This window comes from Ochotona curzoniae, unplaced genomic scaffold (assembly GCF_017591425.1).
Source record: "Ochotona curzoniae isolate NIBS_2020 unplaced genomic scaffold, NIBS_Ocur_1.0 contig_2321, whole genome shotgun sequence".
Taxonomy (NCBI): domain Eukaryota; kingdom Metazoa; phylum Chordata; class Mammalia; order Lagomorpha; family Ochotonidae; genus Ochotona; species Ochotona curzoniae.
The window spans coordinates 23,957,898-24,167,883 of NW_024465421.1; the positions used below are offsets into that span (position 1 = coordinate 23,957,898).

Sequence of the window (209,986 nt, forward strand, 5' to 3'; positions counted from 1 at the left end):
GCTTAGCGACTATAGGACAGTGATGTTCTGCCTGCTGCCCAGGTACCTGGGAGGCGGCTGGCAAGGGCCAACTGTGGCCCTTCCCAAGCAGAGTGCTGTCTCCTGCGGTGGGGCTGAGAACCCGAGGAGCTCAGCTCGGCCGAACCCCACACCCCCAGCCCCGAGCACACCCTCCCCGTGGCTCACACAGGTGTCAGTGCTGCACACCCACCATGAACTAGGGCCAAGCACCAGCTCCGACTCCAGTGCCTGGAGGATGCTGGGAAGCAATCCCTGTGCAAGGGGCACCAGGGACTGGTACTGTGAGCCCCACCTCCTGGTCAGTGCTCGGGCTCCCAGGGAGACCAGCACCTCCTCCGGCAGGCAACGCATCTCCCACGGGCACACCTGTTGGCTCACTCCTCAGCCTGGTGCCCTTCCCATCTTGAGCTGCAAGTGCCATGCAAAGACCGTGCACTGGGTGACACACAGACCCTCATGTCCTGCCTTCCTCCCAGCCTGGGACCCAAGCACAGGAAGCCAGCTGACCAGCGAGGGCACCGAGACAAGGTGGGAGCCCTGTGCTGGGGACATCAGCACCGCACAGGCCCCTACGGTCACATAGGCGTCCTTTGTGGCAGCTGGGCAGCCAAGTGAGGAGATGGGGAGCAGAGGCAGTGCAGTCCCGGGGTGCAGTGGGAGGTGAGACGGCAGCCCTGGCGCTGCATTGGTGGCTCACGGCAACCTCTGTGCAGGGACCCCTGAGGCCCAGGAGGCCAGGGAGCCTTAGCCTCTCAGGAAAGCCTGAACCCGACATCACTGCCACCAGATGGGGCCGGGGGAGGCAAACGCCCAGACCTTGCCTGGGGGGCCTCAGGACCGAGGCACACAGCAGGCCTCCCCAACACCAGGGCGGTGCAGCACAGGCTCCTGCCTCAGTGCTCAGGGCCGACCCGACAGAGCAGCGCCATCTCGGGAGACCCAAGCCGCACCTGCAGGTGGGAGGAAGCAGCGAACAAGCTGCACACTGCGACAGCCTGACCAGCCCTGCCGCAGTTAGGGTAGATCAAAGCATCCAGACCAAGAGGCAAAAGACAGAACACTGGCAGGATGGTTCCGCTGCCCTCTGAACAGCACGTCCCTTGAACCACTGTGGTCCTGAGGAACAGACTGGCCTCACCCCCTGTATCCCAATGTCACTTTGCAAGAAGGCAGCCGAGCTGTGGCCCAGGTTTGGCAGAAAGCAAGCAGCAGCATCCGGACCACCCCTCCTCAGGCAGCAATATTCCTGCCAAGGCACGCACCCTTCTTAGGAAGAAAACCCCAATGGAGGGGACAGTGTAGGCCGGACTGGGCATCCTGCTATCTGAACAAATCAGGCTCCCGAGGGCACACCGGTGGCTCCTGACCCCCTCTGGGGGACAGACGGGCCTCTGTCCATCCCATCCTCTGGGACTGGGGACCGAGGTCTTCTCAAGGGTGAAGAGGGCCTCATCTCTCTCCTCGAGCCTCCAGAAGGCCCTTGCCACGAGGTCCGCTCACTGCGAGAGGTCACCAACAGGGGGACCTCCGCTCCCGTCAAACAGAGCCTCTCGGCGGCCAGGCTCGGTGATGGCCAGCTCCTGGGCCAGGTCGTTGAAGCGAGAGATGTAGTCAATACTGTTCTCGTTCATCATGCACACCAGCTGAGAGTCGACCACCTGGACGATGGAGGGGACAGACAGGAGCAGGTCAGGGGCAGCTGGCCACCAGGACAGGCACTCCTGGGGAAGGTGGCTCCCACTGGCATGCCCTGGAAGGTGGCCGGTATGCTGGGCTACAAGGAATGCCAGGGCAGCTCCTTCCATGGTGGAAGCACGCTGGTGGCTTCCTCCCCATGACTTGTGTTCACTGGGAAGGCAGATCCAACAGTGCCAGCCTTGCCCTGTCCAGCCTCAGCTTCTACCACGGTCAGCTCCACTGAAACCCCCTCAGTCACCCTGTCCACACTGCCTCACAGACAACATGTGTGGGCGTTGGGTGCTCAGGAAGGTCTTTCTGCAGCGAGCCGTTCAAGCTGCTCACAACAGATGGGTCCCTCCGGAGTATCAGCAGTGTCTGCTTGGTCCTGCCCGCCCACATGTGCAACACTTCACCTGGGATCTTGCTGAGGATGTAAATTCTGACTAGGGGCCAAAGGGTGGGCCCCTTCCAACTGCAATGTGCTTCTGCACATGGCCTACTGGTCACCCAGAGTAGGAGGTCCTGACTTTCTGTGCTACCAGCATCCAAACATGTCGGAGGCAAAGCCACCAGCCTCCGGTGGGTGGACCCAGGGTTCACCACGTCACTGCTGATGTCATGTCCCGGGCAGGCCGAGTTCCCCAGGCCTTCTCTGAGGCATCCTGGACCTGTTTGGTCCAGGTTCTCCTCAACTATGTGATGGCAGTGTCCTTAAGGACACCTAGCAAGGCCTGAGAGCCAGCCCTGGGAAGTGCAGCTCCAGGAAGTTAGCAGCTGGTTACAGGCCCTTGTGTCTTCTTACAGCACCTGCTGCTTTCCATCTTGGGTGACCAATGGATATGCCCCGTCTCTACCTTCCTCAAGGCCTGGCTGACCCACAGGAGCATCCAGCCTGTTAGCAAAAAGAGACCGCACTGGTTTAAAGAAGGGTTATGACAACACAAAGCCTCTGTATGGACCATTGCCACATGGGACTCCAACTGCCTGGGGCAAGGGAGGCGTACATCTGTACTGCCCAGACTTCGTCAGCTTCCTTGGCCAGGTACAGCACAATGAGGGGGTGCTACAGCTAGCCTGGGGGCCAGATGGCGTCACATCTACCACCCACCCCGAACCCCGCCTCAGGTCACCCAGGCAGTCTGCAGCCTCACAGCTAGAGAAGCACTCAACAAGACCCGATTCAGCACTGTCTGCCTTCACAGGCTTACCTCCACCAACCCAGCGCTCCCCAGCTCTGACGCCTACCTCCACCAACCCAGCGCCTCCCAGCTCTGGTGCCATTATAGCTGGACTGTCATCTTAGGGTCTGCCACTGGCCCAGGTTTCCAGATCTTTCCATTCTCTAGTCAGAGACCTGGATATGAATGTGTTGCCTCCTAAATACTTAACATCTTGGTGGAGAACCACTTGCCAAGTAGCAGGAGGAATCCAGGATCCTCGCAAAGGAAGGCTTGGCGGTCAGGTTCCACTCACCTCTGTGACATCTGCCAGGGACCTGGACACAAATGAGTCCCGTGAGTTCCCGTCCAACAGAGTGGGGCCAAGCAAGCAAGTGCTGCTGTTGCCCCCAGCAGTGGCCGGCAGCGTCTTTCGGCTCTTCTCGGGGGAGATGAAGCTCGCTGCAGAGAGAAGGCCAGGGAGGGGCACTGTGACATCTGCCTCAGCGAGAAGGGTCCTGTGGGCAGGGTGGATAGTCTGGCCAGGGCCTCGCAAGCACCCAGCATCAGGAACTCTTGTGCAGTGTTCTAACTGCTCTCCCACAGCCTGGGAGCGTGCAGGTCTACCCCCATTCTTCAGGACCCCCCCCCCCTTCTCTGATCAGATGGGCACCAAGGCTGTTCCAACTTTTCCCCGAGTTAGCTTTACCTCTGACATGTCTCTACTATGAATGACAATAGTAACAGCTCACAGTGCTGGTTCTCCCCACAGTCCCAAGCCCCAAGCCCCAGTTCCTCTGATGAATTTGCCATCTGTTTACCACGCCTGTCCCAGGGCTGCCTTGTCACCCCCAGCAGTCGCCCCTGATGACCTCATGGAAGCTTTTCCTGTAGAGGCAGCTAGTAGCCCATGTGTCCCTAGCGGCCCTTCCTTCCACACCAACACCTGGCACTCCTGAGCACAGGCAGTGGGCGTGCCATGTGTGCCCTCAACTCCGACCTGTGAGAATATGCCACAGAGCACTGCACTGCCCTCACAGAGGAGCCAACAGAGTCCAAACGGCCACCTGGGTATTAACCCATCAGCAGAGCCCCTGGTTCAAGTCTTGGCTACTCTAATACAGCTTCCTGCTAATGCAACTGGGAGGAAGTGATAATGGCCCGAATACTTGAGCCCCTGCCATGTGGGAGATGTGATGGGATTCCAGGCTCCTGGTTTCAGCCCAGCCCAGGCGCTTGAGGAGCGAACCATGGAGGGAACACTGATTTTTCTCTCTCCCTTTCCCTGCTACTCTTCGAAACACAGAGAATCTGCATCTCCCCCGCCCACTCCACACCGTGTGAAAACTCAAGACCTCCCCGCATCTCCCCAAAAGAAAGAAACCAAAAGACACACAGCCCCCGTGGGAGTGCAGCCACCAACACGAGATTGGAGTCCCGTGGACTCTGGCCCCTGGCAGGTCCTACGGGAGAGCCACACTCACCAAACAGGCTGCTGAGTGAGGAGTCTGTGGAGTCACTGGGGTACCACTGGGGGTCATGGGTGGGGGAGGCAATCCAGTTGGGCTGGGGGCTGCTGGGTGGAGAGTGAGGACTCTTGGAGCTGTCACTGCCGTTCAGTTTGGCTGGAGAGAGAGGGACTCCTTCCCCTGTCAACCAGAGTCTCAGGTCAGTGCAGCCACATGCAGGGAAATAGCACCCGTTTCCCGCCCCTCAGAAGGCAGCTGGTGGCACAGGCACAGCTGGATGGTGGAGACCTAAGGTGCCAAAGGGGCACAAACAAGGATGGCAACAGGTCTGGGGCAGAGGGTCCAGGACACCACGGGCTCCAAAGGACGGAGCAGGCCTGGGGCAGAGGGTCATGGAGGCATCAGGGGGGCTTCTAGCTACAGGACAATGTGATGCAGAGTGCTGGCAGGAAGTGGCATGGAGGAGCCAAGCCTTGTGCTAAGAGCAGCCCTGTGCAGGGCTGATTATCCCCAACTTGCTCCTGAGAAGATGTAGGCCAGAGGCTGACAGGCTACCAACTGCGTGTTCCTGAATCTGTAGTCTGAGACAGCGCCAGCAAGGCCAGAGCCTGGCAGCACCTTTTAGAGGCCAACGTCCAGTTCTCAAAAGCAAAAGCCCAAGTGGCACAGCCCCAGCAAGGGCAGCAGGACATCTGAGCAGGAAGTCCGAGTCCCCTTGCTGATGGCCAACCCTGCTTCCAGCTGGAGAGGTTACCACGTTCCTACCGAACTGTCCGGAGCTGATGGCGATCTCAATGATGGAGTCACTGATCTGTGTGGCGGGCTCGCCCTGCGACAGCACATCCTCGGGGGGGCCGGGCAGGGAAATGTCCAGCAGGGCGGAGACATTGGGTGGAGACAGCCGAGTGCTGGAGCCTTCCGAGGAGGGCACAGGTGCGGAGAGGCCGTTCTGGAGGTGAGCCTTGGGCAGCTCAGACAGGGAGAGAACAGGTGAGCCCTGCTGGAGACAGGTGTGCTCAGACGTGCGGCAGGCAGAGTGACCTGGTGGCTGCAGAGCTCTCACCCTTCCAAGGGAAAGCACTGGGGATCCACATCTCCCCAAACAGGAGCGGCAGTGGTCAGGAGCCAGGGCGACCACTGCCCATGACACACAGCGGCAGCAGTCACAGGACCCAGGGCGTGCACTGCCCGTGACACACTGCAGCAGCAGTCACAGGACCCAGGGTGACCACTGCCCGTGGGATAGCTGGGAGCACACAGCTACAGCAAGTTCTGAGGAAGGCACCAATTGAAAGCTTCCTCCACTCGGCAAACTCTGAGTGAGCCAGTCTTGCGGGGCGGGGGGAGGGAAGGAGATCTGAGTTAAACACACATCCATCACGAACAAGAAAAGGGGTGATGGGCAGCAAGCCAAGTACCAAGGCCTGTGTGCCAGGACTCAGCACTGGCTCGGGCAGGCAGAGTCCTTAGGTATGGACCTTGTCCAGCATCCCCAAAGCACACTCTACCTGGAAACTGTCTGCCACGGGCTCCTCAGGCCTCGAGCGGATGCTGATGAACGAGCTGCCTGAACCCTAGGGAACACCAGGAATGTGGGTGAGCAGCCATAGGGAGTGAGAACAAGGGCCCAGAGGAAACGCAAACGGAGCGAACTCAGGGTTTGAAATAGTGTGAGCCACAGGCAAGACCCCAAGAACCAGCCCACCCCTCCCCACTGTCTGGCAGTTTCAAGCAGGCTGTGGGCGGCCAGGAGCAACAAGACAGCTAGAGACCATGCAGGGTGACAGCCGGGAACTCTCCCTGACGCTCCCAGAGGAGGCTGTGGTCACGCAGGCCAGCTACCTCACACACTTCCCAGCCCAGGTTCGTGGTGTCACAAGCCACCCAAGCACGGTCCTGGCTGTCCCTCCCACTGGGCCCCCCGGCCCCTACGACTGCCTACCCTCCAGTCCCACTTCCCCCCAAGCAGAACCTAGGTCCAGCATGACCTTAGCCCGTGGACTTGTCCCCTCCGCGGGAAGCGGTGGTCACATTGGAGAGCCCTTCCAAACAAACTCACCTCCACTGAACGGACGGGGTCTTCATGTCGGTGGGTTCCAGTGGAGTCCTGCGCTGAGGCAGCAGCTGCCACCTTGTCTGAAGCCAGTGGCGAGATGCCCGACAAGCCCTCGGCGTCCAGCACGGGGAGGGGACTCCCAGGGAGGATGCCGGCGCTTTTTGCAGCCAGGTCTATAGCACCTGCCGTGGGAACGACACCTCGAGGCTCTGCTCACCTGCCAGGACACTCCCCACCCAGAGGGCTCAAGGACAGCTTCTCAGGACCCAGGTCAGTGTGAGAGCACAGAGTAACCACACGCTATAGGCTGTGACTCACGCAGAGTACAAGTTTCATAGTGTCACTCAGACCCTTGTGACAGGCATTACCACAGACTTACTGGCCAGGGAACTCGTGGCCTGGGGGGGAAGGGCCTTGGGCACAATCGGTCGGGACACAGCCACTTTGCTCAGAGAAGACTGGATGGGACGGAAGGAGCCTCTCCCTGCGAGAGCAAGGACACCGCCAGTGGTCAGTCTGCACAGCAGTAACGCTCCCTGCCTGACGGGACTGCTCAGGGCCACCTTCACTGGCTGAGCCACGCTCACACTGCTGGCCCAACACTGGCCCGTGACATGCGCAGGTGTTTCAGTGGCCCCCGATGTCTCCCAGGAGCTGCCGAGACTGTGGCCACCACCGTGGTCTTGCGGGATGGCCCTCTAAGATGCTGCAGACCTCTCTGAGGTGACTGCTGTGTCAGCTCCCACGCCAGGGTCTAACCCTGCCACGCTCCAGGAGGTCACGCTCCAGCAGGACCAGTACAAAAGGCCGAGGGCAGAGTGCCTCCCCACGAGCTGTCCTACGCAGCAGCCCCTGCAGAGCCAGGTCCCACTGGACCTGCACGCTGAGCCTCAGTCATTCCTCCATCCAAGATCACACCTGCTCCACAAAGTGCCTGCCCAGACGCTGCGGGCGGCAGCTGCACACAGACGCCCCGAGCACGTGAGGCCATTCAACGTCTGTCCTGCAGGCCACGCCAGCCCAGTAAGAGGACACAGACACCACTGTTGGCCACACGCAGGCAGCAGGAAGGGGAATCAGCTGGAGAAGCCCATCTTTACCTGTGAGTGAGGAGTTGGACAGGATGGAGAAGGAGCAGACGTTATGGGACTGGCCTTCAGATGGCCTAGGAAGCAGCATTCTCTGCAGAGGAAAACCATAGTCAGGGCGGGGAGAAGACGCCGGCACCCAAACTGCAAAAGCTGGTTTGAACCAACAGGCCATGAGGAGGAAGTGGACTAGAACGTTCTGAAGCCGATGACATGAGGGCAGCCAGGGAACCTAAGCGCCCAAATTCCGGGTCTCCTCTGAAATGAATCCAGGGTGAACCTCTGCCAGGGTCCACTGGAGGCTTAGCAGAACAGCCCGCCTTCACCCGGCTGACTGCAGGACTCAGCTGGAATGACCCAGTTTGTTATCTTTCACACCACCAGGGGCGACAGTGAGCAGCATCCTCATACAGGATCCCTGTCACATAGAAGGAAGTAGGCATGGAGGGCACCAGGAGGGCACCGGGGACAGCAGGTGGCCCCAGAGAAGAGGAAGCTGGACAGGTCACTGAGACTGCAGGACATCAAGACAAAACACTAGCGAAGGAGGGCCTGTCACCAAACACGCGGCTGTTGCTCTCACCCCTGTACAAAGGATTTGGGGCTCACCATGACCCAGCTTGGGCCCCCAAGAAGCCCATGCTGTGAGTGCCGGGAGAAACCAGAGAAACCAGTGAGGCAAGCCACTGGAGACAACAGCAGCAGCCACACGGAGACACATGACACGCGGCCAGAAGCACCCAGGCTTGAGTCACCCCAGGCTTGCCTTGATGGGGGGAGCGGCCAGACGGCTCGATGAGAGCTACCACCACATGGAACCTTCACGCCCGGAAGAACACTACAGAGCAGCAAGGCCATGAAGTCGGGAGTAGTGGCTGCCAGAGCTGAAGGAGGTGCAGGGGGGCCAAGACTGCAGCGCTCCCCCAGAGGGAGGAAGCAACCATCACCCCACATTGCGGCAGGCAGCTGGACGTGGCCCTGGCCACGAGGCTCGCACTGCCCGCTGCTAAGGGCAGACCGAGAATGTACAGGCGCACAGCCGGGACGAACAGCACCCAAGACGCACAGTGTCCTCCTTCTCAAGAGCCCTGCGCAATCGCTCATGCCGCAATGCATCAATCTCAAGGGAAAAGAGGCCCTCAGACTAACCCAAAAATTTCTCATTGATCCACAAAAACACACAGTCCGCGCCTTCCCGGACCAGCTCCCTTCACCTCACGCCCCTTACCCTACCCCTTCACAGTGCGTCTTCGGCGCCGCTTCTGCCTGTAGACCCCCCATTCAGTTTTCGGGTTTAGAAGAGGTCTGGCCTCTGGCCAACCACTTCTGGGTCCAACGTGGGACCCTCCTGGACCCGCAGCCTGCTTTGACGCTCCCCTTTCCTCACAGGTACCAAGTCGTTCGCACTGCTAACACTTACACTTCCGTCCTAGTCCAAGGGTGGAGGCCTGTTTCTCCTTGTTTGACCCCATGAAAACCAGTGTGTCCTGGCTAGTCCCGCCCCTGCGGGAGCCCAAGCAGCACTGACCTGTACCACCAGGGGCTTGCGCAGGTGGCGTTTCCGCAACTTCCTGGGCTTGGGGAGAAAGAAATCCGACTGCATCTGCAAGGCAAACAGCGGCGGCCTCGAAGGGCTGGTCCCTGCTGGCGGGGCGAGGGTACGGGCAGGGGCACTCACGCTGATAGAGTTCAGATGCTGTCGGAAGCTCAGCTCTGCGTCCTTACTCGGGGAGAAGAGCTTCCCGTGCCGGCTGTTGGGGGGCAAGGTTGTAGGGACAGCAAAGAGGCCGCCGTCTGAGTCCCTGCTGCCCGCGCTGGAGGGACCGGCCACTAGGAGGGGTCGCGGAGGATTCCTCACATCTGGAAGGGAGAAGGGACGTGAGCCAAGGCTGCAGGTGCAGCACGCCCAGGGCACGCAGCCTGCTGGAGGCCACGAGGTCCGGATGAGCCGCTCAGCTGCCTCAGAAATAAGTGCCAAATAAGGCACCTTCAAAAAGGGCACAAAAATGTGATTTATGAAAAAAACGACACAGACACATTATCTACACTGATTTTTATGCCTGAAACACACTCTAATCCCACCTTCCAGTGTGTCTCAGCCCCGTCAAAGGCAGCTTTCCCACCTTGCCCTTGAAATTCTCGTTCCCATTCTGACTGGGTGCAGCGCTCCTGCGGAGGGCCAAAGCGCATCACCACTGGTGCGACAGCCAGCTGGCAGGTCAGACCGTCCACGGGGTTTCAGAGGCGGACATGCCTTCAGGGTGACCTGGTAGAGGCTTCTCCAGGGAGGGGGAAGTCTCCTTCGGAAGGAACACAGCCAGGGGCATTCTCCAAACACAAGTCACCGTGGAAAACAAGGAAAAGCAGGACAGGACACTGAGCTCCTGACACAGACACCGCTTCTTGTAGGATGCGCAGCGGAGACCTGGGCCTGGGGCTGAAGCACCGGGCACCAGTGGTCAGCAGCTTCAGGGAGCGTGTGGCGATACTTGAGATGCAGAGCGCGCTCCAGTCACAGTCACCCCCAGCCCCTCTGCGTCTGCTGGGCCTTGGAAGGACACCAGCAGGACGGTCCAGGACAGGTCTGCCTACTGGGGCACACACCTCTGTGGTGGCCAGAAGTGCTCAGGGGCCACAGTGAGGGGGACAGGGAAGGAATTATCCAAGCTTTTTACTCTTCTAAAATTCACACAGAAGTCAGCATTTTAGCCACAACCATCTGTTTTGCTACAAACAGGCATGTGCACCCTGCTCCCTTCGTGGTGTCAGGCCCTGGGCACAGACTTAACCTGAACACAGTTGGTCAGGGTGCACAGTGCTGGCAGATTCCTGCTGTTTTCTTCCAGGACTTACATTAGCTTCTAGAGCACGCCGTAACCGCAGGTGTTTCACACCAAAAACAAGTGGGGATCAATTCAGACAGAATCTGCCATTCTGAGGTGCTAGGAGCCTCTTCTGGCCTCTGGAGGCAAAACCCCCAAAGTGACCAGGCTGGCAAAGGATCCATCCCCTGGCTTCTTGCTGACTCCAGCAACACCCTGTGCCCAGCCCTCATCCTCCGCAGCTACCGGTCAGTGCTGACCAGGCAGCAGGGAGGCCTGCAGGAGCCTCACCTGAGGCACAGGGTGTGGAGCCCGCTGCGAAGGTCTTGCTGCCGCGGAGGGCAGACTGGTTTCGAGGGCAGCGGGGGCTTCGAGAGCTGATGGTGGCCATCTTCCCTGGGGGCGTCGCCGACTGCTCCTCCGGGGCAGGCCTCACGGGGGCTGTGGACACGGCACCTCCTTCGGAAGCCTGGACATAAATGGGCCAAATGACACCCACACTTGCAATGTGGGAATCCTCCGGAACGGACACAACCAGAGGCAAAAGGAGTGACAAGAACTCAGAAACAAAGGGCTGACACTGAGGTACAGTGACAGAGTAGCACATGTGACAGCACAATCCCATATGGGGGCCAACTGTGTCCCATCTGCCCCACTTCCTATCCAATTCCCTGCTAACGGCCCAAGTCCTTGGGACCCTATACCATGTGGGACACCTAGAAGCAGCTCCGGGGTTTGGCCTAGTCCAGTGGTGGCTGTTGTGGCCATCTGAGAAGTGAACAAGCAGATGAAAGAACTGTCTCCCCTTCTAACTCTAAATAGAGAATTAATAAAGTTTTTACGGGCAGGTATGGTAGCTCAACAAGCTAATTCTCTGCATACAGCACTGGCCTCCTGCGTGGGCGCAGTGTGAGTCCCAGCTACTGCATTTCCAATCCAGCTCTCTGCCTCCTGTGGCCTGGGAACGCAGAGAATGGCTCCAGCCTGTGGGTCCTTGCACCCGTGTGGGAGACCCATAAATTCATGGCTCCTGGCTTCGGATCGGCTCAGCTCTGGCTCTCACAGCCGTTGGGGATAAACCAGCAGACGGAGGATCTCTTTCTCCTTGGTAAATCTTTTTTAGAGGAGAGACAGATCCATCCAGCTGGACCTGAGCCAATCGGAAGCTTGGAGCCTGAAGCTTCCCGAATCCCACGCGGCTGCAGGGTCCTAAGGACTTAAGTCGTCTTCCACTGCTTTCCGAGGCCACAGACAAGGAGCTGGGTAGAAAAACGTAGCAGCTTGGACTCGAAATGGTGCCCATACGGGATGCTGGTGCCACAGGTAGAAGCTTCACTCACTATGCCACCGCACCAGCCAAGCCTATGGGAACAACAGTGGCCCCGTCAGCTTCTAAGTCAAGGAAGAAAACTCGCGTCCAACCCTGGAGGCCCCTGGCATGGGCTCAGCATGCCCATTTTGCCTCCACCTTTCTGCTCAACACCCTGCAGCCCCCAGAAATACCTGGCCAGGAGTCTTAGCTTCTCGGCTCTCCTGCTCACCTGCTCACTCCCACACCCAAGGCCTTGCGGGGAGCCCCGCTCCTACAGTCCCTGCAGCTCATTCCCACCTTTCTCCCCAGTTGCTCTCACAGGCGAGGCCGCGGGCTCAACCTCCATCCCGCTCTAGACCACCTGCTGATTCCTGCCGCCCCCCCGGCCCACTTGGTTGCCGGGTCTTACAGAGAAGCAGGGAAGGGGCACTGCTCTGCTCCATGGCCACAGGACCAAGAGTGGAAACAAGCAGTTCCTGCAGCCCAGCTGACAGCCCCACAGGATGGGGCAGACCTACTTACCAGCCTGGGGCTGACCTCGGTGGAGATGAGCCTCAGCAGGCAGCTGAGGAGCCGCTGCCTGTGCACGGCGGGCGGGGAGCCAGGGCGGCCCTCGGGGCCCAGCACCGCCAGCCAGTCGTACTCCAGCTGCAGCTTACTGGGCTTGCCCATCATGAGGTAGACTTCGGCCAGCGTAAGGCTTTCGGAGGTCTGCAGGTTCCAGCCCTCCTCCCGGAGCTGCTGGGCCAGCCGGCTGGCAGGAAGCTCCTTTGGGGGCCTGGCAGGAGGCGGCTGTCCCTGAGGCTGTGGGGGCTCCTCCACGGGAATGTCCGCAGAGTCCTTAGTGCAAGTATCCGGGGGCGTCCCAGGGCCTGGCAGAGGCTCCGAGCCGGGTGGGCTGGGGGCAGTGACCTCCTCACCGCCCCTACCAGGAGCATGAGTCTCTGGGGAGGGTGCCCTCCTGGGAGGAGGGGGCTCCCTGCCAGGCTGAGAGTCCATGCAGCGGCACTGCTCAGGGACAATGAGGTCCTGACAGGACTTCAGGTAGCGGGGCAGGGGGTCAAGGAGCGAGAGTTCATCATTCAGGTCCGGGAGTTGGCCGCAGGAACACGGCAAAGGCTCTGGCTCTCGCGTGGGGCCCTCGCCCACGTCTGTCGGAGCCCCAGAGGTCTTCTCAAGGTGTGGCTCGTCTTGGTGTCCAGGGGAAGGCCTGTCAGCAGCATTCGGGCTGCTGAGGCAGGGGGCAGGCCCCTCCCCAGGACCACTTTCGGGTGAGCTATCCCCTGAGCTCTGTAAAGCATCTGTGGGGAGAGGCCGCCCCCCAGCCCTTCCCTCAGCACCACTGCGCGGGCACTTCACCTGGCCCCGGGCTGTGCCCTGCCCACCTGGGATGCCCAGGATCTGGGCAGGGGGCAGTGAGTGAGTGTCCTTGGAACTCTGCTTGCACCGGCCGCCCTCCTGCCAGTGCACTGTGCAGAAGGCCTTGGAGTGCACCACGCGGGCCACACCCGGCAGCGGGGTCAGCGTGCAATTTTCACCTGGGAACAGGTGCAGGGCCACCCTCTCCTGTGCTGGTGGGCTGCGTGGGCCCTGCACCTGGTGCTCCTCCAGTGTCTTGCGCTGAATGCACCGTCAAGGAACCACGCCCTACAGTGTCCACCCCGCTGGCCACCAGCCACAGGGCCCAGAAAGCCCACCTCACTCACCTCACCAGAGCTGATCATGCTCCCCAGACTCTCCCTCAGGCACCTGCACACCTTCACACACCTTGTGGACCCACGAGCAATGTGCAGCAGCACGGACACACGGCTCAGCCTTTTGGCAGGTTTGCCTGCCGAGGCCCGGGGGGCTCTGAGCTTTAATTCTAACTTGACATTGCAGTTTGACCTCATCAGAAAAAGATACAATCCGAACCTCATGCAGGGCCCATTTCTGCTTTAAGAACTCGATGAGGCTGGAGACCTTCCGGTGCAGCTCCACGATCATCCTGCAGACGACAGGGAGTGAGGCTCGCAGAGCGGCCCAGGTACCACGCTGGCATGCTGCACAGCATTCAAGGACTATGTCAACACTTATAAATCCAGGGTGGTGCTCTGTGCACAAATCCGAGCTCCAAGGAGCTGGGGAGAGGGGACAGGAGGGCTTTGTGCAAAAAGAGAACTTGGAGCAGCCCACTCTTCTCCCATGTTCTGCCTAGTCCTCCACAGGGCCCTGGCCGTGGAGTTGAGGCTCCGTGTCCCCACGATCTTAGAGTCTTCAGGACACCAGTGGTTATGTATCCAGGACCCCACCCTGGCTACCCGATCCTCATCTGAGACACAAGAAGGTCCCTGAGGGATACTGACATGTTCCCTGAAGTCCTGTGCAGGCAGCTGGGCCTGGGTACCTGAGGCGCGGATTCTGAGCGAGGCTCTGCACGCGGGCCCAGGCGTGGTTGTTCCGTGGCTGGAGCTCCACAGGAACTTTCAGGGGGAGGCGAACGGGCTTTTGGTCCTCTTCATCACTCAAGCCTGTGACGGAGAACACACATAACCTGAGGCAGAAGGCAAAGTGCACTGCAAGAAAACAGCTGTGGGCATGCTGCCTTGCAGAGTGAGCGAGAAATGGCCAGTGCCACCCAGGCTCATGCCAAGGCAGGGCACAGACCAGGCACCAGCTTCATTCTTCACAGCGGCTCAGGGGCTGGCCACTCTCTCAATGGGATGACACGGAGTGACACGCACCATCGGGGTCACAGAGCTTCTTCAGGGCTCGACACATGGGCGCTTTGATCCTCAGGTTTCTCCCCTTGTAGCGCACGGTCGTCGCCCTGGGAACAAAATTGAGGAAATGATGAGATCCTAGGCTGACAAAAGGAAGGGCGGGCCAGTCTGTCCGAGATGTGCCAAGCCGATGCAGGGGGATCCCCGAATCCCCACTGTGGCCTCCACAGCTGTCCCATCATCCCCACTGCTTCCCCAGGATGGCAGCGATGCATGGTCTGCTCCCAGGGAGAGGGCAGCCATGCCGTGAACACCAATCTTCCCTCCTCCGCCAAGGGGCCTCTGCCCAGCTACGTCAGCACTGCCCCTCAGAACCCAGGGACGCACAGACAGTCTGGGGTGTCACAAGGGCACACTCCCTCTAAATGACCAACAACTCGGCCAGATTCTGTAGATCTGCTTGCAATCTGCTTACTACAACTGGAGGTGGACTGAAACCACAAAGAAAAATTCCAAAACAAACCGAATGAGCATGAAACCAAGAACGTACTCAAGCCTTGCTGCTACCGTCAAGGCTCTTGGCTGGTTTGGAAATGCAATTTTAAAGGATGTATCTTTGCTGGAGTTTGATTGGCAAGAACATCCAAGCGGAATTCCCAGGAGTGTCCTAGTGGGAGCAGCATCCATCCCCCCAGCTGGTGAGTGGACGTGGCTCTCCAGGTCCTACAGAACGCGCAGAGCACACACGCAGTGCTCCGTGGCCTCCTGCTTTAGTCAGGTGAGATGGAAAGGGCTGGGTCTGTCCTAACTGTTGAGAAACAGCAGTGGGAGTGACAGGCAGAAGGGGAAAGGCGATTTACACACGTTTGTACTGGCCCCTGTGCATGTGTGTTCCCAAGGAAGAAAGTGGAGAAGGGCTCGAGCCAAATGACCACTGCGGTTATCTTTAGTGAGAGGAGGGGACAGAGTGGTTGGGACGGTCACATTTGACTGTATATATAGAAGTGTATATATACTTCCATAATTTTGAAGAACACAATTCTAGTATTATCTTTACTACCTTATAGTATAAAGTGTTGCTTAATTCTAGAATTGCAATAAAACAAATTGTGGTCTTCAAGGAAAGGCAGCTTTTCCTCAGTGATGTTGCCTGGAACATGAGTGTAATCCCCCACAGGCGCCTGCTCAGCTCCCAACAGGCTTCCACAAGGAACCCGCATCACTACCATTCCCATATCGCAGGAAACACAGCTGGGATCCCATTCTAAGAAGAAACAGCTTTGGGCCCAGCGATGTGGCCTAGCGGCTAAAGTCCTTGCCTTAAACACCCCAAACACCCCGGGATCCCATATGGGCGCCGGTTCTAATCCCGGCAGCCGCACTTCCCATCCAGCTCCCTGCTTGTGGCCTGGGAAAGCAGTCAAGGACGGCCCAAAGCCTTGGGACCCTGCACCCGTGTGGGAGACCTGGAGGAGGTTCCTGGCTCCTGATCGGCACAGCAACGTGGGGAATGAACCACTGGACGGAAGATCTTCCTCTCTCTGTCTCCTCCTCTCTGTGTATCTGACTTTGTAATAAAAATAAATCCAAAAAGAAGAAACAGCTTTGGGGCAGTGGTCAGGATACCAGCACCCCATAACACAGTTCCTGATCCAGTTTACTGCTGGCACCTTGGGGAGTCCACAAACGTGGATCCTTGCCGTCCGTGTGGGAGACCTGGACTGAGCTCCAGGGTCCTGGCTCTGGCCTGGGCCCTGCTGTGGCTGCTGCAGGCTTCAGGAGTGGACTGCTGGACAGAAGACTCCTGCGTTGAGGCCAGTGTAATGGCCCAACCGGCTAATCCTCTACGTGCAAGTGCCAGCATCCAATACCGCTGCTGGTTCGTGTCCTAGGAAAGCAGTGAAGAACGGCTCAACCTTGGGACCCTGCACCCACGTAGGACATCTATCCCCTGGAACAGAACCTGGGATCTGCTGAGCTGCAGCCATTACAACCATGTCAGGGTGAACCAGAGGACGAAGATCTTTCTGTCACTCACTCTGTACATATGCACTCCCCTAAATAAATACATTAATAAAAAATGTTTCTGTGTTTACCTTTTAAATAATTTTTTTAAAGGAATGGCTCTAATTTTGGCATTACGGTGTCAACAGAATCAGACTGCCCTGTAGTTTATATTGTTCTCTACAACCATTCCTTTCCTTTTCTGCTCAACTAACAGTCCGGGATCTGGGGTGGTGATTGGTCTGGCAATGTCTAGATACCCATGTCCCATCCTGCAGTGACTGGGCTCAATGCCTAGCCCAACTCCCAAGGTCAGCTTCCTGCCTGCGACGGCTGCAGGACTTGAGCCCTCGGCACTCTTGTGGGATAACCAGAGAGCACGCTCACTTCCACGCTTCAACCTGACCCAGCCTCGGCTGATGCAGGCATCTGGGGAGCGAAATGCTGCACAGGAATCTTCCATATTCTTCTGAGTACAAAGATAAAAAATCCCACAGCACAGTTGCTGTGTCAGTGTGAACCAAGCCCCGGCCTGGCGGCCAGCCCACAGCCTGCTGCTGCAGACTCCTCGTCCGACAGCCTCCACCTGGACCCCAGACCCACTACGGGAAGTTCTACTGCATTCAGAAGACAGCAAGTGCCCTCCCGCGGGGACCTGGTCAGCAATCCTGGCTCCTTCCTAAGCAGCAAACCATATGACTTAGCTGTATGGGGTCTGGCTCAGCTACAGCTTCAGGAACCTCCGAAAGACGCTCATGATGGAAACAGGAAAAAGCACACAGCAGCGCTGGGCAGGTGTCCACCAAGAGTTCCCAAGGTTTGACCTCGGGTCTCTGGAGGAGAGAAGGAAAGCCAAGTGACAGAGAGGAGGTGACAACATCCTGCAGACAGAGGAGACCAGGAAGGCTGTCCTGGGGGCAGAGGGTCAGGAGCGGCTTTTAGGAGAGGGCACGCGAGGGGTCTGAGTAAGGCAGGTCAAACGCGCAGGGCTCAGCGAGCAGGAGTTTGCTGCTGCTGCAAAAGCTAAGGGCCAGTGCAGCCACCGGGGAGGGGCCAGGCTTTAGTGGGATTTAGAAAGCAACATGCAGGTGAAGCACAGGACTAACACCTGCAGTGTTACCCAGAAGAACTGAAACAGGCAGGGCATGGGGCTGAGCAGCACCGGGGAGCTTGGCAGAAAGGTGGCAAACAGCAAGAACTGGGGACCAGTTTAGGGTCCAAGCAACAGGGTGGAGAGGATCCAGACACTGCCCAGGCCAGGTGCCCTGGCAGCTGGTGTTACTGGCTGCTGAGGCCTGGCAGAAGTGCGATGAGGAGGAGCAGGGGTGGGGGGCTGGAGACTGGACCAGCAGGAGGACAGGCCTCGTGGATGCCAGGGGGTGGAGGATGTGAAGCGCACAGTCTGGGGTCTTTTCAGAATGTCAAGGTCACAGTCACAGGTCAGCGCCCCCGGCAGAAGATAGCCTGAGTGGACTCCGGCAGCGTGCAGCTCCATCAGGCTGACAGCTCCTGCAGGACTGACCGACTACTGAGCGGACACCGAGGTCCAGCTCGGAGGGTCTTCATGGAGAAAGGCGCACCCACGTCAGCGTCTATGCTTCCAGCTGCAGCAGGCCAAGAGCCAGCAGCGCTCAGTGCAGGCGTCTGTCCTAGCGGTCAGGCCGGCCACAGGCCATGGCCGCTGCGCTCCTGCCAGGGCAGAGGCTGGCAGGCAGCGATGGCAGCTCAAGGAGCTGGGGCCCTGCATCAGCTCCTACTCCCACTTCATCAACTCCAGCTGTCACGGGCACTTTTTATAAACGTTCTTTATTTTGTTTTATGATATAGTTGCACAGGTTGTGGGGTTGTGTCATGGGCATTTGTAGAGTGAACCAGCAGATAAAAGCATGCACACACTTGTTCACTTGCCGTTTCTTTAATAAATAACATTTTACAAACAAAGCCTGGCAAACTCACTTACCCGACCTGAATGAGTTCATTCAACTTTGTTGCATTCTTGTCATCCATACCTTCAGACAGAAAACAAACACGTGAGACTAGGCTCCGCCAGCAGCGCCGTCCTACCCAGCGGATCACATACACCGAGGATGGCTGCTAAGGGATCAAGCTGACCCAGAGGGAAACCTCCACAGGTGCAGCGAGTCCCTCACCAGCAATCAGGCCAGCAGCCTACCCACGTGCACGCCCCAGCTCCCCACACAGAACCCTGGCCTGTGTGCCTCAGGGGCCTGGCTGTGGACCCAGCACCCCGGAATGACAGCCAGACACTGTCACGCCGTCCAGCTCCCTGCCGTTCTCACTGCTGATGGAGATGCTGAGCTGCAGGAGGGTCATGGACAACCGACAGTCAGGAAGACAACAGAGGGATGGGTGTCTGGGCACTCATTCCAAATTTCTCAAAGTTTGGAAAAAAAAAAAAAAAGAAAAAGAAAAAAACTTTGAAGGAAACAAAACCAAGCAGCAAGCACACAGGCCGGAGACAGACACTGCAACTCGCATGCAGGGGCAGGGACTAACTAGCCACTAGGAGCGTAGCACAGGCCACGAACGCTGCTGAAACCTGCCAAACCTGGGCTGGACATTCAGCAAAGATGCAAAGATGACATTACAGAATAAAACAGGGCCTGGTGCAGCAGCCTGGTGACTAAATCCTCAACTTATATCTGCCGGGATCCCATATGGGAACCTATTCATATCCTGGTAGCTCCGCTTCCCACCCAGCTCCCTGCCTGAGGCCTGGGAAAGCAGACGAGGACGGCCCAAAGCCTTGGGACCCTGCACCCGTGTGGGAGACCCGGAGGGGGCTCCTGGCTTCAGAACAGCTCAGCTCTGGCCGTTGCGGCCACTTGGGGAGTGAACCAGTGGATGGAAAATGTTTGTCTCTGTCTCTCCTCTCAGTATATCTGCCTTTCCAATGAAAAATAAACTAAATCTTAAGAAAAGAAACATAACAAGAATCCATAGCTAGTGCAACTGGAAGATGGAAAGGGATTTCAGCAAAGAACCAGACAATGATAGTGGACGTGGAGCCGCTCACAGGAAGGGGCAGAGCCCCGCCTAGCGGGGATGGGGGAATCTGCCACGCTCACCCCGGGATCTGAGGGAGGGATGGCAGGGACAGCGGCGCCTGGAAGGGTGCACAGAGGGAGGCCTGTGGGCACATCACATCGTGCAAGCCTTGCGTGACACATGGCCCTTTCTGCCTTCATCTCAGGAGCGATGGGAAACCAGCGGTGTGTGGGAAAGGCATGGAGGGCGGCACGAGGGGCAGCTGCCTGGGACGTCCTGGCCGAGGGCAGCAGGCACACCACCGCAGCAGGCTGCGCCTGGAGCTCAAGGCTAGCTTCTGCACCAGCAAGGAAGGACAGGCAGCGAGCACTGGGGAGAGCCATGTAAAACTGGCCCTGCACTAGCACCCCACTGCTGCTGTGCCCCAGTGGCACGGGCAGAGGCCAAGTGCACGGCAAGCCAGTCACATGCCCAGCAAAGAGCCCTGAGCACATCTTTTCCATCAAACTGGAGGAGCCTCAAACGCTTTTGCTAGCAGGAATGACATCACCCCGCAGAAAAGCTGACGGTGTCTGACACAGGCAGCCCACGTGCAAGGGCAAGAGCAGACCTCGTCCACGACTCGGGAGACTTCACTGCCACAGTTGCCAGGCAGTTCAGTGCCCTCCTCTCAGTCACAGTTGCCAGGTAGTTCAGTGCCCCCCACACAGGCACAGCAGCCAGGCAGTTCAGTGCCCCCCCCACAGGCACAGCGGCCAGGCAGAGCAGAGATGCACACCCACAGGCACACAGCAAGACACGGGCGACAAGCGAACAAGGCACATGACTGACATAGCTGTGGCTTCAGGTGCCAAGAGCTGCACATGTGGCACACGCAGCAATGCCAAAGGACAGAAGCAGGCAACACTGAGAGAGCGGGGCGCGACCAGAAAGGCGGAGCTCTAGGACCTCGGGAGGCTAGTGGCATTCTGGGGTGAGTCACCCAACGTCACGGAGCAGGGATCACAGGAGCCCAGACACTAATGTGGGCTTGGAGACATTGGAGGCAGACCCAGCACTGTGCCATGGGAAGCAGGCACCCCACAGACTGCCAAGACCAGAAGCCACTGCGAGAGATCAGCATTGTGGTGTAACGGGAACAGCCACAGCCTACAGAGTCAGCATCCCATACGGCAACCTATTCAAGTCCTGGATGCTCCATTCCACACCAGGTTCCTACTCATGGCCTGTGAGAAACAGCAGAGGCTGCCGTAAGTGCCTGGGACCTTGCACCCACGTGGGAGACCAGAATGCAGTACCTGGCCCAAAGCAGCCACTGCAGCCATCTGGGGAGTTAACCAGCAGACGGCAGGACCTCTCTCTGGTGTTCCCTCTAACTTTTTCAAAACAAATACATGAATCTTAAAAAGCAAACAAACAAATATCAACTCAAGCCCCCCCGAGGGAAGGCCATAGCAGGGGAAGGCCAGGCAGCCAGGGAAGAAGCCCTGGCTCCCAGGACAGCCTGAGCAGCGGGGTGACACCAGCTGCTTACTCCTGTCCAAGGAGAGTGGCCATGAGATGGATTGGGGGAGGCATGGAGGCTGACAGCTGACACCACAGGGCAGTCACAGGGTCACAGGGACTAGAGGGAGCAACCAACACCCACGCGGCACCTGAAGCTGTAGGGATGGCACAGCCAAGCAGGGAGACTCAGGAGGAGGGCAGCATCCAGCACCCGCCCCAGAGGTGGGGATGCTGGGCAGGGCGGAGGTGTGTCTCAGGGTGTGATAGTCACAGTGTCAGGTTGACAGCGGCCTGCCTTCATCCGGGCGGCATGAAGGGCAGACGCAGAGGGAGAGCGAGTGGTCAGCCAACCAGCCGTGGCCCCTGGGCCACACAGGATGCCCTGGCACAGGCCCCAGGGCGGGGGTGTCCCCACCCAGTGCTGGCAAGGGAGGGGCCAGATGCTTCCAAAGACAGTGCCCTGCTCTGGGTCTGTGAGCCCAGGAGCCCATGGTCACACACAGGTCCCATCCTCAGCTGGTGAGGTATTACAGCCACGCAAGGGACAGCTTCAAGGTCATGTGAAGAACCAAAGGGTGCAGCTAAAGGCTAGAGTGGGAAAGCAGCAGGTACATGGGTGTGGACGTGTGTGCGTCCTGCGGGAGGGAAGGGCAGAGAGCACACAGATGGTGGCCAGCGGTGACTGAGCTGGAAGTGCATGGTGGTCACTGGCTCATCACCTCCAGGGTCAGAGGGGAAAGAGCAGCCACCCCAAGTCACAGGGCCGGGAGGGACACTCACAGCCGCCGATCTTCTTCCGCAGCTCGCCGTAGCAGATGAGGCCGTACAGCTCCTGGGACGACTTCTTCAGGCCTCGGGAGAACACTGCAGCACAGAGGGAGACGGCCTCAAGCAGAGCACCTACACAGCCCTGGCCACAGCGCAGTGCCCAGGTGCTCACCCAGCAGGCCTGGGTAAGCTGCCTGGTGTTGGCTTAGGCCCTCCCCAGTTTCACTGAGGCCTCGGACAAACCTGGCCTGGGAGTACAGAAGAATGGGCGATTCTCAAAGTCAAAGAGAAATGGGGTGTGTGTGCATAAGGCAAGCAGATGCCTCCGGACACATGCGTCCCAGCAAGGAGCAGGAGGGCACCATGCCCACTTGAGCTTGCCAGGCACGGGTGCAGCTAGCATCCTGGAACTAGGGAGGCTTCCCTTCCCAGCCCACCTGTGTCTTCCCAGACTGACAAGGAAGACCCCCACCATGGAACTCAGGGCCCAGTAGCAGGGTCCCTCCCAGGCATGCCTGCCTCCCCTAGCAGCCTCAGCTTTACTTGGGAACAAACCAGCCGAGACACCCGGAGTGGCTGCTGTGGGCGACAGGCTGTGCAGACACAGCAGGGCCCATCAGGGGCCATCCTGGGCACTGCAATGAGCCCCGGGACACAGCAGACGACCTTGGGGCCTCGTGTGCTGACAGTACTACTGCTGTCATCTGATCCCATGAGGCAGACTGCAGCCTCAAAGAGCAGAGCCCAGGCGCCACGGAGTAGACAGGGTCACCTGTGTCCTAGCAGCCCTCTCAGGCCCAGGTTCCCCCCACCTCTCCACTGCTAGTTTATAAGAATGAGAGCAGGGAGCGTGCGCCCATCCGCAGAGGAGCAGGTGCTGCATGTGACCCAAGGTGAGGGCTCCAGGGGTGCGAGGACCGCTCCCAGGGCCAAACAGCCTACATGGCTTCCATCCACGTGACCGACACCACTCAGCTGTGAGACTCCAGGACTGGCAGACGGCCCTGCGCTCCGCTAGGCATGCTCCCATGCATCCATACCCACGCAAGTTCCTAAAACAACACTTAGGACAACAGCAGACACCAGAAGAGGTGACCGTGGATCTACACCCAGGGTCAGAGTGGATCTATCACCCACTGCCAGATGGAAACAGACACCATGCCTCCTCAGGATCGATGGGCAGAGACAAGGCGGGACTGGCCCCAGGGTCCTCGCCGGCAGCTAGCCCACACTCTGCTCCTATTCATCAATGACACAACTACAGATGGGACAGCACAGCACACAGCGTGCCACCATGCCACAGCAGGGAGCAGCCCGAGGCACTCCAGGGGTCCTGGGGACAGAGAGAGACCAGCCACACTGGATGACCTGCTGTCACAGCATACTTTCTCAAATCACAACAAGAAAATGGGAAAGATGCCAGAGCCCAGACCCTGCCCTGATGCGTGGGGGCATGCTCGCTACAGCCTGACACTGACAGTGAACTCCAGCCTGTGCTGAAGAGGAGCCGCTCAACGAATGTAAGGTCAGCTACCTTGGGGCAGAGTGAGGCTGATGTGCAGCAGGAAGTTCACATCACTTGGGGTTCAGACACCAAACGCCAACGACCCAAGGAGCTTTGGACCAATCCCCAAGCAGAGAATGACAGCCCATTTCTAAGGCATCCTTGAGACGGGTACTTCTGCTTCTGTAGGGGAGGGGAGGGTGTGTGGCAGGATTCACTCTGATGGTCAATGTGGAGGATATGGCGAGAACAGCAGGGACAAGGAGGCAGCCACGGGCACGGGACCCACAGTGAGACAGCTGCAGGTGTCCCAGGCAGAATAGCCTGATCTGAAGAGAAGGTGGGTTTGAAAGAGGAGAGACACAAGTGCCTCCTTGGTGGTGGCTCCGCACATGAGGCTCAGGACAGCAAAACTTCCCGAGTTCAGACGCTGGCTCGAGGGCGCCCTTTGCAGGAGTGCACCTGGAGGTGCCTCGATCACAGGTCTCAAGATAGACCATGCAAAGACGGACTCCAGCACGGGTGCTAGTCAAAGCCCCTGGGGGAACAGCCACCACTCTAGCACCAGGCTCTGCAGCGGTCGCTCTGTGTCCCTAACTGGGCCAGCATTTCAGTTCTAGCATCTGCAGCTGGACTCGCACTCACGGTGGCCACAGGCTGGGGGCCAGAGCAGGGAGCTGGAGCCATGCACGCCCGGAACCACTGGGGTTACAGCAGACACGCCTCAGGGGAGCAGGGACAGGAAAGCTGCAGCACAGCACGCTCCCGTCTCCAGGCAAACCACTGAACGGCTGCAGGTGGGACAGGCTCCGCTGGGCGTTCGGGCGGAAGCCTGCCCCTCCGCTGCCCGCCCCGAGCAGCAGGCCCCTCCGCTGCCCGCCCCGAGCAGGCCTCACCGTTGCCGAAGTCGATGTACTTGGTGATCTTGTGCCACGTGCGGTAGTAGAAGTGCCGGACCTGCTCCTTGTTCTTCACCATGCTGGCGGGCTTGCCCTTCTTCTTGTACTTCAGGGCGATGTTGTTCTGAATCGCCTCGAAGTCCTTCCCGTGCTGGAAGTGAATGAGCACATTAGCAGGGTGGGTGTCAGCACAGCGTGGCTCTCCCTGCAATGTCCACCCACCTACAGAGCAGAAAGGGAGCCTGTGACACGCCAGCAAACTTCCTCCCGACCCCACATCGCCAAAGAAGCTGCACAGACCCGGCTAGACACTGACGCTACACTACGTAACCCGTGGGGTCCAGGATGCAGCAGAGGTGGGCCCTCGGGGGTCACACGCCACAGTCCCAGGTGATCAGGCAAACGAGGCCCTGTGTCTGCAGCAGGATCCAGGCCCTCAGCCTCAAGGCCTTGCCAGCAGCACTGAGCCACAAGGACACACCTGTGTGGGGACACACAGGAACCAGGCTTGCCTGGGAAGCAGGAAGTTGCACCTGCTGGAGCCCAGTCCTCGACTTCCCAGCCTCCAGACCGTGGGAACCAAACGCTATCCTTAAGGTCCACTTATCTGGGGCCCGGTGCAGCAGCCTAGTGGCTACAGACTTGACCTTGCATGCAGTGGGATCCCATATGGGAGCCAGTTCTAATCCCGGCCAACCCACTTCCCATCCAGCTCCCTGGGAAAGTAGTCAAGGACGGTCAAAGCCTTGGGACCCTGCACCCGCATGGGAAACACAGGAAGAGGTTCATGGCTCCTGGCTTTGGATCAGCTCAGCTCTGGCCATCGTGGCTGCTTGGTGAGTGATCCAGTGGATGGAAGATCTTTCTCTGTAAATCTGACTTCCCAATAAAAATAAATAAATCTAAAATTTTTTATTATTTTTTTTTTATTGGAAAGGCGGATATACAGAGAGGAGAGACAGAGAGGAAGATCTTCCGTCCGATGATTCACTCCCCAAGTAAGCGCAACGGCCGATACTATGCCGATCCGAAGCCAGGAGCCTCTTCCGGGTCTCCCACGCAGGTGCAGGGTCCCAAAGCTTTGGGCCGTCCTCAACTGCTTTCCCAGGCCACAGGCAGGGAGCTGGAAGGGAAGCGGGGCTGCCGGGATTAGAGCCGGCGCCCATATGGGATCCCGGGCGTGCAAGGCGAGGACCTTAACCACTGCGCCACCGCGCCGGGCCCAAAAATAAATCAATCTTAAAGAAAAAAGGCCAACAATGCCACAACCCCATTAAAAGCTGGCTGGAAACGGGGTCCCTCACATGTTCTGTCAATGGTACCAGGAGGTGGACCCTGTGGGAGGTGATTAGGGTGGGACAACGCCCTAAGGGTGAACCCTAAACTCCACATAGCCCCTCCACAACTGTTACGATACAAAAAGGTCCTTCGCAAGTGCTGGCAATCTACTCTTGGCTCCTCCACAACTTTGAGGAATTAATCACTTTTTCCTGGAGCGGGAGTTACAAGGCTGCGAGGGCAGCATCAGGGACACAGTGGAGAGTAGGCACCCAGCACAGGCTCCTGCCCACAGGGCCGGAGGTGAGACAGCGGAACTGTATATTGAAAACGGACAAGACAGCGGACACCTCTAAGGACGCCAGCATCCAGGCTAGTGGTTGGCTTTGTTCAGAAGCAACACTGAAACGGAAGACGATTACAACGCTGGGGAGTCAGGTTAGGGATGCAGGTGCTGTAGCCTAGCACCTTAACCGTCTTTACAGCGCTGTTTTAAGCCAGTTGCTTCACCTCCAATTCAGCTCCTGCCAAAGCGCCTGCAACAGCAGCAAGACGGCCCACATGGGAGCTCTACAAACAAACCTCTGCGCCCAGCCTCTGCCGCCGGCCCAGCCTCTGCCGCCGGCCCGGCCTCTGCCGCCCGGCCTCTGCCACCGGCCCAGTCTTGACCACCAAAGCTCTTTTAGGAGTGAGCCAGCAGACACAAGATTTTTCTATGTAACTCTGCCTTTCAAACAAATAAATAAACCTTGTGGGGGAAAAAAAAACAAAAACCAACAAGGAAGGAGGGTGTGGTGTGAGTTAAGCCACTGCCTGTGGGGTGCACATTCCAGAGGGGAGCCAGTGCCTGCACTGTGTTCAAGTAAATGTGTAAATCTTTCCTGTTAATTTGTTTTCTAAAAAGAATTTACTTCTTAAAAAAAAGGCCCTGAGCTATGGCCTAGTGACCAAATCCTAGCCTATGCGCTGAGATCCCATATGGGTGCCAGTTCATGTCCTGGTGCCCCCCCCCCCCCCCCCGCCCCATCCAGCTCCCTGCCTGTGGCCTGGGAAAGCAGACGAGGACGGCCCAAAGCCTTGGGACCCTGCACCCGCGTGAGAGACCCGGAAGAGTTCCTGGCTCCTGGCTTCAAATTGGCTCAGCTCCAGCCATTGTGGTGCGGGCCCTGTGGGCCGCTCAGCTATGCTGCCATTCCCAATCCGCCACAAACGAAGGAGCAGGCCTGGGTTCCACTAACACCATTCCTCAAAACAGGAAGCAGACACACAGGCCAGAAGTTGCCTACATCTCAAGAACAATTATTATTAGGCTTCAAAATCAACTAACGCGCTAGAGGCTCGTGAAACACCAGGGAACTGCACTGAAGTGCATTAAAGCCTGCTCACCGGGCCAGACTTGCAGCATAGCTAACTAAGGCACCACCTGTGACAGCACGGGCCCACATGGATACCGGTTCAAATCCCAGCTCCACTCCCCATCCAGCTCCTAGTTAACGCAGCTAGGAAAGCTCTGAACGACGGCTCAAGTGTCTGGGCCCGGCGCCCACGTGGGAGACCAGGAAGCAGCTCCTGGTTCGTGCCTTTGGTCTGGCCCAGCCCCAAGCCACAGCAGCCACTCGGGGAGTAAAGGAGCAGAAGATGGAAGATATCTCTCTTTCTCACTCTAACTCCGCCCACCCTTCAAATAAATAAAATAAATAGTTAAGAGGGGGGTGGTGAAGCCCGTCCAGCCATCTCAAAGCTGACAGCAGAAAAGGCCGGCATGGACCTGTCCTCTTCCAGCGCAGCGTGCCTGCACCCCCACACTGTTTCGTTACTGCTCGGCAGGAATTCTTGGGTTTAGCTGGCGCTGATGGACACGGGAAGCCCCTGACCACTCTCGGTGTGGGCACACATACCTCCAAAAGGTGAGCAGAGGCCAGACCTCAGTGAGGAAAAGGCCTTGGAAGACAACACAAACATCCCCATAAGCCCTCAGCAGCAGCCTGAGGGTCACCAGGTGGACAGAGATCAAAGTCAGGGGTGAGGCCCCCACCACCAAGGCTCCAGGCTGAACCTGCTCATCTCAGAGCCACGCGGCCAGGACCAACAGACACAGAGTGAGCAGCTCACCTCCTACAGCCCCCCAGGAGCCGCCCCTCACCCTCCCAGCTCACCTCCTACAGCCCCCCAGGAGCCGCCCCTCACCCTCACCTCCAACAGCCCCCCAGGAGCCGCCCCTCACCCTCACCTCCAACAGCCCCCCAGGAGCCGCCCCTCACCCTCCCAGCTCACCTCCAACAGCCCCCCAGGAGCCGCCCTGTCTCCCTCACCTCCTACAGCCCCCCAGGAGCCGCCCCGTCACCCTCACCTCCAACAGCCCCCCAGGAGCCGCCCCGTCACCCTCACCTCCTACAGCCCCCCAGGAGCCGCCCCGTCACCCTCACCTCGTACAGCCCCCCAGGAGCCGCCCCTCACCCTCCCAGCTCACCTCGTACAGCCCCTCAAAGAAGGTGTTCTTGTCCTCTGTGCTCCACGACTCCCACTGTCGCCGCACCTTTTTGCCTTCTTCCTTCTCGGCACCTGACGATCCCAAGTTCCGGGAGGAGGAGCGTGAGCCCCCAGCAGGGGCACTGGGGGCAACCCCAGCCACATTTCCAGATGCCGACCCGCCACCTTCGGCTCCTTGGAGAGAAAGGACCACACAGTGAGCTGTTTTTGCAAGCTAGGGTGTCAGGCGAGGCAGAACGGGGCAGGGAGATGGAAAAGGGCTCAGTGTCCAAGACCACGTGCCAGTGACACTTCCAGGAGGACCACACAAGGAACCCAGCACCTCACGCACTATCCCTGCCGGGCTGAGATCCTATCCCCTCCACGCACGCTGCTCACCAGGCCTTCGCCCCAGGATTTGAAGGAAACAGTCTCTTTTTGAATAAGCAAGCTGAACGTTAAAAAGTCGTGACGACGTCACATGCGCATGAAGCAGGTCAGAACACGCACAGCCTCATCGGAGAGCTGAGCCCTCGTTTCTCACTCCTACCAGATCCCCTCACGCTTCTCCCACTTCAGGCAGAGTCCTTCCTGGGACACACGGGCTGACGACAACCCTATGGAAGCCCAGCGATGCCCAGCGTGGCAGCTGTGGACAGAGCACTGGGCACAGCACAGGAACCAAAGGGGGAGGGGCAAAGGCCCCTCCTGCTCCCCTGCCATGCCCAGCACCTCTGTTGTCACCACCATCTTTCACGGTGCTGCAGGGCCACACAACCCGGACACCTCCCAATTCTGGAACACTCTACAGGGAGCTAAGACCACAGAAGCAAACCAAAGAAAAGCAAATGTGCATTACTGTTAAAATGCTTCCCTAACGAGCTAGCCAAGGGCTTTTCCATCCAGACACACTTCCTGGTGGCCCCTGGACAGAGGTCTGTCACCACAGGCCCTGCAGGCCAGTACGGTCGGTTGACGATGACAGAAACCAAAAACAAAGAAACAAACCAACTCTCTTAATCCACATGCTCCCGCAAAGACTGCCTCTGGGAAAAGAGCCCTAAGAGCTGGGCAGGCATGGCAGCCTCGCCTTGCACATGCCGGGATCCCCTACGGGTGCCTGTTCTAATCCCGGCAGCCCCGCTTCCCTTCCAGCTCCCTGCCTGTGACCTAGGAAAGCAGTCGAGGACGGCCCAAAGCCTTGGGACCCTGTGCCCACGCGAGAACCCTGGAAGAGGCTCCTGGCTTCGGGTCGGCTCAGCTCTGGCCGTTGCGGCCACTTGTGGAGTGAACCAGCAGTCAGAAGATATTTCTGTCTCCTTTCTGTAAATATGACTTTCCAATAAAAATAAACACATCTTAACAAAACAAGAGCCCACCAAGGGGCTACCCTCGCCCCTGCCTTACACGGGACAGAGGCAGCTCGCTGGGCTGTGCAGCTATACGCCGTGGCCCCTGTCACCACACTGCACTTTCATGGTGGTGGGGGAGAGAGCTGCGCTCTGCAGAAACCGCTCAGACCTGGGCTGGAGCTGCTGCCCCGGCTGGCGAGCGAGAGACCGTGCCTTCTGGCCACTATGGTCAGCCTGCTGCTCTCCAACAGGAAGGAGTCTCGAGGCGCTGCCCGGCAGGTTGCAAGGACTCGGTGGACGGCTCTCCGGAAATCCGCCATCAGAGCAGGCGCTCTGCACATCGGCAGACGAGCCACAACACCGAACTCACAGAAAGGTGCGTTCAGTGGAGCAGTCATTCCAGAATTGCACCCCAAACCGGTTGTCACTGACTGCATGGAACTATTTATATCTAAATATGAACTGAAATTTTGCAAACTAAAACCCAGTTTCTTGATCCTACTGGCCAGGTTCCTGGTGGACAAGGGTGACATGTGGACAGTGTCCCTGAGTGGCTGACACCCACAGTCCTGAAGCTGCGCCATGCCACTGTGCACGCAAAGCAGCTTCGCTCAGGGAAGCACCCAGCCAGCCGCCCGAGTGCCCCAAGCGGGGGTGTCCCAGATGCCTCCCATGAGAGACCAAGTCTGTTCTACTCCCTGGGGGTCACAGAAGCTTTTGCTGCCAACTGGAGAGGGTTTCAGTGCCACTCTGAACACAACTGTTACACTGCAGGGCGGCCAGTTCTTCAGGCTCTAATTCCACACACCCGGTCGCTGGAGGAAGGCGGCCCCTGCGCCGCACAGGACTTGCTCGGTGTCCTAGCAACACTGCCTCAACTTTTTCCCCAGTCCCAGGGCACACCAGGAAGCCGCGCGAGTGCTGCTGAAGGCCCAAAGTCCAGACGTCTTGTTGAATTCTGTGGGTCTCGGGGGATCACAGCTCTGGTAACCCAAGACCTGGAGAACAAACCCTGAAGGAGAGCTGGAGGGCAGCGTGCCTGCACTGGGGGAGCCACCAGGGGCAGCTACAGGGACAGCTGGGCAGGCTGGCGCACCACCCACCATGCCATGAACTTGGCCTTTCCAAAACAGCTCTGAAAGACGAGCCAACGGCCAGGTAACTCCTGCCAGATGTGGTTCCGGATCTGCAAGAACCCTCGAGACTTCCCTGGTGGACGGAATCTCAGACTTCTGAGCACAAAGACGGAGGCTTTGTGCTGAATGAACCAGAGGATGCAGAGGGCCGCAGGTGGATTCACCTGCAAACGGTCAGTCTAAAACAGAGACTAAGGACGCGAGGGCGACAAGAGAAGCAAGTGGTCAATCAGGGCTGGCGGAAAGACAAGAGGGCAAACAGGACTTCCAGGCCATGAGGACTTTCTCCGGAGGCAGGAATGCAGTGAGAGCGAGGCGGGGACCAGACTCAGCTGCAGCTTCCTGGGGCTCCTAGTCAAGAAACCTGCAGAGACACGCACGGGAGCAGCACCCCAGCAGTGAGCTCCCCGGGTCAGAACACAGGCTCTCTCCCTTGCCCAGCCCCGGCACCAGGCCCCACAAGGTGGGGACTCGGCACAGCTTGGACTGGGGAGGCCTCAGGGTGCCTCACCTCACCCACACACAGTGCCGACCACCTGCTTTCACCACCAGTGCCAATCCCTGGTTGACCAGGATGCCCACACCTCACACAATAGCCTATACGGGAGGACAACATAACCCCCGCCTCTCGGGGCGGAAGCACAGCCTGCACAGTCAACACGGGGTGCCAAGGCCGTCAGGGCCTCCACACCACAGCTAACGAGGGAGTCGGCTCTGGAGCGACCTGCCCTCGGTGAGATGCCGAGCACGCCATCACCACCTGCTCAGCACCATGAGCTCCCCAAGCTGGAACCATCCACGCAGGCCATGGAGGCCAAGGCCAGGAGCCACCGAGGACAGGCCCCGAGGAGGTGCCTGGCTTGTCCCCGGCAGGGGCCGTCTGTGGTGATCACGTGAGCCTCTCCAGGATGCACTGTGCCACACCCCATCACAGGGAAATACTCTGGGACCCACGCTGGCCCCTCCGTTCCCTGCACTCCCCGGCGGAGACAGAGGTGTCCCTGGGGTATCCTGCGCCCAGCTGTGAGGGAGGGAACACCTCCTCCAGCAAGGCTGCCTACAACAAATCAAACCCCAAAGCCGCAGCCCGTCAGCCTGCCCCCAGCGCTGCTGCTCGGCCCACAAGGCAGGGAGGCCCCTCCAATCCGATACTGCCAAGAAGATGCCATTCACATCCGCGGGCTATGCCTGCCAGAGGTCCGGCCCCCAGAGGCCGGGCTGTGCTCACTGGGACCTGAGGAAAGGCTCAGGCCGTGACTGCCCCCTGAAGCCACTTGTGTTTGCTGTGTCCTCATGTCTTGCAGCATCCGCGGTAAGGCACACTGCACTACGGTTCCCAGAAGCCACCGAAGGGAAAGCAGGCCCCGCCATCCGCCTGCAGGCACACCCTCCTCCTCAGGCATGCAGCAAGGCCCATCTGTACAGTCGCCCCAAGTGGCCAGGGTCACAGCTCTGCTGACCCTGAGCACAGGGAACTGTCTGGGCCATTCAGCAGGACCCCAGCCTGACTGTCACCTCGCATTGTCCACTGCATCGCACAGGCGATGGCGTATCCCTGCCTCGTTGTGCCCTCCCGCCCCATCTGACAGCTCTGGCACAGCATGACCATAACACCCAGGAATAGCCCAGGTGTGGAGGTCAGCTGCAGAGTGAGTCTGGGCAGCCTGTGGGCATGACAACCTGGTAAATTTCCCATCCAGAAGAGCACATGGTGAGACTGAACAGAAGTGGGCAGCCTTCTGGACACGCCCCGCCTGAGCTCTCCCAGTACCAGGGCCACGCAGCAGGCCAGCAGAGTTCTGGCCACTTCAGCAGTCTCCCTCCGGGGTGCTCTCCAGAACACACCAGTGCAAGCTCCTTCACACAGGCCAATCCTGGCCCCGAGCTCTCAGCCCGAGGACGGGCCCTGCAGACCAGCATGCCAGGGAACACTGAGCAGCGGCTGTTCCGGGCGGGCAGAGACCCGCTGCTGGTTCCCACCTGCTCCCAGGGCGGTCCCAAGATTCCAAAGACAGATTCCACCAGGAACTCACAGGCAGCCCACACGGCGACAGGTAACGTGTGTGTTACCTCCACTCTGGAAGAACAGGGAGGCTCCAGGAGGCGGCCTTCTCTGCCACAGCCAGCCACAGGGTGAGGTGGCCAGGTGGCGCAGTGGGGTCCCTCCTCCCAACCACGTTCTTGTGGATGTGGTCTGAGTCCGAGGTCGGCCTTGGAGCATCCCGAGTCACAGAGGCGAGCAGGCCCACAGATGTCCTGCGCAGCATATCTGCGCCCATTGCACAGCGCAGGGAGAGGCAGGGGGCCTGGCGCACAGGCAGCCTCGGCCACAGCCCCCGCAGGGCACACCGAGCTTCTAGAATCACACTACACACGGACCTACCCAACGCCGTCAGGGCCATCCGTTCTAGCCTGCTCCCGAGCCCCAAGGCCACGGGGCCGGGACCTGCAAGCTGAGCAGAGGGAAGCTGAGCGGCCCTACCCAGCTGCCACGGGGCTTCTTCACACACACGGAAGAGAAAGCACGGAGAGCACGAGTACTGCTCCTTTCCCAAAGCAGACCCCAGTCCCTACAGGACAACTTCCGCCGTTGGCAGGACTTGTCCCCAGGCCCAGCAAGGTCCCAAGTGGGGCATGCTCACACCCCACTCTGCCAGCAGTTTCCTGAGGTGACGGCGGAGCAGGGGTGCCCCTAAAGCAGGAGTCTGGCCCGGGCAAAGTGAAGCTAATCCATCCACGCGCAGCGAGCGGCCAACAGAAAGCCAAGAGTGGCCGTCCTGAGGCATTCTGGACCCCTTTCCTGCAAACTTCTCAGCAGCTACATGCCGGGGTGCTCAGGGGCGATCACTGCGGTGCTGCTCCCCTACTTAGGGGGGACCCCCAGGAGAGGCACCTCTGCAACAGAAGCACACACGTGCAGCGTGGGCTCCGCACTGGCCTTCTTGCAACACGCCCAGCAGGCCATCCCAGCACCCGGAGTGCACAGCTCACAGAGGGGGACCAGGAACCAGCAGCCCAAAGCTACTTGTCAGGAAATGGGTAAGCTGGCAAAGCAAACCAACGGGTGCCAAGTCGCTCAGCTCTTTCAGACCCAGATTAACTCCCGTGAGGCTTCAGCAAGGCTTCCAAGCCACCCTGACACCGTCAAGTGCTTGGGTAAAACCCCTTTTAACTGGGAAGGCCCTGACCCCATAAGACAGCCCTCTTGGTGAAGGAGGCAGGAAAATCAAGTTCCACGGGACCCAGGAGGCCCAGGCCGCAGGGGGGAGGCCCCAGGAGGGCCAGCACCGCTGACACACCGAGACAAACACGTCGCGGGACGGGACGCCAAGTAAAAGCTTTCCTTCAGGCCAAACCGCTCTGAGATGAAAAGAATCCAACAGCAAGTCAGAGGACAGCCCGGGCAGAGCACACCGGGACACGCGCACGCGGGGCTCCGGCGCCCTCACGCCGGCCCACCCTCCACCGCGGGCCGGGACCTTGGCAGAGGACGCGGGCCAGGGCCGCCCCTTCCTCCCCCGCACCGAGCTTCCCCAGCCCGCTCCTTTGTTGCATTTCTACCACCTCACGTCTGGCAGCGAGACCCAGCAGGTCGTTTCTTTTCCCTTTCCCGGGTTGGAAGTGGCCCGTCCCGGGAGGGAGGCCGGCCGGTGCGCCCTCGGGGAGGGGAGGCCCCTACCTTTCCCGCGGGGCCCCGAGCCGCCGCCCCCCGCGCCCGGCGGGTCCCTCCGCGGCCTCTTGCTCTGCGGCCGCACGCTCGAGCGCAGGAAGTGGTGCTGGTCCTGGGGGCTGCCGAGCGGCGGGGCCGCGGGGGCGCCGGCCCGCGGGGGCGGCTCGTCGCGCTTTGTGGCGCCGTCCTCCGCCGCGTCCGCCCCGCCGGGCGCGTCTCCGGCCAGCGCCTCGTCCTCCGCCGCCCGCTTGCCCAGCTTCTTGAGCCCGTCCTCGCCGCCGCCGCCGTCGCCCAGCTTCACTGTCATCCTGCGGCCGGGAGAGCACAGGGCGGCGCCGTGAGCGGCCGCGCCGGGCCCGGGAACTTTCTGCGCCCGCGGCCGCTCAACATGGCCGCCGTTGTTTGTTCCAAATCCGCGCTCGCGCCCGGCCCGCCCGGCCCGCCGCCCCCCGGCCCGGCCCGCACCGCCCGGCCGGCCGAGCCCCGCGTCCCGGGCGCCCGCTCGCGGCCCCGCACGGCCCGGCGCGGCCCGCCTACCCCGGGAGGCCGCGGCTCATGGCCGGGCCCGCGCGCCGCCTCGGCCCTCGCCCCGCGTCCCCACCCCGTCCCCGCCCCCCGGCACGCGCGGCCACCGGCCCCGCACTCGGGCGCGGGAGGCCCGGGGCGCCGGCCGGGGCGGGCGGACTCCGGGCAGGGCTGGCCGCACCCGCTCGGGCGCCGGGGACCAGGCGCGGACTCGGCCCCTTCCTGGCGCAGAGGCGACCCGTGCAGCCGGACCCCCAAACCCGCCCGTCGGCGACCGGCCGCCCCGCACGCGGGCGAGCGCGGCCCCGCCAGCGGGAAGGGCGCCTGCCCGGGGCACCGCACGTCCTCGGCCGGCCACAGCACCCTGCAGGCGCACGCAAAGCGACCCGGCGCCCCGGAGCTTCTCGGGACCGGCCGGCCCTGGCGGGGGCGGCCCCGCAACCCCGCCGCCCCGCCGCCCTGGCCGCCGCGCCTCCCCGGGCCCCGCGCCCCCCGCGCGCAGTCACCTTTCTCATCCACGCCTCGCGGCGGCCCGGCCTCTCGCAGCCCCGGGACGCCCCCCGGGACCCGCAGAACCGGCCGCGACGAGCAGGCCCGGCCTCGGCGCGACGGCTGGGGGAGGCCGCTGTGGCCGTCCTGCCCCGCAGGCGCCGGGGGCCCACGCGCTCCGCTCCTGTCCCCGCGCGGGGCTGCACCCCGCAGCCCGGGCTTCCCGGCCGACGACCCGCAGCGCCCAGCGGCAGTTCCGGCTACGGCGGCCGGCGGAGACGTCGCGCCGGGGCGGGGCGGCCGGGCGCGGGGCGGAACGGGACGACGCGCGCGGGAGCGAGCACGCACAGCTGCGAGGCGGGCGCGCCCCCCAGGCGGCGCTCCCATTGGCTAGGAGCGGGCGCGCGCTCCCGCACGTCCGCGCTCGGGGCGGGGGCGCGGGGACGGGTCTGCGACGCGAGTCGTGTTGTGACGCCGGGGGGCGCCCTGCGGGCGGTGCGTGGCGTCGGATTGGTCAGCCGCCAGCCAATAGAGCTGATGCCGCGCTGCGATTGGTCGGCGCCGTGTTGACGGATGCGTGAGAAGAAAACGCCGCCTCAAGCCGAGTGTGGGAGCCGGCGCGAACCCTTGGGACTCCGCGCTCTCCTCATCGGCTCGTCCGGAGCGGCCGGCGGGCCCTCGGCGCGGGGCGGCGGACGAGCGTGCCTCGTGGTTGCGTTGGGGCCCTGCGACCGGCCCGCGGTCGCGTTTCCCCGCTGAGCCTCGGCAGTGCAGGCCGGTGCGCCACCCGCCCGGCCCGGCCCCTCAGGTTGGCGTGTGCGCCCGCGACGGCCCCTGGACGCGGGTCCCGGCTCTCGGCGGCCGTCCGGACACTCCCGAGCGCCTTCGGCTCTCTCCGCGGCTGCTTCGGCCGCGCGGGGTTGCCCTTCGGCTGTTTCCGCCTTCCTCGCGCGGCGTTGTCCCGGCAACCGGAGCAGCGCGGCGGTGCAGGCAGGGTGAGTGCCTCGGGGGCCGAGGGTCCTCCCGGGCGCGGCGGGGACCCTCCGGGTGGCCCCTGGCACGGGGCTGGCTGCCCCGCACGGACCCCACGCGAGTCCCCGGCCCGTCCCTTCGGGCAGATCGGGTGGACAAACAGAGAACCAGGGCAGGGTGGGGGAACGTGCAGCCCCAGTGGATGCATGGTCCCGAAGCGCGGGGACAAGCCTGGTCGGCAGTGTCCAGCATGCCACGCAGGCCCTGACCTGGCCGGGGGATTGGGACTGTGGCCTAGAGAGCAGAGTGTTCCAGGGCGCCCCGTGGACTCCCAGACTGACCCGGTCGAAACCCCAGGCGCCTGCAGAGGAAGCCCAGCGACGTGATCCGAAGAAGTGGTTTCTTTTCTTTGCACCCAAAAGTGCATCTGTTTGTCAGTTTTGCGTTGTAGAGACCCGGAGTCTGTCTGCACGTGGGGAAAGCCTGTTGCATCGATGCCATCAGCGCGTGGAAACTAGGACATTGCTCTGGCCCACCTGCCTGGAGGCTAGAAGTCTGGCCTCAGCCAAGCAGTGGGGGGCTGGGGAAGGAGGCTGCCTACAGGGACACTACTCCTGAGCTTGACTACCAGAGTCACGTGCCAAAGGCTCAGTGGGAGAAAACCCAGAAAACCAGAAGTTATCCTTGCCGTTCCGTTATCAGTGCTTTGGTGCTTGAAGTTAGAAAAAGGCAGGGGGGCCACAAATTGGATTTAATTTGATAAAATCTGTTAGGAGTGTAATTATGCCAAATACGAACTTAGTAACTACATAATCATCATTGCAACAAAACTAAAGCACAGCTCATTTTTCAGAAAAAATAGTTACACACAGTGAGCTTGTTGAATAAGAATGTCCCACAGGGCCCAGCACGGTAGCCTGGCAGCTCAAGTCCTCACCTTGTACACACCAGGATCTTAAATGGGTGCCGGTTCTAATCCCAGCGGCCCTGCTTCCCATCCAGCTCCCTGCTTGTGGCCTGGGAAAGCAGTCAAGGACAGCCCAAAGCCTTGGGACCCGGCACCCATGTGGGAGACCTGTAGGAGGCTCCTGGCTTTAAATTGGCTCAGCACTGGCCACTGCAGTAACTCCGTTGGGGAGTGAATCATCAGACAGAAAATCTTCCTCTCTGTCTCTCCTCCTTTCTGTATATCTGACTTTGCTATAAAAATAAACATCTTAAAGAAAAAAAAGAAAAAAAGGTCCCACAGCCAGGGCTTTAGAGCTCTATCTGGGTACAGAACATTGAATTCATTGAATTCACGATGGAAGGCTTCCTGGGGCAGCTCCGGCCTCGCGGTCCATACCAGCACCCCGCGTCAAGGGTCTGGATTGCATTCCATCCCTGCTAGCGCACAGCCCAACTCAGGTGGTTGGGGCCCTGCCACCCCGGTGCATTGGAGTCTGGGACCCTGCCTCAGCTGTTGCCGGGGGCGGGAGGGACAGGGGAAGCTTAGTCTGTCTCCCCTACCTCTGCCTTACGGAGCCCACCGTGGTTGAGGTATTGTTCTCATGTCCACTCCCACAGAGAAGTACCTGTGTCTGATGTGTGGCTCTGGCTCTGGCCGCTCGCAGCTCCCCGCCGTGCAGGCCCCAGTGGTCTTGATGGTGGCTCGGGAGATTGGCTTCCCGTAGCTGGCTGGAGGGCTGCACTCCTGGCATCAGCTTCAAGCAGGCTGAGCTGTGGTGGGCATCTTGGACGATGAGCCAGCTGGTTGACCTGTCAGCTTGCTCTCTCTCTTTTAAAGATTTATTTTGTTTTGTTTTGTTTTATTGGAGATACACAGAGAGGAGAGACAGAAAGATCTTCCATCTGTTGATTCACTCTCCAAGTGAACGCTGGTGGTCAGAGCTGCACCAATCAGAAGCCAGGAGTCCTTCCTGGTCTCCCACGTGGGTGCAGGGTCCCAAGGCTTTGGGCCGTCCTCGAAGGCTTTCCCAGGCCACAGGCAGGGAGCTGGATGGGAAGTGGAGCTGCCGGAATTAGAACCGGCGCCCATATGGGATCCTGGTGGATACAAGACAAAGGTTTAGCCACCAGGTCATCACACTGGGTTCAGCTTCTCTCTGGTGTTTTTTTTTTTTTTTTTCAGTTTCTTTCAAATAAAAAGAAAATAGGTAAGTAAAAATCTTTGGAAAGGTTCTCTTAGCTATGAAAGTTTTTTTGTTTTTAAAAGATATTTAATTGGAAAGGGAGATTCACCGCGAGAAAGACTTTCCCTCCACTGGTTCACTCCCCAAATGGCTGCAATGGCCCGGGCTGAGCCGATCTGAAGCCAGGAGCCAGTAGCTTCCTCCAGGTCTCCCACACGGGTGCAGGGTCGTCCTCGACTGCTTTCCCAGGCCACAGGCAGGGAGGTGGATGGGAAGTGGAGTAGCTGGGACACGAATCAGTGCCCATTTGGGATCCCGGTCCATGTAGGTGGAGGATTAATCACTTGGGCCAATATGCCAGTCCCTAATTTTTTTTCTCCGAAAAGAAAAGATCAAAACTGAAGCTTTTGTCCCACCAACTTGTACGAAAGCTTGAGCCTCCCTGCCCTGGTCCGAGGCCTGCATAGGCGTGCGTCCGCCTTAGCAAAGGAAACAGTATTAAAGATAAGGAAGACAGCTCTTCTTGGGAAGAGAGTCATCGCTTGTGCAATGCCTGTGACTGCTGGCCAAGTCAGGAACAGGAATTGCACCCAGGTCTCCCCGTGGGCACTTGGGCCCTCTGTGCCTTCCGCAGAACCTGAACCAGGCACCCCAATACAGAGCAGCATCTTAACTGCTGTCCCCCGCCTTGTGCCTCGAGGTGGAGCTGCCAGACCCATTGGTGCCTCTGACTCTGCCTCTCTGAGGAGCTTTCCGCAGCGGCTTCACTGTGCTGCGCTCCTAGCAGCAATGCTGAGCAGAGGCCAGTGCCTCCTTGCTTCTCTGTTCTGCTGGCATCAAGTTGGCTGGCTGTGAGTGAGAGAGGATGGCCCAGGGACACTCCACCCTGCAGTCGCTTGCCCCAGCTGGGCCCGGAGTAGGCGTCAGTCATCTTGGGGGTCCCACTACCTCTCCTGGCAGCTTGCTTCTGTTTGAAATTTTTCTGAAAAGACAAGTGATCCTCAGTATGATTGAATTAAGACCCCCAGTGCTGCGGGAGTGCTGCGGGCTGCGGGCTAGTTCTGTTAACGCTCCATGACATCCCTCATCTTGAGTTTCCTATTCGTTCCTGATTAATCTCTTCCAAGGACGTGGCCTGACTTGCATGTTCAAAGGGACGCTCTGGCTCTCTAGGGTCTCAGGGTGCCAGGCCTGTGCTCCGTCTGATTTGTGACTCTGTGCAGCCTGGTGTTTGCGTAAAACCAATTGGACTTGGTGGGTTTTCCCTGGCAGGTTTCAGCCCTGACCAAGTGTGTGCGCCACCATGGCCCTCTATTTCGACCACCAAATTGACACCCTGGAAGCAGTTGGGTCCGCATCGCACATCAATTGGCACCCAGTTCAGCCGTTCTTGGCAGTGGCCTTCAAGAGCTGTACTTCAGGAGGCAGCGTGGATATATACCAGGAGCAGGTTGGTACATGGCAGACCCAGGGCTGATCTCAGCAGCTCAAGGCGCATGCTTCTCATTTGCTCGTGTGTGTGTGCGCACGTGTGTGTGAGAGATCAGACTGGATCCCCAGATTCTTTTTGTTTACTTGAAAGACAGAGTTAGAGATCTTATATCCACTTTCCCGGATGAGCCTAAACCTGGGCCTGGGCCAGGCCGCAGCCAGGAGCCGTGGTGTCTGTCCAGACTTGCTCACGTGCATGGCTGGGCCATCTGCTTTGCCAGGCCCATTAGCAAAGAGCTGGATCAGAAGTGGAGCACCCAGGACTTCAGCTTTTTCTTTTTCTTCTTCTTTTTTTTATTAAAGTTTATTTTTACGTTTATTGGAGAATGAGGTTTGCAGAGACGGATAAAGATCTTCTACCTGTCCACTAGGCTGTCATGCTGAGCCCTTCAACTTTCTCATGAAAGAAACAAACACCTCTCATTGGTCTCACTGAGGTCCAGTCTCCCAGTGTGACAGCAGCTCTGGCATGTGGCTGTTCTCTCTCTCTGAGAGGCAGAGAAATAAGGATAGACACATCTTTGGTCTGCTGGCTCACTTCCCACATGGCCCACAGGCTGGAATAAACCAGGCTGACACCCAGAGCCTGCAACTCCAGCCTAGTTTTCCACCCAGCGCGGTGGCCTAGTGGCTAAAGTCCTTGTCTTGAACGCGACAGTATCCCATACAGACACCAGTTCTAATCCTAGCAGCTCCACTTCCCACCCAGCTCCCTGGCTTGTGGCCTGGGAAAGCATTTGAGGACTGAATCATCGGACAGAAGATCTTCCTCTCTCTCCTCTGTCAGCAAGAAGCTGAAATCAGAAATGGCAGTGGGATTTGAACCTACTCCCTCGGGCATGGGATGTGGATACCCCGAGTGATGCTGTGACCACTTCTCCCGAGCCTGAAAATCGGGAGATTTTCAAAGTAGACACTGGTGCGTGGCCATGGCGGCACTTTGGGGGTGAACCTTTTGGGAGAGCCCGTTCTGTGTCTCTGTGACTCTGCCTCTCAAGTAAGTGAACAAATAGATCTTTGACAAGCAAAAACTTCAGAGTGTTTGCCTTGGGGCAGAGGGTTAAGCCAGTGCTAGCAGTGCCAGCATCCCACTCTGTCCCGGATGCCTCTCTTTTTCCCTGTCTTTTTTTTTTTTTAAAGATTTATTTTATTTTCATTACAAAGTCAGATATACAGAGAGGAGCAGAGAGGAAGATCTTCCGTCTGATGGTTCACTCCCCCAGTGACTGCAATGGCCAGTTCTGTGCCGATCAGGAGCCAAGAGCCAGGAACCTCCTCCTTCAGGCCTCCCACACGGGTGCAGGGTCCCAAGGCTTTGGGCCGTCCTCGACTGCTTTCCCAGGCCACGAGCAGGGAGCTGGATGGGAAGTAGAGCTGCCAGGATTAGAACCAGCATGTCCAAGGCGAGGACTTTGGCCACTAGGCCACTGCGCCTGGCCCTTTCCCTGTCTTTTAAAAAAGATTTATTTGTTTATTTGAATGCAGTAGTTACGGAAAGAAGGGGGAAAGAGAGAGATTGAGGCTCGGAGGAGGAGAGATCTTCTTTGGCTGGTTTGCTCACTAGATGACTGAAACAGCCTGGGGTTGGGCCAGGCCGGAGCCAGGAGTCGGAACTCCCGCTTGAGTACGTGGGCCCCAAGTACTGGGGCATCTGCCCGTGCTTCTCCCAGAGCATTAGCAAGGAGCCGTGTTGGAAATGGAGCAGCTGTAAGATGAACTGGTGCCCATAGGGGGTACCGCTGTCACAGACAGGAGCTTTCCCCTCTAGGCCACAACACCAGCCCCAGATAAATAAATAAATCTTAAGAAAAAACAAGACACTTGACAATACCTGTATTGCTGAGCTCCTCCTCCTGCACCGTAGGGTCAGCGTGTGCCTGATGTACGTATCGAGAGCTCCTCCCGGGTTACCTTGCTCCGCTGGCACCCCGCGCGACTGCTCCTGGCTATTGGCTGGGAGACGGGAGAAGTGACGGTCTTCAACCAGCAGGACAAGGAGCAGCACGTGGTGCCTGCGACACACACGTCCGACGTCACCGTCCTCAGCTGGAGCACCAGTGGCAGCTGCCTCGTGTCTGGAGACAAGGTGAGGGAGCAGTTGGTGTCGGCATCCCTGGCCGTGCTCTGACAGACTCCCATGGGGAGGAATGCCACAGACTTGGTTGCTTGAAATGTGTTTTGCCAGATGCCATTGACCTTGTCTGTGTGATTACAGAATTAATTTTGTGTCAGAAACAAGGCTCGAGAATGTCGTCCTCACATCCCCCTGTGACACATGTCTGCGATTTGGGAAGTGAACTCTGTCGAGAAGTCACACTGAGCCACTGGGAGAGCGTCTCGGACACTGTCCCTCTGCACACTCCTGGCCAGAATCCCCAGCTCTGGGTGTAGGGGCATGAGGCAATACGCAGGGCTGCTGTGCGCCACAGGCGGGCCCCTCGCAGCCCCCTGCCTCTGACTCACCATCGTAGGCCGCAGTCGGCAGCGTGTGCCTGAGCTGTGGAGTCAGGCTGGCAGAGGCTGAGCCCCAGACGCAGCCTGCACAGGCGGAAGGACAGAGACCACGCCTGTGCTCTGGGTCACTGCCCATATTCCACATGGGAGCATATGTGGGCCCGGCTCAGGCTGGCACTTCCATGGGGTGCATGTAGGGCAGGGGGCACAGGGCCATGCGTTAGCAGGAAACGAGCCGGGAGCCTGAAGTTCAGCTTGGCCGTTCCGCATTCCTGTGTGAGTCGCCTCCACGCGACTTTGACTTAGAAGGTTTTGTAGCAGGTGAGCAGTGTGAGAAAAACCCTTCCTCTAGATTCACACCTGCTTCCTGTCTTACCTGAATGCCTTTTTGCTAAATAATTGTTTACCATGGGCACTGTGATTCCTTTTTTTAAAAACTTTGTTTTTAAAAGCTTTATTTATTTTTAAGGCAAAATTATAGAGAGGGAGAGGGGAGATCATGCATCCTTTGATTGACTCCATAAATGGCTCTGTAGCCAAAGCCGGGAGTCCCCCAGGTGGGTGCAGGGACCCAAGCTTGGGCAGTCTTTCACTGCTTCCCCAGGTGGTTAGGAACTGGAGCCAACACCCACGTAGGATGCCAGCACTGCAGGCTACAGCTTAAACAGCTACTTAAATTGTATTATTGGAAGGGCAGATTTATGGAGAGAAAAAAGAAAGACAGAGAAAGATCTTTCATCTGCTAATTCACTTCCCAAATGGCCCCAGTGACTGGAATTTAGCCAGTCTGAAGCCAGGAGCCTCTTTCAGGTCTCCCACGCGTGAGTGCAGTCCCAAGGCTGTGGGCCGTCCTCCACTGCTTTCCCAGGCCACAGGCAGGGGGGTGGATGGGAAATGGAGCAGCCAGGATTCAAACATCACCCACATGGGATCCCGGCACAATAGACAAAAACCTAGCCTACCACGGAAAGTGCTGGCCATCTTGGGAGTGTCACGCGGCCTCCATTCACCCCTCCAGGGATTCCTACCCATGCCGCACCCGTCTCAGTGGCAAGCTGCTTGCTCAAGGGCCACAGGAGCAGTACCATCAGAGTCCTGGTATGCTAGTGCCACCATGCTGTCACCTAGAACGATCTGATGTCACATTAGAATGCTCATGCAGCAGTGACTTGGGCAGCGGGCACTGTCCTCTGGGGTGTGACTATATGAAAACAAATTGCGCAGGATAACACAGAATTCCCACACAGTCAAAACAGCCCTGCACAAAGGCCCACCTTGGGCCATGTCAAGAGGTGCAGCAAGGCACCTGGGCAGAGCTGAGGGTGTGACAGAGGAGCCAGCAGGCACGTTTGGAGCTCAGCTTCCCGACTGGCCGGATCCGAGAGCCGGAGGCATCCCTCCCTGCCAGCCGGAGGAGGGCGAGCTCCTACTCCCAGTGGTTGTGTCTGTCCTTAGGGCAGAACGAGGTGTGTGGCATCTGTCAGGGCAGCAGTGACTGCGTCCTGCACAGATCTCGCCCACATGGCCGTCTGCCAGCCCTTCCCAAACGGCAGCCGTGTGGTACTCGGGGACCGCTGCATGCCGGCCAGAGCCTTCGTGCTGCCGCGACCCCTCGGGCTCCACGCTGGGGGCGTGGCACCACCTGCTCGGGACGTGCAGCCACTGTGGTTCTGCTGAGTGCGTGGTTTGTCTCACTGTGTGAACATTATTTGTAATGTTTTGTTTTCTGGAGACAGCGTTCTAAACACAAGCCCTGATTTTCCTCTCCTCACGCGGCCACGGGAAGACGCCTCCCCGTAATGTGTTTCTGACTGTGTGCTCACACTGGATTTTTTTTTTTTTAAGGAGTTGTTAATTTTTTTTTTTTAAAGATTTATTTTTATTATTTTGTTATTGGAAAGGCGGATGTACAGAGAGGAGAGACAGAGAGGAAGATCTTCCATCCGATGATTAACTCCCCAAGTGAGCGCAACAGGCCGATACTATGCCGATCCGAAGCCAGGAGCCTCTTCCGGGTCTCCCACGCGGGTGCAGGGTCCCAAAGCTTTGGTCCGTCCTCGACTGCTTTCCCAGGCCACAGGCAGGGAGCTGGAAGGGAAGCGGGGCTGCTGGGATAGAACCGGCGCCCATATGGGATCCCGGGCGTGCAAGGCGAGGACCTTTAACCACTTGCGCCACCGCGCCGGGCCCTGGATTTTTTTTTTTTTTTTTTAAGATTTATTTTTGTTGGAAAGTCAGAGTTACAGAGAGAAGAGACAGGGAGAGATCATTTGTCTGCTGGTTCATTCCCCAAACAAATGAATGGCTGCAGCAGCCAGAGCCAGTCCATCAGAAGCCAGGCGCCTGCTCCTTGGCTCCCACAGTGTGTGCAGAGCCCTGGCACCCGAGCCATCTTCAGTTGCAGGTAGTGGCTTAGCCCACTCCTCGGCAGTGCGGCCCGGTCAGGACTTGCACAGCCTTCCTCAAACGACTGCCATACCTGAGCTTAGTTTGAAGTCCTGTTTCTACGGCTGCTGTGGTGACAGCAGCTTCTCTACCTCCCAGTGTGGGGCTCCCTTATGGGCGCTGGTTCTAATCCCGGCTGCTCCACTTCCCATCCAGCTCCCTGCCTGTGGCCTGGGAAAGCCTTCGAGGACGGCCCAAAGCCTTGGGACCCTGCACCTGCATGGGAGACCTGGAAGAAGCTCCTGGCTTCTGGCTTCGGATCGGCTCAGCTCCAGCCATTGCCGCGATTTCAGGAGTGAGTCAGCAGATGGAAGACCTCTCTCCGTGTCTCTCCTCTCTCTGTAAAAGTCTGCCTTTCAAATAATTTTTTTTTTTAATTCTAATTCCCTCTACAGTAGATGTTGCCAAACGCTGGGGTCTGTGCACTCCATGCTGGAGGTGTGAGGCGCAACACCCAACCCTTGGGTCCTAGTATTTCCCTCCATAAAAAGGCACCAGGGCTCAGTGGAGGGACGACTGGTTCTGAGCCAGGACAAGGCAGTGAGAGCCATGGGGCCGCGTGAGCAGGAGCTCCCGTCACAACCGAAGGAGCAGATAAAGCAGCTTGGATGACGGTGTCAGGCGGATTAGAATCCTGTAGTCCACACAGGCGCATGTGGGTGGTTGGTGGAACAGAGCCAGTGGCGAAGAGACAAAGCTGTCTTGCTGAAGAGCCCTGGGCTGTTGTGTGGGCCCTGCCTGCGAGGAGGCTGCCGAACCCTGACTCCTCGCTGAGGGCGTGCATGGCAGCTTCCTCCAGGCAGCAAGGTGCCAGAGCATGACCACTCCCCCAGGAGATGCCAGGGCATGACCAGGCCACCCAGGTCGGCGTCCTTCCCCTTGTCCCCAACTACCCAACTCACAGATCTGAACACTGTCCCGGCCCAGTGCACGCAGGATGTCTCGGGGCCCCCGGTGATTGTAGCAGGGTCAGTTCATCAGTTCTCAGAGGTGTGTCACAACAGGAACCAGCGTTACAGCCCAGGGGTTAGTCTTCTGCTTGCGCCTCCAGCATCGCAGACTGGAGCACCAGTTTTAACTCCATGCTGCACTACCTCCAACCTAGCTGCCGGTGGATGCTCCTGGGAAAGCAGGAGTTGGTGACCCAAGTCCTTGGGCGCCCGCCACTTACACGGAGACCCAGAACGGAGCTCCAGGCTCCTGGCTTCGGCCTGGTGAGCCCCAAGCTGACATCCATTTACAGAGTGGGCCAGTGGGTGGATCTGTCTGCCTTTCCCTCTGTCAGTTTGCATTTCAAATAAACAAAGGGGGCACCCCGCAACACGTGGATCTAACAGAAGCCTGTGTTGTTTTTGTGTATGGGGTTCTCTACACTTTCAGCATCTAAAATCTGAATTTATCCTGAATTTTTAAAATCTTAAAAAAAAAAAACTGTTGGGATTGCAGGTGGGGAGAGAGTATAGATGAGGTTTTTGTTTTGTTTTGTTTTTACTTTTTTATTTTATCCATTTGAAAGAGTTACAGAGAAAGAGGTAGAGCTTGTTTTTCTGCTGGTTTACTCTCTCATTGTGGCCAAGGCCAAGCCAGGCGAAGGCCAAGAACCAGCGCTTCTTGCAGTCTCCCCGATGGGCACTCGGGGCCCGAGAGCCTGGCCATCTCTGCTGCTTCCCCGGACATATCAGCAAGGCAGTGACTTAACCCACTAAGCCACAGCGTTGGCCCCTTCTCTGTCTTTCTCTCTTTCTTTCGATATATTTTTTATTTTCATTACAAAGTCAGATACATAGAGAGGAAGAGAGACAGACAGGAAGATCTTCTGTCCTATGACTCACTCCCCAAGTGGCTGCAGCGACTAGAACTAAGTCGATCTGGAGCCAGGAGCCATGAGCTTCTTCCAGGTCTCCCACGTGAGTCCCAAGGCTTTGGGCCGTTCTGGACTGCTTTCCCAGGCTACAGGCAGGGAGTTGGGTGGGAAGTGGAGTAGCTGGGATTAGAACCAGCACTCATATGGCATCCTGACATGTGCAAGGCGAGGACTTTAGCTGCTAGGCAATTATGCCAGGCCCCTCACTCCTTTCTTTAAAGGCTGTTGAATTGGTGACGTGTTAACTAAGCAGAGCTCAAAGTTTTGTGTAAAAACAAAAAAACAAAACAAAAAAAAAACTGTAAGCTTGTAGTATAGTAGGCGATGCTCCATGGGGGACATGACGTCCTGATTGGAGGGAGTGTCCTGGTCTCATCCCCAGCTCTGCTCCTGAGCCTACCTGATGCACGCCCTGGGGCCCTGTGCTCGGCACCCATCACTGGCAGAGACTCAGATGGGCTTCCTGGCTCCTGGCTTTGGCCAAGCCCAGCCCTCCCGTGGCTATTAGGAGCATTTGGATAATGAACCACTGGCTGACAGGCCTGTCTGTCTGTCTGTCTCTCTCTCTATCTATCTGTTTCTTCCTTTACAATAAATCTAGTAAACAAAGGAGAAATGCTTTGCCCAGGAACAGCCTGGTGCTGCCCCGTGTGTCCAGCCCTGATGACGTTGCTTTTTGCAGCTCGGGGTTCTGCTGTTGTGGAGATTGGATCAGAGGGGTCGAGTCCAAGGTGCGCCCTTGCTGAAACACGAGTATGGAAAACACCTCACTCAATGTATTTTCCGCTTGCCCCCTCCTGGCGAGTAAGTCCAGGGCTCCCTGGGCGTGGCGCCTGCCCCTGCCCCCGGAAACGCTGCTGCAGTCCTGACCACATTGCCATGCTTACTTCCAGGGACCTGGTCCAGTTGGCCAAGGCGGCTGTGAGTGGTGACGAGAAAGCCCTGGACATGTTTAACTGGAGGAAAAGCAGCTTTGGAAGTTTCCCGAAGATGGGCTCCCAGGAGGGGCTGTCACTGTTTGTCAGTCTGACAGATGGTGCGGGACTTTACTGCCCTGCTGGAAGGCAGAACGCTGGGGGAGGGGAATGTGTACGCACGGGTGATGGAGACCATGTGCCAGGCTCTGTGCCCAGAATGGAAGGGTGAAAGCAGAAGGAGCAGCTGTGGGGAAAGAGAGGAAGAGGGATGGAGGGAGTCCGGAGCATGGCGGTCAGCACAGCCGTGCCCTACAGGAGGGGGCAAGGCACGGGCCACAGTCAGGGTCACCTTTGAGCCCCAAGTGCAGGCGTTGTGGGTGCATCTGACTTCAGTAGCCCGAGCTGAGCAGAGCTGCCAGGCTGTAGCATCAGTCAGAGATGACAGCCTGAGCAGTTACCTGCAAACACTGGGAAGGCTGCTAGGTGACCCACTCCTGTGCCCCCAGGGACTGTGCACTACGTAGACAAGAAAGGCAAGACGGCGTGTGTGGCTTCCACAGACGGCTCCGTCCAGACGATGTTCTACGTTGAGAAGAGGGAGTCGCTGGTCGTGGTCACAGAGAACCTGCTGCTGTCGCTGTACACGGTTGCGCCTGCCGGGGAAGCTGAGGAAGTGATGAAGGTAGTGGGAGTGTGGGCCTGAAAGGCCTGCCCTGGCTGCTCTCTGTCAGGGCTGTGCGGCTGCAGAGGTGTCGGTCTACCATCAGTGCTCAGCTCGTAGGGGAACCAGAGAGGACAGTGCTGGTGTGGGAGCAGGAGGCACCCGGGCATGCTTGCAGGCCGTGCCCTCCCCTTTTAGCGCGAGGACTATGGACAAAGACCCGCAGCACTCCCTTCCAGCAGCTCTTGACCCCATGGTAGGCGAGCTGAGGTGGCCGTGCTGCCCCTGTTTTCCGGCCAAGTGCAGCTGAAGCGCATCTAGGAGGTCACTCGGCACCCATCGGTAGGTGTGGTCTGTCAGAGTCTGCTGGCAGCGTCTCAGCACCAGCCTTTCCTCTGTGCCCACAGGGATGCACCTTCTTACCTGGGGTGGGCATCGGGGGTCATCACAGTGTTTGGTTGGATAGTCATGAAAGACACACCGTGTCCCTGAGGGCGCCCCTCCATGTCAGCTCTGGGGCCTTGCCTGGGAAAGGGAGGCCTGGGGAGGCATGTGTGCCATGCAGCTCACCAAGGACGACTCCTTTGCCTCCTGTGAGCTTCCTGTCCTCCCCATAGCAATCCACACTCTTGGAGAAGGCACGATGTCCTTGCAGATGACAGTGCTAGGGTTTTGTGGTTTTGTGTGAGTCCCTGCAGGTCCCATCGTGTCCTCTCAGAGTGTGGGCCTGTGTCGAAGCTCGAGTTCTCCTGCCAGCACCACAGGCCTGCAGCCTAATGGCACGCATTTCCCAGGTGCAGTCTTGGCAGCCAGGGTCTCGCAAGGAAGTGCCAGCTCATCCACGCTCCTGCAGTGTGAGGCCTGGGGGAGAGGACTCCGCGGAGAGGCCACAGCCCTCTCAGCTCAGGCCTGCCACCCTGTGACCTCACTGCACTGTGTTCCCTCCTGGGTCCGTCTGCCGTCAGCCGCTTGGGAGAGAGTGCTGGTGCACGAACTCTGGAGGACACACAGGTCGGCCCGTGACGGCTGGCCTTAGATGCCTGCCCAGCCCCGCCAGCTGCTGGGGACCCAGCTCGTTTCTCTGCACCATGGATAAGGGGACACAGGGCTCCCACCCAACTTCAATCACCCTGGGTGCGTGATGAGGGACGCCCCAGGCTCTAGGTGGCTGGTACTTGTGCAAGAGTTGCCGTTGGCTGTAGCCCATGTGCCTCAGATCTCTTGTCCACCATTCGTGTCCTCCTCTGAGTCCCCGTGATGTCCTGAGCACAAAGGTCAGGGTTCCAGACTGGGACCAGCAGGCTCGGCGAGAGCCCCATGCTTCTCTCAGATCTTCCTTTCCAGGTGAAGTTGAGCGGGAAGACAGGTCACCCAGCAGACATCATCCTGATTGATGACAGCCTCCTTGTGACAGCCCTAGGAGAGCCGGTCCTCAGGTGACAGCAGTCTTCACAGCATGCCACCCCGGTGAGGTGTCCTCAGGACACAGCAGGCCCCCGTGAGTTCAGTCAAATGTGCTTATCGTATCGCAGCTCAGTTAACCCAGCCCAGGGACAGTGCCCCCGCCAGGTGCCTGTGCAGCTGCGTTGCCTGCTCCTCGAGCTTGGAATGCATAAAATCGGGCTTTTGTCTCTCCTGGTCGTGTCACCCAGTGTCAGCAGTAAGCGCCTGTGAACAGGGCACACACAGCCCCGAGGCAGCAGCCGCAGACTCAGTGCCAGCCTCTCCGCCTTCAGCGTGTGTGCCACAGGTGGGCGGCCGCTCACACGGCCTCTCCTGCTGGCTTGCTTCCGTCTGTAGGTTCTGGGATTTAGGACGAGAAGAGAATTACATGCTGAGTCTGGAGGAGGCCTGTGGCTTTGAAAGGGGGGAGAACATGAACTGTGTCTGTTACTGCGCCGCCAAAGGTGAGACGGGCCTGGGGGGGTCCAGCGCAGGCGGGGGTTGGAGGTGCTAAGGCTGCAGGGCCCATGCAGCTCTCGGTGCGCTCCAGCGTCATTCGTCTGAGTGACCTGAGTGCCAGCACAGAGGAGGGAAGCACATGGTGGCCAGAGGGTTAAGCCCACGGTGTGGGGCCGGCTGTGTCACCCTTCTGAGATCCCACAGCCAGGCGGTAGGGAGAGGGGGGGAGCCGTCCACACATGTGCGGATACGTGTGCACACAGGACACAGGAGAGCCAGAAACAAACTGGTGCCCCTTCACCAGGAAAGCAGTGTGAAGCACAGCAGTGAGCTTGTCAGAGCAGGCCACGCGGCCAGCACCTCCACCAGCCGGGCCACGGGGAGCAGTGGCTGCCAGCGAAAGTGCCGCCAGGCACAAGGCTGGAGAGCTGGACTGGGGGAGCGCTGCCCAGGGAAGGGAGCTTATTGCCATTACTCTTCCCACTCAATGACCAGACATTTGTTGTCACCTGCAGGCCTCCTGGCAGCTGGCACTGACAGGGGGCGAGTGGCCATGTGGAAGAAAGTGCCAGGCCCCCTGAGCAGCCTCTGGGTGGAAGGCAAAGACAGGTGGGCCCCTCAGTCGCCTGCTGAACTGGAGGGAAACATCATGCAAATAGAGGTACGGCTCTGCAGCAGCCCTGGGCGCCCTCATCCGCTGCCATGGAAAAGCACAGGAAGTGACCACTGAACCTGTGCCGAGCTTCAGGGCTGAGTGTTGGGCACAGTGGCTGGAGGTGCTAGGCAGGGCGCCTGGCTCCTAGACTGAGTGTCTGAGTGTGGGTCCTAGCTCCGCCCGTAGCTCCAGCTCCACGCTCCTGCTCACCTGGGAGGCAGCAGGCTTGGGTCTCTGCCGTTCTCGTGGGAGACCTGGACTGAGCTCCCAGTTCCCAGCTTTGGCCTGGCTTAGCCCTGCTTTTGGAAGTGTTTGAGCATGAGAGCCAGGGCTGGAGGAGGACCAGACTGGACAAGGTGGCAGCACCCGAGAGCATTCGCATGAGCCGCGGCACCAGTGGCTGTGCTCAAGCGCTGGATGGGATGCAGTTGGGCTAGGCTGTCTCACCTGCCTGGACACACGAAAACCAAGACTGGGAATGGGAGGGTGGGGATTTTGCGGGCTGTCCCGGCTGGGTCATAGCGTGTGCGTGTGTGCGTGTCTGGGTGTATCCCAGATTACTGTGCCTTGCTTCAGCTGTGTCTCTTGCTCGGCTCCATTCCCCAATGTGGACGTGAAGTGGGGCTCCAGGAAGAACCTTCTGGCGGTGAATGTTGTCAGCTCGGTGGTGATCCTTCAGGAGCAGGCCCTGTCATCGCATTTCCACCAGCAAGTGGCCGCTGTGCAGATCTCGCCAAGCTCGCTGTACGTGTCCTTCCCATCGGCGGGGACAGCACACAGCCTGCGCACAGACATGCACATCAGTGGTGTGTTTGCCACCAAGGTGAGTGCTGACGGGAACCTCTGGGGGCTGGGGGGTGCCAGCCTCCCCTCTACGCTGGCTTCTCTCCGAGTCCACTGGGTGCTCTGCTCGTGTCGTGACAACCCAGGGGTATTTTGCAAGGCTTGAGAAGCAGCCCTTAAACTGCCTGCGGGTGGCTCCATGGCCCAAGCCTACGTGATGGACAGAGTGGCGACACTCAGCAAAGCTTAAAGTGGGGGACAGTGGCGAGCCGTGGGGTCCATGCCATTCTTCTTGACCATTAGTTTCCAGTGTGGTGTTTGTTGTAGGATGCTGTCGCCGTCTGGAACGGAAAGCAGGTGGTGATCTTCGAGCCTTCGGGGGCCGTGCTGCGGAGTGCAGGTGAGTGTCACCCCGAGGGGCCGCACTGTGCCACCCTATTGTATGTTCTCACCAGCTAATGAGAGTGGTGCTGGCCTCTGTGGGGTGGTCACTGGTCTGGCATGGATGGGGGACCCTTGAGTTGGCCCTCGTGCCTCAGCCTGCATTTGCAGAGCCCACGCTGCCACACCCTCCTGAACCTGGTCAGGGCAGCTGCGGTTTTCAGAGAGCCACCCTGGTTCCCGACCGCCAAGCATCTCAGATCCAGGGCTCCTGAGCTTCCTTGCAGGCGAGGGTTCGCCTCCCACCTGTCCCCAGGCAGCAGTGGACCGCGCCTGAAGCCAGACCAGACCCCATCAGAGGTGCCATCCGTCTCCTGCACTCCGTGCCATCCACCGGCCAGCTCCCTGGGGGTTTTCTTCCGTGACAGCGCTGCAGGCTCACTTGCTTTTGTATGATGGCTCTGAGGACCCAGGGGCCGGTCCCACTGGCAGGCCACACTCCCTCTGCAGACTCCAGGAAGGATTGTCCTTGCTCCTCCCACTCCTGGGGCTGCCATGGTCCTCCCTGGTGATTGCCGACTCCAGTGTTGTCCACTGAAATCTGCCCCCTTTGCGTGGGCATGGGCGTGACCTTCCTTTGGGGCTTCCTGGCCTGGAGCAAGTTCCCCATGCCAGGACGTGGTCGCAGGGCCAGGGTTGGGCGCTGACGGGCCGCACACCCCATGGATGTGCCAAGCATGGTGCAGCGGCCATCAGTGCTCTCCTTTTATGTATTTATTCTCACTATTTCAGTGACAGAGATCTCCCACCTGTTCCCCAAACAGCCAGAACAGGCAGGGTGGGCCGTGCTAAAGGCAGGAGCCTAGCTCGGCTCTCCCACTGCTTGAGGCCTCCGCCGCTTTCTCCCGGAGCGTGTGAGGAGGAAGCTGGAGTCAGAAACAAAGCTAGGTCCCCCCTCCTCCCCCACTGCGTGTCTGTGGTGAGCTCAGGCGTCCTGAGCAGTGTCTGGCCCCAACTCCCAGCCTCAGGAGGACCTGTCACCATGCTGTCACCGTACTGTCACCCGCTGTGCTGAGACTGCCTGCTGGGCGCCTGCTGCCTTTGGGCTGTTGACACTGGTGGCCTGCAGGCTCTCTGGTAGCCCTGTGTAGCTGGTAGAGAGCCTCTGGTAGCTCTCTGCCCTGTGTCTCACTGGTGACTCATCCCTTCCCCCTTCTCCTGTGAACTCCCTAAAGGCAAGCTAAAGCCACCCAGTTCCTTGTGTGTACTGGCCCACTCACTGTCTGTCCCCCTGCGTGAAAACCTCCTTCGAGCCGGGGGCTGGGGCATGGGGCCTCAGCCACAGCACAGAGCAGGCAGCTAGCAGACGTGAGACCCGTGGTGCTGCTGGAAGGAGTCAAGCCAGTGCCAAGTCCTTCACCTGCCAGGCTTAGGCAGCAAGTTCCTGTGAGGCCCGAGGTGGTGACCAGCTTTGTGTGAGAGCACTGCTTTTCTCCCTTCTAGCAGCTCCTCTTTCTTCCTTCCCTGAACTGTTTGACACATCCCGAGAGCTGCTCTGTCCACTGGCTCATTCCCCTGGACTGGGCTGGCTGAAGCCGGGAGCTGGGCTCAGTCTAGGTCTCCCACAGGGTAGCGAGGGCCCAGGAGCCCTGCTGCCTCCTGGCTGTGCGTTAGCCAGCAGCCAGAACGTGGAGTGGAGCTGGGGCTCAATCCAGGCACTCTCATGTATAATATGTTTGTCTTTTTTTTGTTGTTGTTCAGACTTACTTTACTTAATTAAAAGCATAGTTACAGAGAGAGGAAAAAGCAAATCTCCCAGCCACTGATTTATTCCCCAAACGGTTACAACAGCTGGAGTGAGCCAGGCCAGACAGGAGTTGCCTCTGGGTCTACCCCCTGAGCACAGAGGCCCAGCACTTGAGCCATCTGATGCCGCTTTTTCCAAGCTGTTAGAGGGAGACTGGACAGTCAAACTAGCACCGTGACGGGATGCCAGCATCACAGGTCGCAGCTTTAGCACCACCGTGTTAGCTCCAGTGCAGATGCCTTTGTCGTTGGTCTTTCCTTCTTTTGTTTCTTTCTTTAAGACTATTTACTCATTCGCACTGTAAATCTGCCTTTCCAATAAAAATAAATTTTAAAACTTTTGCAAAGATTTTAAAACTTTTGAGAGGCAGAGTTGCACAAAGAAAAAGAGATCTTCCTCAAATGGCTGCAGTGGTAGGAGCTGGGATGGTCAGGAACTAAGAGTCAGGAGCTTCCTCCTGGGCTCCCACGCAGGAGCCCAAGGCCTTGGGCTGTCCTCCAGTGTTCCCCAGGCCATATGCAGGGAGCTGGATTGGAAGTGGAACAGTCTGAACTTGAATCAGTACTCATATAGAATGCCAAGGCTATAGGCAGAAGCTTAACCTACTGCACCAAGCACTGGCACTGGTGCACTGGCCTTGACCTTAGCCAGAAGGCCAAGAAGAGATGGTGTATTAGTCTGTTTCTTTTTGTTTATTTGTTTGTTTTTTAAGATTTGTTTCTTTTATGGGAAAGATCTTCCGTCTGCTGGTTCACTCAAGTGACTTCAATGGCTGGAGTTGAGCCAGTCCAAAACCAGGAGCTTCTTCCAGGTCTCCCATCAGATGCAGGGTCCCAAGGCTTTGGGCCGTCCAGGCCACAGTCAGGGAGCTGGATGGGAAGTGGAGCAGCCAGGACACGAACCAGTACCCATAAGGGATCCCAGGATGCAAGGCGAGGACTGTAGCCACTGGGCTATCGCACTGTGCGCAGTTGTGTTGGTCTTGTCTGGCATCTTCTCTAGCTCGAACAGCTGCCCTGGAAGAGGCTTCAGAACCTAGAGGAGCTAGCAGTCATCAGCTGCGTTTGATTTCAGGTGCCTTCTTGTGCGAGTCCCCAGTGCTAGCAGTGCATGAAGAAAGCGTTTACACAGTGGAGCCCAGTCGAGTCCAAGTTCGTACCTGGCAGGTGAGTGCGGCTGCTCCAGCAGGGGCTGTGCAGGTGAACCAGGCTGGCTTCAGGCGTGCCTGCAGTAGCTTGCTCCTTGGCTTCACGGGCCAGGCTGCATGTGTCTGTGGCTGCCATGACTTGACGGTCCTGGAGGCAGGGAGAGGGTGTCCCCAGGGCTGGGAAGTCAGGGGAAGTGGTTGCTAGGTTTCCTGCTTATCAGTCAGGATGTGCGGTCTTTGAACTGGTCCTTTCCCACGCATATCTTACAGCCCTGGTCTCCAGGATGATGGAGCCTCCAGCACCCATTTCTGCTCCCTTTGGGTCATGCAGGGTGCTCTCACTCTGCTCACATCCCCCCAAAGGCGCATGGGACCCAGCCCAAGGAACCCATGTGCTACGTGAGCTTTCTGTGTCACCGAGACTGCCACAACTGGGGTGCTGTCCCTTCAGCACCCAGGTGTCAGCAGGCTTTGGCAGAGGGGCACCTCACCCCTCTGCTCCTGCGGTGGCACTGGGCGCCCTTGGCTGAGCTTGACTGTGGGTAGCATGGCCTGGCCCCTTGATGTCTGCGCACTCCCCTGGGTCCTCCTAAGCCAGATGATCTTTCACTTCCCCTCTGCAAAGACCCTTCCTCCAAACAAGGCCACCTTCACAAGCTCCCGGTAGAGCTGTGCTTGTGATGTGTTTCTTTTCTTTTTCTGTAACATTTATTTATTTGAAAGATAGAGATAAAATAGAGGAGAGACAGAAGGAAAGATTGTGGGCTTCACTTCCCAAATGGCTGCAACTGCCAGAACAAGAAAGGCCAGACACCAGGAGCTCAAGGCTTCTCCCAGCTCTCCATGGGGGCCAAGCACTTGCTCCATCCTCCACTGCCCTTCCAGGAACATTAGCAAGGAGCTGGCTCAAAAGTGGAGCCTCCAGGACTTGAACTGGCAGCTGAGTGGAGTGTGGTGCTGTCGGTCCATGTGCCACACTGTGAGCAGCTGTGTCCCCGGCCAGCTCAGGACTGTCTGCCGCAGCTTGGTGTAGCTGCCGTGCAGTTTCTGAGTAGCTGTGACGTCTCTGCTGAGCCCCTGTCTAACCCCCAGAATTGCAGCATCCAGGCAGTCATACTGTAAGCGTGACAGTGACGAGCGCATCATACGGGAGACGGTCCAAGCAGGATGTCCTGAGGGAAAAGGCACAAGGAGCTTTGGCCAAGGGTTTTCTTAGGGGATTCCCTAGGCCTGACATGGACACTGTAAATATTTTAAATTAATGAAGGATTTTGTGTTGACTACCTGGTGAGGAGAGATTATCCAAAGCCCAGAGCCAGGAGCTTCCTCTGGGTCTCCCACAGGGTGCAGGGTCCCAAGGCTTTGGGCGTCCTCAACTACTTTCCCAGGACACAGGTAGGGAGCTGGATGGGAAGTGGAGCTGCCGGGATTAGAACTGGCGCCCATATGGGATTCTGATGCATGTAAGGCAAAATTTAGCTACTAGGCTATCATGCAGGGCGCAGTCCGACCCCTTTTGTCTGTACCATGGCTGCTGCTGTGGCCTCTGTGGTGCAGCCACCCCCAGAGCATTCCCTGGGCACTGCACAGACCCAGGCTCCTGGACAGAGACCCTGGCCACCTCGGTGCTGCCACCACCTGGGACTGTCCTCCATCTGGAACGCTGCCCTGAGACAAGACTTGGTGTTTGTCAAATGCTCCATTGGAGTATTAGCTACACGGTGGATGTGGGCCTGTGCTACACATATCCTGTGAGCCTGCTCCCTGCCTATGCCTACAGGAGACCAGTGTTCTGGTGAAGACCCTCTCCCCAGCCTCCCACCCCAGGCACTGTGTACAAGATACCCCTAACCTGGGGCTCGGGGGTCCAGCTCCCCGCCATCTGCCCCCTCACTGCTGCCCCCGTGCGTGCTTGCTCACCTGGGCAGCACTGAGCGAGCTGAGTCAGTGTGTGTGCCGACCCTGCTCCTGTCTCCCCGAGGACTGAGCGCAGTGGGCAGGTGGCACGTGCCGACAGTGCGTGCAGCGTGTGAAGTGATCTGCCACCGGGGGCTGGTGGCAAAGTGAAACGGGTCGAAGCTGCCTTCCCGAACTTGTGGTTCCCAGGGCACGGTCAAGCAGCTGCTGCTCTTCTCGGAGAACGAGGGGAATCCCTGCCTGCTGGACGTCTGCGGAAACTTCCTGGCTGTCGGAACAGACTTGGCTCACTTTAAAACCTTTGATCTTTCCCGAAGGTACGATTTTTGTCCTAATAAAAGTGTTCTGTTTTCTGATCTTGTCAGGAGGCAGTACGGTAGTTTAGGAAGGGGGCAGACACCGAGAACCTTCCATCCCCCCTCGCATCTTGAAGTGCCTCACGTGGAGGCCTGCGTTCTGTGCTGGCGCTGGAGCAGTGTGGGAAGGGGAGGGTTGGGTAGTTAAGCAGGAACACTGCGCCTGCCCAAGTCCCTGGGCTCCTGTCACAGAGTGGGGCCCTTAGAGCATCGCACGCCCGGATGCTGGGGTGGAACCCGGGCAGCATCTGGCGGGACTGAAGGGAGTGAGGGCAGCACAGAGAGGATGCAGTCTGGCGGCATCATGCAAACGGAACGAGCAGTGAGGCGAAGGGCGTGAGACAGGAGCTGGTTCAGGCCCGTGGGCGGGCAGTGACAGGACATCGGAGACAGCAAGTCCTAACAGGGCAGGGCACAGATCACCCGCGGGCTCGGCACGGAGCAACTCTTGCACCAGGGCAGCACTGCAGGTCCCGGACAGGCTGGGCCAGGATGAACGTGGCCCTGCCCCTCCATGTTCCTCTTGCCGTCACAGCCCGGGGCAGTGGCCCTGGCCTCCCAGCAGCGTCCGTGTGGGAGTCCCCTAGCCAGAGGAGCCTGAAGGCAGATGGTGACAAGCATCCCGGACTGGCTCTGACTAGGCACAACTGAAGAAATAGCAGTAGGGGTCAGGAACGCCGATGAGGCTGCGAACAGGAGGGGTTCCCTAGCAATAGAGGGTCAGGAGCGCCGATGAGGCTGCACACAGGAGGGGTTCCCTAGCAGAGCGTTGTGGGGTGACTGCTGCTTCTCTGAATTGGAAAGCTGTAAAGGACGCGGCGTGCGGAAGGCAGAGGGTGGCCGTGGGCATGGACAGGGCCTTGCTGCAGCAAGCCGCTGTAGCAGAGAGGGACTGAGAATGCGGGTTCAGTTGCTGCTAAACCCATGGGGATTGCAGGCCCGCCACGTCCTCAGGGTGCCTGGCCACATGAATGGGGCAGCAGGGTGGGAGACAGAGAGCTGCTCAACAGAACACCCGGAGACGTGCCCTGCAGTGGGCGATGAACGGTCCTGACCCCTGACCCCTGACCCCTGACCTCTGATCTCCACTGTGCCCGCAGAGAGGCAAAGGTGCACTGTAGCTGCAAGAACCTGGCTGAGCTGGTCCCGGGTGTCGGGGGCCTCACCTCGCTCCGCTGCAACGCCTCCGGGGGCAGGATCAGCTTCCTCCTCAGCCCGGTGAGCCCCAGGCCCACCCTTCGGTGCACCCCTCCCCTCCTGCACACCTTCCCTTCTCCGCTTCACGTGCAGCTGTCCCTCCTTCAGCAAGTCCCTTGCCTCCTCTCTTTGTTTCCCAGCTGATTCTTTGGCAGGAGAGGGGTGACTGGGCTATGTGTGTGGCACAGCTTCTATATGCGGCTCCCATATTGGCCAATGGGAGGGCCTTAGAGGACAGCAGCAGGTGGCACCGTAGCCATCTTTGGGGCTGCTTTGCTCCTGAGCCCCCAGCAGTGTGCTGTCACACTTGGGGTTTGGTCACTGGCTGGCTGGGGTGGCCCAGATCTTTTTCAGCTTGCATTGTTGAGGGGAGTTCCTTTCTGGGAGCCCATGTAGAAGCTAAGCTCTGATGCGTCCCTCCGGCCTGCCCCCCACGGCAGGCTCAACAGTGCAGGAGGAGCAGCAGGGTGGGCAGGCGCAAAGCAGCACAGCACAGGAGGCCCAGCCTGGGGGGAAGCCGGCCTGGGGCGGCCCAGGGATGTGGACTCGGAGCCGAGAGCTCTTAGGAGACTTCCTGCAAATCCCCAACTCGGACACAGTGCAGTGTTGCCGCCTCACAGCCTGGGGGAAGCACCCGGGCAGCTGGCACCTGGCCCTCCACAGTGAGGCTAGCCAGGCCAGAGTTGGAGTGGACACCATGACCAGGTTTGCTTTCTGTAAAGCTAGCAGGCGTTCATGTTTAATTTTTTTAACGATTTATTTATTTTTATTGCAAAGTTAGATATGTAGAAAGAAGGAGACAGAGTGGACTGTCTTTCAACCGTTGATTTGCTCCCCAAGTGGCTACAATGGCTAGAGCTGAGCCAATCTAAAGCCAGGAGCCTGGAGCCTCTTCCAGGTCTCCCATGCGGGTGCAGGGTCCCAAGGCTTTGGGCCGTCCTCAACTGCCTTCCCAGGCCACTAGCAGGGAGCTGGATGGGAAGCGGGACTGCTGAGATTAGAACCGGCACCTATATGGGATCCCGGCGCATGCAAGGCGAGGACTTTAGCCACTAGGTCACACTGCCGGGGCCCCCGTGTTTAATTTTTTAAAACACTTTATCTTTCAGAGTCTACAGTGCTCCTGTTGGTTTACTTTCCAGGTGGCCGCAATGCCCAGTGCTAGGCCAGGAAATGCCAGGAGTCGGGCTTTATTCGGGTATCATGTGGGCACAGGAACCCAGGCACATAGGCCAGCTCTGCTTCTGCAGACCCTTGTCAGGGAGCAGCCAGCACAGGAGCTGGCACTCATATGGGATGCCAGTGTCACGGGCAACAGCTTCAACCGCTGTTCCACAGTGGGGGTCCTAGGCATTTATTTTGCATTCGGTTTGAAAAGTGTGAGTTGAGGAACTGGGAGCAGTTAGGACCCCGACACTGGCCTCAGGCGGCCACGCTGGAGCTCACGTGGTGTGAGTCAGTGTGTACTCACCTGCTCCTCCTGCTTCCACTACTGAGATGTTTATTTCAGTTTTTAAAGACCTGAGGGTCTTTGTGGAAGTGCTAACATAGCTTTTTGTTAGAACAGTTTCTCTTAAAAAACAACTCAAGTGACATTCATGTGAAAAAGTGAGGAGTTCACAGTGAACTCACGGTGTTGCGAGGCAGCTGCCTAGTCTAGGTCTAAATCATTGCCTGTGCCCATTAGTAGTCAGTGCGTATTGCCCGTGCACAGCCCCCCCCCCCCCGTGGGTTTGCCTGTTCTCAACACCCTGTAGGCGTGGACTGGGGCGGCGTGGGGCCTGCCTCCGCGCCTGGCTGCTCCACTCAGTGTTCTCAAGGTTCGTCGAGTTATCCTGGGTGTCAGTGCTGCCTGCTTGTTGGCCGAGTGCTGGTCCTGTGTGTCTCCATCCGTCTCTCCTGGGCAAATCCTGCCTCCGTGAACGGGCGTGGGAGCACCGTCTCTGTCCCCTCGTCCCTCCGTGAACGGGCGTGGGAGCACCATCTCTGAATGTCCCTTGTCCCTCCGTAAACGGGCGTGGGAGCACCGTCTCTGTCCCCCCGTCCCTCCGTGAACGGGCGTGGGAGCACCGTCTCTGTCCCCCCCCCTCCGTGAACGGGCGTGGGAGCACCGTCTCTGTCCCCTCGTCCCTCCATGAACAGGTGTGGGAGCACCATCTCTGAATGTCCCTTGTCCCTCCATGCTCCTGGTCCTGGCTGGCCTCCCTGTGGATGTCCCTGCCACCTCTGGGCCAGCCCTGAAATGTGGATGTGAAATGAGCTGCCCTGCCTCTCAGATTGATTCATTCTGTCAGTTTCTCATCTCGAGCCAACACTGAGAGAGCTGGCACTCTTTGGGGTTTTTAAATTGTTCATTAAAAGGCAGTGACGGTTTTTTCTCCACTGGTTCACTCCCCAAATATGCACATGCGCCCCACATGCTCATTGAGCCAGGTCAGTGGTGGGAGCTCTGTCCAGGTGGTCCGTGTGGAAGCTGGGTCAGACAGAGCTAGGGCTTGGTCCTAGACGCTCCACTGCGGCTCGCCGGCGCTGTCCCCGAACGCACAGCGGCTGCTGCAAATCCCAGAGCGAAGGGAGCTTGATACCCACCTCATGCTGCCAGGAGTGCCCTCCCTGCTGCAGGCTGGGCAATGGCCGCCATGGGCCTGCCCCTTAGCCTTCCTGCTGCCCCCTTTCCCAGACGGACAGCGTCCCCGATTCCAGAATCTGCTTCTACGACGTTGAGATGGACACAGTGGCCATTTTGGACTTCAAGGCTGCACAGATGGGTCAGGGAGAGACACTGTCCTCCAGCAGACAGCAAAGTAACAGGTACGCCTGCGGTCGGAAAGGCTCGCCTGCACCGGAGCCCCAGCAGGTCACTGCCTGCTTGCACAGCTCCCCAGTTACATGGCTACCCTGGTTCAGGGAGGCTCATGTGCATCAAACCCCCAGCGGGTCGCTGGCTGGTCACATGGCCACCTGGGGTCAGAGGGTTTATGCGTGTGGAACCCCCAGCAGGTCACTGCTCAGTTATGTGGCATGCTTCCCCGCCCTCGCAGTCAACAGGGAAGAAGTGCCACAGAAGCGCACTCAGGCAGTCAGGCTAGATCTGGGTCCTTAGTGTGTGCCAGCCAAGTTTGGGCATCTAGGAGGACGGTGGCCAGAGTGTCTGAAAATGCCCCAGGAGTCCCAGGGCAGTCGCTGACAGAGCAATCTCAGGACCGCGAGCCCTCGGTGGGGGGTGTTTGTCTTCATGGGCATCACAGTTATGGGGACATTGTCTCTGGAGGTTTGTGCAGGGTCCTGTGGCCTCCCTTTGGGTCTTTCTCCTTTCCCAGGCTTAGTGGGTCCCCTGCATTGGATGGCACCTCCCACTGGTCGTGTGTCTGCAGTGTGTCCTGCTGCGAAGTGCACGTTCATCTGCTGGGCAGTCCCTGGTTTAGCCTGCATGAGGAAGCACAGGAGAGTGCCACGGGGAGTCACTGTACCCCTGGGGAGCAATGTGGCCAGTGTTCAGACTGAAGAGCGGCAGGTGAAAGCCATGTGGCTTGGCTGAGGGGTTGAGGCAGCGCAGCAGTGAGAAGTGCTGGGACCACTGCTTTGTTCTCTGGCTGCCTGAGCTGGACTAGGGCCCTGCTTCAGTCATGCGCTCTCGTCCGGCTTAGCTAGAGTTGTCTATCCCCCTCACACCAAACCTTTCCGCCTGTACTCTGCTAACCATGACCCCTCCATGGACACCTGACCCCCAGGTCCTGTCAGGTGGCCCCGCCCTGCAGAGCCACGCTAGTCCAGGCCAGCGGTGTTGAGTGTCTTCACTCTCAGCCCGCTCCTTGTCTTTGTTTCAGGGAGTGGCAGGCATCCTTCTGCCCACCAGCGTCCCTCACCAGGCCAGTTCTGCTGCAGAGGAAGTGGCCTGTGTGCCCTGGTGCTGTGCCTGTCACAGCTGACCTGCCCCTGCCCCAAGCTGATCGTACTCCCCAGGGACAGCAGATGAGGCTGGTGGGCACCTCATCTGGACTGCTGCCTGGGTGGCAGGGCCGGGTACTTGGGCCACTTTTTTTTTTTTTAAGATTTATTTTTATTATTTTTTTATTGGAAAGGAGGATATACAGAGAGGAGAGACAGAGAGGAAGATCTTCCGTCCGATGATTCACTCCCCAAGTGAGCGCAACGGCTGATGCTATGCCGATCCGAAGCCAGGAGCCTCTTCCGGATCTCCCATGCTGGTGCAGGGTCCCAAAGCTTTGGTCCGTCCTCGACTGCTTTCCCAGGCCACAGGCAGAGAGCTGGAAGGGAAGCAGGGCTGCCGGGATAGAACCGGCGTTGGGCCACTTTTTGCTGCCTTCGCAGGCACACTAGCAGGGACCTGGATAAGAAGCAGAATTACAGTGCCAGAGTTCAGACAGGCACTCCACTCTGGTATGCCAGCATTGCAAGTGGATGCCTTTAGCTGTGGCCCTACAGTACCAGCCCCTCAGCCTTGCTTTTAGGTCTGAGAAGGTACATTCCAACAGAATGTTCCCAAAGTGTCCCCAGAGGCCCGGTCCCTCTTGAGTGTGTGGGTGGCAGCAGGAATGATCTCAGTAATGGAGGTGAGCCTTCCCTTTCTTGTAGGAACCTCATCTTTGTGAACGAGAGACTGAGGAACCATGTGCCCGTGAACCATTTCTGGGACCAGCGTGAGCCCAGGCTCTTCGTGTGCGAGGCCGTGCAGGTGACACCAGGCACCCAGACACAGCCAATGGACATGCCCCACACGGAGGACAGCACCGGCCCTATGGTACTGCTCTGGTGTGCTGCCTTGGTGTGGGTGGGCTGGACATTGACCAGGCATGAATATGCATGGTGCAGTTAATGGGAATTTGTGTGGCATCTGACTTATCTCTGACCACTCCTAAAAATTTATGGAAAGAAAATGGTTTTCAGTAGAATGATTTATTATTTGGCTGAGTGACAAATCTGCCACCCTACCCTCTGGTACAATCGCTGAGTGTCCGAGGTGGGCACTCCCCTTGGGTCTCCCACATTGGGTCCTCAAACCAGCCACCTCTGCATTGCACTGGCAGGGAGCTGGCTCAGAGGCAGGTGGCCAGGAGCGACCAGGACACACGAGCACTGGGATGCTGGTGCTGCGTCAGCATGGGCCCAGAGAGGCCCTTGGGAGTCCATGCTATGCCCCGTCCTCCCTGTCTGTGTGAGGCAGCTCCCCATCGTCTGGGCTGTGCACGGCTGTCTCTGAAGACTGTCGGGAGCCCCTTGTGTTGCATGTGCCTCTGCCACATACCCCAGCAGTTTCCACACGCGGCTCTCAGATAAGTAGCCCTCAGTTACAGGAGGGTCCTGATCTCCAGCCACGGACCCGGACCCTGACTGTGGAATGTGAAGCAGTACCCAGATAACCTCTCTGTCTTTGGGATGAGCAAAGCAGGGAAACTGTCAGGGCCTGGACCGTGAGGACAGGAGCTGCAGGTGCCATGGGAGCGGCACAGGGGACCTTGCAGCTGGCTGGCCACTGACGGTCCTGGGAAATGCTGGCATCAGCCTTCGGAATTGGATGTTGTGTGACAGAAGCCAGCGCAGCACAGCTCCTGGTGACGTCTTCTTGACAGCAGAGACTGTTTAAGGTGTATTCCATTTATTTCAAAGGCGGAGTCACAGGGAGAGAGATCTGCCCGGCAGTTCACTCCCTGGATGATCACAGCAGCTGGAGCCCGGCTGGCCCAGAGCCAGGCATTTCTCCCGGGTTTTCGGTGCAGCTGGCAGGGACCCGTGGACCTGGAGCATCCTCCACTGCCCGGCCACGTTGTCAGGGACAGAGATTGAATCCCATGTGCCTGACACGAGGTGTAGGCATCCCGAGCAGCATCTCCACCCCGTGCTGGACGCCTGCCGTGGCGGAGCTTGTGCAGCGGACTCTTCTGTGGGTCACCGACTCAGGCTAGGGTAGTTATTCTTTGCTGCAAGAAGTTGGTTGCTTTTTTTTTTTTTTTAAGATTTATTTATTTTATTGGAAAGTCAGATATACAGAGAGGAGGAGAGACAGAGAGGAAGATCTTCCGTCCAATGATTCACTCCCCAAGTGAGCGCAATGGCCGATGCTATGCCAATCCGAAGCCAGGAGCCAGGAGCTTCCTCCAGGTCTCCCATGCAGGTGCAGGGTCCCAAAGCTTTGGGCCGTCCACAGCTGCTTTCCCAGACCACAAGCAGGGAGCTGGATGGGAAGTGGAGCTGCCGGGATTAGAACCGGCGCCCACATGGGATCCCAGCACGTTCAAGGTGAGGACTTTAGCCGCTAGGCCACGTCGCTGGGCCCAGAAGTTGATTGCTGTAAAAAAAAGTTAGGTGCTGGTGCTGTGGCCTCATAGGTTAAGCCTCCACCTACATTGCCCACATTCTATATAGGAGTCTATTTGAATGCCAGCTCCTCTACTTCTGATCTAGCTCTCTGCTGATATGCCTGGAGAAACAATGAAAGAGGACCCAAATTTCTCGGCCCTTGAACTCACAGGAGAGACCTGGAAAAAGCTCCTTGCTCCTGGCTTCAGACGGGTCTAGCTGTGGCCTTTGCGGCCATCTGGGGAGTGACGTAGCAGATGAATGATGTCCCTTTCTGTCCTGTCTCTGTAAATCTGCATTTCCAGAGACCCCCACACCAGCCACGCTTGTCCCCGGCAGACAGGGTGGGTTTTCCAACATGGGTCGGCCGAGTGATGAGACACTTGCTGTGAGTGCGTTGCAGCCCTCCGGGAGAACAGCCCATGCTGCCAGCTCGACAGGGCCAGCAACAGACGTGCACCCCTTCTCTCCCAGGCCGAGGTCATGATCCTGGCCTTCTTCATTTCGGAGGAACACGGCTTCCTGCTTCACGACAGCTTCCCGCTGCCTCCCACCTGCCAGGCGCTTCTGGGGATGGAAGTACCTCACTACTACTTCACGAGAAAGGTGACATCTGTGGGGTCTCCTGTCCCCTGTCGCCCTGGGCCCTCCCAGACAACCCCCCCAAGCCCTCAGGGCAAGAGGCCTCATTTCCCGGCCCCTGCGCAGTGGCCTCTCTCCCCTGGACTCCTGGCCAGCAGAGAAGCTGCTGTAAGGGTTCCCCGGGGACAGAGGCAGAGGGGCCCTGGCGTGTGCTCTGGTCATGGTGTCCCCGGGGACAGAGGCAGAGGGGCCCTGGCGCGTGCTCTGGCCATGGTGTCCCCGGGGACAGAGGCAGAGGGCCCTGGCGTGTGCTCTGGCCATGGTGTCCCCGGGGACAGAGGCAGAGGGGCCCTGGCGCGTGCTCTGGTCATGGTGTCCCCGGGGACAGAGGCAGAGGGGCCCTGGCGCGTGCTCTGGCCATGGTGTCCCCGGGGACAGAGGCAGAGGGCCCTGGCGCGTGCTCTGGCCAGACTCCAGGCCCTTTTCCTTCTCCCCTCCAGCCTTTTCCTCTACGTGTGTCTTTTTTTTTTTTTTTTTTTAAATCTGACCTGCTTTTTAACAGTCCCATATTCCTGCATTTATTATGGCAAATTTTGAAGTGCAAGTAAGGGAATAAAGACCAAAGTGCTATAGATCCCCAGCCCTGGGCCAAGGGTCTCAGCAGGGGCTGCCTCCTCCCGTGCTGTAGAAGACATCTCCATTTCTGTCCCATGTTGTTGCCCCTGCTGAGAGTGGGACTGATCTAAGAGGGTGAGGAGACCTACCTGCGTGTGTGTGGGCCACCCTCCTTGGGAGGCACCCAGTGTGAACAGCCCACGAAGCTGCCAGTGAGGAGGAGTGGGCGGACCCCAGGCAAGGTCCAGATGCCCTGGGGCAGCAGTCCCTGGGTAGGGTAGGGAGTGACCCCCACCTTAACAGGGCAGGGCCTGGGCACAGTGAGGCTCTCTCTGCTAGCTGGGCTCCTTGGCATCTCGTGCGCCTTCAGAGTGAGGCAGAGCATCATGGGAAGGTGTCCTGGGGGGGCTGCGGGCAGGAGGTGAGGATTGTGGGTTGTTTGTTTTTGTTGTTGTTTTGTTGTTTTCCCTGATCTGTGATACCTAAAATACACAATACAAAAATGTATTTTTTATGTGTGAAACAGACATTTTGAGATTTGATTATTGTTTACAGCCTTAGTCTATATTCTTCTTTCTTTCCACCTTATTTTTTTTTCTGTATCTGGAGTAAAGGGGGAGATAAAGGGAGAAGCCCCACCCAGCCTCCCACCCATCCCAGGTCCCCGACGTGGCGTATGCTTTGAGGTGGGGGCAGGGATTGTAAGGAACCTTCCCCAGCTCACCTGCTCCCATAGCACCTGCAGCCAGTCACACGCATGTGTGTCATTTCCTTGGTAGAATGAGTTCATTTCAGTGCACACATTCATGCATCCTGACTGGGTTATTTTGAACAAAATCTTGTCCCCCCGAGACCTGCAGCCAGGCTGTTCTGTGGTGTCGAAGTGGCGCCTGGCGATGGCGAGCAGGGAGTATGTGCTTGCGGCTCAGCTCTGCCCCAAACCAGCCTGGAGTGGACCAGGGCAGGACCCCTGGGGTCCCTCACAACCCGTGCTCAGCGCAGAGCCCGCCAGCCCCAGGTTGCTGCTGGGCTGTGCTGCCCGAGTCCCACGGGTGGCTCTGCTGCAGGCTCCTTCCCCGTGGTCCCAAGTGCAGCCTCCCTGTCGCTTGTCTGTTTCATCAGAAGAACTCAACTGGTCTCTGCACCTGGTGCTTTTGGCTTTCCATACAAGGGATGTAAAATCAGTCTTAAAAACACACGTCTTGGTCCTCTTGCTTCCTGGGGCTGCGGTCCCATGCGGGAAGGGGCTGTGGAGATGCAGAGAGCCGGGGTTTCCCTCAAGAAGTCTGTTAGCAGCAGATGCAAGACCAGTGACTGGAAGAGGCCGGATAGAGGGTTCAGGGCTGGGTGTGGGGGTGCCAGCAGATCGCTGTGGGGTGGAACCCACCATTGGAGGGGCTTGGGGCCATTCTAGGGCTGTGGCAGTGGGAGCTTGGTGGCTCCTATGGAAAGATACCCAGCCAAGGAGGCTGGCCCAGCAGTGTCCTATGTGGCTCTTGGCTCAGGACCCGGGGTGCTGTCTCTTCCCTTTTAGCGTCTTGTTGGAGCAGAGTGGGGGAGCCTGGTGAGAACTCAGAAACACCGCAAGGTGCTGCCCGAGGTGACGAGCTTTAGGAGAGCCTGTGGCTACGTGTGCACGTCTGGCCGGGCAGCCGCAGATCATGAAAAGTCTTCATGGTTGCTAGAACGGCCTGGGAGATGGGAACTGTCGTGGGCATTTGTAACTGTTGAAAACGAAACTTTTCCGACATCCGTCCCCATGTGGACATCCCCCGGTTACCCCTTGTCTCACGCAGAGGCAGAGCTGCAGTTAGCTGTGGTGACCCTAGCGTGTCATTGTAGGCAGGGCCTGCAGGGCCCGTGTCTGCCTGTGGGTGTGGGTGTCACTCTGCAGTAACAAGCTGACGGGGCCCTTTGTCCTTCAGCCCGGAGAAGCTGACAGAGAAGACAAGGTGGGCTCGGCCACCCAGCTGGTGGTCACGAGACCCCTGCGGGACTTCATGGGGCTGGAGGACTGCGACAAACCCACTCGTGATGCCATACTCAACTTCAGCTTCTCCATCACAGTAGGAGACATGGATGAAGCCTTCCGGTCCATCAAACTCATCAAGAGGTGAGGACTCCGGCCACTTCTTGGTCTCCTGCCTTGCTCCCTCTCAGACTGGTTTCTAAACAATTAACTCTTCTGTGACTCTGTCCTGGTGAAGTTCATGGTCTTGTTGCTCCATAAAGTGCTGCCAGGGCCTGGGCTGTGCCGGACTGCACACCTGGGTGTGGACTGGGGAGCTGGTTCTCGGCCTCTGTGGTGCCAGAGCCTCTTGGATTGCATGGAATTGTTTTGGTTTAATGTGTTCTGGGTGCTTCTCTCCAGAAGTTTCTGCCATTGCTGAGCACTGCTGACACCTGTTCCTCTAGAGATAGCTGCTTCTGAGTGAAGACAGCTTGATAAAGGCCAACACTAGACCAGCGAGATGAAGGCAGTTAAAATGGTTCTAAAAGAAGTTAGCTGATTGGGAAGCCAGGCCTGTGTGTAAGCATCTCCTACATTTCTGAGGAAAGTCGGGAATTTCAGCTTGAGCCTGGACAGTTGTGACTCCCGAAGGGGAGAGGCACTGCTGAGGAGCGTGCTGTGCTGGGAGGTTGTCTGGCATGAGCCTGCTGCCTTCGCAGTGGTGGCTTCTGTGAGAGCAGTGCCTGCCTGCTCTGTGTCGTCCTGAGACTCTCTGGCCAGCCCTCTACCCCTGAAGGGCCTGCCCACACCAGCCAGGGTTCTGGAAATAAGCCAGTGGTAATGTCTGCAGCTTGCCACTTGGCCAGTTTTCGTGCTTTACTGAAGTGTATTTAGCTATATGCACAATGATGCGTCTTAACTATTTTATTATTCTTTCATGGTTAGCGTAGGAGTCAGTGAGGAAAAACCCAAGAAGGAGGCCACGGCTGAGCGTGCGTCCACGGCTGAGTGTGTGTCCACAGCTGTGTATGTCCACGGCTGAGCGTGCGTCCACAGCTCTGTGCCCACGGCTGAGCGTATGGGAGCGTGCGTCCACAACTGTGTGTGTCCGTGGCTGAGCGTGCGTGCCTGTGGCTGAGTGTGGGTGGGACGCCATGGGAGCCGTTGGGGTGGCCAGTCCACAGCTTCTCTGCAGGCATGGTCAGTTGGTGGTGTGCTTTAGAACCCTGACTGTTCGCCGTTGGTTCTGACTCTAGACCACTGTGCAGAGCAGTGTGGACGTCCAAGTCCAAGAAGCTTGCCCACTGCCCTGGCTCGGCAGGAGAGGGGGAGAGCAACAGAGCGAAGCATCAGGAAGCACAGTGGCTACCCATGATCTCACTTGTGCCATTGGACTTGACCCACCAGTGCCAGTGTCAGTATCCTCTCCTGTCAGATATCATCAGTGACCCGGTCAAGTCACATGGCTCAGTCGGGAGAGGCCCAGGCGGAGCATCGGTGCCGTGCTTGCTCATGTGGTTGGACCGCTCTGGGCGGTAGGGCGGCCCTGGGCTCCGGGTGGTAAGGCATCCCTTGGGTCTGGGCTCTGGGACTTAGACCAGTGAGGACGTGGGGTACAGTTGTCAGCTGTTGTTTGCCCAGCCTGAAGAGCTGCGGTGCACTGTCCCCACACATAACTTGGGGATCACACGGCGTAGAGGGAACCATCCTGCAGGCACCTTGTACCTCTCATGTACTCTGTCTCCACTGAAAATGCAATGGAGCACTTTTCTGGGGCCAGCACTGTGCTACAGTGACACCAGCATGGCCTCTGAGTGCTGGTTCAAATCCTAGCTGCCCCGCTTCCCATCCAGCTCCCTGCTTATGCACCTGAGTGAATGGCAGAGGACGGCTCAAGCGCTCAGGCCGCTGGCTGTCTAAGGCGAGCAGACAGCCTCGTGGCTGGCCTCGCCTGGCGCCATCTAGGGAGTAAAACGGGAAGTGCAGCAGCTCTGTCAGCATGCCTCTTCAAACTAATTAGTTTAAAAGATAGACTTGGGGAGGAAAAGTAAACCAATTTCCTTAGAAAAAAAACATTTTTAAAGATTTACTTTGTGGAAGATCTATTTATTGAAGTGTAATGTGTCAGCCAGTGGACCTGGGGAGGAGACCTCATCCACGCATCTGCAAGGTGGACAGCACTTCAGGACCCCTGAGGCAGGCTCCGCGTCGGGGACCCTGGGATGACGGCGGACAGCCGTTCCCCACCCGCGGGTGCTGAGGCCTAGGGAGGCTGGGCGTGGCGTCTTCCCTGGTCTCTCCCTTGCACCCAGATGCAGGAAGGAAGAAAAAGTGTGGACACAAAGCTCTCACCCATTTCCCCCGATCCTGGGCCCTTCCCACCCTAAGCAGCTAGGTAAACATCAAAAATAAGATTAGAAAAAAACCTCATTAATTTTATTTTAAAACCAGAGTTATATAGAGAAGGAAAGGCAGATTTCTGTTTGCTGACTCAATCCCCAGATGACTGAGCTGACTGGACCAGGCTAAGGCCGGAGCCAAGAGCGTCCAGGCCGGGCACTTGGCCATCTGCTGCTTTGCTGGCTGCCTCAGCAGGGATCTGAATTGAAGGTGCAGCAGCCGGGACTCAAACCTGTGCCCACAGGGATGCTGCGCCACAGCACTGGCCCCTGCAGAGCTCAGAGACCTTCCAGCTTCTCCTTTATTCCCAAAGTGTCCACAGCCCCCAGAGCTGGGTCCAGCTGCAGACAGGAAGCAGGAAGCCCCCCTGGTCCCTGCAGTAAGTACAGGGGCCCTTGAGCTGTCCTCTGCCCTCCAGGCACGTGAGCAGGAGGTGGGTCCCAATCAGGGCAGGCAGGACTCCCTTGGCATCCTGGGTGCCTAGGCAGCAGGTGACCCTCTGCACCGCAGGGCCCACCCGTTGACACCTGTGTCTTTTTTTTAAAGATTATTTTTATTATTTTTTTTTATTGGAAAGGTGGATATACAGAGAGGAGAGACAGAGAGGAAGATCTTCCGTCCGATGATTCACTCCCCAAGTGAGCCCAACGACGAACACTATGCCGATCCGAAGCCAGGAGACTCTTCCAGGTCTCCCACACGGGTGCAGGGTCCCAAAGCTTTGGGCCGTCCTCGACTGCTTTCCCGGGCCACAGGCAGGGAGCTGGAAGGGAAGCGGGGCTGCCGGGATAGAACCGGCGCCCATATAGGATCCCGGGCGTGCAAGGCGAGGACCTTTAACCACTGTGCCACCGCGCCGGGCCCGACACCTGTGTCTTAAGGGACTTGTTACTTGGGCAGTGCCACAGTGTCTGTGGTATTCAGAGGCCAACAGGCACGGGCACCTTGGGAAGCAGGACGAGGGTGAGTGCCCCACCGCAGCGTGAAAGCTCAGCTGGCCTCCCCTGCGTGTCCGTCACGGGATCACAGGGAGCAAACGCCTCCCCCCTGCGGCCCTGGAGGTTAATGGAGCACACGTTGGAGGATGTTAAGATACTTGCATTTATTTTAAGTTAGAAAAATAGTCAGGAAGATAACGTACAGTACTAACACAGTTCTGTCCTGAGACCATCACCGGCCGTAAATCCTGATTCCCTGCGGGATACCGTGGACACTTGAAGAGAACCTTGCTGCTGGTGTGCCTTACCTAAGGGAATGTGACCAGGGTGCTCTGGGCCAACGCAGAGTAAGTTAACCCCAAGCCGAGGGAGAGAGCAGGACGGCCACACTGCCCTCTGCCTGCCTGTTTCCAGGCTCACCCCCCGAATGTGCGTGGCTGGGAAGCCGAGTTGCGCCGCTGAGGAAGGTTATGTCGGAAGTGGTTGGCGCCCGTAGCGGACAGGGACGTGCAGGATACTCTTGCATAGCCTAGTGAATGTGCATGTGTCGCTCAGCGGCCCACACGCACTGGCGCTGCGCAGGCGCCGGCCTCAGCATGGGGACTCCACGTAATCGTTGTCCAGCCCTCGCCGGAACCGCGCTGTGAGGGAGCGGCTGATGACGATGACCCGGGGTGCCATGCAGTCCTCTCTCCGGTGCAGAATGTTCCAGATGAGCATGGCAGCTGCCAGGGTGGCCAGAAGGCAGGCACCAATGTTCAGGTAGCAAGACCAGGCCAGGTTGGTGTACGGGCCAATTCTGTAGAAGGTCACCAGTCCGATGACAAGGACAAAACCTGCAGACAAAACAAAGTTGTTCAGTAGCAGCAGAGGGGAGGTGGGAGCTCTGGCTGCAGCCCACCCAAGCGGCGGCCCCCACCCTCCCAACGTGCGGCTGCACTGGTGCTAAGCCTGTGTGTAGACAGCAGTCGGCTTAGAGACAGCCCAGGTTTTGTCTGACTTGATTCGTGTTTGTGTTCATCTGACTTTTGCTTGTAGCTTTGGCTTTGCTTTCCAAGAAAACAGTGATCTGCTTTCGAGACTGAAGGTGCCAGGAGCTGGAGGGTGGGGGAGGGGAGCGAGTAGGGGCTGCAGACCTTGCCTGGGTCTCTGGGTATCTGGCATCTTTTTTGATGGGAGCTCTAAATCTGGGTCGTCTCTCCCCCATCCTGGACTCTTCTCTTCTTTTTAGAGTTTGGGTCCCAAGCAGCTGAGGCAAGGGGAGTAGTGCAACCCACAAAGCATGTTCGCAGTGGGCAGTGGGCGCTCCCGCAGGCCTGCCCTCTCGCAGTTTTGTCTTGATTTGACCTGTTGTTGCAGTAGGGAGATTGGGTTTCCATGCCCTGGACATGTCACAGGTGAACAGAGCTCTGTGATGTGGCTGAGGAGGCAGGCCTGAAGGCAGCTGGGAGCAGGAGAGGGGGTGTCCACACACCCGGCAGACCTAGGCCATGCTGAGATTGAGGCCACTGCACATGTTCCCAGTAGCCAGTGCTCCAGGTGACCTGCCCTCCCATTCTAGACTGCAGCAAGCAGGTACAGGTGGAACTTGGGAGTGCCTCCCAGACCCTGCATGTCCCTCCACAGGCTCTGGCCAGCCTGAGCCCCGATCCTGTCTCTCTCCTGGCAGGCACATGGAGTGGACACCACACTTATGTTCACACTGTTCCATCCTTGCCCACTGGTGGTCTCCACTTTCCTAGGGAAGTGTGGCCCCAGAGCGGCAGAGCTGTGGTTGTTCTGCAGACAAGGCATCCCCTCTGACCACGAGTGCATCTTGGTCCATCGTGTCCTAACAATGATGGCAGCTGGCCTCTATGCTAATCCTTTCTAATTCTCCGTGTGAGAAGCTCCTGGAGCCTTCGTGCTCGTTGGCGATCCCCTCTAGGGAATTCCAGCGTGTGGAGATGTTGGACGCTGACTTCGCCCCTGCTGACAGCCCCTGTGCGGTGTGTGATTCTCTGAGGCTGGAGGGCCTGTGAGTGGGTGGGTGCTGCTCAGGCCATTGAGGTGTGAGACCCACTCTCTGCAGGGGCCAGGAGAGCCAGCCTGGGGGCAGAGGCTGAGCAGTCAGGGTTGCCAGCAGGCCAGGCTGGACTGGAAACCAGGTGTATGGGAAGGAACTTTTATGTCTGGCAGCAACTGGGTTTTTGTTTTGTTTTGTATTAAAGTTTTATTTATTTTATTGGGAAGAGAAATTTACAGAGAGGAGAGACAGAAAGAGCTTCCATCTGCTGGTTCACTCCCCAAGTGCCACAGTGGCTGGAGCTGAACCAGTCCAAAGCCAGGAGCCCCCTCTGGGTCTCCCACATTGGTGCAGGGTCCCAAGGCTTTGGTCCATCTTCTGGTGCTTTGCCATATCACAAGTAGGAGCTGAATGGAAACTGGAGCATCTGGGACACGAACTAGCACCCATATAGGATCCCGGCACTTGGAAGGCAAGGATTTAGTAACAGCCATCACACCAGGCCCTGTTCTGAGTTTTATCAGCTAGCTGTCCCAGTGAGGCACCGGCTCCCACACCCTGCCATGGCCTAAAGCTCTTCTCTCTTTACTCAGCGCTCCGCATTTGCACATTTGTTCAGGCTATTACATGAGATGAGCATCGTAGTGGCTATGATGCCAGCATCCCTTATGGGCACTGGTTCAAGTCCTGGCTGCTCCACTTCTGATCCAGCTCCCTGCCAGTGCACCTAAGAAGGCATAGAAGATGGCCCAAGCACTTGGTCCAGTTCTCGCACAGGCAGGACACCTAGATGGAGTCCTAGGCTCCTGGCTTTAGGCCTGGCCCACGACTGCCTGTTGTAGCCATTTGGGGACTAAACCAGCAAGTGGAAGATAGATCCCTCCCTTCCTTTGCTTTCTCTCTCTCTCTCTCTCTCTCTCTCTCTCTCTCTCTCTCTCTCGGTTTTTTTCTGCCTTCTCTGACATTCTGCCTTTTAAAATATCTTAAAAAATAAAATACCATTGTGTGGTGCCAGTCCCACAGTGCCCTCTGTCACCATGGAAGACGCAGAGGAAGCAGCTTCACATGGTCCCCAGAGCATCTCAGAGCTGAGTCCACCTGTCTCATGGCTCTGATGTCCAACACAATACAGGAAGGTCCCTGGAGACTTGGGGACACTGGAAGAGCTGGCCCTGACCTTTCCAAGTAGGTGGGCTTGCTCTCCCACCACACCACCCGAGATTAGGAAGGGGAGAGCTCCATGCGGTGCCGCTTGTGGAGGTCAGCGAGTGACAATCCCTGGCAGATGAGCAGCCGGCGGCCAGCGTGCCAGTGAGCCTGTGTCCTCTGGCTGACTCCGAGACTCCCCAGTCTCTGGAGGAAGAAGGCACAAGGAACACACGAGGCTTCACACGGAGGCTCAGCTCCACCAGCTGCTGGTGGGGAAGGCAGAGGAGGAGGAAGAGCTGCACAGAGAACATGGAAGTGACCCCCAGCATGGGAGCGTGGCCACCTCTGGGGACATCACAGAAGGACATATGTGCTCCACTGGCTCCTGAGTTTGTGTGTGTGTATCTCAATAAAGCCCTTGAAAAGAGCGGAGTGTAGCCTGGCACTGTAGCATAGCAGCTAAAGTTGTCTTCTTGAACGCACCGGAATCCCATAATGGGCCCCGGTTCTAATCCCGGCAGCCCCACTTCCCATCCAGCTCCCTGCTTGTGGCCTGGGAAAGCCTTCGAGGACAGCCCAAAACTCTGGGACCCTGCACCCACATGGGGGACCCAGAAGAGGTTCCTGGTTCCCGGCTTCAGATCAGTTCAGCTCTGGCCATTGCGGCCACTTGGGGAGTGAATCATCGGATGGAAGATCTTTCTGTCTCTCCTCCTGTCTGTATATCTGACTTTCCAATAAAAATAAATGAATCTTGAAAAAGCAGATTACAGTGAAATTTAGACACCCCCCCTTAGCAGGTACTTCCTGAAGGGACATGACCACCCCAGATGTACTTGCAGGCATCTAGACCTTCGCAGGGCCAGCCTTGAGGGCCGAGATACCTGTTGCGCACGGCCACGCCGTGCCCTTTACATGTGCCTTGCCTCATGGTGCTCAGGCCCTGCAGCATCCCCCATCTTCCTGGTTGACTCACAGGCAGCCCCAGAGACTCCCTGGGGAGCGGGCTGGGCTTCCCAGCAGTTACTGGGGATAGTAGGCCCCACTGGCCATGATGGAGTCCTTTCTTCAACAGAGTGGTCGTCAGCTTTACAGGCAGACTTTGGCTGGCAAGGGCCCTCCCATCTCAGTTCCCTCTGGATGCCACTCTGCTTGCATGCAGCAGAGCTGTGTAGACACCGCTCACATGCCTAGGACTACGCTGTACAGGCATACAGGCGCTGGGGCACCAAGATGGGATTCCCCACTCAGCCTATGGGAGGGCCTGGGAGTGAGACTGGGGGCAACTCCAGGTGGGGAGTGCAGATGTGTGGAAAGGCCCTTGAGAGCTCAGCAGTGGCCCTATCAAGACACAGAGCGGAGCAGAGCTGGCTGTGGGCCTCAGCAAGGGGAGCTGCAGCCCCCAAGCTGGGCGGAGGGCACCGGCCTAGAGCATGGCGCCCCTGTCTGCTGAGCCCTTGCCATGGGCTTGGGGAGGCGTGCCGTGGTAGATACCCATGTATCTATTTGGAAAACGGAGTGGCAGAAATAGAGATCTCTGCTATTTCACTCCCCAGATGCCCACAAGGGTCCTGAAGCCGTCTCCCATGGGTGTGTCACAGGAAGCTGGGTAGAGGCAGAGTCACTCTGCGGGGTGCGGGTGTACCCCACGCAGCAGTGGACCTTGCTCCCAAGTGCTTTGCTTAAGATGCTGCTTAAGATCAGTATCCTATGTTTCTTAAAATTGAGAGCTATTGGGCCCGGCACAGTGGCCTAGCAGCAAAAGTTCTCGCCTTGATTGCGTCGGGATCCCATATGGGGCTGGTTCTAATCCCGGCTGCTCCACTTCCCATCCAGCTCCCTGCTTGTGGCCTGGGAAGGCAGTCAAGGACGGCCCAAAGCCTTGGGACCCTGCGCCCATGTGGGAGACCTGGAGGAGCTCCTGGCTCCTGGCTTCAGATTGGCGCAGCTCTGGCCATTGCAGTCACTTGGGGAGTGAATCATCGGACAGAAGATCTTCCTGTCTGTCTCTCCTTCCCCCTGTATATCTGACTTTCCAATAAAAATAAATGAATCTTTAAAAAAAAAATACTAAAAAAAAAAGAAAGAAAACAGAGAGCTATTTTAGTCATTTTATCCCACTTATTACTTTAGCTTACCATGACAAAGATGCAGGATCAGGGGCACGTGCTGGCTTCTGAGAGTTCTCCTCAGGTGAGGAAGGTGAGGAGAGAGCTCCTCATGAGGTGAGAGGAGCGGGGGTTGTGGCATCAGAGGTAAAGCCACTGCCTGTGATGCTGGCGTGCTACATGGGCACCAGCTGAGGTCCCAGCCGCTCCCCGCTGAGGGCCTGGGTGGGACCCAGATGAAGTGCGCCTTTGATGCCTGGCTTTGGCCTGGACCGCCCTGTCATTGCAGCCTTCAGGAAGTGAGGCACGGTATGGGAGATTCTCGCTCACCCTTCCTCTCTCCCCCTCTCTACTTCCCTCCCTCCTTCCCTTAAGGCAGAGTTACAGAAAGGGAAGGAACTCTGTGCCTTTAAATAAATCCCTAACAAAAGGAGAAAGGCTGAGAGTTTGCTCCGGAGGGAAAGCTACACAGCCGCCCCAGGGTGTGGCCCTCTGTCCTCAGGTGCGGCTGAGCTGGGGCCAGCAGGAAGGGGCGGGCTGTCCGTAGAGCAGCAGTGCGCAGGCCCGCTCCACCCGCCTGTCAGGAGTCTTGGGGGAAGCAGCTTTGGGCATCAGCCCTGCTCCAGCTTGGAAAGCTTTCAGAAGCTGCGCTTGTGGGCACAGGAAGCTCCCACATGCGCCTTGCCAGGTGGTGCCAATGGAGCCTGCCCAGAGCTGTGGAGTAGTGTACAGATGGTTGTTGATGTGGGCTGAGATTCCAGACGTGGGAAACAGGGCACCTGCAGTGCAGGGCCGTGGCCTCCTGGCGTGGGCGGCCAGCAGGAGCGCTGCTCTGTGCCAGGGACACCGTTTTGACAGCAATAACCTCTTGCTGCATGTTTCTCCCCTGGGCTCGGAGTTCTCCATTTTACCACTGCCTTACCCTGAGGGTCTATCCCCAGACCCAGCTCTGCAGCGTAGGGGAGCGGTTTTTCAGGAAGCAAACCTGGAGGAGAGTTGAGCACACAGGCCGCTGCACAGGGCATCGATTCCATCTTGGTGAAGCTCAGTTGCCAAAGCAAACAGTCTCTTCCTGCTCGCCGGCCGCGGGCGTGCGAATTACAGCGCCGCCGGCACAGCGCCCCTTGCCTCTCGCGTTTCCTTCCTGTCCGCTTCCTGGAGCTGCGGCTGCTGTCACAGGGCCTTCCTTTCGGAATGACTGTCAGACTCACATTCACAGGCGGCCTCAGTGGCAGGACCCTGGGGCTGACCCCTGCCACCTACCAGCAGGCCAGTTGCTGGAGCCACAGTCCCGCCCTGACTGCCTCGCACAGGCTCTCAGGGCCGAGCGTTTTTCAGCATCTGAGCAGCAGGATGGTGGTGATGGACACGTTCTCCCAGGAGGCAGAGGTTTCAGCAGCGTTGTTCCCGTGGGAGCACAAAGCCCCCGCATGGGAAGAGGGTATATCGGAAAGAAGCTAGGAGGCACGGGGCAGGTGCAGACCACTACCTGGCACACCAGTGCCAGCCCAGCTAGTACCGGTCTGTTTTAGAAGACAGCATCTGGAGAAGTCGGGTCTGAAACTCCACAACCTTCACCAGTCCGTGGGGTGCCGGTTCTCCAGGCGTCGCTCAGCCACCTCACGTGGGGCCGATACAATCATCGTCTTCAGGGGCCGGAGCCGGTTTCAGCTCAGAGTGTGTGTGTGCAGCTTTGCACCCCCAGAGTGCGCCAGGGAAACAGGCCAGGAGAAGCAGCTTTCCGTCAGTCCCATAGTGAATTCCACCCTTAATGTCCCTGTGCCGAAGCCTGCAGGGCTGCGAGTCAGAAGGACAAGTGACAGTGCAGCCTGGAGCCCGTGCCCTCTGTCCATCAGTTTCAGGTGACTGTGAGCTGTCAAATGCCAGGCTAAGCTGGCTGAACTGTGGGTGTTTAGAAAGCAGATGGGGCCGGCTCGCCCACTGGGTGGAAATGGAGCTCTGAGTATAGCGCCAGGCTCGGCCTGCAGTTAACTTCCGTGAAGGCCTTGTTTTTGGAGACCATCCCGAAGGAAACACATGCGCTTCCAGAAAATTGGCTCACTCAGAAACGAAGCCATCCATGTCTGTGAGCCACCTCCACTCCTGTGTCCCTGGGTCCCAGGGAGATGGGTCGCTGCAGCCCATGGCACCGTTTCTGAGGCCCCTGATGTCATTTGCTTGGGACTTGGGGAACTATATGCTACCATTTTCCAAAGCATGGGCTGTAAGAATTCCAAGGATAATGGGAATGGAAGAGGATGTTTTTAAAGGAGAAAAAGAAAAGCAGGAAAGCAGCATGGCCCCTGTCCGCAGCAGGGCCTGCAAAGCCCTCGTGCTGGGGTGAGGCGCCGCGCACAGCTGGCAGGCAGTGGCTGAGGGGCACACCTGGTCCCTGAGCTGGACTCCTGTGGGCAGCACTGCCGGGCACAGAGGTCTGGATAGCTGCCGGAAAACGGTGTCTCACCGCAGACTTGGCAGGTGACAAGGCCTGGGCAGGTGCAGGATGTCTGGAGCCTGGCAGAGTCCTGGCCAGGAGCGTCCATTTGACGCCTGAGTAGGAGATGGCAGTGCCCAGGGCACGCTCCCCATGTCGGTGCTCCTGTGCGCTTGCCGGCATGGCCCAGGGCTTCACGGGGAAGTCAGGGAACACCAGAGAGCTGTCGTCTGGGCTTGCGCAGGCAGCACCAAGCAAGGGACTGGAACAGTACGTGGTGGGCACTCCCGGAGACGCTGAGCACTGGGCGCTTCTGAGGTGAAGAGACCCGATGTCCTTCAAGTGGGTCACATGGTCCCCGCAACCCTCAAAAGCCACCACAGCCTGGGGAACATAGGGTATTCCTCTATAGGCACAGCTGGCACCAGGGTCGATTCCAGTGCCCAGAAACATCTGTGGTATGAACAAGCTAGCAAGGCCCAGTCTCCTATAGGGTAAGAGGGGTGGGTCCCTTCTGTTTCTTGCTTTTTTCACTGGCTCCCAGTGGCTTCCACGTCCTGGGAGCTGGCCGCTCACCCCCGACTTCCCTGCCTCCACGCTGGGTCCCTTCTCCCCGCCAGCCACCCCACCTCACTGGCCACGGGGCTCAAGGCCCGCTTGCACAACAGGTAATGGCAGGCGTTTCCTCGTCCTGTGACAGGACATCCCGGCGCCCTGCAGTCTCCCCCTGGCTGTCTAAAACAGACCCAGGCACAGGAAAGAACCAGCTCTAAAATTAGCCATGCGATAGAAGAAAGGCACGGTGGCTCTCTGTTCTGTTTGTCAATGAAGCAGGCTGAGCAGGCCGCTGCATTTCCTCTGGGCTCCAACAGACCCTGGGCGGGGCAGCGGGGAGCGGGCACAGCCTGCACTCCGCCCACCTGCACGCCTGCCTCTGTGCTGGCCTCCACCTGTCCCACCGGCTGAAGAGGGCCAGGCCTGACCTTTTCAGAGGCTGGGTCAGCCTAAAAGTAGTCATGAGACACAGGGGTCCCGTGCCTCCCACACCCACCGTTTTTAGAAAGGCTTGAGTGCAGGAAGTGAGCTGTCATCTTTGACGGTCTGGATAGGCGGCTGGGCCGCACCATCGCCTTGCAGGAAGGAGCTGTTTTCAGCATTGAGTCCGCTTCCAGAGCTGTGACTTTTGTTTCTTTGATGATGCTAAAATGACCTATTTAACTTTTCCAATCACATTTTCCAAATCTTCCATTTCTGTGTTTGAGGGACGGCAGGTCACTTGGGACAGATGGGTGCTGGGTAAGACCAGGGAAGAGCGGCCCCGGAGTCAGCAGAGAAGGGAACCCGCGATGTTGCCGGGGTGCCTCCATGAGGTCCCAGGAGGGAGGCAGACTGAACCTTGGTTCTCTAGGCAGAAGCAGCAGGTGCCCCCATCCCGTCATGCAGGCTGACCTGCCCACACGCACGGCAGTGCTAAGACGTGACGGGCCATGGCACACTTCCAGTTTGTAAACATTGACCGAGCTTTCAGGAGACAGGCACCACCATCTCCCACCCAAGCCCTGGCCCGACCAAGAAGCAGGGACTTGCCCAGGGCCACACGGCTGCCCTGTTCTTGTCACTCCCCAGAGCCCGGCTTCTCATCCCTCACCAGGCTCCTTCCAGCACATGGACGCCTGGCACAGCCTTTCAGCTGCATTTCTGGAAATGGCGTATCTCATGGACGATAAGGGCCCACGTCCATTATTCCTAGAGTGATTCGCCTCAGCTTCCTGCCCTGCCTCTGTGGGACAGCACACTGGCCGCTGGGAAAGGCTGCCCTCCTGCCCTAAGAGGAGAAGGCAAGGGGGTTGGCCAGGAGCTGGCCACTCCTGTGCTGGACTGCCATGTCCCCCGAGTCAGCTTCTGTCTGTGACCTCATGGTCTCCCACAGCCAAATCCTCGGAGAACACAGGGCAGATGAGTGTATGGTGTGGGGAGAATAACCAGAGATGGCCCAGCCCAGGGTCCCGGCAGGGCAGCTGTCACAACTTGCCCGCCCTCTTCCCTCTCACCCTGGAAATGACCAAGAGGTATCCAGGCCCCTGCACTGGACTCATCCTCAAGCCATCTCAGGTGGCAGCAGAAGGCCCAGGGTCTTGTGTCTGATGGGAGTGTGGGCGGCCTCTGCCTGTCTTACTTACTTGCCAGTTGGAAAGCAGCAGCCATGGCCTCCTCCCAGCACTGGGACTCCGGAGACAGGAGGGGCAGGCCCGCCAGCCCCAGGATGAATGTGAGCTGGCCTGCAGCCAGCGCTGCCGTAGCCACCAGGTTGCAGGCTCGCATCATGTCGAACTGCACTGTGGGTGGGAGCAGAGGAGAGGTGGGTCAGTGTGGCGAGTGGGGAGCTAGCTGTGTTTGCTCTCTTGGTCTCTGCAATGCCTTGAGAAAGGCAGTGGGCATATGTCCAGCCTCGTCTGGGCAGAGCCTGCTAGAGGTCTCTGGCGGGAGCCCTGGCCGCTCGGCTCGCCACAGCCCACGTCCACGCTGCCTGGCCTGTCTGCAGCTGTCATCCTCAGTGTGAAGCAGTGCAGAGGCCCCGGCTGGGGGGGGGTCCTGGCTCCCGCCCAGCATCCCTCTTGCCAGCACTGTCTTCCAGTCAGTGTCACTGCTCCTCCCTGCTCCCACAGGAGAACAAGACTATGAAGGACTCACCTGGGCTAGTCACACCACACCCAGGCTAGTGAAGCCAGCGCCCCTGAGGACTGTCCCGCTCACTCTCGGCCCTTCCTGCCCCAGTGCCACCCTCTGCCTTTGACCAGAGCCCGTATTGACGACCCAACGCCCTGGAACCAAGAGCCAGGAGGATGCGGAGGACAGGTGACAGAGCCCGGTGGGGCTGGGCTGCCTGCCGAGGGGAGCCTTATACTCCCCTGGTGGAGCCCAGCCTGGGCCCTGAAACAGGAGCCCAGCCTCCACCTTCCCACAGGGGACAGACGGGCCTGCGACAGCAGTGCTGCGCAGGAAGCACCAGCCTCGTCCATCCTCGGCATCCGTTCTGTGTCTGGGCTGGGCAAAGTTTAGAAACCAGTTCATAAAATGGAATCACTTGTCGCAAACAGCAACTCTCCTCGAAATGTAAATTCATGCAGAAGTTGGAGAGACGTCAGTGGCTGAGTTTCAGAATTGGCCACAGAAAATGTGTACCAGAAACGTGGGCATCAAGGGTGCCACATCCCACACGGCAGTGCCTGGGTCAGGGCCTGCCAGCTCCCTGCTCCTGCACACCCTTGGACAGCAGCTTAGGCTCAGTTTTGGGTCCTGCCATCCCTGTGAGAGACCAGATACAGTTTCCAGGCTCCTGCCTCTGGCTCTGGCCAATGCTGGCTGCTGTGGGTATTTTGGAAGTAGACCATCGGACAGTAGAACTCTTACTCTAGCTCTCGTTCACGCATGCTCTCTCTCTCTCTCCACTGTTGTCATTCTACCTTTCAAAAAAATGAAAAATTTTAATAAATTTTAAAGAAACATAAAAATAAGTGAGAAGCAACAGAATCTTCTAAGAGCCCGGAAGTCCCTCGGAGCTGCCCAGTGTGCTGTTTCCTTGGTGGCCACTGGAGGAGGAGGCCAGAGGTACTTTGCTGGGCAGGTGTGAGTGAATAAGCGGAGCCAGCAAGGAGGGCTCTGCCCACGGACAGGAAGCACATAAGCAGTTAGGCACAGGCCTGGCAGTGCCGCTGGGTGGGTAGCGCAGGCACCTGCAAGCCTGCAGGCCAGCTCACCTTAGTCACATGAAGTGGCAGTAAGAGGAGAGAGTGCCCATCCACCGGACCACTCCCCAGGTGCTTGCAATAGCCAGGGTGGAGCCAGGTGGAAGCCAAGAGCCCAGAACTACACCCGGTCTCCCATGTGGTAGCAACAGCCCAGCCCTCCTGGAGCAACCTGCTGCCTCCTCAGGGTGCATGGGAGCAGGGACCTAGGAACAAGCACCCATCCCATGGGTCCCCAGGTCACAGGGCACCAGCACCCAGCCAGCTTGCGCTGTCAGACCAGCCACCCTGCCTGTCGTGTCTTGAGCTGCTTCTGTCATTCAGTCGCTGCCACCTCTGAAGTCCCAGGCAGTGGTCGGTCAGAGCCGCCCTTGCACACTGGCCCTGTGCTGCCTCCCTCAAGAGGACTCAGGCCACCAGGCGGGAGGGCCTGTCGGCCATGACAGTGTGAAATAAGTACAAAAGACAGATGGAGAATGAGGCTCAGGGAGTGGGTTGGGCCTCATCAGGGACCCCAGCAGTGCGCGCTCTCTCTCTCTCTCTCTCTCTCTCTCTCAGCAGGGACCCCAGCAGTGCGCTCTCTCTCTCTCTCTCTCTCCCAGCAGTGCGCGCTCTCTCTCTCTCTCTCTGAGCAGGGAACCAGCCCCCTTTCCTACTCTGTTTTGTCAGAATGAAACAGGCAGCATTGGTGGGGACTGCTACTAGACAGCAGAGTTTCTGTTCTTTAGTCTTCAAAAGAGCCATTAAACCAGCATGAAACATAATCTTTGAGGTACTGGGAGCCATGCCACTACGTCCCAGGGAGGCACTCGCCTAGCGGGTGCAACACTGCCCGCTTCCTGCAGAGGAGTGCCCGGCTCGAGTCGTCGCTGCTCTGCTTATGGCCCGGCGTGTTGCTCACATGTCGTTGAGGAGGCAGATGACACACGTGCCTGGACTGCTGCCCCCGCAGTGGGAGGCCCAGATGGTGTCCCCAGCTCGGGCAGGGAATGAGTAGGTGGGAGCTCACCAACTGCCTTCCCTCTGTTGAAGGAACACAGCGGTGAGGCTGGCGTGGCGATGGAGGGGCCCCTGGGGAGGCGTGACCCTGGAGCATAAGTGTGGAGCTGGAGGACAGAGTACGGGCCAAAAGGCTCAACGCATCCAGCCCTGGCGTGGCCTCAGGGGTCCCAGACACGCATGCGTGGCTGTGAGGGCTGCTGAGGCCAGGCCTGATGCCCCCGATCCTCTCCTCCCTCAGGGAAGAGAGTGAGCCTGTGTGGAGTGCTGACGGGCAGGAAGCTGATTTGCCGGATCCCTCGTGGCCGCCAGTGCGGTCTGCACCGCCAACCTGGCAGAACAGTGCGGGTGCGGGAGCCCGAGTGCCTGCCTGCCTGAAGGCATCCAGGGCGAGTGCCCGGCAAGGCCTTTGGGAGGCCCTTTCTGAGCAGTGACGTGCCCTGGGTTTTGCCTGCAGTTGCTTCAGGCATTTCTGTGGCCAACTGGAGACCTCAAAGAATGGGACACGTTGGAGAACAGGAGCGGGGTGCCAAGCAGCCCAGGTCACAGCTGCCAGGCAGAACCTAAGTAAACAGGGGCAGGGATGTCGGGAGGCACTGTTGGGGCTGCTGTCAGAGCAGTGACCCCGACCCTTCCCTGTGCCCACATTCCCTGGCTGCAGCCCTGCACCCCTCGTGGTGGAGGTTCTGTGAGACCCCAGGGGCCTCCGGAGAGCACCTGCAGGTCAGCATGAGGAGTGCCCACAGGCGCAGGCGCAACTGCTGACGGTCCAGCCCCTGTGTTGAGTGGGACTGCCTCCGGGGCTTCACTTCCAGCCCCATCGCCCCTTCTTAGGAGTCCAGGGCTCTGCCTGTCTCCTGCAAAACCCAGTTATCTGCTCATCTGTCCATGTGCTGCCTCTTGAGAGGACTAAGGCCACCAGGCAGGATGTCAGCCATGGCAGCACGAAACAAGTACAAGAAACGAGACAGCGAATGAGGGCCAGGGAGTGAGGTGGGCCTCGGGCCCGCTGGACCCCCAGGCTCCCGCCAGGAGGAGAGCTTTTGGCTAGAGGTGGCCGGTCACCGCAGCCCACTGCTGGGGAGGTCCCCTACGACTCAGACTGTGTGTGAGTGGCACAGGGTGGGCAGGCCTGGACTAGAGGAACCTGGGAGTCATCCCTGCCCTGGCAGGGTCTGGACGCCTGGCGCCCCAGGAAGACCAACCATCGGGAAATGATCCCCATAGGCATCCCTGTCATCACAAAGGCGACTCCTGCTCGTGGCCTGCGGGGTGTCGGAGCCCTCTGGCGTTCTGTCCACAAGCAGGGTTCTACAGGGAATGAGGCTTCGGCGTTGGCGGCTGGTGGCCCCGAGCGGCCCCCGTGGGCCTGGTGACCTGTGTGAGTTCTGACTGCTGAGCTTGTGAGTAGACTTTATGCACATTCATAGGTTGGGTGACAGCTGGGTGGTGGCAGGTCATGGCCACGAATCAGGCTGCATGGGATGGCAAGCCCGCAGGCCTGCCTGGAGGAGAATACATGTGTGTGGCTGGTTCAGACAGCTTTGTGGGGGAGAGCCTGGCCCCAGGTCCCGGGCTTGCCATGTGCAGCCCCCCTCGGGCGAGGCTGACCTATGGGGCTTTGCCCACCAGCAGTCCTGTCTGCAATCCAGCCTGCCCATTGGCCTCCAGTGCCTCTCTGCAGCTGGGTCTCAGTGTCTCATCAGGAGCCATTTCCTGAACAGATGTTTGCTGCCCAGATCCCGGGGGACAGTGCCGTCTTCAGGCAGGGGAAGTTACCTGTGCGCTTCCCAGACGGTGTGGGGACAGGGAGCCGCAGGTGCAGACAGCCGAGACGGCGCAGCACCGGGCCACAGTGACGGGGCCCCAGTGTCCTACTGGCCCCAGCTCACCAGCCTTGTCGGTGGGCTGCACCGCCTGTCCATGGCTGGTCTAATGTGAGAGACACGACAAGGCACTCCAGTTATCAGAGATACCTAGCTGGCTTTAGGGGTCCTGGGTCCGGTGGCAGCTTGCCACACCTCCTGAGGTAGGGCAGTGCGGTTGGCGCTGGTCCCACAGCAATCCCACAAGCAGGTGCAGCATGTCGCTCCGGTTTCCCCAGACCCCTAAGTGTGAGTGGAAAATTGTGGGCTCATTGACAGGCTTTGGTCTGTGTGAAAGGAGCTGTTGCTCTCCGCCCACCGAGGGCAGAGGAAGCCTGGCCTGCCTGGGCTGTGTGGTGTGACATGGGCACCTCGATCTGGTTGGGGACCTTGGCAGAGCCTCAGTCTCTTCGTCTATGAAATGAGGGTAATGTCCCCTGCCCACGGCAGTTCACAGGATAGCTGATGGTGGCACTCAGTGTTCCTCGAGGATTTCAGGAACACTCTGGAAGCCTTGTGTAGACCCAGCGCCTGAGCCTGAGCAGCACTGCCCTGGAGAGCCTGGGGCACTTGGCAGTGGACTGAGGGCCATCCAGGCACTTGGCTTTGGCAGATGCAGACCTGCACTGGAGCTGCTGAAGTCAGGGTCCCACCGTGCAGGCCAGTGGCCCCCTGTCCTTGCCCAGGCCCCTCTGGGAGCCCTGAGGACCCTGAGCCCTGTGCAGCAGAAGCGGGACTCACGCACGTGTCTTCAGGCCTCAGTGTTTATTCTCAAGCAAGGGAAAGAATCTGTCTGGCTGTGGTTACCCTACCCAACCTTCAGCTTAACCGCCCACATGACTAATTCCTTGAAGGTGCAGATAGTCCAGGCTGCCACGCAGCCCCGTGGCCGTGGGGCCCCAGTGCTCCCCGCTCCAGCAGAGACGTGTACAGAGTCCAGGTCTGCACCCACTGCCCTCGCCTGCCGGCCCCAGCAGTCTCCTGTCTGCTGACACCCCACCCCCTCAGAAGGCAACAGAAATTCCAAATCAACTTACGTTTGACGGTGCCACGAGCCTCCTGGAAGCCTGCTGACTCGGAGCCCCAGCCTAGGGCCTCACAGTCCCGTGTGTCCACCTGCCCGGCTCTGGCCCCAGGGCTCGGCCCTCCGCGGCCCCTGTCCACCAGCCAGCAGGACTTCCACAGCCCCACGCTACGCTTGCGTCCGTCCTCCAGCGTCTGGTACACCCAGTTGGGGGTGAAGGCTGCCGCGTTGTTGAGGATGAGGGAGACGAGGGCCACCAGCACGGCAGTGGCGACGAGTTTGTGGATGGCCATGGCCGCCCGGAGATGTCCGTTAGCGCAGAGAAAGCCCCAAGTCCGGCCACGCGGGACAGAGACGCTGCTAGGGGCGGCTAGAGGACATCACCGCTCATTCTTGGAGGTGACACGTGTGGGCCCCTGCCAGGCAGACAGATGGCCCATGGGCTGCGTCCAGGGAGCCCGCCTCTCAGCTCTGCCTTAGCCTCCCTCCTGCACTTGGAGCAGGGTCAGGCCTGTGGCCGCAAAGCCCATCCCGGGGCGGGGACGCGGGCACCCGCAAGAATCCAGAGCTGGGGTTGTGCCGTCTTCCCGGGAGGCCAAGGCTCAGGGATGCGCCTCTTCTCTCCTGCAGTGACCGTGGGGGTCGTCGGAGGGCTGCAGGGCGAGGGGTGCTGCCTCTCTGCTGCCTGGGCCCGGTCCCAGAGCCACCCACCACTCTCAAGAACGGCAGGTCCTGGAAAGCAGAGCGCAGCCACAGGGAAGCGCGTGTGCATGTGCAGGAGCTCGCGTCTCCCCGGTCTCTCGGCAAGAGGAAATGGTTGTTTTTGAGGCTGTTTTTGGTGAGCTGGAGGGCGTAGGCAGCTGCGCGGCCAGCAAGCAGGCTGGGCGGCAGACGCGACAGGAAATGTTTCCTGATGGGAAGGCCTCTCTGCCTGCCTCCCCGCTGCCCCTCCCTGCCTTCCTGTCCCAAAGGCCAGGCCTGGGAAGCATGCTCACCTGCCGCCCCTGAGCGTGTGCCGGGACCAGGTGTCCTCCGCGGGGAAGCCCCCACCACCCCTGCAGCAGGAGCTTTCACTGTGACAGCCACGGGGCAGAGGGGGTGGGTGGCAGAGCTACACTTGGAGAAGTGCCTTAGACAGAGGTGTCCTTGAGGTGGCGACAAGCAGGACTCTGGACACAGAGGGCCAAGGGTCCCAGGGCTGCTGCAAGGAGGGTTTCCAGCCAGTGCAGAGATGCCTCGGGGCAGTGTTAAGCCTGGGGAGCTTGGGAGGGCATCTGCTGTGCCCTTCGGACCTGGGAGAGCAGTACAGCAGGGAAATGCTCCTGTGTGTGTGCCCAGACCCATGGTATGGGCAGGGGAACCTGCTGGCCGTGTCCCACCCCGACTCCTGGGCGTGGTGCTCTGAGTCACGCCTCACGGATGGCTCTTCGTGTCACACTGTGGGCCCTGAGGGACAGGAACTCCAGGTAGCCTGCAGCCAGTCATGGATCTGTTGATGCCCTGAGACTGACCCCATTCCGGGGTTTGCGTTGCATAAACAGCGGCTGTGCCTGAGCTCTGCCTCCCACCCTAGCCTCTCCACCGCTGAATCTTCCGTGCTGGGGCTGCACACATGCCCACCTGCCAGTCCAGAGGGCCGGGCCTGCCATGACCCCTTCTCTGGGCAGGGCATGGGGAGTGGCAGCAGCTCCCAGCACAGGGTACAGTGGGCTGCCTGGAGCAGGAAGTTTCCCCAGAGGTTCCCAGGGGCCAGAATCAGTTTCCTGTTTTAATTGTACCATTCATGCCTGGCAGTTCCAGATCCTACAGCACAGGCTTTGCTCAGAGGTGGTCATTCCTGGCTGTGCTGATTCGCAGGGGAGGCCCCCTAAAGACAGGGCTGCTGGCAGTCCTGGTTCAGCACCAGCCTCGGTCTCTCTCCCCTCAGCACTCCTGGAGGCTCCTGCCAGGCTGCAGGTCCCTACGTCTCAGCCATCCTTGTGTCCCAGCCGCAGTCTCGCTGCTGTGGGCAGCTGGGTGGGACAGGGAGCTGGCCTGAGAGCAGCATTTGTGTGAGCGCGGGGACCCACCCCCTCCCCGGGGTTCAACACCAACCTCGGAGGACCCGTGACCTGCTCCGTCTGTGTGGCCACCATGAGCCTCACCAGGGGCCAAGAAGCCAGGCTAGGGCTCACTCTGTAAGGACCCCTCCTGCTATTGCCCTCCGTGGTCTGACCACGAGCCTGCTGGTCCTGGGGCAGGGCTTGGCAGAGCAGCTCCTCGGCCCAGGCACCTCGGGGTTGATGAAGTGCAGATGTGAGGCCGGCTTGGAGACAGGAAGCCTTCAGATCCCTCACAGGGCTGAGAGGCTGCCGGCTTCCTGGAATGTGTGTCGGATGCACAAGCCCCAGAACTCCACACTGGAGCTGAGGTGCTTCTCAGGCCCTGGAGACAGGGCCAGGACAGCCGCAGTTGGTGGAGGCCTCTCCTGCAGAGCCTGGGTCAGCGCAGCTCTCGCGCCCCCTTGTGGTTAGGGGCTTGCAGCTTGCTGGCTGCATTCCAGCACACGCTTTGTGCAGACAGATCCACCACAAGTCCGGCTGTGGCCTCCTCCCACCCTCCCCGAAGCGCCACATCCCCAGGCCCTGCCATCCACAGACTCGCCAGAGCGCAGGCCCGGCTTGTCTCCTAGCTCAGCCTCCCCCCTGCTGTGCCTCTGGCTGCCTGGAAGGGCTGCTCTGCCCCCTGGGGGGCTGCTGCTGCATCTGGAAGTCTTGGCGTCCTCCCCCAGACACCCCCACCTGCACATCCCCCAGGCCTCATGGTTTCTCTCTGGTGCCTACGCCCATGTGTGGTGCATGTATGTGCACTCCCAAGCACACGTGTGAGGGATAAGGAAGCCAGCACACTGGGCTCTGCCCTGTGCCGTCGCAGGGGTCTGAGGTGTGCACGGTGCCTCCCGTGGACGCTGCAGGGGGACCTGGGTGTGGTGGTGCCTACAGCCTCCCGGGAGGGAGCCCCTGTGTCAGCTTCAGTGTGGGAGACTGCTCTGGGCAAAGGGGGGGGTGTGGCAGGGACATCTGGTCCTAACCCTCAGCTGGCCCAGCTGGCTGGATCCCGGGGACCCCTCTTGGCCCCTCCGTGCGGGGTGAGGCTTCAGCTTCTCACAGGGCTGGCTAGGGGTTTGGATCCCACAGGGTAACTGACACCAGCCACAGCTGCTGCTCGTCCTGCGTGGGCCCGATGTTAGGGGCCATTGCCAAGGGCAGCTGGACCTGAACCCAACAGGAAGCAGCACCAGGGTCTGATAGCTGGTGCCCAAGGTCCTGGCTATGATGTGACCCATGGCCCGTAGGCTAAGCCGTGGGATGCGGCCAGCCTGGCAGTCCCCAAGCTCCAGCTGCAGCCCAGCTCAGCTCTGGCAGCTTTTCTTCCTGGGCGCTGGGAGCAATAAGCCTGGAATGTCACCGTGCCGTGTGGCAGCAGTGCAGTACTCTGGCTGCCCCTCCTTCCTACCTGCCCCTTCCCAGTGGCCAGGCAGACAGACTGAGGAACAGGCATCGCTGCGGCCCAGGGTGGACACAAGGCTGACCAACTCTCTCTCTCCCTGCAGTGAGGCCGTCTGGGAGAACATGGCGCGCATGTGCGTGAAGACACAGCGGCTAGATGTGGCCAAAGTGTGCCTGGGGAACATGGGCCATGCCCGTGGGGCCCGCGCACTCCGGGAAGCCGAGCAGGAGCCAGAGCTGGAGGCCCGAGTGGCCATGCTGGCCATACAGCTAGGGATGTTGGTGAGCGCTCTGGCCGGAACGAGAGGTAGACAAGGAAGGTGCTGGCTCCTGCCCCTGGGCCAGCTGGGGTGTCGGTCCTGGGAGAGAGGGCCGAGGCGGGGTTCTCAGGGCCGTGTGGCTGCAGAGGGAGACCAGGGGCACGTGGGGCACTGAGAAGACCCGATTTGTAGCCCTCCACTGAAGTTGCTTCCTCGTTACTGCCACCTGGGTGCGGGCCTGAGGACAGGGCCAAGTCATGGCAGGAGCATTGGGAGGGCCTTGTCATTTGCTGGAGAGCCCAGGACCTCCCAGGGGTGGTCGTGTGACACGGTGCCCACCCCGCAGTGCCCTCTCCGGGCGTGTGCTGTCGTGCGGGTGGTACCCGTGACGCGCTGTGTGCTCACCGTCGGCTTTGCTGCTGGACAGCCTGTTGGCAGTGTGGGTGTGAACAGCTGTGGCAGTGCTGAGTTCCCCTCCCACACCAGGACGACGCTGAAGAGCTCTACCAGAAGTGCAGGCGCTACGACCTCCTCAACAAGTTCTACCAGGCCTCCGGCCAGTGGCAAAAGGCCATAGAGGTTGCTGAGCGCCACGACCGTGTCCACCTGCGCACCACCTGCTACAACTATGCCAAGCACCTGGAGGCCAGTGCTGACCGCAGTCTGGCCCTCAGTTAGTGAGTATGGGGCCCTCAGATCATGCCCCACCCAGGTGGGTCCCCGGCAGCCTGCAGCCCCTCCATCTGTGCTGCATGAGGTGGCCTTGGCTCCTGCTTCTGACTGTGGCCGTTACTTGCAAAGGCTCCCATAGCAGAGTGGGTTCGGGGGCTCCGTGAGGTCCGATGTGCTCTGGTTGAGGGCTTCAAGAGTAGTAGCTGTGCTTGGATCCCAGGCCAGTTCCCCCACTGTCCTCTCAGCTGCTGGCAGGGACCCCTACGCCCTCTGGCCGCTGCTCAGACCCTGGTTGGCCTGCATGGTGATCCCAGCCCCAGATTCTGTCTGTCTCTTCCCTGTAGCTACGAGAAGTCAGACACCCACCGGTTTGAGGTGCCCCGGATGCTCTCCGAAGACTTGCAGGCCCTGGAGCTCTATGTCAATAAGATGAAGGACAGGTGGGAGCCCCCACCCTCCAGCTGGAAGGGGCTGTCGCGTCTGGCCCTCGGCAGGGGCGGGAGGGCTCGGGGCTGAGCAGGGCCCTGAGCCGCCAGGCTGCCCGCAGGACTCTGTGGCGGTGGTGGGCCCAGTACCTGGAGAGCCAGGCAGAGATGGACGCGGCGCTGCACTACTACGAGCTGGCGCAGGACTCCTTCTCCCTGGTGCGCATCCACTGCTTCCAGGGCCACATCCAGAAGGTGAGTGCTCCGCCGGGGGCACGCTGCAGGCGAGGCCAGCCCGGGTGCCCGTCGGCCTCAGGCTCCTCGGGTCTTCTAGGCCGCGGAGATCGCCAACGAGACTGGGAACTGGGCTGCGTCCTATCACCTGGCCCGCCAGTACGAGAGCCAGGAGGAGGTGCGGCAGGCAGTGCACTTCTACACGAGGGCCCAGGCCTTCAACAACGCCATCCGCCTGTGCAAGGTGAGGCCCTGGGCCGCACACCGCCCTCACCCGCGGACCCTCCCATGTGCCTGTGGCTCCTGGTGTGGTCTCAGTGGACCCCAGGGGGCATCTTGGGGCCCCGAGCTGCCCGTAAATTGCCTCGCTCATACAGCAGCCTCCCCAGGGCCTGGGTCGCCCACAGGCTGCCTCACCCATACACCCTCCTCTGTGCCATTGGCCAGCACTCCCCACAGCTCAGGGCTCCTGGATGTGTCCTCACTGGACCCCAGGACGCATCTTGGAACCCTGGGGACATATCATGATGCTTGTTAAGCCACTATGGCATAGTTTGCTGACACCCATCAAACCCCAGAGAAGTGGAAGGGCTAGGCAGGAGTAGTTCAGAGCCCTGCCTCCCCCTGCAGGAGAATGGCCTGGATGACCAGCTTATGAACTTGGCCTTGCTCAGTTCCCCGGAGGACATGATTGAAGCAGCCCGGTACTATGAGGAGAAGGGCGAGCAAATGGACAGGGCAGTCATGCTGTACCACAAGGTAAAGGGGGCTGTCGGGGCCTCGGCCCAGCTGGCTGCTCTGCACCTCCTGGCGCCCACAGGCTGGGCACTTCCTCTGTAACCCCTGCTGCCCGCAGGCAGGCCACTTCTCCAAGGCCCTGGAGCTGGCCTTCGCCACCCAGCAGTTCGCAGCCCTGCAGCTCATAGCCGAGGACCTAGATGAGAAGTCGGACCCTGCCCTCCTGGCCCGCTGCTCAGACTTCTTCATGGAACACAGTCAGTACGAGAAGGCAGCAGAGCTGCTGCTGGCGGCCAAAAAGGTGCTGGGCTGGCAGGGCGCTCAAGTGCCAGTGTGGGCCTGGCCCCCACTGATTGTGCTGGCGTGGGGGTGGGGGCCAGGGCTCAGGTGCGGCTTCAGGCTGCACCCACAGCATGGCACCGACCTTTCCTTTGTGTGTGTGCACATGTGCGTGTGATGAAGCTGTCTCGGTCACTTTGTCGCGCTGTGGTCCAGCGGTGCTAGGTATTTCCCATCTCTGAAGCCGAAGGGAGACTCTCCCCCAGTGGGCAGCGCCCATCTCCCCAGCCCTGGCACCCATCCTGCTTCCGGCCCTACTCTTGGGACGGCACGATGCCTTTCCCTGTTGAGACTGGCTGATGTCACCCAGCTGGGGTGGGTCTCCTGCCGACAGACCCAGCTCATTTGTTCACTCGTCACCGTGGGGTGTTTGGTCCCTTGGAGTGTGTTGCCATGGTGGGGGCTCATCTCCTCAGGACCATGCCCTTCACTCACCTGGTGCTGGCCCAGAAGAGAAATTGTGGCCACGATAGCTCGGCATGTTCCACTCGGCAAAGCTGTGGGCTGTGTGCCCAGTGGCTGCAGCCCTACACCGCCCCCACAGTGTGCGTGGCCTCTGATGCCCCGCATCTGCCCCCACTTGCTGCCTCTGTGGTTTGACAGGGGTCAGTCGATCGGTGCGTGCACACCTTGTTCAGTGTGTTCCCAAAAGATTTATTTATTTGAAAGGCAGAGACAAAAAGAGAAAGAGAGATATCTTCCATTGCCTGGCTCACTCCTCACAAGTGGACAGTAGCCGGGGCTCGGCTGGGGCTGGGCCAGGAGTGAGGGTCTGCAGCTGGATCCCCCTCGCGGGCAGGACACAAGCCTTCAGCCAGCCGCCTGCTGAGGCGGGACTTGAGCCCAGGTACTCTGAGAGCAGTGCGGCTGTGCCAGGCAGCAGCTAAACCCACTGTGTCCCATCTTAAAGGTAGATGAACAGGGAAAAATAAAAAGAGCTTCCATCCACTGGTTCACTCCCCAAATGGCTGACCAGAGCTGAGCCAGTCCAAAACCAGGAGTCAAGAGCTTTTTCCAGGTCTCCCACGTGAGTGCAGGGTCCAAGGCTTTGGGCCGTCCTTGACTGCTTTCCCAGGACACAGGCAGGGAGCTGGATGGGAAGTGGAGCAGCCGGGATTAGAACCGGTGACCAGATGGGATCCCGGCATGTTCAAGGCGAGGACTTTAACCAGTATGCTATCTTGCTGGGCCCTGGGTGCCTGGGAAAGCAGTCGAGATCAGCCCAGAGCCACCACTATGCATGTGGACTGAAGCTATGAGCCCTGGGTACACGTGGACCAGCCCAGGCTCAGGCCAGCGTGGCACCCACCGCCAGGCCTCAACCTGCCTTTCCTGCAAATTCCCCATTGCCAGAGTCTCATACTCATGTCTCCAAAGCAGAATTTTGTCTTCTAAGCCGTTTTTAAGAATATAAAATTTTCTTCAAATTCCGAAGGAAGCCCTCAGGATATTTCAGAGACAATTGAACTGATTTCCTAGTTCCTTCTGCCTCAGATACAGAGGCCCGTTGGCTGCAGGTCTCCTTGCCACAGGCGGACAGCAGCAGAGGGGGTGTGCTGCCTAGGGCTTGCAGCTTCCCAGTCGGTGGGTGGGAGGTGTCCTTGTCCTTTTCACATCCAAATGAGGCTGGGGACACAGGGTCTGGTTTCTGGGACGGGCAGGGGCCCTCGGGTGCCTCTGATGAGCGGCATCAGCCCCCTTGGTCTCTCTGTGGCTATTTGCAGTACCATGAGGCCCTGCAGTTGTGTCTGGACCAGAATATGACCATCACTGAGGAGATGGCCGAGAAGATGACTGTGCCCAAGGACTCCAAGGACCTGTCTGAGGAGGCTCGGCGGGAACTGCTGGAGCAGGTGGCCAACTGCTGCATGCGCCAGGGCAGCTACCACCTGGCCACCAAGAAATACACACAGGCTGGCAACAAGCTGAAGGTAGGCGGCCCCAGGCTGTGGTCCCTGCCAGGCTACCCCCCCGGGGCCTGGCACTCATTCCTGGGCTTAGCCTGAGCATGGGCCCCGCTGCCTCTGCCTAGGCCATGAGAGCGCTGCTCAAGTCAGGCGACACGGACAGGATCGTGTTCTTCGCGGGAGTCTCGAGACAGAAGGAGATCTACGTCATGGCCGCCAACTACCTGCAGTCCCTGGACTGGCGCAAGGAGCCGGAGATCATGAAGAACATCATCAGCTTCTACACCAAGGGAAGGGCCCTGGACCTCCTGGCCGGCTTCTACGACGCCTGCGCCCAGGTGCAGCCCCGCGTGGCTCTCCGCAGGGTGGCGGGGGTGGGGCACGCGGCCAGCCTGACCACTGTCGTGGGCACAGGTGGAGATCGACGAGTACCAGAACTACGACAAAGCCCACGGGGCTCTGACTGAGGCCTACAAGTGCCTGTCCAAGGCCAGAGCCAAGAGCCCCCTGGACCAAGAGACCAAGCTGGCCCAGCTGCAGAGCAAGCTGACCCTGGTGAAGAGGTTCATCCAGGCCCGCAGGTGCGTCCCGCCCGGTGGGGCGGACACAGGGGCCGTGGGCAGCCCGGGGCCTCCAGGCGCGTCTCGCTCCCAGTGGGCTCTCCAGCTCCCCATCACTGGGGAAGTGTGGTCTGGCCACGTGTGACCAAGACAGGCGCTCATCCGCAGCAGCTGTTCTTAAGAGGAGCTTAACAGGATGGGAAACCAGGGGCTGTCACCCGTTTCAGATGCCCCTGTGCCCCTCCCGGCAGTCCCCTTGGAACTTGGTGCAGTCTCATGGAGGCAGAGAGGGCAAGGCCAGCTTGCCTGGGCAGTGTCTAAGGAGAGGCCGAGCAGGGTCGCCTGGCAGAGGCACAGGTGACCCAGCAGGGCCTCTCCTGCCGGGCTCCAGGAGTCCCCCTGCCAGGCTGCCTCCCGGCTTTTCAAAGAGCCGTAACGTGGCTCAGGTTATGGCCCAACTCACAAGGGTTTTTCTCTTCTGAAAAGTTTCCAGAAGAGTCCCAAGTTTGGCTTTAAATATTTCTTTATTTGAAAAGCAGAGTGTCAAAGCTTCTTCTTGTCCCTGCTGGCCACTACGCAAACAACGCTACAGTTGGGGCTCAGCCAGGGTGGAGCCAGAGTGCCGTGTCCTAGCGGCCGAGCGCCAGGGCGGCTTGCTGCTGTCAGGCCTCCAGCAGGGCATAGGTTACGAGCAGCTAGGACTGGGGTCCGTGCCCACACGAGATGCTAGTGTTTTAAGAAAAAACGTAATGCACTGTGCCAAAATCCTGCTCCCCAAAATGTTTTTTAGACAGTTTTATGCCCAGTGGATTCCTTGAAAAGGCAGTGTCCACCCAGAGGTGCTGGGTCTGTAGCAGGGGCCAAGGGCCGTTGGGATATTATAATGTCATCAATTCACAGCCCACACAAAATTCCTGTCTTAGGAATGAGCCTGCTACATATGTGTGGAATTCCAAGTCCCACCTGTTGTTGTTTCAGCAGGGCCAGGCTTTGTGGGTCTTCTGCGACCTGCAGGCTGGACTTGCCCGCCCTGTCCCGGGATGCCCGAGGCTGGCCTGTGGCAGCTGAGCCTGGGTTGGGGAGGTGGGAAGGAAAGAGAACGCACAGGAAGTGGTCATCAGGAACAGGACGAGGCTTGCACGCAGGAAAGGAGATGTGAGGGGCAGGCAGCCAGCCCTGCAAGGGCCAGCAGTCAGAGGGCAGGCTGGGCACCTGCCTCAACGGGCCGCGTCAATGTGCCTGGCCAGGTAGACCCAACTCCTTGAAGTGGCAATCCCCCAGCTCGATTGCCCAGGCTGCGACTTCCAGGCTCAAGAGCATACTCAGGCCCTGGCCTTACCCAGCTCACCTGCCATGCCCTGAACCATACATATGGTCACACACGCTGGGCTGAGTACAGCCTGTGCCGGGTTCTTCCCTGGAGCCTCTTGTGTCCGCAGAGCCCAGCCTAGCTCATGGCTGGTCCTCCAGTCACGGTGTCCAAGCACAGGACCTGGCATTGTGAGTGGCTTCGTGAACAGGCAGCTCAGTACCTGGGGATTGCTTGTGCCCTGTACCCCTCCTGCGGCACGCGCCTGCTCCGGGGAGCCGGAGCCAGGTGGGCTCAGGCCTCTCTGTCCTTTGCAGGACATACACGGAAGACCCCAAGGAGGCCATCAGGCAATGCGAGCTGCTCCTGCAGGAGCCAGACCTGGACAGCACCATCCGTGTTGGGGACGTCTACGGCTTCCTGGTGGAGCACTTCCTGCGGGTGGAGGACCATCAGACGGTGAGACCCCCTGCGTGCTGGGGAGGGGGCTACACACGGACGAGACTTGCAGGGCCCAGAGCCAGCCCCCTTGCTTGTCCCTCACCACTACTGACACCATCCTGGTGTATATATGTAGCAGTCTTTTCCTGTGGCCTTGACTTAACATTTTGTAAGCGTGTTCGAAGGGTCCGGTGCAGGGCCACATCAAGCTAATCCTCTACTCCTATGGTGCCAGCCATGTGTAATGTCCCGGGACTGCCCCACTTATGACCCAGCTCCCTGCTTGTGGCCTGGGAAAGCACCAAAGATGGCCCAAGTGCTTGGGACCCTGTACCCACATGGGAGACCCGCAAAAAGCTCCTGGCTTCACGTTTCAGGTCTGCTCAGCTATGGCTGTTACAGCCACTTGGGGAGTGAGCCAGCAGAAGGAGGATGCTTCTCTATCTCTCCTTCCCTCTGTAGTTCTGATTTTCTGATTAAATAAATAAATCTTTAAAATATATATTTGAAAGGCAGAGCAACAGAAAGAGGACGGAAAGGTGTCCTCTGTCCCCTGACTCGCTGTACCAGTGGCTGCCGTGCCAGCCAGCTCTGAGCCAGGCTGCTGGCAGGAGGCTGGAACTCATCCAGCCCACTCATCTCCCACGTGGTGACGGGCCCAGGTGTGTGGACGGTTATTAGCTGCTTCCCCGGGCTGGTTAGCAGGAACTGGAGTGGGCACGCACAGCACACTGGCCAAGCTGTCCTCTCGGGGGATTCCCAGGCCACCATGGAGCCCTCCCCATCCATGTCCTCTGTGCACCCCGCCGAGTCCCCCCACGCAGAGAAACCCCTGGAGAAATGATAGGGCCCCACGGGTGCTCGTACTTCAGGCACCGACACCAAGGTCATCGTCACAGCTTCTCCCCACTGACCCGCTGTCACGTGGAGAATGTGTCAGAGGCCTCTGCCCTGGTCATGGGCAGGAAGCCACACTCGGCCAGAGACCAAGGAACTCAGCACGGGCAGCCAGCTCCAGCCAGGGCCTCCCGCATCGCCCCAGCCTGCTGTGGGAGACGCACTCCATCCTGTGGGCAACCCCTACCCTCACAGTGCATCTGTTGGTTACGGTCACCAGCCTGAAAATCCAGTGAGGATTCCTCATGGACACACTTTTACAAAGGTGTTTTTATTTGAAAGGCAGTTGTGCAGGGGAGAAAGGGCACAGATCTTCAATCTGCCGTTTAACTCCCCCAGATGGGCACAACATCCATGGCCGGGCAGAAGCTGGGAGCAAGTCGGAGCAGAAAGGCTGGCTCTGACCCCGATGGCCCAACGTGCAATGCCAGCTTCATGAGCCACAGCCTCCCCTGCTGGGCCACGTGTCGGCCCAGGGCTGCCACTCTGTGGCTGACGTCCTGGGAAGTTCACCATGTCTGCCCCGTGAGTGGTCACTGCTCCTCTGTCCTAGGCCTACAAGTACTTGGAGGAGATGAGGAAGACACTGCGTGCAGCCAACATGTCCTACTATGTGGACCAGCAGACGGTGGACGCCGTGCACCAGGGCCTGGGCCTCCCCCTGGTGCGCATCGTGCCGGAGCAGATCCACAACAGCATGGAGGATCAGAAGGAGGTAGATGAAGTGGCAGAGGAGGTAGAGGACGACCCCTGATGGCCAGCATTTTGGAACATTCTAGTTGCTGGTAGTAACAGAGGCAGCCTTTTTTTAGATGTCACCACAACCCTGCTGTTGCAGAGCTGTGGCCCCTGGGCAGGGGTGCCTGCCTCACGGCTTGCGTGGGAGGGGGTACTATGGATTAAAGTCATCCCTGAGCGTGGCCCCCCGCGGGTGCTCAGGGCCCCAGGGTTTCAGGTTCATCAAGAGAACTTGAGTCCTCCCACCCGTGTTTGTTCCCACTCGAGGCTGCTGTGCCGTCATGCACCTAGGGGTGAGGTCACATCTGGTACTCTGTACCACACTGTTCTCCCTGCTCTACAACCAGAGATGGTTCTGTGGGTTGCCACGGCCCAGGCCTCAGCCCCAGGTGGTGCCATCACTGGAGGGGACAGGACACCAGGCCCCAGCCGCCAGCCCTCCCAGGACTCCAATAAAGTGTATTTTCTCAGCACTGAGTCCCTCTCGCCCTTTCTTCACCCGTGCTGGTGGCTCCCTCACAGAGGGCGTCTGCCCAGCTAATGCCACAGCACACCTGCCAACATCATGTTGGGGAAGGCCAAGGTGCCCACACTGGGACCTGGCCCTGCCAGTACCATCTCCTGCCCCAGCTCTGCAGCCCCAACACCTGGGCACTCTGACTGAACACACAAGCTGGGCCATCAGAGACCTGACCGGTGTTGCCAGGATCTCAGGCCCCTCCTCCGGTGCCCCCTCCCCCAGTAGACACCTTCGTCCAGCTCAGGGGCCCACGGGGGAGGGCAGGGGCAGGAGCTTGTCCTTGAGCCGCTCCAGCAGCAGCAGGGCCTTCAGGGCCAGCAGCCGGCAGTCTTCGTCCACATCCTTCTCAGCCACATCTGCCCAAGGTGAAGATACGTGAGCCCAAGCCCCGCCGTGAGCACCTGCTGGCCTCCCCGGTGCCCCTGCACGAGCAGCGCCTGCTCCTGGGAACTGGGCCAGGCCACTACAGCCTCACCCCAGCACCGACCTGGCAGCCAGCTTGAGGACAAAGGATTGAGTCACATAAGGTCCCCAACTCCACCAGACAGACAGGGTGAGTAGGGGGAGCTGGTACTGCACTGTGCACAGAGAACAGCGACCGTATGACCCCCGGGCCCTCGCAAGCCACCCTGGCATAAGCATGCCATGCAGACAGGGCCAGGGTCACCCAGAGAAGCCTGCAGGACCGAGGTGGCAGTCGGGAGGTGTGGCCTGCCCTCCTGGCTGGCCAGACGGAAGGCCGAGTCTGCTGCAGTGTGGTCAGTAGTCACACTGTGGACAGGGGCCCGGAGAGCCAGGCTGCCAACAGCCAGCAAATGCCCTCAGCTAGATCCTGGGTCAGGGCAAAACACAGGCGCACACGGCAGCCGGGCCTGGCGCTGCGCTGTGCGGGTCATGGGGATTCATCCTTCAGCAGAAACATGGCTGTAGGGGAGAGGGGGCGCACACCCCATGGCTGGAGGAAGCAGAGGTGACTGAGTGAGGCGTCCTCCTCTGGCTCTCCTACAGGACGTCCCAAAGGGACCCAGTTCAGAATGGCCAACCCACTCCACACAGGGACAGCCTGCCTCCCATCTGCCAGCCATGGTCACCTGGGCCGCGGCACTCACCGGCCAGCCAAGACCTTGCCTCCAGCAGCTCATCAGGCAGGTCCTCCAGTAGTCGCTGGGCAGGCACGCCAAGGAGGACAGAGCAGACGGCAGACAGTAGGCCCTGGCGCACAAAGCTACCCAGGAGTACAGACAGCATAAGGACCAGCCTGGGGGGCAGTGGGACCCTGACCCCAGGCCAGGCAGGCCTCCTATGCAGGCTCTGCCCCAGCCTGAGTCCCAGGCAGTGCCCAGCCAAGCTGCCTCAGCCACGGGAGGCTCCCTGCAACCCCACTGTGGATGCCATGCACCCGTTCCCCAGATCCCTGCCCTGCCCCCAGCAAGCCACTCACGGATCGACATGGAAGCGCAGGGCCCACACAAACTCCAGAAGGGCCTTGCCCATGGGCACGGCCACCTGGCAGCAGCAGAAGGAAGAGTGGGCTCAGGGTGCAAACATGGGGGTGCTCCTGCTGTCCCAGGGATATGGCCATCAGCGTCCCCAGACCCCTGAGCCAGGAGCCAAGGAGCGGCTGCTTGCCCTGGCCCGGCCAGCTGCTCCCACCGCACAGGCCACAGGGCCCTCAGGACCCTCCCACGTCAGGCCTTCAGCTGCCATGTCCCAACTCACTGTGGTGTTCACAGCCAGGTACATCAGGGCCCCCAGGGTGTGGGTCAGCTTTCCAAGAACCAGTTGGTCATCGCCCAAAAGGTCAAAGGTCACCACAGGCCTAAACCCAGAGTGAGTGCTGCTGCTCTCTGGTACTCCAAAGCTGCTCCCAGGGAGACCCCCACGTTCCGGACATCCTTAAGGCCCCATGAGGCACCCAGAGAGACCCAGGAGGGTTCCTCCCGGCTCCCAACCCACCCCATGGGCTGCCTGGGGCAGGCCTGGCTCCATCGGGGCACCCTCCTGTCCTGCGGCCCCACAGCCTTGGCCTAGCTCTGAGGAGGCAGGGCATGAACAGCCAACAGCACACAAGGCAGCGACACCCTGTGTCCCGACCACAGAGCTCAAACAGCAGAAAAGCCCGTGTTGGCTGACCCTGGCCTCAGCCCCACCCTGAGAAGCCTTAGCCCTGCCACAGGCTCCTGTCCCCAGATCACGTTCTCGGGAACTCCCTCACCTATCAAAGTGCTGAATGAGGGGGAAGAAGAAGTGGCCGACCACAGAGTTGAGTTCGTTGGGGCCACCCGCCGGTGCCCGCTGAGGGCAGCCCTGCCAACACACGGCGCCTTGAGGCCCAGGCAGCAGGTACACAGCTGCCCGCCAGGGACTGTCACCCCAGCTCTCCCTGGCCTGGGGCTGCCAGGGCCCAGACTGGGGTTTCCCCTTGGGGGGCCCCGCTCCTGGCACTGCAGGACACTCAGTAGCCGCCCACCCCCACACCACCTAGTGCAACCAAGACGCACGCACGCATCCTAGATCGCTAGACCAAGGACAGCCCAGTGGGCCACCTGTGTGATGCAAGTTCCCCCGGACTCCATCAGGTCCACGTTCCTGGTCCCCGTTTGCAGCCACACAGCCTAACTGCCCCTTGTCCCTCATCCACTCATCCTACCCCTGCAAGGGCCTGACCAGGTGCTGGCTGACCTTAGAGAACCGCCGGGTCTTGCTTCTGATCCGCTCGTCCACCAGTAGCCGCCACCCAGGAGCCACGGGGCTTTCAGCCTGAGGAGCAGCTAGTGATGGGGCACCATGCTGAGGGGTCCTCCCGCGGCGCCCTGGCCGAGACAGCTCCTGGGCCGCCAGAGTCAGGACCTGTGGGAGGATACTGGCTGTGTCCCCCACCCCGGCTCCACAATGCCCCGCCCTGAAGGGGCCCTCTGTCCCCATCAGCACCGGGTACTGTGCCAGCCCACACCTGCTGACCAGGGAGGGTCTGCGTCCTGGAACACCAAGCTGCAGGATGTGGCTGCCGTGACGCGGCTGCTGAGCACAGCGTCAGCCTGCACGGCCCGGGCACTTACGTCCAGCATGTCCATGCGCTGCCGGAGGCTGTAGTTCAGAGCATAGAACTGCGAGCTCAGGTACTTGGCCACCTGGGGCACACAGCAAAGAGGTTGGGGTCCACCTGGCTCGGCCAGCATGCGCAGCCAGCTGTACATGCGCTGGCCAGAGCTGTCAGCAAGGGACTTACCCGCACGGGATCTGCGACCGTGACCGCTACGAGGCCTCTCCGACGCAGCCCCTCAAACCCTGCCACACACGTTCTCTCCTCCAGGTGCAGCAGTACCTTGGCCAGCTCTGTGCTCACCTGCACAGGTAGGGGAGTCAGGCTCCCAACACAGGCACCCCTCGGTGACCGGACACAGACCCTGCTTCCCCGGGGGTGGTTCCCGGCTCACCTCCCTAGTGGCCTCGGGATTCCTGCACACCACGCCCTCCAGGGCCCGCAGGGCGGCCTCCCAGCGCTCGGCATCCTCGGACCCACTTAGCACTGCACACAACCCGGACAGCTGTCAGTGTGAGGCTGATGTGGACGGCCCACATGCCAGCGTGGTGCAGGGCAGACAGGCAGGCACCCCAAGCCCCAGAAAGGCGCACCTTCCATGCAGTCTCGGATGTACACTGGCGCCTTGCCACCGCACAGCTCCCCGTCCCCAGACATGTCATAGGGAACCAGTTCATCGTCACTGTGGAAGACACACCCAGAGCCACGGGCCCACAGGAGGAAAAGCTGAACCCTGCAGGCTAGGTGAGCCCTGGCATCCCGGCCACCCTCACAGGGTGAAGGAGCCGGAGCCTAGCCCTACCTGTCCAGCTCTGAGTCAGATCCCTCCAGCCCTGCCCCAGGGATGCGGCTGCCAGGGGTCTCTGTGGTGCTGGGCTCTGCAGGGGTCTCTGTGGTGCTGTGCTCTGTCTCTGCGGGGGGGTCTTCAGCCACAAGAGCAACGGACGGGCTTGGGGCAGACAAGGAAAGGCCTTTCAGCTGCTGCCTGAACCGTGGGACCAGGATCCCAAGCAGGCAGGGGACAGGGACCCCAAGGCCCTCACCTTGGCTCTGGAGACTGACTGCCCACAGGCACAGGGGTGGCCAAGGCAAGCAACTCGCGGCTTAGTTCATCCTGTTCGTACTGGGAGTGCAGGCAGGCCGGAGTTGGCAACCGCCGGGCAGGCAGGGGTCACCCGCAGCAAGAGGACGGGGAGAGCTCGGGGGGCTCACAGGGATGGCCCCACTCACTTGGAACTTCAAGGGAGGCCCCTCAGGGTGGATCCGGGAGCTGACCACCTCGGCCACAATCATGCCCAGGTGTCGCACGGGGGGCAGGCTGCTGTCCAGGTGGCACTTCACACCTGCCATCATACTAGCCAGCAGCTCTGCAAACAGGACACGTGGCTGAGCCAGGCCGCTCCGGCAGCATACATGGCCGGCACTGACCCAGGCGCCCGGACTCTGGCTCACCGTCGCGGCTGCCCTGCAGTTCTGGCTCCCGCACGTGTGCCAGACAGATGAGGATGGCCCTGCTGATGTAGCGCTGCTGTGCCAGGGGCGCGTGCCGGACAGCACTGCTGCTGCCCCACGTCTCCAGCAGCTCCTTCAGGGCCTGCAGGCACACGGCCTTGGCCAGGTCAGGCAGGCCGCGCCCGGGGCCGCCCCGCCCTTCCCGCAGCCCACCCCCGGGACACACCTGTATGAGGAGCGGGCGCCGCTGGCTGTCCATGGCCAGGTACCCCAGCAGGCTCTGCAGCACAGGTGTCTGCAAGAAGTGAGCAGTCCTACACACCAAAGCCCCTCCCCACACCCGCCTGGAGGCCACCACGCGTGCCTGGCCGCCTACCCATGACGGCCTCCACCAGCCCCGTCAGCGTCGCCTCGGCAGCGACCACGGCCTGCAGGAAGAGGCCCACGCTCCCACGGGCCAGCCTGCAGACACAGGCGGCCTGATCCCGCAGGGGCCCCCTGCCCGGGCCTCACCGAGTGCCGGTACTGCAGCAACAGCAGCTTCTGGGTCAGCACGAACTGCGCTTTTCTGTGCTTCACCACCAGGTTCCCCAGGAGTCGCGACAGAACCTCCGGCCTGCGGGGCACAGGGAGGCGGGCTGGAGCGGCCGTTGGCCTCAGAGCTCGCTCGGCTCCCCAGGCCTGCAGCTGGAATCCCGAATGGAGGGCCTGGGCCCCATGCCAAGCTAACAGACAACACAGGGTGAGTGCTTTCCATGAGCACCAAGGACCAGGGCCTCACTCTGAGTTAGACAGCAAGCCCCCTGTGAAAGCCAGAATGTCAGCCATCTTCCCTCACGGGCCTGCCTCCCCAGCGCTCACCTCTGCCCCCAAAGCCAGGTGCGGCCACGGCAGACATGTGAGTGGATAACACAGCCGCGTGCCTGTCATGTAAGACCCGACTCACACCTGGGACCCCGGACCTACACTAAGGGACCCCTGCTCCTGTCCCCCAGGACACGGCCTGGTGGGGAGCTCTGAGCCTTGAACGAACAGGCACCTAACAGGATCAGTCAGGGAAACAGCAGGGTGGGAGGACAAGACGGCAACTTGCGGACACTAGTGGGGGGGCTGCCCCACACACTAGGGACCCCTCCCCACGCCCGCCTCTAGACCAGCACCGGCGCTAGCAAGAAGCCTGGCTGCTTACCCCGTGACGGCCTCCACCAGCCCCATCAGCGTCGCCTCCACAGCCCGGTCAGGCACTTGTTCCAGCAGGTGCCAGCAGACCCGCTGCCAGAGGCAGCTGCCCTGGGTGAGCGCAGTCAGCCGAGGCACCAGCACACCCAGGATCTCCTCTGAGGGGACATGACCACTGTGGGGACCATGACCACAAGGCCTCGGGAGCCCACAACGCCCCAGCCCAGGGAGGAGGGGTCACGCCAGGAGGGGTGGGCAGGGCCTACTCACTCTGCCTCCCCTGGACACAGACTTTCCCAAGGACTCGAGACGCAAAGGCCACGGAGCAGTCCAAGCCGCCTGGGGGAGGAAGGCAGAACGGGCAGGTGGCAGAGCAGGGGTCCCCGAGTTGGGGCATTCACGTGCAGAACAACACATCCACCCATGCGCAGGCAGACCTGACCGGTTCTACCCGAACACACGGATGAGGGAGCCGACATGACCCGGTGAATCGGGTGATGGGATCACTGAGGGCAGCGCAGGGCACACGGCCTACAGGGACAGGGCATGTCGGGCACCACAACAGGCCCAGATGCAGTGTAAGGCTCTCGAGACCACCCCGAGGCGCCGGCCCAGGGAACAGGGGCCAGGGCGGGGCCAGGGCGGGGGCAGGCCCAAGGTTCCCACCCTCACCACCGCCCACCTCCCAAGGTCAAGCCAGGAGGCAGACGCCGCTCAGTACATGCGGCCACCGTCCCAACCTCGACGTGACCCGCGTGGCTCACCTCGCAGACACTCCACGACCGACTGCAGGGCCCGCACTAGCTCCTCGCCCAGCAAGGGGAAGTAGTTCTGGGGCAGGAACTCGGCCGGGGTGTCCCGCTGCAGGCGGTTGGCCAGGTGGTCGGGCAGGCCCACCACCCTGACCAGCAGCGTCTCCTGCAGCAGAGGGGTCCCAGGCAGCGCCTGCTGCCGGCACTGCTCCTCCATCAGAGCCGCCATCCTGCCCTGGCTCAGGAACGTGGCCAGCAGCTGCGCCATCCTCACCAGCCGGGCGCTGGGGCTGGACAAGGACAGAAGTGAGGCCGCTGCCCCAACCCCGTCCTCGGCGCCCCTCCCGACAACCGGGAGGACCGCTCCTGAACAGGGGTGCTAACTCCCAACTCGAAAGAGAACCTCACATTCCCACTCAGCACCTCCGGCGGGAAGCCCTCAGCAGAGCGAGACCACCCCCAGCGCCCACCACAGCCACGGCCCGGCCTGAGCCGCGTCACCGCGCAGGGCACGGCCGAGGCTCGGTGCAAGCCGGCTGTCCGTCTGCGCGGGCGCAGGCAGAGGCGCGCGCCACTCACCCCGCAGCGTCCTCTATGGCCTCCATGAGCACCAGGAAGGCTTGGTCGGCCGGGCCCCGCAGGAAGAGGCCGCGGCACAGCTGCTCCAGGCGCCCGTCCGGCCCGCCCGCGCCCAGCCTGCGCGCCAGCCCCCGGAGCAGGGCGGCGAAGGGCGCCGTGGCCAGCTCCTCCCGCCCGAGCGCCGCGCCGCCCGCATCCCCGAGCAGGCGCTGCAGGGGCCCCAGGGCGGACAGCAGGCGGTCGCCGTCCTCGGGCAAGGCCAGGGCGCGCAGGGCCTCGCGCACGGCGGAGCGCGCGGCGTCCGTGTCCATCATGCCGGCAGGGCCGAGCGGGGGCCCACGAGCGCGGCCCGGCTGAGCACCGGGAGCCTGGGGAGCCTGCACGCTCGGCCGTCCGCCCGGCCACCTCCGGGCCGCTGCTGCGCCTGCGCAGAGGCCCACTGGGGGCGTGGCCTGCGTCAGGGGCGGGACCTGCTCCGGAGGCGGGGTGGGTTGTGTTGGGGGCGGGGTCTGGGCAGGCCGCCGGTGGGAACCGAAATCTCCCGAAGTCTCCCGAAGTGCACCAGCCGGCGCCGAGGCTGCGCGGCGCGTGCGGCCTGGGGTAAGGGATGAGGCTTTGTCCCTCCTGGTGGCTGCCCCTGAGGGTGCGCCTCCATTTCCCCAGCCAGCTCCCTGCTGATGCACGAGCTGCCAGGAAGCCGAGGACGGGCCCCTGCTGCCCACGTGGAGACTCCTGGGACAGAATTCGCAGCCCCTGCTTCAGCTTGGTCCAGGCCTCACTTCTTGGCAGCTATGCTATTGAACATGAGTTACTGTGGGTTATTTTGTTGCCTCAGACAGACTGGACTAAAACAGCAGCAATGGAGTCTGGCACAGCAGCCTAGTGGCTGAAGTACTCCCCTTGAACACGCCAGGATCCCATATGGACAGCGATTCTAACCCTGGCAGCTTCACTTCCCATCCAGCTCCCTTCTTGTGGCCTGGGAAAGCAATTGAGGACGGCCCAAGGCCTTGGGACCCTGCACCCGTGTGGGAGACCTGGAGGAGCTCCTGGCTCCTCGCTTCAGATCAGCGCAGTTCCAGCCGTTGCAGCTGCTTGGGGCGTGATTCATCGAACAGAAGATCTTCTCTGTCTCTCCTCCTCTCTGTGTATCTGACTTTCCAATAAAAAATAAATAAACCTTTAAAAAAATAAGACAGCAACAGTGAGCCCTGAGCTGCTGGCTCCTGGGTGACGACAGCAGGATCACTCCGGGCTCGCCACGGCTTCATGTGGCCTGTCCCTCCTCCTCCTGAGGACGCCTGCCACTGCGTCCACAGGGACCTCATTTCCTGCCAGCGCAGTCCTCTGCTCAAGGTCACACACAGGTGCCAGAATCAGGATTCTCAGTAACCCGCTACACAAGCTGCACCCCAGACAGATCAAGGGGTCCCCCATCCCGTGTGCACTGCCTTCCCCATACGACTGGGCGCCAGGGCTGATTTGGCCTTGCAGAATGCCTGTCGCTCCTGCTGAAGCCATCACGCCCCACACGCCTGCAGGGATGGGGAGGGCTTTCCTGTTTGTGTCCATCGCAGGCTGTCTCCTTGGGAACCTGAACTGCACCAGCCCACGGGGTTTGGCCGTGGATGCAGTTGGTGGGGGCGCTGGGAGCACCTGTCAGCCAGCCAAACGCCAGGGGTGGAAAAGTGCTCAACTCCGGTCAGCCGCAGGCTGGGGCTGGGCCGTGGCGGGGGTGGGAGTGTGGCTACCCCAGACAGACAGACAGACAGACAGACATCTCCTTCAGGGTGGGGAGCCCGCGGGTTGTGCCCTCATGATGAGCTGCCTGGGGAGCAGGGCCCTGGCCCTCCTCTTCCTCATCTGTGTGCTGCTGTGTCTGTCAGGGACTGCTCCACCGGGAGCCAGCCTGGCTGGGCCAAGGAAGCCGTTCTTCGAGAGGCTGCGTAGGCTAGAAGAGCAGGTATGTCCAGGCGTGGCCTGCGGGGTTCCGTGTCTGGCAGCAGCATGGGGTCGGCTCGGGGTGTCCTTCCCGCCTGTGCTGCGGTGTTGGCCGGGAAGGTGGTCTTCCTTCCCCTGCGGTCCCTGGCCCCCTGACTCCCCCCTTCTCACAGTTTCACAGACTACAGGAGGTGACCCTGACACACCTGCAGGCCATTGCTGACAACTACAGTGCATCCCTAAGTGCCCAGGCCCAGCTCCGGGCCACGGCCACAGCAATGAACCGGTCGCAGGCTGCTGTGCAGGGGGACCTGACTCGCCTGAAGACACAGATGGGTGAGTCACAGCGCAGGGGCAGGATGGTGGCCAGGCGGCTGCACGCCTTGGAGCTGGCCTGGAACCAGAAGGGCCCACAGAGGATGCAGGCACAGAAGGATGCCATCTCGGGCCTGGGCCTACGGGCACTACAGGATGCGCTGGTCCGCCTGACGCAAAGTGTCCACAGCCAGGACACCAGACTGGCTGCCCTGGAGGGGTGGCTGCCAACAGCCAACGCCAGCCCCATGGCCCTGGGGCAGAGCCCAGCCGAAGCCCCGGCACCACCTACGCTGGCAGCCCCGAACCTCCTGAAGCCACAGAGCGGCAGGCAGGGGCTGCCTGAACCCAAGAACCCGGCTCAGGACTTCAGGGCCCAGGGACGCCGCGGGCCAGGCAGTCACCAGGTGCTCAGTGAGGCTGCCCTGAAGGACCCTGCCCAGTGGGTGCCATCCCTCCAGGAGCCAGGAGAGGGTAAGTGCATGAAGTACTTTTCCCACCCCACCCCCATTTCCCTGTTTCCTCTTTGTTCCTTATTTATTTAAAAATGCACTTATCTGTTTAAAAGTCAGAGTTCTGCTGGTTCATGCCCCAGAGGGCTGCCAAAGCCCAGGAGCTAGGAGCGCTAGCCTGGTTTCCCTCACAGGTGACAGGGTCCGGACATTGGGCCATCTTCAGCTGTTTAGGCCTTAGCAGGGGGCTGAGTCAGAAGTAAAGCAGGATCCAGCGCAGTAGCCCAGTGGCTAAAAAGTCCTTGCCTTACACACACCAGAATCCCATATGGGTACCAATTCTAATCCCAGCAGCCCTGCTTCCCATCCAGCTCCCTGCTTGTGGCCTGGGAAAGCAGTCAAGGACGGCCCAAAGCCTTGGGTCCCTGCATCCGTGTGGGAGACCCAGAGGAGGCTTTGGCCTCCTGGCTTCAGATTGGCTCAGCTCCAGCTGTTGCAGTCACTTGGGGAGTGAATCAGTGGACAGAAGATTTTCCTCTCTCACTCTCTTCCTCTCTGTATATCTTACTTTCTAATAATAATAAATAAATTTAAAAAGAAGTGAAGCAGTTTGGTCACAAGCAGGGGCCTGTATGGGCTGCTGGCACTGTGCACAGCAGCTTTATCCCCTGTGCTGCAAGTCTGGCCCCCTGGCTCCTGCTGCAGCTGTGTTCCCTCCAACACCATGAGCCCCACGCACCCTGCCCTGTTCACAGGTCCAGGTGCCAGCCAGGCTGCAGGTCCCCATAGCAGAAGAGCTGTGGAGGGCCCTCCTGCCACCGTGCAGGAGAGGAGCCATCGCGGGTAAAGGCGAGTCTGTTTCCCGTCCTGCCCATCTGCCAGGAGGGTCAGGGCCGCAGGGGACAAGACCAGCCCTCTGATGGGAGAGCAGGTGGCACGAGTGCAGAATCCCAGCACGTGAGCAGGTGGGAGAAGCAGCAAACAGCTTTACCCTGAGGGCCTGGCCCTCGGCTCACGCCTGCTGAGACCTCTGGCAGAACTAAAAACACAAACCTGCGCAGCTTCAGGTCACCAAGCTTGAGTGATGTGTCCCGAAGGCTCCGCCCTCATGGAGCTCAACTGACCCTGCCATTCTGTGAAGCGGGGTGAGCGAGATGCTGCGGGCTGACCCCTGGGAGTGCCCAGAGCTCATGCCCAGGACCCTCTGCCATTGGGTCATCATCACCCCTTGCAGCAGAGGGAGCACCTGCAGCCTGAAGCTTCTAAAGCTTCCAGAAGCTTCCAGGTTGCCTCATGATACACAGCTGATTTTCCCTCCTCCTCTTTTTAGTTTGCGACGTGGGCCCCATGCTCATCTTCCCGAACGCCTCCACGGAGAATGTGGTCTTCCTTGGGCCCGGCTTCCCCATGCCCTTGCGGGCCCTGTCCTTCTGCAGCTGGCTGTGCACGGCCCCTGGCCGCCTGGGCACCCTGCTCTCCTACGCCACCCATGACAACGACAACAAGCTGGTGCTGCACGGCCGCGACTCCCTGGCGCCCGGCACCATCCACTTGGTGATCGGCGACCCGGCCTTCCGGGAGCTGCCCCTGCAGCCCCTGCTGGATGGCCATTGGCACCATGTGTGTGTTATGTGGACATCCATCCAGGGCAGGTACTGGCTGCATGTGGACCGCAGGCTGGTGGCCACAGGCTCTCACTTCAGGGAGGGCTATGAGATTCCCCCTGGAGGATCCCTGGTGCTGGGCCAGGAGCAGGACCACGTGGGGGGCGGGTTTGACAGCTCCGAGGCCTTTGTGGGGAGCATGGCCGGCATGGCCATCTGGGACCGGGTGCTGACCCCTGGGGAAGTTGCAAGCCTGGCCCTGGGGAACAAGCCCCCAGTAGGTGCCATCCTGACCCTAGCTAATGCCACTTCCCCCGGTAGGTTTGTGCAGAGGGCTAGGTGGGTCTGCCCGGAGAGCTGCCCATGGGGTGGAGCCGGGAGTGCACTGAGGTCAGGCCCTGGGCCGGCCAGGGGAGCAAGCCCACTGTGCTGGCCATCCTGACCCGGCGTGCCCTGCATGCTCCCCGGCAATGAGCCCTGCCGAGGGAGGCAGCCGTGGCATGGCTGGGGCTGGGATGCAGACCAGGGCAGGGCAAGCAGACCAGCCCTCCGGCGAGCTCAAGTGCCCTGCATGGATTCTGTGTGAGACAGGCAAGGCTTCTGTCTGCAGGCTTTGTCTCCCCACAGGCGCAGCAGGGGCACACACTGCTCCTCAAAGCCCTGGAGCGTCCTTGTGAGCAGGACGTTGCCACTGCCTGGGCCTGCTCCGACAGGGCCTCTGCCGTCTGTCCAGGCTGGTTCTGGGCACGAGCATCTGTACCACTGCTGCCATCCCTCAAGCGGAAACGGTTCCCTTTTCAGTTCCAACAGGCTCCGCAGAGCCCTTCTCTGGCAGCCCCTGCCTGGGGAGCCCAGTAGCCCTGGAGGCCAGTGTGGGCTGACTGGAAGTGCTCTGAGACCTCAGCCAGACTTGAGCCACGCCCAGCATGTGCCTGTTCTGAGTGTGGCGGGTGGGGGCTGAGGCATTGCCACCCACTGCCAGGGTGCCTGCCCACCTCATATTGGCACACCTGGTGGACATACGTCCACTCCCTGCCCAGCCCCCACACCAGCACTCTGCTTTCTCATCTGGACATAAATGCAAGCACTGTGCATCTGAGTCTCGCCTCCTTTCTGGACTCTGTGCCAGCACCGACTGCAGTGAGGCCTGAGCGCCTGCCCGTCTCCCTAGGGAAGTGCCCTGGGGTCCCTCGTCTGGGGTAGTGGGACAGAAGCTGAGTACCTGCACACCAGCTTTTCTGCGAGTCCTGCTGTATCGCTCTGTGTGAATGCTTGGGAGTAGAATTTTTGGGTGGTATGATAAATTCATATCTAGCCTTGCTTCCTCTTAGGATTTATTTATTTTACTAGTAAGGCAGCTTTGCAGAGAGACATAGAGATCCTCCATCTTCCGCTTCACTCCCCAAGTGGTTACAACGGCTGAAGCTGAGCTGATCTGAAGCCAGGAGACCCCTCGGGGTCTCCCACACAGATGCAGGGTCCTTAGACTTTGGGCCGTCCTCGACTGCTTTCCCAGGACACAGGCAGGGAACTGGGTGGGAAGTGCAGCTCCCAGGATTAGAACCAGTGCCCATATGGGATCTCGGCACATGCAAGGTGAGGATTTAGCTACCGGGCCATCATGCTGGGCTCAGGTGGGTAGGTTCTTAATGCTGCTACAAGAACTCTATGATGCATCAAGCTTGACTCAAAATTATTTTTTGTTTCTATTATATTAGAAAGATACAGAGGAGAGGAGAGACAGAGATCTTTTTTGTTCTATGATTCACTCCCCAAGCAGCCACAATGGCCAGAGCTGCACCAATCCAAAGCCAGGAGCCAGGAGCTTCTTCCAGATCTCCTACGTGGGTGCAGGGTCCCAAGGCTTTGGGGTGTTGCCACAAGCAGGAAGCTGGATGGGAAGTGGAGCTGCTGGGACTAGAACTGGCACCCATATGGGATCCTGGTGCGTTCAAGGCAATGACTTTAGCCGCTAGGCCATGGCACCTGGGCCCATATTTTTGTTTGTTAAGCGTTAATTAATTACTTTGTGTTTTTTTTAAGATTTATTTATTTTTTATTACAAAGTCAGATATTTACAGAGAGGAGGAGAGACAGAAAGGAAGATCTTCCATCCAATGATTCACTCCCTAACTCCCCAAGTGACCGCAATGACCAGTGCTGTGCCAATCCAAAGTTGGGAACCAAAAGCCTCTTCTGGGTCTCCCACACGGGTGCAGGGTCCCAAAGCTTTGGACAGTCCTCGACTGCTTTCCCAGGCCACAGGCAGGGAGCTGGATGGGAAGTGGGGCTGCAGGGATTAGAACCGGCGCCCATATGGTCAAGAGGAGGAATTTAGCCGCTAGTCCATGCCGCCGGGCCCTAATTAATTACTTTGAAAGCCGATCCTTACTGCCACTTTGGCTGCAATGGCAGGGCTGGGCCAGGTCAAGATCTGGAACTCATCCTGGTCTTCCCGGGGCTGGCAGTGGCCACAGCACATGGAGTGTCTGGCTCCTGCTGCCCGGCGTGACCCAGCACTGCTCCTAGCCAGGCCCACTGCCCCTTCTCCCGCCACGGCCGCCTGTGAGCTGAGGGCTCCCCTCTGCGGCCCGGTCCAAGCTAGGGCTCCCCTCTGCGGCCCGGTCCTCGGGGCTGCTGCCCGGGAGCCCGTCTCCTGCAGGGAAGGCTTCCCGCGCGTGCGGAGACCTGGGCTCGGCCTGCCTTCCTGCAAGACCTGCCCGACGACCCCGGGCTGGGGAACCAGGGCCGCCGCGCTCGCGGGGCACGTGACAGCGCGCCGTCACGTGACCCGCCGCCGCCTCGCGTCACGTGGCTGCCGGCAGGGCCCGGGAGCTTCCTGTGCCGAGCGGGCCCGCGGCTGGCCATGGCCAACGTCTCCAAGAAGGTGTCGTGGTCCGGCCGCGACCGGGACGACGAGGAGGCGGCGCCGCTGCTGCGGAGGACGCCGCTGCTGAACGGGGCCGCGCGCCAGGTGAGGCGGCTCTGCCCGCGCTTCCGGGGCCCCAGGGACGCAGCCTGGGTGTCCAGAACGGCTGGCGCCCTGGGCTCGTCCCTCTCCCCCGGGCGAGTCCCACACCTGGGCTCGGGTAGGCCCGCAGGGGGTTTGCAGGAAGCAGTCCACTTCCGCTGTCCCCCTGTGTGTGCCCTGGGCGCAGCCGGGTGGCCGGAGGGGCCCTTGGGCCGGTGTGTCCTGCCGGCCGGGAGAAGGGGGTTGCCTCACACCACAGTCAAATGGAGAAGCAGCTTGCCTGCTCCGCGGCCGGCAGCGTGCATGAAGCAGCTCGCGGGCAAGGCAGGTCACAGGCGGCTGGTGGCATTGGACAGTGGCAGGGTGTGTGTCTGAGACCCTGCCGGTTTGGGGTGCACCTCGGGGCGAGCAGGTCTGCACTGTTGTGCACAGGAGCCCCCTGGGAAGTTGGGGATTCCGGCCCTGAAGGACCTCTTGTGCTTCTGTGAGTCTTCCGCAGGCCTGTCTCGGGGTTTCAGGATGGAGCCGCGTGTTCGAGGTGCCCTTGGGACGGGGGTTCCCAGTGTTACTGAGTCATCCACTAGTGCAGCTAATGACACAGCAGGGAGAGATTGTGGATTTTCCTGCACTGCCCACTCCCCAGCCTGCCACGGCGGCTGGGGCTGGGGTCTGCCATCATCTGCCTTCTGGGGCACAGTGGCAGGGAGTGGGAGCAGAAGGGGAGCCGCGGGGACTGGACCTGCACCACCTTGTGAGACGCGGGCGTTGCACGCAGCAGCTGCCTCACATGTCACGCCACCAGGCTCCAGGACTGAGGGTCTTGAGGGCAGGTCTGCTGTGAGCCTGGCAGCTCTCAGGGTTGTCTTCAGAGGCCTGCCTCCCCGAGAAGCGCAGCAGGTGGCATGTGTAAGCTGCATGGTCACGGGTCGCTTTGAACTGGAGCACAACCCAGGCCGAAGCCACCTTGCCTGGGGGAACAGTCCCGTGACCTGAACGTGGGTGTTCGTCCAGGCTGACACCCACACCCCCCGTCGGAAGGTTGGGCCAACATTTCCAGCGTGAGCTGGTGGACACGGCGGTCTGGTGCGTGTTGACGGACTGGGCCCCAGTGGTTCCCAGCCTGCAGAGTGTGGGTGACTGAGTGCCCAGCAAGGTTGCCCATGTGGCAGCAGGTCAGCCAGCAAGTCATGGTCATGTGTTGTGCAGGGGGAAGTGGAGTCACAGGAAAGTGACTGTGAGGGGCCCTGTGTTCCCTTCTCACAGTGCCTCCCAGTGGTCCCATCCTACAGGCACTGTGGGTGTGTGGTGGGTGCCAGCCCCCTGGTCCTGCGTGCGCACGCTCAGCCCTGCAGTCCTGCCTGGAGCTGCAGGGTTTGGTTCCCATCCTGGAGACAAATCAAAGTTAGTAGTTTGAAGAACAATTTTGAAATAGGTTGCATTTTAAAAAAAGATTTATTTTTATTGTAAACTCAGAATCACAGAGAGAAGGAGAGACAGGAAGATCTTCTGTCTACTGGTTCACTCCACAAGTGGCCACAATAGCTGGAGCTAAGCTGATCTGAAGCCAGGAGCCAGGAGCTTCTTCCAGGTCTTTCACGCGGGTGCAGGGTCCCAAGGCTTTGGACCATCCTCTGCTGCTTTCCCAGGCCACAAGCAGAGAACTGGATGGGAAGTGGGGCTGCCGGGATATAAACTGGCACCTATATGGGATCCCGGCACACGCAAGGTGAGGACTTTAGCCATTAGGCTACCACACTGGGCACATAATTAGTTCCCATTTTAAACAAGAAAGATACCATGGGCAAGGGCCCCTTTCTTTCTTTTTTTTTTTAATATATTTTTTATTTTAACTTCTTTTAAAATTATTATCATCATTCTGTGACACAGTTCCATAGGGCCTGGGATTTCCCTCCCCTCCCCCGAACTCCCACACGTCGTTGCTATAGCATAGCTCTTCATGCACAGTCACGTGTCCCTCACGGCGGGCACGGACAGCGGCAGAGTCCAGCCTCCCATTGTCAAGTACAGCTGACAGTTTCATTAGTCCATCTTTGATCTGGAAGTAGAGATGCACACTGCACTGCATCCTCGCATCTGGACACGATAGTCTCCATTACACAGTCACCACACATCCCTCTTAAATGAAAAACCACAACACAAAATCAACAACAGGAAGAAAAATAGAAATTTACAACACCATGAATTTCTCAAGAGGTTTTGATAGGTCAGCAGTCCTGAATTGCTGGCGATCCCTCCACTGCAATCGCGATGAATCTCTCCCTAATCCCCTGGCTGCTGTAGTCCACCTTAGTGTCTCCGGCTGCCCAGATCTTCACTGCCAATGCTTAGCTGGGGTAGTTGATCAATTTGTTCTGCTCTGCCATGGTACCAGGTGTCCTCCGGAGGCTCCGATGTACTGCCGTATCCTCCATGTACATTGGACATGCTGTCCTCTGCTCCATCTGAGCCTCTGAGGAGGCCCAGCTCTGACACATCCACTCCCAGGGTCAGCCCGTGGAACCCGCGATTCTCTCCATGGTTAGGGTTCTGAGTCCAGCGGCTCGGTTGGTAGGGAATTGCCAACGAAGTCTCATCTGAGGCCATCCCAGACTTGATTCTTGTGTGTGTTTGCCAGTACAGGGTCCGGCACCATCTGGCACCCAAATTGGCCTACACATACGCTAGTAGTTGGAGCTTCTGGGTCAGCTCTGTCTCCAGCCCTGTGTTTTATGCAACCCAACGGGTGTTGGAGCCCAGCTTGCTTCTGCCCAGCACATCCTCTAGGACCCTTTCTTGAGGCGCCGGGCCCATACGCTCACCCCATCTGTTCCCCTTGGCGAGGCTGCACCAAGGGGACTCCTGCCACCGGGTACCCTGAGAGTGCAGCCTCCCCTGGGGTGGTGGCGCAGCCTGGCAATTGTGCTCGCCACACTATCTCTCCCAGCCTGTGTGCCAAGGTGCCGCCCTGCAAGCAGGGCTGTCCTGTCTAGACCCACTTCCTGGGTGGGCAGTATACTACAGGCAGGGCCAAGCAGAACTCTGGGGAGCCAGGGCCACGCCTGGTGGCATGAGGCTGTGCCCTGGGTGTCTGACAGATGGGGTAAAGGGACCAGAGCCTGTGTTTGGGGCGCCACGCCCTGTCCCTGACTCCTCCAGGGAATGCCTGGTTCCGTGTGTCGGGGCTATGGGCTGTTTTTCTTGTTATTGTTGTTGTTTTTTAAGATTTATTTTATTTTTCAGGCCTGGCACCGTGGCCTAGCAGCTAAAGTCCTTGCCTTGAACACGCCAGGATCCCATATGGGCTCTGGTTCTAATCCCGGCAGCTCCACTTCCCATCCAGTTCCCTGCTTGTGACCTGGGAAAGCAGTCGAGGACGGCCCAAAGTCTAAGGGCCCTGCACCCGTGTGGGAGACCCGGAAGAGCTCCTGGCTTCAGATTGGCACAGCTCTGGCCATTGCAGTCACTTGGGGAGTGAATCATCGGACAGAAGATCTTCCTCTCTGTCTCTTCTTCCCCCTGTATATCTGGCTTTTCAATAAAAATAAATAAATCTTTAACCAAAAAAAAAAGATTTATTTTATTTTTTTAATTGGAAAATCAGATTACTGAGAGGAGAGACAGGAAGATCTTCCATCCAATGATTCATTCCCCAAATGGTCACGACAACCAGAGCTGCGCCAATCTGAAGCCAGGAGTCAAAAGCCTCTTCCAGGTCTCCCATGCAGGTGCAGGGTCCCAAGGCTTTGGGCTGTCCTCCCCTGCTTTCCCAGGCCACAAGCAGGGAGCTGGATGGGAAATGGACCACTGGGATTAGAACCAGTGCCCATATGGGATCCCAGCCTGTGCAAGGTGAGGACTTTAGCCACTAGGCTATCATGCTGGGCCCCAGTCCATTTTTGCATTGCTCAGCTGGGTCTCTCCTGTGCCCTGCACCTGCCTGCCCAGTGTGCGGTCACAGCTTGAGGAGGCGACTGCCTTGGCAGTGCTGATGGCTGAGCACTGGTCTCACCCCCACCTGCCACAGTAGCGCATCGTGACCGGCAGGCCATGCCTGGGCTGCAGACATTGCCAGTCGTTGTCAGGAGAAGCAGGTGTGTCTGTCACTGCTCGCCTGTACTGTTGGACAGCAGGCATCGCAGAGCTCATCACACAACCATACCTCAGGAGGGCCGCTGCTGCGGACGGCAGCCCCGTCACGGGGCCTCCTGTGCAGGAGGGGCCGTTGGGTGACGCGGGCTGGGAGGGCTGCACCTCAGGGTGGGTGTCCCTGCGGACAGAAGCGTTGATGCGTTGCAGCAGGGTCCGGGTACAGGCCAAGGCAGGGATTGGAGCAGGTGGCTGTGGGCCAACCCCAGCTGGGCGCTGTGGCCATGGGGGTCGTTCTGACTGGACACTGCTCCTGGTCCTGGCCGCAGAATGTGGGGGTGCTGGTCACGTCCATGTTTCAGGCCGCTGGGATGCTCACCACCTGTAAACAAGCGGCGTTGAGCGCAGCAGCATCCTGGGGCAGGCGTTCTGTGGTGTAGCTGAGGTTCAGGCCTCCCTCCCCGTTGGAGCGCCTGCTGCGGCTGCTGTCTGCCCCACGCGTGGCGGCTGTCTGCGTGGCCGCCTGCTGCGGCTGCTGTCTGCCCCACGCGTGGTGGCTGTCTGCATGGTCCATGCTGCAGCTGCTGTCTGCCCCCCACGGGTGGCGGCTGTCTGCATGGTCCCTGCTGCCGCTGCTGTCTGCCCCCCACGCGTGGCGGCTGTCTGCGTGGCTGCCTGCTGTGGCTGCTGTCTGCCCCCCACGCGTGGCGGCTGTCTGCGTGGCTGCCTGCTGTGGCTGCTGTCTGCCCCCCACGCGTGGCGGCTGTCTGCGTGGCTGCCTGCTGCGGCTGCTGTCTGCCCCCCACGCATGGCGGCTGTCTGTGTGAGCGCCTCTTCCTGCTGGCCTGATGGCTGTGGCTTTAGGCCTATACCCTTTGTGCTAAGGCCCTGGCTCTGCACATGGAGTTGGTGCGGAAACTCCTCACCGCTTTGCTGCTGGGCTGTTGTGCTAAAGGTTTATGACTTTATGTATTTCAAAATCAGAGAACAGTATCCACTGGCTCACCGAGTGGCTACGGCAGCCAGGGCTGGGGGGCCAGGCTGAGAGCCCCCAAACCAGACACCAGCCCAGAGCACGGCTGTGGAGCCGGCATGGGTGCTGGGTTGGTTGGGCGGTCTCCAGCCACTTGTCCTGGTGTTGGCCATGAACCCCGCTTTCATCTAGAACAGGGGTCAGGAGCTCGTAGGCTCTCCAGCTGGGGGTGTGGGGTGGCCAGAGCAGGCCTGGGCCTTGGTGCCCAGGGCAGGGTGGCGCTGGCCCTGCCCCGGGTGTCTGTGCTCCCTGCCCAGAGCACTCGTGCTCTCTCGCCTCCAGGCACCGCGCCCTGCGGCTTTCCGAGTGGGACAGATGAGCAGCGTGGAGCTGGATGAGGAACTCCTGGACCCGGTGAGCGGCCACCCCTGCTGGGCAGCGCGTGTGGGCAACATGGCAGTCAGGGCTTGCCAACAGGGGGTGGGGTGCAGGGCCAGGGAGCCCCAGCAGGCTGCAGCTGGGGCAGAAAGGCTCTGGGAAAAGCCCCTCCCACCCCAGCCCCGTGGGTTCACTGCACGCTCAGGGAGATGGGCCAGCTCCTTCCCTTCCCCCCATGGCCTCCAGAGAGTGACCGCTGAGAAGTATAGAGCCGGCGCTGGGGCTCCTGGGTTCCAGGGGACCAGCTCTCCCGCTCAGACTCATCCCTTCCCTGGCTCCTCTTGTCTTTTTCGTGATGGGGTTCTCGGATGCAGGAAAGCTTGCAGTTGGAGAAGATCCAGTTTGTTCTCCCCGTGTCCCAGTCTACCATAGCTGAGCTGCCAGCCCGGGGCCTGGGTCAGCCTGTGACTGCTCTGCCCTCCCCACTGTGTACCACACTCAGGATGATGCTGTTGTCCGCTGGCGCCCCCTCCAGGGACGCTGCGTCTGCCCTGGCCCGATGGAGGCAGGCGGAGAGGCCGGAATGGCCGGATCTTGTGGGTCTGAAAGCCACCGCCTGCCCCCTGGGTGTCAGCGTCGTGCTGGCCTCCCGGGAGAGTCCCCTCTCTCTGCTCTGCCTCACACATGTGTCCTGGCCCGTCAAGTGTGTCTGCCTTTTCCTTCCCCAGGAAATGGACCCTCCCCATCCCTTCCCCAAGGAGATCCCGCACAATGAGAAGCTGCTCTCACTCAAGTACGAGGTGGGGGCTCCTCCCGCCCCGCGCCCCGCGCCCCGCGCCCCGCGCCGGCCCCTGGCCTCCACCCTCCACCCAGCCCCCACTCTGCCGCGGCTCTCCCCCGAGTGGCCTGTGAGTCACACTGCCCCGCCGTCTGGTCTGCAGAGCTTGGACTATGACAACAGTGAGAACCAGCTGTTCCTGGAGGAGGAGCGACGGATCAACCACACGGTGAGCAGATCAACCACACAGGGAGCAGGGGGACGGATCTACCACACGGGGAGCAGGGGGACGGATCTACCACACGGGGAGCACGGGGACGGATCAACCACACGGGGAGCAGGGGAGCCGAGGGAGGGGTGAGTGGGGAGCAGCCGCACAGCCTGCAGCGTACCGGCTAGTCTTGGTTCCTCTCGTGCTGGTGCCAGTCGCCAGGCTCCGCAGGCGAGTGTGTCATGCTCAAACTGGAGCAGGCGCAGTACCCAGCTGGCTGTGAAGGACTCTGCTGCCCACGTCAGCCACGTGGCCAGGAGCCTGCAGGTGGCCCCGGTCCCGGTGAGCCCCGCAGAGCGGGCCCCCGTCACTCCTCCCGTGCCCCGCAGGCCTTCCGGACGGTGGAGATCACACGCTGGGTCATCTGCGCCCTCATCGGCATCCTCACGGGCCTCGTGGCCTGCTTCATTGATATCGTGGTGGAGAACCTGGCCGGCCTCAAGTACAGGGTCATTAAGGACAGTATCCTTCTGGTGTGCTATAGCGCTGGCCCGGCTGGGGGGGCGGCCCGGCGGCCTGCGCCGTGGGCACACCGGGAGGCGTTGCTGAGACGTCCGGGCAACGCCGTGACAGTGTTTGCCAGCCCTCCTTGACGGGCCCCAGATATTGACAGGTTCACCAAGAACGGCGGGCTGTCCTTCTCCCTCCTGCTCTGGGCCACGCTCAACTCTGCCTTCGTGCTAGTGGGCTCCGTCATCGTGGCCTTCATAGAGGTGCGGCTTTGGGAGCCCTGCAGACCTGCACGCTCACGCACCCCCTGCCCTGGGTACCTCTGCAGGGAGGATCCATGTTCCCTTGAGTGAGAGCCACCCTTGCCAGGGCCCCGGGGTGCTGGGAGAGGGGAGAGGCAGCTCCCAGAGCTCCCCAGGTGCCGAGTGCTGGCCTCCGTGGCAGAAGCTCAGCTTCTTGTGTAGCGCTGGACGCAATCCCACAGCCCCGAGGGCGTGCAGGGTCCCTGGGCTCTCCCGTCTGCCTCTCCCGGGTCCTCGGTTCTCCATCACTCTGTGTCTGGGTGGGGGAGAGAGAAATGACGTGATGTCGTAACGCCCCTTCCTGACCCCCGTGTCTTTTAGCCCGTGGCTGCTGGCAGTGGGATCCCCCAGATCAAGTGCTTCCTCAATGGGGTGAAGATTCCCCACGTGGTGCGGCTTAAGGTGAGGCAGGGCCAGTGTCCTGTGACAGTGGCCGGTGCGGGCTCTGTCCCTGTAGGCAGTGCAGGGGGCTGTGGCTGTGGCGCCGGGTGGCAGCCAGGGCTATGATTCTCTCTGTACCACAGCCATCCTACAACACTGTCTTCAGTCCTCTCTCACCCCACACTAGCATGTTAGCTATGGCATCCTGACCTGTGGGGCCTGGGCTCTCAACTGTAGGTCCTCCCTGGGCCTGAGGGGTGAACAGGGACGTGACTGCCCCTTGGGGTGCTCCCGGGCCTGGGGCTGTGTTGTGGAGGGCAGTGAGAGGGTCAGCAGGTGCAGGGGACAGTGAGAAGTAGGCCTGGTGGGACACCCTCCCCACTCACCTCCCCTGCCCTTGCCTGCCAGGCCTGGCTTCACTCTGTGGTCACATGGCATGGTGCGGGGCACAGGGACACATACCCCCACAGGACCCGCAGAGCCCTGGACATGGGCTACCATGTGTGATGGGCCGTGCTGTGTGCGCCCTGGGCATCTGCCCCCACCACACCTGGGGCCTCCTTTACCTTGCAGACGCTGGTCATCAAGGTGTCTGGTGTGATCCTGTCCGTGGTGGGCGGGCTGGCCGTGGGAAAGGTGAGTGCACTGCTGTCCAGCCAGGGTCCTGGGAGGGAGGCCACGCCAGCCGTGTTGTCCGAGGGCCAGTCCCTGTGCCCCCAGGAAGGGCCATGTTGTCCGAGGGCCGGTCCCTGTGCCCCCAGGAAGGGCCGTGTTGTCTGAGGGCCGGTCCCTGTACCCCCAGGAAGGGCCAATGATCCACTCGGGCTCAGTCATCGCCGCGGGCATTTCCCAGGGACGGTCCACGTCGCTGAAGCGAGACTTCAAGGTGAGCGCTGCGCTGTGGGCCCCTCTTGCCATCCTGTCCTCAGCCCTGGCCGCGTGGCGCCACGTCGGGGCCTCCCGGGAAGACGCAGGACTCCTCCGTGAGGCTGAGAGGGGAGTGTGGACATGCTGTGTGTGGTTGCTTGACAGTGCCCGCCAGTGCTGCCCGGGTGCTGAGCTTTGGCGCTGTCCCTGGGAAGGGCCCTGCCACACTTCCCACAAAAGCAGCGCTGCGGGGCCGGGGCTCCCCCGGGATTACAGGCGAGGTCTGGCCGGGGGTCAGCATGGGGCTTGCTTCAGGCCTCTGTCAGGCGGCTGAGCACGAGTCCTCTGTGCCGTGGCCAGTGGCCCCCAGGGTCCTCAGCCCACCACTGCCCTCTCCCCGTCCCTTTCAGATCTTTGAGTACTTCCGCAGAGACACAGAGAAGAGGGACTTTGTCTCGGCTGGTGCTGCAGCCGGGGTGTCTGCCGCCTTTGGAGCCCCCGTGGGTGAGTGAGGGCCTTGCTGCCTGTGGGTGGGAGTGGGGGTGGGCACCCTGAGGCCTCACGGTGCTGAGGCCGGTACTGCCCCCCCAGGGGGGGTCCTGTTCAGCCTGGAGGAAGGCGCCTCCTTCTGGAACCAGTTCCTGACCTGGAGGATCGTGAGTACCAGGCCCCACCCCGCGGGCGCTGGGTCCCGTCCCACCCCAGCGCTCAGGGTGAGGCTGAGACACCGTCCCCGCCCCACAGTTCTTCGCCTCCATGATCTCCACCTTCACCCTGAACTTCGTCCTGAGCATCTACCACGGGAACGTGTGGGACCTGTCCAGCCCAGGCCTCATTAACTTCGGGAGGTTTGACTCAGAGGTGGGCCCCTCGCTGCCACCCCAACGGGAAGGTGGGCTGTCTCCAGTGGGGGTCACAAAGGGCGCCGTCTGAGAGTCCCTCACGCAGTCGAACCTTGGGGATGTGGGCAGGTTGTGGCCGTGTGCTGCGGTCCGTGGTGTCGGGGGAGGCTGACTTGGGTGAGGGGCGCTACCACCGTCTTCATGAGCGCATGGGGACACCTGTGGGACATGGTGCTCGGGCCCTTCCACCGTCACCACTCCCTCCCCCCACAGAAAATGGCATACACCATCCATGAGATTCCTGTCTTCATCGCCATGGGCGTCGTGGGTAAGGCCCCCCAGGACTGGGCTCTCCCCCGGGCAGCAGCTGGCCTGCGGGGAGGGCCTGGCTACCGGGTCACTCCCACAGGACTCCTTGGGCCCTGGAGTGCCTGAGTCTCACCCGTCGGAGGTGCTCAGCACAGATGCGGACCCCAAGTATAAACACAGACTTGTGTGTTTCTCCCGCACCTGATCTTGGGGGGTGTCGGCACGCCTGTCTGCTGCCTTCCTTGGAGCCGTATGGGCCTGGGGACTTGGGGTAGTGATGCCCGCCTGTGAAGGAAGGCTGAGGGTGGCTCTGAGCGGGGAGAGGTCTCCGGGAGCCCCTCCCAGGCGTCCCCCTCACTCGGGCCCCTGACCATGGCCTCTGTGACTGCAGGTGGGATTCTCGGAGCTGTGTTCAACGCCCTGAATTACTGGCTGACGATGTTTCGCATCAGGTAAGAAAAACACTACCTCATTTGTGTGCGGTGTGAGGGGTGTGAGCACACAGGCCCTCTGCTGGAACCCTGCACAGGCACGGGGGAGGGCCTGGAGGGCAGGGGGCCTAGGCAAGGGCACACCCAGCCTGCGGGACGGTCCTCGGGCATGCAGGACGGACCCAGGGCAGCTGCTCGTGCCTGGCGCTGCAGGGGATCCCAGGACCTGGGATGGTAGAAGCTGTTTCAGTAGCTGAGGGGCAAGGAACATGTGATCACCTCAAGGGTACTGCTGGACTGCTCGGGGGTCTGGCAGGCTGGCTGTTGAGCATTCACGGCCTTGGCCACTGTCCCCCATTGCCGTGTGCTGGTTCCCACTCGGGCCACCCACCCAGCTTGCACCCAGTCTGTCCCCTGTTGCCGTGTGCTGGTGCCCACTCAGGCCGCCCACCCTGCTTGGCCACAGGTACATCCACCGGCCCTGCCTCCAGGTGATTGAGGCCATGCTGGTGGCCGCTGTCACCGCCACGGTGGCCTTCGTGCTGATATACTCGTCCCGGGATTGCCAGCCCCTGCAAGGCAGCTCCATGTCCTACCCTCTGCAGGTAGCCCCGAGGGCCCCGGAGGCCAGGACCGGGTGCTGGGTCAGCTGTGCAGGGCCTGTGGCTAGGCCCTCCTGCAGCTGGGGCTGCTGAGGCTACAAGTCTCAGGCGGAATGTGCTAGAGCGTCTACTCTCTGGGTCCTCGGGGGAGCTCAGCCCATCTGGGGGGTGGTGTGGGGGCCCTGGACTACCCCTTCTCCTTCCTGGAACCTGAGCCCAGGAAGGACACAGGGAAGCCACCCTCAGGTCCTCAGGCAGCCCGGAGTGGTGCCTCTGCCTTGGCTCAGCCCTGCTCCAGACCCCTGTTACCCAGGCCCCAGGACAGCAGGGCGGACAGGCCTCAGGCTGTGGCCAGGCCTGCTGTGTGGCCTGCCTTCACGCCCTGCAGGCCGCTTGCCCAGGCCTGTGTTCCATGTTCACGGCCTCTGGCACAGCTTCTCATGTTTCCTGTCTCCCAACCACGCAGCTCTTCTGTGCAGATGGCGAATACAACTCCATGGCCGCAGCCTTCTTCAACACCCCAGAGAAGAGTGTGGTGAGCCTCTTCCACGACCCGCCAGGTGTGTGTGCTCAGCGGCTGCACTGTGGACACGTGGACGGAGTCACTGGGCTGCAGGGGCCGTGGGTTCATTGACCTGAGCCTGTGGGGATCCACCCTCCTCAGGCACCGGGACAGGCTGTGCGTGTCGCCGGGTCTGTAGGGAATCTGGGAGAGCCAGGAGACTGCCTGCAGAGCCAGGCTTGTCCCTGGGCCCAGGAAGACCCTCATCCTCGACCCCCTGGGTGGTCCACAGAGCAGCCTCCGAGTCCCTGCACCCCTGCCTTTTCCACAGCGGCTCTGGGTGCGGGGGTGGCAGCTTGCGTCCCTGTGAGCCCAGCAGCCACTGTCCCCGCAGGCTCCTACAACCCCGTGACCCTCGGCCTCTTCACCCTGGTCTACTTCTTCCTGGCCTGCTGGACGTACGGGCTCACGGTCTCCGCCGGCGTCTTCATCCCGTCCTTGCTCATCGGGGCTGCCTGGGGCCGGCTCTTCGGCATCTGCCTGTCCTACCTTACCGGAGCTGCGGTGGGTCGCCTGGGCCGGTGGGCACGCAGTCCACTGCTCTGCGCGGCAGGAGCACCACTCCCCATCCTTCCTCTTTCCCTGCGTTCCCGTTATATATAAAGTCAGAGAGAGACGGAGATGTCCCTTGCAGCTTCACTTGGACGCATGGCGAGGCAGGGCCAGAGTCAGGACTGCCTGGGTCACCCCGGCAGACACAGGGGCCCAAGCACCCGGGGCATCCTCCACTGCTTTCCCAGGTCAGAGATGGAGTGGCCAGAGCGTGGGCCAGCGCGTAGGTGCTGCTGGTGTGCAGGACAAGGCTTCGCTGTGCTGCAGCGCGGCCCCTTGTAATGTTTGAGATGGGGCATTTCCCATTTAGGTCATTGTCACCCTAAGAATGGGAAACAGTGGGAAGCCGGAGCTTGCAGAGCTGGTGGCAAGGGGGTCCCTCCAGCCCCCGCAGGGCTGAGGTGCTTTTGTGAGTTCCTTTCTCACCTCATTACTCAGCTGAGAACAGAAACCACGAGAGGGGCCCCAGCCAGAAGCTTGCCCCAGACCAAGCCCCTCAGGCTCCTCCAAGACACCACTGCCCTGAGCTGTGGGCTGCCCTGAGCTGTGGCTGCCCTGAGCTGTGGGCTGCCCTGAGCTGTCCTGAGCTGTGGGCTGTCCTGAGCTGTGGGCTGCCCTGAGCTGTGGCTGCCCTGAGCTGTGGCTGCCCTGAGCTGTGGGCTGCCCTGAGCTGTGGGCTGCCCTGAGCTGTGGGCTGCCCTGAGCTGTGGGCTGCCCTGAGCTGTGGGCTGCATTCTGGCTTTAGCCTGAACAGCTCAGCACATTGAGCACAGTCACAGCACTGCCATCCAGAATGCTCCGGAACATTCTCACCAACCGCAGAGCATACCTGTACCAGTTAGCCCCAACCCTCAGCGCACTCACACACACACAGCCCCCCTCTGCCTCTGGACTCTCACCCTGTCCAGTCCATGCGTCACATGGTGCAATGACGTGTCCTGTCCTTCCTATGGGCGTGGACTCACACTCCTCCTGTGGCCCAGCACCAAGTCCGCCTGGTGACGGCACCTGCTTCCCACGTGGGCACCAGCCCTGCTCCTCCAAGCAGAGCCCAGCTCACCAGCGGGGCACAGCAAGCTTGTTTCTGGAACCTGGCATGGCAGATGGTGCTGAGGGGTACTTCAAGCTTGAGCTGGAGGCGGCACTGCTCTGGGGTTGGGTGTGAGCTGCCACATCCACACCTAAGCGCTTCCCTTGTCACCTTCAGATCTGGGCCGACCCTGGCAAGTATGCGCTCATGGGTGCTGCCGCCCAGCTTGGTGAGTGCCAGCTTGGGCTGGCCTGGGGGGCTCGTGCTGGCGGGGGTGGGTGGGCGCTCGGCCCCAGGGCCCCTGCACAGGGCCAGTGCAGGCCCAGGCCCACACGGCCGTCCCGCCACCCCACAGGTGGCATCGTGAGGATGACACTCAGTCTGACTGTGATCATGATGGAGGCCACGAGCAACGTGACCTACGGCTTCCCCATCATGCTGGTGCTCATGACTGCCAAGATCGTGGGCGATGTCTTCATCGAGGTGCGTGGGCCTGGTGCCAGGGCGGGCGGGACTGCAGGCCCCAGCGGCCGCCCGGCGGCTTGTGGCAGCCCGCGTCCTGTCATACAGGGCCTGTACGACATGCACATCCAGCTGCAGAGTGTGCCCTTCCTGCACTGGGAGGCCCCCGTCACCTCGCACTCACTCACTGCCAGGTAGGCCAGCTGTCCTGCCTGCCTCACTGCCTGCCCTGGCCCCCATCCCTGCCCGTGGCTCGGGGCTGTGGTCATCGGGTTTCCTCAGCTGGCAGCTTCCTGCCTGAGGGGGCTGAGGCCGTGGGCATCTCTGGCAGAGAGGTCATGAGCACCCCAGTGACCTGTCTGAGGCGGAGAGAGAAGGTGGGCGTAATTGTGGACATCCTCAGCGACACGACATCGAATCACAATGGCTTCCCTGTGGTGGACGCTGACGACACCCAGGTAGAGTGTTCCACCCACCTGCCAGGAAGGGCCCAGGGGCTCCCTGTGGGGTCCCGGCCGAGCCTGTCCAGGGCTGCCGTGCTGGGGCTCAGTCGTCAGCGTGTCCGGCCCTGCCCCTGGTGCTGGTCCAGGTCAGTCAGGGGCACAGGTGGCTGCTGTCTGCTGGACACATGCGCTGGCTCTTGGGTCCTCTTCGTGCTCTGTGCAGCGAGGGACCCACCCCCATCCCAGGTCCTTAGCCACAAAGGCTCGCAGCGAGGCCGCCAAGCGGGTGCCGGCACTGACCTGCCTCTCTTGCAGCCTGCCCAGCTCCAGGGCCTGATCCTGCGCTCACAGCTCATCGTCCTCCTGAAACACAAGGTGGGTGGGCTGCCCAGGCAGGTGGGCGGGCGGGAGGTGCCAAGCCCTGGGGGTCTGACGTAACCGCTGCCCACAGGTGTTCGTGGAGAGGTGCGGTGTGGGGCTGGCTCCACGGCGGCTGCGGCTCAAGGACTTCCGCGACGCCTACCCCCGCTTCCCCCCGATCCAGTCCATCCACGTGTCACAGGACGAGCGTGAATGCACTATGGACCTCTCTGAGTTCATGAACCCCTCGCCCTACACCGTGCCCCAGGTACACCTCCCACACAACAGATGCGGGGGGCTGCGGGGGTGGAACTGCCTGGCTGGTGGCCAGTGTGCCTGAACCCCTCCCTGCTACTGCCTTGCAGGAGGCATCGCTGCCCCGGGTATTCAAGCTGTTCCGGGCCCTGGGCCTGCGGCATCTAGTGGTCGTGGACAACCGCAACCAGGTGAGCCAGACCAGTGCTCAGTAGGGCTGGAAACCCTTTCGCTGGCTGGATGCTATGCACCCCAGTGCAGGCAGGGGTCCCGGCTGCACATTGACCCCATGTGTTACTCCCACAGGTGGTTGGGTTGGTAACCCGCAAGGACCTGGCCAGGTACCGCCTGGGGAAGGGGGGCCTGGAGGAGCTCTCTCTGGCCCAAACATGAGGCCCTGGCTCTGCCCACAGTGGCACCAGCACCCCCGGTCCCTTGTGCCTCCTCCTGAGGTCCCTGGCTCCTGGGTCAAAGCCTCCTTGCTCCCAGTGTGGCAAGTGCTGTGAGCGCCGCCGCCCTGTGCCTCGGACTTGGTCCTTCGTTCCAAATCTTCAGGGATCGCTGTGACAGTTCCCCAAGAGCCAGTGGGGGGCGCTACTATGTCAGTCACCTCTGTGCCCGAGCCCTTGGGAGCTGACGGCCTCCGGGGACCCCCGTCTGCACTCTGGGCTGGGGTCCCTCATCCAGCACAGCACCGCCATTTGAGCTTCGGAACCTGTGGACACCGGTGTCACCCAGCAGCCCTAGCCAGGGACCCTGGCCCAACCCCGCGTCTGGGTAGATTGGGGCGAGGCCTGCAGGGTCCCCCTTCCTGCCCATTCTGCCACAAGGGGGTGCAGATGCCCTCCCTGGGAGCCACACTGACACTGCCACCTCCTTCCCCTGCTCCTACAATGTGGGACTCGCTCACCCACGTGGTGACAACGGGTCCTGTGTAGACACAACTGGCCGTGTGGAAGGGGCTGACAGAAGACGCTGTGTCCTTGCCTGTTCCCCACCTCCCAGGAAGCCCTCGGCCCGCGCAGCCCCCTCCGTCCCCCCAGCCTCCCCACCCTCAGCCTCACCCACTGGACTCTTCTGCTGGCCTGCTGGGTCTTCTGGGTGATGGGGCAGCAAGGTGCCCAGGGGAGCCTGGGACAGGCCAGGGGGGGACGTGTCCAGCCTGGACAGAGCTGGTGTGAGCACCCCATGGGGCCTCGCAGATTCAGTACCAAAACAGCACGTGCAATCTGACATTCATTCATTTTGTACAGATGGCGTGTTGCCGTGGCAACATTTTGGATATATCAGGTTAAATAAAGCAGACTGCAGATTCTCCCGCTTTGCTTCCTTGTCGCCGTACGGCCACTTCCCCCAGAGGCTCAGTCAGCGCTCCTTTGGCCCTTGGGGCTCCTGCTTGCTGGCTGCAGGACCTGGCCGACCGAGGCCCCTCTGGCCCCGCCCTCCCAGCCTTAGGGCTGCGGCCCCAGTGGCAGTTGGGCCGTGAAGTCATCGAGTTCTGCCGAAGAAAGGCTCTGGAGCAGCCCTGCTGCCGACAGCTGCGCCGGCCTTCCCAGGGAATTCTGTAAGGGGAGATGTGAGGACAGAGCCCACCCCTTCACCAAGCCCACTCCCAAGACCGGGAACGTGGCCACCCTCTTCCCCTACCTCTCCCATAGCCCCAACACCCAGCCGCGGGCCACCACAGGGGTTGGGCAGCTGGTGACGGACGCCATGTCAGGTAAGCCAGGAGCCCCATCCCATCCCTGGCCACAGCCGAGGTCAGTCGGAGAGAGGAGCCCCATGGGGCTTTTGTGCTTGGGCTCCTGCCAGGGCTGACCTAGTGAGGGTGGCGTTTGGGCTCTCCCCCCGGTGGTGTGTCCTCAGGCCCTGGGGCGACCTTGGTCTTGGTGAAGGCCCCGCAGGAGCCAGGCCCAGGATGAGCTGCCCAGTTCCTCCTCATAGGGCTGGCAGACAGCCCCTCGTCCGAAGCGTCGCCCCTCTCTCAGCTGAGCAGCCCCACTGTGGAAGACCTGGACCTCCTCCTGGCCAGCCCCCAGCCCTTGAGCCCAGGGGACATCTCGGAGCAGTGTGGCTCAAGCCACCTGCTTGTGTCCAACTCCTTGGGGCCTGAGCAGGGCACTGCCAAGTGCTGGCTTCAGCTGGAGCAGCGGTGAGCCCCAGGGGTACAGGGCAAGGGCACAGGAGGGTCACAGCAGCCCTGGAGCTGGCGCGATGCGACTGGGCACTGTGACCCCTGGCTAGGGTGGCCGCCTTACAGGCCGAGGTGGCATACCTGCGGGACCACAAGGAGCGCTGTGAGCATGCCACACTGAGCCTGCTGCGGGAGCTGCTGCAGGTGCGGGGCCGCCTACAGCTGCAGGACTCCGAGCTGAAGCGGTTGCAGCTGTTGATCCAGGCCCCTGAGAAGGAAATGCTGGAGGTGGGTGAGCTGCCAGGCAGGGCTGCTGTACCCCAGCCTGCTGGACGACCCGCTCAGCCTCACACCCTCCCGGCAGCTCCACGGTCCCCAGAACCAGATGCAGACCCTGGATAAGAGGTACCTCTCGCTTCTGCACACCAGCCTGGGGAGCCTTCCGGAGGCCTGGGTGGGGTGGCTGAGGTAGCCCTGTGAGGGCCTGTGCAGCAACAGCCCCCTGTGTGCCAGGCTGGTGGAGGTCCGGGAAGCTCTGACTCAGGTCAGGAGGAGGCAGGCACTGCAGGACACGGAGCGGAAGGGTGCCGAGCAGGAGGCCCGGGGCAGGTGGGCTCAACCCCCTGCTGCCCAGCCCGAGGTTGCCAGGGCCTCTCTGGTGGATAGACACTAAAGCTTGGCCCTGCCCTCCTTCCCTCCCTCCGCTCCCCCCGCTCCCCTCCCTGCCTCTGACCCCACCTCCCGCTGGGGGCTCCCCACCTTCCATTACATCCCAGGCATCTGGTCAGTCCTCACCTTCTGGCCTCCAGGTCAGCCTAGGTTTCCCAGGGCAGGTCCCCTGTCTGCAGCCTTCCAGCAGCTGGCCCAGTGCTACTGTGCCCGTGTCCTAGGCTGGCCAAGCTGACTACTCTGCTGAGGCAGGAGGAGCAGGCTCGGGAGGCAGCCTGTACCAGTCTGCACAGGAGCCAGGAAGACATCGGCCAGAGGGTGGACGAGCAGGCGGCCAGGATACAGGTGCCACACGGTGGGGCCTTCCCCCAGGCATCCCCTGCCCTCGCCCTCTGCTCTGGCTCTGGGGTTTGCGCTGTCCAGCATGGCCACCTAGACCTCAAGCCTGGCTCCTTACGCCCAGCTACAGGCAGATCTCGACAGCCACAGGTGGCCAGTGATGCCAACTTGGCTTTCTTTGATCACAGATGGCAGCCGGGCAGTGCTGGGTCAGCCACCACTGCTGCCTGTGTCCTCACAGCCACAGGGCCTGGGTCCCCCCACCATCAGTTTCGGGCTCCGGGACCCCAGGATCCCTTCATCGAGTGGCATTTTGAGGGGTGTGTGACCATCAGCTAGGGTGGGGGCACCAGGACACGGAAGCCTGCAGGCTCCCTGCGGCCTGGAGTGGGCCCTACCAGCAGAGGTGTCCAGCTGGGGGCTCCACCCATCCCACCCCTTGGGTGCTCCCCTGCCTGAGCAGGCCAGAGGGCTCGCTGCAGCCAACCACAGCCCACCAGTTTTTGTGAATCAAGGTTGCTGGTGGCTGCTCTGGACTAGCAGAAGAAGGAGGCTGTGCCGTGCCCCTGGGAGCCTCGGGGTTGGCTGCCTGGCTCCCAACCTCTGCTCCAGGGGATCCTGCCCCGTTGTGACCCATGCCAGCCCTGAGCTCTGGATGTGGGAAGATGCCTGGCCCCTTGGCATTGGGCACAGAGGGAAGTGTGCAGCGCCCTGACCCAACCCTGCACACCTGTGTTCCCGTGAGCACCTGCTTCTCCTTACACAGCCTTACCCGGCTGCACCCCAGGGGTGGCATGGGCCCCCAGGGGGCTGGGGCACTGTAGCCCCTTCTTGCTCAGAATATGGCCAGCCTGGTTCTGTGGGGCGTGAAGCCAACAGGGCCAGTTGCCCTGGAGCCCACTGGGACATAAAAGAGTACGCAGGCGAAGCCTGGCACCAGCAGCAAGGTTGAGCACCAGTGTGGTGCGCGTCGTCAGGCGCAGGTGACCAAGCTCGGTGAGGAGATGAGTCTGCGGTTCCTCAAGAGGGAAGCCAAGCTCTGCGGCTTCCTGCAGCGGAACTTCCAGGCCTTGGAGCAGGTGGGGCCCTGTGGCTGGCGGCTCAGTCCGCTGCGCGCCCCGCGCTCAGGCAAGCAGGCGGCTCAGTCCGCTGCGCCCCGCGCTCAGGCAAGCAGGCGGCTCAGCTCGCTGCCATGCCCCGCGCTCACACAGCCGGGGGTCGCTCTCCGCAGAGGGTGAAGGCGTCCGAGAGCGCGCGGCTGAAGGCCGAGGACAGCCTGCGCGAGGAGCTGGACGGCCGCTGGCAGAAGCTGCAGGAGCTGAACGAGGAGCGCGCGCAGGCACAGCGCGAGGTGGACGCTGGGACCGCCCTGCGCGGGAGGGGTCTGGGGCCACACAGGCGCATGGAACCCCTGTGTGCGAGTGGCGCACAGGCAGGCTGGGTGCCCAGGCGGACCCTGGGGCTCAGGGCCGCCTCGCTGCAGCAGGAAGGGGGCCGCCTGCTGGCACAGTGCCGGGGCCTGGATACCGCCGTGGTCCAGCTCACCAAGTTTGTGCGGCAGAACCAGGTGTCCCTGAACCGCGTCCTCCTGGCAGAACAGAAAGCCCGGTGGGTGCTCCTGGGCCACGGGGGCGTTCGCAGGGTGCCGCTAGGGAAGCACCTCCCTCCCTGGCACTGAGGTGTTGGCTCGCCACCCCAGGGACACCAAGGCGTGTGCAGAAGAGAGCCAAGCTGGGGAGTTGGCCTCCTATGTGAAGGAGGGCTTGCAGGCTGTGCGACTGGCTGGGGAGCGTGCGCAGCAGGAGACTCAGAGTGCACTAGAGCTGGTGAGGGTGCCGGCCGGGACCACCGCACCACCACTCTCACGACGGTGGCACCTGACTAAGCATTCCTGCCTGTCTTTATTTCTGTCAGCTCCGTGTGAAGAGCCAGGCCCTGGAGCAGGCTACAGCCGACCTGGGACTGCAGGTCAAGGACCTGAGTGACCACTGCCTGGCCCTGGGCTGGCGGCTGGAGCTGCAGGAGCAGACCCTGGGCCTGAGGCTGGCGGCGGTGAGCCCTGGGCAGGTGTGGAGGAAGGAGGCAGGTGGTCGGGGCAGCTCTAGTCTCTGGCCAGCAACTTTATTGAGCCATCCTTGGCATAGCACACGGCTTGTCCCCAAGCACCACCCCGGGCAACCCACCTCCTGTCCTTCATGTATCAGCCCCACCCAGGCCTGCTGTGGTCCAGTTTTCTTGCTGTCTGGCTGCAGGGTAGCCGGTCTGGGCCTGGCCCTGCCCTCTGGCCCTGCTGGGCCAGGCTGTAGCCCTCACAGCGTCTGTGTTCCAGGTACAGACAGAATGGGAGGGGGCAGGACGGAAGTCCCTGCAGGACCTGGCCGTGTGGCAACAGCAGGTCGCCGGGCAGCTGCAGGAGCTGCGGGAGAAGTTGGATGGCTTCCCGCTGCAGGTGGGTGAGGGTGAAGCCGCAGCCCCACCCCAGTGCCCGCGCCCCGCTGGGCTCTGGCCGGCTGCGCCTGCATGGCCGTGGACCCCGCGTTTCAGATTGAGGATATTTCAGACAAGTGCTGCCTGCACAAGAATGACTCGGACTTGAAGATCTCAGCGGAAGTCAGGGCCAGGTGAGGGCCCGGGACAGGCGGGCAGGAGCTCGGTCCACCACTGTGGGCCAAGCTGCTCTAGCTGCTGCCTCCTCCTCGGCCCTCAGAGAGCTGGAGGTGGGGGCTATGCGGCAGGAGCTGGCCACCCTGCTGTCATCCATGCAGCTGCTGAAGGAGGACAACCCAGGCCGCAAGATTGCCGAGATCCAGGGCAAGCTGGCCACGGTACTGCCCACACCCAGCCCGGGGAGCCCCCAGCAGCCCCTGGAGTCTGGTCCAGGCTGAGTTGTTGGCTGTGCTCAGTTCCAAAGCCAGATAATAAGGCTGGGAGACAGTGTCCAGGCCCATAAGACCTTGCAGAACCTCAAGTTCAACGCAGAGACCAAGCTGGTGAGAGGGTGGAGCTGGGTGGGCCCCCAGATCTCCAGAGCGGGCCCCCAGGTCCCCCCACTCCTGTGCTGTGCCTCACCGCCTGCGGTCACAGCCTCCCCTGGCTCCCCCGGCCCGGCAGCGCACAGAGGAGATGAGTGCACTGCGGGAGAGCGTGCTGCGCCTGTGGAGCGAGGAGGGCCCCTGGGCGCTGACACTGGGCAGCAGGCGGCTGCTCATGTCCCTGGTGAGGCAGCGGTTCTTCATCAAGGACCTGGATCCCAGTGAACCGGCCCCTGTGAACCAGTGGGGCGTGTACCAGGCCGTGAGGTGGGTGCAGGTGCTGGCAGTAGGAGCTGGCGCCAGGGAGAGGGCAGGGGTCGTGCGAGTGCCTCGGCCGTGTCTCCTGGCAGGTGGCTGCAGTGGAAGTCTGTCCTCGTGAAGCAAGTGCCCCAGCGGAGGCCAGCAAGAGGCAGCTCCGAGGAAGGTGGCAGCCGGGAGCCTGTGGCCCTGCCCACCCGCTTGCCCCAGTCCCAGAAATAAATGCTAGCTCTTAGCTCCTACACTGTTGCATCCAGAGCCCCCAGCAGCCCGGAGACGTGGCCCTCCTGGGGGTGGCATGGCTGACATGCAGTGGAGGAGCCTGTCAGAGGCAGCAGCCAGCACCAGGGTGCCCCAGTCCCAGGAGCCCCCCTTCCTGTTCTGTCCAAGCCCAGCCCTGCCCTGAAATGAACCTCCTCCATGCCCCAACCAAGACCATGTGCAGGGTCCCAGGAGGGCGTGTGCAGGAGCCCGGGCTGCTTCTGGGAGAGAGTCAGCTGGTCTTCGCCGCCTGGGTGGGTCAGGGACATGGCCTTGCTGCTGACCTGGCCTCCCTGGGGCCTGGTGTGTCAGTCACTGAGAACAACAAGGGCTCTGCCAGGAGCAGCCCGGTCTGGGGACCATGTCCCCGGCCCCACCCTTTACTGGCAGCTCCCTCCCAGCCGGCTCCACCTTGGTCTTCTTCGGAGGGCCTGGGGGAAGGCCTGTGTGCCTTCTTGCTAGGCCTCTGTCAGCTGAGCCCCCTCCAGGGCTTGGGCGCCCGTCAGCTCGGGGCCGGCCTCTGCTGACCAGCTGGCCAACAGGTCACTGAAGTCCGGGGTGCCGGGGTGCAGCAGGCCCAGGGCGCTGGGTGCTGGCTCCCTCCAGAAGGATGGGGGCAGCTTCCTCTGGGTCATGGGGGTGATGTGGCCGTACTTGCGCTCCAGCCTCAGCCTGCGGCCCACAGCCGCTGCGCCTGCCAACGAGAACCGGCGCAGCCCAAAGTCAAAGAGCTCAGCCAGCGGCCCCAGCGCCGCCCCACCCAGCGGTCCCTCCGGCTGCCCGGGCCCAGGGGCCCCCTCGAGCTCTGCCCGGTCCAGCTCCCCGCACATGTCTGGGTCCTGCCCCTCCTCCTTGCGGCCAAAGTACCGCTGGATGTCACCGCTGATGAGCTCGGAGAAGCGCAGCAGTCGTAGTGGCGTCTCGGGGCTGCCAGGGCCCTGCAGGGGAACCTGGGGGCCAGGACCACTCCCTGTCCACCCTCCATCCTGCTGCTCCTCTTCCTCGCCCTCCTCTTCCTCGCCTTCCTCCTCTTCTTCCTCAGAAGTCTCTGGGAGCTCCAGGTCAGGGGGCAGGAAGGGCTGGTGGGCCAACAGGGGCAGCCTGAAGTCACCCAGGGGCCGGATCACGCCGGCAGCCATCTCCTCCCGCTGTCCTGTGGGCAGCAGGCGCTGGCAGGGGAGAGATAGAGGTGGGTGGGAGTTCCAGTCCTGTCCCCTCCCCCCACCCCCAGGGACAGGCGGGGCCTGGGTGTGGAGAGGACACTCCGATAGACATAGGGTGCCCACATGCTGAGACACGGTGGCTGGTGCCTACTGCTTGGAGTGCGATGGTTGGTGGGCTCAGGGAGGAGCGAGAGAGCCTGCAGGCGACCAGGGGGCGTTCGTAGGGGCCCTACTGGGCTGGGGCTGCTGCTGTGACTTCCTGGCTCTGGGCCTGGGGCTGGGACAAGATCCATGGCAAGCTGGCCACGGTACTGCCCTTTCCCAGCCTGGGGAGCCTCTGCCAGCCCTAGTGACAGCAGGGGCCTGTCCCCCCGCCCTGCTCCAGCCTTGGTCACATCCGACACAGGAGGGCAGTTGGACAATGGAGGATGCTGAGTGAGTGGCCGCAGCCTTGGTCCCGCCCACACGGTGTCCAGCAGGATTCTATTGACCTGCACCCACTGGGGGAGGCCCTGGGAAAGCAGACAGGCGGGGGGAGCAGCTGAGGGAGTTCCTCATGCAGGAAGAAGGGCAGTGTGCACCGGGGCCCCGGGGGCTGCAAGGCAAGGGGGTGGAGACCCAGCCCTCCCTGGCCATCCCCAGTGGCCCCCCGCTCCTACCTGCCCGGGCTGCTGCTCTCCCAGTACTGCCTGCACCTGGGCTCAAGCATTTATAGGCAGGCCCTGCAGCCGCCCGGGCTAGCAAATATTTGGCGACGGCATTGTCATCGCAGACTGGACAAATAGAGCCCGTTTGCTTTAGCGCCTGGCAACCAGGCCCTGGTCCCACCTGTAGGCAGCCTGCCCAGGGACCCTGGAGTGTTTGCCCCGGTCCAGCTGGCTGCACCCGGGCCCTTATCTCCACTGTCGGCTGGGGCCTGCGTCCAGCCCGTCAAATAGGCGGAAAATTAAATTTCATGCTATTTTGAGTTCTGGAGTAGCCACTCTCAAGAGAGCCTGCCCCTCTAGCTCCCTGGGTAAACGGTACTCCTGAGGGTGGGGGTGGAGCAGGGGGGAAGCCCCAGGGACCACCAGCAAGGCAGGAGAAGGCTGGGATCACCCTCAGCCTGGGCATTGTGGCCGTCAGTGCCACCTGGTCCCCTGCTGAGCCCGGCTGAGAGCTGCCTCCTGAGTGGGGGTCGGGACCCCACTTGGTGGCCCCGCCGCCTGCCCTGAGGCTCCTGGGTGACTGGAATGGCCACAGCCACGAACAGCAAGACTGAGAATTGGGGACGGAGTGGGGTGGGGGATGCCACGCACAAGTCGAGGTGTCCCAAGGGCTGGTGCCTTTTGGGGGTTCCCTCCCAATCTTCCCTGTTTGTTCCCACAAGAGTCTCCAGGACGTCTTGTAGCTGAGATGACCTAATCCATCGTGACCTGGGCTCAGCTGGTTGTAGCTGCCCAGCCCCACATTCAGATAAGGACACCTTCTGAGGTTCCAGGTAGATATGCATGCCTGGGGTCACACGTACCCTGTCCCCTCCCTCGCCACTCACCGTTTTGCTGCCTAGAGCAGCCCCCGTAACACAGGTTGAGTGCGCCCAACTGAGTGGCCCCTCACAGCCTGCCCTGGGTCCCTACCCTGAGCCTGCAGGCAGCAGCCTTTCCTAGGGTGGTCTGGCTCCTCTCAGCCAGCAACTCCCCTGCACACAGCATTTAGACACAGCTCCCAGCCCTTCCCCCACAGTGGGGTCTCCAGAGGCGCTGCCCCTGCCACAGCCACTGTCACCTCTCTGCTTGACGCCTGGCCCCTGCCGCCCTCCTCTTAGTCCCCCAGCAGCAAGGAGAGAGCTGTGTCCAAGGGTAGGGAAGGGTCCTGGGTACCTCAGGTCCGGGGGACCACAGCCGGGAGATGCTGGCCCCAGAGCCTTAACTAGCCTCAAGACCATGCCCAGGGACTGGAGGCCCACAGGAGACAGACACTGGTGCCTGCTGCCCTAAGGTCCTGGCCCCAGACGGCCAGACACTGCGGCTTTCCTCAGCTTGATTAAGGACCGACAAGGGGACCCTGAGCTGGGGGAGGGCGAAGGGAGCAGTGTGTGTTGGGGAGAGGGGCTTGGGCCCTGTGGGAACAGAGGCACAGCAGAAGGTGCATCTCCTGTTTAGGATGTACCAGGGCTCAGGCTGCTGTGGCTGAGCCCAGCTTCAGCCTCCAGCCCCGCCCCCACCCCTCAGAGGGTCCCTGCCAACACCCCCCTGGCTGCTCCACCCTGCCGCACACCAGCCAGCCTCCATGCACTTTGCATTGATCTGCCCTGGGAAAAACCAATAACTCCAACATGTCAGCTCTCGAGTGGCACTGCTGTAAACGTTGGCATTTGGCACACACGGGTGCAGCCGGTGCCACCCTCTTAGTGGGGCATCTCCGCTCCCGTCAAGTTTCTCTGTGAGCCTTCAGATGTGCTCCCGGCTGGGAGGAGGGAGGCGCAGCCAGACAGGTGCAGGGGGAGGCCAGGGTGCCTGCGTTGCTGTTCCCAGTGAGGGCGTCTCTGCCCTCCATTCACCCTCTCCAGCAGGGGGCGTCCCTCCCGGGGCAGAGCTCATGCCCAGCGCCTGCGCAGGCACCCCAGGCGTCACCGCTCCTGTGTGCTCCTTGGCCTGCAGGCCCCATCCCAGAGCGATCCCAGTGTCCGTCCTAATCCAGGAACGCCTCCCTGTCAGGAGTTCCATCAGCAGAGGGCTGCCCAGTCAAGTCCTCATAGTTCGACGGCTGGGGCTCCAGTCGCCTGAGTCCGGCATCTCATTCCTGGCCCTCAGGGCTCTCCATCCACTGCCACATCCCAGAGGGATCCCGGCGCAGCTTCACCCACCACCCACACAGTCAAGGGGTGCTCTTCGGGCCCCACAGGCCAAGTTGGTTTGGCAGTAGTTCTGGGGTGGAACAGGTGGGCCAGCCGAGAGAAGGGCCTGAGCAAACAGGTGCTTCTGTTGACATAGCACTCCCAACAGGCTCTGGGCCGACCTCATCCCCCACCCCGGCTGCAGTTCCTGCCCTGATGGCCCGGGGCGGGGCGGACACATCCTGGATGTGGCGCTGCCCCTGCCAGGCACAGGTGGGGAGAGTTGTCTGCCAAGGCAGGCACTCAGCTCCCCCTGCAGCCCCGGGTGTGCGCGCGTGCAGGCACGGATGAGGTGGGGACCGCGCCCGGGCAGCTCTGGTCCAATACCGCCCCTCTACCTTCCTCTTGGTGGCCGGCTCTCCCATGTGGACAGCAGGGGTGCTGCCCACTGCTTTCTCAGGTGTGTTAGTAGGGAGCTGGATCAGAAGTGGAACAGCCACGACTCTAATGCAGATACTTAACCTACCGCCCCATTGCGACCCAACTGGACTCTATATGGCTCTTTTATGATCCAAATCAAATTGCTCCAGAAGTTTGTGGGAAAGTGGGGTAAAAAGAAATGAACAGTGTACTGCCAGCACCAGGGCTCAGGGTGCTGAGCCGTTGCTCATGACAGCCAGCATGCCACATGGCACCGGTTCGAGTCCCTGCTGTTCCACTTCTTATCCAGTTCTCTGCTGATGTGCCTGAGAAAACAGCAGAGCATGGGACAGGACCAGTACTGGCACTACAGGCAAGCCCCTACCTTCCACGCCACAGCACCAGTACCAGGCCTCAGTTTTCTATTTTTTTTAAGATTTATTTATTTATTTATTTATATTGCAAAGTCAGAGAGGAGGCGAGACAGAGGAAGATCTTCCATCTGACGATTCACTCCCCAAGTGACCTCAACAGCCGGTGCTGTACCGATCCAAAGCCAGGAGCCAGGAACTTCCTCCAGATCTCCCACGTAGGTGCATAGTCCTAAGGCTTTGGGCCGTCCTCGACTGCTTTCCCAGGCCACAGGCAGGGAGCTGGATGGGAAGTGGAGCTGCTGGGATTAGAACCGGCGCCCATATGGGATCCTGGCGTGTTCAAGGTGCGGACTTTAGCCGTTAGGCTACCGTGCTGGGACCATCAATTTGTTTCCTTTTTTTTTTTTTTAACATCCAAATAGACGCTTCTTGCTCAGGGAAGGGAAGGGAGGGAGGAGTGGACGGGGCGCGGTCCTCCCAGCCAGCTGAGCAGAGTAGCTGGGGCCACTCGGGCAGCATGGCGAACTACACTTCCCGGCAACCCTCATGGTGCGCAGGAACCAGGCCCGAGGCGGAAAGAGCGCATCATTTCCGTCGCGCCTATAGACTACACGTTCTGTAGCGGAGGCACCCAGCTTCCGGGTTTCGTGCGACGGAAGTGATGTAGCTCGGGGCGCCGCGGTCGCGATGGGTCGAGTGCTAGGGGCACCTACGCTCGGGTACGTTGCGGGGCCGGGAGGGCTGTCCACGCGTGTCTCTGTGGGCCGGGAGTGCTGTCCACGCGTGTCTCTGTGGGGCGGGAGGGCTGTCCACGGTGTCTCTGGGCGGGAGGGCTGCCCACGCGTGTCTCTGTGGGCGGGAGGGCTGTCCACGGTGTCTCTGGGCGGGAGTGCTGTCCACGCGTGTCTCTGTGGGGCGGGAGGGCTGTCCACGGTGTCTCTGGGCGGGAGGGCTGCCCACGCGTGTCTCTGTGGACGGGAGTGCTGCCCACGCGGCGCCGGCGCTCACGCGTGTCTCTTGCAGGGCCGTGCGGGCGCTGAGGCTGGCCCGAAGCTTGCACTCGCCGCGCGGCAGCCGGGAGGAGGACGGAGCGGACGGCGGCCGCCCCGTGGCCTTCTCGTCCAGCCGGGCCAGCCCGGCGCAGTGGACGGTGCGGCAGTCCCTGGGCGGGCAGCAGCAGCGGCCCTGGTGGAAGGTGCTGCCCTTCGGCCTGTCCGTGCTCCTGCTGGTCAGCTGGTGCTTCCTGCGGCCCGAGAGCCCCGCCGACCGCTGGCTGAGGCGGCTGCTGGACGGAGAGGGGCCGCCGGGGGACGGCCGCGGGCCGCCGGGCCAATAAACTGGAAGCTGCTCCGGAGGAGTTTGTCCCAGGGGTGCGTGTCGGGGCGGGCCCTCCGGGGCTGTGTCAGGACAGCCCGCAGGACGCTGTCCCAGGCCCGGCCTGAACACCGGTCAGCGCGTCCTTCCACGGGCGGGGCCGGGGCGCAGGCCACTGGGATGGACGCTGACGCCCTGGGAGCTCTGCAGACACGGCCACGCAGGGACAGTGTCCTGAGCGGGAGGGCACGGCGGCGGGCAGCACTGGGCAGCACCCCAGCTGGTCAGCCGTGGCGAGACGCTGCTGTGCCCATGGCCGCTCTGGCCTGTGACCCTGAGGGCCTGGAGCCTCCCTGCACTCAGGAAGAACCCTGGCCACTTCTGGGATGGTCGCCGGGCCCCTCTGCCCCGCATGGCTAGTGTTCAGGTCAGGGCTTGGCTGGGGCTCCCGCAGGGCCGCTCCGCACCGGTCATCCTTATCTCGCCTTCTGTCGCTGTGTCCGGGAGTGGACAGTCTTCCAAGGCTGGTTGGCCGCAGGTCAGCTGTCCACGCAGCTGTCCAGAAGGACAAAAACAGCCCTAAGGCCCAGCGGTGTGCGGGTTGAGGGGCAGCGTGGGCGTTTGGATTTGTACTTAAAAAGGCTGTTTCGGAGAGGTGTGGAGGGCTCGGACAAGTCAGGTCAGCTACAGGTTGGGGCAGCTCCTGCCCTGGGCGTCCCCGCTCTGTCCCTTGACACCGTTACAGCCAGAGCCACAGACAGACTGTTGGACGTGCAGTTCTTGGGTGCTGGAGTCTGGGCTGGGAGAGGACCCCAGGCTCCCCGCTCCCAGCAGCTGCAACTCGGTGATCTGCCAGCGACCGCCTGCCAGCCCGGCGTGGCCCAGTCCTGACCTGTGGAGTTGAGGATCAGGTTGCTGCACAGCGGTCAGCTAGCTGTGGGAGACGGTGTCCCCGAGGGTCTCTCTGGGGTCCTGGCCAGCCAGGCTCTGATCAAGAAGATCCTGGACGAGGACTCCTGGTGGCAAGGTGACCCTCTAGCAGCGGTGGGCAGGCAGCCAGGCAGGGTGAAGCCAGGTCTGACAGAGGTGCCACCCCATGCACCTGCATCCCTCCTCACCCAGGGCTGGCTTCTGTGGGTGGGCACACAGCCCCGCCGCTCCTGGAGCCCTGTCCCTCCTCACCCAGGGCTGGCTTCTGCGGGTGGGCACACAGTCTCGCCACTCCTGGAGCCCTGGCCATGTGAGTAGTTTGTGGTTCCGTTTTTAAATCATGACAAAATATCCAGATCATGAAATCGTTATTATTTTTATTCTTTAAATTTATTTTACTTTTGATGATGATTACATAGTTGAGAAGAATATATGCCCATGTGGACCACCAGTCAGGGTGGGAAGGGTCAAGGGATGGGGCAAGTGGGTAAAACAGTTGCTTCCAATTTCTTTTGTTTCCTGCCTCTGGGGGAGAGGGGAGAGGGCTGCTCCTAGCAGCCTAACGGGGAGGGTGCGACAGCCGCTCAGAGTGTCATCCCAGGGGCCCTGATGTGGAGCCTGTTCAAGCGGACTGCTTAAGTGGCTGTCATAGCTCTGAGATGCTGTTGGTTTCATTGCTCCAAGGTTGAGGAAATCTTTCCAAGGTCCACTGGCTGACCTCGTCCACCTTAGAGCCTCCACTTGTTGTCCAAGCTTGTGCAGGAGAGCTGTCCGATTCGTTGCACCCTCCATGGTTGTAGACGTTCCTCTGCAGGCCTCAGTGACCTGGCTGTCAAGTCCTCTGTGTGCATCTGGCCGTGCCGCACTGCACAGGCCTTGGCTGCCGTGGAGACCCAGGTCTGACATGTTCACTCCACGATCCTCTGATTCTCGCCGAGGTTGGAGTTCCGAGTCCTGTGATCCAGTTGGGGAGGTCACCAAAGAAACCTTGCCAGAAGTGACCCCAACATGACTCCTGTGTGTGCCAACCAGTGCACGGTCTGGGTTTGTCTCACCCACAGCAACCCACATACACACTGGTGCTTGCAGTCGTCTCCTATGCAAACCAGTGGATGCTTGTGCCAGGCTGGGTGTCCCCTCAGTTCCCCAACCAGGCCTGCTCCCAGCCGCATATTGTGTGTGCCAAAGGTTGCTCTGACCCAGCTTGGCACAGCGCCGCCCCCCCTCCCCCCGCCTGCTGCAACCTGGCCTGGCCCAGCCTGCCCTGAGTCCCAGTCCCCACTGGTGGGTGCTTCAGCCTAGTCCTGCCCAGCCTGTCCCCTGGCTTTCATGCAAACTGGTAGGTGTGATAGCTTAGCCCAGCACCCACCCTGGCTCCTGTGCATGCCAGTGCGCTATGGTTTGGCCTGGTCCTGCCTTGTTTGCTGCCCCAAGCCTATCTATACACCTGCCAACAACTGGAGCAGCCCTGTCCCCCTGACCAACACCCAGCCCTGACTCACGTGCTTCCAGCAGGAGCTATGGCGTTCCCAGGTTCTCCTACCAGACCCCCTCAGGCATGTCTTCAAGTGCTGTGTCCTCACCTGGCAGTCCGCCCGCCAGTCTCAGCCTCTGTGCGTGCTGCTAGATCTGGCCTGGCCTGGCCCATGCCCAATTCTTGGGTGCTGCAGCCTGGATCAGCCGGGCCTGTTCCCAGCCCCACCACTCGTGTGTTGGTGGGCGCCATGTTCGTGCCGCTTGGCCTATCACCAACCTCAGCTCTCAGGCATACCAGCTGGTTTCCACAGAGCACACATATTCCCTACAGAATCTGCCCCCAAACCCAGTTCTCTAGCGTGCTGGTTAGTGTCATGGCCCAGTGTGATGGGACCTATCCCTGTTCCAACTCTCATTGTCAGGCGTCTGGGTACTTGCGCTAGCCCTGCCAGGCTGGCCCCTAGTCTAGCTCTCACATGCACTGGTGCGTGGTCAATACCAACTGGCCCAGCTCAGGTCTTTCATGTCAGTGGGTGCATTGGTCTGACCCCCAAAGATTCTGCGGTTTCCCTCGTGCAAACCACCTGCTCTCAATTCCTTGCAGGTGCAGCAGCCTACTTGGTGCAAGTCTTCTAGAAGTCACTGCTCACCTGTCCTCCCTCAACGGGGCTCCCTCCCATCACCTTCAAGCGTGCGGTTCTTGCGCCTGGCTCGAGGTGCGGCATGCCAGCTCAGGGCCCTGCCTGCCGTCTCCGCTGGCACACTGGTTAACCCCGATAGGATCAACCAGGCCCAGGACGCCGGGCAACTGCAGGCTGCTTTCCTCCTGGCAGTGAAACACTTGCCTGGTACAAGGCAACCCTTAAAGGTGAGTATTTATTTTTCACTGGAAAGTCAGATTTACAGAGAGAGCGTGAGCCAAAGAATTTCCATGCATTGGTTCACTCAAGTGGCCGCAATAGCCGGAGCCGAGAGCTTCTTCCGGGTCTCCCACGCGGGTGCAGGTCCCAAGGCTTTGGGCCGTCCTCGCCTGCTTTCCCAGGACACAGGCAGGGAGCTGGAAGGGAAGCGGGGCTGCCGGGATAGAACCGGCGCCCATAAGGGATCCCAGCGAGTGCAAGGGGAGGACTCCGGCTGCTAGGCTGCCACCTTAGACTTCATTTTCAGGGAAACTGCAGTTGAGAATAATAACACTGTGCGCGACTGCGCCCCGGGACAGGCGAGAATCGCCCTCTGTTGGAGGCCTGAGAGCTGTTCCCCACATCCGGCCTCTCTCTCCCCACATCCGGCCTCTCTGTGCCCCACGTCCGGCTTGTCGTTCCCCACGTCCGGCCTCTCTCTCCCTGTGTCCGGGGTCTCTGTGCCCCACTTCCGGGCTCTCCGCCCAGGCCCAGTGATTCGCCCCCCAGTTCCGTCCGGTCCCTGCGAGGCCGAGATGGTGAGCAGCAAGACCCAGCCCGACCCTGTGGGGACGCGTCCCCGGCGGCGGCCGGCTCCCGGGTCCCTGCTGGACACTGGCGCGGGTAGGTGGGCGGCTCGCGGCGGCGCGACCCGGGCGGAGCGTTCTTGGGGAGCCCGGCCGTCCAGCAGGGGGCGTGCCGGGCGGGGCCAGGACAGGCGGTGTGGGTGTGGCCAAGCAGTTTGTGGGTGTGGCCTCGCTGCGGGGCGTGGCCCGGGGGAGGCGCAGTCCCCGCCCGCTCCGAGCGGCCTGGGCAGCCTGGGCAGCGTCTCCTGCCTCGCCCCGGGTAGATCTGGGTGGCAGTGCAGGCCGCCGGCTCCCCTGGACTGTTCCTGTGGCCGAGGCGCGCTGGCCGCTCCCAGGGCGCCCTTTGCTTGGGCCTCGCGTGGACAGGGGGGATTGCGTGCTGGGCGTTGGCTGTGGGGGCACCGTCAGGGCCCCCGTGGTCCCGCGTCTGCAGGGAGGCAGGTGCCTCTGGCCTTGGCCATGGAGGAGGTGCAGGCCCCCCTGGGCTGGCTGCTGGAGCTGGGACACGCTAGAACAGAGGCTGTATGGGGGACAGGAGGCTGTGCGCTGAGGTCCTCGTTGGAGACATGGACCTCCTCTCCTTGGAGAAAGCATGCAGGGGGCGGGTGCCATCCTGGGGTCCCTGCACTTGCCCTCGCCCACCTTCCCACTTAGCTGGCTTTCCCAGCCCCTGCTGGTCCCACTCACCCCCTCTGCCCTGACACCCCCAGGACAGAGATGGACACACTGGGACCCTTGGGTGAGTGACTGCCCAGCCCCTTGCTGCGGCTGTGGGTGCTGGGCCATCTGTGAGGGGACAGGGCTGGAGTAACTGAGACCCAGGTGGCGTCAGTAGGGGAGGACTGCGTTTCCCGGAGCTTCTTCCCCGCCAGTCCTGGGCCTGAGTCCCGCAGCTGGTGGGAGTCCTGGCGGCAGGTGCGGGGGCTGCACTTGGACCCCAGGAAGAACTGGGTTTCCTGGCTGGGATGCAGCCTAGGAGCGTGCCCGCACGGCTAACAGTGACCAGTAACTGGGCTGCCAGACGTGTTGGGCAGCTGCAGGGCACCCCTCCCCTGCCCCAGCTGACTTGGGGTCATGGATGGGGCACGTGCTGGTAGTGTGGGAAAGGGCAAGATGCAGCGTGGGTCTCCTGCACCCCGAGTGTTCCCACTGTAAGGAGCACTCCCCAACCTGGGGTGTGGCTTGGCAGCCCCCCAAATCCACAGGCTGCTAACCCTTAAAGCGCGGCCAGTGACCGCCTGCTGACTCCCACACTCAGGTACATGTGTGGGCGGCCTGTGGGACTGGCCCGAACTGCTGTGTGTGCTCTGGGCTCCTGTGTCCAGAGGGGAGGTCGGCTGCTCCAGGCCTGCTGGGCCTGCTGGTCTCCCCCAAAATGGAGGCAGATGTTGCAGTGTGCCAGTGACACAGGCCTGGACAGGTGGGGCCACCAGCGCGCAGCAGCACGCCGGGTGGAGCCGTGTGGTCATCTGACAGGCGCCCTGTGCTGCCGGCTCAGCGTGCCTGTGTCGGCACCTTGTCCCCGTGGCCACCCGGACTGACCGCGCTGTTGAGGATGGCCAGTCCCGCGGTCCTGCCAGCTCTGCCCTGGTGCCCAGGCTGTGCTCAGGGACCTGGGGGAGGTGAAGGCAGCTGTGCAGTGACCACGAGCTGACCTGTGCCCCGCTGTGATGGCCAGAGCGAGGGCGTGGGGAGCAGACGGCCTCAGTCGCCGGAATGAACCATTGGCACTTGTTTCGATTTTTCGCATTTATGGCGTAGCTCGCAGGCTCCAGGAGCAGTCTTATCAGTGTGGAGAGCAGTTAAAACCCCAAACCTCCACTCCGCTTGCACACTAGACCAGGCCCCTGCTGCCTGGTCACACGCCGTCCCCCGGTGGAGCGGGCAGGCCAGTGGGCCGGGTGTGCGGGATGCCGTGGCGGCTGAGCAGGCCGCTGAGCCTTGCCACCTCTGAGGTCAGTTCTGCGTGGGCCTGCGAGGGTGTGCGGAAGGGGAGGTCAGGCCCCTGGCCAGGGGAGGTGGGGAGCAAGGCCTCCTCCCCACAGCTCCTACCATCCTGCACTGCTCCAGGGTCTCCAGCGCCAGGCTCTGGGGGCGTCCTTCCTGCTGCGCGGGCTGCTCACTCGCTGGAGTGCCCAGGTACCCAGCATCCTCAAATATCACACGCAGCAGCTTGTCGCGGCCCTGCGGAGGAAGAGCGGGCATGTGCCCAAGTCCACAGGAGGGGGAGAAAGGGGCGCCCCTCACTCACCTGGGGCGTGATGAGGCCGTCAGCCAGGTCCTGCTCCACCTTGTCCCAGCGCCGCTGCAGGGCCTCGGGCAGGGCCGGGTACACTGCCCACAGAGCGGGACTTGAGCCTCAGGCCTCAGCCGGGCCCGCCATCCCCACCCCGCACCCCTGCCCTTACCTAGCAGGGCGTGCGGGTGGCAGGCCAGCGGCGTCTCGAAGGTCAGCGCGTACATGCAGGTGCTGGGCTCGGACACGTGGGCCAGCCGATGGCTTTTCCCGCAGGCAAGCTCCACCTGGCGGGGAGCGGGTTGGAGGGCAGTGGACAGACGCCCGCCCGCCCCGCCCGTCCCCGCCCGGCCCGCCCACCTTGCTCTGCCGGCTGCGGCCGCGGCAGGAGTCTCCATCCCGCATCCACATGGCCGCGAACGAGTTGTTGACGATGTCCCACCCGTGCCACACGCTGGGGAGGAGGGCGTGTGAGCGTGCGGGGCGGGGCCTCGGGCGGTGGGGCGGGGCCTTGGGCTTGTGGGCGTGCGGGGCGGGGCCCTGGCCGTGTGAGGTATGTGGGGCGGGGCCCGGGTGCGTGCGGGGGCGGGGCGGTGGGGAGGGGCCACGGGTGTGTGGGTGTGGGAGGCGGGGCCTCGGACATGTGGGGCGGGGCCCGGGGGCGTGCGGGGCGGGGCCTCGGGCGTGGGCCGCGCCGCCCGCCCCCTGCTCACCCGAGCACCCCGCTGTAGGCGTTCCAGCGGAAGGTCTGTTCGTGCTGCGTCACGTTGTGGAACGGGCAGAGCTCGTACTTGTACCTGGGGGCAGGCCGCTGTCAGGGAGACGCTGCCCCAGCCGCCCACGCCTCCCCGGCCGGGCCGGCACTCACGTGGACTCCACCAGGCTGAAGCACTTGCCGGAGAGCTGGGAGAAGTGCCTGGGCCCTGGGGAGTGGGGGAGGCTGCTGTGAACGAGGTGCAGCCCCATGGGAGCACCCCACCCCAGGCGGCCACACTAAGGGACTGCCTCGTCCAGGCCCAAGGCAGCGGGGAATCCAACTGTGATGTCACGTGGGGGTGCAGCGTGGCACCGTAGGCTTCCCTACTTCCTGTGCTTCGGCCCAGGACCCAGCAGAGTCCCGGCTCCGGGCTCCTGGTGCACGCAGTGGAGGGGTGAGCCAGCTCGTGGAGGATCTCTCCCCCTTCTCGGTAACTGCCTTTCAAGTCTCTTTGCTAAAGGGTTCATGTTTCTTTGAAAGGCAGAGTTCACTTCCCAAGTGGCCACACAGCTGGAGCGGGGCTGGTCAGAAGCCAGGAGCTCCTCCAATCTGCGGCTTCCTGGGCCGCCAGTAGTGCCTGCTACACTGTGGCCCCAGCCCCTCAAACTTGCAAAGCAAGCAGGGATGGGAGACAGCACCTCGGGAAGTCCACACCCAGGAAAACGGCCTCTGAGAAGAGGGTTCAGACAGCCCCGCCGAGCGGGACCGTGCTGGTGCAAAGCGGACCTGCTGTGGGCAGGTCAAAATTGTGTTTGCTGTAAATGCTGCTCTCGCTTCCTTCAAGAAAAATCTCACCCACCCACTACCTCAACTCCGCAAACGCCGGGAAGGGCTAGGTGAAGCCAGCTCGGACCACCGACCGTGTACGCCGCGCCCACAATTATGCTTGAGTCTCATGTCCCACAGTCCTGCCCAACCCACAACAGTTACAGAACATAAGAAAGGGGGTTGGGGAGGGTGAGCTGCTGTGCCCCATTTGGGTGCAGGTTCACGTCCCAGCTGCTCCGCATCCGTCCAGCACCTTGCTAACGGCCTGCCCGGGAAAGCACCGGAGCAGGGGACCCATCCTCGGAGCCCTGCACCCAGGGGAGAGCGAGACAAAGTTTCTGGTAATACACTGGGCCAACTCTGGCTGTGCTGGCCATCTAGGGGCTGGCTCAGTCTCTGTCCTGCCCACCAGGAAGCCCTCCCGGGAATTCCTTCAGAGAGTGCCAGACCTGACAGCCATTCAGACAGGTAGATTTACAGAGAGAAGGCGGCACTTGCGCTGGCTCACTCCCCAGGGGCCACCAAAGCTGGAGTTGAGCTCATCAGGAACCTCCTCCAGGTCTCCCAGGCGGGTGCAGGGCCCAAGGCCTCGGGCCGTCCTCCACTGCTTTCCCGGGCCACTGCGCCACCGGGCCAGGCCCAAAATAAATAAATCTTTAAAAAAAAAAAAAAGAAAGAAAGAAGAAGTAGAGTGGGTCAGTGGAATAGCAGATTAACCCTCCATCTGAACACCAGGTTCCTGTATGGGCACTGGTTCAAATCCCAGCTGCTTCCCTTCCCTTCCAGCTCCCTGCTGATGGCCTGGGCAGGTGGCGAAGGTTGGCTCAGGTTTTTGGGCCCCTGAAATAACTCCTCCTGGCCCTCACTTAGTCCGCACCATTAAAGCCATCTGAGGAGTGAAAAGCCGGGGGTCTTGTCTTTCCTTTCTCTAAAATCCACCTTGCAAATGGGAAAGAAACACATTTCACAAACAGCAGCAGGCAGGAAGCTGAGAAATCCCTAAGAGGAAACTGCCAGATGCCGCCTTAGCAGGCGGGGTGCAGAGGAGGCTGCGCACCCCGGGGTGGGGGTAGGAGGGCTCTCTCCTGGGGCCCACGGGAACCTACACCGTACCGAGCCAGGCCCCAAGCCGCCCCTGTGAGGGAGAGGACAGCGTGGTGCCGCTCTCACTGTGGGAGGAACACCCAGAGCAGGGTGGAGGGCTGACCGGGCGGGCGGGGAGGCTGCCGCGTGGGACTGCCCACCCCGCGCACACTGGTGCCCGGCTCTGCTTCCGCTGACGCCCAAGGGAGATGCTGCTCTCTTCCCCCTTTCACTTGCACTCTGCTTTACAGACGCTGCCAGGGTGCAGGCGGCGCCTCGCACCACCGCGCTGAGCTCTGTGCGAGCTGAACTGGAACGGTTAGCAAGGAAGGTCCAAGTCCAGGGCGTCCGGACGGAGGAGAGCACATACGGCTGACCTCCTGGCTCCTGGCTTTGGATCGGCACAGCACCGGCCGTCGCGTTCATTTGAGAAGTGAGCCATTGGATGGAAAATCTGTCTCTCCTCTCTGTATATCTGACTTTCCAATAAAAATAAATTTTTTAAAAAAAAAATTAAAGATGAAGCAAAAACAACACCACATTATCACCGAAACTGTTGGACATGTGTAGACAATGGGATGCTGGACTGACATTGTATCAACAGCGTCGGGGTGCGTTACACAAGACTGACAGAACCATGGTTCCTTATGGACCACACCACTGTAAGAACGTGGGGAAAATCTGACGGCGGGGGGAATTTGAGGAGGAACCCAGCCTATATGAAATTGTACCACATAATCCAAAATTTAAAACACAGCACTAGGAGCCTGAAGAGTGCAGGGCCCCGGGGGAGCGGGCGATGGCAGGACCCCCGCAGGCCCCTCAAACGCTCAGGCAGGTTGGGGCTGCCGCCCCGAAACGGGGACCATGGGGACCCTGGGGACCCAGCGGGCGCCAGGCCCAGCCCCGCTGGTGGGGACCCAGGTGGGGCTGTTTGGGGAACCAACCAGCAGATGGCGCTTTCCAGCTCCATTTCTCAAATATACGTGAAAGCTTGCCTTCCTCCACCCTCCCTCACGCACTTGGGGATCCCCATGGATCCTCCCGCTGCAGCCGCCCTGCCTGGGGTGAGCACAGGCCAGTCCCCCGAGCGTCTCAAGAACCCTTGCTTTCCCATCGGTTGGCTTCGGGCACTCCCGGGCACCAGGCAGGGGACACAGCGGGCGCACCTGGGATGGAGAGCCCCTAGGAGCTCTCTGACACCCCTCTAAAGGGCGGAAGACCCAGACGCCGCCCCAACAGGCCAGGCTGTCACACAGGCTCTGCCGCCTCCCCGGTTCCACTGGGCAGCAGCAGCAGCGCGGATCTGCGAGGCCTGTGCTGGCCACCTGCGCCTGGCCTGGGAGAGCAGTGCAGGACGGGCCACACGCTTGGACCCTGCCAGCCCCAGGGGGAGCAGGAGGAGGCTCCGGGCTCCTCCTGGCCTGTCACTGGCTGTTGCAGCCATCTGCAGAGTGAATCTGCACATGCAAGACCTCTAACTCGGACGTTAAACACCCTGTGAACTGATGAGAGGAAAAGCCAGTGTCAATTCCGCAGATCTCCACCAACGCCCAGCACAGAAGTGACTCCTACAACCCATCTTGTCATTTTTCCAAAAAACGGATTTAATTGCTTGAAAGGCAGAGTTCCTGAGACCTGCCGTGAGAACAGTCCCTGAGGGCCACAGCAGCCGAGCTGCATCAGGAGGCCAGGAGCTCCACCGGGTCTCCCATGCGGGCAGCAGGGACCAAGCCACGTCGGCAGGGAGCCAGCAGTCAAGCAGCTGGGACTGAACCAGTACCCACATGGGTGATGTGTGTAGCAGCTCAACCCACTGTGCCACAATGCCCATCCCAAAGACCAAATGGACAAGCAGGCAGCTGTGGGACGGGCTGGAGTCAGCAGTCAGGGGCTCCCTTCACGGCTGTAGTGACAGCGGTCACCCTGTGGCCCAGGCAATGGCACCAGAAGGCCTTGTCGAGACTTCTGTGGGGCTGGGCTGGCTGTGCCCACCCTGGGGGCTACCACTGCCTCCTCAACTCAGTCCCCAGCCCCTGCCCCACACCCTGGTGCTGCCTGTGGCCCACCCTCTGAGGACCTCTTGCTCTCCAATTCTTGCACGTAAAACAAAAACCCACTGCCCCACGCTGCCCACAGCCCCACGCTGCCCACAGGCACAGCTCCCCACAGCCCCACGCTGCCCACAGCCCACGGCTCCCCACAGCCCCACGCTGCCCACAGCCCACAGCTCCCCACAGCCCCACGCTGCCCACAGCCCCACGCTGCCCACAGCCCACGGCTCCCCACAGCCCCATGCTGCCCACAGCCCACGGCTCCCCACAGCCCCACGCTGCCCACAGCCCCACGCTGCCCACAGCCCACGGCTCCCCACAGCCCCACGCTGCCCACAGCCCCACAGCTCTGGGCTGAGCCCCGTCCTGGTGGAGTATCTGGGGAAGTCCTACCTCAGAAAGTTTGTGCTTAAAGCATGTGACACAGCCAACTGCACTGGCCTGCTTATAGTTGTAAAACGTGTGCAAAAAAATAAAGCCAGGGCCCAGCACGACAGCATAGCCGTTAAAGTCCTCGCCTTGAACACCTGGGATCCCATATGGGCGCTGGTTCTAATCCCGGCTGCTCCACTTCCCATCCTGTCTCCTACACTCATGGGAGGCCTGAAAGAAGCTCGAGGCTTCACACTGGCCCAGATGCAGCCATTCACGCAACTGAGGAGTGAACCAATTGATGGAAGCTCTTTCTTTCTTAAAAAAAAAAAAAAGATTTACTTGAAAGAGGAGCAGCCAGGAGCACAACCAGCACCACAGGTTTCCTCAGCTCGCACCAACCCTGCTCGCCGCTCATGCACCTTGGGGAGCAGAGGGGCCATGGCCTTGGGCCCCGTCACCTGCACGGGAGACCTGATGGAATGTCAGCCCGGCCTCAGCCTGGCCCCCTTCGGCCCCTGAAGGAGAAGCAGCAGGTGGAGCCCCCTCCTTTTCTGTGGACCACTCGTTCTAAGCAAGCAAATCTTTAAAAGCAACTCAGAATGGGGGAGAGACCACAGACCCCATCTCCGAGGACTGGTTAGCCTTCCAAAGGTGGAACGAACAAGCAATAACAGCTCAGCCCCAACCCAGACGAACCGCGGGGAACCTAGAGCGAACCAGCCCAGGCCAAGACGCCCCCATCCTTGGACACTGCCAGCAGCCGACAACCACGATAGCCCACCGCACACTGCAGAGCCCGTGGCGGCCCAGAGGATGGCCAGCACCAGTGGGGAGGCCACGTGGCAGGTGGGCACCCTGTCGGCCCACTCCCTGCTGCCATTCCCAGTAAAGCAGACAGCTAGCTGAGCAGCCTCACCGCTGACCGGCGCTCCGTCCCAGGGCAGTAGTTAGGTAAGCCTCACCCAGCGGTGCCCACACGTGCAGGGCAGCTCCCTGCAGGGGTTCAGCAGCACCCGTCTGGCACCACCGAGACGAGACACCTCTGACAGGAGCCATCGAGCACCAGTGTAAGCAGAGGCACCTACTTGGTCAGGCCAGGAGCCAGTGACCTGCAGAGGCAGACAGCACCTAGAGGGAGCAGGATGGACGCAGCGTGCAGCTGGGCAGGAAACCGCGGAGGCCTGTGGGTGCGGGAGCCAGCCCGGGGACACTGGGGCTGCTGCCAGAAGCCCACATCTCACCGGGTCCCATTGGCCTCACCACAGCTTAGCACCCGCCCTGGGCGCCTAGGAAGTGAGCAGTTGATGGGTGCTCTTCCTCTGCCGCTCGCTGAACGCTCCAAAGTCAAGTCCCAAGCTCTCCAAGGAACTTGGGAGGGCAACAGAGGCCAGCAGCCATGCATCCCACCAAGGTGACCCGGGCAACAGCAACGCCCCCAGAGAATCGACGCCAGCAGAGCAGCTGGGCCACAGGCCGGGGTGTAAGCTAGCGGAGGTGGAGGGCAGGGAAGACACACAGAACTGGCGACTCTGGGCAGGACTCCCCAAAGGGCCAGGAGAGGGGGCGCCGGCACCCCAACACAGCAGGCTATGCCTATGCAGTGATGACGGCATCCCATATAGGCGCCGGTTCTAATCCCAGCAGCTCTACTTCCCATCCAGCTCCCTGCTGTGGCCTGGGAAAGCAGTCTAGGACAGCCCAGAGCCTCAGGACCCTGCACCCGCGTGGGAGACCCGGAAGAGCTTCTGGCTTCAGATCAGCTCAGTCCGTTGTGGCCATCTGGGACTTGAACAAAGCTTGGTGGGGGAGGGGAACGGCCCTGGGCCGTGCACAGTCCAGGGGAGGCCCCCTGGCTCCCGCCCCACCCCGAACCACCTTCTCTCTGCCCATTCTGCCTTTCAAGTACAGACAGATCCGCCTGCCTGCCACCCAGAGGGCCGCCCGGCACAGACCGCACAGCTTGTCCCCTCTCCACGTGTGCAGGCTCACGCTGCCGGCCCCGCACTCACCCGACACGGGCGAGGGCTCCCGCTTGGGCTGCAGGCGGCTGGTCTGGGGCAGGAACGGGTTGTTGAGCCTGCGGGCCGGGGCCACGTCAGCGGGAAGGGGAGCCCCGACCCGCCATCCCGCCATCCCGCCATCCCGCCATCCCGCCATCCCGCCATCCCGCCATCCCGGCCCCGCCGCGCACCCGAACGTGTTGGGTTCCTCCACCACCTTCATCTTCAAGGCGGCAGCCGGCGCGGGCCCTGCGGGGACAGGCGTGAGGCCGAGGTCGCGGCGGGCGGAGGCCGGGGTCGGGGTCGGCCGCCACACTCACCGCGCGCCGCCAGCCCGAGCAGCAGCAGCAGCAGCTCCACGGGCGCCGCCATCGCCCCGCCGCGCGTCACGGGCGACTCCGTGCGTCACGCGGGCGCCGGAGCGGAAGGAGCGACTCCGTGCGTCACGCGGGCGCCGGAGCGGAAGGGGCGACTCCGTGCGTCACGCGGGCGCCGGAGCGGAAGGGGCGACTCCGTGCGTCACGCGGGCGCCGGCGCAGCGCTGACATGTCCGGCGGCCGTGCGCCCCGCTCCCGCCATGGGCCGCCGCAGGACCGCGCGAGGATCGGGGCCGGAGGGCGGCCGCGCCCGGCGGGCCCCGGGCCGCGCCCTGGAGGCCTTCGCTGAGGAGCTGGAGGCGGCGCTGCCTGGTGCGTGCGGGCGATGGCGGGTCGGAGGCCCCGCCGAAGCCCAGGCCTGACCCTTGTCTCTCCCGCTGCAGCGTCCGCGGGGGCCGAGGCCGCCGCCCGCCCGCCGCCCTGCGTGCTGGCCATGTGGGAGCTGGGCCACTGCGACCCCCGGCGCTGCACCGGCCGCAAGCTGGCCCGCCTGGGCCTGGTGCGCTGCCTGCGCCTGGGACACAGGTTCGGCGGCCTGGTGCTCAGCCCCCTGGGCACCCAGCTCGTGTCCCCCGCAGACAGGTGGGTGCCCGCGTCGCACGCCGGCGAGAGCCGTCCCGGGACACCGTCCGGCAGGCCCTGCACCGTCCCCCGCCGTCGCTTCACTGTCCCCCACCGTCTCTCCATTATCCCCCTGCCGCCCCTGCGCTGTCCACCGTCCCTCCCTTGTCCCCCGCCGTCCCTCCGCTGTCCTCCATCCCTGCACTGTCCTCCACAGGCAGCTCGTGGCTCAGGCTGGGGTCGCCGTCATTGACTGCTCCTGGGGCCGACTGGACGAGACGCCCTTTGAAAAGATGCGGGGTGGCCACGTGAGGCTGCTGCCCTACTTGGTGGCCGCCAACCCCGTTAACTACGGCCGGCCTTGCAAGCTGTCCTGCGTGGAGGCCCTGGCTGCCACTCTCTGCATCGTGGGTTCGTTCGAGGGTCCTGTGTGCCCGCCTCTGGTCTGCTGTATGCCAGGGACTCAGCGTGGCCCCCATTGTGAAACCTCTGCCCCTCAGGACGGGTGTGGGCAAGCCCTGCTCACCCTTAGAAGTCACCACCTAGGGGGCTGTGGGGATGGGCCACGCCTGGGTCCGCCAGTCTCCACTGTGGAGAGGGGCCAGGAGTCTGCAAGGGGAGGCACGCAGCACCCGAGCCCCAGGGGGGACTCTGAGCCAACTTCTCCTGCACCCTCAGGCCTCGCTGACGTGGCCAACGTTATACTGCGCAAGTTCAAGTGGGGTGAGGGCTTCCTGGACCTGAACCGGCAGCTCCTGGAGACGTATGCGGCTTGCAGCTCCCCCAAGCAGGTGCAGCAGGCCGAGCAGGAGTTCCTGGCCAGCACCCAGCACTCGTCAGAGGAGGAGCCCGGTGAGGCCGCGTGGCGGGAGGTCGGGGCACGTGGTGGCAGCCCCCAAAGCGCTGTACCTGCCCCAGCTTAGAGGTTGTCTCTCCCCCCGTCACTCCAGATCCCTTCGATGTGGACTCAGGGCGGGAGTTTGCCAACCCCAATAGGCCTGTGACCAGCGCCCGGTAGGTGCCCAGCTTCAGCCCCTGCTGCTTCTGGGGAGCTCTAGACAGGGCTGCCTGGACCCCCGGGGATGACCCTTGGGGTACCTCCCCTTTGCAGGCTGTCTGCCAGCAAGGACACAGACACAGACACCGAAGCCGACACGAGCGACAGCGACCAGGCTGAGGACCGGGTGCCTGACACCGAGGACAGGGAGGGCAACAGCAACTGCTCAGGGGACGGGCGCCCTGCCCGAGAACACAGCGGCACCCAGGGCTCGGGGGACGGGCGCCCTGCCCGAGGACACAGCGGCACCCAGGGCTCGGGGGACGGGCGCCCTGCCGAGGACACAGAGGCAGCGTAGACTGAGACTGCAGTGTGTGTATTTGGGGGCAGCTCATGCGGGTGGGATGGGGTGGGCTCTGGTGCAGTCCACTACTTGAATGAAGCTGCAGACTGGAAGCACGTGGCAGCCTCTGCTTTCATGCCGGCTCCTGGGAGGGGTGGGACCCATCCCTGGCCAGAAGGGCCGACAGACCAGAAACGTCACGGGGTGTCGGGGGAGCAGGGCCAGTGCTGGTATCTGCGTGGGGCTTGGGGCTCACATGTTCACGGCACACATGAAAACCAGCCTGGGGGGCCACAGCACTTGGACGGCTGGGGGCGGCGGGGTGCGTGCGCCCAGAGGGGCTCAGGGATCTGCCTCCATGCACTTGTCCATTTCCTTCAGTCTCCTCACAAACTCCTGGGCCTCCTTGTTGGCGCGGCCCTCCAGCATCCTGAGTGCAGATCGCACTGTGGGGCGGGCGGGTGTGTGAGCAGGAGGCAGCTGGCACGCCCGGCCGCCGCACCGCACCCACCACCCGACACACTCACCTTGGGCTCTGGGCCGGCGCAACTGCAGGGTGACGGGCTGCACGGCCTTGACGGCGGTGCCCGCCTGGGGCCTGGCAATGCCACTGACGCTGCCCAGGGCCAGGGCAGCCTCCCCCGCGAAGTCATTGCTGGACAGCCAGTCGTGGTCCATGACGGTGAACAGTACGCAAGCCCCGCGCCGACGGCATGCTTCTGCGGGCACAGAGCTGCGGGCCGGGATGGTCACACGGGGACAACTCGGCCTGTGGGCCAGGGAGCAAGACAGAGCAGGGACTCACAAATGGAAGAGCTCCTCGTACACGGGGTGCAGCGTCCTCGCCTTCACCTGCGTCTTCTGGCTGCGGACCAGTGGGAACAGGTGCGGCGGGCCCAGCTCCACGATGACGAAGGGGTCGCTGAGGCCTAGGGGGCACAGCTGTGAGCCCTCGGGTGCCCCGCCCCCGTCCCGCCTGCAGCCGCCCCGAGCCCGCTCACCGTTGGCATCCAGGGGCAGCAGGTCGGCCGCGTGCAGCACCTCCACTGCCAGCCGCTGCTCAGCCGCCTCGTAGTGGCAGCGGACGCTCAGGCGGCCGAACCGGTTCTGCTCCAGGGACCTCTGTGGAAAGAGCAGTCAGCCTGGCCGCTGGGCGCTGCTTGTGCCACGAGCCCAGGCCAGCCCGCCCTACCTGCTTGAGCTTGTCCAGGTAGAACTGCTCGATGCACTCGCGAGTGGAGCACCTGTGCAGCCGCAGCTCCTCCTCCAGCCTCTGCAAGGAGGGCGGGGAGGGCACCTGGCTGCCAGCCCCGCCCATGTCTGCCTCGCCCCCGCCGCCCCCGCCTCACCTTGTAGCTCCCGTCCCTCAGGCTCTCCAGTGGCAGGCCCTGGCCCTCGGCATGGAAAAACCCGACCAGAGCCTGGAGCAGGGAGGCACAAGTGAGCATGGGCTCCTGGCTGCAGCCCCAGAAGCCAGCAGAGCAGCCCAGCACTGCCACCGGCCCCAGCAGACGGACCTCCAACGTGAAGTGGAAGCGGCCGTAGAAGTCGGCAGAGACGTCACGGTTCGCTCCCAAAGCCTGTAGGATCGCCTGCAACAGCAGCTCCCAGAGGGCCTCCAGCACCCTGCGGGACCCAGCCTCAGCCCACCCCGCGGGGACCCAGCCTCAGCCCACCCTGGCACCCCGCGGGGACCCAGCCTCAGCCCACCCCACGGGGACCCAGCCTCAGCCCACCCTGGCACCCCGCGGGGACCCAGCCTCAGCCTGCCCCGGCACCCCGCGGGGAACCAGCACCAACCCTTGCCCCTGGCCGCACCTGCCCAGACTCTCCTTCACCAGGGAGGCTTTCAGCAGGGCCAGCTTCTCGTCCAGGTACTTGAGGAGCGGAGCCACAGCCTATGGGAGTCCCCAGGGCAGCGTCGGCCTGGGCCCCACCCACTCCCAGCACGCCCATTGTCTCCTGGTTCTTGGTCCAGGCCTCTCACCTCCTCGTTCTGAATGGAATCAGGCGACAGGCTGATGTGCTGCACGTACTTTTGGGTGTCACTGACCATCTGGTGGGACAGGCAGCACTTAGCACGGCCAGGGGCAGCCCCCACACCCGGTCCCCAGGCCAGGCCGCCCCTGCCTACCTTGGAGGTCAGGTGTGCTGTCACGGTGTGGGCGTCCCGCTGCAGGTCATCGTCCAGGGCCGACATGCAGCTGAGCAGGGAGCGGGGAAGCCCACCCTCGGTGCCCTCGGCGCCCTCGGGCCACGCCAAGCCCCCCAGCGCCTGCCGAGCGGCCTTGCGCACCAGCTCCACGTCGTTGAGCACCACACACAGCTGCAGCGGCCGGGGGCGCAGAGTGTGAGTCAGGGGGCCGGGACCGGGGCCTGCCCAGCCCACCCGCCCCTGCACCCTGGCTGGCCAGCACTAGCTCACTCACCGCCTCGCCAGCTCCCTGCTGGGCATCTGCCTTCTTCCGCAGCAGCGCCGTGTAGAGCAGGGTGGCTTCACACATGTCCTGTGGGGCGGGCACCGGGCAGAGGCGTGTGGACCTGGCCCTGCTGCTCCCAGGCCATGCCCCGCCCCGCCCTGCAGCTGACCTGGCTGAGCTGCAGGCCCAGTGCCTGGGCCTGGCCGGGGTCTGGCCATGCCAGGCGGGCCCAGAGTTCCTGGATGTGGCCCAAGCAGAGGCTGGCGGTGGCAGCCGAGCTGCTGTGCTTGGAGGCAGCGTCCACAGGCTCCAGCTACGGCAGGGCCAGGAGAGAGTAGCCAGTGTCACAGGGCCCTGGAACAGCCCCACTGACCTCAGGCTGGAGCCCTCACTCACCGTGTCTGCTTCTACAGCTCCCTGAAGGCGCCACTTGGCTTGGTCCCGCAGCACCTGCAGCCAGAGCTTGATGGCTGGCAGGAATGGGACGTGGATGCCGGCCAGGGCCAGGGAGCGGCTGTCCCTGCGGGGGCAGGGGTGGGGGTACAGTCGGACATGCCCTCCAGTCCCAGGCTGGGATGCCAAGGCCTGAGGGGTGCGGGTCACGCACCGGCCAGGGATGCTGCTCCAAAGGCGTTGAGTGTCCGCCAGGGTCAGGTAGAGCTCAAAGAGCCCCGAGGCCACGTCCAGGGTCATCTTGGGGCCCAGCTCCTCCGTCAGCACCCAGGCCTCCTCAGCCATCTGCCCCACAGGGTGGCATGAGGCCAGCAGCGGCCAGGAGTCCTGGGCGGCCCCCCTCCCCCAGCCCCGCACGCCCCCTCACCAGACGCTCCAGCTGCCGGAAGGTGAGGGTGAAGAAGTCTACCTTGAGGCTGCTGTGGAGAGCACGTCTCAGCCTCGGGCGGCCCGCCCACCCAGACCCCGGGACCCCGGGCGCTGGCGGGGGAGCTGGCCCACCTGAGGAAGAGGCCGGCGTAGATGCCATAGCAGGACTGCAGGTCTTCGTAGACGGTGTCGGCCACCTGGATCAGCCCGGCCAGGCGCTGCGGCCCCGGCTGCAAGGAAGCCCCTGCTGCAGATCCGGCGCCGCCGGCGCCCTGAATCCCCCGCGCCCGGCCCGCCGCGGCCTCACCTGCTCCCGGGGGCTCCGTGCACTCAGCAGTCTGTCGTACCAGTCGCGGTTGCCCCTCTGCGGTGGAAGGCAGAGACGGGGCGGGGGCTGAGCCGCACACAGTGGGGCAGAGGCGGGGGGACTGCGGGGCCGCCCGGACCTCCCTGCACACCTTGAGAGCGGCGGCAATGTCCATGCTCAGCTCCGTCTCGAATGGGCAGATCTCAAAAGACGGCTGGAACAGCTGCAGCTTGTCCAGACACCTGAGGACAGCAGGCAGTGGGAAGGCTGCCCGCCGCCCGGGCCGCGCCACGCACCATGCACCGCGCACCGGGCCGCGCCACGCACTTGAGCAGCAGCTCCAGGCGGTAGACGGCCGTGCTGTTGGTGGCCGGGAAGTAGTCTCGGAGCTGACGCAGCAGCCGCAGCGCGAACTCGGAGAAGGCGGAGAAGCTGTCGGCCAGGCTCTCCTCCTGAAGGCAGCGTTCAGGCTCTCCCTCAGCCCCGCGTGCACCGCACCTGCCGGCCCCAGCCTGCCCCAGGAGGCCCACAGCCACCGTCCCCAGGGGACCAGCGCCTGTCCCCTGCAGGCCTCGGCCAGCCCTCACCTGCTCCTGAGGCAGCGACGCCGCCTCCTCCCAGTGCGCCTGCATGCCCTCCAGCAGCCCCAGCAGGTAGCCGTAGTCCAGCGTGCGCGTCTGGTGGTGCCGGCTGCTGACCTGCCAGTGCCTGGGGGAGGGGCCAAGGTGAGTCCGCTCCCGGCCCGCCCCTCGGTGTGGCCCCGCCCTGTCTGGACGCCCCGCCCACTCACAGCACGGCCCCGCCCCACTCACCGCACGCCCCGCCCACCGACCGCACGCCCCGCCTCTCACACGCCCCGCCCCACTCACAGCGCGCCCCGCCCACTAACAGCACGCCCCGCCCACTCACAGCACGCCCCGCCCGCCCACAGCACGCCCCGCCCACTCACAGCACGCCCCGCCCACTCACAGCACGGCCAGCTGCAGGGCCGACAGGTTGCTCTGCGCCCCGTGGAGGCAGAGGACGGTGGTCCCAGGCCCGCTGAGCTCGCCGCGCCAGCTGCTGGAGTCGGGCTGGGGAGGCAGCGCGGCGTGGGTGGAGGCGGGAGCCCGGCACCCCCGGCCCCAGCGGGGCGCCCACTACCTGCTCTGCGCGGTGCTCGTAGCGCAGCACGCGGCTGAGCAGCAGCAGGTAGGACAGGAAGCCGAAGCGGCCGCGCCGGCTCATCTCCGTGTCCCTCTGCAAGGAGAGCCGCCCGTCACCAGCGGCCCGGCCCGGCGCCGGGGCTGGGGGCGGCGGGGGGCCCTGGGCGGCCCACCTGAGTGGTGACCAGCTTGAGGACCAGATGGCAGTCCCCCTGCACACGGGAGGCACTGGAGCGCGGTTCCAGCTTGAACCAGCGGTCGACGCCAGCTACGGGCACGTCCTGGGGGGCGTGGAGGGCCAGGTCAGGCCACTGGCCTTGCAGAGCCCGCTTGGGGGGCCTGAAGGACAGCAGTGGGGGCTCGGTGGCAGCCCAGGGAGGCCCGGCAAAGCCGCACTCTCACCCTAACGGGGACGTTGAGGCAGCCCAGGAAGTCGTCCGCGTGGTCCTCGCCGGGTCCCGCCGTCCCGTTGGCACGGGCCGACTTAACAATCTGCTTCAAGTACCTGGGGGAGCAGGGCAGGAAGGGGTGTGGGCCACAGGCCCTGGGCACCCACCACCCGCTGCGCCCGTGTCCACGCCCGCCCGCACCTGCTCATGCCCTTCAGGCCGATGACCTCGTTGAGCTTCCTGCAGGCTTCAGCCAGGGACACGTCATCGTCGTGGTCCCTGGAGGCAGGGCACAGGCCAGCCTTGCGTGCAGCCCAGCACACAGCCCCGCTCCCCACCCCACAGAGGTCCGGGGCCCCGCTCTACAGGGTACGGCTGGTACCAGATGTCCAGGTGCAGCTGGTCCGTGTGCACGTCCTCGATCTCACTGGGGCGGGGGACAAGGGCGTCCATGAGGGGTTGAGGGGCAGGCGGTCAGGCCCGTCCCCTGTCCCACCTGCATGCCCTCCTTCGGGGAGGCTGGCCCTTACAAGAGGAAGTGCTCCTTCCACTCAGGGTTCAGCGTGCTGCTCTTGACCTCCGTGACCTGGATGCACTTGGCAGGCAGGGGCACTCCACGCCGGCTGCTCTTGCGGAAGCTGAAGCGTTGCTCCTTGTGCCCGCTGGGCTGGCGTGGGGTGCCCGAGGCGGGCAGGATCCCCAACATGCAGTAGGGGTCGCTGAACCCTGCGGTGCAGCGAACACTGAGCCCGCAGCACACCTGGGCCCCTGCAGAGCCCAGGCCTGGCTCCCCCAACAACTCACCATTGGGGTCTTTGGCCAGGAGGTTCTTGGCACGCATGACGGAGACTTTGAGAGCATACGTGGGGTCCTGTGGGCAGAGGGGCCCAGCACAGATGCAGCAGAGCCCACCTGAGCCCGTGCCCAGGTGCCCAGTTGCCTCACCTTGGCCTTTTGCACTCGCCCAATGGCTTCAGCGTGCTCCTCAGGGCTGGTGCCGAACACCTGGGGAAGCAAGGCAGGTGGCAGGCCCGTGACCACTGTCCTGGGGACCTCGGGCTCAGCCCCTCCTGGGATGCCCAGGCTTAGGGAGCGGCCTGGGGCAGGGCCATGGAGTGTACCTGCTGCAGGTAGCCCAGGAGGGCCGCCTCGTCGTCCACCTGCTCAGGGCCCATGGTGCCTGCTCGGTAGAGGACCGTGTACAGAGCTTCTTCGTACAGCATCTCGACCTGCGGCAGAAATGGGGCCGCTCTGGCCCTCGCCCAGGCACTTGGGGTCGCGCTGACCGCTTCCAGTGTGCCCCCATTGCAGCCACCCATCCGCCTCCCTCCAGCCCCGTCCTAGAACCTCCTCCTGGGTCAGGGGTCTCAGGCCACGGTTGGAGTCTACAGGCTCCGCGGGGGCTGGAGCGCCACTGCGCAGGAGGACCTGTGGGGACAGGGGTAAGTCTGGGTGGGGCCAGGGTCTGGACAGGGATATTCCCAGAGGAGGGCAGGGACTTCCTCACCTCAGGGCGCGGCAGGCCCTGCCGGGCCTCCCCCTTCTTCAGGAGGAGGCGCATCTGGGTAAAGAACTCCACACCATCCCCAGGTTTCCTGGAAGAAGGGCCTGGTCAGCGAGGGCCGCCCTGGCCTACGTGAGCACCGGGAGGCTCAGGCTTGCTACTCCCTCCCAGCCCGGCACACACCAGGCACCCGTGCCCGCCTCTGGCGTGTCAGCGTTGCTGTCCGGTTCCTGTTCTGTCCGGCGGCGGAAGGACGGGCAGACCTGTACCTGCCTGAGCACACTGCTCTTGATTTCCAATAGAGTGGACATGGTGGCCACCTGGGGGGAGAACACACGTGCGCCCAATGCTGGGGTCCACGGGACAGCCCCCTGCGGAGTGCCCGGTTCAGTACCCCGGAAGGGGGTGGGGGACGTCTGCTGAGAGGACACAGATGCTGTGCCCCTGTGTCCACTCTGGGGCTAGGGCAGGCGCTGGGGACCCGTGGCCTCCACGCAGGAGGCTCCAGGATCCCCACGTGTTAATCACGGCAGTGTCCCATTTAGGGAGGCCCCAGAGCCCAAGTTGGAGATGCACGGGCTGGCAGCAACGATTTCCTGAACCTGCAGCTGCCTCGGGAGCAGGTCTGCCTCCTGCCGGAGCAGCCCCTCGTCTGCTCGGCGAAGGCCTGCAGCCAGCCGCCAGCCCTGGTGGGCCTCGCTGGACACAGGGAGGACGCCCGTCAGCTCCACGCAGGCCTGCTTTGGCAGAGCTGTGCCCTCTCCCACAGGGGCCGGCTCCACGGGGAAGGACAGCAGTGGACGCTCCTTGGCAGCACCCCAAGGTCTCCCTGGGAGCCCCAGGTCACACAGCAGCCTGTTCCTCCACCATGCGACGACCGCCCTCTGCTGGCCTGCAGGTGACAGGACACTGTCTAGTCCACCCCAACACACTGCCCCTGACATGATGGTCCATCCAGGACACTGCCCCCACCACCCCTGGCCTCTGCACCCACTGTGACCACACAATGCCCCGTGCATCTGAAGACACTGCCTGGCCCCTGCACCTACGGTCTGGCCCCCAGGGTCAGCAGAGGGGAGGAGCTCTCGGCTCCAGAGCCTGGCAGGGCAGTGGACTAGGGCCAGCTAGGCTGGATTTTAGACTGCTGGTAGCAGGCACTTCTTTGGGCTACCTATTGAACCAGTTCCCTTTCGTTGGTGGCCCGGGACCACGAGACCTCTGCAGTGCCTCTCCTGGACCCTGTGTGCCCACCCCATGGCGGAGAACCCCCACAGCCTGGGGAAGGGGGCACAGTGCTTCCGGGAGCTGTTGTGGCTCCCTCCACAGGTCTCAAGTTCCCTATCTGTCTGAGGCTGAGCGCAGGAGCACCACCCCATCCTGGAGCCAGCAGAACCACCGCTGCCTGAGCTGTTGCCAGGGCAACCGCCAGCCGCCCGGCATCCGTGTGTGGGGCTGAGGGGCTCTGACGAACGTGACGCAGGAGCTGAGTGGCCAGGGCTGCCTGGCGGGGGGCCCCCGTACCTGCAGCGGAAAGGGAGGCTAGCACCCCACCTACATGCGCCACAGGGCACCCGGCAGGGCAGGGCTCCAGCACCTGGAGCGGTGCTGGGCTCAGGGGATGCCCTGCACTGAGTCAGGTCTCCCGGCTCTAACGTCCAGGGCTAAATGCACGAGTCCCAGGGTCTGCGGGCAGCTCCTGCCCCATCGCCAGCCAGATGAGGCCACAGCTGTGGGCTGCCCAGGTGTCGGGAGAGGTGGCTCTCACACCCCATGCCCAAAGACCACCCTCTGCTTCCCCTGGACACTCAGGCTGCCCTGGCAGCCCCCTCCCTCACTGGTCCGTGGGGCCACCTCCTGCTGCTGGTCTGGCCAGTAAGCATTCTTGGTGGCCACTGCTGGGCAGAGGGTAGGCGAGCGCTGTGACCACAGCCCTGTATCTGGCCACGGGGACCGCGGTCGGTCACAGCCCCCACAGTTCCCGTGAGCAAAGAGGCTGCTGGAGCTGCAGCCGGGCTGGCCCCAGGGTGGACCGGGATGACGTCCCGGGAACTTGCTGAGAGCCGGGATCTGAACCAGGGCACTCAGCGCTGGCTGTCGGGCCACGCCCGGGTCGGGGCTGACGGGGCTGCTCGGCCACCTGCTGCGCTCCCTGCGAGGGGCCCGGGCATCTGCATTTTACCCAGCTGCTGCGCTACCCGCATGACCGTGGGAGATGCGGCCCCTCCCGGGGAAAGGCAAGCGGCGTCGAAAGCCGAGCCGCTGCGTGATTTTTTCACGCCCCTCCCGTGAAGGCTGCGCGCGAGCGAGGGAGGGACCCTCGTTCCAGCGGGTTTCGGTCGGCATGGGGGGGTCCTGGGAAGAACCGGGGTCTGGGGGCGCCCTCTTCCGCTCCCCCCGCCCTCTGGCCCGGGGGACCCCGCGCCCACCCCGAGCACGCAGGGCCAGGGGCGAGTCCTTGCGACCCTCCCGCGCCCCCAGGGTCCCCCACGAGCGCGGCGCAGTGACAGGGTCTGAAGCGGCGTCCTTCCGTAGGTCCGTCGGTCCGGGAGGGGTGCTGGGCCGAGCCCCGACGGCACCCGCCGCACTCACCGTGGGGCGCGGGGTCCTGCGGCGCGAGCTCGGGGGCGCTGGCACCGTGACCGCTCTCCGCCGCGCGCACCGGGGACTGAGCCGGGCGCAGGGCGCAGGGCCGGGGGCGGGGGCTGCGGGCCGGGGGCGGGGCCTGGCCGCGGGGGCGGGGCCAGGGCTGCAGTCCGGGGGCGGGGCCGGAGCTGAGGGCGGGGCCAGCAGGTTCCACCTGGGGGGCTGTCGGTGGGGTCTTCTTCCCCGGCCCCAGGAAGCCGGCGTTGCCCACCCTCCCGTAGACTTTGCTCGAAGGGTCGCACGGCCTTCTCTGGACCCACCCTCCCAGCCCCCCGGCTGTCCGGGCGGGCCTGGGTCTGAGATCTCGCTTTGGGGGCACAGCAGGTCCTGCGAGAAGGGGCCCACGGACCCCCTGCGCAATCCTGGCTCTGGCTAGTCCCCACCCCAGCCCGTGGGGTCCTGCCTGCGGGGCGCTGCCCACCCCTGGGGCGTTAGGGCAGCGGTCTGAGCACCCTGGGGCCCGCGCAGGAACCGCCCCGCCCGGCTGGGTCTCAGCAGGCATCAGTAGACACCTGTGTGTGGTTGGACTTTTCACCCCCAAGGGTCCAGCCTGCTGCAGGGAGGGCTGCACCCCTGCCCTGGTACCTGTGGCATGGAGGGGCGGCGAGGACGGCTGGACCCCAGCTCTGCACCTGGCGGCAGCCCAGCGGCTGTCCCCGTTTGCGGGTAGGGTAGACGCTGCCTGCAGGGACTGTTGTGGACTCACATTCGGACACGGCCTGCACCCTGGGTGGGGAGAGGCAAGGCCCTACACCCCAGGGCTCCCCGCAAAGTCAAAGGAGCGATGAGGGGGCTGGACACTTGGGGGGCCGGAGCGGGCAATGCCCAGCCCTGCCCCCTCCCCACTTTCCTCTGTGGGGGAGGGGCACTGCGGGGTCTTGCGTCAGGTTCTGACAACCTGTGGGAACACAGGGGCCTGGTTGCCATGGTGATGGTGATGGCTTTGGGGTGCAGGGATGAGGCTGCGGGCTGTAAACAGGAAATCAGGAGGGGCCGGTGAGGGAGGCTGCTGGCCCCCAGCCCCCGCACAGCCTGGGTCCCTGAGACCGCTGTGTGGGGGTGGCTCCTCCAGAGACCAGGGGAAGGTGGGGACAAGCAGACAGGCCTAGGACAGAGCAGAGCCTGGGCTCTAGGCAGCCCCCCAAGGGGAGACTCAGGCCAGAGACAGCCCTGGGTGGGTGGGTGGGGGGGAAGCCCGATCCTGTGCCCCAGGGGCTGTCAGGGAGCCAGGCCTGGACACAGGGGTGCCCTGGGCGGTGTTCCTGCTGTGTGTATGCTTTCGCTGAGAAACAGGGATCACCCCCCCTCCCCTGCCGCTCCAAGACCTGCCAGTCACATCCCAGACCATGGTCACACCTGAGACAGCGCCGGGCCCAGCCATGCCAGCGTTGGAGGACGTCAGGGTCTGATGGGGACAGACCCTGGAAACCATCATTCCTAGGACCCCTCCTTGCTAGAGCTGGCTCAAACCGGTTCGAGCAGGTCCAAGTCAGTGCTGGGCCTTCCAACCTGGCAACATGTCGTCATGGCAACTCAAGCTGGAGGCTTCCCACAGCTGCCCTGATGCTGATGGGAGGGACCTGGGGCTGCATGCAGGGCCCGGCAGCCCGAGGTGGGCAGGCTGGTGGCTCAGGAGAGGGTCCTCCAGTGCCAGGCCAGGTGGCCAGCCGGCAACCTCCCCTCCGCTGTCCAGTCGGGAGCTGCCTGCCTGCCCCAGTGGCCTGCGGACATTGGACAGGCCATGGGGCCTTGCCCGGCCGAAGCTCGGCTCAGTGGGGATATTCCGTCAGCAGGGTCCGACCCGTTAGTCCTCAACTCCGAGCAGCCCACCACGGCGCAGGCGGCTAGTGAGGGCCTAGCCACACCCCCAGCCTCAGCCACACCCGACCATGGCTCCCCGCTGCCAGCATCTGCCAGGGATGGGGGGCACACGGCTGCATCAAGTGCTTACCGTGCCCCTCACGGTTGGCCCGACAGTCTCACAGGAAGGGTCAGGCCGGGCTCCTCTCCGCACTCGGACAGGAACGTGACAGGAGCGTCATAGAAACAGTTTATTGACTAACAGCGACACAGACGACACGCCCATGGACACGAGGAAAGTGGTGCGTGGGGACGCCGCCGGCCGGGCCAGCTGGAGGCTGCGGAGCGCGAGCGTGGGCATGCCTGCATCCGAGAGCGGGGGGCTAGCGCCTAGGGGACTGACCCGAGTATAAAAGTTTATAATTTTACAGCAGTTGAAATACTGACATCAATATTAAAATAAAAGCGAGTTTTACATAACAATCAAAAATACAAAAGACGGGAGGAAGAGACCCTGTATGAAACGGGGGCTGCCGGCGACGGAGCACTGGGTGCCAGTGGCGGCAATGGACATGGCGCCCACCCACCCTCCCCTAGGTGACTAGCGCTGTACGGAGCAACCTCAGATTTGCAAAGTGTTGTAAACAAGTTCTTGCCAAACCAATCCCTTCCTTCTCCTTAATCCGGGGCTGTTTATGAGGGTGCAAACTTCTTGGCCTGTGCTCGAACCCTCTTCTCATACTCCACTCTGTTTTGGCTGAGGAGGTCAAGAAAGATACGGGTGAGCAGGGCCAGGCCGGGCGGCCACATGGTCACTGCACCGTCCCCCGGGATGGGGGCAATTGGGGCAGGCGCCTTTCTCCACAGCCCCTGGGGTCTGGGCGCACACCTTGGGGCCGCTGTGAGTTGTATCCACAGACGCCAGCCCCGCTCCCCAGGGCAGGGCTGTGGGGTGAGGTGGCAGCTCAGCAGCTAGCCACACCATCAGGGGTGCAGAGCATGCCCAGGGTGACCCGGGGGGTCCGGGGCCACCACAGCCAGCCCGGCCAGCCACAGGTTGGCAGCTGCTGTTCACCTCCTCGGAATGGACAAGGACAGATGCGACCAACGGCCAGACAGCCCAGGGCCTTCAGGACACGGGTTAACCCTTTCCAACAAGCTACACGGAGGAGGTGACACGTGCCACGGGCAAACTTGTCGAGTAGTGAGCACACAGCGGGCAGCATGGCCAGCTGGTGAGCCGCAGCCGCAGAGGCTTCTGGAAAGCACTGTGGCAGGCCTCACTGCACGTCAGCCCAGCAAGCTGCCGGGTGATCTGGCCTCAGCTAAAAGAGGGCACCAGGCCAGCACCTGGGCAGAAGGGCCTCCCACCAGGAGGTGCAGCCCCAGCCTTCCCCATGGACCAGCTCCAACTGGAGACACCCCGAGTGTCGGGCACAAGGCAGGTGCGCCTGTCGCCCTGGGCCAGCCCCCTCCTCCAGCACCCACACCTCGACCCGGCCCTGGTGGCCAGGAGTGGCTGCCCGACCACCCCACCCCAGGGCCAGGCCCTGCACAGGCATCCCCACCCCGCACGCCTCCGCTCACCAGTAAATCGTGTAGGCCTCTGCTTGGGCTGGGTCCTGGATATTTGGTTCATTTAGCAGCTCCTGTATTCCTAACAAGATCTGCGAGGGAGACAGACACGGCAGGGTCAGGGGCTCTGGGGGCAGGCGGGGGACGCCCTGTGGCCAGGGTCACCTACCTGTTTGATTGTGATAGCCGGCCTCCAGTCCTTGTCCTCCTCCAGGATGGACAGGCACACCGTGCCCGAGGGGTACACGTTAGGGTGGAACAGCGGCGGCTCGAATTTACCTGGCCATGGGAGAAAGACGGCACTGCAGAGGTGGCCGCCTGCCTGGGCACGGGCGCACACCGAAGCCGCCGGGCCTCCAGCCAACTTCCCACAGAACCCACGAGCACGGCTCAACAGCCCAGGAACGCGGCCAGGAGGCAGGCCAGAGCCAGAGGCCAGGTCTCCCACCTCGGCAGCCGGCCACCTTGCATCCAGGCCCCGCCCGTTCCTCGCGGCCACACAGCTGTCCCGATGACACGCTGTCCAAGCTCGGGCAGGTGGATCCTGGGGGAGCCAGGCTGAAGCTCGGCACTCCTTAAGCAGCACCCGCTCAGAACGTGCCACACGACACGCCCTCCACACGCAGCCAGCGCTGCTCTAGTCCCTGCTCCTGGTCCTCTGGCTCCAGCACGGCATGGAAGGTGAGCAGTCACCTCCCGCAGGTGCCCCACCCCCACAGCCCTGTGGCCACACACACAGCGGCTTAGCCCAGGGCACGCCCTCCCAAGGGACCTCGACCTGCGTGAACCCAAGGTGGCACCTACTGCCAGAAGGCACCTCCCGCCCGGGGCTCACGGAGCAGCTGCTCCCTGCCCTCCCCACCGCCCCCAGCAACCACAGGCCTCAGACAGCCCAGGAGCTGCCCCCACTCCCCGCCCGGGAGAGCCTAACCACCCACTCACATTTCGGGGGCGAGGAGGGGTAGTCGTCCTTGAAGAGCATCCGCAGCTTGAACAGGCCTCCCTCCCACGGAGTCTGTGGGACAAGAGTGTCCGGTGGCTGAGGCCATGGCCCCACTAGGAGGACTGTACCATGGGGCAGGGTGCAGTGAGCCCCCCAAAGAGAAGGGCAGGGCAGAACAGGGGTGAGTGTAGACAGCCCCCAGGAGGGGCAGGCAGGGCTGCAGGGTCCACCACTCAGAGGCAGCGAAGGTTGCACAGAGCCAAACAAACTCAGCCTGCAGCCCCCAGCCCCTGGAGGTGGAGCTGTCCTGGGTCCCCCGTTCTCCACCCCCAGGGCCTCAGGCAGAAGAGCCCAAACCCAGTCCAACAGCCAAAGGCCAGTCCTGTGTGAGGGAGGAGGCGCCATCACCACCCAGCACAAACCCCAGACAAGCAGCTCCGCATGGGCGAAGTGGTTGGGCACCTGGTCCCTGCCACCCGACAGGCCTGGGCTGGCACTTGGGGAGGAGACAGGAAGCCGTCTGTGCACAGCTCCCCCCGCCCCAGCCCAACTGTCAAGACCCAGGCAGCTCAGGCCTCCCCGGAGGGCCATGCCGGCCCAGCACAGCCCGAGGAGCGGACTGCCAGCACTAGGAAGTGCCCCCTGCCCCCAGGAGAGGCAGCAAGGGCTCCCTCCCCAGCTGACCGTGGCCTGGCCCCCAGCTGGCCTGCAGGCGTGGAGGACGTGCCCACTTACCCCCTTCTTCCCGGGGATGGCGCACTCCCAGTTCATGAGGTTCATGGTGCCGTCGGGGTTCTTGGTCGGGACGGCCACAAAACCCTGGCAAGGGGACAGGTGACAGAGGGGTGTGAGCCACCTGTGCCCGCTGCAGCCACAGCCCCTGCCCGCCCAGCCAACCCAGGGCGAGCTCTCCTTACAAAGGGGTGGTCTTTCCTCCACGCCTTCCTCTCCTGGGCAAGTCTGCTGAGGGCAATGCCTGACATGGTCCAAAACCTGGAGCACACGGGGCGGTGAGGACAGGCTCGCCGGGCTCCTCAGGAGCTCCCAGGGCACACGGGCTGCCAGGACCCCAGGTGAGAAGCAAGGCCTGGGCATAGTCCACACCCGGCCTGCCATCCCTCCCGGGCACGGGGTCGTGTCCACACCCGGCCTGCCATCCCTCCTGGGCACGGGGTCGTGTCCACGCTCGACCTGCCATCCCTCCCGGGCACGGGGTCGTGTCCACGCTCGACCTGCCATCCCTCCCGGGCACGGGGTCGTGTCCACACCCGGCCTGCCATCCCTCCCCGGCACGGGGTCGTGTCCACGCCTGGCCCTCCATCCCCGTCCGTCCCCTCCGTCCCGTCCTCGCTACTCCCCGGCGTCCCGCAACAGGCCTGCTGACCGGCTCACCGGGCCGGCCACCCTGCACAGACGCTCGGCCTGCCCCGCAGGGACGAGGTGGCGACGGGGCCCAAGTCCTCCCGGGCCGCGGGCCCAGCCGCCCCGAGCGGCTCCGGCGCCCACACAGCCGGCCCCGGGCCCAACCCGCTCCTGGCCCGGCCCGCTCGGGCCCCGCAACCGGCCGCCGTGACCCCGCGCAGGCCGCGCGCCGCCCGCAAGGCCGCGCCGCGCCGCCGGCCCCCGCCCCGGGCCCGGGCCGCCCCCCGGCCGTCGCCCCGCTCACCTCGGGCGGCCGCGGCCCGGCGAGCGAGGCGGACAAGCGGGGGCCGAGCGGCGGCGGCGGCGCGTCCCTTTGTCTCGGGACTTCCCTCCGGAGCCCGCTCCGCGCGCAGCCCCGAGCGCCGAGGACCCCGGCGCGGGCGGGGCGGCGGGGCGGGGCCTGGCGCGGGGCTGCCCCCGGCGCGCCTGCGCCGCGCGCGGCCGCCCCCGGGACCCGCCGCCCCGCCGGCCGCGCCGCCCCGCTCAGCCAGCCGCCCGCGCCCCTCCGCCGCCGCCGGCGCCTCGAGGCCTTCCGGGGTAGCCCGGCCCGGGGGCGGCTTTCCAGTCAGGCGGCGCCCCGGACGCCTGTGCTCTTAAAGGAGCCGCGTCCCCGGAGCGAGGGAGCGTCGGCAAACTCCCCCTTCGGGGCGCACGGGCGCACTCGAGAATGCGCCGGCCGGCAGCCGGGGGAGCGGGGCGCCGCCTTCCTCGAGGGCCCCCCGGATGTCCGGCGGGCGCGGCCCCGCGCGCAGGTTCCGGTGGTTTCCTGGGGGCCAGCGGCAGGGCCCGGGGGCCCACGGCCGCTGCGGCCTACGGACGCCCGAGGCCTCGCCGGACGGGGCCCGGCCCCGGAGTCGGGCGTCCTGTGACACCGGCTGCCATTGGCCAGCGCTGGGCGCTGGGCGGGGCTTCCCCTCGATCCGCCCAATGAGCTGACCCCGTACAGAATGCCGACCGCTCCCACGACCGACGGGAGGACTAGCGCCGACGCTCCCTAACCCGGGGTGCGGGGCCGGCGCGCGTGCACGAGGCGCGGCCCCGCGGCAGCCTCGAGCGCGCGCACCGTTGGCCCTCGGGGAGCGCGCGCGGCTCGGCCGGAGCTGCCCCGGGACCCCCGCCTGGAGCGCGTCGCCCCTGCGCGCGGTGGACGCGGCCCCGGGAGGGTCCGGCTGCCCAGCGCCCTGGGGAGGGTCCGCGTCCCCCCGGGGGCGCCGTGCGCGCCTCCTCAGCCGGCCACACCGCAGTGACCCCCAGGCTCCCACAAGCAGCAGCTGAGCCCAGCCAAGCTGCCCAGGGGGCAGATGTGCGCAGGAGCCTGCTGCCCACAAGGGCCGGCGCCCCTTCCCTCCCAGGACCAACCGTGGACACGGCAGGATCCCCGCAGAACCCCAGGTGCAGCTGCCACGACCCTCCGGCGCGCACCCGCCAGCCTTCCCTCCCTCTGACCACCTGAGACGGCCCCCAATTCAGGGCGAGCACCCACTTCCAGACCCTCGGCGCTCCCCACGGGGAGCTGCGGGGCACGAGGAGCCTGTACCTGGCCTGCAGGGTTCAGCCTAGCTCCTTGGCTGCGTGGCGAGGCCCTGCCGTCCGCTGGGAGGGCCTGCTGGGAGCCGGGAGGGCACCCGCGGCCCCGGGTTTAACGAGAGGGTCAGCTGCACCTGTTCCCCCCTCCGGAGGCCACCTGCACACCGGCCGGCTCACCTGAGCTCCCGTCAGCCCTGGCTGGTCCGGGTGCACCTGCTCCACCTGCTCCACGCCCCAGGTGCGCCCTCTCCCATTGAGGGCCTGCAACTGCGCTTGTGCGCTGTTATGGCCACCCAACCCTCGCTCAGGGCGCCAACGCCACAGGACGCTGTGGGCTCCAGGCGTCAGAGACAGCGCTGCACTGCGGAACTGGACCCAGTTGGCCCCGGCTGGACCGTCGGGGCACAGGAGCGCGTCAGGGACATACTGTGGCCTGTGGGTCCCAGGAGCAGGACACACGCGTGGGCATGCAGCCATGGAGCTCCTGCGCTGCGCCGGGCCGGGTGTTGTCCACCGCGCCCAGCAAGCCGCGGAGGCCGGGGCAGCCTTGAGGAGACCGGCAGACCGCAGATGTCTCCGTCCCGGTGCCCGGTGGAAGGTGCAGTGGATGCGCTGGGGAGAGGCTGGTAACTGGTCCGTGTCCACAGCCTGCAGTTGCCCAGGAAGGGTCCCGCGGGGGAAAGGGCGGCCTCGCAGCTGCCCAGTTGCAGGGTGACTGCACCTCCTCATGCCCCCACGGGGTAGCACTGTGCCCAGTCTGGGGGCAACACCTCCCGTGCCCCACACGCGGGGCACAAGCACACTCAGACACACCAACAGCAGAGCTACTGCCCAAGGGCCACAGCTGACCCACTTGCGCCCACCCCCTGAGGAGACACTGAACCCAAAAGGCTTTTGGAGGCTGGGGGGGCACGGGCAGTGTTTGAGGCTCCAGCCTGTCCTGCTGCCCGTAGGAGGCTGGGTGCGCTTAGCCGCCCCCCCCCCCCACCGTGATAAAAGCGCTACTTCTAAAAACACTGACCCTGGATGTCGGCACACTAACCCTCCGTCTGCAGAATCCAACACGGGCACTAGTTCTAGTCCTGACCGCCCCACTTGTGCTCCAGCTCTCTGCTGATGGCTTGGCAACGCAGTGGAGGGCTGTCTGGGCACTTGGCTGTGCGCCCTTGTGGGAGGCCCAGATGAAGGCCCCTAAGCCAGCTTCGGGAGTGTGGCCGCTTGAGGAGTGAACCAGTGGAGGGAAGATCTCTAACTCCTTCAAATAAAAGAACTTTTTGAAAAATTTTACTTACTTGAGACAAACCAGTCGAGATCTCCTCTCCGTGGACATCCAAATGTCCTGTAGCCAGGGCTGGGCCAGGAGCTCTACCCAGGCCCCCGTGTGCCAGGCAGGGATCCTGAATCGCCGTGCCGCATGACTGTCCTGGCCCAGGTGGGCATCCATCGGGTGGGCAGCAGGCTTTGGATTCTGGGCTCCGTTTGCTCTGTGCACATAACCTAAGCCCTTGGCCTTGGACAAGGCTGGGGCATACCCCCAAAACAAGGCTCACCACCCCTTCCTCTGCAGCTCCCGAGGTGACCCCCACCTCAGCTGGGCTCGCGCTGCCTGCAGGGGAAGGCACCCTGTCATACCATCAGTCGCCTGGGGGACACCTCCGACAGTGCCCTGAGCTGGCTGCTCACTGCCCCAGTGGCCATGCTGGGAGGCCTCGCAGGGACGTCCTGCCTGGCAGGGGACGAGGGTGCCGGGGCATCCTCCCTCGCTGACAGCAGGAGTGCAGAGTCCCTGCCCATTCCTTGCTCAGCTGCTCCACGGCTTGAGAGGACACCCCCATTTGTCCAGGCACTCCAGCCCCATGGCCTCCTGCTGCTCCTGGCTTGTATGGGGCGCAAGACTACAGGGCTGGGTTCGTGAAGGTGTCTTCTGATCTCATGAGGGCTCGAGGTGGACTCCACAAGCTGAGCCTCTCCTCTGCCTGCTGGGGACTCCGGAGAGCTGTGCCCCTGTAGGAGGTGTGGGGTCAGTCTAGGCGCTGGGCTGAGAGCCGCATGGAGGGCCCGTGCATGGTCTGTGGTCGGCACACAGCTCCTGCCAGGGGTCTCCAGCAGTGGGTGAAGGCGGGGACACAGGCGTCAGAGCCCAGGCCTGCTCCCTCCAGGAGAGGACCATGCGAAGTGGAGGCTTACAGCTGCCCAGGACCCTGCCCACTGGACAGCCCAGACCGGCTCCAACTGCTGCTGTCCCTCCGACAGGTGTGGGGGAGATGCAATTCCAGGTGGCCGGACGAGGGCGTCCCATGCTATGTGGGATTCCATCTCCCCACTGGACAGCTGCCTGGCCTCCTGCTGACACCCCAAGCCTGGGCAAGCCAGAGCTGCTGTCATCCCTGCACCTGGGATGGTTCTGCGTGGGGGACCCCTCAGGATGGGGCAGGAAGGCAGAAGCAGCCCCCGACAACAGTCCCTCCTCCAACTCAGGATGTAGCCAGCCCCAGCTGCGGGACATGGAGGCCCAGATTTGGGTTACCAGGCAGCCCTGGATGACAGGTGGCCATGCCAGGCCAGTCTCCGTCTGCATGGGGCACACGTGTGAGGGGATCCCTGTTCAGACCCCAGTGGGTTCTCACGGTTGCCCACTGCTTCTCAGGGTGCCTTTCTGCCTGCTGTCCCTGGCCTTCAAGGGGAAATCTGGCCCGTGGTTGGGGAGAGGGGTAGGAACACCATGTTGGCCACACTGGCTGGTGCCTGCTCTGAACTTGGCCAAGGGACCTGCGCATGCTCTGCCGTCTGCACGCAGCCCTTGTTCCCTCCCTGTGGTCGCTGGTATCTGGACCCTGGGCCAGGGGACGGGGGCCCTAAGGCACTGCTGTGACCCTGGGCCCAGCTATCCAGGGCCCGAGGCAGGTGCCAGCCTGACAGGCACAGTGGCCTCTGCTGTCCCACCCCGCCGCAGCTCCAACTCTTCTGACTAGCAGGTAACCTGTCCCCCACTTCCACGGTGTGTCGTCCTGTACTCCAACCCCCAGGACTGCCAGGAGCCAGCGGGGACATTGCCGTGGTGCAGCTGACAGGCCCTGCCACCTCTCCAGCCAGGTCCTGTCTGCCTGCTGGCAGCCTCCACTGACATCTCCCCAGGAACATGGTGCTGTGTGACCGACTGGGGCTACATGAGGGAGGGAGATGAGGCCCCCATTGTCCCACCCCAGGAGACCCGGCCTAGGTGGGAGGAGACCAGGGCACCCCCAAGAGGTCGCCCCAAGTCCGACTCAGCAGGGATCCAGGCCCTGCCTGTGGGTGGGAGTTGGACACACCACTGCCCAACACAGGAGGTGCTGCCGACAACCCCTGACCCCTGCTCACTCCCTCAGAACCCTTGGAACCCCTGAACATACTGCAGGAGGCAGCAGTTTCCATGGTGGAAGCCGAGAGCTGCAGGGACTACCCCAGCCAGGATGGCAGTGTCTTTCAGCCAGATATGCTGTGTGCTGGGAGCCCCAGGGGGCACCTGCCAGGTGAGCCACTGGCGTGGCTAGAACAGTGCAGGCCCTGTGAAGGGTACAGGGTGCCCACTGTCCTCACCCCTCTTTGTCCCTTAGTTCGGAGGGCCTCTGGCTTGCCAGGCTGGTGTGGTGAGCTGGTGTAAGGGCTGTGGCCACCCTGATTGGGCCTGGGGTCTACACCCATGTTCCACCTATGTGGACTGGATCCGCTGACACAACCCTGAGCTGGGGGGACTGGGGCCTGGACTCTCCTTGCCCGGCCTCCCCCTCCTGCTGGCCAAACACTGGCTGCAGGGCCTGGGGCAGCTGCCCCGCCTGCCCACCCCAAGTCTCAGACGCGCAGGTCTTAAATAAGTTACTGTTTATTCTGCTGCGCCCTCCCTCCTGGCCGTGTCGGATTATTGCGAGTTGAACACAGGAAGGGGGCCCGAGACGTGCCCCATCTTATTGCAGGGTCTCACCACTTCCATGAGGCAGGTGATGGCATGGGGGTGCAGGGGTGTGGCAGGGTTTCAGCAGTGAGCGTGAGGTGGTCTCGGGGACTGGGCTCGGGGGTCCCAGCCCGTGCTCCCCCAAGAAAGAGTAGAAGCAGCCCTGGGCCCTCCTCCCTGTGTGTGGGGGGGGTCTCGGTACTTGCCCACAGAGGCTGCTGGCCCGGCCTGGGCCCCCAGCTCCACTGTGCCCACAACAAGTGCCTGCCCCTCCCTGAACTGACTTCTGGCTGGGCCCTCCGCCCGTGGTGGGGCCTCTGCCCCCCTGGGCGCCTGGACCCTGAGTCAAGGTCCTGTGTGTCCCCCACCCTGGCTACGTGGGCTTGCCTGCACCGTCAGTTGGGGGCACCACAAGGTGCAGCCCCCAGGTTGGCTCAGGGGGGTTACCAGGCGCCCCAGATGGGTCTGTCCCATGGGGCTCTAGAGGCACCGTGGCCCCTGGCATCTCGATACAGCCACTACCTGCTGCTGTGTCCAGCGGCTCAAAGGCAAAGCTTGGGACAGTCAGGTGCTCGGGCCGGCCCCGCCGCTCCCCCTTGGCCGTGGGGTCCCCACCCGTGCCTGGACCCTCGCTGGCCGCGGTGGTGGGCTCCAGGCAGTCCCTGTGGGGGGCAGCCTCACAGGACGGGGTCCTGCGCCGCAGGCCACTGCCACCCTCTGTGGCCGGGGGCCGGGCGGCACCCTCCTCTTCGGCCGGCGGGTCTATAGAGATGCAGGGAGGGCTCATCTTCTTCTTCCGGCGAGCCCCCAGGCCTGGCTCTGCCTCTGGGACCCAGGCCCGGCCCTCCCCCGGCTCCGGGCGGCCAGTGTTGCTACCCAGCTCTGCTGATGGCCACCGCTGTCCTTCTGCCTGGCTGGGCTTGTCCAGGAGGCCTGGGGCACCGAGGCTGTGGAACCTGCGCAGGGCCTGCCCGCCAGTCGCTGCCCTGGGGGCCACCGGGGAGGCTGCGACCCAGGGCCGGGCAGAGCTGGTGATGTTGCTGACCTCCTGGTCAGCCAGATCTGAGGCCTCAGCCTCCTCGGTGCCGGGGCCTGGCGGGCGGCTGAGGATGCACTGTCCTGAGGCCTGTTTGTGGGGATGGATGCCGGCTTGCTGTGGGGAGCAGGGTGGGGACCGCAGCGACACTTGCTGGGCAGAGGTCTTCTCCAAGGGTTCCCCAGGGTCTGGGGTGCTGTCCCCAGACCCCTCGGCCTGCCCCTCCAAGGGCTCCACCGGCACGGCCTCCTGTGAGGGTACAGGCCTCAGTGAGCCCAGGGACCTCTCTGTCCTGGGTACTGTGGGGCCTGCACGCTGGAGCAGAGTCCGTGAGAGGTACCGCCTAGATCAGATACTGCCAGGGTGGAATAACCCTCGGGGTGTATAAGGTGCTAGTGGGGGGCCAGGAGCTGGGTGGGGATCCTAGGGTCACCGGGTACCCCCACCCTCGTGGGATGAGGAACCCCAGCTCTGAGCTGCAGGACCGACTTCCCCTACCTGTGTGTAGAGTGGCGGGCCTGGACTAGGAGTGTAGGGCATGGGCCGCGGGGTCGGGGCACAGAGGGGGACACAGGGCTCCGAGGGCAGCGACAGCAAGGTTGCACCGGGACCTGGGGCAGGAGAGCAGCTAAGTGCCACCCCTACCAGCACTGGGCATCCTGTGGCATGCCCGGGTGGTGCCAGGGGCGGGGCCAGGATCTTGAGTGCAGCCCTGCCCCCTCAGGGCATCCTGCAGCATGCTCCTCCCCCGACATCCAGCCTAGCCCGTACCTGGCGAGGTGCCACCCGTGTAGGCAGCCATCTCCACTTCCTGCAGGCGCTGCTGTGGGACTGAGACAGGCGTCACGGGTCGGAACATGTAGCTGTCGTTGGGCAGTGACAGCATCCGGGACACGCACACCTTGCGTGCCACTAGCACATTGGAGGTATCCGGCCTGGGCCCTGCACTTTCCTGGGACAGAGCGGCCATGCGGTCAGTCTGGAGACCCCTCGTGAGCCCCAGGGCCACAGCCCTCCCTGTACACCTCACCTGCACCGTGGGTGCTGGCGGCGTGTCCGGCTCAGTGTCGTCCACGTCGCCATCCTCACGAGCCTCACGGTTGCTCTCCTCCAGGTGCTTCATGAGCACTGCCACCACTACGTTAACCAGGACAAACTGGGCCACCAGCACAAAGGTCACAAAGTAGACAGGAGAGAGTGCAGGCAGGTAGCTGAGGCAGTGCCTGTCCTCACGTGCACACTCACGCAGTGTGTCCTGGGGGGAAAGACCAGCTCAGACCACGCCCAGCAGGGGAGGGATATGGCTCAGACCACACCCACCAGGGGAGGGACATGGCCCAGGCCACACCCACCAGGGGAGGGGCATTACTCAGACCACACCCACCAGGGGGAGGGCAGGGCTCAGACCACACCCACCAGGGGGGAGGTGCAGGGCTAGACCACACCCCCCATGGGAGGAACAGGGCTCAGACCACACCCACCAGGGGAGGGACAGGACTCAGACCACACCCCATTCCCTTCCCCTGCACACAAGTCCACTGTCTCTGGGTACCTTCATGATTCCATTCCAGTTGTCACCAGTGGAAACGCGGAACAACGTAAGGAAGGCCATGCCGAAGTTGGTGAAGGTGGCGTGCCTGCTCAGGCCCTCACAGGGGTTGTCCTCGCTGCACTCTGCAGGGACCAACTGTCAGCCCATGGACGTGCTGAGCCCCCACACTGGTCCCAAGCTGCTGGCTCTTTCCCTCCAGCCCCCGGGCCCAGCTTTTGTCAGGAGTGGCCAGAGACCCTTAGGACGGGCACGGTGTGTCCTGGGGACGCATGGCCTCATGGCCCAGCGACACTGCTTGGCACGGACACGCCCATGGGGTGGCCACACGACTCACCTAGCCTCCCGAACAGCTCCACGCCCAGAGCCGCGTAGATGAAGAACAGGAGCATGAAGAGGAGGCCCAGGTTGCCCACCTGAGGAGGAGGCTCAGCCATTTCCAGCTGGACACGACGGCCCTCACTCCCACCCTCAGCCCCAGGCCTTCCTGTCCTCGGGCTCCCAAGACTGAGGCCAGCCAACGGGTGCCCCACCAGTATTTGGAATGGCACTCCAGTAGCTCGACAGACAGGGCAACACTGGCCAGAGGCCATGGACTAGCAGTAGATGGTGCCGTTCCCAGCTCTTCCTGCTCAGTGCCCACCCCTGCCCGCCAGGGCCCCACCCACCTGGGGCAGGGCTTGCACCACTGTGTCCAGCAGGGCCCGCATGCCCGTGGCCATCTTCAGAAGCTTCAGCACTGCGGCCGAGAGTTGAGCATTAGTGGGGCCAGGGTGGGGCTGTGCCGGCTCCCCACGCCTGACCCAGGAGTGAGGGCACCTACCGCGGGCAATGCGTAGGACACGCATGATGCGGATGATGGTGGGGTTGATGGGCAGGGCCGCACTCGTCTCGATCTCCTCCAGCGCTATGCCCATGATGGAGAGCAGCACGATAGCAAGGTCTAGCTGGTTCCACCTGTGCATGTGGCAACACTGAGTACAGCCTATAACCTGCTGGGAGTCCTCCCCCTGCCCCCACCCAAATTCCAGGGGCTGCCCCATGCTCACAGCCCCGCCCACACCTGTCCTTGAAGAACCTCCGGAACCCAAAAGCCACCAACTTCAGCACAGCCTCGAAGACGAAGACGATGGTGAAGACATAGTTGCAGTACTTGAGGGCCTCGTCCAGCGACTGAGGGTGGACGGTCAGGCTGGCGGCGCGGCCCCACGCCTGGGGGCTGCCCCACCTTGCCCATCCCCACGGGCCTCGTCCAGTGACTGAGGGTGGACGGTCAGGCTGGCGGCGCGGCCCCACGCCTGGGGGCTGCCCCACCTTGCCCATCCCCACGGGCCTCGTCCAGTGACTGAGGGTGGACGGTCAGGCTGGCGGAGCGGCCCCACGCCTGGGGGCTGTCCCACCTTGCCCATCCCCACGGGCCTCGCCACCCACCTTGGGCTGGTTGTAGTGCTCCATGGACATGGTGATGACATTGACGCCGATGATGAAGGTGATGAAGAGGTCCAGGTAGTGGCTGGTGCACAGCGCATGCACGGAGCGCCGGGTGTGCGAGTAGTCGGCGTAGTAGGGCCGGCGCTGGGCCTCTGCAGGGGGAGGACGCGTTGAACCACTAGGGCAGGGGCCATGTCTGTCATCCCCTCCCGGGAGGGTCAGGGCTGTTCTGGGCAGCTCACAGTTTGGGTGAAGGGACAGGCTCCAACAGGGCCTGTGCTAGGGGAGACATGGCTGGCAAACCACAGACCAGCTTGTTCCTGGCCCCAGGCGGCCGAGGCGGCTTCCCTACACCCAAGTCCCTACCCAGGCAGGGACAGCACAGACTCTTTGCCGGGCCTGGACTTAGAAACCCGGATGGACAGGGCTGGGCAGGAGCATGGGCAGCTCCACCCGAGTGAGGGTCCCATAGGCCCCTGGCCACGCTTTGGTCAGCAGGTCCAGCAGCGCCCCCAACCAATCCACCACCGTCATCATTTGAGGGGCCATCCTGCAGTTTCTGGGCCCTGGCCCACAGGGATGGGCTCACCCCCAAGCACGCCCCCCAGGCTTGCCCCTCAAGCGCTTGCCTCCCCCAGGAGCCTGGAGGACGGCCCCTACCCCTGCCCTTCCTCCTCCCAGCCAACATGCAGGTGCCAGCGCCTGGTGGCCGGGCAGCACAAGCAGCCCCAGGCCTGCGGGCAGAGCACACACAGGGCACGGGCGGCAGTGTGGACCCCTGCTGGGCGGCCACAGCCTTTATCCTGCCCAGGACCTCTGCCGGGCCGGCTCCCTGCCCCCATGCAGCAGCAGCGCAGGGCGGAGGCGACGGGCTGAGGCATGCATGCGGGGCGGGCAGGTACCTGGGCTGGGGTAGGTGCCTGAAAAGATAAGGACACACCTGAGTGGCTGCAGAGGGGACACCGGACGGCCCTGGGCAGAGGCCCTCCCGCCCTGAGGTGGCACGTGCGCAGCCAGGTGGCACGTGCAGTGCAGAGCCACCAGGGAGGGGAGCTGGGCCTGGCAGGCTGCCCCTGCCCCACAGGCGTCTTACTCCTGCGCTGTTTCTCCAGGTGTCGCCGCCGCTTCTCCTCGCGCCGGCGCGCCTCCTCGGCCTCCTGGTGCTGCCGGCACTTGTGGAAGTTCTCCACCACCACGCCCACGAACATGTTGAGCACGAAGAAGCTGACGATGAGCAGGAAGGAGATGAAGTACAGCAGCATCCAGGGGTTGTGATTCTGCACGGGCTGCGGCACAGGAGGGGCTGGGGCCCGTGGAGCAGCTAGCCCAGCCCGCCTGAGCCCACCCAGACAGGGCAGGCTGCCCAAGTCTACCCGCTGGTTCCCAATCCCAAATAGAGTAGCACCCTCCTGTGCCCACCTGCTGGTCCCCAATCCCCCAGCACCCACCCGTGCCCACCTGCTGGTCCCCAACCCCCCAGCACCCACCCGTGCCCACCTGCTGGTCCCCAACCCCCCAGCACCCACCCGTGCCCACCTGCTGGTCCACTCCCACAGCACCCACCCGTGCCCACCTGCTGGTCCCCAGTCCCCCAGCACCCACCCGTGCCCACCTGCTGGTCCCCAATCCCCCAGCACCCACCCGTGCCCACCTGCTGGTCCCCAACCCCCCAGCACCCACCCGTGCCCACCTGCTGGTCCCCAATCCCCCAGCACCCACGCGTGCCCACCTGCTGGTCCCCAACCCCCCAGCACCCACCCGTGCCCACCTGCTGGTCCCCAATCCCCCAGCACCCACGCGTGCCCACCTGCTGGTCCCCAACCCCCCAGCACCCACCCGTGCCCACCTGCTGGTCCCCAACCCCCCAGCACCCACCCGTGCCCACCTGCTGGTCCCCAACCCCCCAGCACCCACCCGTGCCCACCTGCTGGTCCACTCCCACAGCATCCAGTCCGTCATACATGATGTTCACCCAGCCGTCTTTGGACGACAGCACAAACAATGACATCAGCGCCTACGGGGAGCGGTGGGTCGGGGCGGAGGTGATGTTGTGTCCTGGCTGACAACATGGCCCCCCAGCGGTGGCCAATCTCATGAGATGGCAGTGCAGTGCCCGATGCCCACCTGACCCAGGTTGTCGAAGTTGTACTTGCGCCGCACCCAGCGATAATGGGCAGCCCGGCACTCGGCCTTGGTGGAGATATTCCTTGTGTCGGCGCCGTCACAGTAGTAGAACTTGCCCTTGAAGAGCTGAGCAGAGGGGGCAGGGGAGTGACTGTAGGCCTGGCCCGAGTGTCACCCCAGGACCACCCCGGGAGGGCACACACCTGCACCCCGAGGCCCGGCCCGAGTGCCCCTTCCCAGGTCCACCCCGGGCGGGCACACACCTGCACCCCGAGGCCCGGCCCGAGTGCCCCTTCCCAGGTCCACCCCGGGCGGGCACACACCTGCACCCCGAGGATGCCAAAGATGATGAAGAAGGCGCAGCAGATGAGCACGATGTTCCCGATGGGCCTCAGGGAGGAGATGAGCGTCTCCACCACCAGCTTGAGGCCTGGGGCCCGGCTGATGACCCTGGGTGCGGGCAGAGGGGCGCGCTGCTCAGTCTGGCTGCAGCACGTGACCCCCACCTCAGCAGCCTGGAGCCCGCAGCAGACGCCCCCACCTCAGTGGCCGCAGGGTCCGCAGTAGGCGCAGCACACGCAAGATGCCCAGGATCTTGGCGCCGCTGGCTGAGGCCATGGCCACGATAATGTCGACAAGCGATACCAGGACCAGCAGCCCGTCCAGCAGGTTCCAGCTGCTCTGCAGGTAGGCGTGCTCCCCGGCCAGCAGGCCCCGTGCCACCACCTGGGGGCAGCAGGGCAGTGCTGGGGCCGGGCCGGGCCAGGCTGACCCCGGGGGATCCTGCCTGGGGCACTCACCTTCACCATCATTTCAGCCAGGAAGATGGCCGTGAAGACGTAGTTGGAGACGCTGAGGAAGACACGCTCCTGCAGGGAGAGGGCAGTGGGCAGGGCTGCACAGCCCTCCGAGCCGGGCGGGGTGCGAGGGGCCACTCACAGTGCTGCCTGGGTCGATGTCCGGCCTCTCCAGGGCGATGGTAATGCAGTTGAGGAAGATGAAAGCCAGCACCACGTGGTCAAACAGTCTGTGCGCCACGATCCTCTGGCAGCAGACACGGAACCTGGCCGCCGGGCAGCTCAGCGGGGTGTCCCAGGCCACCCCTCCACCCCCGGGGAAGGCCCACCCCCACCTCGGCCGGATGACGGGCCCCTCACCGGTTCTGCGGGGAGAAGAGGTAGAGCGCCCAGGACTCACGGCTGTGACACCACTGGGGCCGGTAGGGCTCCAGCACCTTGCGCAGCCGGAAGCAGCAGCTCTGAGAGGGCAGGGACAGCAGGCCTCAGCTGTGGCCCGGCCTGGCAGCCGAGAGGACACCCCGGGGCCTGGGGGAGCTGACCAGCCTGGGGCCCGGCACGGCTGGAGCACGCAGGGCAGCGGTATGGGGTGCTCTCTGGCCTGCCCACTCACGTCCCCCACGTCCTCGTCCAGCTCGGCCGGGTCCTCCCTGTGGCTGTCGATGCGCAGGAAGATCTCGCTGGGCAGGGCCAGCGTCTGCCCGTTGCAGTCACGGAGCTTGGTGGGCAGGAGGTTGGGCGGGGAGCGCGGGTCCAGGGATTCGGTGCGACGCAGAGTGGGGCTGTGAGGGCCCGGCATGGCCCCCGCACCCCCCGGCCGGCCGTCCTCCTCGTCGTCGGTGCTGCCCTTGCCCTCGCCCGACAGCAGCGACTCCCGCTCCCCGCGCTGGCCGCGCCGCTTGAGGCTGCTCCGGCTTGAACGCCGGCTGCTCCAGGCGCTGCTGGGGCCCCAGTGGGTGCAGGGCGAGCCGCGGAGGCTGGTCTGCGGGAGGGCGAGGGGAAGGTCCCGGGTATGCGTGGGGCCAAGCAGGCTGGAGCCCCAGAGCCAGCACCCGGAGAACCTGCCCTCCCGGGGCCCACCTCAGGCAGAGCTGGTGGCCGCTGGGCTGCCCGCAGCAGGGCCTCCTAGCTCCTCCCAGCCATGCCATCTCCTTCCACTGCTCCTGGCTCACATCTCTTGCTGGTGTCTGGATCCAGTGCTCCCACCATGACCCCTCACACCTGTACCCCTTGGCTCTTCCTGCTGTCCCCTCCCCGGCCGGGGCCTCCTGCTGAGGCTTTCATGGGGATTAGCTGCACGACCAATGGCTCCCCTTGGGGGAGTGGGACCCTCACTCAGCTTGGGGGTCTCACATGCCAGGGGCAGGTCCCCACCTACCAGAGACCGCTGATCGCCCAGCTGGGGGTCCACAGAGCAGCTGCTGCTGCGCCGGGAGTCAGGGAGGTCACGCATGGTGTCCAGCTGTGGGGAGCCCTTGGGGGAAGGGGTGGCTGCTGTGCGCAGGATGAGTGGGGGCAGCAGGCCACTGCGGCCCTCCAGGTGCCCATTGGGGGTCACAGCCAGCGAGCACAGCTTCATCTCTATGGGGGACGAGAACCTGTGAGCCTCCAGGACTCGGGGCCCCTCCAATCCCCGCCCACCACGCGCACACCTGTGGGCTGAAGGTCTCTGAACTTGTTAGAATCTTCTTCAAAGCGGGTGGAGGTCTTGTCCTCGTCCGTGTCTGACCTGTTGGCATCACCCTGAGAGCGTGGCAGGAAGAAGGGTATGAGGGCCATGGCGTGAGGGCCCAGGTGGGGGTGGGAGCAGGGGAGGGCCCAGCCTGTACCCCACCCCCGACGCCTGGGCCGGACCTCACCTCAGCCTGGAAGCCCTCCACCAGGATGGCCACCAGCAGGTTAAAGAGCACGTAGTTGCCGAAGGTCATGAGGGCCACGAAGTAGAGGGCGGCCCAGGAGGAGGTGGAGGCCATGCCGTTGTAGAGGACGACGTTCCAATCCTCCTGGGTGAGGATCTGGGGGCACCTGGGGTTCAGGCTGTGCCTGGCCATGTGGCCCCGCAGGCCCCGACCACTCCTAGTCTCCACTGATGCCCCGGCCCCGCCTACCTGGAACACAGTGACGATGGCCCACAGCAGGGAGTCGAAGTTTTTCCTGTCAGGGACCGTGTCGCCGCTGTCCGTTTTGAGGCTGAACTTACATCCGAACAGGTGCATTCCCAGGATGCTGTGGGGCGGGGTGGGGGGGCAGGCTGGGCAGAGGGCACGCCGACACGCTGCCCGGGGGCCCGCCGACACGCTGCCCGGGCTCCCGCCCCCAGCCGGGCCCCCGCCCACCTGAAGATGAAGATGAAGAGCATGAGCAGCATGCAGAAGGTGGCCACGTTGTCCATGGTCTTCATGAGCACCACAAGCTGCCGTCGCAGCGCCGGCAGGAAACGCACCAGCTTCAGCACCCGCAGCAGCCGGAAGGTCCGCAGCACCGACAGCCCGCCGTCCGCCTGCCCCACGATCTCCCACACGCTGCCGGCCGGCGTGCAGTCAGCAGGGCCGACCCGGCCCCCACCCCCCGCACGCGCAGCCAGGTGCGGCTCCCACCCACCTGATGACCACGATGACTCCGTCGAAGATGTTGTAGGGGCTGCGGACGTAGCCCAGCGGGCCGCAGGCCAGCAGCTTGAGCAGCATCTCCAAGGCGAACACGCTGGTAAACACCACGTTGCTGATCTCCAAGGCGTTGGTCAGCTCCTCGGGCTGCGGGGGCAGGGCCACGTCAGGGCCAGCCCACAGAGGCCCTTCGAGCCGGGGGGGCGGGGGCTGCTGCCAGACTCCCAGGCCCTGCAGGGACTCAGACATCCACAGGGCATGCAGCTGGCCCGGCCTGCATGTGGCCACAGTGTGTCCCTGTGTGACCTGTGGATATGTACACGTGAGCACGCCTGCTGGGCGTGACTGCCAACGCACAAACCCACGTGTCTTCTGACTGGCAGGTGCAAAGGCAGGTCTGTGAGCACACACGAAGCTGTCACCAAGGCCACACCATGACACACAGGGACACGGCCCAGTCTGTACCCACACACCCCCTCCCCATGCACTCCCATGTTGGCTCCATGAGCAAGGCACAGCCTCGGTGAGGGCAGAGCTGGGCACCCCTGCTCCCTACAAGGAGCAGGGCCTGGGAAAGGGCCGGGGGGGGGGGGAGGCGGAGCACCCCGCCCACCTGCTCATGGTACTCCACGCCCATGCTGAGCGTGTTCACCAGGATGGCCACCATGATGCCGCGGCTGAAGTACTTGCTGTCCACAATGCGACGCAGTTTCCCGCTGAGAGCAGCCCACAGCCGGCCCAGCCCGCCCAGCGGTGCCCCCGGGGCTGCCTTCCGCGGGCTGGCCTCAGCGGCAGCGGGTGCCTGCATGGGATCCCGACAGTCGCCGTGTCGCACGTCCTGCGTGAACTCATAGACCCCATGGATGTCTGAGTCGCCACCCTCAGAGCCAGCCTCTTCCCGGGCACGGGCACAGTGCGGGCAGTCTTTCAGCTCACAGGTCAGCGTGCCCGCCTGGGGGCCAGGCAGCGGGCAGGGCACACTCAGGCCCGACAGGCGGCCAGGGGCCCTGCCCAGTCCTGCAGGGAGACAGACAGACAGGCTCAGGGCCTCTGCCGACATGGGCTGAACTTACAAGGGTCCTGGGCGTGGAAGGGCACTGCCAGTGGGATGCCACCTCTCCAGGTACAGGGAACACATCATGCTGGAGCCAGGACAGACACATGGAAGCCCCTGGAATGCCTTCGCGTCCCAGGAGCGACCGTCCGCCTTCTCCAACCACAGTCCTGTTTTCACCCCAAGGGCAGAAGAGCTGGTGCCAAGGCCCGCAGCTGGGGCTGGCTGTGGTGCTGCTCCCACACAGAGCCACCCAGTGCACACCCTGGCTCACACCCTGCCCCTCTGCAGCCCACCCACCTGGCCTCTGCAGGCCAGCGCCTCACCGTGTTCGCCTACCACGTGCTGGATTCGCTCGTAGGGGCCAGGACCACCCAGGCTCAGGGGGCTGTGTGCTTGCTTCCCCGAGGGCCGGGGGCTGCTGTTGCCCTTGCTGCCGCCAAGGCCAGAGGGCAGGATCGTGGGGTAGTTCATGGCCCGTAGCCCTGAGGCCAGCCTGAGGCCAGCAGCGGCCGCAGCTGCATGGGCCACTCGGGCCCTGTCTTGCGGCCCTTCCACGTGGCAGTCGGCATGGTAGATGCTGTGCACGGACTCGGCGTCTGGGGGCCCACGGCCCGGTGAGGGTGGGGAGCCGGCTGGCACCAGCCTAGAGTCAGCAGTGCCCGCCTCAGGGCCCGGCCGGCGAGGGCTGCCATGGCTGAAGTGATAGTGATGGTGGTGGTGGTGGTGGTGGTGGTAGACCAAGTGGTGCACAGAGGCCGCCCGCCGGCCTGCCCGGCGTGGGCCCTGGCCGGGTGGAGCACTGCTGGACTCTGTCTGCGTGTGCCAGCGGCTCTGCCAGCGGGTGTAGAGGCGCAGGCCACGGCGCCGGACCTTGCGGCACACATGGCCCAGGTACCTGAGCAGCTCCTCGTAGCAGCTGCCTGGCTCCGAGAAGCTGGCCAGCGTGCTGTCGTTGGACAGGTAGCGGGCCCGCTGTTCCCGCATCAGCTGGTTCTCCCGCTGCTTCGTCTCTGAGAACTGAGTGGCGATGACCACCAGGCACAGGTTGATCATGAAGAAGGAGCCCACCTGCAGAGGCGGGCAGTGTCCATGAGGCCCCGCCCCATCAAGGATACTCAGGGCGGGGTCGCAAGGGTGACCCCCGGGGCTGGGGGCAGGCAGCAGAGGTGTCCCAGGCCACTGCGGGGCAGTTGAAGTCGGGACGCCTAGCCACGCTCTCCCCTTGTCCCAGGCCTCCGCAGGCTGTCAGCCAGTGCCCACCCCCTGCGGCACCCCGGTGGCACCTGGCACGCTGAGGTGGATGCCTGACTGGCCCTCCCCCGCCGACCCCAGCACACTCACAATGATGAGCAGGATGAAGTAGATGAAGTTGTAGAAGGAATGGGCATCCATGACGTAGTACATGATGTCCACCCAGCCCTCCAGTGTGATGACCTGCAGAGAGGAGCCGCTGGGTGAGCCTGCACTGCCCGGGTGTGCCCGCCCCGCCCGCCAGGCCCACCTGGAAGATGGCGATCCAGGCGTAGCCGATGTTGTCGAAGTTGATGGCCCCGTTGTGCGGGTTCGTGTCGCCGGAGCGGCACACGTTGTAGTACTGGTTCCAGTTGATGCAGGCGCTGTGGCCGCCCGTGGCTTCGGCCTGCGGCTGACCGTAGGCCTCCCAGCCCAGCGTGCAGGGCACGCGCAGCTCGCGGCGGCTGGGGATGTGCGAGCACTTCTGCATTCCGTTGTCACGGCGGGAGGAGCAGATGAAGGGGTGCTCCTCGCCCTCCTCCGTCTGGTAGTAGGGCCGCAGGAAGCTCAGGTTGTTGTTTCTGGGGAGACGGTGGGTGGGTCCTCCCTGAGTCTGAGACCCCTGGACCTCTGAGGTCGCTGCGCTGCCCCTGAACCCTCCCCAGCCAGCCAGAGGGGCTGCTGAGGAAACACATCACCTGCTGGGGTCCCTTCCCCACCCCAAAACCTGTGACCCAGGGAGGCTGCAGGTCAGGGGATAGCCTGTGGGCCGGGCCTGGCCGAGGGGTGGAGCTTCCCCGGGCGGGGCTGCGAGGAAGGGCGGGCCGGGTGTGGAGGAGCCCACACCTGACGAAGGCGCTGTCCAGGAAGCACCGGTTGCGGAGCAGGCCAGCCCAGAGCTGGACGCCCACAATGCCGAAAATGAAGAAGACGAAGAAGCAGAGCAAGAGCACGTTGCCAAGCATGGGCAGTGTGTCCAGCAGCAGCGTGACCAGGATCCGCATGCCTGCGGGCAACAAGACAACAGACCCTAACCCCTGCCCAGCGCTCCCTGGCAGGACGGGGCCTGAGCGGGCCTGAGCACAGCGCACAGCGCACAGAGCTGGGCATTGGCTGTCTGGGCTCCGCTGAGGCCTGCTCAGGGTACCCGCCGTGTCCGGGGCTGCCGGTGGCACTCCTGACCCTGTGGCTCAGGTGGTCATGGGACCACGTGACGAGTGAGATGCCACGCGGGGTAGATGGCACAGCGGTCAGTGGGATCCTGGAGGAGTGGGTGGTCTTGTCTGGGGCTGCAGCACAGGCTGCCGGGCCACCTTGGCCACCTTGGTGTGGCTGGGCTAGGACCACCACGCTCCAAAGATCACATGGCATCTGGGTGCCCCCAGGGGAAGCCGCGCCTGGCGGCTTCTCTGCAGCTCCAGGCTCACTTACTGGGCACACGGTTGATGGCACGCAGCGGCCTCAGCACGCGCACGGTGCGGATGGCCGAGAGGCTCACGTTGTGTCCGTCCAGGGAGTACTCCATCATGCTGGGGGAGGTGGAGGGTCAGCGGGTGCCAGGTACCCCGGGGGCCCCCTCCAGGCCTGGGACAGCGCCCCCCACTGCTGTACCCGGCCATGACAATGAAGAAGTCCAGCCGGTTCCAAGTGTCACCCAGGTAGCACTTTTGGCCAAACAGTCCCAGGGCGACCATCTTGACGGCCATCTCCACCGCGAAGAAGGCAAAGATGAAGTCGTCGAAGGCCTGGCGGGGGCAGGGGGCAGGATGGGGAACTGGGGCCTTGCCTCCCCACCCCCTCACCCCCTGCCCCTGTCCAGGGCCCTAGCCCACCTCCAGGATGCGGCAGCGCTCCGAGCGGCAGTCCAGGTCCTCACAGGGCCGGAACATGCCCAGGGTCACGCAGTTGAGCAGGATGACCAGCATGCTGACATGCTCGAACCACGTGCAGGAGGGTTAAGGGTCACACCGCCAATGGGACCCACCCTTGGCCCTGCCCAGCCTAGGGTCACTGCGCTGAGCCTCGACAAGGCAGCCACCAGGTGGCGCTGAGGCCCTGCACCGGCCCTCGCCTGATGCACGCTCCCGGTGGGCTTGGAGCTTTGCCCATCACAACCCCAGCCCTTGGGGCTCTTGGGCTGCCTGGGAAGCTGTGGGGCTGCCTCCTGGTCCCCTCTCCAAACCGTTGGTGGACGGTGGTCGGCGAGGGCTGGGGGAGGTTCCGGGTGCCTCAGCCCACACACACATCCTGGCCTCTGGGAGGCAGCCCTGATTCCACCAAGAACCAGGTCCACGGCCAGCTTCTGCACCCCTGCTCACCCCAGCCCAGGGCCTCACGGCCAAGGGAGGCCACTCCAGACTGCACGGTTCATGTCCCTTCACAGTCCCTGCCAAACACCCACTCCGGGGACTCCACCCTCCCTGCCACCAGGGCCTGGGGGAACACAGGGCAGCACTGCAGCAGCGACCCTGGGAGGGGGCGCCAGGAGCCCTGGGTACCCCTTCCCACACAGCCCGTGGGGTCACACCTCGTGGGCAGATGACAGGCGGTGCCATCTGCCCCTGTGCACACAGCCTGCCGGCTTCCGGAGGCTTAATCAACACGCGGATTTTCCGGGTTTTAATTAAAATCCCTTCAGCTTGTGAAGCAACATCCACAAATTGGAATCAATTTTCACTGCAGGAAGGAGGAAGGCAGGGGCACCAGTTCCAAGGTCGGGAGAGCCCCACCAGCCCTGGCCTGGCCCAGGCTTCTGCCAGCCTCTCTTCCCACACGAACATCCTGGCCCCCTAGGCCTGGGCCTGGCTGCTCCTGTCCCATCCAGGCAGGTGTGGCATGAGACCCAAGATACAGGGACACAGGGAGGGGGTGGGGTCACCAGAAGGGAACCCCCACTCCTGGTGAACTCCACACTCAAAAGGCTGCCCTGGTCTCCGCTTATGCATTCCGACAGACCTGGCAGCCCAGCCCCCTGCCCAGCCTTCTGGGAGGGGGTACCACTGGGCTCCTGTGGCAGGAAGCACCCATCTCCCAGGGCCCAAGCCCACAAGGACCCCCAGGCCTCCTAGGCCACAACTCCAGTGGGACTCTGTCCCTAACAGGCCAGGAGGAAGGGGTGGCTGCTGTCCACGGTGCTGAAGTGACCGCCCCCCACCCCCCACCCCGGGGTCCGTCCAGGGGTGCTGGGGGCCTGAAGGGGAACACCAAGCCCAGCCAGGAGTGCTCCCCAGTGGAAGGATCCCCACACACCCATCAGACTGCCCCCAGAGCCCTGTGTGCTGGGGTGCAGATCCGCCTCCGTCACCTCTACACTGAGCATGCCTGACACCTGGGACAGTGGCTGTGGCCTCCATGGGACAGGGCACGGGTCCTCAGACCCAGGCAGGCAGCCAAGTATGGCCAACAGCTAGCACGCAGGTGGTGGCTGAGCCTGCTCCATGAGGATCTTTGCTGGGTAAATCCGCCCCCAGCCCCAAGGGTAGCCCCAGGACTGCCACCCACCAGCCCTTCCTAGTTGCTTGGGGGTCCCATGGCTGCAGGAGACACAGCAGGAGGGCAGTGGGTGCCCCCATGCACCCTGGCCCTTGGTTGTTGGGTCCCAAATTAAATCCTAGAGGGACCCCCAAGAACAGCTGCAGCCCCTAGATCAGTCACTTAATGGGGTCCCTGAGGCCACAGTCAGGGGAGGACAGACCACCCTAGACTCCAGCAGCAAGAGGGCCAGGTGAGCCCCTCCCAGGAGACCAGGGCCATGGAGGTTGGCGCTATGGCATGGTGGGTTAAGCTGCAGCTCGTGGCATCCCACATGAGTACAGGCTTGAGTCCTGCCTGCTCCACTTCCATCCCAGCTCCCTGCTAATGTGTCTGGGAAAGCAGCAGAGGATGCCCCAGTGCTTTGGCCCCTGCACCCATGTGGGAGACCCAGGAGAAGCTCTTGGCTCCTGGATCTGGACCATCCCAGTTCTAGCTACTGTGGCTGTCTGGGCAGTGAACCAACAGATGAAAGATCTCACCGACTTTCAAGTAAATAAATAAATCTTAAGTTAAAAAAATTCAGATGACAAAAGACCCCTCAGCCATTGGGCAGTGTCTGCCCAGGATGCTTGCTGGTCCCCAAGCCTAACCCTACCCACTCACTCCTGAACACCCATTCATACCTGGCCTACCGCTCCATGGAGGGGACCCCCCAGCACCCCACGACCTGGTCTCCAAGCACTGTCCTCACTCCTCTCCTGGGGACTGCCACAGCATCAGCTGCTTCCAACCCCATGCGGTGTCAGTGCCTGGAAAACATCCAGGACATGGCTGCTGGTATGCCTTCAGCCGGGCACCCTGCCCCATGCCTGCAGCAAACCTGGGACCACACCAAGCAGGCGGGCACAGGAGCTTGTTGGGAAGAGGGCCCGGCTCCTGGCGGCCTGGCTGGGCACCTGCTCAGGAGGCTCCAAAGAGATATAGGGCCAAGAGTCCCCCAGAAAGGGGCTGCCAGGGGATGGGGTCACTACCTCCAGATGGACCCAGCTGTCACCATGACAACAAGCTACTGACCAGGCAAGGCCCAGACATCACAGCCACTGGGAGTCACACAGGGGATGCCACCGTGCTTGGGCGTTGGGGGAGTGACAGTTGTTGGGATGGATACGGCGTGAGGCCTTAGGAGCCCCCACCTGCATCTGACTCCACAAGAACTACCCTGGCTGGACGGGAACCAGCACCCTGAGGCAGGAGCAGGACCCTGTGTTAGCCGCGAGGAGCCCAGCAGCCCGGCCTCCCTGCCCTGCCTACCCTGCAAGTTGGAGTCCTCTCCCTGCCGGCCAGGCGGGGGGCGGGACCCAGGCCCATGACTCACTCAGCCCAGCTCGCCAGCAGGGAGGGAGGCGGCCGGCCATACATGGAGCTGTTTGTCCTGCAGCCGCATCCATGGGGGCGCAGGCGGAGGAAGAGGCTGTCCCACAGAGCTTGCTCGCCGTTGGGGTCGGGGGTGCTGGGGGCCTACTCCCTTCTGTGGCCAGTCCTGGCTCACCCAGGGACATAGCACTACCCCCAAGTGCACATTCAGAACATTCCAGAGCTCTCCTGCTCATCCCGAGCTTCTCTCCTGGGCCGGAGGCCTGCAAGACTGGAGCCCAGGAGTGTGTCTGCCCACCTGGCCAGAGCTCCTGTGGAGGGCTGCTGCTTTTGTCCAGTCCTGTCCATGCCCACCTGCCCGGGTGTCAGGAGGCGGGCAGCCCCTCTTGACACCGACCAGCAGCCAGGTCCGAACATGGGGCGAGGGCTATGCGGGGTACACACCAGACACACACACACACACACACCTTGCAATCTGGCAGTGGGTAGGAGGGTGCCACAGCCTACTCGGGGACATTGAAGCACTGCCCACAGGCGCCACAGGCTGCTCCTGCCTCTCGCCCCTGGAGTGCATACCGTGCTGACGTCTGCTGGGCTCTGACCGGTGGCTCGTTTCCACCCTGAAGGATCTGGTACCAGCTCGGTGGTCACTCTCCCTGCAGGAGACCTCACCAGGCCCCAACAGCCACTCAGTGGCAGTGTGCAGCAACGCCAGCAAGGATGGGGTCCGTAGCCCCGGGCCCTCCCTTATTCTCAGGCCCCATCTCCACACTGGAGTTCCGGCCAGTGGTGCAACGAGCACCAGGAAAGGAATCTACCACAGACCAGTTCCCCCCAGACTAACCCCCAAAAACATCTCCACTCCCAAACCAGCTCCGGCCTGGCAAACAGCAAGTTCTCCACACCCCTGCCCAACTGAGTCCCCCCAGCCACACCCCAGGGTGGCCCTGGGAGGCAACGACGTTGGCAGATGGCTCAGAGTCAGGAGGGGACCCTAGGGAGGGCGGGCTCCCAGTGGGGACAGGCCTGGGGCCCGCGGGCTGGAATTCTCCGGACCAGAAATAACTGCGCAGCTGCCCAAGGCCAGAATTAGCGGCCCCAGGGGGCCAGGGAGGCTCTTTCCATGGGAACGCGGCCTGCAGTTCCCCACACCAGCCCCGCCAGGCTGCCCAGGCTGGGACGGGGTGACCTCTTAGGTGTAGACACCCCCACCTCCAACAGCATGCATTCAGGGCCACGTTGGCCAGGGTGGGAGTCCAGGGATTTGAGCTGACCACAGGCTGACGTCAGCAGAGGGTGGGGTATTCACACAGTCCAGCAGATGTGTGGGGGTGCACCTCAGGGCTCCCCCTCATTCCATTCCCCCTCCCTCTGCAGCTCACTCTGGCTCAAGTTCTACCTGTCTGGTAGCCTATTCCTGCCACCCCTCTCCCCAGGGGCCACAAGGGGCACCCCCGCTCCAGCAACCCTCCTCCAGACCCAGAGCTGTGACTCCTTGTCACAGGGCAGCCTGGAAGTGCGGCCACCAGCAGTGACCCCTCCCCCCGGCAGGGAGCCCCCGTGGGGGCCTAGCTCCTCCTGCCTTGCCCCCTGGAAGTAGGGTCCTCCAACCAACCTGTCCCTCTCCTCTGCCCTCGGCTGACCACCCACATCCAGCCCAGGCTGGGACATGTGGCACCTCCTGGTGCAAACACACAGCATTTGTGGACACCCAACACATAGCCCAGGGCTTGACCGCATTCCCTTGCCCCGGGCTCTGCCTGCAATGGGTGTTTACTAAAAGAGAAGAAAAGAACCCAGCTCTGGCCAGGTCAGCCAGGCCCGGGGGGGCACAGCCCATCCCTGTCCAGACAAAGGAAAAAACAAAGACCACCCCTATGCCCACCTGCGCGAGTGCACACACAGGTGCAGCCAGGAGGAGGCGGGGAGGAGTCTGCGCGTGGCACACGGGGCTGGGGCCTCAGGCCAGGCCTCCCCACTGCACAGTGGCCGCTGGCCCCCCACCCTCCCTCAGGCACTCCCATCTTTCCAGGGCCTGGGCTGCCTCTACTGGCCTTGTCTGTAGTAAGCCATTTGTGAGGACCCAAAGGGGATGGTTTGGAGTGAGGCCAGGCCCCAGCCTGGCAGGCAGAGTTCAGAACCTGCCGGGGGCACTGGTTGAGTCACTGGACAGAGGCTGGGGGATGTGAAATGAGGCTGTGGACTGGGTGACGAACGGGCCACCTCCCACCCGGGCATGAGCCCACAGCCCTAGGAGACAAAAAGCAGATGCAGGAAGGTGCCTACTGATCGGGAGGGATGTGGGGGCCCTGCCTCTGTCACCTGACCAAGCTGGGGGGCCTAGGAGGCAGCCCCCCCTGAGCTGGGAACCCCTCCAGAGCCTCAGACACAACACTGTGGGGGGTCAAGGCGAGCCAGGCTCTCTGCGAGGAAAACCAGGTATGTGGGCACCATGGGTCCTTTCCTGATCCTGTGTGGCATCTGGATCCCCAAGGCTCCCAGTGCCCAGGCGGGGGCACCTGTGGGCATGGAGGGTGTGGCCACACAGGACAACGCGTGCGAGGAGCTTGGGTGCAGAAGCTGTCGGCGCGGGACCTCCCAGCCTGGCTCCTGTGTGAAGGTCACTCCCAGTCCAGGGCCACCCAGGCCCTGAAAATGACCAGATCCTAGACCCCTCAGCCCAGGACCCTGTGAGACGGGGTCCCCCTCCAAGGAGGGGGAAGACCCAGCAGTTAGTCCCCCCCATAGGTCAGGGCTGGCCATACTCGGCTCTCCTCCCCTGCTCCTCTTTTACGGTCAAATCAAGCCTGCTGGAGCTTCTGCCGGATTCCAGGGGCCCTGTAGCTGCTGGCTCTGCCTCCAGTGGCCCTGCCTGAACGTAAGGACACCCTGGCCATGGCAGGGGTGCTGCCCCTTGCAGGCAGGGCCCCGTGGGCATCATCTGGGCAGCAATGAGACTGCCCCCCACTCCAGACCCCACACCCACCAGGCAGCTGCAGACACGTGGCAGGGGGTGGTGCCCAAGGGGCAGGGGGCTCAGCACACATTAACAGTCTAAATCAGGAGTTGGAGCGTCTCTCCAGCCAACGGCGGCAAGGCCCAGACCGCCAGCCCAGCCACGTCACCTGCCCGTCAGGACACGCGGGCTGGGGGGACCTGGAGTCAAGCCCTGCCTGGAGGAACAGGACGCCTGCTGCAAGGAGTCAGGCTGGCATTCCCAGTCCTTCCCCAGGGTGGACACAGGCCTGGCCCAGGGTGTGGGCAGACTGGGGAAGCCCAGGCCGGGCCGCCCACCCCGTGCTTTACCCCATTCGGGGGCCTTTGCCCCTAGAGCTCAGGGGATGGGCTGCTCACAGCCACCCAGCAGTCTCCCAGGTCACCTGGGGTGACCTCAGGCTCTGCACAGGACCCCCGAGAGGACCACTACCTCCTTCTCCAGAAAAACCTGACTACACCGGCTGGCTGGACGGCACCCTGGCACCCCGGCAGCCCCAGGGAGAGGACTGGGGGCGCCATGGCTGGCTGGACGGCACCCTGGCAGCCCAGTAGCCCCAGAGAGGACTGGGGGCGCCATGGCTGGTTGGACGGCACCCCGGCAGCCCCGGAGAGGACTGGGGGCGCCATGGCTGGCTGGACGGCACCCTGGCAGCCCCGGAGAGGACTGGGGGCGCCATGGCTGGTTGGACAGCACCCCGGCAGCCCCGGAGAGGACTAGGGGCGCCATGGCTGGCTGGATGGCACCCTGACAGCCCCATAGCCCCAGAAAGGACTGGGGGCGCCAGAGCTCGGGGCAGAGGCACTGCTAGACAGGGCCTCCGGCTGGAACTGGCCTGCCCACACTGCCCTGGCCGCTGCTCTCCGAGACGAACGACAACCCTTGGGGCTGGACAGGGAAGGGCCCATGGTGTACACAGGGTACTTCCTGCTGACCAGGGGACTTGGGGCCCCTGCATGTGTCCCCCACCCTGGACACTTCAGGAATTGGCAATGGCCCTGCCCCATCCCTATACCTCAGTAACCAGCGAGGCCTGTCCTTCACAGGGTGCCTCTGAACCTCCCCTCACAACAAACGTGCCTCAGCTCCTATTGGCCGACAAGGCGACCCTGCCTCAAAAAAGCTCTGCCCCATGGGCCCGGCGCGGTGGCGCAAGTGGTTAAAGGTCCTCGCCTTGCACGCCCGGGATCCCATATGGGCGCCGGTTCTAATCCCGGCAGCCCCGCTTCCCTTCCAGCTCCCTGCCTGTGGCCTGGGAAAGCAGTCGAGGATGGCCCAAAGCTTTGGGAACCTGCACCCGCGTGGGAGACCCGAAAGAGGCTCCTGGCTTCGGATCGGCATAGTATCGGCCATTGCGCTCACTTGGGGAGTGAATCATCGGACGGAAGATCTTCCTCTCTGTCTCTCCTCTCTGTATATATCTGCCTTTCCAATGAAAAAATAAAAATAAATCTTTAAAAAAAAAAAAAAAAAAAAAGCTCTGCCCCAGCCAGCAGGACCCCATGTCTCCTCGGCAAGCTGCGTGTCCCCCAGGGTGCCCTCCACACAGAGGACAGGCTCAAGGTGTCCCAGGCTGAGGCTCTGAGGTGAGTACATAATACCCTGGGTCTACCCCACTGTTTCCTCCAGGGAGCCCTCCAGACTTGTAGAGCAGCTGAGGTGAAGCCAGGGTCCCCACCCAACAAGGTGCTTGGCCAACCCCGTGGTGGGCAGCCTGGGGGGGATCCACCTTCCCCAGACCCTCCTGGCCAGGGTCCAGGCACAGCAGCGGCCAAAACACCTCCAGGGTCGGGCCAGCACACCCTGGGCCACCACAGGCCTCTCCAGGGCTCGTCTGCCCCGCGGCTGCAGGAGGTGAGCATTGACCCTCTCCGCGTGTCCAGGGTCCCACCTACTCCAGTGGGGTTTTGTAAGTGATTTTACTTATTTGAAAATTACAGAAAGTGCCAACTGTTCCCACCTGCCAGTTCACTCCCCAGACAGCCACAAAGGCCAGCGGCAGCCAGGGCCGTCCCACCCGGGCCACCCCAGGGAGCTGGACATGGTCTCCTCCAGCCAGGGCTGTCCCACACGGGTTGCCCCGGCAGCTGGACAGGGTCTCCTCCAGCCAGGGCTGTCCCACACGGGCCGCCCCCGGAGCTGGACAGGGTCTCCTCCAGCCAGGGCTGTCCCACACGGGCCGCCCCCGGAGCTGGACAGGGTCTCCTCCAGCCACGTTTCCACCCAGTGCCCCAGGGGTCCTACACGCACCGCCCTGCATTAGGCAAGGCCAGCAAGGAGCGACAGGCGTTGCCACGGCAACGCGAGGAGTGGGGAACAGGCCTCCGGAAGGTAAAAGGAACCCCCAGAGACTCATTAGCAACAGGTTCCCATGGCAACCGCACCAAGCTCATTAATAATTTTTTTTTTCCAGGCGTGGGTGTTGAAACTCTCCAGAGAACGGTGGCAGGGGTGGCTGCGGCGCGCGCACACACACACACACACACACACACACACACACGCGCGCGCCCGCGAGTTCCACCTGCGGCCCGGGCAACCCCCAGCCCGCCCGCGAGCACGCAGGGGTGCGGCCCCGCTCCCAGGGGGTCCCCAGATCCAGACCCAAGCGCGCCTCTCCGCCTGCGTATGAGCAGGAGGGGCCCCGGAACCCCAGGGCCCAGAGCGCACGCCCCCAAATCCCCCAAGCTGCGCGCACGGGGACGCCACCCGGCCGCGGGGTCCTCGTCCTCACGAGAGGAGGACTGCGGGAGCCCCTCTTAGGGGAAGGTCGTCCGCTCCCCAGGCAGCATGGGGTTGTGGGGCGCCATGAACCCGGCTCATGCGTGGGTCGGAGCCCCTGGTCCACGTGCTCCCGCAGCCCAAGAGAAAGCGGGCGGCCCCGCGCCCCGCATGGCAGGGACACGCACCAGCCGGCTCTCTCCGGCTCTTAATTGCGCAGACAAAACAGGCCTGTTCCGGGCTCACGCCCCGCGCCGGCAGTAACCGCCCCGCTGGGCCGGTCGCAGACGCAGCCAATTACCCAATTAGGAGCACAAAATCCGCTGTGTGCGGGACAGGCCGCCCCAAAAGGAAACTTCGAGAAGGAAAAAGAACGGGTGGTGGGCAGGTCAGGAAGGGCTGAGCAGCCTCGTGCCCTCCCGGGAGGCGCCCCAACGTGCGGCTGGGAGAGGAGGGGAGGAGGAGGACCGGCCGCTCAGAGGACCTGCCCTGGGTGCTGGCCCCCAGGAGCCGCCCGGCCTCCCTCCCCAGGGAGTGACCCAGATTTCAAAGGCAGACCAAGGGGAGAATCGCTCTGGAGTATCAAGAACCACTGGGGCTTGTGAGTCCTCCAAGTCGGGGTCCCCCAGCCCACCTTCTGGCTCCTTGGACGTTCCTGGGGTGTCCTATTGTCTGCCCCCCGGGGGGCCAACATGCCAAGCCTCTGGCTGACCTGTTCTACTCTGTCTACTTACACCGCCTGCAGACCCTCGCCATCTCCTCTCCCCGCCAGAGGTGGAGCCCCCTGCCCTGCCCTCTGGGGGTTACCCCGACACCCAACCCACCCTTCTTAAGGACACTGACCACAGGGGGACCCACTGGCTCCCACACCTCGCCGGGTACAGCAGCCCACCATGCCCACCAAGTGAGCCTTATGTGTCTGAATTTGGGTTGGGGGGGCCAAGTCAGATACAGCATAGCCTGGGCACTCAGAATGCTGGGACCCTGCAGGCACCAAGGAGGGAGGATGGGCCAGCCGGGCCTCCACAGAGGTCTCCACACACAGCTGCTGGGACACAGGGTGCACAGGGCCGGTGTGAGAGTGCCCCTGCCCAGTCCTGCACCATGGGGGTGCCAGGTTCTTGGGTCCCGAGAGGCCCAGTCCTTGCTGTGGCCACCACACCAGGGGTCCTGGGTGCCTTCAGGCCATGCCCCCTCTGCCTGGCTACAGACTCCTGGCCTGCTCTGGGTACTGAACCATGGCCTCCCTCCACGGCTGGGACCCTGTGCCCACCACAACTGGACTGTGAGGTGAACCCATGCAGTTGGCCCAGGTTGTGTCCCTGTGAACAGCACCCCAGGGCCTGAGCCTCAGGGGCTCATCCTGGAGAAGCCAGCATGGCCCCGGCTACTGCATGGCCTTGCTGGAACAGCCCAGGCAGTCACTACAGTCCCAGTGAGCGCTAACACTGGGATCACTGGGCGGCCACAGATGGGGCAGGTGGCGCCACACAGCCCCAGTGGCCCTGGGCACCCACAAAGCCCCTGCTCACCTCCCAGGATGCTGCTCCCAGGCCCATATCCCCTGCCCCCAGCCCCAGCACCCCGCACTGCAGCCTCCGGTAGAGGCCCCATGCCTGCGGTCCTGGGGATGGGATTGGTGGACGGCCCCCAGCCTGTGCAGGCTCATGGCAATTGGCACCAGGGGCCACTCAAGCTGGGCTTTCCTCTGTGGACTCAGCCCACTGTATCCCTCAAGCTCCCCCAGTCCCAGCTCCCGGGCACGGGGTGCTCTTGCCCTGGGGTCAGTCCCAGTCCTGGGAGGCCCAGCCAGCCCAGTAGGAGCTCCCTGGACACTCAAGTCCTGACAAGACGGGGCAGAAGGGCTGAGTGGCAGGGGGCACAAGATGCAGCCAAGTTCACGCCTGATGCCCCCTCCCCCGAGGCCGTCTTTGTTCAGGGTGTGTACAGTGTGCCTCATGGCTCTGTCCTGAGTGCCATGTACCACCGGCCACCTGTCACTGCTCTCCCTCTGCAGGTGGGGCTGCTGCTGGGGACATGCTCCTAGGGTGGCCCTGCACTCAGACACACAGACGGCAATGGCAGTACTGGATCGGGGGCCACGCGTGGGGCTGCTAACAGCTCTGCCTGGCTGCTTCCTCCAGGCCTCTGCCAGCCCCAGTGTCCGACCAAGGCACAGAGGGACACCACCCTGTATCCCTGATCCTCCCCTGCGATCTCCAAGCTCCCACTGCTGGGCTGCATGGGGTGGCCCAAAGCCTCTCTGGGGGCCAGAGGAAAGAACAGGCAGGTACCCACAGGTGGCTCCTCGGAGCTCCCTGCACCCTGGCGCGACCAGCTGAGGATGGCACTGGCCAAACCCCAGGCTGTGGACACTGTGGTCACTGCTGTGGCTGACTCCCAGCAGCAGGGGGTCAAACCAGTTCGCAGGGTCCACCCCGGCCGCTGTGCAGAACAGGGGAGCCATGGGCCCTGGGAGAGGAGCGGCACAGATAAGTCCAGCACCCTGGACCCAGGTGACCTCGGGCGACTCAGGCTTCTGCCTGGAGCTGCCCACACACAGTCAGTGTGGCACATGGTGGGCACAGTGCCTGGCCCTGCTGCCTGTGGCCATGCCAGCGTCCTCCTGTCCCTCACCACCATGTCCTGCTGGCACCACAGCTGCCTGGCTACAGCTCCACTCAGTCTATGCCCAGGAAGGCCCTAGTATACACCTGCTGGTGGGCACTGGGTGCAACAGGGCAGGTGCAGGGGTACCGTCCCCAGGAGGGAGCCCAGGCTACCAGCTGCACACAGGACCCCGCCCTTACACCTGACCTCAACTGTGGGCAAGGTGGCCCAGCCCTGTGCCTCAAGTCCACACTGCAACTACACAAGGGAACGGAGAGCAACCCATGCCACTTGCTGCAAGCCCCTGTGCCCTGTGCTCTTCACACAGCCTGACTTGGGTCCCCCAGCCCATCACTCCAACTCTCCACAGCACCCATCCAGGACATAAAGCTCCCGAACAGCACCAACCCAACATACAGGCCCATCCAAGGAACCAGGCGCTCCTCAGCCCACCCGGAGACACAGTACACACTCCACTCCCCTCGGGGTCCCCGCACACACCACACTCCCCTCGGGGTCCCTGCACACGCTCCACTCCCTTCGGGGGTCCCTGCACACGCTCCATCCCTTCGGGGGTCCCTGCACACGCTCCATCCCTTCGGGGGTCCCTGCACATGCTCCACTCCCTTCGGGGGGGTCCCTGCACACGCTCCATCCCTTCGGGGGGGTCCCTGCACACGCTCCATCCCTTCGGGGGTCCCTGCACACACTCCATCCCTTCGGGGGTCCCTGCACACGCTCCATCCCTTCGGGGGTCCCTGCACACGCTCCACTCCCTTCGGGGGTCCCTGCACACGCTCCACTCCCTTCGGGGGTCTCTGCACACGCTCCACTCCCTTCGGGGGTCCCTGCATACGCTCCATTCTCTTCAGGGGTCCCAGCACAAGCTCCACTCCCTTCGGGGGTCCCTGCTAGGTCACCAGGCTGCCTTGACCCTCCCATCCAGGTCCCATTGTGGAGCTGCTGGATCTTGAGTGACACAGAGCTGGGACGCACCAGGCTCTCAGGAGCTGTGGAGCCCTGCACCTTCTGTCAGGCCAGCTGTGCTCAGAATCCCCATCTACTCTGTGCACTGGCCACCCTGTCCAGCAAGCCCCAGCTTTCCAGGTCATGGGCTGGGGCCCACCTGCTTGGAATCCACGCTCCCTGAGACACCCAGGCAAGTGACCATGGAGTCAGCGCAAGCCAAGGGCCTCTGGGCAGGGGCAGGGCACAGGCAGAAGGGCTGGTAGGGCCCACCCGAGACATGCCCAGGTCATCGCCTACGGAGGCTGTGTCCCTGCCCTGGGTCACCCCCACAGGCAAGGAGCCCCCGGACACAAGGCCCACCTCAGCTCAGATGAGCATGCCACAGGGCCTCTTCCTCAGCCTCAGCCTGAGCAGCCAAGGGTCCAGCCACCCTGGGAGCCCCCCAAATCTGCGGACACAAACATGGACCAGATGAGGATAAGACGGGACCCAAAGAAGTCAGAGGCCCCAGAGACCTCCGAAGGACAGGAGATGCCCCAGCAGGCCACACACACACACACCCTTCACCACTGGCACAGATGCTGGGCACCCCTAAAGCTGCTCGGATGCCCAGAAACTGTGCAGATAGCTGTGCAGGGTGACAGGTCTGTCCAGGACCATCCAAACAGGACCCCCTGACACGGGGTGTCAGCGCCAGTGCAGGCCAGCTCCGCCACTAAGCCACTGACCTTGGCGCACTCCGTTCCCTAGGATTCCAGCTGACCCCTCTCGGAGAACTCCGGGGTCCCCCAACCCCCCATCAGCACCGCTCTCCTCCCTTGCTCCCCAGACGACAGCCGGGTCCCATTCCCACAGTCGGAGCCAGGAGTGCAGGGGGCTGGCGGCGGCAGCGCCCGCCCACCTGCCTCTATAAATAAAGCCGTGTAGGAGCCACAGCGCGCCCCAAAAGTTACGCACAACTGCAGTTGTAAGCAGTGAAGTCGATCGCCACACCAGGCTGTCTGCTGGGAGGCGGGGTCCCCCGGGCAAGCCAGGACACGCGTGTTCACGCAGCGCAGAGCCTAGTGGGGTTCTAAGAGCCAGGGCCCCACTCTGCTGTCTGGTCCCTGGAGAACCCAGGAGCCCTCCCTGCCCTCCACAATGGAGGCCTCGCAAAGGCAGGGGCACAGCCGCCACACCTGCCTCCCGTGCGCGGTAATTTTTAGGTTCTGTTTGAGCCCCCACACATCCACCTGGCCTGGTCCCTACTGGGGCCCTTCTGAGCTGAACCCCTCCATCCCTGCAGTGGTTCTAGGGAGCACCAGCATGGACACTGTACGTCTCCCGGGGCTGGGTCACAGGGATCACCAACACCAACACAAACAGCTCCCCAGGCCTTGGGGTGCCCAAGGCCACAGGTACAGGGGTGTGGCACAGCCTTCCAGGGAGACCCAGCATCAGCAAGCCGCAGGCCCTGTCCGCAGGCAGGAGTGGGGTCTCCGGGGTGCCCCTTGCCCGGCCAAGAGCTCCAGGCACTTCCATCCTCGGCGAGGAGGTGCTCCGCACCTGCTTTGGGCTTTGGGGCTCGGCACATCCACGTAAGCTGCCCCCCAGCCCCCAACCTTCCGGCCACAGAGTCAGGCAAAGTCTTGAGGAGTCCTTAGCGAGGCAGAGCTGGGAATGGGAGGGCTGGGGGTCCGGGTGGCCAGACACCGGTCGTCAGCAGAGAGAAAGTCCAGACCCCATGCCCCTCCCCGCGCTGGTCTGCACAGGCTCGGACACCTCAAACGCAGGTGCTGGCACTGGGCCGGTCCCCCGCCCTGCCCACCCCAAAGCAGCCCCAGGACACAGCCACCAGACGTCCGCCCCCAGACAGTGCCCCTGACAGGACGAGGTTCGGACTGGGCAGGAGGGAGTCCCGGCTGCTTTTTTTGGTGCCAATACTCCTTTGTGCTCAATATTTACACAGCCACGCTCACAAGGTGCGGAACGTACACATTCCACTGGCTCCTCGTTTACAGTCAAGGCCCCCAGGTACCACGTGAGCTCCCCCCACCCCCGAGGCTGCCCACCAGGGTCCGGGGTGCACAGCCTGGCCACATGCGGCCAGATCCGCACCCCAAAGTCACCGGGGCCCCAGCCACACTGTTCTGGAACCTTCTCTGAGCCTGCGCCAGGCTCTGAAGAGCGGAGCGTGCCCGTGGCTCTCAGGCCAGGGCGTCCGAGGGGGTGGGGAGGGCAGCGACCAGGCGAGCGGCTCCAGCTGCCTCCCTGCCCCCAGCCCCAGCTGCACACAACTTCAGGCGCCGGCTTCACGACCGATGTCACGGCTCCCCCAGGACACGGATCTGAGCGCCCGCGGCCAACTCGGCTCCCTTCCTCCGAGCTCCTCCGGGTCCCACAGCGGACAGACCCGAGTACGAGCAGCACCCCCGGCCCCCCGCGCACGGAGAAGCACGCCTTCGGCGGAACCGGCTCCGGAACCGGGACACGCGCGCGCCCCCACGGCTCCCAAAACGCGCCGCGAGCTCCTCGCCCGGGGAGCACCGCTCGCGCGCCCCACGCGCCGGCGGGAAGGATATGGGTTGCAGACCAGCCGAAGGCACCAGCTGCGGGGCCGCGTGGTCTGCCCGAGACAGAAGAACACGGTGGCCGCCAGCGCAGGGTACGGGACGGGCTGCTCCTCGTCGGTGCTCAGCTCCGCGCCGCGCTCGGCCGCCGGGCTCGCGGGGGGCGACGCGCAGGGCCCCGGCTCCTGCTCCGCCGCGCGCTCCGGAGCCCCGGGGCTCGCCGGGGCAGTCCGCGCCGCCGCAGGGCCCGGGGGCGGCGCGCCCAGGGGCACCCGGACCTCGTCGGCGGCCCGCGCGCCCTCGGTCATGGTGGCGGCGGGCAGCACCTACGGGGGAGCGGCGGTGAGGGGCGGGAGCGCCGCGGCCGCGCCTTTGTCTGTCCGCGTCGGAGACGAACGCGCCCCCCGCCCCCGCCGCGCGCCGGCCCGCCCCACCCCCGCGGCCCCGCTCAACTTGAGGGGTCTCCCCCGCCCCGCGGCTCACCTCGCTCTGGCGCCCGGCGGCGTCCCCGCGCGCATCGCCCGGCGGCGCAGTCCCCGCGCCCCCGGCCCGCCCGGCTCCCGCTCCGGCTCGGGTCCTCCCGGCGGCGGCGGCGGCGGCGGCGGCGGCGGCGGAGACGGCGGCCCCGGGAGCGCAGGGAGCCCCAGGCGGACGGGCGCGGCTGGGGGCGCGGCCGGGGGCGCGGCCGGGGGCGGGGGCCGGCGCGGGGGGCCGGCGGGAGCGTGCGGGCGCCGGTCCGCGCGCCGCACAGGAAACTTCGGAGTGAGCCGGGCGGGGGGCGGGGCGGGGCGGGGCGAGCGCGGGGGCGGGGCGGGGCGCCCCGGGGGGCCGGGCGCGGGGCTGGGGGCGCCCCGGCGGGGTCCCCCTCGATCGGCCCGGCGCGCGCCCCGACCCAGCCTCCCCGCGCGCCGGCGCCACGCGGCCGAGGCCGTCAGCTGGAGGGCGATCCGGGCGCCCCCGCCCCCCGCCTCGCCGAGCGCCAGGGGGCGCGCGCGGGAGGCGCCGGCGGGGGGCGGGGGGCGCGGCGCCCACGTCCTTCCCCGCCCCCATCTGCACGGGCGCCCGCCGCGGCGCCGCGCCCTCCCCCTCCGCGCCGCGCCGGGGTGCGCCTCTGGGGCGGGGCGGGCCCCGGAGCGCTGTCCCGGCTGTGTGTCCCGGGGTGGAGGGGGTTCAGGGTGGGGGGATCGGGCACGCGTGCAGGCAGTCGCCACAAACTTGCGTGGGTATCCATCGCCTCTCCACCCTGCATCCCTGCCCCTCCCACTTGGGGCAGGGCCAGAGCCCCCCTTAAAAGAAGGCAGAGGCGGGAGGCCCCTGCGCCGCCTTCCCGGGGTGCCCACTCAGACACCTGGCACAACCCCGGACTCGGAGTCCCCTCCAGGCCCAGGCGATGGCGGGGAACTGGGGCTACCGGCTGTGTGCCCACCTTGCCCGGCCCGGGGGTCCCTGTGGTCACAGCGCCAGGGCCTTCCGGACCTAGAGACCCCCCAGCGAGGCCGTGGCTGCAACTGCCCGTGCCTGAGTGGCCTCTGCTGCCCTGAGCAGGGGCAGTCCAGTGCGGGTCCCACTCCCAGGCCAACCTCGAGTGGCAGCTCCTCCTGTGCACCCCAACTTTGCAGGGAAAAGGGGAACACTTGGTCTACCCTGGCACTGTTATATGAGCTGGAGGCCTGGTGGTGATCCTGGACCTGGGCTGCGGCTGAAGAGTGAAGCTCGGACCGGTGGGCCCAACTTGAACACCCAGACAGAGCCCTACCAGGGGCCAGGGGGTGACCTGCTGGACCATGTGCTAGGAGTGGACAGCGGGCCAGAGTCCTGGTACAACTGGTCTGTGACCTCTGTCACTGAGCTTCCTGGCTGTGGGCAGGGGACCCTCCGAGGTGGGCGGGCACCGTCCCTGGCAGCCAGGGCTGTGGATTGGAAACACAGAACTTGACAGTACAGGTAGCCATGGCCTCCTTAGAGGCCCACGAGGTCACGTGGACGCCCACGGGGCATCCCCTCTCTGGCCCGTTCCTCCTTCCACTCCGTCAGGCCCATGTAGGCACTGGCCACGCTGTCCTTGTCCCGCCAGACCCCGGCCGCCATGCACCCTGCCCCTGGGTTCTCCGCTCACTGGGCGTGGGCCCAGGGCAGCGTGTGCCCCCACGAAGCCCCACAGGAGGAGGCAGGCTATGACGAGCTCCTGGCCTTGGCGTGAGAGCTGAGAGGGGGACAATTTGGAAATTGGCATTAAAATTGTTTAATTAAACTGTACAGCATGTTCAGATATCTCTTTTTTTTTTTTTTTTTTTTTTTTTTACATCTTCCAGGCCTCTGGAAAATCTGGTTCTGCTTTTTGCTATTTTCCATTTTTTTGAAGGACAAAGATTTCCCTTGGCAGAGAGCTGGGCCCCTTGGTGTGGCTGCAGCAGGAACCGGAAACAAGTTCCCCTGCCTGGAGCCTGGGGCCCCCTCCTGGATCCCATACCTCCCGCCCAGGGCACCTGGGCCCTCTCCTGGGTCCCATACCTCCCGCCAGGCCACCCCTGGCCAGGGCACCTGGGGTCCCCTCGGGCCGGAGACCCCCTCCTCCACATTGGTGTCCTGGGCCTGCGTGTTCCCACTCCCCCTCCAGCCGTGCAGTGCCTGCCACAGAGTTGCTTCCCCCCACTCCCAGCTGGCCATACTGTGGCTGTCCTGTGTGGTTACTGTGGCCAGCTGGTCCCCCAAGGAGGTGCCTGAGAGCCCAGGGGGTGGACAGGAATTGCTCCCTGAGTGGCCCCGAGCCCTCAGAAACAGGGTGAAAAGAATGGCCCTGCAGGTGGGCAGGTGTCCCTAGCAGGAGAAGTAGCAGCCTGGACCCCCCCAGCAGGTTCTAGGGCCGCTGCTTCTCGGGGGTGGGAGCTGGGCTCACCATGGTCACCCCTAGATGTCAGCCTTATCCAGCTTTCGGGGGTTCGCCCGAGACAGTAGAGTCCTACCTGGTGTAGAGGTCACTGGCCTGTCCCCATGCAGCCGGCTATGGGCAGGACCCAGACTGGGTAGATGTAGCCAGGACTCTACCCTGCTAGGCTGCCTCTAGTGGTGGCCTGCTGCTGGTGTCCACCGCCATCACCTCACCTCCAGGCCACCTGAGACAGCACTCTGGTGCCAAGGTCAGCCCGGCTGGCTGGACTGGATACAGGTACCCTGGGCTGCCACCAACGCACAAGACTGCTGTCTCTAAATCCACAGGGGGCACACCCCTCTCCACACGCACACAACACAGCCCCATCCCCGCGTGCAGCCTGGCCTGTCCCCGCACGCAGCCTGGCCCCAACCCCACAACATCCCAGGAACTTCAGTGTCTGCAGGGACCCAGGCAAACAGGGCCAGGAACCGTGGGCTGTGGGGCTCAGGGAGCATGGAGTCAGGAGCCCGGGAAGCATCAAGGTAGGGGAGCTGACCTGGGGAGAGGCTAGAAGCTTCCAGCCTACGGCCGGGGAGGGCGCCCCTGGCTCAGCCCAGCCCCATATCAGGGCTCACCCTCCTCAGCCCACCTCTGGGGTCCCAGAGAAGGGCCTGGCACCCATGGGCGTGCATATGGCCCAGACGGTGATGACCAGAAGTGGAGTGACCAGAGGCCTTCACGCCAGGCCCCCTGCTCTATGTTGGGTGGCACACACCGTAGAGGCTGTGCACTGAGCTGGGCCACCTCTCCCTGGTGCCCAGATCCTGGTACACCCTCACCCCAGGGCGGCTTTTATCTTTCCGGGTAAGTGGGTTAAGCTGTCGACTCAAATATTTAAACAGCCCCTCCCCGTGTGACAAAGGTCAGTATGGTGGAGGACCTGCCCCTGCAGGTGCCCAGGGCCACCAGCTGGGCCTCTGTGAGCCGAACAACTCTCCCAGTCCCTCGACTCTGCCCCAGCACCCCAACTCTCTTGCTGACTCTATTAGCATCGGCTACAGGGCTGGGACACACACTGAGAGGGCTCCCTCCCCAGGAGGCATCATGTGGGGGCTGGCCCACCTGGAGCTGCCTGCCCAGGAGTCCGGGCCCACGACAGTAAGGTCAACGCCAGCTTGGGACAGGTATGTGGGAGCCCCAGACGCCGTCTTTCCACTCTTGCCTCTAGTGGTGGCAAGATTCCTGCTTCAAGTGGTTACAGCATCAGCCCCGGGCCAGCGCACCAGGACCAGATTCGGGCTGTGGCCGCAGCCTCCTGGCTTAGCTGTGCTTTGGGGAAGGCGGGTGGCCGGAGGGCCTTCAGCAATGTCCAGGGTGGGAACAGGGGAGCTGGCCGGTCTCAGCAGGGGCTGCCCCTTTTCCCCCCCTGGGGCCTCCCCAGGAGGACAGACACATGCCAGCAGTACCTGAGGAAGCCACAAAACCTAGGGGAGCACAGGCCAGCCGGGCCTGGTCAGGCCCACCCCTCCTGCCCATCACCAGAGGTGCTTAGAGGTCAAAGGCAGAGCAGGGATGGTGCAGCATGCACAGACGACAGCAGTTGGCACCTCTGTGGGCCAGCCAGGCAGCTGTGCTTGGAGCCCTGCCCGGGGTAGCATAGCTGCTGGTGCCAATGGCAGCCCCCTCCATCCCCTGCTCTAGAACTGCCTCCAGAAGGTGAAGAGCGTTCAGTGGCAGCTCCTCAGCCAGCGGAGGGTTCTGACAGCCAGGCAGCCTCCCTGCCTGAGGCTTCCCACTGAGCCACAGCGGGAAGTGACAGTGAGAGACAGACCTGGGCAGGGGCCACACAGGGGACATAGCCAGGCCAGCTCCCATTAAGCTTGGTGACACGCCTCCAGCACAAGGCACCATGGAGGCCCAGCTCCTGAACGAGAGCTTCTGTGTGCCAGGGAGACAAACCCCATATGCCAGCACCCTGTCTGCTGTGAGGACTTCACACAGGAATGCTGCCACAGGTCAGGCCGTGGCCCTGCTGGCCAGGGCGCCCTGGGCCTGCGGTACCAGCACCCCATGTGGGTGTCGTTCCCATGTGGCTGCTTCATTTCCCATCCAGCTCCATACATAAGCTGCCTTTTGCAGCCCTCAGGCTGGGGGAACTAGGAGACCTCCTGCCTGACCTGGGTGGGTGGCGCTGAGGGCCAACGGGCTGGGGAGCCATGAGGGGCCAGCTGGGCCTAGGTGGCAGTGGTCAGGCTTGGAGTGGGTTTAATGTTTAACTGCAGGACACACCCAGACGGCACCACGCACAGGGAGCATGCGGGGCACTGGCAGCTCCCAGCCCCAGGACTCCTAGGTTGCCCCCCGAGCGAGGGCTCGGTTGTCCCGCTGGGTGCTCTGCCATGGCCGGCCCCACCCACAGGTGTTCACTGAGAACAGAGTTTTCAAGTGCACAGCGCCCAAGCGTGAAGTCAAATGTAGGGGAGTGTGTCACGAGGGAGCAGGGTTCCCCCTCAGGACAGAAGCTGCCCCTACCTCCCCGAAAGTGATACTGGGCAGAATGGTGTGACAGAGGGTACTCTCCAAGGACGGGGCTACAGCTGCACTGGCTCTGTCTGCTCTGCTGGGCGGGTAGGGGCCGCGCAGCTGGGATAAAGAATG

At 62.4% G+C, this 209,986-nt stretch overlaps 14 protein-coding genes across 20 annotated transcripts; 6 read left to right on the plus strand and 8 right to left on the minus strand.

Annotated features, from left to right (window-relative positions):
- Nucleotides 1-1,395: 1,395 nt before the first annotated feature.
- Nucleotides 1,396-35,100, minus strand: LOC121151778 (protein cramped-like). The gene is made up of 21 exons (XM_040973578.1): nucleotides 34,934-35,100; nucleotides 33,912-34,210; nucleotides 27,746-27,939; nucleotides 23,995-24,148; nucleotides 21,607-21,690; nucleotides 18,272-18,320; nucleotides 14,329-14,414; nucleotides 13,992-14,115; nucleotides 13,511-13,592; nucleotides 12,128-13,225; nucleotides 10,585-10,762; nucleotides 9,150-9,331; nucleotides 9,000-9,074; nucleotides 7,484-7,565; nucleotides 6,763-6,867; nucleotides 6,387-6,565; nucleotides 5,836-5,901; nucleotides 5,093-5,324; nucleotides 4,343-4,507; nucleotides 3,175-3,320; nucleotides 1,396-1,679 (listed from the first exon to the last, which is right to left on the minus strand). Exons 2-21 carry the CDS (start codon nucleotides 34,207-34,209, stop codon nucleotides 1,518-1,520), a joined length of 3,741 nt encoding a protein of 1,246 aa, XP_040829512.1. The 5' UTR covers nucleotide 34,210; nucleotides 34,934-35,100; the 3' UTR covers nucleotides 1,396-1,517.
- Nucleotides 35,101-35,563: 463 nt separating this feature from the next.
- IFT140 (intraflagellar transport 140) lies at nucleotides 35,564-98,426 on the plus strand. Of its 2 annotated transcripts, XM_040973570.1 has the most exons (30): nucleotides 35,564-35,911; nucleotides 39,293-39,470; nucleotides 41,376-41,597; nucleotides 46,957-47,078; nucleotides 47,168-47,310; nucleotides 47,698-47,873; nucleotides 49,197-49,288; nucleotides 49,653-49,759; nucleotides 50,270-50,415; nucleotides 51,029-51,232; nucleotides 51,520-51,592; nucleotides 54,455-54,546; nucleotides 56,634-56,761; nucleotides 57,901-58,018; nucleotides 60,678-60,808; nucleotides 62,594-62,759; nucleotides 64,790-64,921; nucleotides 67,438-67,625; nucleotides 89,724-89,901; nucleotides 90,366-90,556; nucleotides 90,896-90,991; nucleotides 91,099-91,231; nucleotides 91,311-91,454; nucleotides 91,841-91,969; nucleotides 92,067-92,249; nucleotides 94,012-94,218; nucleotides 94,320-94,532; nucleotides 94,609-94,775; nucleotides 96,381-96,522; nucleotides 97,955-98,426. In XM_040973570.1, the coding sequence occupies exons 2-30, from the start codon at nucleotides 39,324-39,326 to the stop codon at nucleotides 98,153-98,155; spliced, it is 4,371 nt and encodes a 1,456-aa protein (XP_040829504.1). In that variant the 5' UTR covers nucleotides 35,564-35,911; nucleotides 39,293-39,323; the 3' UTR covers nucleotides 98,156-98,426. The 2 variants fall into 2 exon arrangements, with proteins under 2 accessions (XP_040829504.1, XP_040829503.1); XM_040973569.1 differs by lacking the exon at nucleotides 35,564-35,911 and having other exon boundaries at nucleotides 39,119-39,470.
- On the minus strand, nucleotides 70,946-87,063 carry TMEM204 (transmembrane protein 204). The gene is made up of 3 exons (XM_040973593.1): nucleotides 86,145-87,063; nucleotides 80,678-80,833; nucleotides 70,946-71,637 (listed from the first exon to the last, which is right to left on the minus strand). The coding sequence occupies exons 1-3, from the start codon at nucleotides 86,422-86,424 to the stop codon at nucleotides 71,393-71,395; spliced, it is 681 nt and encodes a 226-aa protein (XP_040829527.1). The 5' UTR covers nucleotides 86,425-87,063; the 3' UTR covers nucleotides 70,946-71,392.
- A 344-nt stretch (nucleotides 98,427-98,770) lies between the features above and the next one.
- On the minus strand, nucleotides 98,771-106,076 carry TELO2 (telomere maintenance 2). The gene is made up of 20 exons (XM_040973579.1): nucleotides 105,665-106,076; nucleotides 105,098-105,375; nucleotides 104,604-104,672; nucleotides 104,344-104,491; nucleotides 103,668-103,770; nucleotides 103,381-103,449; nucleotides 103,155-103,296; nucleotides 102,933-103,069; nucleotides 102,746-102,825; nucleotides 102,505-102,651; nucleotides 102,296-102,384; nucleotides 102,097-102,188; nucleotides 101,889-102,005; nucleotides 101,719-101,790; nucleotides 101,342-101,509; nucleotides 100,875-100,966; nucleotides 100,379-100,478; nucleotides 100,101-100,165; nucleotides 99,769-99,884; nucleotides 98,771-99,015 (listed from the first exon to the last, which is right to left on the minus strand). The coding sequence occupies exons 1-20, from the start codon at nucleotides 105,976-105,978 to the stop codon at nucleotides 98,900-98,902; spliced, it is 2,514 nt and encodes an 837-aa protein (XP_040829513.1). The 5' UTR covers nucleotides 105,979-106,076; the 3' UTR covers nucleotides 98,771-98,899.
- Nucleotides 106,077-107,480: 1,404 nt separating this feature from the next.
- PTX4 (pentraxin 4) lies at nucleotides 107,481-110,857 on the plus strand. The gene is made up of 4 exons (XM_040973758.1): nucleotides 107,481-107,627; nucleotides 107,779-108,394; nucleotides 109,703-110,344; nucleotides 110,778-110,857. The coding sequence occupies exons 1-4, from the start codon at nucleotides 107,481-107,483 to the stop codon at nucleotides 110,855-110,857; spliced, it is 1,485 nt and encodes a 494-aa protein (XP_040829692.1).
- Nucleotides 110,858-112,808: 1,951 nt separating this feature from the next.
- CLCN7 (chloride voltage-gated channel 7) lies at nucleotides 112,809-128,596 on the plus strand. Of its 4 annotated transcripts, XM_040973582.1 has the most exons (27): nucleotides 112,809-112,938; nucleotides 113,207-113,246; nucleotides 117,504-117,520; nucleotides 118,349-118,420; nucleotides 119,113-119,184; nucleotides 119,326-119,391; nucleotides 119,763-119,895; nucleotides 120,037-120,146; nucleotides 120,507-120,587; nucleotides 121,140-121,202; nucleotides 121,369-121,452; nucleotides 121,844-121,937; nucleotides 122,025-122,089; nucleotides 122,178-122,294; nucleotides 122,549-122,603; nucleotides 122,976-123,036; nucleotides 123,482-123,620; nucleotides 124,084-124,177; nucleotides 124,514-124,683; nucleotides 125,939-125,990; nucleotides 126,117-126,244; nucleotides 126,332-126,417; nucleotides 126,555-126,681; nucleotides 126,982-127,041; nucleotides 127,118-127,294; nucleotides 127,392-127,472; nucleotides 127,588-128,596. In XM_040973582.1, the coding sequence occupies exons 1-27, from the start codon at nucleotides 112,843-112,845 to the stop codon at nucleotides 127,672-127,674; spliced, it is 2,427 nt and encodes an 808-aa protein (XP_040829516.1). In that variant the 5' UTR covers nucleotides 112,809-112,842; the 3' UTR covers nucleotides 127,675-128,596. The 4 variants fall into 4 exon arrangements, with proteins under 4 accessions (XP_040829516.1, XP_040829517.1, XP_040829515.1 ...); XM_040973583.1 differs by lacking the exons at nucleotides 113,207-113,246; nucleotides 117,504-117,520 and adding an exon at nucleotides 113,750-113,764 and having other exon boundaries at nucleotides 112,809-112,941; XM_040973581.1 differs by lacking the exons at nucleotides 113,207-113,246; nucleotides 117,504-117,520 and having other exon boundaries at nucleotides 112,809-112,950.
- Nucleotides 128,175-133,955, plus strand: CCDC154 (coiled-coil domain containing 154). The gene is made up of 19 exons (XM_040973759.1): nucleotides 128,175-128,198; nucleotides 128,691-128,845; nucleotides 128,940-129,001; nucleotides 129,205-129,433; nucleotides 129,526-129,703; nucleotides 129,780-129,820; nucleotides 129,929-130,024; nucleotides 130,306-130,429; nucleotides 131,401-131,502; nucleotides 131,655-131,774; nucleotides 131,907-132,031; nucleotides 132,123-132,249; nucleotides 132,338-132,475; nucleotides 132,753-132,872; nucleotides 132,968-133,044; nucleotides 133,131-133,248; nucleotides 133,327-133,413; nucleotides 133,535-133,722; nucleotides 133,806-133,955. The coding sequence occupies exons 1-19, from the start codon at nucleotides 128,175-128,177 to the stop codon at nucleotides 133,933-133,935; spliced, it is 2,241 nt and encodes a 746-aa protein (XP_040829693.1). The 3' UTR covers nucleotides 133,936-133,955.
- Nucleotides 133,956-134,432: 477 nt separating this feature from the next.
- PERCC1 (proline and glutamate rich with coiled coil 1) lies at nucleotides 134,433-135,113 on the minus strand. Its single transcript, XM_040973594.1, has one exon. It carries the CDS (start codon nucleotides 135,111-135,113, stop codon nucleotides 134,433-134,435), a length of 681 nt encoding a protein of 226 aa, XP_040829528.1.
- Nucleotides 135,114-139,396: 4,283 nt separating this feature from the next.
- On the plus strand, nucleotides 139,397-141,232 carry CUNH16orf91 (chromosome unknown C16orf91 homolog). Its single transcript, XM_040973988.1, has 2 exons — nucleotides 139,397-139,468; nucleotides 139,773-141,232. Exons 1-2 carry the CDS (start codon nucleotides 139,437-139,439, stop codon nucleotides 140,083-140,085), a joined length of 345 nt encoding a protein of 114 aa, XP_040829922.1. The 5' UTR covers nucleotides 139,397-139,436; the 3' UTR covers nucleotides 140,086-141,232.
- A 4,483-nt stretch (nucleotides 141,233-145,715) lies between these two features.
- GNPTG (N-acetylglucosamine-1-phosphate transferase subunit gamma) lies at nucleotides 145,716-153,613 on the minus strand. Of its 2 annotated transcripts, XM_040973599.1 has the most exons (10): nucleotides 153,549-153,613; nucleotides 153,420-153,477; nucleotides 153,238-153,305; nucleotides 147,060-147,114; nucleotides 146,905-146,988; nucleotides 146,552-146,645; nucleotides 146,364-146,478; nucleotides 146,207-146,289; nucleotides 146,008-146,139; nucleotides 145,716-145,927 (listed from the first exon to the last, which is right to left on the minus strand). In XM_040973599.1, exons 1-10 carry the CDS (start codon nucleotides 153,598-153,600, stop codon nucleotides 145,814-145,816), a joined length of 855 nt encoding a protein of 284 aa, XP_040829533.1. In that variant the 5' UTR covers nucleotides 153,601-153,613; the 3' UTR covers nucleotides 145,716-145,813. The 2 variants fall into 2 exon arrangements, with proteins under 2 accessions (XP_040829533.1, XP_040829534.1); XM_040973600.1 differs by lacking the exon at nucleotides 146,008-146,139.
- Nucleotides 153,614-153,805: 192 nt separating this feature from the next.
- On the plus strand, nucleotides 153,806-155,701 carry TSR3 (TSR3 ribosome maturation factor). Its single transcript, XM_040973760.1, has 6 exons — nucleotides 153,806-153,917; nucleotides 153,989-154,187; nucleotides 154,384-154,577; nucleotides 154,845-155,018; nucleotides 155,117-155,180; nucleotides 155,278-155,701. The coding sequence occupies exons 1-6, from the start codon at nucleotides 153,806-153,808 to the stop codon at nucleotides 155,519-155,521; spliced, it is 987 nt and encodes a 328-aa protein (XP_040829694.1). The 3' UTR covers nucleotides 155,522-155,701.
- A 99-nt stretch (nucleotides 155,702-155,800) lies between these two features.
- Nucleotides 155,801-164,740, minus strand: BAIAP3 (BAI1 associated protein 3). Its single transcript, XM_040973598.1, has 34 exons — nucleotides 164,683-164,740; nucleotides 162,277-162,413; nucleotides 162,097-162,184; nucleotides 161,937-162,017; nucleotides 161,711-161,818; nucleotides 161,535-161,594; nucleotides 161,394-161,460; nucleotides 161,120-161,315; nucleotides 160,972-161,016; nucleotides 160,791-160,868; nucleotides 160,603-160,705; nucleotides 160,374-160,481; nucleotides 160,199-160,294; nucleotides 160,025-160,128; nucleotides 159,643-159,763; nucleotides 159,383-159,507; nucleotides 159,207-159,297; nucleotides 159,056-159,112; nucleotides 158,881-158,978; nucleotides 158,747-158,798; nucleotides 158,534-158,664; nucleotides 158,323-158,446; nucleotides 158,096-158,239; nucleotides 157,924-158,013; nucleotides 157,641-157,832; nucleotides 157,494-157,562; nucleotides 157,325-157,404; nucleotides 157,024-157,132; nucleotides 156,856-156,927; nucleotides 156,699-156,779; nucleotides 156,508-156,628; nucleotides 156,312-156,435; nucleotides 156,034-156,239; nucleotides 155,801-155,952 (listed from the first exon to the last, which is right to left on the minus strand). Exons 2-34 carry the CDS (start codon nucleotides 162,402-162,404, stop codon nucleotides 155,849-155,851), a joined length of 3,453 nt encoding a protein of 1,150 aa, XP_040829532.1. The 5' UTR covers nucleotides 162,405-162,413; nucleotides 164,683-164,740; the 3' UTR covers nucleotides 155,801-155,848.
- Nucleotides 164,741-166,774: 2,034 nt separating this feature from the next.
- On the minus strand, nucleotides 166,775-170,819 carry UBE2I (ubiquitin conjugating enzyme E2 I). Of its 2 annotated transcripts, none has more exons than XM_040973603.1 (7): nucleotides 170,721-170,819; nucleotides 169,972-170,047; nucleotides 169,790-169,873; nucleotides 169,054-169,126; nucleotides 168,281-168,390; nucleotides 168,124-168,203; nucleotides 166,775-167,293 (listed from the first exon to the last, which is right to left on the minus strand). In XM_040973603.1, exons 2-7 carry the CDS (start codon nucleotides 170,035-170,037, stop codon nucleotides 167,230-167,232), a joined length of 477 nt encoding a protein of 158 aa, XP_040829537.1. In that variant the 5' UTR covers nucleotides 170,038-170,047; nucleotides 170,721-170,819; the 3' UTR covers nucleotides 166,775-167,229. The 2 variants fall into 2 exon arrangements, with proteins under 2 accessions (XP_040829537.1, XP_040829536.1); XM_040973602.1 differs by having other exon boundaries at nucleotides 169,972-170,112; nucleotides 170,721-170,814.
- A 250-nt stretch (nucleotides 170,820-171,069) lies between these two features.
- On the minus strand, nucleotides 171,070-204,991 carry CACNA1H (calcium voltage-gated channel subunit alpha1 H). Its single transcript, XM_040973761.1, has 37 exons — nucleotides 204,940-204,991; nucleotides 204,469-204,782; nucleotides 189,600-189,711; nucleotides 189,379-189,512; nucleotides 189,199-189,296; nucleotides 188,614-188,773; nucleotides 188,036-188,348; nucleotides 187,876-187,968; nucleotides 186,858-187,602; nucleotides 186,091-186,494; nucleotides 185,473-185,624; nucleotides 185,208-185,393; nucleotides 184,980-185,097; nucleotides 184,731-184,886; nucleotides 184,524-184,614; nucleotides 184,250-184,452; nucleotides 183,485-183,853; nucleotides 183,232-183,332; nucleotides 183,014-183,137; nucleotides 182,875-182,943; nucleotides 182,616-182,800; nucleotides 182,398-182,524; nucleotides 182,075-182,200; nucleotides 181,875-181,964; nucleotides 181,044-181,236; nucleotides 180,853-180,870; nucleotides 179,951-180,102; nucleotides 179,583-179,692; nucleotides 179,343-179,476; nucleotides 179,188-179,258; nucleotides 178,857-178,935; nucleotides 178,523-178,644; nucleotides 177,742-178,225; nucleotides 177,469-177,581; nucleotides 176,382-177,219; nucleotides 172,181-172,392; nucleotides 171,070-171,762 (listed from the first exon to the last, which is right to left on the minus strand). Exons 2-37 carry the CDS (start codon nucleotides 204,762-204,764, stop codon nucleotides 171,070-171,072), a joined length of 7,671 nt encoding a protein of 2,556 aa, XP_040829695.1. The 5' UTR covers nucleotides 204,765-204,782; nucleotides 204,940-204,991.
- Between the last annotated feature and the right edge of the window lie 4,995 nt (nucleotides 204,992-209,986).

What these genes read in the sequence shown, in the direction of transcription:
- LOC121151778 (XM_040973578.1), bottom strand. Translation starts at nt 34,209, where the DNA reads ATGACAGTGAAGCTGGGCGACGGCGGCGGCGGCGAGGACGGGCTCAAG. An exon ending in AATGAACTCATTCAGGTCGG is followed by an intron (nt 14,415 to 18,271) that starts GTAAGTGAGTTT and finishes TTTTGTTCCCAG; the next exon opens with GGCGACGACCGTGCGCTACA. An exon ending in CCGAGGTCAGCCCCAGGCTG is followed by an intron (nt 10,763 to 12,127) that starts GTAAGTAGGTCT and finishes ATTTATGTCCAG; the next exon opens with GCTTCCGAAGGAGGTGCCGT.
- IFT140 (XM_040973570.1), top strand. Translation starts at nt 39,324, where the DNA reads ATGGCCCTCTATTTCGACCACCAAATTGACACCCTGGAAGCAGTTGGG. An exon ending in CTAGGAGAGCCGGTCCTCAG is followed by an intron (nt 49,289 to 49,652) that starts GTGACAGCAGTC and finishes TTCCGTCTGTAG; the next exon opens with GTTCTGGGATTTAGGACGAG. An exon ending in GTCAATAAGATGAAGGACAG is followed by an intron (nt 90,992 to 91,098) that starts GTGGGAGCCCCC and finishes GGCTGCCCGCAG; the next exon opens with GACTCTGTGGCGGTGGTGGG.
- TMEM204 (XM_040973593.1), bottom strand. Translation starts at nt 86,424, where the DNA reads ATGGCCATCCACAAACTCGTCGCCACTGCCGTGCTGGTGGCCCTCGTC. An exon ending in GGCTCGTGGCACCGTCAAAC is followed by an intron (nt 80,834 to 86,144) that starts GTAAGTTGATTT and finishes TCCCACCCACAG; the next exon opens with TGCAGTTCGACATGATGCGA. An exon ending in TGCTGCTTTCCAACTGGCAA is followed by an intron (nt 71,638 to 80,677) that starts GTAAGTAAGACA and finishes TTTTGTCTGCAG; the next exon opens with GTTTTGTCCTTGTCATCGGA.
- TELO2 (XM_040973579.1), bottom strand. Translation starts at nt 105,978, where the DNA reads ATGATGGACACGGACGCCGCGCGCTCCGCCGTGCGCGAGGCCCTGCGC. An exon ending in ACCTGGCTGTGAACACCACA is followed by an intron (nt 100,166 to 100,378) that starts GTGAGTTGGGAC and finishes TGCTGCTGCCAG; the next exon opens with GTGGCCGTGCCCATGGGCAA. An exon ending in CTGCGCTTCCATGTCGATCC is followed by an intron (nt 99,885 to 100,100) that starts GTGAGTGGCTTG and finishes ACTCCTGGGTAG; the next exon opens with CTTTGTGCGCCAGGGCCTAC.
- PTX4 (XM_040973758.1), top strand. Translation starts at nt 107,481, where the DNA reads ATGATGAGCTGCCTGGGGAGCAGGGCCCTGGCCCTCCTCTTCCTCATC. An exon ending in CCTCCAGGAGCCAGGAGAGG is followed by an intron (nt 108,395 to 109,702) that starts GTAAGTGCATGA and finishes TCCTCTTTTTAG; the next exon opens with TTTGCGACGTGGGCCCCATG. An exon ending in CCCGGAGAGCTGCCCATGGG is followed by an intron (nt 110,345 to 110,777) that starts GTGGAGCCGGGA and finishes TTCCCTTTTCAG; the next exon opens with TTCCAACAGGCTCCGCAGAG.
- CLCN7 (XM_040973582.1), top strand. Translation starts at nt 112,843, where the DNA reads ATGGCCAACGTCTCCAAGAAGGTGTCGTGGTCCGGCCGCGACCGGGAC. An exon ending in GTACAGGGTCATTAAGGACA is followed by an intron (nt 119,896 to 120,036) that starts GTATCCTTCTGG and finishes GACGGGCCCCAG; the next exon opens with ATATTGACAGGTTCACCAAG. An exon ending in GCGGGCTGGCCGTGGGAAAG is followed by an intron (nt 121,203 to 121,368) that starts GTGAGTGCACTG and finishes CTGTACCCCCAG; the next exon opens with GAAGGGCCAATGATCCACTC.
- CCDC154 (XM_040973759.1), top strand. Translation starts at nt 128,175, where the DNA reads ATGTGGGACTCGCTCACCCACGTG. An exon ending in GGGACTCGCTCACCCACGTG is followed by an intron (nt 128,199 to 128,690) that starts GTGACAACGGGT and finishes TGCTGGCTGCAG; the next exon opens with GACCTGGCCGACCGAGGCCC. An exon ending in GGCGTGTACCAGGCCGTGAG is followed by an intron (nt 133,723 to 133,805) that starts GTGGGTGCAGGT and finishes GTCTCCTGGCAG; the next exon opens with GTGGCTGCAGTGGAAGTCTG.
- PERCC1 (XM_040973594.1), bottom strand. Translation starts at nt 135,113, where the DNA reads ATGGCTGCCGGCGTGATCCGGCCCCTGGGTGACTTCAGGCTGCCCCTG.
- CUNH16orf91 (XM_040973988.1), top strand. Translation starts at nt 139,437, where the DNA reads ATGGGTCGAGTGCTAGGGGCACCTACGCTCGG. An exon ending in CTAGGGGCACCTACGCTCGG is followed by an intron (nt 139,469 to 139,772) that starts GTACGTTGCGGG and finishes TGTCTCTTGCAG; the next exon opens with GGCCGTGCGGGCGCTGAGGC.
- GNPTG (XM_040973599.1), bottom strand. Translation starts at nt 153,600, where the DNA reads ATGGCGGCGCCCGTGGAGCTGCTGCTGCTGCTGCTCGGGCTGGCGGCG. An exon ending in GCCTACAGCGGGGTGCTCGG is followed by an intron (nt 146,646 to 146,904) that starts GTGAGCAGGGGG and finishes CCTCCTCCCCAG; the next exon opens with CGTGTGGCACGGGTGGGACA. An exon ending in CCACCCGCACGCCCTGCTAG is followed by an intron (nt 146,290 to 146,363) that starts GTAAGGGCAGGG and finishes CTCTGTGGGCAG; the next exon opens with TGTACCCGGCCCTGCCCGAG.
- TSR3 (XM_040973760.1), top strand. Translation starts at nt 153,806, where the DNA reads ATGGGCCGCCGCAGGACCGCGCGAGGATCGGGGCCGGAGGGCGGCCGC. An exon ending in GCTGGAGGCGGCGCTGCCTG is followed by an intron (nt 153,918 to 153,988) that starts GTGCGTGCGGGC and finishes CTCCCGCTGCAG; the next exon opens with CGTCCGCGGGGGCCGAGGCC. An exon ending in CTCGTGTCCCCCGCAGACAG is followed by an intron (nt 154,188 to 154,383) that starts GTGGGTGCCCGC and finishes TGTCCTCCACAG; the next exon opens with GCAGCTCGTGGCTCAGGCTG.
- BAIAP3 (XM_040973598.1), bottom strand. Translation starts at nt 162,404, where the DNA reads ATGTCCACTCTATTGGAAATCAAGAGCAGTGTGCTCAGGCAGGTACAG. An exon ending in TGGAAGGAGCACTTCCTCTT is followed by an intron (nt 161,017 to 161,119) that starts GTAAGGGCCAGC and finishes CCCCCGCCCCAG; the next exon opens with TGAGATCGAGGACGTGCACA. An exon ending in ACCTGGACAAGCTCAAGCAG is followed by an intron (nt 156,629 to 156,698) that starts GTAGGGCGGGCT and finishes CTCTTTCCACAG; the next exon opens with AGGTCCCTGGAGCAGAACCG.
- UBE2I (XM_040973603.1), bottom strand. Translation starts at nt 170,037, where the DNA reads ATGTCAGGCATTGCCCTCAGCAGACTTGCCCAGGAGAGGAAGGCGTGG. An exon ending in GGAGGAAAGACCACCCCTTT is followed by an intron (nt 169,874 to 169,971) that starts GTAAGGAGAGCT and finishes TCCCCTTGCCAG; the next exon opens with GGTTTTGTGGCCGTCCCGAC. An exon ending in CGGCTATCACAATCAAACAG is followed by an intron (nt 168,204 to 168,280) that starts GTAGGTGACCCT and finishes TCTCCCTCGCAG; the next exon opens with ATCTTGTTAGGAATACAGGA.
- CACNA1H (XM_040973761.1), bottom strand. Translation starts at nt 204,764, where the DNA reads ATGACCGAGGGCGCGCGGGCCGCCGACGAGGTCCGGGTGCCCCTGGGC. An exon ending in TGGACGAGGACGTGGGGGAC is followed by an intron (nt 183,333 to 183,484) that starts GTGAGTGGGCAG and finishes CTGCCCTCTCAG; the next exon opens with AGCTGCTGCTTCCGGCTGCG. An exon ending in TGGCTGAAATGATGGTGAAG is followed by an intron (nt 182,801 to 182,874) that starts GTGAGTGCCCCA and finishes TGCTGCCCCCAG; the next exon opens with GTGGTGGCACGGGGCCTGCT.